This window comes from Dromaius novaehollandiae, chromosome 10 (genome assembly GCF_036370855.1).
Source record: "Dromaius novaehollandiae isolate bDroNov1 chromosome 10, bDroNov1.hap1, whole genome shotgun sequence".
Lineage (NCBI taxonomy): Eukaryota > Metazoa > Chordata > Aves > Casuariiformes > Dromaiidae > Dromaius > Dromaius novaehollandiae.
Window position 1 is genome coordinate 13,877,118 of NC_088107.1, and position 238,792 is coordinate 14,115,909.

Genomic DNA, 238,792 nt, shown 5'->3' on the forward strand with positions numbered 1-238,792 from the left:
CTGTTTGTGGTTGTAGGAATATCAAGGAGATGTTTTTTATATGCATTCATCTTTATTACAATCTCAGAGTTGTCTGCCAGATTGGAACAAACAGTTCATACCCCAGAATAATCCTAGAGATTTTCTCAATGTTATAACACAAGGATGCAAGCAAGTTTCACTTTAATGCATATTGCAGCATTCTTCAGATCAGCCTGAAGAATATATAGTAACATCCATACATTTCTTATCAATATGCTGACTTGAGAATCATCAATCCTCAACACTCTGCACTGAGAATCTCCAGTTGGAAATCTGTGCAGACCTCTCACATTCTCTGGAGAGAAGGTACAAAGAACTGAGCTGCTCTACATATAATCTTCTGGGAAATATATTTAGTTTATTATAAACAATAACTTGCTTATTACATGAGTAATATAAATCCCTCAATAAGTCAGTCACCAGTTTAAAACTATGAAGTTTTAAACTTCATAGTTTAAGGTCACAGACCACAGGCAGCATCCTTGAGCTTACCTCTGAGAAACCTCATGTGAGGCATGATTTATTTTAGCAAGTGAATACCTGGATAGCACTTTGCTCTTGAAATATACTCCTTAGATGCCACTTCTAGAGTGTAATTCACAAGTAAATGGTGCATGTACTTTAAACATTAAAGCTCTCCTCTATATATTACTGCAAAAAACGTGAAAGGCTCTTCTGTTGACTCAAAGTATGAGCAGGTGTTAAACCAAGCAGCCTCTGCTGAAGTTCACTGAACTCCACTGCAGTTACAGCTCACTAATTCCCCAAACGATACACACAAAGATGCACCTCTACCAACCTGAGGAGGAAGTTCAGATGGCAACAGCTCTAGATAAAATATACTATGATTAACTGGGCTCAAGGACAAAGTGTATGCAGAGGTCTCAGCTGCAGGGTTATTTGGCACTTTGTGTCTTGATTTATATAATTCCTGTGATTTGGGTTTTCTAACTTCAACTACAAGCTCCACAGGACATACATTAGAGATCTGAGGCATTCACTGTAATAAAGGAGCAAAGAAAGGTACAGCCCCAGCTTATTTTGAGCAAGTCTGAATGCTCTTTAAGTAAACTGGCCACTTGCAACTTAAGGCACTGTCACTTATACAGAAGTATCACCTAGAACACCCAGTCATCCGAAGTCAGTGTCAAACATCAAGCATGTACATAACAGTCCCTTCCCTAGTAAGTCAATTAGCAACTGATACAGAACACACACGACTCCGTGCCTCAAAATGGTTTCTGGTATCTTTAAAATCAGTACAGAAAATGATTAACAATTCTTTCATCGAGAAAACCCAGTAACTAAAACCTAGCTCATTAAAAATAGTTTGTTGGCCTCACTGCTGCTTGCCAAGTCCATTTTATACGGGATAAAAAAGTCCAGCTGAATAATATACAGTGGTGCATCTACATATACTATTCCACTGAATTCAGTTTTGAACTATAGGGGCATAGCAGTTCTTTGCTCCTTAGGGCTGCAGAGCAGCCAGGTCAGAGGTATTTGACAAATGAGTTCAGTAAGGAGAATTTAACTTCCCATTTCATGGCAGATTTTGCATTTCCAAGAGTTTATTCTCATTGATATGGCAGGGAAGGAGAATGCCAGATTCCCATAAAGCCCCAGCTATCACTAAATGTGTGCTCAGTTCTATAGTCCCCAGCTTATTAAAAGTCATTAGACAAGAGAACATCTGTCATGTTTTAAAAATAAATTCATTCCATCACTAGAATCGGTGAAAGATGCTTCAGACTCACATTAGTAAGAAAGAATACTGCTAACTGCTTTACTCCATTTCAAATGTTTCATGTGTGTCCTGACAGGCTCACTGGAAATGCACAGAGTGAGTTAAAAACTTGTGGTCCTACAACTACTGACAATGAATGTTTTTGCGCTGCTTAAGCCACACCCTGTGTCAGCACATCAGCTTGTTTTCAACACAGGACAATGCCACTGGGTTAATTAGCAATGGTTGAGCTGGAGTGTCAACAAGGTCAGGAAGTTTACGCTACTGACATGAATACTGAAGAGTTAATGATTAGATACTCCAGAGAATTACGAAACTGAATAAAACCTTCAACTCAGCAGCTGGCATACAGTACATCAATTACACTGTACAGTGACATGTTATACATAGGGGGCAACTTCATAGTCCAGTTTTACATACCTCATTTTATACTGTATTCCCTGCAGAGTCAAGAAAGAGGCAAGTTCTTCCAGAGGGCAGTTTGAAAAAACTGTACTTACTCTGCATGAGCTCTGTTACTCACACATGCTTTTTACATGCTCACCAGAGCATATAAAGAACAAAAGTTACATGATGTGAATACTGTTTCCACTCCTCTTCCTAACTGAATTCAAAAACACCTTTATATTGAAAGATACTGGTTACTGTTTTCTTTAATATTGCAAACAGAGGGGAAAAAAGTTCATAGTGATTTAACAGCTAAATCCATATGCCATTTCATACTTTATTTGCACCTGCAGTTCAAAGGAGAGAGAAGTGACAGCCATAGTGTTAAGTGCTTGATTCTTTTTACTTACAATTTAAAAAGCAATCTTTGGAAGCATAGCTAATATAACAAAAGGCTCAGTGTAGCTGAAGTTTTATCAAACCAGTAAGTCTGAAGAATCTGCTGATTCAGGATACATTAAGGTACTTTTAGAAAATAAGTTAGACAGAATGACAAAGCAAGGAAAACGTAGATGTATATAGTGCTTTAAAAAGTCTGCATAAGTGCCAGTAAAATTCAAGAATGGTACTGAGTTGAAAGCAAAAAGGAAATAAAACAAAGTGATTCCCTTACAGATTCTTCTTCTGGGGTAGGAAGTGCAATTAAAGAATAGTTATCTCATTCAGTTAGGATGCATTAGCAGCAAGACAACTTTGAAGGTGAAGAAATAAAAAGAAGAAAAACCACACAAGAATTACTGAGAAAGAACAAATCTAAAATTACTTTTCCGCTGAGGACAAGTTTTCCAAATGTCTGCCCAAAGTGTTTTGGCATAAGTTCCCCAGAAGAGCTTTTATTTCAAGTCTTCCTCAGCCTTGTTGAGTTCTTCCTGTGGTTCTTATAAAACTGGTGGTGCTGAAGACCCCATCTGCACCCAAAAACACTGTCATCAGAAGTTTGTAACAGGGGGCTTCTTCTGGTCTTCTCCAGGTCCTGAGTATGAGGCCTTTTACTGTAAATAACCCCATGCAACAGTTTTCATTACATCCTTAAGGACAGGAATGCCCACCTTTGACAGATGCAGAATTTAAATTCTTGGAGCAGCATGATGCAACTCAGTTTCATTTCACCCTTAAAATATTTCAGGATTTAAGCATTTATGGTGGGAGTTTTTTTGTTTTGGTTTTAATTAAAGAGATGGGAAAATCCTGACATCTTTCACATATACCTAGTGCCTTCAGAACACTGTCGGATAAAGAATGCTTCTTCATTTGTCAGGAAAATCATTTGTATGAGACTGGCAATACAAACATTTGTCATTCTACTGAATCATCATTTAGAGCAGAAGTTAAAGAACATGTACTTAGAATCTCTCCAGTGAATTCAAAAATGACCATGTGCATTTATTTCTATTTTCCAGATGCCTGACAGATGCATTGAAAGCCAAGACCCACAGAAGAACAGAACTTGCACAGATACAGAGTATTATTCCTCCTTCCAAACAAAGGAAAATATTCCCATTAAAACAATACTTCTTCCTACTGCATATTAAGGTCTAGATTCTCAGAAAGTGATTCCATCAAATACACTGTTGAAGTGTCATTAGATTTCTATATAACATAAGCACTCAGAGAGCACACAGCTGAAATTCAGGCCACAGGACTAGTTAATATTTAATCCTATGCCATTGAAGTCCAGTGTCTTATCACATACCACTACTAGCAGTGATTTAGGTTTGCTTCACCTCCGCTTGCTTAGCATCCCAAGTATTTATAACTGAACAAACACCAAACACCACAATAATTTCTTGGAAAAAATCCCATCTCACCCCCCCAAAAAAACCTCTACCAGTCTGGAGCTGGCACCACAATTAGATTCCTTGTAGGAAAGACACTGGCAAGAAAACAAACGCTTAGAGGCTCCTGAAGAGAATGAGGAGGCAGCACTCCTACATGCAGCCTTCCTTAGCCATAGGAAGAGGCAGCCAAGTCAAGCAAGTGCCTCAGCTCCTCTTTGCCATTTTAATTTTATGTCCTTTTTACTACCACACCACTCAATTGGATTAGACTGTTTAATCATTAGTTCTTTCCTTCATAAGTACCTGATTGTGCTTTAAGAAAAATTTCTTGAAAAGCTGCATTTTAGTTGCAACTTTTAATGCTATCAGTTGTGTTCCCCCTCCACCCCCCAAAATCTCCCTCAGCTCTACTCTTCAAAATTAAAGTCTGGGCAATTATTCTACAGGAGAGTAATGGTCCAGATTGGGGAAGATTGATAGATACCTATCTGCTACTGGAAGTCTTCAGCATTTAGGTACTCTTGAGGAAGTGCAACTCTCAGTTTCCATAAACACGATCTTCTAAAAATATCTAAGCAAAAATTGTGCTGTAACAAGGTCTTTTCAGGAGTATAGAAGAAGTAACCATCCTTCATAGGTTAATGGATATTGCTATAGAAGACCTTAAAGACAATGAACAGTTTAAGAAGGAAGATGGATATGGGGGCAATCTTGTTCTGAATCTATATGGTAATAATGCTATAACAAGAGAAACACATTCTAGTTTAGAAGTTAACAGCAGAGAAGAGGTGCACACCTCAGATTGAAGCACATGGCTTTCTCCAAGTAACAGCTGAATTTGAGTTCACAAAAACAAGAGGCAACTAGCTTTCCTTCAGGGAAAGAGGCAGACAATTTTTTGAAGAACATGGTGAAGATTTGAGACAATCATCATGAATCATGGAGAAAACATTCACAGAATCGCATAAGCATCGTGCTCAAAAGTTCTCCATCTCTTCGGGGCAGAAGCCTTTAGCAGCAGAGAAAACTGACAGGAGTGATCCTAAGAGGGGATGTTCTCACACTGCAAGATACCAAGGCTGGAATGCAGCATTTTGTTTTTGAAATAAAATGCAATCCAGCATAGGTATTTATCTTGCATGATGTCTCTTTGGAGACTTGCTCCCAAGGCTGTGTGCAGCACATTTCTTTTGTATGTGCTTTAGAATTTCTTCCCTTTGCAAATACAATATTATATTCTTTTTAACCATTTACTAATTCCCATAAACCACCCTGCCTTTTGCAGAAAGGAAGATTTTTTTTCCCTTCTCTATATATACTAGAGAAACCCAGAAGAAGTCATTATAGATTTTATAATCATGGTTTCTGCATCAAAGCATATTTCCTTCTGCTTTTTATATCATACCATCTTCTTTTGCCAAGTGAAAATACTTCTTCCTACAGCAAACAGAACCAAGTTACTTCTCCATAGTGTCAGTGGGGCTCAGTGGATGATTTCTTTCTTTTGCCTCCCTCTTTTTAGAAGCAGTGGGAAGGACATCTCAACTTCTAAATATCTATAGTGGTGGGGGGTTTTTTGGGGTGTAGTTTGGAGAAGACAAATCAGTAGTCATCTTTATATATGATCCACACAAGGTCTCAAGAGGTCATCTAATCTATCTCACTAGACCAAGCATTCCTAACACATACTTAAGCCTAAGGTGCTGCTCAAAAAGCAGCTTATCATAAATTAAATAGAACTTTTGGTTCCAGCAATCACTGTCTTGCAGTAACAGAACTTCCCCTCCCACAACTCCAACTAATTTCAAGCCAGAGCAGGGAATTCCTGTGCAAACAGCTTCCAGCAGAGGTACTATACTTTCCTTTCTTTGTACTCCTAAGAAAAAGAGTAATTGAACAAAGCAACCAGCTAATCAGGAGCAAAAAGAAAAGTTAAGAGAATGAAAGCTCCCAAATTTTGGTGGGTTTTTTTTTTTTTTTTTGATAAAGAAACATTGTTTTCTGCTCTTGGGCATAAAAAAAAAAAAGAGATCACTGTTATGTATTAAAAAAATTATAATGTGAGATATTTAAATCACTAGTAAGAAAGAATCAGTTAAGGTAAACACAACTGGATCTGCAAGCAAAATTCAGGTGAAACTACTTGCCTCCAGGAAGAATGTGAAGGCCATATCTGCAGATACTTGCCAAACAATCGTTGCTCAAAGCTCTGTGCCCACAGGTGATCATGTCTACAGGTTTCTACAGCCAGAAATAGAGTATTTTACTATTAAACCCACAATTCAGCATTATTTTCACTTTAAAAAGGAATCTTTCTTACTTCAGAGTAACATGCATTCTCTGTCCCACAGTAAAGTCTCAATATAATTATAACACCTTGCAGAAGTCAAACACTGAAAAAGTTTCTCACCAACCCAAACAAGAAGATGGAAGTTTTCTCACAGCTGGTACATGCCCAAGAGTTACTGGCAGCCTTACTCTCATTAGGTAATAGAAGACTGGGCTCAAAACCAAAATTCTCACTAATCATATTGGCCACCCAGGAAGACTGAAGTAATCCTGCAGGTACTCTGCTTAAACTTAAGCCTTCTTGCTGTCAAAACCAGATAGCTCTACCACATCAAGCAGGTGATAACACTTTGCTCTAGGTCATACTGTTCTCATGTGATCCTACTTAATATTACAACTGCCTGTGCTAATTATCCATCCAAAGGCCAGCTGTCTTTTCAAGCATTATGTGGACTTCACTCCATTGATTTTCAAAAACACTGTTTATGCCTCCAAATCATACTGTATTTGAAAAAAATCTCACCTAAAATAAAAATCAGTTCCAAGTTAGCAAACATTTTGCACAGAAGAGCATTGAATCAAAGTTTATGGAATAGTAAGCATCAGTAGAAATATATGAAAGTTATAAATTAGTTTATGTAGCCAGTCCAACAGAAGATTAAAATGGTTTTTCTCCCATCCCACCCCAGCTAGAGGTGCTGCTCCCTTTAAACAAAGATTTCTATTGGCTTGCACAGCAGTAGATTCAAATATTATGATGACTGTGTTTTTCCATTCAAAAATAACTGATACATCTTCATTTACCTCTACATTCTGATTAAGCTCACTTGTTCGTACAACACATGCTTTCAAGAAGCAATAAAATGCAAAGTGAATCCTGCAGTCCTCGGTCAGGCAAAGCTCTCAGACTCATTCTTACCAATAGCACAACTGCAAGAGCACCATATTCACCTAGTACAAAAAAAGATGGAGAGTTTTCCTTATACCAGGACACACTGCATACAAAGTATTTTTTCCCCTTCAGAGTTTACCATTCCTCCCAACAAGTTTCCAGGACCCAGCCTCCTTCACACTTCCAAGACTGAGAAGGACAGGCATATTTAAAGGTTTTTGGTCTCAAAACTAAGTTCTGGGCAGTTATTACAAATAATTGATAAAAACCTCATCATGTTTTCCTGTGAGGCTACATAAGGTGCAAAAAACAGAACCAAACATGTTTATCAAACAAGGTGCACCCCACCCCTTCTTACTGTTCTTTTGTGGGCATTAGTGGTAGTTTTCTCACGATAGCGCCTGTAAATGGAGACTTCATACAGCCCAGAAACGTTTCTCCCCATCCCCACTAGCACACAAGCGATTCTCTCTGCTCGTGTCGCTGGCCCCGCTCCTCGAGGGCGCAGGGCGCGGGCCGGCCGCGCTGCCGCTACCTGCCCGGGCGCTGCCGCCCCACGCGCTCCGCTCGGGCCTGACCGGCGCCGGGAGGGGCGAGGCCGCCAGGCGCCAACAGCCTCCTCAGTGCTTCGGGGCGTCACCACACGCGAGGGCGCGCGAAGCGGCGGCGACCCCTCCCAGGCACCGCACTCGCTCTCCCTCCCGCGGCGCCAGGCGGGGCGGCTGCCACACGCCGCTCACGCCTTTTCCTCGCCGGGAGGAGACTCCGCTCCGCGGCGCGGCGCTGCCCACCCCAGCCGGGCGGGGACCCGCCGCCGGCCCGCCTCACGCCCCGCAGGCGTGGAGCACCCCCCGCCCCGTGAGGCGCCCTGCCGCTGTCTCACCTCGAGGCGCGAGCCTGGCGCGCCGCATCCCGCGGTTTCTAGCCGTCCCTCCCTTCTCTTTTAAACCCGGCGCTCTGCTCCTGCCCCGCTACACCGCCCGCCTGGGGCCGCCCCGCGCGCGCAGCCGCCCGCCTCACTCCCCTCACGGCGGGCCTCCCCCCCGCCCCGCGCCCAACGGCCTCGCGGGCGCGCGCGCGCAACGGCTCCCCCAACTGCCGCCGCGGCGCGGGCGGGGCGGTGCCTGCGCGCGCCTCACCTGACTCGGGCGCCGCCCGGCGCGTGCGCCGCCCCCTCTCCTCCCCTCCCCCCGCCCCACCCCGCCCGCGCGGTGCGGCGCGCGGCCGCAGGCTGCAGCGCGCGCGCTCGCGGCGGCGCCGCGGAGGGCCGTGGCCCCGCGAGGCGAGCGGGAGCGCGGAGCCATCCGGGTCTCGCTCGGTGCCGGCGGAGGCGAGGGCAGCGGCGCGGCGGGCGCCGGGAGGGCGCGGGGCCGCGATGCATCTCCACCAGGTGCTCACCGGCGCCGTCAACCCCGGCGACAACTGCTACTCGGTGGGCAGCGTTGAGGACGTCCCCTTCACGGTAACGGCGGCGGCGGCGGGGGGATTAGCCGGGGCGGGGGCGGGCGGCGCCACGGCAGCGCCGTGAGGGGAGCGGGGCCCAGGGGGCCGGCGGGGGGAGCGGCCTGGCGCTGCGGCGCCGCAGCGCGGGGCGGGCGGGCGGGAGGGAGCGACCCGGCGGGGCGTCGCGGCCCCGCGCCGGCTGCGGGAGGGCGGCGGGTGCGGCCGGCCCTGCTGCGGGCCCGGAGCGGGGCGGCGAGCGGGGACAGCCCGGAACGGCACGTCCGCAGGTCTCCGGCTGGATCCTTTATTTATTTATTTATTTAATGACGGGCGCCGTGGCCCTCTTGCGAAGAGGAGCGATTCTGTTGCACCCGGCTTCGTAAAGATCCTACGGACCCGCTACGGACGAGCGTGGGGCCTCCGTGGCAGTGGTTGACAGAACACAAACGTCTGTGTCAAAAGCTCCTCTTAAATTAGAGGAGAAAATAGACAAAAAGAGAAATATTCAGCAGATTTCAAGAGTCCAGTAACGTATTATCTAAATTTATCATCCCCTGATTATTTCTCCTTTTGCTGTTAGTGGCGACTGTTTTAGCTTATCATGTGCTTGCATGGTTTTAATGAGTGATCAGCTTCTGCAGTGTTTAGCACAGTGTAATCTAATCAGTATTTTATTATTTGGGAATAAATTGTCTCATTACATTTAGTGTTAACAGTTACAAGATTCGCACTAACCAATTCCAAACTGAATGACACAGAGCATCATTCTTAGTCTAGTATGATGCTCAGGGGACTAGTCGAACATTTAAAGCTTACTTTGGATTATCACAGGTGTGTAATTTGAGTAATGAATGCTCAAAAGTCATCAGAAATAAAAAGATGCCAGCTCTTTCTGTATTTTCCCTGTTCTGCTGCTGCGCAGCTATACTGATGTTAAAGGAACCTCTGTTACTTTTGATACTCATATATGAATATTCATATACTATTTTGTTTCTTTTTATTGTGATAACTTGGAAATGCCAACCAATTGGTATTATAAAATACAACTTTATGTTAAACCTCACTGCAGTTGTGACAACATCAAAAATGAATATGATATATTATAGTTCACACGAGAGTTTTCCAAGAATAAAAGTTACATTTTAAAAAAATGCACAACCATTTGGTAGTACGCTTTAACTGTGGAATTTGCATGTAGTAATGCACCTCATTCTCTTCTCTGGCTGCTGCATCCAGTTTTATTATAGCACCTTAAAGAACTAAAAGATGAGTGTGCTTTAAGAAATATATTTCACAGCTGTAACTTTCATCTTCTTATTTCCTCCTCTTTCTATGTATTTGTGGTATTATTTCCTACTGTTCCAGACCTTGATCCTGCAATAAGCTATGCAGTAAGATCATCTGCTAGCACAGAGTTCAGGCCCCTGTATCCAGATGCACAGGAAATTGGTCACCTGCGTGACTCTCCGTGGCACCATCATCTACCCATTCACTGCAGATGACACTTTCATTGGTGCCTAACCTTAAATACTGTTGGTCAACATTGATAAAACTGTACTGACCTTGCTCCATACTCCCAAACCATTGAGCCGTTTGGAGCCATAGCTTTAAATTAGATCCTGGAGGAGGAGTCGCAGTTTAGGGAAGGGAGCATCTGTATTTGTGATAGGGCCTGACTCTACAGACATATGCTAAAGACGTAACATCTGTCAACTGAACACAGCTAGAAGCAGACCAGTAAAAGGCAGGTGGTTAAGGGGGACCTACATGGTATATGCTGTACTATATGAAGTTAGATTGAGGCAGAGAAACCACTGTCTAAATGTGCTTGCTCATGTTTTTGCTGATGTTAGGGCATTCATTTAAAACGTGTGAGAACTAGTTCAAAATTGCTACAACCAATTCATCATGTGGACTTGCAAATATCATAGTTGTCTTTGTGCAAAGAAAACGCTCTAATCACAAGGATATTGTGATAGTGTCTCAATCACTCATGTTAAAGTTATTCCACTTAGAAGCAGAATAGTGACTTGAATATGTGTATTCACTGGCTAATAGTTTTAGCGATATTTCCTATTTTCTTGAGGAAAAATGTCTTCTTAAGATGAACCTGCTTAGATGCCTAACTCCAGTGATCTTAGGATTCTGAGAGAAGGGATGCATTTTTTTCTGACCTGCTCAGGGACATTGCAGTCCTCTCGTTCTTCTTTATCGTTTCCTTTCCTCGGTGGCATGCTCTTGGCTAGTTTAAATGTCTCCTTGCTGGGGATACAGCTAGGCTAAATTCTAAGTTAATGTAGTCAGAGCTAAGATATGTTCAGTGCAGCTGGACTTTTTTCAAGCTTTGAAAGTCATTTAGGTGTTCTGAGAATGAGAAAGGGAAAAGAAATAATTTTTCCAGTAATATTTTTACTTTCTAAAAATAAGTATTAGGGCCTTTATAAAATGAATAAATAGAGCTAGTTGTCTTTCTCTGTTGTTTTTAAAACTCTGGCCAGATTCGGATAAATTCGTGCACAAACGGCAAGTATGCTTGCTAGAGTTTATGAAGGCTGGTTACAAAGGTTTTGCGTGTCTCTGTCTGAAATGCACACAGTGTTCTTTCCTCCCTGTGCTCCCACATCTGCCCACAACAATCTTGACATACATCTTGTATTTCCCACATGAGAAATGAAATGCAAGAGGTGTTTGGTTAACGAACTGGCTCGTGGATATTGTAGCAGTGTTGTACCCAGTCTAGCAGAGTGGGTAATAAACAGAAAAAATTGTTTGAAGGGTGATTAGAAGCAAAATAGCTTGATAATGCTTCACGAAGCAGTCTCGTCAGCCTCCCTCAGTTCGAGCTTCAGACAGGACACAGCAGAAGCAAAGGGTTTAAGTACTAAATGATGAAGGTTATAGTTTCGTCATTTCTGGTAATAATTCTGTGCACTATTCAAGTTGCTTTTAAGCAGGGCTTCGTGTCTCATTTCAGCAAATACTGTTCACCATGTTTTACAGAGGAATTTACAGAAGTTATAAAGTGGTCAGAGTTGAGCTTTTTTAAAAACAAAAAGCCTTACGAAGCACACACTCCGCTTAGACAGAAAAGGGGTAACTCCTGGTACGTCATTTGAACATTGGAGTCTAACTCACAGCTCATACATTTTTAAAGATAGTAAACTATCTGTATTTTTCAAGCCATGGTTGATTTGAATTAGCTTTTATTATTAAGCAGCCTTTTTAAATGGAGCCAGTTTCAGTCACTGACCCTAACTCCGGGTGTGCTGTGTGGTACCAGTCTAACATTCCAGGATGTCGAACAAGGTGGTTCCATGGAAAGAAGCCAGGCTGCTCAGATTGTGTTTACGTGACTTTTGTCCTTTGTCCAAAATCAAGGTGTTTTTTTTTTCTCTGAAACTCTGAACAGAATGTAGCTGTTTTTAAGGTCAGTCTAGGTTTGAAAAAAAAAAATTGAAACCAATTCATTTGTACTGACCGCAAGTGAGGAGTTAAACTCACTAGGTCAGTTACTTACAGGTTGGATTCTGTATGGATAAACATTCCAACAACTGCTTCCTGTCCAACAAATAGAAGATAATGGAAGATTTACTTCATGTAAAGAGTGTCATTAAATGCACAAAATATGAAAATTGAAACATTGTTATTAGTGGAAAAACAGGAATATCAAATTTTATCTGTATCAGTACATAAGAACTTTCCTGACGGAAGTGAAATATTTTAAATATATGATTGATCATTTTTGAAGAAAAGAGACAAACTTCTTTGCATCTTCCATGCCAGTGCTAACACTTGGCCTGGAACTATGTAATGAATTTTAGACACTGTTGTGGAGGAGGTTACACGCTCACACTTTCACTTTTTTTTCTTAGTGAAAAAAAGCAAAATCTTCACCCAAAGCTTTGTCAACAAGATACAGCAATTCAGAACAGGTTTCCTTCTCTGCTATAGGGAGTTCCCCACTTCCCTACTTCATCCTTCTTGAAAATTGCTTCTTACACCCCTTATTTGCAAATCCCTGTCAGTTTTTCTTTTCACATATGGATACCTTCCCAATGTGTTGTGTTTATGTGAACTGGATTACAGACTCTTAATATCTGAGTCCTTACTACTTATGCTCTGCTGCTCTGCATGTGAACATATTGTAAAGTGTTCAACTGCAAATTTGTCTCAAATGTCCATTTAGAAAAACCTGTTCTAAAGGTACGTGCTAGAAGTGGGCTTTTTTGCAGTTATTTTGGTAGGTTGTATTGAACATATGTAAATTACTGGGACCTGGGGGGGGGGGGGGGAGTGAAAATGTTGTGTCTGTTGATGCAAGTTTGGAAGTATTTCAGAATGCAGGTGTCTTCGTTGTTTGTTGGGAGGCACAGAAATTTCTGTTTACTATCCATAGCTTATTGAAGCCAGAAATTTAGAAATAAGTGTTGCTATATAGGAGGAGTGCTAGAAGTTTTAGATGATCTCAGAAGGCCAACACAAGCTTTAATTGAGGCTTTAATATAGGTTTTAATTTATCTGTTTAAGTTTGGAGGTTTATGAACTTTTTTTTAATACCATTGTTGGCAGAATCTCTTTCTTCCTCATTTACCATCTTGAAGTGCCTCTGTACCCCTAATAGTACATACACAGTGGAGCTTGAGAACTTCTAATCTATTTTACTCATGTTAAGTTTGCAAGATTTGCAGAGGTATTACAAAAAAGTTATAGAAAGAGGAGCAGCATTTTATATAGAGAGGAAAATATTTTTATAATAAAAAAGATGAGACTGTGTGAAGGAATAACTGTTTTTGTGACTGACAGTTCAAGCTTTCAACATTAAAATTAGAGAACCAAACAAGAAAACATGGGAGGCTGAAAAAGTGATATACACATGTTGCTTTCGTATTATCTAAGAAATGAGAATATAGCATAAACTAACTGATACAGTGTGGGTCACAATGTCCTGCTTCTTCACAGACAAAGCTCTTGCATTCAGTTAGAGCTTTGTCACTGTTCATTTCAGTGGTCCCGTATCTTGACAGTCAGAGCAGCCATTGGCAAGCTGCAGCTTATTAGTTGCTTATGGATCTTGCAAGTCATCCTTGCTTTCTGGCAATCTTGCAACTCTATTTAATTTTCTCTTTGAAGTTATCAGTAACAGTAGAAATAGAGGTTGGCAGATACTCCATGTGGGTGGTGCTTACTCTGCTTACTTCATACAGTGACAACTTATAATTCTGTTTATCTAAGACTTCTGCACTGTTCTCACCCATTACAGTATTTCAACATCTTATTTTCCATCTTTCCTTTTTGCACGGTTTACAGATTCTTCCATTCCTCTTAACAGGTTATGCAGATTGTTAGTCTGTTGCCACAAGTATTGTGGCCGCTATTCTTTTAGCAAAAGAGAGCTGTGGTGATGTAAATGATTTCACAGGTGTTGTCAGTTGAATTCTTAAGAGGAACTACCATTGTTAAATATTATGATGCTTCTTTATTATTTGTCAATGTAGGATGCATCTACTGCATTACCACTAAAGGAATGAAAGAATAAAATAAAAAGAGGATTTGATAGAAATGTTTATGTTTTGTTCAAATATAAACATGTTAATATATGGAGTTATTAGAAAAGCCTCATAACAGTAATCAAGTGGGAAACTTGTATTTAGACATGTAATGTGAGTATCAATGCAGAAAAGAGTCGACCTTTTCAGTTTTGAAAATTTTGGAGACTCTGGAAGTGAAAAAGTGGACATGTATTTTAGAGAAGGACAGGTTTTCTTAATGGTGAGATTATAATAAATGTACTCCTGAAAGTAATTTAAGTTTTAAAGTTATATACTTTAGATAAAGTTACATACTTTTAATGTATTTTTAAGAACTAAGAAACACACTCAGAATAAACATCCACACTAAGAAAATGACCCAAGAATGAAGAGACAGCACTTACTCAAAGAATCTAGAGCTGAAGGTCATTATCGGACTAAATCCTCTGTTGGCATAAGGCACTTAGGTGTGCCGAGTCAGTTGCTGGTGCAGTGCCAAACAGGCAAGAACAGGAGTGACAGCAAGAAGATTTCACAGTTTAGGGAAGAGATCTCTACATCTTCATGATTCTTTAAGAAAAGTATACATTTTCTACTGTAATCCCCCTTTTTACTTCTTTAAAAAATAGGCTAAATAGTACAATGAGTCAGAAAAATACTCTGTTGCTGTAAGTGGGGATAGGGGGAAGGAGAGGAAGGAAACAAAATTTAAAAACCAAGATACTAAATTCTCTTGCTTCAGAAAGTCAACAAACATATAATATAGAAGGTATAAAATCTGTTCTGGTTCATGCATAGTCAACTATATATATATATTTATATATGTACACAAGTTTAAAACCAGTAAGCATAATTAAATTACCATGGAGAAGCCCTTCCCTTTCCCTGTATTATTTCTGAGTCACATGTTCATATCCCTTCCTAACAGGATTGCAGCTAATGATGAATCTTGATTAATTAAATTTTAAATTTGTATGTGAAGTTAGAAATGCTAACAATCAATAAATAGGGTATCTGAAAGTTTAAAGGCCTGGTTTAGAGTAGATCAGTGCCTTTTTCTTTTACTGTATCAAACAACAATTTAAATTGCCTCTTAATAGGTTCCTCTTAGTAGTTATGAGGCAGACTGCCTGCTGAAATGAAACTGACGGTAAACGAGTCTTTCAGTTCTTTGCTGTATTAATTGCTCACCCTTTGCATTAAGTACTAGGAAGGTAATTGCTTGTGAACGTTAGAATTCTGGATGAATTATCGGAACAGAAGGACCTTCTTTTATTCTCCTGCCTACCTGTGGGCATTCATATCCTGGTCTCCATCTCCTTCCTACTTGTGAACATCTGCTGGCCTGGCTGGAATTCCACACCTTTGATAGCATTTCTTCTGCAAAAAAAATTCAATATAAAAAGTAGAACAAAAGCAGCTTTTCTGTTCACTGTCAAAACTTATTTCAGAATCTCAACTCTCTCCCCCACTTTCTGGAAAAATTCCCATTCCAGTTTAATAATAATTTATTCCCTTCCAAATAGGGATAGCCTAGTCATTAAGTAGTTAGGATATTCTGTTACATAGATAATCTCCCTGTAACCAGCTTTTGGTGGTTAGGTGTTAGTGGTAGGGTTTTTTCTTTCCTGTTTGCATTGTGAATAACTCCAGTATCAGTTCCTCATAGCTTCCTAGAACAACAGTCATGGGCTTGAAGTCTCAGAAAGACAAGACTGTATCCTTTTTTTTTTTTTTCTTTTTGTTAAGGTGGCTGTGGAAATCTTGTAGACAGTCTACATTTTGTACAGAGCTTTTATTTCTCTGTGTGCAACTGTATGGCTACTTTGCGTATTTGAATACTGCAGCTACATGTAAAACCAGCCTTTGTGTGTTCAGATGAGCATTTAGCTATATGTGGGACCACACCAATCCATGTGCATGTAAAGCTGTGATAATAATATTCACAAAAATAGAATATGATTGGATGCAAAATGTGCATAGGTACTGACCCTAAATGTCTTTGGATTGTGAAATCCATAAGCACATGAGGCTATATTCCTGGTTAATGATTGTGCTAGTGGACATCTAGTGATGCAACAAAATTTAAATGCCTAACAAAGACAAAAGAAGAACTGGAGTAATTATTTTTCTTATAAGTTTCTTTACAAGAACAGAGATTAATTATTTTGCTAGCAGTAAGGCCATTTATGCAAACACAGTGAATATTCGGCTTCATAAGAGCTAATTGTAAAACTCTTCATCATGGTTTTACTTTCTGAGGTCTCACTGTTTTTTAGTATTTTTTTTTCAGTTCTTGAGTTGGGAGACTTACTGTTCTCAGCTGAAATCTCACAATTCTTTGCTTTAAAAACAAAGATCCTGCATTACAGCAGTCTACACAGTCTATGATTCTTTAGCAGGCCCAACTGTTTGACATCTGTATAAGATTTATATTCAGAGCTGTGATTCTGAACAAATTATTAAAGCAAAAGTTGCTATTTATCCCAAGCAACATAATGTTTTAGGAAATGTTAGAATGAGAAAAGGCCTTCAGGCATAACTGTTATGAAATTTAGTGATCTACCTGAGGTGCGAAGTATCTGCTTTGCTGCTGCTGTTACTGTTACGTTTTGGGGTTTTTTTTTTTTTTTTTTTTTTTTTTTTAGCAGTGACTGTACTTTCACTAAATTAAGCCTTTTTCTTCACTTTTCCTCTTTTGTTGCTCCTTCCCAGAAGAATCAGATGTAGACATAAAAGGTCACGGCACCTCAGTTGTCCAGCCTAGTACCAGTGGTTATCTCACACCATTGTTTTAGGGGACTGGGTGACCATCAGGAGATGTCAATCCTATAAACCTAGAAAGCAGAAACCATATGGCATAGTACTGAGATAAACAGAAGTGCACACAACTTCTTGCACACTTCTTATAAAAATAATGCAGATAGCTTTTTTAATATGATGGACTTCTAAGAAGAGGGCCAGGACTCAGTAATATGGAAATTATTTTGAAAGAAGCAGGGAACAAGCTAACCTGAGAAAGCAATTTTATACCATCTGAAAGTAACTGTTGAGAGCTGGCACATTCCTTACTTATTTCAACTGTTGCAAAGATTTCTGTCTACTGTATTGGACTCAGCGGAAAGCTTACCTTAAGGAAAGAGACTCCTAGCTATAATTATGTTTACTTTGTAACATTTCAGTAGTAGATTGATGCAAAGATGGGATTTCCAAACTCAAATGTGGGAGTTCAGCGGAATAGATCATCTGGAGTGATTAAGGTTTTTAGAATATTCTGGCACACTGGGACAGGTGAAAAATTGGCAGACGTGCATATGTATCTTGCCAAGGAGAAGCATTGCAAGTTACAATTGTTCTGTAACATATTCATAAGCAAATTATTTAAACTGTAGTTTTTATTGTGCAAGATAAAATATATCCAAGATAAATCTTTCTTTGTTGTTTCACAGTCTTATAATAAAGTGCACTTTATAAAACCAACAAAAACCCCAGAAGCTGGATTCTTGAGGAAAGTAAGCACATACTGTTAGGGGAGGGGGGGCAAAATTAAGAATTTATATGCAAATTCAATAATAAGTCCACCTGACTAGTAAAGCATTGGTTGACTTGCTCCAAGAAGCAACATTAATTGTTAAAAAAAAAAAACTAAAAAAACTAAAAAAGCAATCAAACAAAAAAGTTAAGGCATATATAGAGCTTAAGTTCTAGAGTAAGTATTTTTAATTGTTTTTATTTGCCACAATTTAAACCGTGGAAGACTTAACATTTCCTTTGCTACTGTTTTCTGAAATGGGCTCTGTGCCCATTCCTGCCCCTGTAACTCTATAACAAAAAAGAATGGACTACAATTGTTCCTGTATTAAATGTATTTTCTCTGATATGCAGGAGCAGCAGCATTATATACCACACCTGTCTTTAGGCTCCACTTTCATTTTTAAGAATTCTGGGAAGTCTAATATGGGTGTCTAAATTAGCAATGTGTTCATTGCAGACAGCCAGAATTTTCCTTCGTTTTCTATCATTTTGGGGGGAAAATACTAAAAAAATTTTAAAAAATTGGCTTCTAACTATGCATAAGATTATTTTTTCTTGAAAGTAGAATAAACATTTTTAATATAATACCATCAACAACTGACAGTAGACATTGCTTGTCAATGGGTATTGCACTCCACTGTCTGATAAATGCAAAAGCATATAATTCCAAGACAAGAAGAGAGTATTCATTGTTTTATTGTGCATTCTGTTGGTTCATAAACATATCAAACCTTCAAGAGTTCCTGTCTGTTCTTGAGACAGATTATGCCATGAGTTGTGAGTTGTTAAGGTATAAGCATCATCTGGTTGAATTCCTTTATCCTTCTCTGCTCCCTGTACTGGGCTGAAGGAAATTGTAGAATAACTCATAAGAGTTGCTTTTTACTTGTTGCTTCTTCCACTGCTTCAGCCAAATTGGTGAGAAATAAACCCTCTGTATAATAACATAAAATTCATTACTTGTTTAAATGGAGATGGAGACGTCAATGCTTTCATAGATTTTGGAAAAAATAATTCTAATAAGAGTTTAGTTCAACTTGTTTCATACATTTTTAATTTTTTTTTTAATTATTTCAGGCTTACGGTTCTGGTTGCGATATTGTTATTCTGGCAAATGACTTTGAATGTGTGCAAATTATTCCTGGTGCTAAGCATGGAAACATCCAAGTCAGTTGTGTGGCATGCTCCCAACGACAAGGCAGGGTAAGGAATTTAGTAAATATGTATAAACTTTAAAACAATGAAATGCATCTAAATGAAATAACTAAACACTGACTTAATACATTAATGCTATTACTGAGTTAGTTTCATGACAAAGATCATTTTTTACTGACCTATCTGTAACTTTTTGAGTAACACTTCTTCAGAGAACTGTTTTAGTTTAATAGTAATTTATTTTTTAAAGTTTTAATTTTGGTTAGGAAAGGGAGGGAACACTTCCTGCAACAAGAGGTCTCATAAAATGGGGAAATATGTATTAGTCAGAACTTAGTATCAGAACTGGAATTGTTACTATCAAATGTCTCTATTATTGTATACTTACATCTAGCTAAAGAAGACAAGGAGAAATTAGATCATTCGTGCATACATACGTGCATGTGTATGTGTGTCTGTCCTGCAAAGTAATGAATTACAAATTCTTTATTTTTAAGAAAAGCTTAGACATGTCTGATATGTTTAGAAGTGCTACAGTAATGAGTCCTCATAACTGTGCAGCCACGTGACTAGCTATGTGGCTTTGTTGTTGATCAAAAAAAAAATGCTTAACGGCCAGTCTAGATTGCTGAGAAAAAGGAAACAACTTTCTGTGAGTTGTAGCAGAGCACCGACCAAACAAATTTTGTTCATCAGTAGTCTGCTAGCCAGTTACAAATTGGTTGTAGTAGTGAGAAGGCCCGAGTTAGAATTCAGGCGGCTTTAGCTGGCAGGGCCTTAGCTTGGCCACTCCAGTGGAGTCCCAGCACTACTGGAAGAGAGACACCAGAGATGCAGAGGTGGCCGCTGCAAGACCACGACACAACCCCTGGAAGGTCCTGCACTCAGGACTGTGAACTCATGGTCTGTTCTTCTGGGTGTGTTGTTGCAACTGTGAATTCTTTTCCCTTATGAAGAGGAAATAACATTTCATAAGAAATGTGGTGCAACTTTCAAATTATTTCTGTACTGAGGAGACCCGATCCTGAATGGGAAGAACTTAAGCAGTTTTTCTTTTAAAATCTTTTAAGGAAGAAGAGAGAATTTAAAAGACAGTCAGAAGTACTTATAAGCATATGAGCATTGGGAACATGAGCAGATAAATTCCTAATAAAGACCTTTTTGTACATGGAGCTTTGTGTAAAATAACTGGGTGAAAGAAATTGAGGGGTCCAGTTATATAAGTACTTCCAGTTTTTCCATTTACCATTTGTCTCCCCTCAAAATGTATTTAACGATTCAAAATAGAATCACATTTGCTCCTGTTTTCCAGTAATTATTATTCAGTGGTAGGAAATGTAATCTGGGATCACACTGAGACCCAGACACTAATAATTAATTTATTAGTTAACTGTGAAGTAAGCAGGACAAGAGCAGAAGTAGTGAAGGCATCAGCTTTCCCTTATGCATTAACAGTAGTTACCTTAGAAACATACATTAGAACTGATTGGCAGTGCATATCCCACTGAACAAGATGCCTTCCCTACTTAGAGTTAAAATCTTAAAGGGGGGCTTGTTAAGAAGCATATGTTTCTCAACTTCCTTTAGAAAGTATACATATAGTGCAATGAATGACTTCGATATTAATTTTACTTTTCTTGATTAATTGCACATAGAAATGGTACTGGAAATTCTGTAGGTATTTTGCAATACTAAGGAGCAGTTATACTTATCTCCTAACCTTACATTTTGATTCTTCAATTTTTTTCCAGATTGCAGCATCATATGGAAATGCTGTTTGCATTTTTGAACCGCTCGGCATAAATTCTCATAAAAGGAATTGTGTAAGTATCTATTTCACAGTTGTAGTTCAGTTTAGGCTCTCAGAAGAGGAAAAAGTATTTCTGCCACTTTTGTTGCCACATTATATTAGCACACAAAAGACTAATGGAGAAATATTTTCCACCATCCATAATAAAATCGGGTGGGTGAGATCTTCCATTGTATGAACCAAACTGAGGATTGCAGTCCTCCCTAGTTCACAACAATATTTTATTCTTGAATCACATGCTAGAATGACATGGTGACAAGTTGGTGTTTCTTAACTTGAGGTGTGTCAGATCAGTAGTGCAGAGATGTGACTTACTCTTGTGTATGTGTACCCAGGCTAGTTTTAACAGCACAGCCATGGCCAGGTGCTCCAGTGTTAACAATGATCTCAAGCAGGTTTTGCAATATCTATAGCATCTACGCTGCCATCCCTTATGTTGTTATAAATGTGTGACCTAACTAGTTTAAAATAAGCTAGAGAGATATTTGTATGTGTGACAGATCCAGCTCTGGTTCTCAGGACCCTCTGTGATGCATTTTATAAAATATTTTATAAAACAATTGAAGCAATTATTAAAACTAGATTCAGCAGTCTGCTACTGGGTCCTGAACTTGTTTGCAACAGGATTAATAGCAATAGAGAAAGAGAGAAATACTGATACTTTTGGATTCTGCTGTCGATGTGAGAATTAATCCTTTACTGTTTTTAAACTACAGCAACTAAAGTGTCAGTGGCTTAAAACGGGGCAATTTTTCCTCAGTTCTATGACTTACAACCTAGCATGGGATCCTCAAGGTAATGTGAAACTTACATGAAGTATTTGTTCAACATTTGTAGTTATAGAACTTGAACACAATCTTTTTTAAATTGAAATAAAGTGGGAGCATGAATATGGAAATTTTAAATTAACCATTCTCAAGCAGTGTTGCATAAAATGTGAGGCATGCAAGTGGCTGAAGGTAGCATTTGTGAGGATGCTATGCCAAATGTTTGAGTGTTTTATGCAAGATACTAGTTTGGGAGTAACAGTGTAAAATTGCTAACTGACTTGAAATTGCCACTAATAATCAGATGAATACAATTTTATCATAATTAAAGTCAAAGATGTACTAAGAAAAAGATGTTTCTAAGATGTCTAACAATGAGTAGTACTTGAGATGTGAGTGGCTATTTAGTTAATCTGTAATTTTCATTAAGTATGTTTTATCATTTGAAGTCACCTTAAAAGAAAAACACCAAAAACCCCTCTCCTTAAAAGGCATTGTAAATGCAAAACATTTTAATAAAAAGAACTCTCTGATACGATTGAATACCCTATCATAATTAAAGTAGACTTTATAAAGTCAAGTTTATAACTTGTTTTTAATAATTCTCAACAAAGTATGAAAACAAGCCTAATCTTTCAATATGCATGCATTTTCTTGGATTCACAGCTTTGATATTACTCATTTTCAGATAATAGGCTGCTGACAGCAACTGACTATTTGCAACTGTGGGCCCCACCATCTAGTGACATTCTAGAAGAAGATGAAGAAGACGATCCTGAAAATCAGATCAAAGATGATAAAGTTCTCCCAGTTCTGAATGACTGGAAATGTGTCTGGCAGTGCAAGTGAGATAATTTTCATTTTAAGACAGATTGCACTACCATGTCATATATCAACTGTATCTCCTCCCAGGAAAATACATTTTAAAATGTGCTTTTAAAACACCTAAATACTCGACAATTATATATAATATCCTTCAAACAATGTAAGTTATTTCAAATAAAAATCTCTTATTTTTCAAGTGACCTGCTATCACCAAATACCTTAGTCAGAGGCTTACCCAAACTGTAGCACTGGCAATGCATCCAACCTGTCCCTGTCTTCTCACCTTTGAAAGCAGTGCTGAGGTACTGGATGAGAGACTGAACAGAAGAGCACTAGCAAGGCGAACATGCTACTTTGGTAAAGAAGAGGACAGTTTCTTGAATCTCAGAAAGAGAGTCCTGAAACTCTCTGCCTCCCCTGTTCCAGTTGAGATCCATGTTAAAGAAGTGTTTCATGATCAGCCATATGTATAGATAAAAAGACTTGGGAAGCAGCAGCTTCCCTATGAACCTAAGTTCTGCTTCACTCTTTCGAAACCATGTTAGATTTTGTGCTCACAAAGCCCTGCATGGACTGCACTCTTCTTTCAGACAGTTGACCCATAAACTTTAGTCACAGACAGACAGTATCACAAATAATCTAAAAGAACTTCATTTCTTCCTATCACTTCTTTTGGCTTTACCGACAGTAGGGGAGCAGGTGGAAAAAACTTCACTTTTGTGATCTCACCAAATTTAGCCTAGGCTTGCAATGCTTAGAACAATTTATTTTATGATCTGTTTTTCTGTGAGGAATACGGTGTGAAAATACTGAATATTTTGTTTTGTTGTAGCAAATAGTTTTTATGCTTATGCTATTTCTAAAGTATGCTTAAAATAACAACTATAAAATACCAATATATTTCATTTAAATAGCACACACTAATACTGAATCAACTGCATGGGAAAATACTATGCAATAAATAACACGTTACTCACAATTTAAAACTGTCGCGTTCTTTAGGACTGCAGTATCAGTACACTTGATGGCATGGTCGCCTGATGGTGAATACTTTGCAACAGCTGGAAAGGTAAGAACAAAAAAGAATAACTAAATAAGTGTTTGAGATGTGTGCGTGCGTTTGACAAAAGTAAATAAATGCTGTAGAATAGTCCTGGGCCATATACTCTATTGTAGTCTGAGCTAAGTTAAATTATCATCTCTTGGTGTATAATGCTGTATTCTCATGTAATTCATGTAATTTCAGCAACGAGAAATTGGATTTAACTGTATACTCTTACTGAGTACTGCAGAATCAAAACAGAAATACACTATCCGTGATAGTCTTTGATATATTTTAGACAAAATATGCTTAGATGAGCTTTCAGATATACATAAATAAATTTTTCCATGTCTGCTTGAAATAATGAAGATAAATACTAGATCATCATGACAGAAAACAAATACACATTTAAATTGGTATAATGAACACATCTCAATAGATAAATTAGAACAAATTTTCAATTTACAATGAAGTCTGGGTTCAATTATCAGTTCTTAACTTCCATTTCAATTTGTCTTTTTTTTTCAAATTGCTATTCAAATTAAGTTTTCAATTAATTATTCTCTTTAATGTCACCCTCTCATTTGAGTGATGTTCTTTAATGTTAATGTTGGCCAGACAATGAGATGATTTTTAGTAACCTCTGTTTTACTTACACTTGCTAAAGTGGACAGCTGAATCATGAGCTTCATTGTTATGACTATGAACCTGCTCTCAACATCACCATAATAAATATTGCATTTTGAATCACTGTGGTTAGAAAGTTATCAAAAGTTGTGCTTTACTCTGTATTTCTATTCTCATGAATTTACTTTTATATAGCTAAAAATCAGACTAAATACATGAGATAGTTGCAGAGGTCATTTTCTGTCTTTAGGACAGCTCCATCTTAGTCGTTTCGTGAGATTTACAGCTTTGGTCATAATTCTTAACAGGGCTGCCCGACAGATTTTCCTCCTGCAGAGTTTGTGGTTAGATGCTGTATTTTTTTGATCCTTGTTAGGAAGTATTTCCTTTTATTTGCACTCCTAGAGGTTTGTATTTCTTCATTTACGTATTTTATATCACATCACCACCCTAAAAGCCAGCCCTTAACCCAGGGTTTCCAGGTGTGTACAATATACTGTGTTTATACTAGTAATATTGCCCTTAGCTCTCATCAGTATGGTGACACTCCAGTCTCACCTGGTGAAAATCTGGTGATGATAACTTGGACAGATAAAGGAAAATATTAGCTGATTTATGCTTCAGGTTGTAAAATCAAAGTCAGAACACTGTGGGGAAATAAGAAAGAACAATTTCTAAGAAAACTTAAAGAGGATTTGGAGATTTTAAAAAAATGCATGAAGAACAAACGTTGTTCATTCTATTCAAAATTCCAAAAATGATATTGTTAAAATGATTTTTTCTTTTTATTTGTCTATTTTTATACTTTTTTAACCATTTTCTTTATCCCTTAAATTTATCCAATATCCTCATTTCCAAGATACCATGCAGTATCCCAGGTTCATCCTAGCTTGCATTAAAACTTTTTTCCCCTTGCTTTCTAAATGTTACTTTCTTCCCAAATACCTCTTTACTGTTCCTCCTGTTTTTCTCATTATTAGGTTCACATATCTATTCATGCTCTGTCTGCATTTAGGATATTTTCTTTCGTGATCCAATATTTGCCTTTATTCCACTCCAAATCTCTATGAAAAGATAGTGTCTTCCGGAAATTCTTGCTGCTTTATTCTCTTGAGTGAAACACATCTTTCTTTTCAGTTGAAAACAGCTAATATTTTTAACTAGGAAAGAGCCCTATGCTCTTACGGATTGTGTGAATCCAGTTCCAGAATTAATTCACACTGGATGCCTTTTTTCCTGCTACATGGTTTTTCTGGATATATTCAAATGGCTGGTCACAATTAAAACATTGGTGGGGAGGAGGGAGGGGGAAACAACGGGGGCTATTTTTTTAACTTACTATTTGCTGCTTTATTGGCAGCTTTATTTTTATCTGGTCAATTATTGTCTAAAATTTGGTCATTTTAAACATCAGCTTAAGTGACCTATTGTAAATAATTTAATTCTACAGACACCTTAAAAATACATATCTTAGTGAAATGTTTATCAGAATTTATAGTATGGCTACACCAGCATTTCAGTTTTGTTTCAATTAACTACATCAGTGGCGCCCAGCCATTCAAACCAGAAAGGTAGCAGAGGTTATGCTAGTGGAGGAGAAGGTTGTATTGTGCAGCTGCTCCTCTATCATGTGCATATGCTCAGCAGGTACAGTGCTTCCCAGACAAGTCAGGCTTTCTGCACATGGGAACCAAGAGGCATTTATGGCACACATTGTCCCAAAGGAGAAACTGACTGGGCAAGGAGCTTAAAATTGCCCTGTGACTGCAAGCCTGTTTCTAGCTTCCATCTTTACAGGGAAGCAGACATGGGATTTAAGCATGCATTTGTGGTATGCAGAAAACGCATAGACAACCCAACCAGAAAGTAGTGGTCCAAATGGCCTGCAGGGAATATTACTTTCTGGGAGTGGAGTGTTGCCAGCAGAAAATTTCTTGAATGTCCATCAGTGAGATAAGTGGTCTCAGATGTGGGTTGTCTGGGAAACTACAAATAGTTCTGGGCTACAGACTGTGTGTCCATGGAAGACACCAAAACAGCAGTTTCCTTATTATTTGGGATTTTCTTTTGTCACATTTTTAGTTATGGTCAGCTAATCCCATGGTTTTTTTGCTGCTTTACCTAGAATGACTGCCTCTTAAAGGTTTGGTATCCTATGACTGGTTGGAAGTCATCTCTTCTGCCCCAAGAGAGTGAAGAAAAGAAAAAATGCTCAGGAGCTGTCCACTTCTCATTTGTCTATTTGGCACATCCTCGAGCCGTGACAGGATTTTCATGGCGTAACATTAGCAAATACATGCCCAGGTTTGAAAGTGTTTTTTTTTTTTTTTTTTAAACCCAAACCTTTGATTGAAGTATTTTTAGCATATCGCTTAAAGTTTGACCATTAAGAACATGATTAGATTGCTTTATTTATACTTTCAAGGAGTAAGACATATGACCATCTACCCATATGCTTCTGGATCACCCAGTACAATAGTCATGCTAACAGTTGTGACTTTTAAAATCTGATCTAAACTTCAGTGCCTTCTCAAGTTATGCCAGGAAGCATGAATATAAAGCTTTGTCTTCATCAAATGTTATTGGAGAATAACATATGTTGCATTGGAAAAAAAAATATGTGTTTAAATGGTTAGCAATTAATGAGCTATTTTCTGAGTCTCATTGTATATACTGGCTTGTAAATTAATTTTTCAGTTTCACTTTTCAGGATTTAGTAACATTTATGTATTTATTCTCCACATAATCCAGCAAATCAAATAATTTTGGCAGTTTCATAACTACAGTTTTGTAATAATGTTTCATTTATCAAATAATAGCCATTCCATGTTCACATGCACTTTTGCCAATAATCTGAGTTAATATATTAGCATGCCAAAAAGTCTTTATTGAAATAAAACCCCTTAGTTAGGGGAGAGGCAGAAATTTGTATGAAGCAATTATAACTGCTAAATATTTGTATATTCTCCTAATTCTGGCTGTGTACCTGTACCTGATTTAATTAAATCAGGTAACCTTGCTATGTCTATCTTCAGGGGTTTAGTCTGTAATGTGTTACTTACATCATGTCATGATGGCATCTGTCGGCTGTGGGCCGAGACGGTGTTACCAGAGGATACTCTTCTGGGTGAGCAGATCTGTGAAACTAGCACTTCCAGCATTAGCAGCAGCACCTCTCAATCTGGAAAGCAAAAAGACAAAATACAGCATGCACTAGAGGTACAAGTAAATACTGATTTTTGTTAATTTTTTATTTCAGGATTCTAAACTTAGGTAAATATTTAAAGGATGTACAACCCTGAAATTGTGCATTATTTAGTTCTTATAAGCATAGTAGAATGATCTGAATTATTTCATACTAGTTTTTAAAGTTTATTGCTAATAACTGAAGAAGTCAGATATTTTCAAATTTCGCAACAAGCTCTACATCCTTAAAATTCAGAAGAAACCTACTTTTCCTAGAGCCAACTAATAGTGTTGGGAAAAGATGTTTAATATGGAATAGTATGTGATGGTTTCATTCTGATAGGGACTGAGGGTTTGTAGTTATAAAAACAATGGAATCGGTAAATAAACTGTTTTCCTTGAATCCTTTAGTTATCTGATTTGATAATTGCATTTCCAAAAGGTGGCATTACAGGGCTGTATTTGAGTTTGTCATGTTCATATCAAGTCTATTAAGTTCACAGGGGAAAAAAAGAGACTGCTAATACTAAAAAAAGAAAAACTTTCATCATAAGCTATGACATTCAGACCGAACTTTTACTACTTATATATCGTGACTGTCAACAAATACATAGGGAGAGTGGGAAAAATTATATTTGGGGCTATAGAATCAGTTGGGCTCTCCATATGCTCTCAGCAACTACTCTGAAAGCCAAAGACATTTATAAGTTAATTTAAAAAAAAAAATGTTATGTTACACAAAAAATACATATTGTTAAATTATGTTGCAAAGTATACTACTTTTAGATTATAATCTCTGTTATTAAGGCTATACAAAACAGTTTGGATTTTTTTTCTTGGAGCAGATATTAGAAAGATCTTTCAAGAGCCTATTAGAAGGCACTATTAGAAGAACTTTGCCTTTGGTCAGAACTGAAGTGCATAAGTGTTAATAATCTCTTTTGAAGTCTTTTTGAAATAATCTTTTTGAAATTAGTCTTCACTTCTTAGGCAGAAGGAAATTACAAAGCTTTAGGCTTCACATAAATGTGCATTTTTATCTTACAATTTTTTTGTTTTAAATATTTTAATATTTAATATACTTAAAAATAAGTTTTTTTTCTTTTCTCTAACTATACCAGACAATTCACCATTTGAAAAATATGAGAAAAGGACAAAGGAGATCTTCAGTTCTCGTTACCCACACAGATGTATTGCCTGATCAACAGGGTACTCATGAAGTTCAGCGTCACATTTCACATCATGCAAATGCACTTGGGCACTTTCATATAGCAGCAAGCATTAACCCTAATACAGGTGAAGTATAACCATGTATTAAACTTAACACTATAATTGCACAACATGGGAAAAATAAGGGAAGGGAACTTTGACATGCATGTTCTTTGCTTTGCCTAAATAAATACTGGTGATTGGTAAAAAGAATGCTATTTCACAAGCCTGTATTTGGCATAGAGTTTTGTAAGACAGATAAGGCTGAATTTATTCCTAAGAATTTCAGCATTTTTTAAAGCCCAGTTAAATTCATCTTTGTGCATCAGAAAGCAAAAGAAACCTCACAACCTAAATTTCAAGGCTGCCTAGTGCTTGACTGCAAGGTTTTGGGAGGCACTTGTATAATCTGACAACAGTATATGATGAATAGAGTATTTGCATCCTACAGAATATACAGCGAATGAAAATTCTGTACCAGATTTTTAAGCAGGAAAACACTTGTTCTTTATTGAATAAGTCAGACCATTTTAAATGGAAAAAAAAAATTAAAAGCAACCCCATGCCTACCTAGAATTTGTAGATGAAGTAACAATGCTAGTTCAATAGCATTTAGCTGTTGAATATTATTCACCGTTCACTTAACATAAGAACCTATTTTCAGGTGAAGATAATTTTAATATTACAAAAACAATTAACCATGATCAAAGATACATTATGTTTTTAGACAAAGCAGAATAGGCTCTTTTTCTTAAGTAGCATTTCATATTTTCTATTAAAGGATCAAGTTGAGTCTTAATTTAAAATTAATATATAGGCATCATGTCACATCAGTAAATAAAGGTACATGTTTTTTACTCAAATTGCATGTAGAGACTTAATCAGAATCTTACCTCTTTCTAAACTTACAGGCACAGATTATGTTCTACCTAAAAAATGTTTTAATTAAGGAATCTGTATATATGTATTAGAAAGATGGTTTAATATATAGCTTTTTTATTTGTTTAAAATTATCCACAGATATTCCATCAGTCTTGTCTGGAACAGCTTTTAATATAGATGAAGGAAATGGAGGCTTTGTTGTTCATTGGCTGAATAATAAAGAATTTAATTTTACATCCTCTATTGAAGTATTTATGCAACATCTCAGAAAACTTTCTGAACAACAACTGGAACAAGATTTTGATGATGCCGAGGTAGAAGAAGAAGAAGAAATGGAAGAAAAAGAAAGAGGTTTACATATGAAACTAGATCATGGTTAGTAATTTTGAGATATTTAGCACAAGATTTATTCTGCCAACCATATATCACTTATCTTGCAATTTATAGTTGCAATTTTGTCTGCTATAATCATTTGTAGACATGAAAAACCCTGTGGTATACTCTCTGTTGGAAGGCAATGGTGATATATACAGTAAAAAAGAACAGTAGCTTTTGTCTTTCATTTCCATTTTGGAAATATGCCATAGAGCTATGAAGTTATGACTAAGCCACACTCTTGATTTACCTTACCACCTGACTATCAGTAGTGAAGCCAGAATTTATGTCAGGCTTTGGAAGGGTTGGACATAGCTCCATTTTAATGCAGCTGCACTGTTTCCAGTAGAGAGAAGATTTACATCTTAACACCTTAAAGAGCACCTCACAATCTCATCTGTAGCTATTTATAGAAGAACATAAGACATATTTTGAAATTAATGATGGGAAATTTATCCTCCAGAAACATTTTACCTTGCTGCAGGAGTGTCACTTGTCGAATAATACATATTCCTTCAATTTTATTAAGGGGGGCAAATCCTATTCATTTAAAATTTCAGAAATTTCTGTATTCCCTTGTCTCCTCAAAGTTAAGAATGAGGAATCATTTAATTACATGTAATTGTTCTACAGAAACCAGTAACACTGATTAGTGATAGTAAACTGATGATGCATTGTGTCATTTATAATGCCAGAGTTCTTAACATCTAGGTTACCTAGGTCATCTAAGTTATTCAATAGTTAAGTGTGTTGTAATTCTTACTGTACACACAAACATGCTTTTTTATCAACCATCATGTACTGCATATTTCATTACTACCTTCTAAATAAATTAAAAAAGAAAAAACATGACTCAACCAGCATTCAGATAAAATACATGTTTTTTATATACTTGACCAAAATAATCTTGGATATGTTATTACTTTTAAGCATCTGGATTTTTTAGTTTATATTTATTATTACTTGCATTGCATAGGGAGGAGCACTAGTCAAAGACCAGAACCTCTTATTGCTGTATGGATAGACAAGAAAAAGACATTTGTACTCTCAGTTTGCAATGAATGTTCTAATCAGGTAGCATGATAAGCAGATTAAAAAGCATTGTATTGTTTTGAATAGAAACTATCATAAGGAAATCTTTGTGATGGATAACACTTTTTTTTTCTTCCTGTTGCAGAGTTGTCTATAGACAGAGAATCTGAGACAGGGACCGGTACAGGCTCCTCAGAACATGAAGAAGGAGAAAAAGAAGGAAGCCCAAAAACATCTCTACCAGCAGGCCCACGCATGCCTCTTCCAACAGTTTTGTTAGATCGGAAAATTGAGTTGCTTCTAACTGAATGGAATAGAAATCCAGACATGCTTTTTACTATCCATCCTATTGATGGTACCTTTTTGGTGTGGCATGTGAAATACTTAGATGAATACACTCCAGGCATCTTTCGACAAGTTCAGGTGCTGTATATTGAAAATTATGTTATTGTTTATGATGTTAATGAACAGACATTGTATCCTTTCTGTTTAAATCTGAGCATCAGTATGAATTTGAGTACTTCCTGTAAAACAGCTAGCATTTATTCAGATACTTACACTGGGTTGTAATATTTTAACATTTTCATTATTTTACTCTTTTTTAGGTTTCGTTTTCTTCTAGGATTCCTGTTGCATTTCCATCAGGAGATGCTAGTTCCCTTAGCAAAAACATCATGATGTATGCTTGCCCTGCCTCTGCAAAAGACATCAGTAATGCTGTACATCAGAAGACAATGGACTTTCCAGATAAGACACTAGTAAATAATGGACCAAGCTTTGCCCAGGATAGTGCAAATGTGAATATAATTTCTCCCATGGTAATGATGATTTCCAAACATATAGATGGATCTCTAAACCAGTGGGCAGTTACTTTTGCTGATAAATCAGCTTTCACCACTGTGCTAACGGTATCACATAAATTTAGGTACTGCGGTCACCGTTTTCATCTTAATGATCTAGCTTGCCATTCTGTTTTACCACTGCTGTTAACATCTTCTCATCATAATGCTCTGTTAACTCCTGAATCAGACAGTTCTTGGGACTCTGACAGAATAAACAGAATAATGGATCCTATTAAACATGTGAAAGGTTCTTCTAGGCAGCAGCTTAGAAATGCAGCAACCCGTACATTCCATGATCCAAATGCAATCTATAGTGAGCTGATTCTGTGGCGTGTAGACCCTATAGGACCTTTGTCATACACTGGAGGAGTATCTGAATTGGCTCGAATTAACTCTCTTCACACCTCTGCTTTCTCTAATGTAGCCTGGCTTCCAACACTTATTCCCAGCTATTGTCTTGGTGAGTATTTTAGCCTATTTCCATATAGAGTTGATACTAGGAGTCAAGGAATTAATCTGTTAAAATAAATTACTAAAGTATTTGTAGTGTATTTATATTAACTTTCCAGTAATTTCCTTGTATTATGTAAATTAAGCTTTCTTATTTCATTTGAGGCTAAGCTACTTTAAATTAGCATATTTGCTGTGGGCAAAGAGTGTATTTGTAGTTACCATGGATCAGCTGATATTCAGCAACTTGCCTGTGTGGGTTAGCAGTTGCACTCCAGTTTTTCTCAGTCATCACTCTCACAAAAAACAGAACAAGATGGTCCCATCTTCCAGTGCTTTAGGCCAGATGCTCGCTTCATGGCAGCTCTGCGGAGAACTTTCTGCACTGACGTGCTGGTAACAATGTGGGTGTGATGGTGTGGCATAGGCATCTGGGTTGTTGGCCATATACAGTTGCAGTGGAGGCAGTGGGTTGAACAGGATTGTTATATGGACCACTTGAACCTCTGACTTACTGGGAATGATTTTAAGCGAAGGTTTACAGTACTGAACTCTCATATACAGGTTAAGAACTCTACTTTGCAGATCCTGAAATGGTACTGAAATCCTTCTGGCTGTTAGCAATTTACAAAAGCCCAGCTGAACACCAAATATTTTTAAAGAAATAGACTACATTAATTTTACAGGACTACAAGCAAGATTTTTTAGAGGTCAGGCAGTACAACATCTAATACAATGCCCTAGGACAATACTTCAGTTTTTGTACTTACTTTTAGTGCTTTCTATTATAGTTAAGAAAATTGTCTCTACAAATGTTAATCTATTCAGCCACTCAGATATTTATTTTTGAATTATCATAAAGATGCTCTTGCCATCATCATCTTTGTGTACAGTACTAAAAATGTCATTTGCATAGTGAATGTAGCATTATTAAATTTTATACTAATAATACCAGGGTTTTTATTATGCTAAGGTCAGTCTGACCTTTGCAGTGATTCAATGGGTGTCAGAGATTTTGTGCAACCTAAAAAATATGTAGGTATGCTTAATAGTTTGACTAAAAAAGAATTCCCTTTTCTCTGATCCCATAGTAATATTCTATGCTGTCACAATTCCACAAAGTTTTCCAGTCACTACTAAGTAGCAGCTTGCCTCTTCTAATATAAGAGGAAAACGCACATTAAAATAGCAACTGTTGCATCAAGCTTGTCTGTACACTGTAGAGAAACAAAGAGGACACTCATTTCTTGTATTTTTTCAGATCACACTATTCACTAGTACAGGTAAATTTCTCCCCCCAGTTTGATATCTGCACTTCTAACTGGAGATTTTTCATCCAGGTTAATTTTATCCCAGGAGTCTAGGCTCTAGAGAAAGTAAACAAGTAAAGAGAGCTATTCTGAAGAGCTTATGTTAGATTCCTATTCTAAATTGCCTGTTAGAACATAGGAGAATTGGAGTCCTGAAGCTAGTATTAGCCATTCTGAATATCTCCTCGGAGATTACAGTGATGAGAACGTAACCATTGTAAGGAATGGCAGCATTCCATTATATGTAATACCTACTGGTTTCTATATGTGTGAGCAATGAATGTTTGTAAACACAGGAATTCTGCTTAGATTATTAACTTTTACGAGGAGCTTTAGCTAAGTAAATGTGCAGAAAGAAGTTACTTCAATTTCTAAATAATGGTGTTTTGATTCCCATATTTTCTTAGTCACTTTGCTTCAGTATTTTATGAAAATTATTCTGTTAGAAATACATTCTCGTGCCATTTGAACCAGTGACTTATGGAGGAAGTACTGCTAATTTTTGTTTTAATTCTACAGTTTGTATTTATTTTGTGTTTTCTGATAGGTACATACTGTAATTCTGCTAGTGCTTGCTTTGTTGCATCTGATGGCAAAAACCTGAGACTCTATCAAGCTGTTGTAGATGCACGAAAACTTCTAGATGAACTATCTGACCCTGAATCCTCTGTAAGTTTTATGTAGCAATTGCTTGTGAGTTTTAAAATAAGAATATTTAAGGCAGTCTTTTTTCCCAGTGGTTTCTCTTCCGTTAGCTCTGTATTTTCAGTTTTGTGACATTCCTGTGTAGGATTTTATGCATAATAGCTTGCATAACTACATATGTTTTGCAGGTATCTTGTAAACATTAGCTGACAAAGTGGATGGACTGAAACAAAATTTCCCTGACAAGTTTCCCAACCCATAACAAGTGAGGGAAGAAAAAACAGGATTTCTTTCCTTGTATTTTTAAAAGAGGAGACTTAGATATATCCACTTAGTTACACCTGTATATGAGGAAGGGCAGAGACACTGGATAGGAGGGAAATCAAGACAGGTTATTGTTAAGGGTAATATTAGCTCTTGTTTTTTTCTGTTACAACCTATTTTTCCTTCCCCTGTATCTTTCAATTTTGTGATTCTAAGAAAAGAAAAACCTGGCCTTGCAACTATATTGTATAAGCAAACACACTTTTCCTTTCCGTTCTTCTGTGATTTTTATAAGCTATAGATAGTCTGGCAGCATTCAGATCAGTGTGAGCAATCTGTTACGGGAACAACGATTGTAAATGTTCCAGCAAAAATCAATAGAGCATTCAGTTTATATATAAGCTGTACAGATTTTTTTTTTCCTATGTTGTGACAAAACCTGAAGCTTTAAACAAAAGTGCTTTAAATAAGCAACATCTAGTTTCCATAAAAATTAGTGTGCTATCCCCATGAGTAGCTGCAGACTTAAAACAGTGCAAACGTCGTGATGAATGCTGCATTATTCATAAATGCCAAAATGAGAACAGGAAGAAAACTATTACTAATTATGCCAACAGGAAAATGAAAGCATCAGTTTATTGTACATGCAATTTCCTTCTGTCTGATAGAAAAATGTACTAATTCTTAACTCATTTTGCTCTATTTCAGAAGCTTATTGGGGAAGTGTTTAACATTGTGAGCCAACAATCTACTGCTCGACCAGGATGCATTATTGAACTTGATGCAATAACTAACAAAGTAAGTAAATGGTTGACTATTTGAGGGTATCCCATAAAGGTGTTTAATGGCTTTGTCTACTAGTTAACTTCATCTGTTGAAAAGAAATACTCAGTAAGAGATAAAAAAAGAGGACATTTCTCTACAGTGATAATGAGTGCCTTTAAGACTAATTTCCTGCATCATGAAATTATCTCCATGGAATTTCCTCCCTTTTAACATGTTAACATGAATATACAATGTAAACAGGGAAAGTTAAAGGTATTTTTTTTTCCATGAATTGTTGTCTTAAATAGTCACAGCTACTCTAAGGCACCTTTCCTCTAAAATAAGACTAAGATATCAGCCTACCTTTAGAATTTTCCATTCTTTTAGTGATACCTGAACGCTTGTAATATATCTTCCTTCTGTAATTGTTTTTAGAATCGTTTAGAGTTATACTTAATGAACAAGAGCATGTCAAGCCCTCATGTGCTATACAGCCAATCCATAAGAAAATTCTTTCTTCAGTCTTTTCTTGGATAATGCTTTGCTTTTCCTGACCCCAAAAAACCTTTAATAATGACATTTGCAGTTTTTTATTTTTTAGTTAAGCTGTCACATACTTGAAACCATTTTGAGGGGTTAATACATTTAATTGTTTTTTTTTTATCCTCCATTAATGAAATTTTGTGAATGTCGAGATACCTTTAACCTTTTAGTTACACAACTTTCTTCTACCTGCTGGGAGTTCAAAGACCATTGTTATACAGTGACAATATTTTCTAAGCCTAAATCTTAGCTAAAATAAAATTTAATTGAAAACTGGTTTACAAACTGTCATAATTACAGAAGAAAATAAAAAAAAATCAAAGCGATGAACACACTAAAACCCCCAAGAATTCAACCTAAAAAATAAATCTAGCTATTCCAAAATGTAGGAATCATAGCCATGTATGACTTTAATTGTTTTGCATTATTTTAGAAGAAAAATTTTTTACATGTTCAGTAATCTGGCTATACATTTATACAGGAGATAATATTGCCATGCCTTGTTCTTATTCATACTTACTTTGATTATACCAGTTCCTATGCTGTTTCCTCTGAGGAAGCAGCCTGTGAAAACAGTTTGTTTTACCATTTCTTAGTTAGACATATAGACATGCATGTATAAAGAAGTACTTCTCGATTCTTCAGTAAGTTTCCATGTCTTGTAATCACACAGGACCTTCAATATTAAGTTAAAGTTTACAAAATATCTTTATAGAAATTTTATAGATTATTTTATGAGTTTGTATGAGGAGTACAGGGAATATCTGTAAATTATCAGTAGGATATAAGAAACAGAGCCTTCCACAAAGGACCAGTATTGTGGGAGAGGTAAGAAACCAAGACATGCTGCGTGGTTTAGAGGCTTTTCCGTTTTCCATGGCTCATAAGCCATACTTTTTAGCTTCTAGTCTCCTTTTTGACATGACTGGTATAAAGCTTAATTAGTAATCATGGGCCTTAACCAATGTCTACAGAAATGGTAAATAGGTTAGTCATGTTATTATTTTCAGCATTCAAATTTCTTTAACGAATATAGAAGTCAATATATCCACCCAGGAGAAATGTGAGGCACGGAGCACGAAGAGATTTTGGTATGAAAAAGCAGACTGTAGATATTCAAAAGAGCTGTAAGCTCTGGAGACAGGAAGAAACCCTCTCTCTTCTGCAAGGAAACACTGAATCCAGTTTCCTAATACTGGGTCCTGATCATGACAGTGACTGTAGACTTTCCCTTAATATAAATGCCAGTCCTACAGGAACGAAGCAAACCAAAACAAATCCTCTCAAAACCTCCTTTGTCCCCAAGCATTTTTTTAATAGCACTTGTTGAAGTTGCAAAAGAAATGCTTTTTATTCTGTTTTGAGTCACTTAGTTTTTGCTGATTTCATCCTTACAAGATTTTTAAAATATCTGTATGGAGGAGGATGCCACTCCATGTTTTCCTGGAAAAAGGGGGTGTTTGGGAACATGATGACTTTGCCATCGCTGTCTTTGGGGGACGTATTGTCCTTGCCTGCGGGAAAGGATTTCACTGCCAGCTCCTCCTTCATAGAAGGGTGGAGGTGCTGCAAGGAAATCTGTTGCTGCCAGCAAGGACAGCTGTTGAGATAACTGAAGGAAACTGATTTCTTCCCTTTTTTAGCAGGTTTCCCAAACAATTCATTGCAGACATGTCTTCCCACTGAAGAGGGATAAAAGTCTAAAAGTTTATGCCGCTGCTGGCTATTCAATATCTAAAGAAATTAAAATCCATCAAATACTAATTCATCTCTTAATAACTGCAGCAAAAGTTATTTATTACAGAATTGATATAGCATGGTAGATGTTAGTGAAATTTGAATATGTAAACAGTAGGATCTACAACATGATGTTCTTAACATAAGAGATGAAAGTGTTCAGTTTTACAGATGTGTTAAAATAACTTTGAGCATTATAAAAGAAGGTCAGTAGCTAGATTTTACGAAAGAAATATTTATATTAGTATGGAATACTGCTGTACTGTTTGAGAGGTATAACTGCTGTTTAATACTGGTTTCAGTGTGGCTCAAATACACAATTGCTTCATGTCTTTCAAGAAGACTTTATTTTGGGATACAAACCACATAAGGAAGATGTGGAAGGGAAGGAAACTGAGATATTTTTCCAGCCATCACAAGGTACAGCATAAAAATAACTAATATTAACGTAGGTACTAAAAATTTTCTTAAAGAATACTGAAATCTAGCAGGCAGAATAATGAAATCTTTCCTATTTAAGGAGAATTTGTAGAGTTCAATAAAATTCATGTGTTTCAGATTGAAATATATGAATTGTTGTTTACCTGGTAACAATATTAAATAAAAGTATTCTATTTTGCTCAGAGTGAAACATTTTGACCTGTATTAAAAGGTCCATTTTTCCAAATGCTGTATGTTGTATAAAAGAACTTGTACAAAATAGAACAGAGGTATATTTTTTTGAATCAATATGTAGTTCCAGGCACTAAATCCGACTTCACAGTTAATCCCATATAAAGTAACTAGGGAATGTGGTAATAGACTTATAAGTTTTGAAGAAAAAGAGGGAAGTGGAAAAGAGTCTTTACAATCTACTAGAGTAGTTCAAAGTAAGCCTGGGAAGGCAAATACACCTAATAATTAAATTTGCCACTAATATTCAGGCTGTCTCTAAGCCTGTCTATCTTAGTAAAAAAAAAAAAAAAATCTTCTATAGCTGAGATAAATAAAACATTGAGAAAAAATGTTATTAATGGTATTATTGTTTGAATATTTCATTTTAAAATCAAGCAATTTCTTTCAAAGAGGAAAAAAGATTAATAATTTTTAAAAAGTCATCTGTTACTGAAAATTATATATGTTGAACATAAACTTCATAATAGTGGTGGTGTTGTATTGAAATTACAGGGTATCGTCCACCTCCTTTCTCAGAAAAGTTCTACCTAGTAGTAATTGAAAAAGACAGTAATGGCTGCTCTGTTCTTCAGATGTGGCATCTTCATCTCAAATCCATGCAAGCCTGTTTAGGTGAGTAACTATTTTCTTAGAGGCGAACATTTATTTTAGATAACATGGAAGAAAATTTAAAGCCTTGCAATTTATTTTAAAACAAATTGTCACCCTTGTCAAGAAGAACACGCAAAATCAGAAAAAAAGATGCTAGTTTAGTTATGCAAAACCTTATAGATTTCCGTTTGGGGGATGTGTAAGTAGTTTTAGTGGAATTCATTCCGTGAGTGTTTGTAACATGTTAACTTCATGGGGTTTTAAATAATTTTTATTAGTAAAACGTTAAAGACCATAACTAGAGACACAAAATGAGGCAGAACTATAATGTTCAAATGGCTGGATTCTAATTTTAAAAAAGTAGAAGAATTTTTGGAATAATTTATCAATGCAATAGAAGCAGTAGGATTTCATATAAACACTGGTTACGTTCTATACCAATCACAATATAAAACACTTCTTGAAAGGGTTTGCAATGCCTTTTTTTTTTCTTTTTCAATAGCAAAACCAACTGAAGCCACTTCATCAGAAAATAAGCTGAGTGTACCTGAGCAAAAGACTGTGGATTCTTCTCCAGATACATCACCTGGCATAAGTCCCATTCCACGATCTTCATCAATTGCTAATCTTCAGACTGCTAGTAGACTCATTCTGAGCTCTAGACTTGTGTATAGCCAACCACTGGATCTTCCTGTTGGTGTAGAAGTAATTAGAGCAACTCCTTCAGCAGGTAAGTTTAACATTTTTCTGTCTTATTGGTCCAGTAGATTACTAGTCTATAGGATAGTATATCCTGAGTCAGTATAAATGGACACTTTATACTCACTCGTTCATCTGCCAGCATTAATCTGTTGGATATATAGTGCTTTTTTTTAACCTGGTGTGCTTACCCCATCTCTATTCTCTCTCCCACTATCAATTTTTTTCCACAGTATGCTGAAGTACTGTCATGCCCCTCTTAGGTTTCATTTTGGTAGACTACACGAGCCTAATCTTAGATAAACTTACCTAATCTCATCGCATTAAACAGGCTTTGTATTCCTCTCATTATTCTAACAGCCCTTTTCTGAATTTGTTCAGTTCCATTTTATGTTTCTTGGATTGTGACCAAAACTGTACACAAGTATTCCAAGCGAGATGTTACTAGGATGTTGTTCAGTGTACTAATACTTCCCTTCTTCTATTGGCACTACCTTTTCTGAAGCATTCCTAGATTACCTTTGTATTCTGTCAGTTTCTGCAGTGCTTCAGTTTTGAGAACGTCAAGCTAGCCTTCAGGTTAAACTTCAGTGTAGGTGTCATAAGCCAGGTATACATTAAAAACTACAAAGTTGTTTTAAAATATACCATGGAAGTTTGGGTCATCACTTAACTGATGATGGTTTGAAATGCTGTCTGAAAAGAAATCAGTTTAACTAACAGATATTTTTTGCTGTTTTATGTGATTAACCTTTCCTTCTTCAAAACTGCCTGTGTTCCTAAAGACTTTCAGAAAAATGAGAATGGTAATTCCAACATTCATATGTGGAGTGACAGAAAAGGTTAACAGCAATGCCCAAGCCCTAAGGCTGTTATCAGTCTAAATACATTTGCCCCATACCCAGCTCCAAATTCTAAAATTAATACAAAATTGAAATGTTGTCTATTAGTAGATAGACAGTGTTGTCTGTTGTATTAGTACAGGCATTCTATTTTATATTACTAATACTAAATACATTTGTTCTAACTTCAGGTCACCTGAGTTCTTCATCAATATATCCAGTCTGCCTTGCACCTTACTTGATAGTAACATCATGCTCGGACAACAGAGTGCGGTTCTGGAGATGTACTGTAGAGACAGAGCTAAACAGCAAAAATGAAGAAAGGGAAACATATCACTGGAGAAGATGGCCTTTAATGAATGATGAAGGAGAGGACAACAGCAGTACAGTGTGCATAGTCGGAAGGCCAGTTGCTGTTAGCTGTTCTTACACAGGACGTCTTGCAGTAGCATACAAACAACCTATACAGCATAATGGTTTTGTTTCCAAAGAATTTTCCATGCATGTTTGTATACTTGAATGCGAGTCTACAGGAGGATCAGAATGGGTTTTAGAACAGACAATTCATCTGGATGATTTAGTTAAGGTTGGAAATGTACTTGATTCAAGAGTCAGTGTAGACAGTAATTTATTTGTTTACAGTAAATCAGATGCTTTCTTGAATAAAGACAAATATCTGGTGCCCAATATCAAGCATTTGGTGCATTTGGATTGGGTATCAAAGGAAGATGGTTCACATATATTGACCGTTGGAGTTGGTGCTAACATCTTCATGTACGGAAGACTTTCAGGAATTGTAACAGATCAAACAAGCAGCAAAGAGGGAGTAGCTGTTATTACTTTACCACTAGGTGGTAGCATAAAACAAGGTATAAAGTCGAAGTGGGTGTTGCTTAGATCAATCGACTTGGTATCATCTGTAGATGGCACTCCTTCACTGCCTGTTTCTCTCTCTTGGGTCAGGGATGGTATACTTGTAGTGGGAATGGACTGTGAAATGCATGTTTATGCACAGTGGAAACATGCTGTCAAGTTTGGTGATGGGGAAAGTGATGTTTTTACTACTGAAGATTCAACAACTCAAGATTCACTCAAAACAAGTTTGATAGCGAAGAAGACCAGCGTAATCGATGGGGCAGGTATTGTGGATGATGTTTTTGGCACTCCGACTGTAATCCAGGATGGTGGCCTTTTTGAAGCTGCTCATGTTCTTTCACCTACTCTCCCCCAGTATCATCCAACCCAGCTATTAGAACTCATGGACTTGGGTAAAGTTCGCCGAGCCAAAGCCATTCTATCACATTTAGTTAAATGTATTGCAGGAGAAGTTGCAATAGTTAAAGATGCAGAAGCTGGAGAAGGAACTGGTCCTAAACGCCATCTTTCTCGTACCATTAGCGTCAGTGGTAGTACTGCCAAGGATACCATCACAGCTGGAAAAGAGGGTACTCGAGACTACACAGAGATAGACTCAATTCCCCCACTGCCACTGTATGCACTGCTTGCTGCAGATCAAGATGCCACTTACATTTCTGAAGAAACTTCTAAACTACCTCAAGGCTCTGAAGATCACGCTAAAAGAAAAACAGAGGATCAGTACTCTGATCTGTTCCAAATTCAGCCTGTTACAACTGATGACTTCATGGATTTTGAGCCTGAAAAGAGGGAGAGTAAATCCAAAGTTATTAATCTCTCACAGTATGGTCCGACTTACTTTGGCCGAGAACATGCTAGTGTCCTTTCAAGCCACCTGATGCACTCAAGTCTGCCAGGCCTCACTCGACTAGAGCAGATGTTCCTTGTAGCTTTGGCAGATACTGTGGCAACAACAAGCACTGAACTGGATGAAAACAGAGATAAGAATTACTCAGGTTAGTAACTGTCATAATATTTACGTTCTTGTTCTTCCCAGCTAACACAAACTTACTCCTTGAAGAGTATTTGGGGATAACAAAGCTGAAAGCTAGCATCAGCTATTCAGATCAGATACAGTAGAGAGAAAAACACCTAATAATAAACATCTGCTTATATTTCATACGCAATAACCTGTAGTTCAGCATCCTAAACAGCAAATTTAGGGGTATACTTTCCTTACAAGCTGTGCATGATAAGTCATATACATGCCCCTTGTGGTTACCTGCATGTTCAAATGTCAATATTTCATGTATTTCACAGGGAGAGATACCTTAGATGAATGTGGCTTACGATACTTGTTGGCTATGCGCTTGCACACCTGCCTTCTGACATCACTCCCACCTCTGTATCGAGTTCAGCTGCTTCATCAAGGTAATTCTTGGAATGTAGCATTACTTTCATTTGATTCAACTGAGCTGACTGTGTTTTGGCATTTGTTGAGGATCTGATTATGTCTGATTTATAGTATTTTGATATCTTTATTATCACCATATTCATTTTAGATTATATCTATTCCATTAAGGCCCTGATCTTTCAAAGGCTTAGCATATGTTTCCTGCAGACAATGTGAACAGAGGGAAGGTATAGCTACAGAAAAGATTTGAAAGACTCTGCATTATCAGTCTGAGACATGAATAATTTCCCCAACCAGATAACATGCAAATTGTACACATGTATTTATAGTCTTTGCTGGAGGAATAAAAGTATTGCTTTAGATAAGCATGTCTTTCCTTAAAGATTTTTTTATTATTTTCATCATAGCAGTTTACTTCTTGCTCAAAGGCAGATCTGAGTAAATGCTGTGAAACACAGCAGAATGGAAAGCAGTTAGCACCTAAACAGCAGAGAGAAAGCTTTCTGGCCTGGAATGGGTCTGTGTCTGAGATAACAGGATGTTTTTTCCTTCTGTCTTTCATGCAACTTTAGTACATATATGAATGGGGTACTGGAAAAGAACGGCAGAAGCACTGAGGAGAGAACAGATCCTATGGAGCAAAAAGATATTTTGACTGTGCCTGTAACAGCTCTCCTTCCTGTTGAGAAGAACAGTCCCTCTCAGATTTACCTATGCTCTTGTGTTGCACTCGCTTTGCATCTCTGACATATTTCATTTGCTTATTAACAAGTCTTAATCTTCTGAAATTGATTATCATATGTTATTATTTAGGCCTATCTACTTGCCATTTTGCATGGGCTTTTCATTCCGAGGCTGAGGAGGAGCTGATCAATATGATTCCTGCTATCCAGAAGGGAGACCCACAGTGGTCTGAATTAAGAGCTATGGGTATAGGTTGGTGGGTCAGGAATATCAACACACTGCGAAGGTGCATTGAGAAGGTACTATTTATTGCTTACAAATTAAAGTTGTATCCTGTTAGGTATGCCTTAAGAAATATGTGCAGTGATTTGTATATAGCAAATTCCTGGGCACTCCATGACAGTCAGGAGACAGTGTAACTAGTTGTTTCTATAGACAGAGCCAAAACAGCTCATTTGTATGCAGAGTTGTCATATGAGAGCTCTAATAATGGATAAATTACAATATATTTTTGAAATACTATTTAAACTGTTTCCTATATGTATTAGTGAGATTTACATTCTTACTTTCATAAAAATTTTGGCTTTCTTGTAACTTGAAGTTTAATAGATTTATTTATTATTAGCTTTTCCTCTGAATTACAATGCACTCTTTGAGACGCATTTGTTGAACAGGAATACTTACTCGTTTACTGAATTCCCAAGTCATCTGCTATAAAAATAAAATTTAAAACATCACGGGATACTCAATGAATTCAATAACAAAACTTAATTATTCAGGTCCTCTAAACCCATGCAATTATATCTTTTGAGACAGCAAAAAGAAAACAATAGTCACTAAAAAACACTTTTATTAGCTTAAATATGTGTAAATAAAGGATTGAAAGATGAATTTCACCTAATAGTGTGACTGACTTGATCAGTCACACTGATTGAGGAACAAATTTTTATTTGCACATTTGTAACGTCCTGCTTTGGGTGGGGAGGGGCTAATATCTGCAGTAGTATTGGTTTTCCATATCTTAAGAGCATTAACAATATGATGAGCTGTCACATAACAACAATTAGTTTCTGCAAAATATTCTGAAAGAAATGACTGTTGCTTTGTAGAAATAAGATGGTCACCTAGACCAGCTGCCTAATATAAAATGTCCTTTTTAGCTGAAGGCAGCCCTTATATTTTCAGTAATAATAATAGGTTTTGCTTACTACAGGTTGCAAAAGCTTCATTCCAGAGGAACAATGATGCCTTAGATGCTGCTCTTTTTTACCTTGCTATGAAGAAAAAGGCAGTGGTGTGGGGTCTGTTTAGGTGAGTTCTGCTAACTGTAAGTTTGATTAAACCTTAATTGAACCAGGAATGCAAAGCAGAACTCATTCAAGATTAGAGTTTAACTTAAAGTGATGTTGTTCAAGCGATTGTATCTTAAGGTTATGTAATAGTAGTTACGTACATTGCATTTCTTTATGCAGGTCCCAACATGATGAAAAGATGACTGCCTTTTTCAGCCACAACTTCAGCGAAGATAGATGGCGCAAAGCTGCTTTAAAAAATGCTTTTGCTTTGTTGGGAAAACAACGCTTTGAACAATCAGCTGCATTTTTCTTACTAGCAGGCTCATTGAAAGATGCAATAGAGGTACTAGCTTGTAAGAAATTAAGTTTTAGTTTCTAATTTGAACTACATAGTGGCATCCTTACAAGCTGTTCTGCTGATCTTTTCACAAACTGTGGCAACAGAAAGGATATGTCTACACAGAACCACCTTGTGCCACATAGACATACCAGTTACCTCTACACTACTGTGTAATGCAGCCTGGCAGCTGTTCTAAAGGCCAGAGTAAGTGCTCGTATACATCAGTCCTCAGGAGAAACACTCTTGAGACTAGCAGTCATGACCCTGCTCCCGAAACTTTCCATTTGGTCAGCACAGCTAAGTTGTAGCACTTTGTTCAGCCTCCAGCTATTCTGTATGCCATTATGTTACAACATCAAGCAAAAAAAGAAGTCAGAGTCCTCCTCTGAAGCAGCCCTAGGATCCCTTAAGTGGAGCTGTGATGTTGCAGGCCACCAGAGAGGTGAGAGTTGCAGACAGGATCATAATATAGGCAGTACATCTCAGGAGAGAACTGGAATTCAGAGAGCCTTTACTTATCCTGCCTATTGTATCCAGTATGTTAGTCTTTACCTGAGAATATACTTTTTTCTTTGACATGTAGCTCTGCACCTAAGTCAGCATGAAGAAAATCTTATCAGTGATAATGTTAAAGTTGGAAGCATATGTTTATTCCATTAGGTAAACATATTTATTGCTGGCACATTAATTGTTGTCATGCTGTTGTACTGCTGTGGTCACCATAATTCCTGAAATAGAAGGTAGTACACCTCTTTCCAAACACAAAGGAGAAATACAAATCCATAGATCTGAAAGAAAATTAGATCCATATTTGTGACCCAAAGATCAATATATATTTTAAGGATCAGAGATGAAAAAAATTATCTGTACTATAAAGATGTATTGTTATTCACTTCATTCTTTTAGTAGTTTTAAAGAACTACCTTACCTGAATTAAGGAACCTTTTCCCCACTTATTATCCTAGGTATGCCTTGAGAAAATGGAAGACATCCAGTTGGCTATGGTTATTGCTCGTTTATATGAATCGGAGTTTGAAACCTCGGTCACATACACCTCCATTCTTTATGAAAAGATTTTAGGTTGCCATAAGGATGGAACTGGCTTCAGCTGTACTAAATTGCATTCTGATCCTTTTCTGAGAAGCATTGCATATTGGATAATGAAAGATTACACTAGAGCTCTCGACACTTTATTGGAACAAACCCCTAAAGATGATGATGAAAACCCAGGTAAGGAGAATACTGGTCTGATGGAACAAACTCATTAAAACAAAGTAGAGAAGGGGAAATAGTTTCTGCACCCGCATGCAGTCCCTTCCCTTGAGATGCCATTTGGTTGAAATCATTAATTGGCTTAGGTACTGGCCCACTCAATGTCTTCTTCCAAAAAGAATTTTTCCACCTTTTTTCCATGGGTTTTCCCCTCACCACCTGCACCCCCCACCCTGTAAGTACTGAACTTAGTCCTGCTGTCAAATCACCTTTGGATGGCCTTTCTTACTTGTTACTTCCCCATGATACCTCTCCACTACTGATGCTGGTTAGTCTTTATTCCAGTGGACTCCACTGTGCAATAAGCCCATGGAGTCTGCTCCCGGGACTGGCAGTGTTCCAGCAAGGCTCCAGCCTTTCGGGATAAGTGTTAAGTGACAGAGAGGTGGCTACGTAGATTGCTGTAGCAGTTACCCTCTACTGGGGAAATCCCCACCTGCTGAATGCCTCAGCTTGTTTCTAGACTTAGCCGAGTAGAATATCACAGTGAGGCAAATGCGAGAATTTCATATCTTTCTACTCATCCAGCTTATATCTTTAGTCTTTTTTTGTGGGGAATGAATGATTCTTTTGTTTGGGCAACTAGATCCAAAACTCTCTTTTTTGTGTGTGTGTTTTGACAAATTTTTGTAATGCAGAAAATACTGCAAAACAAAATAATGGCCATTTTAGAGACATTTCAATAGATGTCATATCTGTTTAATTCCTTAGTTATTGTCAAGTCATGCAATCCTGTGGTATTCAGTTTCTACAATTATCTTCGGACCCACCCTTTGCTCATCCGAAGATACTTCAGCTCACCAGAAGCGACTTTAGCCACCTTAGGTCTAAAAACTGAGAAAAGCTTTGTGGATAAAATTAATCTTATAGAAAGAAAATTATTCTTCACTACTGCAAATGCTCATTTTAAAGTGGGCTGTCCTGTCTTAGCTCTTGAAGTTCTTTCCAAAATTCCAAAAGTAAGGAAAAAGTCTACTGTAGCTACAGAGAAAGAGCCATCTAGTCCTCCAACACAGGCTGGCGTTTTGGATTCCAAAGCCCTAAGGGATGGTGCCAGAAGTGGTGATATAGACTGGTCAAAGCCAATTTCAACTTCCTTTGCTTCGGAGAATACTATCGAATCTTCAGCACAATTTGACTGGAGTCAACCTGCAGTAAAGTTTGATGATGAACCTCTCACTCTCGACTGGGGTGAAGACAAAAATGGGTCAGAGGAAGAGGATGTTGGTATAATGATGAAAAAATCAAAATCTGATTCTGAGAATGGAGAACAAGATGGAAAAAAAAGCTCAGACACTGACGTCCCACAGGCACCACAGGAGGAGATTTCTGATGCAGGAGATACGGAAGTTGATGTTATTGCTGAACAACTGAAGTTCAGAGCCTGTTTGAAGATCCTGATGACTGAGCTGAGAACTTTGGCTACAGGTTATGAAGTAGATGGAGGAAAACTCAGATTTCAGCTGTACAACTGGCTTGAAAAAGAGATTGCTGCTATGCATGAAATATGCAACCATGAAGCTGGTGGCAAAGACTATTGTCAAACATATACCAAAGTAAATGGGGATCTACTTGATCATGAAGATATTGTGGATAAGCCAGACATTGGTTCATACGAACGGCACCAGATAGAAAGACGTAGGTTACAAGCAAAGCGAGAACATGCTGAAAGGCGAAAGTGGTGGCTGCAGAAGAATCAAGCTCTTCTAAGAGTTTTTCTAAGTTATTGTAGTCTTCATGGGGCACAAGGTGGTGGTTTAGCATCTGTAAGAATGGAGCTGAAATTTTTGCTGCAAGAGTCACAGCAGGTAATACAACTTCAAATAATTTCCCTTCAGTTGAATCTGAAAGTTCTGGGCTGTGGATTTTGTCAAATGCTTGAGTTTGGGCCTAGATAGATGCCTATTACATTCTGCAAGCCTAACTGTCAAGATTATTTTAACATTCTTGAAACAACAGCTTACTTTTTGATTGGGCTGCTTTTCCAGATCCTGACCATTTGGTTTTTAAGAATTCATTGTACCACGTTCAGGATTAGGCTACCTAATCCTGAATGCCATGTATAGCCTAATAGGCTGTGGAATAGAAATATTGTTGTTTATATACTAGTTGCAGCACTATTTACATGTGTTAAATGAAATTATAGTTTTGAAAAAAATCTACTATTTAGCATCTAATCCATAGTGTGGCCAAATCTCATTCTCTACACCTCAGCAAATCATGCAAGGGAGCTACAAGGAATGGCACCTCAGTTATAAGGTTCAACAAATAATACCAAGTCAGACAGTGTAGTGCTCTTTGTTACTGTATTATGACATTTTCTATTTTTATTTCATACCGAAGGAGATACTTTTCAGCAAATCTTAGGGACTGTTATCTGAGCTAAAGCAGATATTGTTTGATATTGTGCAAGTCATTCAGCTTGCTCTAGTTTCAGGGTTTTTGCATTCAAAACAGGAGCAGTATTGACTATTTTTATTGTGTTAGGCTTAGCCCATTACTTTAAGAGGGGAAAAGTTGCTGTTCTTCTCCAGTTGAGAAACTCGGATTACTGCAGATGTGACTGTTGTTATTAAACTCAGACCAGTGAGCATTATGTCAAAAAATAGTGTACTTTCAGATACTGCTTCTTAATAGCCAATCCCAACACTTACTAATGAAATGCATAAAAATACTTTTCCTGCACTAAACCAAAAGTATTCCAGAAGACTTTGCTATCAGGTCTGATCTATGTCATTACAGTAAATAAGAACTTACTTTTGACATCAGTCACTGTAGTGTACTGAGTAGATAGCAATGAAAGAAGATAAACCTGGAAAATAAATAATATGTAAAATGAGCATTTTTATTCTTTTTTTTCCTCTCAAACCAATCATCTTAAATACAGTCTCTTTTTTTAAACAGGAAACTACTGTAAAACAGCTTCAGTCTCCACTTCCATTGCCCACAACACTACCGTTGCTTTCTGCGAGCATAGCGTCAACAAAAACTGTGATAGCTAATCCTGTGCTGTATTTAAACAACCACATCCATGATATTCTTTACACTATTGTGCAGATGAAATCACCACCACATCCTAATATTGAAGATGTAAAGGTAATGAAAACAGTTCTCAGGAAATACTAAATGATTATTTATAAAATGGAGAGAGAGCGTGCAAAAATGTGGTGCTTGGTTAAGTTTTTGACATTCATTCTTTCACAACACTCTTTCTCCTTAAAGTCTGGAGAAATTAAAATGCTGATTCCAGTTTCCTTTCTAACCTCTGTTGGAATCTGGTTGGTTCCATTTCATCCAAACTCTGGTCAGTCATTCTCAGGAAACTATTCCAAATTTGGATGTGTACTAAAACACTGAATTCTTGCTCTTGAAACAACAAGATCATATAACTAATTATCAACATTCTGGCCAAGTCCTGTAGGGATATTAATGAAAGAAACTAGAGGTGGGAAGCTGTAAGGTGAGTTACAGCCTTCTGTTAATATAGATGCTATAAACCTTACCTCAGCTTCTCTGCTGGTGCAAATTTCTTCAAGTCTCTTGATTTTCATGGAGTTGTGGTGAATTGCTTTGTCTGGCTCCATACCTTGAGGTGAATAAATTCTGGTCAGATTCAGCAAATAGAGGTGAGGGGAAAGCGAAAGAGCCTGAGACCATGCCACAGTTAATTAGTAAGAAGCCAAATCATTATCTTGTAGATTTTAGATCAGTATTCTTATTCATTAGGTTAATATGATTTTTTATTGACTAAATCAAACTAGGAAAAAATAGGAAACTAAATGGGTTGTCATATTGCAAGGCAGTTATAAAAATAATTTCTAAAACTGTAGTCCAAGTTCATTTACTTCTCATTTTATCTCTTGCATCAATTGACTTCTTTTTCATCCTGCATTATGCTACAGAAAGAACTCATGCTACTCTAAGAATTCATCCTGCACATGTATTTTCTTTTAAAAATGAATTGAGAAAGAAGACCTGACACTTTCCTAATCACAAATGAACTATTTAGATAATTCACTTCTTTAATATGAGATCTAGCATCCTACCGATTAAGTGGAAGGATGGTAGGGAAAGATGAAAATGAACAAAGGGTAGGTTAAAAATATCTAAATTTTTAACAGTTTTGCAGTACCATTTTCTTCCATTGGAATCCAATAAATCCCTGCATTTCTTCTGCTGTGTAGGAGTTGGAGTATTTCTGTTTCATTGCAAGGCCACTAGAGGCTAATGTATTATTCTTGTTGCTGGCAGACTCCTGGATAATTACGAGCATATAACTGAAGTGAAAAAGAGATTATAGATACTACAATCATATAATGGTTGTGCAAACTTTTGTATTTTATGTAGACTGAGCAACTACTACTACACTGAGCTACTATGTCATATAATATAGCTTCGGAGAACTGTTCTGACTGTGGAAATCATCTTCATACCAGAAAATATTTAATCACTTCTTCAGTGATACATTGTGACAGTTCTGTATTAGAATAAATGTAATTATCATGACATAATATTAGAATATGTATGTTTAGATAGAAGGTTCCGATTGCAATCTGAAATAATCTACGTCAAGCGGCTGTGATTTCAAAATGTTGTATTGTAACCACTAAATTAACTTTCAGTTATCATTTCCTGGACTTGGTTTAAAACCACCTAGTAGGACATTCTTGCATGATTGATTTCCAATGCTGTTTAGAGAAAATCATGATTTACACACCTTTTATGTAAAACTTAATATTGGCTGTTTTTACTTTAGGTGTACACACTTCATTCTTTAGCAGCTTCACTTTCTGCATCCATTTATCAAGCTCTGTGTGACAGCCACAGTTACAGGTAAAAATGAAAGTTTTCTTACAGTTCTACATTTGTAGTATACTTTGTTTCCAAAATGGAAACTTCATGTCTGTGTCTAAAAAAGGGATTAAATCTCTGTATATGGGTATAGATACCTATACAGTTTACACATTGCTAGCTTTGATATGCTAAATCAATTTTACACAGATAAAATAACACCAACTTATTCAGATTCTTTCAATAAATAAATAGGAAAATCTGTTGTCACTCTTAAGATGCTTCTGAAAGAACATCTGAAAGCTGTTTCCCACAACACAGCCATTGCTGTATAGGGATGCAAGGGAAACATTTGTGCCTAACTCAACTCAGGTTTCAGAGAGTTTATATTCCAAACTGTAACTGGAAGGGAATGCTGTGAAACAGAAAAATATTCTGAAGAATAAGTTATTTTATTAAAATTTTTGAAAAAGATTTTTGTATATCTAGAGATATGCACCTAACATACTATGACTGTTAATGTTGCGTGGAGACACTTCAAGTTTTAACTAAAAATTTGGGAGGCTTATATTGTAAAGTTACCATACACTTAATCTTCTAAAACCTTACTACATGCTTTATAGAAAGAATTTTAAATGTTGGAGATTTTCTGATCAAAATGGAAAGAATTTATTAAATATATACTTTACAAGAATATTCTAAAATCCTTTCTCATCAGAAAAAAAATGATTTGTATTTAGCAGTCAAACAGAAGCAAATCAGTTCACTGGAATGGTTTATCAGGGACTGCTTTTGAGTGATCGACGCAGACTAAGGACAGAAAGTATTGAAGAGCATGCAACTCCAAACTCATCTCCTGCTCAGTGGCCTGGTGAGACAAAAATAAAGGTTATTTTTAACACCACTGGTCAAGCCCGACATTTCAAAGTTATCTCACTATTCTGTAATATGATTAATAACTTACAGTACAATATGCTGTTAGTCGTTCATCCAAAGATAGATGAAATGATGAATGATCAATGATGGAGGAGTGTTTTGGGTTTATTTCCCAAATGAGTAACAGCCTTTAATGTCTTTGCATAGCAAAAAAATAAACTTAGTATATGACAAACATCTTATTTGCTGAAGAGGTCAGGATTTTCAATATCAACTCTACAGGCTGATTATTTCTCATCCTAAAATAACCTTTTCCTCCAGTCACCCTCACCCCCTAGCAAAGTTATTCCTGTCAGCTGTTCTTACAGTGCTGTCTTATGTATATGTTCTACTATGCATAGCCATTAAAAGGATTATGCTTGATGTTCTAGCATAAATTTAGTATTTTGAGGACAACTCTGGAGACAGTACAGAAGTTTCATAGGCAAACTGAACTGCCAACAGTGTTTGTGGCACTGCCAGACTGAAGAAGGCATTTTTCTTAATTCTTAAAAAAAAAAAAAAAAAAAAAAAAAAATGGTTTGAATAAAAGTATCAAGTGGCTATTAGTATATGTTTAACCTAAAATGTACAGATAAAACATTGCCTTTTCTTCTCCTTTAGTATACATACTCATTTAACCTATGGTTTTTCCTAACCTTGCAGGTGTGAGTTCACTTATAAATCTCTTAAGTTCAGCTCAAGATGAAGATCAACCGAAGTTAAACATCCTACTTTGTGAAGCTGTTGTAGCTGTCTACCTGAGTCTCCTTATACATGCGCTTGCGACCAATTCATGTAATGAACTGTTTCGACTAGCAGCCCATCCTTTGAACAGTCGAATGTGGGCTGCTGTTTTTGGGGGAGGAGTGAAACTTGTTGTAAAACCTCGAAGGCAATCAGAAAATATTCCAGGTACTTAGTTCTCTAAAGGTCGTACTAATAATTTGCATTTTATATCTTTTTGCATCATAGGAGGAAAGATTTCCCTCCCTTTAAAGGCAAAGACTAAATAAGTAGAATTTAAATATCTACTGGCAAGAAAACTAATGCTATATATATTAGAAACTAGAAAAAAAGTTTGTTCTTGTAGTTGTCTTCTTAAGTGGCACCCAGCACATTTTGCATTTGCCATACAAACAGTACAGACATTGACTCAGAAGAGTGCCTTACAATTTGACATTATAATTTAACTATGTCTTTTTACAGCTCCGTTTTTTTTATTCTCCTAATATTTGTTTCAGCACCTCAAGACTGGTGTCTGAGTAACTGTTAGGTTAAAAAACAATATCCAGACTTCATCTTCTCTATGACGGACTGTTCTTATAAAAACCAAGGAATGTTGATGGGGTAGAAAGCTTTTTAAATTGTTTAGATCTCCACTTGGATTGGAGATAGAATTTCATTGGACATCTGCATTTGATTGTTTTCACTCACAACATAGATTACTGGGGGTTCAGGTGTGCATATCATCCCAGATACATGCATTTTTCCTTCCTTTTTTTAAAACAACAGTGAATAATCTCTCAATCTAAGGCAAAACAAAGTGCTCAAACAGCAATATAAAAAACAAAACAGTGGTTAAAAATCAGTCAGTCATCACACCAAGCAGCTGTCAAGTAGCAATGAAATTGCTGCTGACTGTGACACAGGAAATGATGTGGATTGTCAGGTGTACTTCCCAGTATAAATATTTCAGGGTTACTCGTATACACTGTTACTTTCCTTAATATAAGAACTGATTTTACTTTAACTGGTGTTACCTCTTGTAACTCAACTCTGCATTTGACATTAAACCACTGGAGAATTAGATCATTAACGAGTAATTTAAATTCAGATGTTCTGAGTCAAACAAGTATTCTAAGCATCAGTATTTCCTCATTTAACTACTATGGGATGCTTGTTTATAAAGCTTTTCAAGGCTTTCAGTCACTATTTTTAGTGAAAAATAGATAGTATAAATAACAATAAGTTATTCCCTGTATTTTTTCTGTATATGAGATGTGTTATTCTACAACTACTGTAATAACTTAAAGACAATATTTTGTCTTTAGATAAGATTTCACCTGCCACAAGACAGTATAAAATAACTATCTTCTGTCAGCCAAAGCTGGTATTTATGCATTTCTAAGCTCCAACTCAAAACAGCAATTTTCAAAGAAAAATAAGCATGACTTAATATACCGCATGACAAAATGCAGAAGTGGAGATTGAATCCAGGCTCTGGAGACAAAGGAAAGCACAAGCATTTCTCATATGCTTTTTGGAAAACAGAGTAACTAAACTCTTGAATATATCTCTATGGTTTTTGAAATGCATAGTTAGCAAACAGTAGTTCCTGTTGAGGAAGGGGCTGATCCTCAGAATAAGGTGGGGTACAAAGTAATTGGGGAGCTCCTGTTTACTGGTTTTGTAGAAGAGTTACTGCTGCTTTCATCCTTCTCATGCTTCTGATTTTCTTATTAGCAAAATTTTTTTTTCTTTAGAATGGGATTTGCCAGGGATCTTTTCAGGATTGAGTCAAAAGTCAGAGGCTTATAGGCTGATGCCTTTATATAAGGCTCTTAAGTTACAGATATCATTGTTACTCACAATGGACAGACCAAGGGCCCCAGTAATGAGAGGATCGCTTTGTGCCAGGCATTATGCAACAACTATACTGAAAGAGATTCGGGGTCCTCTTCATGTGGCAGCCATACTGAAAATCCTGTCACACAGGCTTTCTAAACAACTATATGCTTGAAACCTTTTATACAAAAATGTCATGCTTCATGTCTAACATATAAAACAAAACAGTAATAAGGCATTATAATGTAAATACTGTTTCTAATCATACTGATTGCTGTCACTGCTGACACTATGACACTATTAACACTGCTCAGTTAACATTCTGAAGTGCACCATTATAAGTCTGTGTAACAGGTATTTGTCATTCGTGGAATATCTTGAAAACTCATTTCAGAATAATCATTTTAGGAATGATTCTGAGTATTATTTTGACAAGGTTAATATGAGTAACTTAGATAAACAGTCATGTCTTCATTTGAGATGTATTCTGTTTTTCTTTAACCTGCAAGCTGCTACAGCTTCTGATGTTTCAGAGGATGGTAATGAAGGTTTGTAAAAATTTGCAGTGTAGATGAATGTTAGTGCCTTTTTTTTTTAATGTTTTAAAATATTTAGCTCCTTTGTAATAAAGTAAGTGTAATCTTCAATGTTGTCTGCCCAGGACAACTTTGAAAACCAAAGTCCATGTTCATATTTTGATAAATATTAAGACATTTCAAATCATAACAGTTTACAATAGACTAAAGTTGGTGTTAAAAAGCCATATCTCTTTATTCAAATTTTCTTCACTATCTTAAGAGTTCCTTAGCTTATACTTTGAGTAAATATTATTACTTGTGCAGTTCACAGTTTAGTGAAATCATATATATTGCTCTTAACTTCTCAACAGAATTTCAGGCCTATGTTGAGAAATTTTTCAGCTAAAAACTTTTTATTTAAAAGCTACATCTCCTGAGAACTTAATCATCTAGATAATAAAATGCATTTCTTGTGATATATCCAACATATACATGCCCAGTTATTAGATTTATCATCTTTAGACTTTTGGTATGATTACACGTACTTCATTTAGACTGGCTTTGGTTTTTTGAGTCAGTAGAAATTAGCAACAATATTAATGATGTTTTTAATTATTTGTATTATAAAACACAGCCATTTGTTTATATCAGCTTTTTAAATGATTTCAATTTAGCACCACCTCTTCCTTCAGAAGAAATGGATAAACATCGTCGTCGGTTTAATATGAGAATGCTAGTGCCAGGAAGACCAGTAAAAGATAGCACTGTACCACCACCTGTGCCTGCAGAAAGACCCTCTTACAAAGAAAAATTTATTCCTCCAGAACTCAGCATGTGGGACTATTTTATGGCAAAGGTATTTAAAATGGAAAATGCAAGTTACTATACATAAAAGCATATTTCTTTTATGTTCAGTTTTAAAGAACAGAAATAACGTCAGAATTTTAAATGTTCTTCATAGTAAGCTGTGGAATATTAGCCTCTTAATAAAAGATTAAAGGCCTACCGGTCCATTATTTAACTTTCAAAATATGTCTCTAGCAAATAATATACACTTTTCCCCCTGCTTTTTGCGTGTTTTAGGGAAACTTGTTTATACGTTATCACTGTCACATATTTTAAATGACAACTAAGGTAAAAGAGTTGAATATTTAAGAGCTCTGAAAACTACTTTTATAGCAAACTTCTATTTTGTATTGCAGCCCTTTCTTCCTTTATCAGACAGTGGTGTTATATATGATTCTGACGAAAGCATTCATAGTGATGAGGAAGAGGATGATGCTTTCCTCTCTGATACACAGATCCAGGAACATAAGGATGCCAATTCTTACAGGTTAGCAGAAAATGCCATTGTTTTAGACTAATCATGTCACATGTTTGCCTTTTCTTCCAAATTAAAGAAAACATGGGGCCTCTGCACTCTCCACAGTTTAAAACAAGTATTTTCAGCACTGTAGATAAATCTATCTATGGCAATAGGATTACGGGGGTGACAAATTCTGATCTCAGTAACAGTTCTCCCATTTACTCATCTGAAAGAATGGGATTAGCAGATGGTCTGGTTTTTTAGGTTTTTTTTTCTTTGCTTGGTTGGTTGGTTTTCTTTTTGTGAGAGAGATGGAGGTTGTTTTGTTAAAAAAATCATCATTAAGACACACAGAACATGAGGTTCCACAATGCCATCTCTAAATTAATGTTCCAGAAGATTCAAGTATGATCTTTACTTTTTGAATGAGATACAGATTAAATAGAACATATGGACAGAAAATGTTGCAAGGTAGAATGAAGTGGATGACCTTAGCATTATAAAAATGGAGAAAGAAAACAGTTTTTATGTGTATTTCATTTCAGATCTCTCTTTAGTCATTACAGCTATATTGTCCTGGATTTGTATTTTTAATATATGTGACACTTTCAGTGGGAAAGCTTCCTGCATGAATGCCAGAGTAGTGGCTTGTCTGTCTTCATTGTGATTTTGTGGAGACTTTCAGCAAGGTTATCAGGTGGCTTCTGCTTAATTCCCAGTTTTGCACAGGCTGCCTTCTCTGTCTGACACATACCCATACCCCCCTACCTGACACACTCTCTTGGGGGATGAGTACGCTTGTATCTGATATGTGCTTTTAGGAGGAAGAGTAGAGTAATCTGGGATTTATAAAAGAGAAAAAGGGATACTATCTGTTCCAGTGAGGAGCCTCAGAGGTGAACTTTCATTTCATAGTTGATATATAAGTATCTTTTGCTACAGCTCTTTTAAACTTAAAAATTGTGAACCATCCATGCGGTTTACCTCATCCGTGTATTTGGTGGGAGTAGAAAAAAAACTGACCTGCAGGTAACTGCAATAATGTTGTGTTAATACAACTAAAACTCTTTTTTATACAGCTGGGCTCTTCTGCATTTGACAATGGTAAAATTAGTTCTGCACAACATTAAGAACTTCTTTCCCATTGCTGGTCTGGAATTCACTGGTAAGTTAAATTCTGCTTTACATTTTAGTTTTCTTTAAAGTAGCTTTCTGACAGATTTTACTTTTAACTTCCATAATTTTGTCTCTGTGCTATACTATATTAATGTTTCTGTTCAGATCTGCCTGTAACATCGCCTTTGGGCATTGCTGTAATAAAAAATTTGGAAAATTGGGAACATATCCTTCAAGAGAGGATGGACCAGTTTGAAGGCCCACCACCAAACTACATCAATACCTATCCCAGTGACCTTGGAGTAGGTGCAGGACCAGCCATTATCCGCAATAAAGCAATGATTGAACCTGAAAATACACCATTCAAGTAAGTACTTTCTCCTAGGAAAAAAAAAATTCCTTGATCATAGGAATACTAATGTGAAACGATACCTAAAGTTAAACAGCTCCATGAAGATTGGCTATATCTTAGTTCTAGCCATTTTCCCACATCTCTCTGTTTCTTCTTATGCAGCTGTCTCCTGTAGCAGCCTTTAGTCATTCTGCTGCACCTTTCAAACTGCAGCAAGAAAGGAAAATAAGAGGGAAAGAGCAAAGCTTGGAGGACTACAACTCAAGGGCAACAGCTGCTGCTGTGGAGATCCTTTTCAGCTGCTTTCTTTTCCTCCAGTAGCAGCTATCTCCCATCTTCTCTTAACCCTATCTCAGCACCAAAAAAGAGGGCTATAATGCACACAGACTTTTGGAACTGGGGGAGGGGGAGAGAAAAGGACTGTAGTCCTTATATAGCCAATCCTCCTCTTTTCCAGTGTGAACAGTCCTTCTGTGTTTTGACCTATGTCATGCTTAAAGGCATCTTTCAATACAGACCTTGAATGATGTTTTCAAACTCAAAAATTATTTGCTTTTCTCCATATACTAAAACAGAATTTTAGTTTTGCTTGCTACATATGACTTACAATTTGCATGGTTAATACTCTGTACGATTTTATTCATATATTCTCACAAATATACATTGCTTCTTTAGAAACATTTGTTTTCAAATTCAAGGCAATGGATTTTATTTGGTTCATGTATGAGGTAACTACATTTTTGAGAAATCCTTTGAATACTGAAAGAAATATGTAAAGAAATTCTTTGGGGCACCACAGATCCAACATAAAAGCAGCTTTAGCAGAGTAAAAATACAGATATAAATGCAAGTCAGTCAGCTGAGTTGTGGTTGATAGTTTTTGGAATTTTGTAACTTTAACATGGACTTAAAAATGCAAGATAAATGTATCCCATGATAGTTGTCTTGAACAGATTAAAACTGAAAATTTGGGGGGAGGGGGTGGAATTTCAACTAAAGTCATTTAGATTCTCTCTCCAGATTTTTTTTGTCCACCTTTAACTGCATTGAAGCCATTTTCTTTTTCTTCCTTCTATTTCATCCAGATCAAAGGATTATTCAGCTCTTCCAGCAAAAAGGCTATGGCATTTTCTTGTGAAGCAAGAACTTTTGCAGGAGACTTTCATAAGATACATATTCACAAAGAAAAGAAAGCAGAGTGAGGTAAACAAAGGAAATAACTACTTTTTATAGAAAACTCAATTATAACTGTTCTTCAGTCTCATCAGTATCTCTCTCTGTTTTTCTTTCCCTTTTTCGTTGGCATTTCACTTTCTTTTCTTTCATTTAACAGTTTTTAAAATCCACATGAATATCTTGTTGTTCACTGAAATATCAGATAAATACTTTTTAGACATCACATATCTTGCCTTACTTTTATGTATTTGAATACTGTCTTAATAAAGAAACTGAATATTTGGGATAATGGTCATAAGTAAGTACTTTTGAGTATTCATAGGTCTTTTTTGGTGTCATATTGACAAAGAAGTTTAAATGAGCTATTACTCTGTGTGTATATGTATATATGCATGAGTAATATATACATATACAAGTAATATTATATAGTAATATATAATATGGGACTTTATAAGTAGTACCAGAGTTACAACTGTAAGGAGTTGTAATTGAAAATTAAAACCAACGCATAAGTACAATGGAAAATAAATATACTATTTAGTATTGTTAAGATTTCCTGTAAGTATGGAGTTTGTGTGTGTATTACTCCTCCATTTATTTACTATTCATACATTTTGTGTTCATCTAGGAAGCATTACATTTTAAGTGAGTTTGTTTAGATTCCTGTCTTAGTTTCCGTGCCTTTTATAAAAGGTTAAAAATACATTTGTCATCATTTACTGACAGAGTGGCCTTTAAAATCTAGTTTGGAATGTTTCATTCTTTTTTTATATTTGTTTGTGCATGTGTTTTGTGTTTGTGACTGTGTGATGTTATGTAGTCTGTAGAAGATCGTGTGGAGCAGGTCAAACAAAACTGCGTAGCAGAAGATCACAAAAACAAGGTAGTATCCCTTCTCCCAAACCTCTAGCACACTCTTAAAAGTTCTGTGGAACTGGCTTTTTCTCTCTCTAACATGACTAACAGAAGCTATATGTTCTGTGTAGTCTGTGTGTGGCAGGCTTTTAATCAGTGAATTAACTTCGGTTGTCCTATAACTGGGATGAATGAACACCTTGTAAATAGTGTTGCACACACAACTTTGTGTTTCTTATGCTCAAACATAACTTTTGGCTTCTAGAACACCAAAGAGTATGAGAAGTCTAAAGTTTAGCTTCCTAAACAATGCTAAGGCCACTGAACTTTTCTTGCATGAATTTTTTATAGATTTTGCAGTCTGTATGTACCACTACAAAAAGCACTTTCATGGTAATTAAAATTTACTGCTAAATGTTTTGTAGGTTGAAGCGGATCTTGGCTACCCAGGAGGAAAAGCAAAAATCATTCACAAAGAGTCAGATATGATCATGGCGTTTGCAGTTAATAAAGTAAGTCACAGCATTATTAGTAAGTATAATAACAAGTGCACTAAGATCTTAATTAAAGTTAGTATAAATTGCCTATTTGTGCTGCATAGGCAAACAACAATGAAATTGTTTTGGCATCTACACATGATGTTCAAGAACTTGATATTTCAGCTCTACTGGCTGCTCAGTCATTTGTATGGATTGGGGAAGAATATGACAGAGAGTCTAAAAGGTAAGTTTGTTTCTTTGTGATTATATTAAGAGTATTGCTTTACCTTGAAGTTGCATATATAACACCTGTAGTGCAAGTGGATCATATATTAAAAAAAGCAATGTTAATTACATACTCTTCTTCAGTAGGTTTCAGATCACTTCACAAAGTAGTGGTGGTGAGGGAATGTAGAGGAGGAACTATCTTTGTATTTCAAATGGAAAACATAGGCTTTGAGAGGTTTGAGTAACTTGGGCATGTCTGTGCTGCACAGTGAAGTACAATCCCATGGTGCCTCAGCTAATAAAGCAAATGACACCTGCATCACTGCACATCGTGGCAGCAGATGTGAACTGAACAGCGCAACGGCCTGAATTATCGTCATCTACATTATTGTGCTAAGAACTGTGAAAGTAGCAGCTCCAGCAAGTGCTCATCTGGGCATCACTGTAACACGCTCTGTTGCGCAGAACAGACACATATAAACACACAGATCAGGAATGCTGGATGCTGTATTGTTTCTCTCCCCATATTTTCAACAACAGGATTCTTCTCAAAAGAGCTCATGTTCTCAACATCTGCCAAGATTAGCATCATCTTTTGAGGTTAAATACTGATAACTTGGAGGATATGGAAACTTTTTGTACAACCTAAGTGCAGGAATTATCCATTATAGTCCTATTATAACCACTTACTCTACCCACTCTCAATAGACTGTTGACAAAAATGAGATAAGCAAACTGTAGTGGTAGCAAAGAAACATTTGTTTAAAGCAGAACACTGCTGTTCTTTTACAGTTCTGATGATATTGACTTTCGTGGTTCTACCACAACACTAACTCAGTCAACTGCACCATCTTTTGGAGTGAATCAGATACAACCATCTTCATCTATGCCATGGTTAGGTAGTGGTCAAACTAGTACTGGAGCTGGTGTGGTAAGTGTTTTATTATGTGCAACTCTGGAGACCGTTACCTTTTTTTGTGCATTTTTTAGCAGAGAGACCTAAAGGGCATGAATTTTCATACTTTTAATTCAGTGTTGACATAAAAGGCCTACAACGACAAAGACGTGACCAAAAATGAGGCCAAAATAAATACTTTCTTGTATCTTAATTATTGTGACATAGAAAATAATGAGACAATGAGCGTTTTTTTCTTTCTTTTGGGAACTTTGAGATAGGACCTGTAGTTTCTTTAAAAAATTAATTCTTTAAATTCTTGCATTGAGATTAAAATCAAAAGCATACATCAGCATGTGCTTAAGTCCTTTTCATTATAATAGAAGATAATATTAGTACTATTGTACTGTAGTATATTACTATAGTACTTTCATATCTAGAAAAGCTGTCCTAAACTGAGGCTTTAATTAGTACACTGCAACTAAAAGTAATTAGATATAAATAATGATATCTTAACAGGCTACTTAACTATGGGGAATACTTGGCAGAGAGCAGCATAAACAAAATTGGGAGTATGTTTGTGTCTTTTTTTTCAAAATTTTATTAATTTTTGTTGTATTTCTTCTATATGAAGCTTATTAAAAGAAATCTGAATAATGTCAAGAGAATGGCTTCACATCCAGTCCATCAGTACTGTAAGTGAATCATGCTTACCAGTGTGGACTCCCTGTTTTTCTCTAAAATTCTACAGTGTTAATTAACATCTCTCTTTTCATCGCAGATCTTACAGGAGCACAAGATGGTAGTGTTCGAATGTTTGAGTGGACAAGGCCACAGCAACTAGTATGCTTCCGGCAGGCTGGGAATGCAAGGGTTACAAGAATGTATTTCAATTCACAAGGCAATAAGGTAAGTGCAATATTAAGGATTTTTCCTTTTGTGTTTTTAAGGAAACATCTGGCTGTGTTTTGACCTCTAAACCAGTTTTAACGAGTGATGCAGAAAACTGTTAAGATGTCCTAGAATAATGGTATAACCAGTATCATAGCATTCATTTTGGCTGTGTATGGAAGCTTTGGCTGTGTATGGAAGAGGTAAGATACTGACCCTTCTCCCTTCCATTCATGCATGTCAGCTTCATGACACTGGTATCTGCAGGATTAATTGATATAAAGCAACGTTATCAGTATTCTGCACTGACTTTACATGTCAATAGAAAGATCTTTTGCATAAAGGATACATTGACTGATCATCATGACTGTCTTTTCTTACCAGTCCATTCTTACTGGAATTATTTATTCCATTCTTAGTCTAAACAATCTCAAAACAACTTATTTTTAAACCAACAGACATATACATTTAACCCCTCTAAAATTTAACTGATCTTGTGTACAGCATAGGAGTATCTAAAGCCTCTTCCTATGAGCATAATAAGGGAAGTCAGTGTGACTAACTCAAAAAACTCATGCCCCCAGGTCATCAGTCTACCAGCCTTTATCACTAAAAAATAAATTTTGAGCATCCCTCAGTATTTATTCCTGTGTCCCATTTGCCCTATTGTCAGACTTCTCAGCATCTCCCCATTCTGAAATCTACGTGTTCCTGGGTGGTAGGCTTTTTAAATCAAAGGTTAAAAGCATTATTGAACTTACCTGTTTTACAGAGGCAGACTTTTTTTCAAGCTCAAGATGTACTTCATACTTTGCTTTCTGGCTACTATAAAGTTTTGGCAGAACACATTACCTAGAAAACATGTTAACAGACCATTAGCTGCAGAGAGCAAATCTACTCCAGTACAGTGCAGAGCAGAAAGAAAGTACAAAAGAGCAATACACTTTGGCCAGAAATGAGTCTATGAGGTAGATGAGCTACAGAGAACAGAGTAGACAAAGGGAAGGAAATTCACCTCCTTGGTTCCCCATGTTGCACATTCTGATTTCAGCAGGTCTTGTCCTTTCATTTTACTGACAAACTACTTATGTCCCTTAATTGTAACGGAGTTAAAAAGGGAATTCAAAGAGTTTTGGCATGACTGTATGATAGCTATAATACAGCAAAAGCTGAACATTTATAAATAGCTGGAAATACAGAATATCTCCGAGTATACCTCTTTTCAGGTATTTTCATTTAACCATCTCTGAAATCAGTGCTTTGATTATGCAGTCTTGCATCACATGGAGATATATTTTAAGTAAGAAACAAAGAGGTACTATTTGTCCCAACTGTTTCGTGTGGAGATCACACAGGCAGGAGTCATGAAACCTGACTACATGGAGAAAATATAAAAAATAATTATAAATATTTCTAAAAACATTTTTAAAACATTTCTAAGTATCTTGACTGTATTGAATATACAGTATCATTGTTATTAATTTAACTAATATTACTTAGTCTTTTGTAATGATACAATGCAGTTTTTCCGTAATTTTTCATATCATGCTTTTTTGACATAATGGCATTCTTATTTTACTAAATATTTTCAAGTACAGTCATGGAATATTGACCCCTCTGTAAACTAGCATTTAAAAATGGGATTTGAAAGATGAGCTTCCATATTTGCATATTTTTTAAAGCCTCCACTTCCAGAAGAGAGTTGCACCTGTAGCAAAGCATCAGTCTTCAAATAATCATTAAATAATCAGCGCTGAAATCACTTTGACTCCTAAATAACTTTGTTGTGTCTGAAAACCATTGTTGATATTTAATGTGCTGTCAAAGTTTTTTTTCTGGATTCAGATGTTTACTATCACAAAGCAAGCATCCAGTAACCGGTATGTTATGTTAATAAATGCAATTCATTCCTTGCAGTGTGGTGTTGCTGATGGTGAAGGATTTCTAAGTATTTGGCAAGTAAACCAAACCACCTCAAATCCTAAACCCTACCTGGTATGTAAATAATTTTTTTCATTCTTTTTTATAAAGGAAACCTAAATTTTCAAGATTTCAGACAGACCAAGGGCTTAAGAGTTTCACTGAGGGGTTTTGATTTTACTGCTCTTTACAACTTCGGAGAACTATTTGTAGAGTAACCATAAGCTGCAATGTAATTGCAAATACTACTGCAGCCTTGCCCTTCATTAAATTAAAAAAAAAAAAAAATCACAGCTGACAGTAATGACTTTATAACCCTAAGAGTCAGTAAAAAATACACTCTTCAGTTCTTTTTACTACTAATTAACAGTACAACAAAGACCATGCTTAATCTGAAATTCAGGTTGATGCGACTTACTATATTGTGGATTTGTCTAGTTCCATTATTTTAGTATCTTTTCATTTTATACTGAAATTTTTTATATAAATTTGGTATTTTTTTCATTCTCTGAGCTTTCAAATTGCATTGCATGTCAGTTTTTAGCAACAGCTTTGTTTGAAAGACTTGCAGTATGCTATTAATGACATTAGATTGCTAATAACTTTTGATGGCAGAGTGCAACTGATGAGATTACATCTGGTTTTTGTTTTGTTTTTAATAGAGTTGGCAGTGCCAGAGTAAAACCACAAGTGACTTCGCATTTATAACCTCTTCGAGTCTAGTTGCTACATCAGGACAATCCAATGATAATAGGTGTGTTTAAAAAGAACGGTGAGGAATTTCACCAAAGCTACCTGTTCATTTCTGTTAAACCGCTCCATCTCGTGCAGTAGGGTATGGCTGACATTTTAAAGCTGAGCATTATACACTTTGTTACAGCTTTTTTCAGAAGTAATCAGCCAGATTACTTCTTCAAGCATCATTCCTTCAGTCACTTTCTTCCCAACTCCTATCTTTTGTGAGGGATGGGCAACAGTCAACCACTATTTTCAAGAGGTATCACAAATGCAACCAAATTCTGACGTGCTGTTGTTGCTATGGGGAGAAATATGTTCAGCAAAGGCAAGATAATTCTTGTTCTCTGAGAAGATCAACTTGTATATTTAATCCATCTTTCTTGGTACGCCCTAAGACTAGTACACATCTTAAAGGCAGAAAGGAAAGCCCTGGAAAGCACAAGAGAGCTTAGGAAGAGTTAAGTTCCTAACTCCTTGCATCTCCTCCCCAATGACTGTAGAGAGTCAAGGGCTTCTTGTTCAGTTCTACCTTCTAGGCTTTGACATAAAACTTAAGGAGCTTCTGAGTCATGTCACCCTATGAATCACTTAGCAACAGGCTACAATGACAGACTTTGTTTTTTCCTCAGAAATGTGTGCCTCTGGGACACTCTGGTTTCATCTGGCAACAGTCTTATACATGGTAAGTCCTGCAGTGAAAATAAAACCTCTACTTACTGACTAATGAAACATAGGATACATATGCGTTTGGGGCAAGGGGAGAAGTTTGTGCTGGGGAATCGGTCTAAACATTCATGTTGCAAGCTAGGACATGCACCAGGACTGGTATGGTCTGCCGCCTGATGATAATCTGCTCCATATAAAAAAGTATAAAGAAAGGAGGTCATACACAAAGCTGTTTTTGTGACACTTTTTGATAAAGTCTTAAATATTTGAAAATGGTCTTGAAAAAAAATGGCTGACTAATTAAGGCTGCATTATTAAAGTCTCTATGCACGTATGCTTTCACTTAAGCTGGCACTTAGTTAATACATCCAGTACTCTGTTGAAGCAGAGGGGAAAGGACAACTGCAGGTCATAGTAGAAGCAACTAAGAAAATACTGTCATTGTCTTTCAGCACTTTGACCAGATTCCCAAACAATATTTGTATCTATTTGACCAAGTTCAATAATTTCATCTTTATGTAAAAAAATAAAGCAAAATTTTATCATTTTGCCCTATGAAACAAAAATAAGTAAAAATAAAAAAATACTGTCCTAGCTTTTTAGAACAAATTCAACCATCATATACAGCTGCAAATAATTGCAGTACTTGAATAAACACAGCAATTACCTGTGTAAAGAGTAGGTGCATTCTTGGATTCACATTTTGAAACTAGTTACCAGACCGTGCAGAAGTTCAGCCTCACTTTAAAGAAATTGAGTCAGGGCTCCTATGAAAAAGAGATTAGGAAATTAGAATATAGTAACGCAGATCCATAAGGTAATTAATGTTTACCTTAATGTTCGACTTCAGCTATAGTATTTCTTGAACTAAGGAATTAAATGTAACTTAATATACATGGTGAATTTTATATTTTCTCAGTTTTTAAAGTTAATTCATGTTTGTGCTCATATTTTAAATTAAAATGAAATTAGACTGCGTATCATGCTTTCTTGTGCTTATTAGATCTATATAGCTCTTATGAGAGCAAAGAACTGTCAGCTGATATGACATTACCCACATACAAGGAGCATATCTGTGAAGTCGGGAAACATTCAAATAACAATTTATAACAGAAATGCATTTTAAGATCGAAAGCTACTTACCAGTTGCAAATCTGTTAAATTCTGACATACTACTTCTCCTTCAGCCTTCACTTGTCACGATCACGGTGCCACAGTACTTCAGTATGCACCTAAACATCAACTGCTGATTTCTGGAGGTAGGAAGGGGTACATCTGCATCTTTGACATCAGACAGAGACAAATCCTCCATACCTTCCAAGCACATGAATCGGCTGTAAAGGCCCTTGCACTGGACCCTTCTGAGGATTATTTTGTTACAGGCTCAGCAGAAGGTAACATGAAGGTAAGGTATCAGAGTAGCTGAGTCGTAATAGGAGAGTATTTAGCTGAAGCAGTGATATTTTGATCAGCATGCCGTAAAGAGCTAAATAAATCCAGTAACGAAACAGATAGATAACCTACATTTAATATTCAGGATACTTGCCACAAATAAATTTATGATGTAAAACTTAAACATGCTAATAGCCTTTCTACGCAAGTAGCTTTTGTTCTCAGTTACAGGAAATTAAAATATCTTTGAACTTTTTCAATGTGTGACTGAATTTTAAATGGATAAAGCACAGTGCAGAATTCTTTTAGCTGTTATTTTCCCCTCTTAAAAATGTTCTGTTTTTGCATTTGGATATTTCTCTCTGTAATACAGGGGGTGCTCAGTAATATTAATATTGTGGTAAGTTTGTGTAACAACAAATTCTGTTTTTTCTAGATGCTGTTGTAGCCCCAGATACTGAGATGTCATAATAGTAGGACACTAAAAACAGTAAAATAAAAATAATAGAAATACAGTCCCTGTCTTAAAGAGCTTATTTGCAGAAAACTAACAGAAGGAAACATAAAGACATAGTAAGGAGAGGGAGAGAACATGGTTTCTCTGCTTTTAGGGGGACTGTGCACTGCTGATAGGTGCCTTCTGTGCTTCCACACACTTCGTGGCCTGGTCTTGATGAGGGCTCCTGCAAGTTCGGACGTAGCAGCCAACTCAGACAGCCGGGCTGCCTGCTCTGCATGCTTGTTATTTACACAGCAGACTCTGCAGCACTCATTAGCAGAGAAGTATTTCCATCTGCTGTGAAGCTGACGTGGCCATCTTAGATAAAACAGATCCCCTCCACTTCTGCACCTTTCATGAGGAGGAAGCTGGGGGGTGCTGCTGACAGGACAACAGAGGGCAGCTTTGCCCTACATAGTAACCACTGTCCTCCATTAAAGTAGCCCTATGATGTTCTTCCTTATGCTTCAGTGACGGCCTCTCAAGACTCTTGAACCTGTTTAATTAGTGCTGACAACAAAAGCTATCCTTTGTGTTTGCTAAATGGAGCAGGAAGCTTAGAGGAGGAAGGAAGCTGAAGCATTAGGGAAAAAATACAAGTCCTAATTTTCATCTCCTTTTGTCTAATTTGCTGTTCTTTTGATACAGGTGTGGAGACTGACAGGCTATAGTTTAATTCATTCATTCAAAAATGAACATGCTAAGCAGTCCATTTTCAGAAATATTGGTGCTGGTGTCACCCAGATTGAAACTGTGCAAGGCAATCGTATCTTCTCCTGTGGAGCAGATGGCACGCTGAAAATGAGAGTTCTTCCCAATGCTTTCAACATTCCTTCAGGCATTTTTGACATTCTTTAAGATTTATGTGAGCTAATCTTGTTTTTATATAATGTCCATTTAAGTAGCTAAAAATGCAGCGATATGCACTGTGGAAAGGACCTATTCTGTTTGCTTTGAAAGCAATTAAATCAGCATTAAATATTTTGGGAAACACAGGAAAAAAAAAGAAAAGACTTAAAACAGGTAATTTTGAGTATGCCTGTAAGAATCTGTGGGGTTGAAATGCATGTACTGTATTGTAAAAGCAAAGAACAAAACCCAGTGCAGTCAGTCATGGGTGGGGTTATCGCTCAGTAACCCACAAGCCCTGTTTAGTAAAGATTTTGACAACTGTCAGTAATTAACAAGCACTGTGGCTCTACAACACAGTAAGCATTTTTGATGCAATGAGATTATTTTTTTTCCAGTTTTTCCCACTAACTGAAGCATGTCTACAACTTCACATTGTAAAATAGTTTAGTTTTAATTAAGGGTACTCAGTGTATATGATTTTTTGCAAGAAAGTGTAATGGATGCAAATGCCGTGGAACAATGTGCAATCAAGAACGTACTGTGAGATGTGTATCATTTTATGCTGAGACTTTTTCCCAGTTAGTATTAATATACAGTTGATACTGTAACTTGCACATGAACACATTTTAAATGCAATGTTTTTTTTAATTTGCACACTATTTTCCTTTCTTTCTGACAGCTATGTTTTATATCGGAGACCTGCCTTTACTTTAGGAATGTACTGTGAGCATTAAATGTTTGTAGTGAAAACTTCCATGTTTCTAAATCAGCTTTTAGTTTTGAAATTCATTTGTCCAGATTACTTCATTAAATGAAGCTATTAAGAGAATACCAATAGAACGTACAATGCCACATTTCAGATGAATGTCAGGCTTTATGTGGCCAGCTAGTATAGTTAATAAAACTGGTAATCTAACTTATTACCACAGCATATTGTATAAACTATGCAGAGTTCAATATTGTTTGCTTGTAATATACTAGCTACTGTTGTCAGATGTATTTTTCTCTGTTGTATACAAAAACCACATTCTTAAGGCACTGGAACAGATGTCTGCATATTTAAATGTTAACAAATTGTCTTTCTTCAATGAAAATTTTGATGTCTGTGTTGTATTGTAAAATATAATAGGATAAAAAAGCACCCTTCTCCAAAGGCAACGTTAATTGCAGGCTATGAAGTATGAAAAAGCAAATGTCATTGGTTAATTTTACCTTTGTAAGTTAAATAAATTACTTTTATTTCATGGACCAATCCATTCCAGAACTGTTTCTCTTGCGTTTAAATAAACTAATTGAACCTCCAGTAGATTGACTGGATACTGCCTGATCTAGCTTTCACTTGACTGCAGACTGCGCTGAGAGAAAAAGGATTAGCTTTTTGCTTTTTTACTTTCAGCCATCCTAGAAAAGTATAAGGTTAACAAAATGAAGTTCATTATCTCCAACACAGTCAGCTGCAGGAAACACTTGTCTTGCTCACAAACCTGTCCCCTATGTTTATGTCACTGAGAGAAGAGTCAGAATTTGCTTGCCCTGATTCTCCAGTAGGTTGGTCTGAGAGTTGGACACTGTTGACCCATTCACAAATTTAATGTGGATTTGGCTTTGTTATTTGCATGTTAAATAGAAAATGTCACATCTGGCTAGAACTGTACTTGCCCAATTATTTGTCCAAAAGCCTACTTTATTAGTACTGCAATACATTTTAAAAAGTAACACACCCCCTTAGCTCTGGACTTTGAAGTCTTGCATTCTCTTCTTTATAGGTATAGATATTTAGAATTCTTGGTATACGATTTTTGACATATATAATAGTTGATTTTTGACATATATATTAGTTCAAAGTATTAATTGTGCTTTTTGTATCTCCTTCTGCATCTATTTCCTTAGCATGCAGGGCCTGAATCCTGGCCCTAGTCAGACCAGCAAGCATGCAGGGAAGGGAGGGTGCAGCCCAAGCCCAACCATCACTGGCATGCACTAAAGCTTAGCTGCAGTAGAGGTATTTTTCCAGCACATTTGCTAGAGAAGGTTCTGCAAGTATGATGTTCCCAAGTTCACTAATCCTTTTCATGGTATGTAGATGTCAAATAGGTATTAAACAGCTCAGTGCAGTCAAGGCTTAAGTGATACCTTATGGTTAACAGTATTTGGATGAACTCCATGCACTCTACCAATAGCCAGAGGAAGCTTAGAAATCTAGGTAGTTTTCTGAGGGTGTAATTTTGAATTCAGACAGACAAGTACCAATGTTAAATTTAGAAACCTGAAATACTGAAACAAAATTTAAAATCGAAAAGTTCCTGTTGTTTTTTACCTATAGCTCCTATAGTTGATGAATGTGGGGAAGATTTATTAGAAATATAACTGCACAAACAAGTTAGTTATACTTCCATGAAATGGTATAGTTTACATACCAGTGAGGAGGAAGGAGGAGTCTGCAGCAACACAAGCAACTCAAACACTGTTAAAAATGGAGTTTTAATCTTATATTTTTACATCTTCCATCAATTTAAATCCAATTACTTTCCTTCCCCCTTCACTCAACACAATTTCACATACTTCAATGATACTTAATAATGCTGTCATTCCCATTTTCCTTGTACTTGGGCTGGATTTTGCTTTTGATCATGTAATTGGCCAGACTTACCAATTCCAAGTTTCTGCTTTTTTTTCCTATTTAAACAACTGTTTCCATCCCCATTATTTTTAACAGCTGTATACCATTGTCAAAAAATGTTCACAGAGAGTCAGTGGAAAGTATTAAGTGAAAATGACAGAGAAATGTATTTGTACACAAGAATTCATTATTTAGACATTTATACTAAACCATAATTACTGACTAGAAAATGATTGCAGATAAGGTAATTGCAACTGCGAGTTAAAAATAGTCACAGCTGAACACATGACTGTGGAATAATCAGTGTACATTAAATGTAATTATAGGCTGAATAACAGAGGAAAAACAAAAGCAAGACTGTGCTGGGTGCCAGCTGCAATACTGGACAGCTCTTCTTCTAAAAAGCCAAGAATGGCCTATATAATTTTAAGTGTATTTATACAAAGGGGTCTGATCTCCCTTTTATGCATGCATACAAACCACCATCAGCCAACAGAAGATGTATACTGAGAAGTGAAGAGACCCACCTGCTGTGTATATGATATAGCTTTAAATAATCTATTTAGCCAAACAGGGCTCCCATGACACACCATTTTATAATATATTCATCTGCCAAAACGTACAGGGTATACCATTAAACTCCCATTCTCCCATGTATACAAGTTCTTGTCTCTTAAACTGTATGAAAGCATAGCAAGAACAGACTGTGAAGAGCGTAACTCAAAGCTTGCATCAATCTGCTTCTCTTTCAATAAATCAAAAGCGAAAGTTACTGTCATATCCTTAGTATCAGTAACATACATAACTCCACATGCTATGAATGCGTTACCAGCCTTGGACTTAGGATATGTAGTGTTGATATGCCGAACGACTGAAAATGTTTCTTCATCAACATGTGCTACTATTATATTTTCATCAGTACTTGAGGCATATATAATCCAAAGACCCTTTTCATCCACTGCTACATTGAAATATGTCTTCGAGTTAGAAAAGAGGTAGTTACGACCGTGATATAAGGCATTTTCAATTATCAGTGTGCCCGATGATGCTCTATCAAGCCCAAGTCTGAAATGAAATAAAATAAGTATTCAGTATATTGTGTTAAAGAATTGTTTTTATACACACTGGTTGGCTGAATTGATTCTGACTACATTATTATTGATAATATTTAAGCTCAAGGACCATTCTGATGTCTTTTAAGATGAAGTACCTCACTCACAGAGCACCTTCCAAAACACTAGGAAAAAAGCTATATGCAGAAATGCCAAAGTAATAGCTAATCTAACAGGTGCACAATAGCATGATCTCGCTTCGGTAGGTCTCACTTTATTTAGTCTATGAACATTTTTGTTATCATCAAGATGAAAGAAGCCAACTAAAAGAAGGAATGGGTGTGAAAATGAGTTAGATAGATAGTAAGTTAAGCACTACACTTGGTAAAGGAAGTCTGTACAAAAAAATGTTGCTTTGCTTTCTACTAAGTGGGAACTAGAGGGAAAAAATGTGATGGACAAAGCAGCATGAATTCTGGGCAGGTTCACCTAGTCTTAGAGTTCCTCTTTCAAAAACAGTTCAGATAATACAGTGATTTGCTCAAAGAAACATCAAAGGAATAGAAGTTCTGCTTTTGCAGAGCCAACATTCTGACCTCCTACTGGCCTCCATCAGGAGGGACTGAATGTCTTACCTCTGATGTATCAAAACTGTTTATATTCCTTGAAATTCCTTAATAGGATGGTAATCTGAAAACGGCAGCCCTTAGCTGTTTAAATTGAGTTCTCCTACTAGTTCAATAGGGTAATCAGCTACTATCAGGACACTATTGCATTTAGCATTTAATTACTAAATAACACAACACTTAAGCAAAGGCAGACAGAGTAGGCTTTATCCTTTTAAGAAATGCATTCTGTAATGAAGCACATTTAATAGTCTGACTTTAGCTATATAGCTCAGTTTCTCAAATACAGAAAAAAAACAATACTACTCAGTACAGGAATCTGCTACAGTTCCAAAAGTTCTCTGAGAAGACAGACTCAATGACAGGGACATCTCAGATCCAGGGACTTGCAATAGAAGGACAAAATACTGGAAGGATCATTTCTCTGTGGAAGAGATGTTGATAGCATGTACTAGAAAATCATGCTAAGAAAATTCAAGCATTCAAGCAGCTAGATGTTTCCCTCAGCTTTTGTAAAACTAATGTCTGCAGCAATTCCATATCCCAGCATCATGAGTATATCACAAAAAATGCCTCATGGCTGGAGAAATTTCTGAGACATGTGCGCCACACAGTTATTCTTGTTACTCACTTCATACTTGTAAATAATCTCATGCATGGGAAAGGTCTGGAAAGACAAGCACCCTTAGCAAGAGTAGTCCCACAGAAATGCAGCTCTTCAGGAGTTTTTCTAGACAGAGCTGACAAGATTTATTACAGATTTGTAAGATCCGCAATACAAAGGATAACATCCTCTTTTCCCATTCCCCTTTTATGTGAAAATTCTGAAGGCAGCAGAGAAGGCAAGTTTCATCCTTGAGGTTCTTCCCCCTCCCATCAAGGACAGTCTAGCCTAGCACTCCAAATGGGTCAAAAATTCGTTAACTGGCTGCCAGCTTGGAGTAAATGACAAAATGTTGTGCAACATTTCATCAACCACAGCAAAGCTCAAGCTACAAACATGTTTCTGATCACTATGATGAATGAAGTCAACAAAAAAGAACAGATGTGGGAAAGCACCTTATGAAACAAAGGAAGGGATGAAGCATTCATAACATAAGGGATCTGACCATTGAGAGAAAACCTGCCAGAGGAGATCAGACAAACCTATTTTTTGACAGCTTTTAAATAAGACATGGAATTTTCCTTTTACATATTTTTCAACATTCGCAATATCAGCCAGCCAAGTCCTTACCTGTCCTTTACATTAAATACAAAAAAATCCCTGAAGCATATCTTTTTCCAGCCCAAAATCAAAGACTTCACTATCACAGAGTTCATAGTGCCTACTCCCATCTGTGCTGGAGGTAAATGATCTTAGAGATGATAACTGAACAGAAACTGAACATCTCTCAACAACTTCTCAGACAGGTTCTCAAACTTTTACAGATAACCTGTGTTGATCTCTACATGAAGGCAGTCCCCAATTAGTGATACTCCAGCAAGGGTAAGGAACCTCTGTCCTATCACACTATTGCTTAGACAGAGTTGCTCATTTAAAAAACAAAAACCCCTGACTATTTAAAGGAGGCTGCCAAAAGGTGGGCACGTCTCTGGCAGAATAAATATTATACAATCCCAAGCAGCTTGTTCACATTCCTTGGCTTCCAAGTGATAATAGGAAGAAGACGCTCACACCTGCTTGGGAAGAGACATCAAAGTATAGTAATGTTCTTGGCTCAAACATCAGAGTCATGTAAGGGAACTTGAAAGCAGATGCAATCTTTTACTTGCCCTTGGACTGTCTGTATTTGGCTCTTCCCACAAGATGGCATTTTGTTTTTGATTTCTACTATCTGTCTCTGTCCTCAATAGAAAGTGAAGAAATATAGATGTAATTCCCAGTTCAAATTCAGGGAGACATTTTGGGACAGTTGTAGAAATTTCTGATTATGAGAAATCAACCAGTGGAGCCACTCCTCAGCAATGGAATGTGCAGTTCACTGGGTCACCATGTCCTCGGCTGATGCCTTAGCGCATTCCCCCACGCTAGCCAACAACTCAACTTCTACTGGCTAAGAATGGTGCTATCTGAGCACAACGCATTTATGTCACCCCAGCAGGAAGCTCCGGAAAGCCAAGATGCTCCACAAGTGGGTTTCCACCATATAACTCCTCATTCTTGTCCCCTAAACTGGGACTGAACCAATTCCCACCCTGATGCAGGTACAAACACGGCTTGCTTTCTTTAATCAAATTCTTTTTTCCTGAGCCCCAAATTCCTTAGTCAGTTCCCATTTCTTTCAGGCAGTTATGAATACAGCCAAGAAGTGCAAGGACACTCAAAGCAATATAATGTATAATACAAGCCTGCTGGACCCCAAGACACGCAACAGAAAAGTCAGCTGTCATCTCTGCACATGACATCTTGTTAATCTTGAGGTCCAGTTGCCCCACATGTATCATGTAGCAACTGCAAAAGTTAACAGCTTGGACGTGGCTCTAACAATGTCTAAAGAACTGGCAGAGCAGAGAAATGGACCTGGACTACCCTCCCAGTTCCCTTTCCTCCCTCAGCATCTGAACACACAGACTGTATGGAAGGTCGGTAGCCCACATTCCAGTGACAGATGGGAAAGAATTAGTCATTAAGTTGGTGATCATTCCCTCCATTCTTCCTATTCTAGACAGGCCCCAAAAGAAACAAAATGGTACAGAAAAGTCTTCTGCTTTTCCAGCTGAGGTTCCTCTCCATCACTCTGAGCAATTGCTCCTCCTTCCAAAACATGATTTGCCTTAAGCCAACTGTTTGACTTACTTCAGAATGACATTGGTTCCTCCCTTTTGGTAGTACAGATGATTGTTTTGTACTGCATGACCACATCCATAAAAGAACCCTGTGATGTTAATGATCCTGTAGCTGTCATTCAGCAATGCATTGGAATTCTCATATTCTTTTATAGAGTTTCCTAAACGGAGGGAATAACATGAGAATACTGTCATCTGGTTTATCTAATTGCTGAAATGTCTACCCTAAATTTCAATCTCTACTAAAATTCAACAAGAATAAAGTTTCTGACAGACAAGCGTATTTGTGTTTTCAGCACTGATTCAACAACCCTGGAACACAATAAAATAATCAAATGCTAAAAATCTATACAGCTATTCAAGTGCCTGCATCCCACTGACCTGACAGGCTCAAATTCTAAAAACAGTTGGCAAATACACATATAGTATTTCCTTTTTCCACTTAGGTCCTGGAAATTGTCCTGCACTACGTGTACCTCGTGCAGAATCTGATTCATTTTCATGGCTTACCAAGCAGAAAAGGCAAAATGCTTACATACAATTTAGGGAAGTAAAACCATAGGAAACTGTTAAAAGCAAAGAATACAAAGGCATGAACAACATGCATTTAAAACTGGGATTGGTTAAAAAAAATCCTAAAACTATTTTCAGAGTCAACACTGGATTCTGAAAATGTCTGAAAATAATACAAATGTATGAAAATCATAAGAAAAAAAGTCTGTAATCATGTATATAATCACATATCACACAGGTAATACAGAAAATTTTCTGAAGATAGATGTGGGTAAAATTTATCATCAGACTTAACTAGAAATATTAGTTTAGGTTGAATGAATTCCATAAGAAAACATTTTTTAAGTTTTGAACACTGGAACAGGTTGCCCAGAGAGGTTGTGGAGTCTCCATTCTTGGGGATATTCAAAAGCCAACTGGACACAGTCCTGGGCAACCTGCTCTAGTTGACCCTGCTTGAGCAGGGTGTTTGGACCAGATGATCTCCAGAGATCCCTTCCAACTTCAACTATTCCGTGATTCTGTGAATTAAGAAAGCAATATTAATATACCACTAGACTTCTGATCAGGAACAATTTCTAGTGTACCTGAAAAATGCATGGTAAGCCAAATCCTTTCATCACTTATATTTGCAGGTTCCCGCATCCAAGTTCCAAATGTTTGCTGTACACTGACAAGGTGAACAGGACTTCCTACAGATGTTATGACACATTCTAGCAGAGAAAAAGCACATGTCCATTATCTCTGACTTTAAAGCAGTCAGCAGCAGTTAGTCTTACTTTCTGTAGTAGATTACCAGCTTTTTTTGAATGATCACTGGTTCTGTCTTCAGCTTTTCCAGCCAAAGTGTCATCATTTGGTACAGCACATGTCTCACCTAGAATTGAGAGAGAGGGGTAAAAAAAAATTAGCATTTTTCTATATTTGGCATTAACAGATAGGTATTTAGTGACTCTACTAAATTTCTTACTTTTCAAAAAGTGTCTTTTTTGTATTTGAAATGATCTATTAATATAATCACTCAATTTAATATCTTCATTCAATACTAGTGGATATGGGTATGCCCTTATTTAAATCTAAAATTCTGCATATTTGGCACTTCATGAAGTTGATAATGAAAAGAACTTCAAGAGCAAAACACCAACTCTGGACTCACTCAAATTTATCATCTTATAAAATACAAAATATTGTTTTCTTTCCATTAAAATGAAGGTTAGCTAGATGGAAAGACGTAACTTTTCTCCAATATATGTTCACAATTAAAAATATAGTACAGTATATCATTAAAAATACACAAGGTTCCTAAAGACACAAAAGGACTAAAGAGGGGCAAGGTTTTCCTTGCCATGTTTCATTATGAAAAGCAATCCTGTTGCAGCTTTTGACTTGCTCTCATCTAGTATCACTCTGCTTTTGGCAGCAAAACTATCACCATAGTATTTTTCCTCTAGAATTCTTGTATCTGAGCAAGCATCTTGTACATCCAGGTTTTACCTTTTGCAGACAGCAACATTCTTCTCCACAAGGGGACTAACATTTCCCAAACCAGTCAATGGCACTTACATCATGTCAACGCTAAACAACATGATCGAATGGGCTGAGCTTAAAAGTGAAGCCAAAGGTTCACAAGTTCTAATTTTGTCTCTGTCTTGGTTTACAGAATTGCCAAGACCAAATCAATTAGTTTCTCTCCCAAGTCTCCACATTATTAATACATCATTAACAAAAGTAATCTCCAGGTAGATATGGTTTTGAGCCAGGAGTTAAAAAGTATAGTCCCTTTGAGACAGAGGGTGTTTACAACTGGGAAAACCTTAGGTTCGTCTGGCCAAAAAAAAAATCAAATGAAAACGAGAGACCTTCTCTCCCTTCTCCGAAGGAAATTAAGTGTTTGGGCTGCTTTGTTTCTTAAAATCGTCCAGCTTACAGTCAACTTTGAGGAGTAAGTAATTTTGCTCAACAGATTTAATTCCCTAGCTGTGAATTTCTAAGTAGCTGCTCAGAAAAACAGTTTTGCACCTTTCCTCAAATAATGTTAGATGACTGAGATAATTGGCAGCTGGCTGATTTGTCAATAATACCAAAAATGTTTCTTTGGGAATTAGTTATGGCTAAACTCAAAGCTTCATGTCCAGACCTACCTACGCCAGCAGAGGGGGTGGGCTCTGCAGGCAACCGTGGAAGTTGCACTCCGGCCATTAATGCCCCAAACAGTAGTAATATACTAACACATACACTGAAAACCTAGTCATAAGAATGCAGGTCAGTCATCAATGCCATTTTTAATTTATAACAGTAAAGAAACAATGTGAAAGACTGAATAAAATTATACACCATATCCCTTCCACACATAGAAATGGTTTACAAAAAAAAAGGGGGGAGGGGGGCTAGCGTTAGGTATTCAAAAGGTAGCTGGTTGGGTTTTTCCTTAGTATTCATTGCTAAAACAATGCCTGAATGAAATTACTTATGCTCTTTTTTTCTATAAACTGAGAAACCTCTTTTGCCTTTAAAACAATGCAAGACATTTTATTTTGCTTCAAATGGAGAAAGAAGAGTTCTCAGCTCTGTGCCGAAGATAACTTCATTTCACTGCAGCCTTGTTCGTGAGGAGATGGGATGTAAGAATGGGATTAGCAGAGTTCACCCTGCCTGACAGGTAGGCTGCAAACTCTTTGGGCCATGCATTTTCATTGCTGCTTTTCAATAGATCTCTGGGCTATACACGATTATGATGAAGTTTAAATGGGCAGCACAGTGGTAAGAAAATGATATAATGATAAAGTAATGCTGAAAGGGTAGTGTGACATTCGGGGGAAAAAAAAGGACAGATTACATTGCACTGTTGTTTTCTCCTGTAGGTTATATCCTCTCTTTGTTCATACAGAAAGAAACTATTTCAAAACAGAGCAAGAACAAAACATACTTCTTCCATCCACTTATCAAGGATATTTGGTGATACGACCTTGAAAGTTTGTAAGTGATCACAACGTATTTCCAAAAAAAAAGGCACAACCAGACAATCCAGCCACAAGGAGATGAGTGCCTATAGCCAGAATCTAGCAGTCTCTCTGGATCCCTTTTGGGCTCCTGATCTCAAAACATTCTCAAAATATCTCAGAAAAAGGAACTTGATCAGCAAAAATTAAGAAATTACAATGCATAAGCTTATTTTTTTGGGCTAATTCTAATTTACACAGTTAGCTGTATGAGCAATTCCCCTAGACGACAGCTTATCTGAGAGTCTGAAATAGTCAAGGACCAGGTCAGTGTTTCTGGTGAAGCCAAGTGCACTATTTGGATTTGCAAACATTTGCAATATTCTCTGAGAACTTTCAGCTGCATGAAACAGAGCATCAACAACTAAAAAAGAGTTTGCAGTCAGAGACTGCTATGTGAAACTTTCACTGCTTTCTTTCCATCAAAAAAGATAAATATCCTACTGATTCTGAGCATAAAGTATTCTGGCTGAAAGTAAATAGTTTACAAGACAATAAAACTATTGATTTGTACTATCTGTGAAAGTGGGGGAGAGAAAAAGGGAAGGAGAGAAGGAGGGAGAGAAGGAAAGAGCAAGGGAGAGAGGAGCAGGAATGTTTTGTTTCTTTTAGAATTAGCTAACAGTACCATTGAGAGAAAATACACCTGAGCTTCCAAACTCATTGCTCTCTTCTGCTAAGGAAATAGATTTATCATTTCAAAATTTTATCTGAAGAAAACATTCTTATATTCTTATGTAAGAAGTTAGTTACAGTTGTAAAGCAGCATGTGTGTTCTCTTTTTATTAAAAGGGTATAAATATTTAATTTCCAGATTATAAAAGCTGTTTTATTCTTTGCATTTTGATAATGAGATCTCAGCCTACTGCTCATAAAAAGTAAAGGCTAGTTGAGGAAAATCTCTTCTGTGCAGAGTTATTTGAGCATAACTCTCCTTAGCACCACAGGGTTTCAAATCCTTTAAAAATCCACCAAATAGCTTATCTTCCAAAGCACCTCAGTCCACACTTTATAACAAGCTACCTGTGTAAATGGTCCTATTAGATCTTTCACAGCAGTCCTGCATATCTGTATCTCAATTAGGATCCGATTTCTGCTCAACTATCTACTTTGCATTGTAAGGAGCCTTTTCGGGCTCCTTTCTAACACTTCAATGCCCAGCACCTCCTGACTGAGCTTTTTACATGCTACTACAATTACATGCTATATTGAAAAAACAAGAGGGGGAAATAATTGATATATGTTCCATTCAGTATTAAACATTCAGTGTAACTGTTTAATAGCAGCTATAACAAAAAAGATTTTCATCTTAGCAAACTGTGCAGAACGATGGTCAGAGGGGGAAAAAATGTTAATGCACGTACTAAGCCTGGCTCACTCAAAACTACAAGCTAAAACAGACATTGCTAATGACTAATCACCAGTTATCTCCTTGCAGCAGACAATTTAGGTGCTAGAAAGCCTTAATACTGTGTACTTTGCCTACAAGGTAAAGGGCTAGTGATGTCGAACTGGCAGAAGAAAAAAATGGGAGAAGAATGTTTCAAATCCACTACCACCAAAAGCTTTTCTCTTAACACTGGAGAAGAACTCTGCTCCCCTCCCCACATCTTTATCACTGGAGCATAAAATCACATCACCCTATTAATGGTAAGACACACTGATCAGACTGCATATTTCAGACTTAACTGCATGAAGTTTTTATGTTATTCGCCTTTGGTATGCCTCTCAAGAAACTACATTCTCAATTACAAAAGAAAACCCACTTAACCAAACACTTTCAGAGATGACTCCTTTCTCTTCTAGAAATGTGAAAGAAGGAAGATTAGTAATCAAGACATTCTTTGCTATTCTTTTATTGGATCACTCTGACCTCACCAAAAACAAAACTTCTCATCTAGGAGGAAAATTTGTCCCTGAACTTTAGCAATACCAAGAGTAACTGCAAGCAGCAATCATCTTTGGTACCAAAAGCACTGTTGTCCAGTGTTTAAGGACAAGGACAGCAGAGGCCATATCCACCAATACCTTCTTCTCTAAAGCGCTTAGCTAATATTAATATATTTAAATCCATACAAACTTCAGGCATAGAAAAATATGCTCAGTACACTATATCTGTCAACATGTTTACAAAGTAACATGTAGACAGCAAGCTGCTTCCAACCAGTCACCTGCTAGTGGAGGAGATCTATTCCAATTAACCTTTCTCCATATATGCTTCACACCACAGAGGAAGTACTTCACTGATTAAAAACAAACATGCAAATGCACACACACACACACACACACACACACTTCATCTGAGGCATAATTTTAATCTATATGACAAAAAGAGCCACTAAAACATTGACAGAAGTTGTGACATGAAACACTGACTTGATCTTTTTAACACCCACAATACGAAATTCAATTCTTGGGCGTTTACTGGTGTCTAGCATATCTGAAAATCATACCAAAGATATTTCACAGCAGACTGTTAGTATGTCAGCATACAAATCAGTGACTAAAAAAACAAAAACAAAAATTCCCCAAAAGAACAAGACAGCTTTAGCAACTTGCCAATGCAGCAGCTATAATTCAGCTTATGGTCTATGAATCGGCAGTCTGGAAACTCAGATGTTGGTTCTGACATTATTTGCAGTACAATTCACAGCCAATCACTGCAGCAGTTTGAAGTTTAATTTCTCCTTTCTGAATATTAGAATTAGCTGTAGTTCATAAGCACAGCTAGAGTAGAGCAAATAAAGGAGTTGTGATCTACCTGTCACTTGGGATGGCAAAACATCTGCAATAATGATAAATAGCAAAAATAGAAAAGAACTAGAAATCTCCTTATTCCGAAACTTCTGTATTCTTTTGGACACAAAGTCCCAAAAAAGCCTTTTACCTTCCTGCAGCTTTTAAAAGTCTTGGCCAGCTCAGCTTACCTCAGTTCTGCCAGTGACCAGGCATTTCATTACATAAAATTAATTTCATTATGCAGCCTAGTTAACAGGTGGTATATTTACATATAATTTAAAAATTCAGCATTTAAAAGCTAAAAATTTCAACAGCATTTCTCTTACTTTCCAAACCTACCCCACCTAGCAGAAAACCCCACATGTAGATACTTTGCCTGAGGATTAAGAATAGAAGTAAAAGAGAGAGATTATACCAGAGGCAGCTTGCTGCTTCGTCTAGACTACATTTCAGCAAAACATTTAAGTATACGATCAGCTTTAAGTTTGTGCAGTTTTATTACAGACAACAAAATTAAAATATGCTTACTGCTTTGTGAGACTCAGAACAATGAGTATAATCTTGAACCTATCAATAACACTAGAGAGAACAAAGGAAAGAACTAACCTGTGCATTTGCTGCTGTATATGTTCTCCGGAAGGTGTGCTTTACCTTTACGTTTTCCTGGGGGCCCTGGGGGCCCAGGTGGTCCAGGGGGCCCTGGCGGTCCTGGCTCACCCTTTGCGCCTATGCACAAAACAGAGTATGATGTTGCAGGCCCTGTAGGCAAACAGGCAACCTGCAGAGAACTGCATGTGTCCACTGATATGATAGATTTGGAGAGATCTCTAAAGCAGCCTTACTTTTCTTAAGAGGTTGCTGTGTACAGGAATATAGCTCAATAAACTCACTGGATGCTGTTTGGTAGACGATGAACCATCTAGAATTTCAGAAGTTCTAACCCAATTCATCTGTCTGGATTACAGGCATCTACAGTGCTATAATTTTAGGCAGCTTCTATTTGTGACTGCCATGATGCTTCACTCATGCATTCCTGAATAGAAATCTGCCCCTTACTTTCTAATAGGAAAAAAAAATGCACTGTAAGAAAGAGTAGGAGGAAATGAACTGTCTAAAAGCATACTGGAAAGGATGGAATTCATACAACCTCCAGCCAAAACCTGAGTAGAAAAGCTTTTGTGTAACTGCATTATAAAGGGAACACAATCCCCTGGGCAGTTCTATTAACTTTCTGGAGCTACATACACCCTTGAGACAATTACTAAGGGATTCTAATATCTGAACAGTAGCAATACCCAAAAGGTCCACTGTGCATAATGTGGTTATATTTGTTGGTCCTACTCTTGTAGACCACACTCATGCTGCAAAAGCAGAGTATATCTTTTCTTTTTTCCTGTATGCTGTTCCAAGACAGCTCCTAAGAGCACTTCTTCCTACCTTCTAATATCACATTGTTGTTTGCATCCCCTTTTTCACCCTTTGCTCCTCTTGCACCTTTTCCTCCTGGCATACCATCCTTGCCAGGTAAACCCATTTCTCCGGGTTCTCCTTTTGCTCCTTGATCACCTTTTGGTCCTGGGACACCTACAAATAAAAAGCATTGCATTACTAACAAGGCACTGTTCCACTAATAAGCATGTTTCCTAAAGTAAATATACATATTTTTTTATACAAAATGTATTCACCTTATTAGGGTTTTTTTCCCCCTAAATTTAACTATGTAGGTATAACTTGTTTCGCTTTTTAACTGGATATTCTAGGGAAACAACAGCATACAATCCATTAGGTGCAAATACTGCATTCTTTACCGAGTGTTCTCCAAGTTTTGAATGTGAGATAGAGAGACCTGGCCCTTGCTAACAGTGGCTGGAGCACTCTTGCATAAGTAGGAATACTAAGGAAAAGTATGAAGTAATATATTTAGATGTCAGTAAAATATTGGTAACAGCTGTGATTTGTAAGGCATTAAAGAAGGGCATTTTCATGGCTCCTCTAGACTTTTTCTTGAAGTATTTACACACTAACATTTCAACATCTCTTTTGTCAAGACTAAAAAGAACCCCTTCATTTCCTCAAGAAGTACTTTCTTGCACTTTCAACATTTTCCACTGTCCCAACAGACCATAGATTTAGTTACGTAGTAACATCTTCACATGGCTACTATACCCTGCCTCTACACTTGTCATCAGAATGAACGATCAGTCCACATACTTTATGCACTTGATCATTTGGAGCAAAACATATTGAAAAAAGATGTTCAACAGTTTGTCCTGTATGATCTCAGTTGGAACCTTTTGCAGTAAGGAAAACAATGTTGTGCTGGTACAATTGACATAACATTCTGCACACACTGCTTCTATGGCAGCTAATATTTTCACACTTCAGAAGAGAGAAGTGCAACAATTGTACTACTAGAAGTGCGAGTGTTCTTGCAGGCATAGGTTAGCAATAAATCAAGTTTGTCAGAAGAAAACGCTTGTTCTTCTACTTATGATTCAATTATTTAAATTGATTTTGTGAAACCAGAAACAGAATGTCAGTTTGGGGGTGAAATCTGAAATGTGTCTTTGGCACGATTGCCACTAGATTCTCTGAAGACAGGTTCTCACTTCCATTTTCCAATTTTAAAATTTGTTGAGAAATACTAAAGTCCTAGGAACACATACTGTCTCAAACCACAGTAGAAAATCATCCCACTTGTACCTGCCAGGAAGCCCACATGGCAAGGTGCAAAGTCAGAATAACAGATGCGCTGCTATAAACATCTACCTGCTAACACCGGCCTGTCCACTCATCAGCATGCCCTTCGTCTTCTCCACTCCCCACACAACACTGCCATTCTGATGCCCTTTTGTCTCCTCACTCTCCCAGCATGCATAACGCACTTCTTCACACTCTGCCTTGAAGACACTGATTTTCAGTACTTACCTGCAAGTAGCTGTTGTGCATCAGATAAATCAGTAGATAAATCAAAGACTGCTTTGCAGTTTACAGCTGCTGAGCACAGTAACTACCTACCTACCATTTCAACTATTGCACAGTGATTTGATGGATCTAACATGCTAGGTCTACTACCCTTCTCAGTATTCAGCCCTTGCTCTGTCCAATTTCCTCACATGCTGATGAGCTGGACAGCTAACAGACAACAGCACTTCTGCTGCTGGTCCTCTCCGTTCTTCATAGAAACATGTCACAGTGAATACAGTAAGGTAGGCCAAACAGTTGACCAGCACATAAAATTGCTTGTGGACTGCACACAGCCTATGGACTATTGAGCAGACCTGATAAATCTGTTGGAGTCAATTACATTACAATAGTACCTGGAGACTCTGCAGGATTTAGACACTCCTGCATTAAGAAATGTAGCTGAGACTAACAAAAGCTACTCCAAGAATTTAAAGCCTAAATGGACAATATAGAAAAGAAGAAAAATATGGAAATATACTACTCCTTTCTCCAACCATAATTATTATGTATCTGGAACCCAAAGCATCTCCAGCCATAATTCTTACGTATATGGGACCCAAAGCATAGGGTTACCATAAAATTATGGTAACATATAACAATGCCCACCCCAAATTCTTTCTTTCTTTTTTTTTTTTTTTTTTAAGTCATCTGAAGCCCAAGTACCCTAATGTCAACAGGTTAAGGGAATAGAAATATTCTTACAATGACGGTATTTACCAGCAACTTCATAATACTGAGATTCAATTAATTTCATTTAATAGCTTTAATTCTTAATATTCTATAGTATATTTATACCTAACCTTCCTCTCTGTGAAATAAGCCAGAAGTAACCTACAAAAAGTCACCATAAGACAACAGATGTTATTTCTTTCAGCAAAGGCAGAATTCTGTACTATGTAAATTCTCCCTATACACTGAAACCCTGTAAAAAGGTCTAAAAGTAACTGCATTTGAACAGGAAGAAAGGATTTTTAACAAAGAAAATCAAAAACTAAAAATACCTATTTTTCCTCTTCTTCCATTTAAACCTGGTTCACCCTTTTGTCCTGGTATACCTGGAACTCCATCTGATCCATTGTAGCCAGGCAATCCATCCAGTCCAGGAGGCCCTTGACAGAACAAACAGCATAGCTGAATTTTCACTGTTAAACACAATTAATCCTTAAAACCACTGTATTTATTAAACACTATTAGACAATTGTCCATTATATTTGCTGTGGCAATACAGTATCATCCTTTTTTTTGTTTTATAGAAAAGAAAAATCGCTAACCAAAATTTTTAAAGAGATGTTTTTTAATGTTTAATTAAAATACCAGTTTATTCTTTCTTATCTACTCGTCTCTTCAGCTAAGTGCAGCTTACTGTCGATTCCATCTGATTTTAATCAAGTATGTTTTAGCAAATGTGAAACTATTCCACTCCCTCCAGCAGAGGGAGTGAACCTATAATACCTAAAGCACCCCCCTTCTCCGAAGGGGCACAAGTTGACCTAAGGACAGAAATTAAAAAAGCGGTCATTCAATCCTCCCTCATTCTAATTAGCAAAGGAAGATTATTCTCTAAGAGTTACTTTTCTACATTTCAGCATTTTATACCAGCAACTGTTTCAACTGTCCAAAAATGTTACTGCAATTATGAAAGTATCTTACCTGGGGGACCTGGGGGACCTCCATCAAGAACAAGCAAAAGAACACAAGAAAGAGAAGAAATTGTGAGATTAACCTAGCAAGAAAACAGAAACCAATTCCAAATTGAACTGATTAGCATTAGATCAGAAGAGTAAAAGGAAGAAAAAGCCCTTTAAATTTCAAAATGCATATCTATGGATTTAGCTGTTTTGTATTAAAATTAATAAAGAGGCATTAGCACAAACTCAGCTAGACTTACTGAAAGATTATCCTTATAAGCAGTTATATATACAAACCTTCTGCAAATTTCAAATGATAAAGCTTTAACAAGCAACCTCTAAAGCACAATCTCATTACTAGGGGTTTATGTGCCTTTCCAACACCACGAACCTAAGTCATCCAGCAATCATCATGTTTCCAATGTAAAAGGGTCTCTAAAATCATTTTATAGTAGTAGAATAGCTTTACAGTACTGGTGAATGCCATGATTAAAAATCCCGTAGAAAATACACTTTAAAAACACATACTTCCCTGTGTTTTTCAGTATTTCATCACAGTTCAGGATTCAGACTATTTATATAAGGAAAAAAAACAAAAAATTTGCCATTCCTATCAACTACATCTAAATCACAGTTGAGCTTTTTACATTTGATTGTTCTCTAGACTGGACCAGGTTGCCCACAGAAATGTACTGTATTTTAGAAACTGGACTTGCCTTAGTTATTCAGAAACATGTAACACACTAAAATTCATCTTGTTCTCTCTGACTTAGTTCCAGAACAGGGTCTTAATGAGAAGGAAGCATAGCAGGCAAGAGTAAGGTATTAACCAAAAATGTTTCTGTAACAAGATTTTTCTTATGTGATCTCCAATATACATTTGTTAAAAAACAGGGAAAGTTAGGAGGATACAAAGAAAGGTGCTTGCTGCAATTAAAGAATGAAATTAATTCTGCAAACATTTCTATCCAGCTGACAAAGTACTGTCTTGTTTCAAGAAAAACTCTAAAAAATAGAAAACTGTAGAAATTACAAGATCTCCCCTGAAGATGACAAATTTCAGCATTAATTAGAAAGCATTATGAGTAAAGTGAAAAGCATTTTATAATACCATTACAGGGATGATTGCTTTTAATCAGTACAGACAGTAACATCAGTTAATAACTGTCTGCCAATTCTCCACTAAATGACCATATTTTCCATGCTATGCATGTAATGTCCATTAGTACCCTCAATTACTTTGTCATCTAAAATTCTGAGGATCCTGATTATCCTTGTATCAGCATAAGATAAATAAGAAACGTGCTTGAGAAGTAGTAAATGTCATAGACGGTTATACTAGAGAAAGCTGTATTAAAGAGAGATACAACGTAACTGTGTGGAGAGGCACAATTTAGTTGCGCCAAGAGAGCAAAGAGGTGCCAAAGGCACCAAACAGCATGAATTCAGAATTCTGGAGCCCAAAGAAACACACAGTTAGGCTGTCTGTGGCTCACCCTCTGCTGCAAGCAGAATTGACCTGCAGTTTCAGAAGCAGTGTTTAACACCTGTCTATACTATGGTAATTCTCACTTGTGTTGAAATCAGTAGAGTCAAATGGCCCTTATAGCCAATTGAAAAGATAAACCAGACACCAAGTGAAGTATTTTCCTTAAACTCATACACAGTGGCTTATTTCCCGTCTTCTCATTTTCAAAGAGAATACACGGCTCAGTCCGTTATCATCTTCAAAGCCCATGAATTGGCTACTACTTGACATATTCTTCATCCAATCACATAGAAACTTCTCGCAGCTTCTGGTGCCCAAGCCATCACCTATTCCAACTCCCCACTGATATGTGAAACCAGATAACCTGTTATCACACTCCTAAAGCTGAGAAGGTAAAGACATTGCTTATCTAAGACCCACCACTCCACAGCAACTACTCAATGGAAGTAAGTTTCCATAACTTACATGTTCGTCCCATGCTATGCCTTTAATTGTGGGGACACATACAAAAATACCAAGACTAAATGTCAAGCAGTATTTTAAACGCTCAACTCTAATAAGCTTTGTTTATGAAAATTACATGGGAAAGAAATAGATACAGGTAACATAAGCTGAATTCCTTAAATTCCAGCATTTATAATAAGCAAGTATAACTAAGTAGTAAACTTTAAGTAAGTAGTTATCTTTTTAAAATAAATTTATCTTTTTTAAATAAATAATCAAATCAATGTGTAGATTCTGATAGAGTAAATAGCATATTTCTTTGACATTCTAAACTCTATCTCAAGTTCTCTGTAAACATTGTATTTTTATATTCCTGAAGGGAAAATAAGTGTAATGCTTATGGCCGTAGACATACCTGTTAAGCATATCCCTTTTGTGCTGTTACATAAATCCACCATCACTCGGACCTAATATTGCAAAGAAAATAAAGTTCAAAACAACGCATGCCATAACAATTCAAAGAAAATAATCCAGTTTACCTTGGCTACAAAAATCATACAGAAAACAAAGATGTAATTGTCTACCCCTTGCTTACAAGAACAAAATATTTAGGACTCTATTTTAACATTGTGACACTGTCTCTCTCTTTAAGCAGTGATTCTCTTGTAAGCATTTGATCAACATACCTCATTTTAAACCTTAATGAAGATGGTAAGAAAATACTGGGCAGACAACTCCATGTATTAGGCATTAAGATTTACACCTGACTGCAATTAAAATGCATGTTTTTGCTCATGCATGGTTCTATCAATGGAAGGCACTGAAAGCTGGAATCAGCCAGTAAGTGTTAAGTCCAAATATATTTTATATTTATACCAAATGATGGATACTTTTCCAACAAAGCACATCCAATATCAAAGATGAGCTATGTTCGAAGTAAGCCATTTGTTACCTTAGAATAACCCAGATTTGTGAAGCTGGAATGGACCTTCATCCATTCAAAATATTAAAATCCAGCAATGACAGACTTTATAAAACCAAGCTAGAGGAGGTGAATTCATACAGATGCTTTATATCTAGAGTGGACCAAAATTTATCAACTAAAGGGTCATCTTTACAAATACATTAAGTTTTTGGTATTTGCTTCTACCTTTCTTCCCAATTTATATTTTTAAACAGACATGCAAGTTCTTAATACAACACTTAGTCCTGCAGAGTAATGAACTCTCTGACTTCCTACAGACTTTAATGATAGCTGATGATATTCACCATCTTACAAGATCAAAGAGTTGCTATGCAAATGCTTAGGCTATGATTCCACAGATGCACTTCTTGACCATCATAGAGTAGTTCTTTTCCTTTCTATCATAAGCAAGCTTTTATCTTTATTTTTTATCTTCACGTTAATGTTTCATGCATTTTGTCCACCGAGCAGCCTGATCTTACATTGAAGTCAGCCCTGTTTCAAGCGCGGAGCTGGACCAGATGATTTCCTGAAGATCCCTCCAGCTTAAATTATGCTATGATTGTATATTCTTACACTGCCAATATAAACTTATCAGTTCCTCAGAGTTGTGTTTGCTTGATCCACACATACATCACCAAAGTTAAGATACCATTCAGTTTAGCACAATAGAGCAAATTGGAACTCAACAGGCAAAAGGAGTGAGTTAACCTCATACACCCAATAACACAGCACGCGGGGAGGTTTACACTATTCTCTGTATTTGTACGTAGGTTGCTGACACAGCTTTACAGCTATACCTATCTATAACAGCAAATATTTGCAACAAAGCCGTATCAGTCAAATTGCTAGTCTGCTGGCATAGCTGTATTTTCACTGGATGTGCTTCACTGTTATGGCACATTGTCTTTCCAGCCTAAAAGACACTCTGGGATAGATAAGGCCTAGAAAAATGCTCCTGAAGACTCTGTGAATGCTTGTATGGGCATCTGATGTACTAAGATCTCATCACATTTGCAGAAGGCTGAAATAAAAACCCAGAAGTGAACTGTTCATTGTTGTATGTCCTGCATGCTGAGAAACAACACTACAAAATGTTTTGCAACTCATCATCAAAACACCCAACACAAATAAGAAGAACATTACAAAAATGAGCACTAGAACTGTCTCAACTCTCTATAGGAAAGTCTAACTTTTATAGTCAAAGAGGAAAGATACTATTTCAGGTCTTTGCAATATATGGTAATTTATGAACATTTTTACATACAGAGTTGCACTTTTATTCAGCTTCATACAATTGCTTTATTTATAAATAAGGGAATACACTAGTCTCAAAACACAGAACAAGTGCAAGTTACTACGAAGGGCAAAGAATAACGTTTAATCCTAGCATCTAAGGTTATTTGCCACTGTCAATCTTTATTTTTATAGTTCATGCATCATTAGCTTCAAATGACTAATGTAACAGATTCAAATGAATGAAAATTATTTTGATGGCATGTCTTCTTTTGCTGCAAAAATCAAACTATATTTGATTACAGATTTCAATTCTGTCAGATACACTGGATTCCAGACTGTACTGAAACAGCTTTTATATTTAGAAGTTTTAGACTCAGTTTTTAACTTAGCAGAGAAGGGCTAACTGGTTTTGCATATCAGACTTTGTTTGTTCTCTTCCCTCTCACCCTTCGGAAGAACTTGGCTTCTACACTATAATTTATACAATACGTGTTGTCCAAGTTTTTTTTTTTTTTTTTAATTCAAGCTGCATTTTAATCTAAATGTTTTTGTTGAGATGGCTGAAGTGATTACAGCCAACTTTGGAGCCTTCCAATTATCTCAACAGCATTATTCTTGCCAATTGGTGCAATCTAGGTGACGTAAACAACATGGCACTGAAGAACTGAATGTGCTGTAACAAAGAGCCTACATCAGAATCTGCAGCTTAACTAGGAAAAGGTTATTACATCAGCCTTCCTATCAACCCGCATCGCATTCGCCAAGAAAGGTACAGATGTGATTATGTTGTTTAAATGCTATAAGCTTAGTTCTTTTTCCTGAAGACAGACAGAAAAAATGACAAATACCCTAAACTATGAAGCAATTATTCAGATAATTAAAGAGATACCCACAGGCCACCACCACCTCTTCCAATATTTTAAATCCCACTTTAAAAGTCACTGCTTATCAGTCACCCCCTCCCATCAGTCCTCCTGCAACAGCAGATTTGCCAATTTCCTATTTTTATTCTTTTAAAAATAAATACCATTATCAAAAAGCACACAACCAAAACCATATCCATGCTCTCGAAGCTGAAATATGATTTTTGATGCCTAATGTTATTTCAAAGATTCTTGAATGCTATCCACAAAACAGATTTCCCCCAACCAGCTGTTGTATACAGCTGTAAGATACTGACACCTGTTTAATATCAGGAGGTGCAGAAATCACCTCTACTAGAAGAGAGTCTGCTCAAGCAAAACCTCCATTTCAGGCCACATTCAGCAGAGCCCCGGAACATCACTCTAACGGCCACTGACACAATAGGAATCACCCCACCGCCCGCAAAGACCTTTAGCTCACGCCATAGAGTCCTCAGGTCTCCACATTGGAGCAAATAGAAAAATGGAGAAGGGGGTTGTCGGAGAATTCTTCTACGGATTTTTTCGCTTGAGCAAGTGAGACTGCACACAGTTAGGCACTTTTCTGAGAAGCAGCCAGAATAAAAAGTATTTAACGGAAATTCTGTAAGAACAAAAAGCCACAGAAAAACCCAAGCAACTCCCTGCAGGGTACATACATTTAAATGAAGCATGTCTTACACACAGTATCAGTCACATGTTGATTTACATGGAGAAGTTGCACAAGTGAATAATCATGTCACATGCTGTTAAAACATGCATCATGTCACTCAGTGCTACTTGGGGAGGGCAATAAAATTCATTTAAGCCATATCTGCTACTTAATGACGGACTAGCACGCTTAACTGCCAGTGCCAGAACTACCTAGGCATCTCATTAACGATCCTGGCCTGAGCACCTAACAGCACACAGACCCAACAGCGCTCCAGCCCTGCCAGGATCTGAATCTCTCCTGTGATAATTTTGTTTGTGGATCCTTTGGATTCAAAGCAGCAGTTCATATCAGATGGGACAAACTGAGCTGTAACTGCCAAACACAAAGAGGATTTGTTAAGAGAAACAGGAAGAAGTTTTGGCCAAATGTTTTGGTGAAGAATTCAGATACAGCACACAAAAACATTTGACAGATGTAGCATAATTTTGTAACATTATCTGATCCAAAAAAACCTAAGGAAAACATTCTATTTTTTCAGAGTTTTTTTCTACATGTTTCTAGCAAGTCATCTGAGTTTTCTAATTTGAAATAACTGCCCAGTAACAGAAACATGAAAACATATGGTTCACCAAAAAAACATTTATATTCCACTTTGACCCAAAATAACGTTTTACATTTTTTCTGAATTACCAAAGAAATTAGAGGTAAGTTATTCACATTATTTTAAGTATCTTTTGAGTTCAAAGCCATGTGATTTTAAGACTCCAAGAAATAAAATGCTCTACTGAGACACATACAGTCCAATGAAAAAGTCAGCTACGTCAGCAAGTCAAATCAGAAACTAGAACAGAATATCCGATACCTTTCAATGTGCCGTACTACCAGAAAACAAAAAACACATTCTTCTAATTGCAGAGGTCTCGTACTGCAAACTCTAAATTCAAAGCACAAGATAAAAATGGCCACTGGAAAAACAAACAAACAAACAAAAAACCCTACATCCTAAAAGCCCAAACGATTGCATTATCAAACTTTCATGCTATAAACACTTATGCCCCACAATCTTAATAACTACCAATTTCATACAGGTGTTACCACTGTAAAATTGTCCCTACAACAGCTTACTGACAATAATCTCAGTGGAACGTTACTGAAACATCACCTCCAGTTAGTAATTTTTAAAATTTGCAGAACAAACATGGGGGATTCCACCAGTGATGCAGAGATGTAAAAATCTGAAACCTCAGACACTTGAAGACTGACTTTTATCTAAATTATTACTAAATTTCTGTAGAAGTTTCATTAAATCCATGTTACTAGCGAACGATTTTGCTACATTTATCGACCTGACAATCATTTAGAAAGTTTAATCGTAACCTGTAAAATACAGGATCCGCCAACTACATGTGGCCTCAGCATTCACGAGCGACACTGAGCAGCGACTGTTCCCCAGACACTGGACTGCACGAAGAAGCGTCACGAAACGCGTATTCTCGCGCGCCCTCGAGCCTACAGCAGCAGAAGCGGACCAGACCTGGCGACGCGAGCGCCTTTGGGGGCCCGCTCAGGACCGAGCGGCCCAAACCGTCCCTGGAGCATCCCCAGGGGCCGGAGCCGGCGCCGGCGCCGGCACCAAGCGGGCCCCGCCGCTCGCCCCGCCGCTGCCCCCGGCCCCAGCCCTACCGGCACCATGGAGTAGGTCAGCAGCATGAGCATCTCGTCGTTCTCGGCGCGCACGTGGCCGCGGGCGCCCTCGCCGCGGCGGCTGCGCTTGCTGCGGGCGGCCGCGGGGGGCGCTGCCGCGGGGCCGCCGCCCGGAGGGGCCCTCAGGGAGCCGCCGGCCGCGGGGGGCCGCGCCGCCTCCAGCTCGCGCAGCGCCGCGCCCAGCTCCCGCCACTGCGCCAGGAGGAAGAGCGTCCCGGCGGCGCTGAGCGCCGAGAGCAGCCCCAGGGCGGCCAGCAGGCACCGCAGCGCCCGGCCGCCCGCCGCCTCCATCGCCGCGGCGTGGCTGCGCACCGGCGAGCCGCTGCCCGCGGGGAGGGATTTATGCCCCCCGGCGCCGTGGGCCGCAGCCCGGGCGGAGGGAGTGGCGCCGGGAGCCGCCGGGCCGCAGGGGCAGGGGACGGGGGAGAGACAGGCCGGGGGGCTCGGGGCAGGGGCGAGGAGAGCGGGCAAGGGCCGCGGCGGCGAGCAGGGGACCCCGGAGGCCTGGGCCCGGGTCCGCCCCCTGCCCCTGCCGCCCGTGGGGGGACACGGTGCCCCCTGCCAGGAAAGCTGGGCTGCACTGGAAGCGGCAGCACAGCCACTTCCGGGGGAAACAGCATGTACTGCCTATTCCCATAGTCACGGCATGCTTCTAAATGATTCAAATTATACACGACTTTTTCCATTAAGATCCTCCTCAACTGCCTCCCCCAAAGCTACAGTGCGGGCAGTAAGCGATACTGCATCGTAAAAATCACTTCTTTATACGTATACGATCCTTCTGCAGTTCATACCATCACTCTGCTATTATAGCAATATCATGTGCAATTTGCTAAAAACAATTTACGTACTGTCGTAGATGTACAAGTTCAGACTTTTTCCAAATTATTCTTGCAACACCTTCTGTGATATGTAATTAACAAATTTTGCTCCCATTTACTTCATAGTAAATGTATGAAAATGAGTTGTCCAGAATTTCACCATAAACCAGCGCAAAATTTGACCAACTATGAAGACTGCATAAAAAACAAAGTCTCTAAACTGAAAAGAACATTTTTAGAAAAGTTAAGTTTTAAGCTGAAGGCCAAAGCAGTGCTTTCTGTCACTGCTCCTATCTCAAATCGATCTCAAGAAATCTACACCCTCGGAGTGCCAGGTTTCTTACAACAGGGGGGTTCCTTGTACTCGATCTTAACCTTGTCAGAATGATGGTTCTCCAGAGATTGCTGTGACTGATCAGGCACAACATTTTCCCTTTATCCTAACTATGCTTTTGACTTGCTCACAGTGCACTGAAGGGTATTAGGTCAAATGCAGGTGTTTAAACCTAATATAGGCAGTTCTGCTCCCATCAGTTAAAGAAGGCAGAGAAGCCAGAACAAGAAAACAACTCTATCACATTAAAGCTCTCATCTCTCCAGGAAAAAAAAGAAAAAAAGAAAAAAAGAAAGCCACAAAAAGCATTGGTGTTCTGAGGTATCACACTGCAGACAGAGCTAGTTTCCACTTTCTTTATGAAACTATCAGGATGGGTTTAGGCAGAGTGGGATAAAAGTAAAGGGGCAAAATCACCATTCCATCTCGTCCTGTAATGACAGTTAAGACAGAATAATATCATCATATATCCACAGGAGTAAGGCTCACCAGCATGCTAATCTCTTTCATAAGCAAACTCTGAGGACAGGCATCCTATGCAATCATTGCACAAACTTGAAAGTCTGCTTTTGCATTTGCTGTAATACAGGAAGGATCATGGGGATTTCTTTCATAGTTCATACACATTGCAAAAACACATAAAATGATGATTTAAGACTATTGCAAGCAGATTTGGAAAAAATACATTTCAATGTATTGGGCAAATATGTCCTACCTTATGTCTTAGGAACCATTTCACACTATCTCAGATCTGTTGTGCTCAACTTCTGTCAGAGAGATCACAGTAAGTTTTTCAGCTTTCACCATGCAAAACAAGACCAGGAATCCAATGCCTCAATCAGCTGGTATTTTTAGAAACCAATACATTATTTAAAACTTAATTCAGCTTTTAAAAAAAAAAATCATACTGAGGGAACTGCACTTCATTATACAATTCTCTTTACATTCCCACTATTAGCTTCCAGTGAAGCGTTAAACAAAAAAGAAACTTGCTGAAGTTTAAATTATTACTCAAGCTCTTACAGTATTGTTGCAGGAAATCCATTGCACATAAGCAGATTAACATCATACAGATAATGTATATATCTTTATGCAGGATGAATGGACTTACAATGTGTTTCACCAGTAAAATATAAAATAGTGACATTCTGAGGAATAACGACAAAAATAAACATGCAACCGTCCCTCAATACCACCTCTGTGAGGCCTTTGCCCTTGGCAAACTTTTCTAAAGATCACAGAATTGTACTTTACATGTGAATAGTTTCTTACATGGCAAAGAAGATTACAAGAATTATTGTTTGTTCTGCAATTGATAGCCTAGTCTATTATAAAAGCGCATATATGAGTTTTGCTTATACTATAAGCCTTATGAAGGACAAAAAAAAAAAAAAACACATCACATAGAAATTCCTAAAAGAGATTATATCTTAAACAAACTTAGTTTATAATTTCATAGATATAATAAAACCAGTAAGTATCTATCATAATAGCAAACTAAAGCTTCTTTCTTTCTGAGAACATAAATGGAATAGAACTGCACTCCAGAGACCATACAGCACAACAAGCAGTGATCCTTCACCTTTATTGTGCATTTCAGAGTATAATGGTTGAGTAAAAAGTGTATAATAATCATGAGCTACCATTTGGAGAATAACAGAGGCAATACAGCAGTCTGTCTCCCCATCTGTCTAATCTTGCGGAATTTTTTCTGTATTATGATCAAAAAGAAACAGAACACTTTATTAAAAAACTGAGCTGTCTGGATCACTATGAACATCCTATCCAGGGCTGCGGTCAAGGGGGCTGCTTAGCTGGCAGAGTTGCAGGATTCTTCCTCAGGTTGTTAATTGCTCCAAAGTGGCTATCTATACCTCAGACTACACAGCAATCTGTGCAGGTATTGTGCTTAAATCACTAGAACACAAGGAGTTTCAGCTCTGTTTGGAAATCTCCCTTTTTTTGGAAGTCAGGAATCATTACATAGAGCACAGTTTTGTGCAAAGGGGCTCCCAAGCTTAGACTGCTTGGAAAGTCCCATTATCTGCTCTAGCGGCAGAAGCAGCTGTCTTACTGGGCTGTGGACACACCTTTCTGGGCTCTCTGCTGCATATTTTCCCCATATCATATAACCAGCACTCCCGCTCTCTACTACTCCCACTTTAGGGCTTTAGTTCTATGTCCCCATCTACATCTCCTGTCCTTGTATCACACACTTCAAGTTTCTGTCCATCCATGCGACACCTCTCATCAACTGTATGCAGTCTATCTTATGCTCAGTGGTCCTGCTCCGACTCCAACATTAAAAATCAAAAGTCCCAGTAGTAGACTGGTGAGCAGCAAAGCAGAATGGAGGCTTGGGAATGCTGCTGCTAAGTTCTGGAAATGTTGCTCTAATTTCCTTATCAGAACAAAAGGAAAAGTATGCTTAGTAGCAATCCAAACCAATGTGAGAAAACTATTATCCTGTATACCCTTTACTCTTTTTCAGGTAGATCAGCAGAATGCCAATAAGCAGCACTTCATTAGCTTGGATGAGATTACTTTCTGTCATTTTAGGAGTTGTTCCTCTAAAGCATGTCCTAAAACAAATGCGCATATTAACTGATATGCAGGGAAGCACGGCATATAAAGAACATATAAATCTGATGTGTGTTCTGTGGGAACTAGAATGAAACTATTACATGCAAATGCAAATACATCACATTTATTCTTTTAACAATTCCAGCTTAGTCATATAGTTCAAATAAATGGTTAGGAGATAAAATACAGCGTTACCACAAGAGGTATTTTTGTATCCAAATTATATACTATGTATATAATGAACAATATCACTTGATCATTCTGAGGCAGAGAATGTATTCAGATGGCATCACACTTAACTAATTCTCCCACTTATATTTTACTTTGCAAAAATAGTTATTACTTATATCCCATCTATTTAAGTAACTTTCCTAGTGATAAAGCATACTGGAGATTGGCACATTTTTTCACTTGGATAACTGATGCTGAAAGATAGACCAAGTTGCTGAAGATGATGCATATGTAAGCTAAATAACCAAACTTCCTCTGATGATGCCATTAAAAGGAAATACGCGAAAGCAGATTATAATCCTTATGAGCATTACTAGAAAGAAGAGGGTAATCTCTTTCTCTGAACTAGTTAAAGAGAAAAAGTTCTTATAAAGCTTTCCTAACCTCCCATGTTAACTGACAGAATAGTTATACAGAATCTCCCTTCTTCTCAAGAAATATGATGCAAGTTAAATATATTTGTTTTAGGGTTCCAAATCTGTGTAAGTAGAAGGGGAAGATCATCATTTGGACTCTTGAATTGATTAATAGTTACGCTTTTCAGTAAATTTCTTGTGCTTTGAGACATTTGATACTGATAACTGTTCCCACTAGTTGTTCAGCATGGATATACTCAGGAAAGCTAGGTACAGTATGAGCTATAAAAGCCCTTTCTCTTCCTCTCTGTTATCACTGCTTAAACCATGTGATACAGCAGCAGCCAAGCAGCTGCACAGTTCCTCCATCCAAATCATGGTTGTGATCCAATACTGGCACTGAATCCAACATTGTTTTACTATAGCAAGGCTTCAGCTCTAAAATGTTAAAAGGCTTAATTTTGAAATTCATATTAGGTCTTGTTCTATTCATGTCTGAAAAAAAATGGAGTATGTAGGCTGGAAATGTCTTTGCAATAACTGTAGGTCAGCTACAATAGCAGACTCTCAGTGATTCAGACTGCACTAAGCTACGTGATTAACCTCACCCCGCAGAGTTACCCCAGGCTTATATCAATGCAGCAGACACCAGAATGCAGCCCACTGCATTTCTGCAGATACATTCCATACACAATATAGCATATTGGATATACAGACCTGCTTTTCATGGAAAAAAAATGTATTTTTAAGAATTAGAAGAAAATAAAGTATGCAGGAAATAGGATAAACCTGATCGTATATCAGAAGAGGTCTTTTTTCTGTTGGAAGAAGCTTTGGATGTATATATAAAATACAGTAGAAGGGATAATGTGATTAGTTTTGCATACCAGCCTAGGGTGAAAGGTATTAATAGGAAAGAATGTATGTAGCATTTTTTTCATTGCTATACTTTTGTAGGAGGACTTAAGCATAAAATCAGTTCTAACAAATGGATGGGTCCTAAACAAACATATGTTATTATCAAAACAGCAGAAAATAAATAAATAAAAAAAGAATGTCACAGTACTGGAATAAGTGAAATTAACCATAGGAAGAACAAATAATATTAGATAGGGTAACATCCTTTCAAGCATTAATTTATATACAAATGAAACTTCTGGATGGAAAGGGTTGGAATTGCTAGATAATTTTTTAGTTAATGACTTACTAGCCTGAAAAACCTGAAGCTCTGCTCTTGGCCTCTAAGTTTCCATTGTGGATGTCAGTGGCGCAAGAAATTAAAACTCTTTAAAGCAACAGCAAGAGATATCTTAAGTAGTTCCCCTGGTTTTAGGCAATTACTGCTTAATATAGGTTTGAAAGAATTAATAAATTTATGCAGAGTAAATGATATACCAGCTGTTATTTTCAAATATTTAATGATAAAACTTAAATTAAGAACCAACAAAAAGCCATTTCTAACTAAGCAAGCCAAACTTGTTAAAACCCAAAGTAAAATTCAAATATTTCAAGTTGTACAGCACAAAGAATATGATGTAAGGGTATTAACAGAATATTTCATTGCCTTTAGGTGACCATTCAGTAATCCTGGAGGAAGATGCCTTAGAGATGCATCATTAGAGCACTGGCAGCTAAAGGAAACTTTCCCAGAAAAGTATTCAGAATTCCTCCAACACACATACACGTTAGAAAAATCAAAGCTGAATCAGAGATGACTTAGAGAGTAAACTCAAAAAGAACAACTCAAGCACCATGACTACAACTGCCTATTCATAATTTAAACTATGGGAATAAAAGCAACTGAACAAAGCACATGACAAATGGCTCGACAGATCTATCACATCTTTGTAACACCACTGGAATCTGGAAACAGTGACTAGAACTGGAGAAATCCACTAGATGTGAATCCTTGAAAAAATGGTCCTTGCTTTTTGCAAAAGATTGTGTAGATCAGAAAGGCATCACAGGAATACAAGGACACTCCCCACCCTCCACAACCCTCCCAGGAATTAAATATCGTTTGTTATGGAACCTAAATTGTCCTCTATGTTGAGAGTAGCACACAAAACATCACCAAAGAACATTTTTTGGTAATGGTATTCCAATAATGCAGGAAAAATTCTGAGTTATATACTATCGGAACTCTCTTACATAATCCACTTTTTCGGGGATCTGTGGATGTCTCTGTGGCCCAAAGATGCCAGACTGGAAGAAGGAAAATAGACAGCTGGATATAAAGTAGAGCAGCCATGAGGTTTCCTCTCTACTTCAGAGATGTCTCCTCCTCTCCCAATTACAGTGGGTGTAGGTTGCATCTGTCCCTCTTAAAGACAGTATTGCAAGTAGTATAACCTAACAAAGATTATAACTATCTCTATATTTTGGTAATTTTCAATTAGAAAGTAATGAATATGAACACTGTTCTAGCTTGTTTTCTCTGAACATTTCTCTGTCATTCATTTTATTCACTACTGTAATTTACAGAAAATTAAAACTAGTTTTGCCTATTGAAACACTTTAAATAATTTGATATATCATTATACACTTCACAAATATACATAAGACTATTTTTAAAGCCAAGAAATAGAAATGACACAATATAATTTATGCTTAACAAATCGCACAGAAGAAATTTCAAATACTGTATTTATTACAGGTATCTATTACTTTCAGAAAAGCGAATGCAATAATAGACAAAAACAGCTGCTAAAGCAATGCACCAACTGTGCTGGGATAATTCATAAATGAAGATGGCAATGTGATCTTAGAACATTCACAGGAAGAAAAAAATTGCTAGGTCTATTAGGTAGATCACTATATGCACTATATACTAGCTCAAGTCCAAACTACAGCACATTTCCTTTGAGGTTCACACCATAGTATGAAAGATACAAAGGGATAACTAAAAGGTAACTCAGAGACTATGATGGCTATATAAAGGTAACTGAGACAATATATTAAACATAGCAGTAAAAATTATACATTATAAAGACATCAAAAATGACTAACTTAAAGCAATTTTTAAATTCATTTACCCTGTTTTCATCTTCAAAGTTGACTGATAATACTCTAGAATTGGATCTTCTTCAGTCAGAAGAGTCAGCGTTTCCATTAATAATCAAATAATTACCAACTAGCTGTTTATCAGGATAAAATCATGTCCACTGGATTAATTAAACAGGAACCTTGAATAACTTATCCATAGCACCCCTCTGCCTGTTAGACAGGCATGGAAATTAAGTGACCACACAGTTAGACCTCTACCTGAGAACAAGATGAATCGCATCCTATAAATGCCTGTTTTTCCTCTACTGCTAATAAAGCAAGTCCAGAAGATGGGTTCAGACATACATGTCTAAAATTAAGGGAGATGAATCCTACTCATAGAAACATTACCACTCAGGGTGGGTGGGATATTAAGATAGATCTTATTTCAGACACATTTCATAAAAGATGGTCTCTACTTCAAAGATTTTATAATCTCAGCTGAAGTCAGCATACAACAGGAGCAGGAAGCAAGGAAAGCAACAAGTGATGGAGTGCTTATTTATTAGATTTTTATTATTAGATTTGTTTATTAGGCTATTCAAGTAGTTATTTATCCAGATGTACAAGTTTCAGGAATATCTGCTTTTATGACTCAGTTGTACACTCAGAATGTACACTTCTAAAACTATATTTTCAAAATTTTGCCTTATTTAGGGAGAAAGTGTTGAAAACAGTCAGGTTTTGCCAGACGGGAGGGAGTGGACACACACACACACACACAAATCCAAACTTGTTTCAGAGCTGCATATCTCTTAATTTTCAGAGCATAAAATGTGCAAGTCCGTGCAGATCTCAAAATGGCACATGGCTATGACACAACATTCAAATTGTTCTGGGAATACAGGATGGAGGGGGCACTCTGGCAGAATACTTGGTTCCTTTACAGGCATTGTAGATACAGCCCACGTCAACAGCAAACAATTTGGCACATTGCAAGTCTGGGAAGAATCCTCTCAAAGTGCACTGTCTGAATTTATGTCCCTTGCTGCCACAGGAAAAGATCTGAAGGCACCACAAAAGGATAAGATATGCCACGAATCATGACAAGTTGTGCTTTTCCAAACAAGCAGATCAAGTCAGAAAGACTTAAGAAAAGGGTCATTTTATTAAACACCGGAAAAAGTCCACAAGAAAATGCGCATGACAGACTGGATGCTACAGGACTGCAGTTTCAATAGTGCTGAGCACCTACACTTTCTGAAGTGCCTGGGTCCTCTTAAAAGTAAGAGGCTGAAAGCAATGGTCAGGTCTAACAATATTCTTGAGAGCAGTAAGAGGCTGTATTGGCACGTACATTCTATATTACAGACAACAATACCAGAATATCTGGGCAGCTGAGCTGAAACTCTTCTGCTATGCAGCCTTTTCTGCTGTACGACCTTTTAGCCTTAGGCTAGTATCTTTTGCTATGTAACCTATGCTATGCAAAGCTAGTTTCTATAAAACAGAAACTGCAGTGCTAAGTGTAGTTGCCAGTCTTAGTTCAGTGTCCCAAAAGCCAACGTGTAAAATGGATGCATTTATTAACAAAAAATTACAGACTAATGATTTCATCACAGGATAAATACAGGATAAATAGACAGCAACACAATTTATTTTTCTTCTTCTTTTCTACTATATTTTTTACCACAGCTATAATATTTTCTAGCGTAACAGCCAATTAGTAAGATATTCAGGGAATACTTCAGTGGAGATCACTGCAAAATATTTTTATGATCCTTATGATCCTCAGGAACATATAAGTAACCTGCCTTTTCATTTTAGACAGTTTCTATCACTGTGGTATAAAATTGCATACTCTTTCCAATGTTGTTCTTATTTCTAATCAAGATTTGGACCTTTGTGTCGATAATGACAGATAAACCTAAAGAGAAATTATTCTTCTCTCAGAAACATATTTCATAATTTCCCAAGCTCATATTTATTGCTTATCTTTTATTGAGGCTTTTTCTTGAATTCTTAAATAAAAGAAGGTGCATAAAAACAAGCTGCAACATAAACAAGTGCCCAGGGCATCCATTGCTTCTATTTGTTTTCTCTGTTCCCACAGTTTAATTACCAGATGGTCATTTTTACATCGTCACTTTACAAATTTTGCATTGTTCCTCCATAATCTAGATTACTCATGTATTTTGATAAAATCTTATTTAGTATGATCATGCTCTTCCCGCCCTTTTTTTAAACACAGCATCTCTACAGGATGTGATACTGAGTTTTTGGCAAATCCAAGCAGCACTACCAAGAACACAGAAACAACAGTACTGACACCAGGGCCTTGTATTTTGTATCCAGACAGTTCTAGAATGATTCAGCTCATTAGGCTACTCTCAGCAGAGATCAGATGCAGCCTGGGCTTGCACTGGTCCTAGGATATATTTCTTTTTATTCTTTTATTGATACAATTTGGAGGCTGATGAGTATTTTTGAATAGCTAACTGACTATGAAGAGCTGCCTAGTTTGCCTAGGCAAATTAGTTATTAATATTAATTTTAAAATGAATGTTCATGCATGGGTGATTTTGTCTTTTATGTCTTAAAGAATTAGATCACTATCTATTACAGGTATGCGGGGAGGCTGCGGCAAGTAGAGATGAGGATTATTGAGCATACCAGTTTTATATGAAGCAGAGCTACAATGACTGGTTTGCTTGTTCATTAAAAAAAAAAAGAACATTCATAACACAAAACACTCATAACTTGATTCTCCTGGTTATCACTTAAATCTTTATTCAATTATTTACTTATTTTTTATAGAAGATCTACTGGACCTAGCATCCCAGGAGCCTAAAAATATAATTTAAATCATCAGGAAAAATATGTACCAGGAGATTTCCTCTTGATTACATATGCCAGTCTTTCATCTTTACTGAACCCCTGGCAGTAAAGCCAGGGATTTCAGTCATACAACCATACATCTCATACACAGCACAGAAACTTCCACCTGTTTGGAACCCACCAAACACAGATTCTGCAGAGAGGATTTTGCACAGAGAAAGTGTTTCCATTATCCTGCTTTCCTGGATGTAGTTTTCAGCAAATGTGTCTCTGCACAGAAATAAATTTCAGTAGGGCCTCCCTAATTTGGGCTAGCTTGTTGTAATTACTTTCTAAAAAAAAATGTGTTTTACGTGTGTACTCACACCAGCAAATGTGAACAACTGTGTAACAGACAAGCTAACATTTTATCTTAGCGCCAGCTGATAAACATAACAACCAATGACTCAAATGTCTGACCTGTGCAGGCTGTGGTAAATTCTGCTTGTTTGGACTTCATGGCTTATCAGAAAGGACCCAGACTGGGCATACTTACTTCATATGACCTTAGAATCAAAAGTAACTTTTACTGATCACAACATCTGGAATATATCTTGGGTCATACTCTGGATTCCCTCAGAGCTCCTGAATTCCTAGCTCACAACCAAAGGGCAATTTTGGTTGTTTTGGTCCATGATCACACTTAACTATTTTGCTTTTGCGAGCAGCTTCTTCTGCAGACAATTACAATTATTGCACTGTGTTGCACAGCATAAGGTAGTAACATTCCATCAAACACATACACGAGAGAGCATCTGTACAGCATCTGTGTTTCTACAGAACTGGCTTTAAGCCTTTACAGGCTGGAGCTAATACAGGAGTTTAAAACAATATAATTCAGCACAGAGGCGATTATTTTGGAGCAGCATCTTCAACCTGAAACTCTACACAGTTTTAATTTGGCTTCATTAAGGTTTATGGTATTACTTCTCTATAAAGCACGTCAAAAAAAAAATTGCTTCTTATATTTGCTGAAACAATGCAAACAGGAAAAAAACAAGTTGTTTCCTTTTAAGGGAAATTGATCAGTAGCAAAATGCTCTGTAACTTGGATAGATGTACAGACAAATTGTATAACAGTAAAAATACACTTTTTGAAAAAGCCTTTTGCTAGCAGGCAATCCTACGTGCAGAAAATGCCTTTGTAGACCTGCTGTACCTTCAGGCAGTATAATGGTTAGAAAGCAAGCGCAGAGAGGGTTCTCTGAACCCTGTCCACTTCAGAGCTTATGCAGCCAAGGCTACTGTCTTGACAGATAAATCAGTACCATTAGCAAAATAACCAGAAGGACTTGAAAAAGCAGTTTAGAGGATTCAGAACCACTAGAAGTGGTTAGTAGCATTTTCATTTGATTATTGTGTACCTTCTTTCCAAGCTATACTTGAGTCTTGTGTGTTTTATTTCTACTGAGGAAATGCCTGCAGTACCCCCAGCGCTGAAAATGTTCTCTTCTTTAAGCACTCTCAAAATGGCTGCTTTCACTGTTGGGATCGCAGGCACTAGACTTTTGGCTATACTCTTCTTTCAGCATAAGTTAAACCTTTGAACTTTTGGGGTAAAGCATCCATATTTGTTAAAATATGTTTAAACTTCCTACTACTTATCCGAGTGATGACTAGCAAGATACTACATGACACAAGCAGAAAAAATACAGTGGAATCTTCTTTCCACAATAATGACCAAATAAAATAACTTTGATGAGGACAACTAAGTGGATACTGGAGCACTTTTCTGAAAAGTGGCTCCAATACAGAGCACGTATATTTGAGCTGCTGGAGTCAGCCCCACAAAGAGAACACGGAGGTCCACAGTGGCCTTAATGGGCCATCATCTCCTGCCATACCTGGGACGATCCTGAGGACCGAGAGAGTACTGCCAGCACCTGGCCAGGACACAGTGATTATCTGGGCAAACAGCAAAACATTGCGTATAACGAACCCTGTAAGACTGCAGTTCTATCTTTTCCCTTTAATAGGCCAAGTAACTAGAGTTATGGCACAAAAGAAAGCTCAGACAGGCAGATAGTCCTGACCTTCCCTAGTTGTTCTTTGCTAACAGAGAAAGCACTCTTATTTCAAGTAATTCATTATTAGCCCCAGCAACACCCTCAGCTAAGATATGGGATCAGACTGCAATGCAAGGAAAACACTGCAGAGAGGAAGAAAGGTGGCAGGAGAGTACTGAAGAGAGGCCTCTTGCAAGGGCTTTCTTCCTATTTATGAGAGCACAGAGAAGGAAGAGCTGACTATTCAGTTGACTGCTCCTCATTTTGTGAGGTTAGCCCAAATATTTTAGACCATTGTTCTATTACTGTTTTTATGAAGCTGAGAGTATAGTTATTGGGGGTAAGGGGAAGCAGGAGTCATGATTACTTTGTGGGGTAGGGGGAGATAAAATTGATAGTTCAGGAAGGGAGGAGGTTTGTTCACAAGTCCATCAAGTAGGAAAAATTAGAGTAACAACACCAGCACTTAGCAATTTAAACTTTCAGAACGGCTAGCAGCAGCAGACAAGCTCCAGAAGTAAGGAAAATCTTTTCAGTTGAAAAAAAAAAAAAAAGGCCTGGCCTCACTGTTCATTATCTCTTTGGAATCTTCCCCTCAAAGGAAGACGGAAGAATCTGAATCTTATAAATGAGTTGAGAAGAGTATACTCAAGTTACATATTACAGGAAAGAAGGCTGCAGCCATTGCAATGGGCCCACATACACTTACTTAGTTACATTAATGTAACACAGCTGAACTTTGAATCATAAAAAATATATATACTCACATACACACATACCATACCATGAAAAAGCTGACTGCAAGAAATGAAAGTTCTCCAAGATTTTCCATTCATAGAGTTTCAAACACTCTGATAAGGAATTATTTTAAACCTCATGTTATACAAAAGATTAAATGAATTTCCTGGCACGAACTGCTCAGGCATTCAGTAGTTCCAATGAAAAGTAGAAAATATTAACATTGAATCACTGTGGTAAAATACTGAGTAAATCAGCTTCTTATAAACAATAATATGAAATACTTGGGGAGCGTGCATATTAATTCAAGGAAATCAAAATGAGGAAAAATGGTTTAAGTTCAAGAGAATGCACTCTGCCTCCGTGAGTGTATTTTCAAGTTTAAGTTCTCTATCATTTTTATTGCAGTCACCACATAAGAGAATGTAGTGTAAGAGTGATGTTCCACAGATCAGAGCAAAAGGTCTTACATAGTTATAATCATGTCTGAGACCATGTATTTAGTAATTAAAGAAGTCTGTTGAAATCTGGAGGCTCATCCTAACCTACTCTGAACAGCCTGCACATTTTTCAGTTACAAGGGAAAAGACGCTCTGTCAAGGCACCTTCCCCTCTCTCTCTCCCTCTCCCTTTCCCCAAGGGCTGCTCTCAAATTGCAGTTCCAGCCTATGGCTTTACATCTGTGGGCAAAGAGAAAAAAATGAGATAGTCTTCCCTAGTTCCTGTCCATCCAGAAAGGAAAAAGAAGTCTTCTCAGATCTCTCCCTTTTTCTCATCTGCTGCAATATCAATGCAGGAGAAGAAAACAATGTAAACAAGTTGAGCAGTAACAAGCTAAAGAAACTGCAGATGCTCAGATACTTAATACAGAGCTTGTTTTGGATGGCACATCCATGACCTGTCCCTACAACGCTTCCTTACAGATGATTCTGCCTGTGATAAGAACACTCTGTCCCCATCTTCAAAATAAGTAGCGCTTCCTGAATTAACAAGTGTACTGTAGTCTGAAGATTTGAAAAAAAAATCCATATTGCTAACTCTCTCCATTTTGACTTTCATTTGTTGTTTTTTAAAGCCATTTTATCAATCTGATGTGCTCAGAAGGAGAGGAGTGATTTTTTGTGGAGCCACCGAGAAAATACAGCTTAATTTTATTAAAAGGTTTAATTCCTCTTTGCAGGCAAGAACAGTGCTTAGTAACAGCTATCTAATGCCTATTTCAAAAGGCAACAGCAACAAAACCCTGCAATACAAGGATCTGAAAGCCCAGTAGATTCATTAAGCCTTGGGACACAGTTGATCATCCAAAAAATAAGGAGAAAATCAAAGAACATGGCAGACACGTGAAATCACTTTCCAGGTAACCTTGAATTAGTGGCAAGGGTTAGTTATTAATATACACAACTCTCATATTCTTGTTCCTTGTGAGAAGATTTGGGGGTAAAGGTAGGCAGAAACAAGTCGATCCTTAACAATCTGACTTTGAAATCCATTTCCTGGAACCTTACCTTATGATCTTTCTATCTACTTTAATGGAAACCTATCCTATTCCTACCCAAGTTAGGACAAAAGTCCCATCATTTTGAGTGGAACATCTATTGAGCTTTACTGGCTTTTCACTGCTTCTCTGAATGTATAGATAGTCTTTCATAATCAGTATGGGGAAACCTATAAACACAGACTCAACAGCATCTTACCCAGGATTAACTGCATAACATACATATTCCTAGTGGTAGGCTTAGCACAGAGATTTGTTACTGCATCCTTCAGTCATATCTGTTTTGCATGACTGCTGCAGCAAAATGCTGGTAGATGGGCACCAGAGTAAGTATAACTACATATAAATACATAACTTTTCTATTTTCTGTCCTTCCCCTCCTTCCTGCCATACCATTTCTCCTCAAAGGCATTCCATAAATTTTTGACCTTTTCTAAATTATAACACATGTTTACTCTTAATAATAAGATATTTCACCTCTAACTACCATAAGCATGAAGAATATAACAAAATTTGATTGAAAGAAAGTTAGTAATACAAGCCAAATGCTCAATAATTAGAAGAAATGTCAGAATTAACATTATTCATCAAACAAAGGACAACAGAATCCATCCATCTGATAATCAAACAGCATGCCAATATAACCTTCATAGTCCAGAATCTAGTATTTTCACGTGGACAAGCATCTTTCCCTTATCAAATACTGGGGAACCAACCCACCACCTCCTTACCATTAAACTGCAATTTCAGAAAGCTTTTATGTTTTTGGAAGCCTGAGGACAAGTTCATCATCCTGTCCCTGCAGACAGTTACTACCAGACAAAGAGACAGTTCTTATTTAAAAAGTACTTCTAAAAGATTCAGCAATGAATGCCTTCACTACTCCCTTCACAAAAGGGCTGATTGTTAGATACTTAAATATTTTTCAAAATCTAGTCAAAATATATCCAAAATAGTAATTAGTTCTTCCAGTAGTGGTCGAGGAAGATGATTCTCAAATAAGAGTTAGCACTTAGATATTAATACAATGCCACAGTGAATTACTTTTATACCAGTAACTAAAAGTGTCTTTTCAACAAAATCAGAATCTGAGGTGTGCATTTCCTTAGTGATATAGGTCTGCGGGGGGGAGAAGACCAGCAAAAGAATAGTTGAACTAGCCCACTGTCTCCTGGCAGCTATAATATGTATTCTTCAGGGAAGGAATGATTGTAATGAAGCACACATACACTAGAGACCTTTTGTAAAAAAACAAAAACAAAAACACATACACAAATGGTTCCTAAAGAAGCTGCATTCAGCCATTTCACTTACAAGTGAGTTTTTCTGCATCTGTTTCAGACAGATAAAAAAAATTACTGAAGAGATCTTTTGAGTGTTTGAGCCCACACAGAGCACTTTTCATCCAAAAAAATAAAAAAAGAGAGAGATTGTCACCTTTGAGGGCTGAAGAGTTGTACCTATTTCCAGGCAGTACAAGCAGAAATGATTTTGAGGCACTTTTTGACTGCCTTGTAACTGAAGAAATAATGAGCTTCTCCCAAAGTTTTCTTTCTTTTGGTACCATTTAAGCTTTTCTAAATAATTTTCAGTAAGCGGAAACTCTGGGGAAGTACCCTGTAAGCAAGCGGAAACTTGCAGAAGGCCTCTTCATGAACACTGCACATGGACTCACAGATGTTTGACCTTTGCATGTAATACATTAGCAGAGTAGCAGCCACTACATCCATTTAGTCTATGAGCAGGGCAGAGGCAATGCCAACTTGCTGGCAAGTTTAGGCAGAGATTAAGTCAGTTAAAGAGGCAGAAATAGGAAATCGCAGTCAAAACTCTTGACTAAGTAGAGTCCTGGATAATGGCTGAAAAAATAATGGGATCTTAAAATCTCCATTTCCAGGCCACTGGTATAGCACTGGGACAGGTTGGATTGGGACTAGAGAGCCATGTATGTTGCCAGAAAGATGACAGATTAATAGCATCATTGGAAAATTAAGGTTGAGAAGGACCTCAGGAGGTCATCTAGTGCAACCTCCTGCTCAAAACAGGTATTATCTGAAAAAAGCTGGTCACTCTAGGATGGTCATTCTCCACTACACAGAAAAAAGTTCACATCTCAGAGCCCACTGTTGTATATAGCAACTTCATCAGATCAGGGAGTGAAAAGGCACAGACTTCGGACTGCCTTCTCATCCCATATAGCGATCTTTCCACGGCACAGTGGATGCAGATCAGATGGCGGGCTGCAGAGAAAACTAGCAGCTAGTGTTTGATTCTGGAGCCTGAGAGTACCAAGGGTCCATGTCTACACACTCAGGTATGGCTGTTTCCAGGACAGAAAGCCTCTCCTAGCCTGCAGTACTCAACTTACTATGTCATCAGACTTTATTAGAGACAGCCAGGGATAGGGAGTGGCAGAAAGTACAATCAGCTGTAACTTGTCTCAACTTCGGTGTTACAGACACACACCTGGTAGCACCACTGTTTAGTCAGTTGTTGCCCTCTCCCACACTCTCTCACCTAATCACACATATCCCTCATGCCAACCTCCTCATAGTACCAGCACAAACTCTCAGGGTGAAAAAGATCAATGAACCAATCCAGTTGAAAATTAGCATGAAATATTTTTTTCTGGATGATTTTTCAAGGCCAGTCAGCTCCCAATCCAGTTTACAGTGCAGTTGCTCACACTTACAGTGGACCAAATAGGAAGCAGGACAGTGGCTATCTAAATGAGCAATGACACTGACAAATTGTTTGGCAAATGACTTCCTAAGGCCCCAGCCCAGAGGCCATGTGGAATGTAAATACATCCAAGGTGTATAATCAAACACTTCTATAGCCAAACTGGATATAAACCAACTTCTCCAATCATATTCTTTAAGCAGCTAACCAAATGACAAATCAAAGTTACCCAACTGTCTTTTCTTTCTTTCCTTTTTTTTTTTTTTTTTTTTTTTTTGGACTAATCTTCATAAAAGTTCACTTTTTGCATTCCTGCCATAAAGGTTATTTGCCCAGACAGCCAGATGGACTCACTTACAACTAATTTAGTAAGCCAGGCAGAGAAATTCCACCAAGAGTGTTTTCCATCAGAATTTCTCAGTGAGAATTAAACAATTCACTCAAATGGTTTGATTTTAATGATGTTTGATAGAAGCAGAGGAACTGTGCTGGTTTCCCAGCAGACCACCTGCTTTCCTTCTAAGGAACTGATGTTGTGGATTGAAGTGAAGCAAAATAATTTATTGATCTGTAGTAAACTACCACACAAACTGTCTTGAATCCAGAGATGCTAATTCTCCACAATAGAACCCCAGCCAGGGATGCCAGAGTTTATTGGAAAAGATGGAATCCCCTACACAACTATACTCTGCTTTAAAATATACATGTATTTTCTGTCATAATTACTCTGCTCATCCAGTACTAAAAAAAATAAAATATATTTTTTTCACTTCCTAGTATCCAACATCCAGTATCACAGCAAATGCACTTTACTGAATTACATCCACCTGTTGGAAAAATCAAGACAGGCAACTCCTAGCATGACACTCCAGAGCAAGTAGATGTTGAACATCCACATAGAATATCATCTCCAAGGCCAAAATACCTACTTCACTCACTCAAGTCCACAGAGTTACATCACAGCAAAATGGGGGACAGAAACAAAATTCAAAACCTCAGAGTTACTCTGTAAAGTTTGAGGGTTTTGGTAGGTATCTTAAAAAGTGAGCTGTGACGATCTGAGGAAACAGAATGGCCAGATCAACCTTGTCTTTGAACTGCAAGCAATATAGATCTTCTAAAAATAGGCATAAAAGGAAACCTGTGGGCAGCATGAATGCATTTAAGCCAATCCCATGGCATAATAGTTCTTAGGTGACCTTTGTAAAGTGGCATAAGCCAGAGAAGCCAAAATCTATTTTTTATCAAGAAAACTTTGTTCCTTGGGGAGCAAGGAGGAGACAAAATTGGGGATGCAACTGGGGAGGCAAAAAGCAGCTCATTTCTGCACTAGCTTGGTGCAGCCAAATAGCCCAGCTTCTTCCAAGACACTGCAAAGGAAAAATACATGTGCAAAACCTGAAATGATTTATTTCCAATATTGTCTGTCTGTACTAACTCACTCAAAGTACGTCTGAACATGTGCACACCATTCTTTGCAAGGGTGAATTTCTGCCACTGAATTGGTATGTTATTGTAAAAAGATAAAAGAGAACTCTCAGAAATATTGATGGAAAAGATGTAAACAGGTTTGGGAGTGCAACAGATGTTAAATGAAGGAACTCTTTAGAAGAAGCACTCATGCACCTGAAGTCCTACCAGGACAGTACTGCAAGTCTTGATTAGAAGTAGAAAGCAATGGCTAAAAGCAGATTGTCTGTCTGCAAATATTTTATTATACTTTGCACTTTATTAGTTCTTAGTACTTTACCACTGACATGAAAAATAATTAAAGTAAACAAACAAAAAATTCAAGCAGTTTATGCAGTACCATTTTAAGGAGGTTTTGAATTTTCAGATATGTAATATATGTGTTATTGAACAATTTTGTTCTCCAGAGAGAGAACTTGAAAGTTAAATATTGGCAATTCCCATGGCTGATACACACATTTAAATCATAAAGTAACAAAACAAGTATTAGAGAGCAGAGACTACTGCAAGTACCTGATCCCATTCTACTAATTTCACAGTAGTGATTCAATTATCAGTAAACTTCTTTCCCATTGATTTTATTGGAGTTATTTTTTTTCTATACAGTTGCCAGATCAGAATTAAGTCCTTGTTATTAAAAAAAAACCTCTCATCAATTTTATCATATGAGCCACAGGGTTCCTACAGGGATACGTACTCTCCTGCTCAACTATGAAGAGCATTTTGCATCCTCTTTTCACAAAACGCTATTGTAAAATATTTTTAAAAAGGCTTATTTTTAATGGTATAAAAAAGAACTTTGTTAATTCAGTGAATGCCTACTCAGACTCTGAAGAATTTGTAGTATTCAACTAGAGATCTTTGTAATGAACAACAAGTTCAATCATTCTGGTTCTATTATACAAAGTTCTAGGAATTCTTTGGCATGAAAGAACTTAAATAAATTTTCTCTGGCTTATAGAAACAATATTTGATTTAAAGATATATCCCACAGAAGTCAGTCTCAACAAAACCTAGCTTAACTATAAACAAGTATTTTCACATTATTTAACCCATTCTGTGCTTACTCTATGACCAGTTCAAATGCCTTCTTGCTCCTTTCTTATGGTTCACACATGAATTCTTTGTATCAGTAAGCAGATATGTTGTTGTAACAGAAAAAGCAGCCCCAACAAAAACATTACCAGATTGCCCATTTTTAGAAAGCAATCCTTTTGTTGAACAGTCATGTAATGAGTCCGAAGGTGCAAAGATGTTTGGGAAACTGGACAGATCACTCCTGGAATCCCCTAAACTTCAAGCAACATGTGGTAACAGAGAAAGAATTGGTACTAGTTTAGCATTCCTTAAATTCGCTTCTTTTACTAATCTCTTCATTCTGAAGCTGTTTAAAATTATATGAATGATTAAGTAGTTTATTATTAACATTTGCACATATAATAAAGGATATCTAAGGATATATGTGCTTCTAAATTAAGCTAATCTTCATTATCATTGTCATTTAGCAATAATGAAAAGTACCCAGAGCACATTTTCTAATAGTAATGTTACTCTCTAATGCTACAGCCTGACTTAACACTTACAAAACAATATGCCATCTCCAAAGTTAGTGACAGTTGCAACCTCACAAGGGTATGAGCTGTCATAACTTCCCTAACCTGCTCATAACTTCCCTTTATATCCGAAACAGAAAGCAAATCAATAGTACGTCTGCACTGGCAACAAATACTGAGTTAGACTTACACTAAGAGTATGTGGGGAACGCAGAGAAAAACACAGTATGAAAACTAGCAAGTGAAGTGAAACACAAGCTGTTCTTTTCGACTAGATAAACCAAAGCAACACTGAACACAGTAAACCAGTTTCAAATCATGGGAAAGAGCTGGAAACTTTCTATGGTAACTTATACTGCTACATAAGCTCTCAATTTGGTATCCACGGAATAAATAGCCATCCTCTTCAGAAGTGACCATTCGTATTAGTTTGTCCACATTAAGAATCTGTAGGAAATGCACCACGAAAAGAATTAAAACCAGCCTCAAAATCTAACTCTTCCAGAGTGTAAATATCCCTAGTTTACAAGTAGTAAAAACATGCAGTCAGCTTGTTAAAACAAATATTAATACACAACTTTCCCAATCATATTTTAGTAAGTTTAAAAATTAAAAAGAGCCATCCTCTCTTTTTCAAACAGAACAAAATAATTGTAACACTTTCATAACATAAGATGATATGTAACAGGCTTTAACCATTACTGTAGCCAGCACTGAATATGGGACTCAATAGAATTGTTCATTAGAGATCAGCCCATTTCTGCTTGTACTTTTGATTCCGGGAAAATTAGACAGTGAAATGATCCTGTAAACAAGTCTCTGCATAACAAATAGAGATGGAAGGGCGTGTGCACATGGGAGAAAGAACAAGTGTTCAATTCTCAGTTTGTCAATTATGTTGGATCCTGGTTGTGTAAGCTGTGTATCTTCAATGAGGTCACAGTCATGCCGGAAGAGTTTCCCTGTGAATTCAGTCCTTATTCTCCCCAGACTGTCTGCTTTTTTTTTTTTCCCCCCACATTCAGTAAAATTCTAGGCCCTTTCCAGCCCTCCCCCGAGTTAAAAATATTCTATCACTAGAACTATTGTATGTAAGTCTTAAATACCTTTGTGCCAAATGAGATCATAGTCCTTTATTTATAAGACCCTTTCACCCATTAGATGGGTTTTCTTATCAAAAGTGCTCCAATTTTTATTTTACTTATTCCTTTGAAATGCTAATACTAAGGCCTTGAGTGAGTTCAGAAGAAGAATGAAAATACTTTATGAGAAGCTTTTACATTTGTGGCCTGACAGTGAAAGACAAGGATGCAGGGGCTTACTGCCAGGGGACATAACATGGCCTTGCTGAGAACAGATTTGAGGGACTGGATTTTCTAATACTGAGAACACTGACAAAAATTATTTTTTTGACATATTTCACAAAACAGACAGTCTATTGGGAATCACTGGGGTAAATTTATAGAAGAGGTTGCTGAGTCAGTTAAGGATTTTCCATAGCAGAAATTAAGACAATTTGGATTTCTGTTGGTGTTTCAAAACAGTAAGTAACAGGCACAAGTACCTTATTCACACTTTTGTGTTAGTCTCATCCTCCAATAACCAGCTTTTTCTATAGAACTTTAGTCATTCTTTCTATGTGTTTCTTGTAATTGCTTAATGCAGTTCTTAAAAACATTTGTATTTTCATAAGTTAAGTTTGTCCAAGTTGCCCAAGGCTACAGAAATAAATAGAACCATCACAAAGCAGGGAAACCAGCCTTCAGTATGTACAGTAATTCTGAAGAGTCACTAGGCAAACTGGGAATATAATGGAAAACAGAATACACACCCAAACATGTAGGATAGTCATTAAGATCTTTCCATTGTCAGCGCAGGACTGTATATTACAAAACATTATCTAGAAATTTGCCCATCTTAATTTTAAAATAAAACTCTTAGACTTTTCTTCCTTCTTGTTGGAAATTAATAATACATTCAGATGTGCTAAGTAAAGGATTTATGTCATTTTTGTCAGTTGTGCCCCCATTTAAATGACAAATCCCTCTTTCCTGGATATTTAGAGCCTTCAAGCATAATTATAAACTTTGTTTACTTTTGTGATTTGCTCTCCACTTACAATTCTAATCAATATTAGGTATGTGCATCTCTATCACTGGTTATTTTTCAGCAGGTACATTGAGCTCTAGAGGTAAAATTACAAAATTCTCTTTTCAATTGCAATGGCCCCTGATCTATTACAAAAAACAAACTTCCATCTCTAAGCAACTGTTCTCTTAGCAACAAGAAGCACCTGCATAAAAGATGCCACACACAGTGATCACCAGAAAACCTATTCAGATCTTTAAAAGGAGCACATCAGTAACAAAGCTAGCACTCTTCACGGGTAAAATCAAGAAGTAACAAGAGGACACAGGTAATTTGTTGATTCATATTCTAGCATTTTTCTTCAAACAGTGGGACTAGGACGTTACAGAAATGTTTTTACTTTTGTTTTTGAGAGGGAAGGATGCTTTCTGGAGATGCTTAGATCTGAGTTATTGTAATTAACTTCATGTAAATGATACGTTGTCACTATCAAAATAGAGATTTTTAAGTAGAAAATCTGCAGGTCTTTAATCAACTTCTTGGCATTAAAATAGCAAAAAAGGGTTATATATTTTGTCAGTATTATAAGAAGTTTCTTTTTTAAAAAATGGCACAACGCTATGGTACAATGCTCTTGCAGAATAGTCACCACTGCAAAGTGTTCACTTCATTCAACTTTTCAAACTGTTTAGATTATTTCAATAAAGATTAAAACTTTTCAGGCTTTTTAGAGGCAAGCTCCACTAATTAAAAAGAACTGTCCAGTATTTCTATGCTCTCCAATTTCATTCTATCTGCTCTAAAGTAGATTTTATTTCTTACAAAGATGTATGTCACAATAAAATTAGGAATCATTACACAGGATGGAATGGACATTGCTATACCTTGCTACCTGCTGGCAATGCAGAATTAGTCAGAAAGTGAAGTGAACTTGGACAGACCAACATTTCTAAACATCACTGTCACAGCAGGGAGAAATTGGATTATGTGCAAGGTTAAAAAAAGGTCGTCAAGTAGAATAAGTCTGGAACTGACCCAGAGAATTGGTTGATTGTATCATGGCTTGATCTCTCTCAGTTGGTGTTTGCTGTGGAAAACTGCTCTCTTTCTTTAAAATAGTGTATCTTAGTTCTTAGTTATATCTGATGAAGTCATTTGAATGGGAAATAGCTTAAGAATATTCACATACTCTTCTTTAGTCTTGGTTCTCACTTTCAAAAACCCAGGTAAATTTTCTTCTTCAGGGTTAGTTCACATACTTTGATAAATACTTGGTATTTATAGATGGAAAAAAAAGTCAAAAAATGACAAGTCACCTTTTCTTACCCTTCTGCAACAACTAGCTATTTATGTTAGTCAAAGTATTTGCTAGCAATAAAATTACCATGGCAGAGATGTAATTATGGCAAAGAGAGCTGCCTTCTACCTGCCTAAATACAAACAAAATCACACACTCAGTAGTGATAGCCAACTGACATTAGTTACACATAACACACAGAACTCCTCATCTAGGTCTGCTTTCCAATAGTGTTAACAAGGAAAATCTAATTAAAAAAAATGTGTAACTGTGTGTGTGTGTGTGTGTGTGTGTGTGTGTGTGTGTGTGTGTGTGTGTGTGTGTGTGTGTGTGTGTGAGTGAGAGAGAGTGAGAGAGAGAGAGAGAAATTTCAGCTATCCACAACTCTGATTAGTTTTGAGTATAGTTGGAGTTTATGCTGTTCTAAAGAAACTTTTAGGCAGAAAGGCAGTAAAATATATCCTTATCAATACTGCAGAAGTTTGTATATCGCCATAGCTCTTTCTGATAGTTTGTATGCATTGATATACTCATTCTGCCTCCGGAGATGTGTGTTTCAGATGAAACCCATTTTATTGTCTACTGTGGATAGTACTTTTCTTGAACATTACACTGGTTCCTAAGCAACAATGAGACCTTTTGTGAAAGGTAATAAAACTGGCAAGTTATTTTTCCAAATCATACATCAGAGTGCAATTGAAACCTCAGAAGAGGACGGGGTCCAAATTCTAATTTCAGATTATTCTTCTGAGAAAAAAATCACAGTTCAAGTAATTACAGATTGTTCAAAAAGCAGAAACCCTTACTGTGCAGTCACTTGGGCAAAACATAGCGTACCTTGCCTCACACATCCATGTTGCATAAACTGTCACAAGCAAATAGTATGGACACTGGCCAGAAAGAAGGAGAGATGACTCTTGAGTTTTTAATTACACAGGGCAGGTTACCACTCCAAATCTTGCTCACCATAGGTAATCACGGTTTTTAGAACTGGCTAGTTATTTTGGACACTTAACACACTAATGGGAAGGGATTCTTCAAGTTGTAAGCATTCCTCCCTCCGAAGATCAGCCATCCAAAGTCACTACCAGTTTCTAGGATACATTTGGACCAAGACTTTCAGAATGTCAGGACTTGGACTGGCTAGCCCCGAAGGCAACATCCAAACAAATTTGACAGTATGTTATAAAGGCCTTATTTTGAAAGCTCACTAAGCCCCAAGTTCATTTAGCATTTTCAGCAATAATTTATCATCTCGGTCAGTACTTGGTCATATGTCAGCAAAACCAGATCTTTAGCAGCTTTGTGCTTTTAGAGTGGTTGAGAATCCTATGCTAATTGAGTGGTTGAGCCATCTTTTATGACATTACAAATATTCTTAAAACTCCTTCTTAGCCTCCTAAATTTTACACTCAACTTACAAGATGTGATTATTTCTTCTTCTTATTAGGTAGTCTGGGTTGTCTAGGCAAATTAACATTCAAAAGACTTAAGCCTGAAGCTTATCAGCTGCTCACTAAATATCCTTTTGAAAAGGATTGCCATTTCCCATGCTATTAGATCAGAGTTATATTTAGAGGTCTGTGAAAAAGAACTTCTTGGAGTCTGAGGCTTAATATGATGAAATGCAGTTATCTTCTATCCTTCTTATTTATGTTAGTCTCATATTGTTCCAAATCCGTAAGAAATAACATATTTAAGTCTACGCAAATTTAAAACGGGGTGGACCAAGAACTAGCCTGAGTTAAAAATAGGTCTTGAGGGACAAACTCAAGTGTCGACTGCATGGGAAAAGACTTCACTAAAAGAATCCATTAACTTATTTGGAAGGCCTTACCGCTCCTGTGGCCCAGAAAAATCACTTGGGTAAATTACAAGGAGAAGAGCAGCCAGGGGGGATACCCATTTGACTATCATCTTGCAGAAATTACAGCTCAAAGCTCACTACACTGATTTCAAATTGGCTCCTCCATGAAATCTGAATGTGGATGTAAGTGACTCCCTGTTTAACATGTGACAGCTTCTGATTTAACCCAAAACATATCCCAGTAACTGACATGGTATGAGAGACACAAAAATGGTAAGTTCAACCCAATGAAGGTCACAATCATCATGTGAAGGCACAGAAAGGAGGCACAGTCTTTACTGTAGTTATCCAAACACACAGAAATATTCATGAAACAAATAAAACTCCTACATTCACAGAAGATATTTTTAACATACTTGTTTCCTCATTGATAGGATCAATCTGCATTAACCAGTTAAGTCCTAGCCACACTCTACCATTAGCCCCCAACGCTCAGAAAATTAATTGATCAAACAGACTCCAAATAATAGGAATTACAAATAACAGGAACGCAATTGTGTTGCAGTTGAAACCATCTCTGCACCTTGCAAACTTATGCTACTTTGAGTAGGTGGGGTGATAAGAAAGACAGTTGTGTGGCTACTGGGGAAGATAAGAAAAGTCAAGTATTGTTTACAGTTGTGTATGAGCAATTGGTAGCCACCACTAACACATAACCAACCATGTAGAAGCATTTTAGAAGTTACACTGAAGGCAGCTGACAGAACTAAAAATGTTCAGACAAATATGCTCTAGCAATACTATTCAGCTGAGAAACAAGACAAGACCGCCATAAGAAAGCTCGTGAAGATTAAGAAAACCACAACTCCAAAAAACAGCAGAGACATCAAATGTTATGATCTTTCTTATCTCACAGTAAAGGCATCTTCTTTCAATACCACAGTAGCTGATGTGTTCTGCATTTCTGCCTCAGTCACCCTCAGACACAGCAATATGCCAGGCTCCTACCTCTTCCCTTACTTGTCAAGGGCCCCTTCAGATTGTCAGGATGATCGTTACTAAATTCCTGCTTCCAAGCTTCTGCTAAAAGCTGTTGTCTCTTCCTTCCCTCTTCCTCTAACCTAAACAAAAGATGTATTCAAGAGTGCCATTTAGATTAATCTTGTAGTAAAGCAATTGCTACAGAATTATGCTACAGCACTATAATAATCATTCAACCTCATACAATTGCTAGAATAAATTTCCATAGTCATTAGATGTGATAGACCTCTATGACCGCACAAATTTTAGCCTGCTGACTGGAACTTTAGGGATCATTGAAAAAGGTCACTATAAGCAGCGTATTCATTCCCTAATCTGCACATTCCCTATTCTGCAGATTTTACCATAACTAACTTTCTTTTGTGGTGCAGAAGGACTGAATGAGAAGTAGGATTCAGACCTAAGAAAGTGCTCTCAAAAGCACAGTAATATAAACAACTAACATTCAAAGGCTGCATTGCACATTCTAACCAGAAGCGAAACACTCAGGTAATAAGACAGATGACATCTGGAGTACCTCTTAAACAAAGGATCACTGAAGCACAGATTCAAAGTGAGTGAAAAATGAATAAGGTAGTGTTACTGATGACAAAAATATCAGAACAGTAACACAGTATCAGATGGCCAATAAATTGTGACGGAAATCTGTCAGTTACACCCCAATTGCATCTAGAGAAAATTACAGTGTTAGAAGAGACCACAGAAAATCACAGAACAATTTTCAGGGCGGCACTAAATAAACACATACAATCAGATAGTTAGAGAAAAATTCTATAGCTCAGTTTACAAGGAATGGTAAGCACTCAAAAAAACCTAATCTAATGTATTCTCAACTTTGAATCCCATTGACTTTCAAGGGAACAAGACAATACCTGTATCAAGGCTTATTTATGTGATACATGCTGTACACCTAGTGATAATTGTCCAGTGCAGGTTAATTAATTCTTCAAACGGAATGGAACCATGTAACAAAAACGTGCATTCTTCTAATGGCTCTAGCAATAGGTTCCATGCAACTGCACCTAATTTTACAGTGGTTCCAGATATGACTTCTTATTCAACAGCTAGGATAAGGATTGCTTATTTTGCAACAAAACGCACAATTGGAAGGCAAAATTAGAACAGTCATATAGAACTTCAGCATGAGCTCTCTTAAAGAGATCTGACATGCAGTTACAATCAGATATAGTTCTCATCCTATGGTAAGTGCTATAATACCAACACAGCAAAAGAGTTGCATGCTTAAAACTAATGAATCCAAGTATTTTATTTATCGAAAGGTACTGTCTGTGTTCCTCTTAGGCTATACCAGTGCTGGCAAGCACTATGATCCAACAAGAATACAATGGGAATGATCTGGAGATTTCCTTCCAAAACACACTCCTGATGTAAACCGAAATAGCAGGGCAGACATACCCTGAGCCGCTGTCTTCCTGACTAGTTCACATTCAGGCAGCATCCACAGAACAAACATAACAAAACCACTCCTTACCTAGTCATTAGCGTTCTAATTGTGAAATGCACAACAAAAGTGATGCACATACTCATCTGTGGAAGGCTGAGCCTCTGCAGTCTACATGACGACTTCAATCTTCACTAAGTGGAAAGAGGCAATATCTATTCCAACTTCTGGAAAAGGAGAGGAAGGGCTACCATATTTTAGCTAAAAAAATAAAAACTTACTGAAATTTTATAAGCCAATAGAGTTATATTTGTGTGAAAGGAGTCTATTAAAAACACTGATGTTATTCTCCCAAACCGTTTAGCTAAGCCTAAGTCATCTGCTTCAGATGCTAATAATACACAGGTTTATGTGTAACTAAGATTCAGCTTCAGATGCTACTAGTGGAGGGCACTAACATTTTAGGGATTTATAATGAGAAACAGATTTTTTTCCCTCATGTCCCTGCTGAGAGGTGAAACAAGTGAGGAAAGAATTCCAACAGTCAGGAATGGTTCTTCAACAGTTTTCATGCAGTCTTATGACCTCCTTCTAAAAATGATCAGAAATTTTCAGCTATGATACACTCTCTTGCTATTTTATTAACACAAACATTAGATACAAAGCTACAGGTGAAAGGACAGGGATTAACACAGTTGTCAACTAGACATATGGAAAATTCTTTGTTTACTGTGGACGTTGTCATTATTCACCATAACACCTCCTTTTGCAAGAAAGTATTTAAGACAGAATTTTATCACAGTACCTTACATTCAAATCTTAATGTGCAACAGCCCGCAGTGCCCTCTGCTGGAAGATGTTTTCCCAGCTGCTGAGAGCTACCGCTATCCATGGCCAGGACTGCACATATCCATCTACTTTATGTCACAAAAGCACTTCCTTGGAATAGGTCTCTTTCCTTCCACTATTTGCTTTGAAAAGTTTTTCTCCCCCCACCCACCATACAAGTAAGTAAGTGTTGATCAGAATCAACAAATCTCTCTGATTAGACACATGCCTCAAGCTGCTGCAAGGAAAGGAAAATTACCTGTACAATATTTTAAGACAAAATGAGCAGGAAGAGTTGAAGCTTATTCCTTCCTAAATTGACACTCTGGCTTTGTTTCATTTCTAAACATCTTCAATCTATTCAGAGACTAGTCACTATCAAAACTTATTTGGATGAGTTTCTATCAAGAGCAATTTACCTCAAGGAAAATTCCTACAATAATACAATGAAGACAAGCAATTATACAGGAAGAGTAGTTCAGCTGAAATATTTTAAGGTGAATTTTTCCTGGCCCAGCTGGCTTTTCCAATAAACAAATATCAGAAATGCAAAACCTGGAAGTCTGCTTGCACCATAGTCATTGAAACAGGACAAAGAACTTCTCAACATAAGAAATGACAGTTATCTGTTTTTAAGAGTTTGAGGGACCACTTTTACTAAAAATAAGACAGCTGCAGATCAGTTCAAGGGTATAAAAGGGATCCAAATTTAAGTCAGTGCCTTTAAAAGCTTTCATCCACGTGACAGTCAAATCCAGGATATAAAAACTACATACTGATGTAACCGACTGGACACCATATGATAGTTTAAAAAAAAAAAATCAGATTTTATTCTCTTACTAATATATTAAGTTAGGGGTAATCTAGAACCCCAAACCCAATCCACTGCAATCTGTATATTCTGAAAAGAAAAATCTGCTTCCATTTCTCTGTCAAATCATATAGTTGGCCCGCCTTTCCACACAAAGGTAAGCTTTAAGCTGTGAATAACTAAGAACAGAGCAAGATCAAACCTCAGTGCCTATTTTTGGAAAATAAAAGAGGAAGACTCATGTTTGCAGAGTGACCTGTGCAAGCAAATCAGCACCTTGAAACCTCACAGGGCTTAACCTACAAATATAATATTCATAGATATACATTTGTATGTATAGACCTGTTTATTTTATACCACCCAGAGGCACAAACACCTATATGGAAACTGCAGGTTCTGTAAGACTGAAACACCTGAATCTCTTGAAGAGGAGGAAAGAAAAAAACCAAAACCCAACTAACAGAGTGCCTAAGTGTGGCAAAGGTGGCAAGATTAAGTTTATCCAGAGCCAGAGAGAAAGAGGAGTTATTTCCTTATATAATACCATAAATTCAAAGTGATAGAAAGGGACTGAAACTGAGGAAACTATTTATACATACAGGCAGGCACACTTTCGTTGTGGTAGTGGAGAGTACTCAGGGTAATTTAAAGCTAGCATTTTTACTTGAAGTATTATCATTAGTGTGCAGCACTGCATTAGTAAGTATCACTAAAAAACACATTCCATGTTCAAAATTGCTTCAGACAGCTAAACTGTCCTTCCGAACATGCAAGACAGTACAACAGCTGAACATGTACAAGATATGAGATTATACAAGCATGTAACACAAGATGTCTGCTACTAGCTATTCGAATACCATGTATATTTCTAAAAAGTCATCTGGCATATTGTGCCATGGCCATTTTGAATCACAAAAATATCAGAAGCATTTCATAGTAATAATCCAAAATACTGGAGCAATACTTGTACCTGAAAGGTTTCACTGCTTGCTCTCTTTCCCAGCTTTTGTCTTTACTCTTTACATTTTCTACTTAGATTGTAAACACCAATCTTCTTAGCATGTGGAAAGCATATATCTTATTCTTGGCATTGTTTAATATAATACTATTATTAACAGTTACTACGAAGTAGGATGTAGACTCTTCTGCAATGTGAGACCAAAGCACAAAATAAATGAGAAAGCACTTGGGGAGAGTAGGCTGCAAGGAAAAGCTTCATACTGAGTAAACTACATCCTTCAACTTTGAGATATTACCACTGAAAAGAACAGAGCAAATCTATTCCTAATTATTGTCAGATGCGAATTAAGAAGGTGTGCATTTATTAAGAAGGTTCATTTATTAAGAATGATTACTGTGCAGCTACAAGCAACTAGTCACATTTTCTCATTCACATAACATTTTCCTTCTCAGGTACAATCACTTCTCATATTTTAGGACTTAAATTCATAAACATGCAAAACAACTTTGAAGGAATCCTTCTACTCCCCTATACATGACAGACCTGTCCATTTGTTTGGATTTCCTTTCCTTCGTCAAGTACTGGTTGCTGCCTGAAGGAAAACATGGCACCAGGCAATCCATGATCTCATTTATTAAAATAAACACTGTATCTTTCCAAATATTTAGCAGAAGAACCATAAAGAAATGCAATGCACTACACTACATTCAAAAGCTGATTATTAATAAATAAATAAACACCTAATATGCTGCTTCAGCCAACAGCCTGACATACAGTGCGTGTTTGCTGAAAAACACAATGTAGTTATTTTGGAAATCCAAAGACTTTAACAAACACTACAGGCATATAGGAAGGAAAAAGGGTAAGTAACAGAGATGAAAGCTTGTAATTGAATTCATTCAATGCTTCCACATGTGCTGAAAGTTTAATTTCTTGTGTTTTAGTTAGAAATTTGCAAGGAGTAAACCTCAGTATTGGCCAGCCAAGACAACATCAGAGATAAAAGGTCTATCAGCCAAAGTATCCAAAACTAAGCTTCAATACCAAGGTCAGGAAAGCTTTGTGATTTCCAAGCAAAAAGAGTGTCTGCTGCATGTCTGTTTTGACTTGTGATGCAGCTTGTCCTGGCAAACAGTCTCATTATAAAATGAAGCTACAAGAGCTAATTTGCTCATTTACAGGACCTACAAAGGGATTGTGAGGTACCCACTAAAGTTGAATGTATCTTTGAGTTTGGAAAATTCAGCCTCTTTCCACCTTTTTCGCTATAAAGGAAAGCAGAATCTCTTGGAAAAGATGGTACTGGAAACTCTGAATCCAATGCACTACATCACCAGCCTGGTACCAGATGTGATGCCAGTGGCCACAGTGCCCATACTCCTCCTCATATGCTTTCTATTTCTAATATGGAATCAAGAAGAAACATCATCAATACCAGGTAAACTAACTTTAGCTATGTATCCCCCAAAAGCTGTCAAAGCATTTCTCTTGTTTCTCAAACTTAAGTGAGAAGGGAATGCTGTGTAATAATTGCACGTCAAGGAAATTTAGTAAGTCAGTTTAAACAATACAGCTTTTTAAAACATAACTGGTAAAAGAAAATCTAACAGGCTCTATTTGAACTCAGACCTTCCATAATAAAGTTAGCTTAGCTCTATAAAAATATGACATTTACTTTTTGCTTTATTGTGTATATGCTAGAAAAATATGATACCATTTCAACCAAGTCTAGATGTTCATATTTTCATATGCATTTTGTACTTTTGCTTTTCACTTGTGGTAAGTTTAATCTTTTCCAAATTGTCTTTACTGGCAACAAACAATATTATCTGGGAAATTATTTGGATTTTATTAGGTTATCAATTTTTCTCCCTGTGTTTGGTACTGAAGATGCTCCATAACAGGAAAACATCAAATGGTTTCCCATTCAGAGGGCCCTTGCTGTAATGTTTTTTTTTTTTTTGGGGGGGGGGGGGGGGCCTTATGGTAAGCATCACTGATTCAGCCTATTCTCCAACAGATACAATGTAATGATCCACTGCATAAATTAAAACAGTGCACACATCTTGTGATGGTGTAAATCAGGGATAATTCTAGTCAGTAATCTTAACCCAATGTAGTGGCACCTAAATAAAAGTAATGTGAGAGGAGATCATTTCCAAGTATCCTTCAATTTCCTATAATCCTTGTGAAGTTAGAGAAGAAGAAAAAGCATTCACAGAAGGTTGTACATTCTGTCTGAATGCTTGATGGGCTCAATAAGAGAGAATTAAATTAATTTGCCTTAAACCTACAGGTATTGAAACAAGCATAGGTTCTTCTGATTCTTATTAGTAAAGGCTGGAGTCTTAAGCAGCTTGCAAGTCTTTTAAACAATATAAAATACAGAAGTTTTATAGGCACTTAATTTGTTTTATGGAGTTAGACGTATACTTTACAGACGTTATAAGGGGCAAACTGAGCTTTCAGTGCAGGAGGAAAGACTCCCTCTAAAAAGAATTCTGTGACTATGCAAATTATTTGCTGCCCTATCCACTTTCACTTTTCCGCTGTAAGAAGGAAATTTGATGCTCGGACATAGCAGGAATTGAGAACTTTGTTGACTAAATACATTTTACTCCATTCTTAGCTCCTACATGCTGTAGCATGCTGTTTTCATAAGTTACAGGACTAAAATGCATTTTCCTTTACATAACTATTTTCTCACTGCCATTAATTAAAAGAAATATAATTAATTTACTTACAGCAAAAGGATGTTGACTTTTGTAGATGTTAGTATGACACTTTAGCACAAATTCATCCAAGATCGCTCAAAGGATTTGTTAAAGTCACAAATGAATAAACTATATGCATTTTTTCTAGATCATTTCTTCTTTCTGATATCCAGCCATTATCCCTTCAAAAGCAAGCAATCTGAAAGCAGTAGTTTGAGTTTGCACAAAGAAACATTGAGCGTAATGTGTGGCATGCACATTGCATAGACTGTAGGCTTCCATGGATATTAAATGAGGTTTTAACAGTGCAGATACAAATTCTTCCAGGACAGAACTTCAGAAGGCAATTTTATGTAAAGTGTCCAATGCAGACTTTGACTGTAAGGTAAAATGGTCCTTTGAAAAGGGTGGTGCGCAGAGACATATTCTTGTCACTGAATATTGCTAAGATCATACTTTTCTTATCCCATTTCTTAGGGCCTGGATACTGTATGGGAATTGGTCCACTCCTTTCACATGGCAGATTTCTCTGGATGGGAGTAGGTAATGCCTGCAACTACTACAATAAGACATACGGAGAATTTGTAAGAGTTTGGATCAGCGGTGAAGAAACATTTATAATTAGCAAGTAAATATTTCTCTCTTTAATAATATGATAATATTATTATCATTATTATTAATAATAATATTTTCTAAAGTAGAATTATTTTCAAAAATCATCTTAACATAAATCTTTTACTTTCTGCCATTCACAGATCTTTTTCTAACCTTTCATTTTTTTAAAAAAATTACTTTTGAAGTCCACATGGATTCTCTCATTTTGTTAGTGGAATGGAAGATCAAGCATTATAGCCCTAAACCTAGAAAAAATGCTTAATATCTCTTTCACTATTCCACGTAATACTAAGATTACACGCTATAGAGGAACCTAGACTGATTGACTGCAACGCAGAATTAAGCCAAATTTAGTTTCCTTTGTTCTTATTTAGGCTCTCTTTAAAATAAGAGTAATGCCTGAAGATTATGGCTGCGGTTCAACAAGGTAATTAAGCAAATGCAGTATTATAGGATTGTAATTCCACTGCAAATAATGGGGCTAATCACAGATTTCGATTACGAACAGCTTTAAACACAATGCTAAACCGCCATCTATCACTTTATTACCTCCAGTGGATGTTTGCTTTCCTTCTGCATTGGATCATCTGGATGCTCATGAATTATGCCATGAACAAAAAAAGTAACAAAATGTTTTCCATGCATAATGGATAAGAATCAAAATCTTTTTATTAGCATATCAATCCATATTCAGCTCTCTCATTATGTAAAAGCTTATAGAAGACAACATAGTATGGAAGTCCCTATCACAGGATTTGCCATGTGGATTTGGGCAAGTCAGCTTCATCTCTGTTTTTACCTCTGTAAAAGGAGGCAATCATGATGGGAAAACTATTTATTCTCCTACCATACATAGGTTTTATAAAGATTAATTACTTAATGTCTGTACAATGTTTTGATCATATAAATGCTATAATAATATAATGTAATATAACGTATAACGTTTTGATCATATAAACTGTTATTACTCTCTTACATTTCCTGTGTTACCTGATTAGCAACTCATCAGAAATGCTGGTAAAAAATAATGCCATAGATGCATCAGACTTTATGGTCAATACATCACTTTTCTTCAAACATTTCTGCTTAAAAGCATTAACAGCACATGGAGAACTAGTATTTAACATTTTTAACATTTAACATTTTCAACTATATCATAGAATCAAGTTTTCAGAGTGGTCCATAAATTCAATGTAAAACTAAACACAGCCTGATTTCAGTAAAGACATACTGTTTCTACTGATGTCACCTGATTTTTTAGCATCAGTTGTAATCACATTGGGATGTAATGCATACAGAGAAAGATTTGCAGTTTGTCACACACACTGTCTTTTGGAGGACTTCACAGAACAGTTTTATAAGGAACACATGCTTATACAAGGTCATATCTTGAAATCATTCCTTAATACTCTATTATATGTCTCCTCTGTAGATATGTGGAATGGAAGGAAGCAGAGCGAGCCTTTCCATTCTTGGGACAGCTATCATAATTCAAGGCCCTGTTTTCATGATCATGAAATGTTTAATGAGATTATGTTCTTTAATGTCCAAAAGCCTTTAAGAAAAGTAGAAAAGAAAGCAGATGTGGGGAAGTATACTAAAAAGAGAATATGCTCCGCTCCTTGGTTGGAAGGTTGGAGCTGCAGACACAGTCCTCTCTGTTTCTACTCTAATCCTTACTCTCTGTTAGTTCATTTGTATCATGCAGTACATCGGTATTAATCGATCTCTGCTCATGCAAAACTAAAGTGAAAAACCTGGTACTGCTAAAGTCAATAGCAAAATTCCCACTTACTTTGCCTAGCTAAAGAATAAATTAACCCAGAATAAGAAATCTGGGATTTGGTCCACAGAGTATGCAACATGGTATAGAAAGTAGCTTACTGTACAACTTTCATCTATGCTCATCTGATTTTATTTCTTTTTGTTAGCTTTGATTTGATCATGTTGTCATCAGGTCAGCATTTCTAAGATGCTAGCTCCCTCTAAAGGAAATTATATTTTAAAGCAATAATGCTGGTCACAACCTGTAATGTTTAAATAAATTTTGTAAAGAAGTACATATCCTGAATTTTCCTACATTTCTATTTTAGGAATATTTATGCCACATGTTTGGTATTACAAAGTTTCTTTTTCAATTTAATACTTTTATGTGTGAATAATTCTATCTGTTAATATTATGATGCTGTATAATAAATTATACATGCATATTTGTGCTTTCTATACGCATCTGGAAGTTAACAAATAGTTTTAAAAAGTATAGCTAACATTAATACACATGATAGAGTCTGTTATCAACTGTCTGATTATTTTGAATCAAAGAGCAACTCTTAAGTTTTGTGTAACACAAATACTGAGCACATCAAGATGAGCAGAATTTGTCCATGCTCCTTTAACATACTTGAGTGAAAGTTAGGAATCATGTTCCCGAAAGCCTGCCCAGTTACTGCCTACAAGCAAGACAAATATTTTTTTCTTGTCTAAGGAATTAACAGATGACATATTTTTGGACAAGTTATTTGCAGCAAATTTCTATGTATGGATATGTATATGTATTAATACGTACAAATAATTTTCTCCCAAAATATTTGCCAAGGACAAGGGAAATTGGTAGTACACAACGTTTAACACTTCTAGAAATGCATGAAGTCAGTTGGGAAATCAACTGCAATGTTAGCATAAAAGGATTAGAAACCTATATAAATGTTAAACACATCACCTTCAGTTACACTGCCTTATCCTTTACATGATACACATATCAGGCCTTGTGTTTTAGTTCATAATACAATCTATAATGTTCTATGGCAGTGTTTCTCAACCTGTGTTCTGAGCACCTGAGGAGTACTTCTCTAGTGTTTTTAAAAAGCACACCAACCATCAGTAGATTTGAATTCCATATGTCTGCCAGAAATTTTTAAGGATCCGTAAATCAGATCTCAACCCCCCCCCCCAACAACTAACACTTCCATTGTACAGTAATATATATAAATATCATTAAAATATTTTACCTCATCTTCTGAAACATGACATTAGCCATTACCTTGCAGTATATCTCATGTTTCTATGACTGTATATGTATATACAGTGTTGAGATTAAAATCTTACAGTAGCCATTTACATTTTCATTAAAAAAAATAGATTCAAGCCTTTATGGAATACATTATTGCTCTAATACACATTCTGAAGTCATTTTATTGACAAGTTTTTTTAACCATGTAAAAGGAACAACACTGAATGTCAAATATTGTACTTCCTGCTAAACTGAGACTGTTGTCTCAAAAGAGCAGGTCAGCACTTCAGAGCAAGTACAGCATATCAGAATAAATGTTCCATATATATTAATGAAACATTTTGTTTGCCTTTTTTTTCCCCCCCTTCCTTTTCTTTTCCAGATCCTCAAGTGTGTTCCATGTAATGAAACATTGGCACTATGTTTCTCGATTTGGAAGCAAGCTTGGATTACAATGCATTGGCATGTATGAAAATGGGATAATATTTAATAACAACCCAGCACACTGGAAAGAAATTCGACCCTTTTTCACCAAAGGTAAATCAGTGTGATTATACTGCATCACTTTAGCATACAGTCTATTTTTTAGGAAATGCTGTTTCTTCCTTTCATAATTAAATCATAGAAAGCAGTTCTCCCTTTAAACATCCCACAGAAATATTTTATTGCATGTATTCTTTCACACCCACCCTGCTTGGTATGTTATTTGAAATGGTCTTGAAATAGTTGTGCAGATTTTTAATCCCTTCTGATTACAACAAAATTAAATTATGCCCTCAGTTTCAAGTGTTTCTACATTTAAAGTCTAGCATTCAGATTAGCTCAACTGACACTTACATAAATGTCTGTGATGCTTCCTGTTCCAGCTTCAAATTAACTCAAAGAATTTTCTCTCTTGCTCTATTTGAAAAAACATGCCTACAGTTTCAAAATGAATTTAGATATTCACAGCAGTACTATTTATTAATCCATTTAATACACTAAGAATCAATGTAGCAACAAGCCTAAATAAGAAATAGAAAGATTTATCTAATTAATATAACTAGTTTGAACTCATATAGGAAACTATATAACAATCCTAAAACATGCAGTGTTACTATTTAAATCTGTAATTTCTGGACTCACCTTGTTTCCACAAACTGGAAACTTTCACAGTGTTTGTAGATCTTTAGAATTAGCTATTCCAACGATCTAACATTTTTCCTAAAAAACTGCCACACTTCATTGTTTTGTTGTTCCGCAACAAACAGTTCAGAAAAGATTCTCATCAGCTGAGACTGAAGTAGTTTATGATGGCAATTCTGGAACCTGAATAAGGAAAGTAAAATGGCATAAAATCTTAAAGAAATTAATAATCTGTTAAGTTTTCTATATTATTTTGTTGGTGTCTGGGCTTCTGCCTGACACTTGGGCCTTTCCTGCTTCATTTTGCTTTTGAAAAATATCAGAAATTTTGTGCTGGTTGAAGACAGCAGGAAAAAAAATACATTCTTCTACTCATTCCTAGAATGACCAGTTTTCTCGTGTTTATAACATCGATCACCTCAGTTACACACACACAATACTTCTCTCCATATATTTACTAAAATAATATCCATGAGGCAACTACAGCAATTCTTATATGGAAAAGTAATTTAAATGGAGTATTTTGGGCAAGATCACTCAAAAACTCCAAATCACTCAAAAAACATCTAAACCTGTGTCAGCTGGAGTCTATCATAACATCCCACTGAATTAAACAGCAACAGAACTAACCACTGGTTTTGGTTGTTTTTAAATTCTTAAAATGTAATAAAACCATCATGACACTATCTCTGTTGTCCATAGGTGGTCACAGTTGGCCAAAGCACTGCATACTGCCAGACCAGGCTTCATTATGTCCACTGTCACTTGAGGTTCTGAATAGCTTACTGCAAAGCTGCCATGCTGTTTAAGGACACCTGAAAGTTATACTCTCTGAAACTCCAGTGGTCCTCCCAGCAAATCCCCAACCTAACTTTCCTGCTCAGTGTCACTGCACACAAATGAGACAGGATGTCCACAGTGCCTGTACTGCAGACAGGGGTACGCTGGCCTCCCTTAGGGAGCACAAACGCCAAATAACTTTTTCTAACACAGTGTGAACCTTGCAAAAAACATGCATCTGAGATACAAACTGGCTGGACACAAACAAAATTTTGACTTTGAGTTCCTTGCCATTTTAACTCAAAACGTTTACATTTTTCTTCCAAATGATGTTAAATCAGTAAGTTTCAAAACTGTGATATTCCAGACAGATTATAATGCTTTACATTTTACTGGCAACTTTATTGTCAGTAGGTAAGTTATTAAAAAGGTATGAAAATTCATCAGCCTTTTGATCATTTTGCATATGTATTTCAGCTCTATCTGGTCCTGGTCTTGTGCGTATGATAGCGATTTGTGTTGAATCAACAACTGATCACCTGGACAAGCTGGAGGAGGTGACCACTGAAATGGGAAACATCAACGTGTTGAATCTTATGAGACGGATCATGCTTGACACATCTAACAAGCTCTTTCTAGGGATCCCTTTGGATGGTACTGGCAGCTTTATTCATATACCTTGTCATGGTATATGAACACACATAAAGTGCATATCCAAGAAAAACTTCTCATTGACATCATTCAAAAATTTTGTTTCAGAAAACAGAGCATGAGCAGGCTCTTGGATTATCAAATCATTAACTGAAATTGATTTAATGATAGATGATTCCAGTTACAAAAGAGAATTTTATGCGATCAAAAATATGTATTCAGCTTGTCACACTCATCTTAAGTAAACAGTAGCAACTACAGAGATTTTTATGCACTGAGCTGGTACAATCCCAGCATTATATGCGGGTAAGAATCAGAAATCTTTCCACCTAGCTAAATGGCTGCCTTGAAAAGTTCACCTTACAATTTCTCAGTCTTCTATTCTTTCTTCACTCCCAAAAACATTTGAGAGAATTAATCTTATCATAATGTGTAGAATACCCCAGGCTGCAATAGAGTTCTACTTCTGCACTCCTGTGGGAGAGGATTTGGCTCTGGTTGTCACACCACTGTCTCCTTTTAGCTGCCTAACATGGGTTTTTACAAAGAACTGTACCTTTTCTACAGTGCGCAACAAATGTTTCCTAACGTTATCTACCACATATTAAAACAAAATGTTTATCAAATTCTCATGAACTTAGTGGAAGTAGGAGCAGGGACTCATTATTCATTTTTCTGAAGCATGTGTGTGTTATTTGGCTATTAAAGTTTACATTTTGTACTGCTGTTTGTTAACTTCTATTTTCAGAAAGTGCCTTCGTGCTTAAGATTCAGAACTACTTTGATGCTTGGCAAGCACTTTTATTAAAGCCTGATATCTTTTTTAAGATTTCTTGGCTGTGCAAGAAATACGAAGAGGCAGTGTAAGTATCAGCAGTTTTACAGATCATTTGAGCAAGATTCATCCCTTCTAGCAAAATCTTCCTTAATTTTTTGCTCTTCTTCTTTAGAAAATAAATAAATAGTGAAACTTGCAAGAGTGACTGGCTAAAATCCACTTTATCTGCAGAACCAAGACAGCAACAGAACAAGATTTGCTGCTGCAAGTGGTTGATCTGAGGGGACCATTAAAAGCCTTTGCCTAATTTACCCACCAAAATATTAGTTAATGCCACTTCAAATATGAAATCAAATTGAAACAACTGGTTCAATTGAAACAGGCAAGGAAAAGTGATCCTATGGGGTTAAATTACATTTGCTACCTAGTCAAGGAGAGTCAAATGTAGACTACAGATTGTCAGTTCCTGAAAACAAGAAATCACGTCTAAATTCATGACATTGTTTTTCATATACAAGAAACAAATACTTTTTGTCATCTTCCTGTTTGTGAAAACACAAAACACGTCTTCTATTCCAATGATCTCATTTACTTTCTTCTGCTGAAAGAGAACTGGCTATAAAAAGACATGGCAATCACTTCATTCATTTGGATTCAAAGTCCATCTAGTTTGAGAAAATACTTGTTACAAAGCATGTGTAATAAATTGTTTGGACACAGCTATATAAGAAGAGGGATTTAAGAGAAAGAAGTTCATTGAAAGTAAATGATAATTCCCTTATAAACAGGATTTACTTTCTCCCTCTAACATTTCCTAGACAGTTATATTATGGAAATTATCACTGCTTTATCCTGTGCTTCTAATATTAGCTAACTGTAATTGTAATTATAACTAGAAAGTCCATATGAGCAAATACTCATGTTTCAAAAACAATCACGTTAAAATGGACATATTAATAAATTCCTACTGCAAAAATGATAAAGATTGATGGACTTTAAAGTGAAGGAAAATCACAACATACCATGACTTCTGATATTTTGCTGATGAAGTTGGGAAGAAGGACCATTCTCTATTTCCAGTAGATAAGAAATGTGTTATTTCAAATGAGAACCTTATCAGGTCTGAAGTTTTAAATGCATTTACTCTCATAAAGCCAATCAAATATTCCAACACAGCAACAAAAAGCACAAAAAATGGAAAACCTGAGGACTTCATCTACGAATTTTTATGTGGTTTTTCAAAATACTTTTTTAAAAAAATTACATTCAAATCTATAGCTAATTGAAAATCCAGAATAAAAAAGTAAAAATTGTTACTTTGTTATTTTTCTACTACTGAAATACAAACTGTTGATGAAGTATTGCTGACTACATAAATATGAAAAAATAGATCAACTCTATCATCAATATAGTATCATTTTCTCTGCATTTTTCTAACAATTATCCTTCACATTCTCTAGGTTCATTTTATTCACTAGGTAATAATAAAATACAGTATAGAATAAAAGGAAATAAACAAGAACTTTGGAACTATTAGTAACTTTTTTAAAAAAACTCCATTCATTAATAGGATGTGCAGACCTTTTTCATCCCTTTCGATCTACCCCATATAAAAAAAGAATAAGATTTCAGTCAAAATTAACAAACAATTAATTTGTAACAAATAAGGGAAGATATGGCTTCTCTCAATATTAAGTCAGTTCGTGAAATTCCTTGTGAAACATTTTTTTCAAAGCTAACATAGGTCTTAGTTTTTTATTGCTAGGGTATCTGTAATGTTCTACTTATTCTTTGCTGGAGTATCTGCAATTATATGACCTGCAATTATGTAATTTTTTTGTAGTACAGCAATTCAATGCTCTTATGACCTCACTACAAGAGCAGCAATCAGTTTTCTGAATGCCAGAGGCAATCTGCCCTGTTTTACTGCCATTCTTAGAATACCGTTTCTTCCATTCCTAGACGTTTTATTGGTATAACCTCCAAGTTTCTGATCATATCCTAGCATATACTAAAAGTCTGCAGATATTTACCAATACAGATTTTATCTATTTTCAGCAAGGATTTGAAAGGAGCAATGGAAATCTTAATAGAACAGAAACGACAAAAGCTCTCCACTGTTGAAAAGTTAGACGATCACATGGACTTTGCATCCCAGCTGATTTTTGCACAGGTAATGGCAATGTACTCAAAACACTGACAACTTTGAATATTCTAACATTCACCTGTCAATAACAATATGCTAAGTTTAAGTTGCAAATCCTGTATCTTTCTGAAAGTCATGTCATCTTAAAGAGATACGAATTCATTAGTCCTGGGGATACCCTAAGAGTGATTCAAACATTGAATAGTTGCATCTTCAGAAAGAAATTTTTCTTTTTTTTTAATGGCTTAAACAGTATTTAGAGAGTCTGTCAGTAAACATCTTCCAGTCTCTCCCTAACCTCTGTATTTCATCTTGGTACATCACCTTTTGTCCACAAAAGCACTAAATTATATGTAAACCCTAACTCTGCATAATCCCTGACAGCTCAAAAACTTTGTGAGGAAAGGTAACAAATCAATAAGGATCTGAGCTAAGAACAAACCCTTGCTTTTCTGTAAGACCATATGCACTCATCAAAACATAAGTTTTCAGTTTTTTCTCTGAAAGACAAGAAAGAAATGTTATTTAGCATATGAGACTGAAGGGCAGGATTTCAACTTTTGTTTCAAGCATGTATTCTAGATCCTTCCCTTCCTACTGCTATCAGATCTTCTGTTGGCATCAGAGGTCAGCAATCAACATTCTTCCCTTTTGATTTTTCAGAACCGAGGAGATCTGACTGCCGAGAATGTGAACCAGTGTGTACTGGAGATGATGATTGCTGCTCCTGACACTCTGTCCGTGACGCTCTTCTTTATGCTAATACTAATTGCAGAGCACCCTGCAGTGGAAGACGAGATGATAAGAGAAATTGAAACTGTTATGGGTAAGCAGAAGCTGCAAAGTCTGTGATGCTGGAATACAATTTTGCTTCAGTAGTGATCTGATTTCCATTATCCAAGGCTGAAAATTCTAGGATTTTCTTCTAACGTGACCATTTGCTGCAAAGTATACAAATTATTGTTATATGTAAAAGGCATTTTATTCAAGAACAAATGAAAGAAGATGAACTATTTTTAGGATAGTTTCAAATAGGAATCATCAGATTTGACAATCTGTTAGAAAGAATGTGTTAAATTCACACCTCAGGAACAGCAGTGCAAATCAGCAGTCACCTCATAAATTCCAGTGAAATTATTCTCAATTTACCTTGCAGCAGCAAAATGAGAAACTCATTTCAGATGCTTCTAATCACCAGTATTTCCCTATGAATATACAGAACACGTTCAACTAAGTTTCGCTCTGACTGCAGAATGGCAAGATTAAGCAAAATTAAAATTGTCATATCATATTCTGCTCTCATCCCATTTTAATCTCAGACTGGTCTCCTCTTTAAGTACTAATGACTAACCTTTCAAAACACAGTCAAAATATTCCAAATTTCTCTTCTTCCCTTTCTCTAGCCTTCAGTCAAAGCCTGAACATCCTACTGAACTACACAGATAAATAATTTCAGTCATCCTTATTCAGCATTTACTTGTGGTCAGTTGGACACTGAAATAACAAATCATTAGCTCTTTTACTGAGGTACTTTTAAATTAAATTTTAAATACATTCTGCATTCATTTTGAAAAAATGCTGCATTCATTTTGAAAATATTTTCAATGCTATCTTAAAACCTTAGTACATTATTTTGTCATCATTCTCCCTCCTGATGTAGGAAACAGCATTTCTTGTCTTGCATATGGCCATTTTTCTCACTGGCCTGAAACCTTGTCACCTACCATCCAGCAAACTGTGAAGTTTGGTATCAGCTTGCTTACTTTAGCAAAAACGTTGAATCCTGTAAGCCATAAGAGCAGCAAGAAGTTACACTAATATATAGCTGAAATGGTTCCTTTCACAACTATACTTGACTTCATAGCAGCGCTCAGATGCGACGACACCAAAAATCAGATGCAGACCCATCACTATAAAATGCCTCAGTGAAATCCATCTGTGCCAGAGTATTTCAAAGTTTGCTAAAATAAACTGCCTCTTACAATTTCTTACACATCAGTGTTTTCTTCAGGAAGTACTGTGTAGCTTGAAGAGATAGCACTAATTTAATAACTTATAAGTCTTTGACATAGTTAACTTCCTAGCGTAACATCTCACCTTTGCTGCATTGTTGCTTTGATGCAACAAGGTCTCTGATTTTATAAACATTCTTGTTTGAGAGAGCATACAATAGACTCCAGATGATATTAAGTCTTTTTTTTTTTTAACCAAGAAATACTTCTGAGTAACTGACCAAAAAGCAAGAATTACAATTATTTTTTCTAAAGTTCAGATTTCAAATCATTCCCGAAACTGCCAAGACATCAATACATTCTACCATTTCTTTACATTTCAAAAGTATTACTTTACATTTCAGTGAAAAGGTAACAAAGCAATGGAAAAAGTACTAAGATGTCAGTAATTCAACAGCTGGCTAAAATGTAATAAAATAGCAGAGATTTGCAGTTTCCTGAACTTAAAGGAGTAGAAGTTGGTAGAGCTTTAAAGAACCCTCTAGAGATCTGAAAATTTTCAATTTGGAAATCAGAAACTCTAGAAATGTAATGTAGTACCTCTAGAAATGCAGAGCTGGACAAGAAAGGCATCCAGGAATTTTCTGAAGAAACTCAGCTGGCAGGCAGGTTCTTTGGCTGACTTTTTTGCAGGCATCAGTAGAAAAGAGTCTACAGGTTTCTGGAAGGACTACAGATATCACAGGGAGACAAGCTATATGGAAGTAAAACAGATCAATGATATGCACTAAGAGTAGGTTTGATTTTATTTGATCTAAAGAGTGGAGGAATGTTGTTTCCATTTCCACTAAGATCAATAAATAACATTTTATTGTTATGGGAGTTGACTACTTTCTTATTCACCTTCTCTACTTCTTCCTGGTAGCCTTGAAAGGAGAAGGCAGTAGAACATTGTTGTCTTTCCTTCAGCAAATGACCAACTGGGGTAACAAGGGTATCTTTTTATCTCAGAAACCTACAACTGCAGTGATCAGCCTGTCTCTCTTGAGCTGCACGTATCTTGTAACTAGTCAAGATGACGCTCCCACACTGGTAGTATGTCACATTGCTGGTAGGCTGCACTGGCACTGCTGCTGAAGGAAGCACACCAGGAGAAACTTACTCAGGCTAACTGAAATTGCCAGATCACACTAGGACCTAGCAGTACATCCAGCAAAGCCCAATCACACAGTGAAAATGTAAGGTCCCTACAAAATCATCTTCTCCCACTTGTAGACTATTCCCAGATTCTATCTGCTGTCAGTTCTCAGAAGATTTTTTCGGTTGTGTTTTGTTGCTCTCGGTCATATGAAGGAATTAGTATGCAGCGCTCAGAGCCAGGGAAGGGCTTTTGGAGTTTTGTTATTGACAAGAAATCAAGATAGAGACTCATAATGTACAAAAAGGAAGAGCTCTGGAGCAGATCATAGGTTATCAAGTTAGGGCTTGTGTGGATAAACAATAGAGCAGGTTTCCCTGGTATGTGAGCCCATACCAAGCTACTCGGAAGCCATTAGATCTTACCTACCATGCAAAGAACTGAGAATCTTCCACAAATGTTTTGGTATTTGCATGATGAAGCTGTGAAATTCATAAACAACTTCTTCGTTATCTGTTTTATTCCTCAAGGTGACAGAGACATACAGAGTGATGACATGCCAAACTTAAAAATTGTGGAGAATTTTATTTATGAGAGCATGAGATACCAGCCAGTTGTGGACTTGATCATGCGAAAAGCTTTACAAGACGATGTAATTGATGGTTATCCTGTGAAAAAGGGAACAAACATTATTCTCAATATTGGACGTATGCATAAGCTTGAATTCTTCCCAAAGCCAAATGAGTTTTCTCTTGAAAATTTTGAGAAGAACGTAAGTTTTGTGTCTTTTTTCTTATAGGAAATGGGGTACTACTTCTTCTGAAAAATGTATCCTCCTCTTATTTTGATCAAAAGTCTGTTTTCCCTTTGTCTAAGTGTCTAGCTAGCTATACATCCTGCTCTCTTATTATTAGAGCTGGCAGGAAATTTTCCTACCAAGGTGTCTTTTAATTGGAAAAAAAAGATGTTACTGAAAACTAAGAGTTTCCCAGACACCTTGATTTTTATTACAAATTTCTGTGAAATGTGTCCAAAACACACACAGTTTCCATTATATTCCCTCATATTAGAAAATATGAAGAGGCTTTAGGGAGCTAAAGCCATGCAAGCAGTACACAGAGCTGAGTCTGCAGGAGGAATCTCTGGGGAGGTGAAGTGGTATAGTAACTCCTGAGAGATGGAAAATCTAGCTGGCCCATTCTATTCAAATAAAAATTTCTTTACTTTTCCTAAATGGAAATAAACATCCTTCATGGACTGAAATGGAAGTCCTGAGTTCTAATCAGCTCAGTACTGGAAATGTTGAGTAATTCAGTCCCAGTTCAGCAAAACATTTTAATACAAGTTTTATTCTAGGTCCCAACAGCACTAGAACTTTCCTTAGCCTACAGTACTGAGTCCTGTATCAATAGCACTTTTATTTTTTTCTAATCCCTATTACCGTAACTCATCCTTCAGATTATTTTCTTTCATTCAGAATTTTGCTGCTATGTTTATTGATTAACAATTGTTTTCCAAAAATGTACTGTTCAGTAATAACCATCTGGAGTGATTAAAAATGTATTGAAAGACTGTAAACCGACTGCACTCCAAGTTTCATTTCTCATTTTTGACTAAGTTAGCCAGTGCAAATGGAAACGGAAGGTACTGCAATTCAAGTGACAGAGAGTACAAATTAGGAAATATTAAGGTTTGGTTAGTACTCCTCCGAGGCAATTAGCAAGATCTTAAGACCAGGAGCCATGCAAGAGTGGAAGCAGTAGTCAGTTTAGCCCTATGAAGGGAATCTCAACTGCAGAAGGTTAGCCTCACTATCCTAGATCCACAGATTTTCCTGATATGCAAGATTAATCTTGTATTTTCTAATGACCTGTCAAAACTAAGGTCAAATGGGGTTGAAGGTAAAGCGTTAATGCTTCCCACCGCTTTCACAGTTCTCATTTTGTCTAACCAAAACAATTTGGAAATCATTTTGTTACCTGGCAACGCTTTTTTTTTTAAAAAAAAGATGTTAGAAGCTGCACACATAGGTGTCCACGAATACTGATTTGTTTTAAAGAAATAAAAAGATGACCCACTTTGTTGCACCAAAAATGGGCTTACTGAAGAAATACTTAAGAGAATAAGGAAACAAAAGATGTGAATGTTCAAGCCAGAAACATGCCTCTAAGTTTTACAATTTTCCTTCCAAAAAAGCATAGGTACTATGTATGCCACACACACAGTCAGAACTAAAAAAAGTTAACATTTCTAAACTGCTAGTTGATTACCCACAACAAATTGCACAGAGTACTAAGAACAACAAATCAGAAAAAAAGACATTGTATAAAATTCAAGAGAATAAGTGATTAAGTTTATTAAACTAACTATTCACTGTGAATAATTTCCTCAGTTTTGCCCATTATTTTCATTCTAGCTATTTTTATCAAAATGGATTTCTTGCTTATTTTATGAGCACACTTTGCTGCTAAAAATATTTCCCCTTGACCAAATATTTAACCACGCATTTTCTATCTGACTTGATGCATTCTATTTGCCACATAATTATTCTAGCAGGCACAAATTCCACTCAGTTCTCTAAGCGAATAGCAATCCACACCATCATTTATGATAAGATTCCATTGTTAGAATCTAAACATTTTTCCATTTTCCCAGGCTGTGCCTTTGCCATTGTGCTGTACTGCCAGCTGCTATCCTGCTCTGTATGATGAACATTTGTATTTACCTATCATTCATCAAAAAGCACATCTCACTTCATTATTTGAAGTAATCTAAACAGAAGACATTTTTCTCAGACTGCAAAGGAGAAAAAAAGAAAAGAATAACTCTCCTAAATAATTCAATGCAAAGCAACTTCTTCTACTAAGTTCTTGGGTTAAATAGAAAAGCAGAAAAACACAGATAATAAAAAAAACCCCAAAAGTAATTTAAGTACACAAATGAAGAAAAATAATTTAGTTATAGCAAGACTTACTTTTACTTATTCATAACAGGCAGTTTTCCTTTAAGCAGTCCTATTTGCATTGTTGGGAATGCTTTGGAAAATTGATCTATTCAACATCAATAAAGGCAGCAGAAGCTGGCTGTGCATTCTTCAGTAGTTTTGAGAATCCTGCATCTGACGTTTTAATTGATAGGTCAGAAATTATAAACATTATCTCTGTATTAGATGCTAATTAAAATTTTTTTCATTATATGTTATGACAAATTAATTCACAGGCACACTAGCTTTTTAGTGACAATTATAGTATGTATATAACCTTATAATTATCATTAGACAAGGTAGCAGCCTTTGTCTCAGATATTTATGGACTTTGTAATGAACTTTTTATGAACTACTTACATTTTTAATGAACTTTGATGTATGTTAAAGCTTCTCTCCATTTCACAGCTTATGGTAAAATCCCTTGTAGTTCACTAGATGAACAAACTGCAACACACACGCAGAATTCAGCTGCTTAACTTTATGTTTTCTGCTATCTTAGCATTTAAAATGGCACATCTCCAACAGGTATTTCTGTATTTTGGCCTGACTTGATTGAGAGGTGTTCAGCATAAAGACTAAGAAAAAACAAAGCAACAGTATGTGTGGTCAACAAATAACTCAGGAATAAGGAACAAAGTAATTGCTCCAAAGAGGTTCTTCCCACAAGTTTTCTCAGAAAATATTTACTACAGATTTCCATCATAACTTTGCCTATTTTCTGAAGAAAAATTTGTCTTACAATTTTGTTCCTCATGTTATTCTATGCAGGTTCCTTCACGCTATTTCCAACCTTTTGGATTTGGCCCTCGGGGCTGTGTAGGAAAGTTTATTGCCATGGTAATGATGAAAGCGATTCTGGTAACTCTTCTGAGACGGTGCAGAGTACAGACAATGAAAGGAAGAGGCCTTAAGAACATCCAGAAAAACAATGACTTATCCATGCACCCAAAAGAAAGACAGCCTTTGCTGGAAATGGTTTTCACACCAAGAAGAAGCACAAACAAGAATCAGGATGTCTAAAATAGATCATCAGCAGGGTGAAAGCTACAGGGCTTTCTCAGCCACCGCCAGATTAAGAAATGCTCATCTTTCCTAGGTAAACATAAGGAGTAAAACATTTTGTTCACCCGAAATCACTACTGCTCTAGGTGACCACCTGTTCCACCTGCACAGCAGAACCATGTTCTGGCCACAGCTTGAATACAGTAAAGTATAACCAGATTCACAAAATAGCCCTGTTGTCTGGCAATGTCACATGGTATGCAGAACCCATGATTACTTTTTAAAAGAATCAAGCTCAGGCCAAGTTTTGCCTTGCTTTTCAAACAGCACAAGGCCACAGGTTTAGGGGTTATGGAAGCCACACACATGTATTTAATTCCAGGACTGTATTTTTTTCCCTTCCAAAGTTGGACCTAGCAGTAGTTGATTACTGTAAAAGCTCTAATTATCCATTTTCCAAGACATTTGAATGACCCTCACTAAAGTTGTCTTTAGGTCTATGAAACAATTTAAAATGCATAAAGCTATCACACTAAAACACTAGTATTAACATACCTACAATAATTACTTATTTCTTCTAAAATATTTACAATATATTCAAGGTATAAAAAAGTCTGTGCAAAAAGTCATTCAAAACATTTTTCTCTACCATATTTTGCTGCCACATTAAACAGACATCCAAGACTTACTGTGTTAGATATGCTTTAGCACTGATAGTAATTTTAAGAATACCAAGGAATATAAAGGTTGAAATAACTGTTCCATGTTTCTAAAAACTCTGATTCCAGAGTCCTGCACAGAGGTTCTGTAAGCATCTTCACCCTGCACTGGTGATAACCAGCTGAGAATCAGGTAATAGATACGAAGTATTACTGCTAGTATTACACAGGAGGCAAGTGCCCACAGCTCTACATCGTCTGGTTAACTGCAGAATTTTCCTGTCTCACCTTGGTTTGGGGAAAGAAGTTCAAGTCCTCCCTAAGTTGCCTAAGTATCACATTCTGTTTCCAACTTTCCAACTGGTTTGAATTGCTCAATTCTACTTCAGAGTGTGATATTTGGAGTTACTGCCTCCGCCCCCACAACCCCCTCCCTGCGCCACAGCAGGAGGGAAAGTCCCTCCCTAATTATGCACATATTGCTTCTCCTGAAAAGCACTGAGCTGCATCCCACTCTCAAGCATCATGCTCCATACCTACTGACTCAAATAGAGCCAGCAGTATTAAAAAACAAACAAACAAAAAACCCACACCACTGTCTTATGAGGTAAACTTAGCCATTTTTAAAAGGTCAAATGGGCTTCACTCAACTAGTCAAGCTAAGATGCAAGTCTCCAGGGGTAACTGCTCAGTTATGTAGTGGCAAAGGAGAAGAGTTCTAAAGTAATAAGGAGATTTTTAGAAAACATTTTTAAAAGGATGTGGCATACACAGGTTTTTCAATTATTATTATTAGGCGTAGTATTAGACTTGTTCCTTAACAGATCACCTACATAGCAACTCACATTTCTTGCAAACAGACCTATCCTGAAATCTGTAGCATAGCCCCTGAGATTCATTGGTATCCCTACCAGCCTAATGATTAGTTAGCTGGGTCAAGAACAAAGATCTTCTTGCTTTAATGACAACATGGCTTGACAGAGACTTCCATTTTCAGTAAGCTTCAGTTTTTATGCTGTGTAACACAAAGAACAGAGTTTTCAGGATAAAATGCCTTGACAAAGCCAAACGACCAATGAACATTAAGCTTTTTATTCAGCCTTTCCTCCCAAGTCATCTAAACTATAAGCAAACAGAAAAAAAGAAAAATTGTCTAAATCCTCACTTAGAAAAGCTAATTAAAGGAGGTAAAAAAGATGTAAAAAGGACTAATGTTGCATAGGTCCCCTTGTGCCCCTTAGACCACTGTTCTCAGGTACAAGTCTGGCAAAAGTAGATCTATCCATCGCATCTAAAAACTGCATACAATCAACAAATAAATGTGTATTCCAGCCAAAGGTAAAGAAGTGGAATTAGTGATCAAGAAGAGGAGCTGCACATTTGACTCATATCTGAGCCATTTTTTGAGAGCGGAATGATTTATAGGTAACTAAGTTACTTTGAAAGCTTTCTCCATAGCCATTGGCACAGTACACAAAAAATTGCACAATAGTGCACTCCCATGCCATTCAGACAAAATTGGGCATTTGAAGATGCATAGAAACAGGATTTCTATTTTTTAAGTCACAAAATGACTTAGTGGCATGAATCTTCGCAATGTCTGATGGAACCTCTATGTCTATATTCGTCGTGGCTTTTAAACTATGAAATTGTTAGAGCTGTTTGGAAAAAGGAAGATGAGGGGTAATGTCCTGATTAAATCCCTTTCCTCGTCATTCTGTATCATAAAACACTAAAAAGGGTACTTCAGTGTCCGTGTATTTCTCATTTGTATGAGAACTTTAAAAAGAAATTCACTGAATCTTTTTTATCCTTGGGAATAAACTACCATTTCATACACATTATGCATCTTTTTCTGCTTATTTCACACAGACAAAACATTTTTATATTGATAATTTACTCTCTGATTTTCCATCTCATAATTATAGGTCTCCATGAGTCAAATTTTTCTCAAGGAATTAAACTACTGTTTGTCAGTGAAATTTTAAAATAATTATACAAAATCATGTAGATAGCTGGAAAATGCATGCTGCTCTGATCTCTTTAATATCATATATTGTAGAATTTATAGGTTGGAATTTCAGAAACATGATTACTGTAATTATTCTATGGAAGAAACAAAGCTGTTTCATTTTTTATTTCTTGTAAGTAAGCCTGCAGAATTATTTTCCATCATATTTTAAGTATATTCTTTCCAATACGCTTTGCAAATAGTGAACCTAGTCCTCCAATTCTGTTAATCTGAGCTGTTAGTTAATCTAAGGCCAGTTCTCAATATCTATTATGTCTGTTACGCAGTGGGTCTATCTGAATGAATATGTGCATGATAAGGCCCATTTCCCCTCCCCATGTTTGAAAACTACAAGTGGTGAAGCAGTGTTTCAGCTCTTGCCATATTGTACATAACAGAGCTCTGATTTTAAGTAGTGCTTTATTATCAGACACTGTAAAAAGTTAAGTGAGTTTTAGAACAACATCAAGCCTACTATAATTCAGTGACTATTTCTATTCATACAGATCAAACTCGGTACTGTTCTACATATCACTGTGATTACAGACGAGCAGCCCATAAATGTGGACATGTTGGAAAATAAAATAATCATCAAATAAAAGCTGTATGCACAAAAACAAGTCTAAAATTATCTGTTTTATCATGTTTTCCCAATGCAAAAATTAAAAGAGGTATTTAAATGTATGAGTGTGTATGTATGCATAAACTGATGCTCAAAATATTAGATACAATGGATGAAATCCTGGACCTTCTAAACTCTCAGACAAATTTCCCATTAAGTTCAGTAGATCTTGAATTGCACAGATATTTTTATTAGTAGTAAGAATACAGAAATTGATTAACTAGTTTAAGGTCATACAAGACTGCTTGTCCAAGAATGCACTGTGGAATGACCTCAAAGCTTTAGAATAAGGGAGAAGAGGTCATTCTATTGACTCTGAAGACAATAGGGATTTGTAGATAGCTTAATAGTACAAATAGAGAAGACTTGGCTACCTAGAGAAAAAAAAAAACTAAACTAATAAAAAAATTATCTCTTTTTCTACTCATATCATGATGGCATATTGCAATTTTGACTAATTTAATCATTCAACATGATTCTTCTGCCCTTATTGCATTTATTCTCTATACATGTATCCTCTCTTGCAGACATTTCCTGATAAAAGTTTCTCAGTACGATGAACTCTACTATTCTAAAGTACAAAAAGTATTAAAAAAACTTATGCTTTTGTAGTACATTAGGTCACTGTACAGCCTGCAGTCAATGTGGAAACATTTCACGAGAAATCACAAGATAGGTCTATTTAAAGCTTTCTGAATTAACAAAGTAAATCTGCTATTCCAATGAGATCTTATAAAGATGACAGATTTATGCACAAAAGATTTTTATAAATTTCACAAAGTGTTACACAAAATGGTGAATCTGGCCATTTCCCAATAAAATATGCATGCAGTTTTAACAGCTTCTTTGTTCAGCTATCAATTTTTATTAGCTGACAAAAGGTGGCTTTCCCACTGAGTGTTAGCATGGATTACACTCACTGGGATAAGCTATCCAGAAAATATTATAATAGTAATTTATTTGTGTCTGTATAATACTTATTGCCTTCAAATGAAAGCTTTAAGAGTGATGATTAATAGTATCTGGCTGAGTGACAGAAAACTCAAGGCAGTAAATGTACTCTGAAAATAAAGGATTCTTTAACATAGCTGCAAATGACTAGATATTTCAAACAGTAATCCAGTCATGACAAACTCTTATTGCAAATATTTATCCTTCATTTTACAAGTTCTATTGGTAAACTATTAATAAAGCACCTGTCCTTTTGTTAGATCATCCACATTTCAGCATTCAGTGTTATAACTGACGTGATAACTCATTGGATTCAATTCTTAAATTTAAAATAAAATCCCAGGTGAAACTTTGCAGCAGAAAGGAATTTTTTACTGTTGGATACAGAAAATGAATATGTTGGGCCAAATCTGCTCTGATCTATGGTGGTAATAAATCCTTGTCCAATTTAAGAGAAGAATTTGGTGCTGACATACTCGTTTTAAATTAGCAGTTACCCAGGACTTGAGAGGTTAAGGTTAGGGCCAAGAACTAAGTTATCTAAGTGCTATTTTTGTAAGCCTTAAACTTTATGACAGAATTTTGGAACCGGCAGTGTGGGTTTTCCATACTGTTTTAAACCCCATGTTTTAGAACACAGACTTTTGATTTTATGATGTATGCATTCAGTTCAACAGCTCTATGCTACTGTAAAAATACCATTTAAAGGCATCAATGCATTAAAAAATCATGCAGCATTTACTTTTTTAGCAGTACATACAATGTACTACAGTCACTCTTAAGTAAAAGTACTGCTTTCATAAAGTGAGATAATGTTATGCTCTTCATATTTTTGTCTTATCACTTTAGTTGCAGATAATTTTATTTAGGTACAAAAATAATTGAAAAGATTTATGAGTAAATACTGCACTCTGAACAAAGTCCAGCAGATGGCATACACAGAAAATTTATTCATGCAACAAGAACAACTTCTCTATTAATAAAAGCTCTGCTGATATACAAAAGCTAAAAGCCAGAGTCCTATCATTTTACTTAGTTATTAAAAACTGCTTTAGGAGAGGTTACCAAAGTCCCTGGATATGTAGATGTCAGGAGAAAACTAACCACCAACAATATGAACAGAGTGTACTAGCATTATTCTGGTTAGTTTTAGCATTTGATTTAGCATTTTTCTCAAACATCAGCTTTTACCGGAGCATTCTTCCAGTCTGCTTGACTGGTACCTAGATATATCAGTCAGCATCAAGACTGATAGCACCCTGCCTGATAATTTTCAAAGTGCTTTCTGAGAAATTGCAAGGATCCTTTCCATTTTTAAATATAATTTAGCCTAACTTAATTAACATGATGGGTTTATATTAACCCATTTTCTCTTAATTTGATGTGCATATGATATTTTATCCTGTTGCTTAGTTAATTTAGCTTAGTGGCTCTATAGCTCTCTTCCCTAGTCCATAGTATAACAAGAATCTGTAATGAAACATTAGAATCTTTGAAGGAAAGTTGACTTTTGTGTTCTGACTGATCCTTCAATGAGTAATGCAGTACTTGAAATGGCCTCACTACCCTGCTACAGTGGTTATGAGCTCATCAGTCCAACAATTGACCAGATCTTCATAATTAATTTTTATTCTTTAAATAATTGCTGGGCCAAATCGAGACCAGTCAACTCAGCTGCAAAAAGGATACATTTGGCACAACATGCAGAACTCCATTAACAAACTGCCTGATTAGCGCTGAAAATATCTCCCTTAGGATTTCAATCATTTTATTCCCCTCTAGTTTTAAAGAGCTGATTAGCATCTCCCTCAATGCTTTACAAACTTATTCTTACCTTGCAATGATACGTACATGCAGTTCAAATTCATTCTCCATTTATCAGCCATTGAAAGGCTCTTGGCAAGCAGTTACAGATCAAAACATCTATATTCAGAAACTGCACCATCTAACACCTGTAGTTATATTTGTATTTATATTCGCCCTTGCTCATTCCAGCAAACATTAGTAGGATTTTTTTGAGCATTAAACAATAGTTTGAGAGACATGAGAAGAGTGTAAATCAGTGTTATTATAATAGTAAGTATGGTGCTAACTGCATTAAGAAAATTGGCACTTAGTTCCATTTCAGAAAGCACACAATTAAATTTTGCAAAAGGGTTAGATCCAGCTACTGAATGAATATTAAAGCAGCTGCAAATGGATCTTTTTGTTTGATGTGAAATGAAATGTTTTCAAATGAATTTTCACGGGCTCAGATGTATAAGTAAAAATGAAACTATATCAACTGATTTTCTGTCTTCTTTCTTAAAAGGAGAATAATGCAAAGAAGACGAACTTACACTAAAGAAATGTTATCATTCCATTATATTACCTCACCTAAGGATCTCAAAGAATGTTATGAGAATTAAGTCTTCAAGACAGACCTTTATTTGCCACAGAAAGATAAGTTATGGTAAAAACAATTTACTCTTTAGCCCTAAAATTAGTTGGCTGAGGGCCCCTTTACTCAATTGAAAAACCTTGGTCAAAACCCTAGAACACTAGGACCTTTACCCAACTAATATGCCTTTGCTTAGACTCCAGAATGCATGGCCTGAGTTTGTATCTATGTGGTGGTATGCACACTCTGAGTAAATATTAAGTGTATACTAAAAATCCATCTAACACTTCTTGTAAATTGTATGACCTAACACTTTAACAAAACATTAGTAGAACACGAAATGTACAATAAATGGCAATACTTTGGTTAGACCATACAGTAAAACTCAGGGATAGCAGAAAATTGCAGATTAATGAAGAAGGAGAAGGTAAACTGACTTACTGCAATTGTACAAGCATGGTTGCAGAGAACCTAAAGATGAGGAAGCAGACAACTCCACAACGATCAACACCTCCTGGGGAGAACTCAGGCAACTAATGTCTTCCTGCGATACTCTACCTAAGGAAGAATGGCCTCAACCCTGGGACTCTGCACATGATCAAGATATGAGAACACTGCAAAAGGGATATATATACAGCTTACTTGAAGTACTAGCTGCAGCAGTAAAAGCTGATTTATTACTGTTTGCATATTATTAGCTGGGTTATCAATAAATTATTGAATCTGTCCAGTGAGTTTTCTTCTGTTGCTGGCAAGTATCCTGCTTAAAATGTAACTTGAGGTTGTTGCACTAGTTATATTCTGTTTTTACAGCTACTTAAGGTGGTATCAAGGAACGTCAACTCTCCATTCTCCATTTCAGCTACCCACCAGAACTCATTGCCATAACAGGAAGAATGTCATCTAGAAAATACAAAAGCCTGTTGAAATTTTCTTAAATTTGAGTCATTTATCATCAATCATTTCTGAAAAGCACTGTAGGAACTGTGTCACAACCCAACAAAGCATATATTGTTTTGTAGAACTACATCTTAGAGGCTTAAGAACACGTTTTCATAGAGTGTGTTAGTGAAAAAGCTTGGCAGAAGGTAAGTGAGGCTTCTGGTTCATAGGACAGGGAAGTTTTTGGAAACTACACAAAGAAGATATAGAAGATATATTCCCTAGTGAGTACTTCCTCCTGGGCTATCTCTATGTGCTTTGGAAACGGTGCTCAACTCAAACCCCCCGTGGAAGAGCTAGAGTTTAAGGCGGCTGAGGCTCTGCAATGCAGCTGCTACCACTAGTAACAGTACCTGAGTTCAGGCAGTCGTTGAAACAGACAAAACACGTTCTGGGGAACAGAGGGCAATGATGCTGTACTGATATGCAGGAATAGTCTCCAAATATTACAACCTACTGAAAGCCCATGTCTGCAATGTTCTCTAAAGTTGTCAAGCTAAAGGCTATCAGTTTGCCAGCAGCTTAAAGCATAATACTGGAACTGTTTGAATAAAGACGTTTCTTGAATTTTCTGTTTGAAGTCTGCTAAGATAGTGAATCGATTTCCACGTTTTGAGGAATTAACAGATACGAAAACTTCCCAATTCTTCTGAGTGCAGTTCTCCATAGAACAGATAGAACAAAGTTAAGGATAGAGTGTAAATAGAGCAATAAAAGATAAACTGACCACGAAATGCCACTTCTAAAGAGGCTGATTAAGCATGGTGTTTTTGTGAGAGCATCATTTTTCATACAACATACCGCAGACTGGACTTGGAGTAAAAACCCATAATGAATATTGCTGCAGTAGAGCCCTTGCAAGTCCAGTGACTATTTATATATTAGTTTGTAATGGAAAGTGAAAATATAACTGGCAGTGGGATATTTATTCACAAACCCCTTTTAGAATTTACAACGTGTTTTACAGTGGCTCATTTCAATATTCTGAACAAGTCTAATGAGTCATCATGTAAAGCCAGTGGGATTTAGAAGCGTTACGATTCTTTCCAAGAGGTGAAAAAAATTCTAAACATATTTTTAAATTAAGACATCCTGTTCTTCAAATTGATTAGCAACAAACAGCAGTACCTATGTGCAACATAAATCCTTGAGCTACGCAGCCTTCTTCCAGCCTGTTAGGTGAGATATTTTAGGCTTTTTCTCATCTGCAAAACATCTCATTATTATTTTTCATAGTATTTTAGATCTGATATAGTTAGACTGTACACTTTGTGCCACCGAATATATTTTTGTGCACCAAATCCAAACATTTTCTAATTTTTGCAGTAATCATCCTATTGCAATCTGTATTTTACTATTTTATAACAACTTACTATTTTCACTGCATTATTTCATTAAGCTAATCAACTCTTTTTCTCTAGGTTTCTGAAACTTTCATTTACTCATCCACCCATTTTGTAGTAACATGACAAGAGAATACAGTTACAACAGTTTAACTGATTTATCAAGGCAGAAGCTCTCCAGAGCAGAGTCTTAGGCCACATGCCCATTATATGGCGTTTAGTCCTTGGTCTCTTCTAAGCACCACGTAGGGTCCTTGTAACATAACTATCACATTTCATGTGTGGTTTTTTGCTTACGAGCATCTGAAAATGCAAGGGCTCCACTGCAGCCCTCTAGAGTGATGTATTTTGTAACATAAAATTACATGAAACTAAAGGTTTTGATGTATGCTTTGAAATAAATATGAGGTCATGGGAGAGATGCTAAGCCTTTTGGCATACTGTTAGAAGTCTGTGCAAAAATACGAAAGCAATACTCGGAATAGTCTTGACCACACCATCTAATGGAAGGGATTATGGAGGAGAATTGTCTTATCACACTACTCCTCCAGTTTTCTCCTGGAGAGAGCTATTTGGAGCTCTCCAAAACAGTGCCAAGGGACAGACCAATATGCCAGTGTGAGCAAACAAGAGGTCTAGTGCTCAAGTTCACTTCTTAGCCCTCTCTTATTTAGCAGTAGACATATCTTAAGACATTCCTGAACTGGGAGTTACTGATGTACAGGTAAACAGCTCTAAATATTCAAAGTCATTATAATGCACTGTGAGTGGAAGAAACCATATCAGGAAGACTGTGTGGTCATATGATATCAATACATATTTTGAAGATTATAACAGGCATTTTATTGCCGTTAGGAATGAAATCAATTTCCAGTGGAATACAGAATAGTTTTCCAAGTCTTTTTTCCTCTACTGAATTATATTTAAATGGCTGAAAGAAAAAATAAAACCCAATAACTGCAAAATGTTTCTATTTTGTCTAAAACTAAAGAAAATAAATTAGACTTCAAGTAAAAAGTAGATTTAAGACTAGCATGTAAAATGGGTTCAAATTCTGCACTTCCTTAGAGAAACAGGTAATCATATCCAATATTGTCTTCAAATCCATTTCTAGTGGAAAAAAGGCGGGGAGGAACCACCTACATATTTTCAGCTCTCAAAGATCTAGCTTCAGGGTGAAGTTCAGTGACACTCTTGTACAGGCTCCTGTAGTAGCCACACATCTATGGTCATCTCTGTTCAGAGTTTAAAACATTTACAACAAAACCCAGAAAAAATAAGAATTAATCTCTCAACAGTCATTTCTGAAATCACCATATGACCGCAGATATATTCCACTCCTTTGGCATAATTTTTAGCTATGATGTTACAGAAAATGCAGAAATGGATATGCATTAGCTATGCAAGACAATGAAACAACATACAGCTTCCTGATTACTTTAAAATAAAGCACTGCCAAGTGTAATAAGTAGAAATAATTGGCATCCCCTTATTAGTGATGATTGCATTATGTTATTAAAAGAACTTTGGTGCACCACATCTTTTGTATGTAATCTAGCAGGACAGTGAAATGAAGGAACATGGAATATTTTACCTACAATATGCAAAAACAAGTGCAGAAAGCATTAAAAAAAAGACACACACTGTTACTCCCATTTGTCCTGGAAGTAAGGATTATGCAGTCCTACATTCTTTCTATTTGTGTGCTCTCTTGCCAACCACTTTTGCACTTACCTAGTTTCAAATGAAGTGGGAAGGGGAATGATACAGAAGAAAAAATCCTATAAGTTTCATGAAACAGGCAGCAGGGTGGAAGAGAGAAATGTTATTCCTGAAAAACAAAGTTGAACTCATAATTTATTAGACATTGGAAAAACGTGGGAAGGAGCCTTCTTAGAGAGGCCCAACTTGGGTACTCACAGTTCACTAAAGAAAAGAAATCTCAAGAAATAAACAAACAATTTCGTAGTATTGGTTCTACAGAACTATCTTTTCTATCCATTTGGTTGCTCTAAACAGAGCCTCTGAGTCCTTTTTTCAGTGGTGAGGAGGAGTCACTTCCCAGGGAGGGAAACTGGCTTTGTAAACCCGAACAGCAGCAGACACTGAGACAGGATAGCTAGATCTAAAACATGAGGCTCCTTCAGCAAAAGGGAGCCTCTGTTGGCATCACACTGGGTGCACACTCAAACCCACCTGCTGTCCACTAGAAGACACGGATTAAATATAGCCATCAAGAGTGATACTTAGGCAATACACTTCTCAAAAAATCTTCTGTATACTACTCCCACAATAGTAAAAACATTAGATAATAAATCTAGACCATAAAGGAGGGCCAATTACACATCCGAAGTTAACTGTACAAAAAAAGCTACAGACTATACTCACACCTCAGCAATATGACAGATGAAGGTTTGACTCTACGTAAGCTATATTTCTCTAAAATCCTGAAATACCGACATGCTAAAATATGTAACATTTACAATATTTTTAAGAAAAAGAGAGAATGTGATTAAGACATTTAAAAGAATTAGGGAACCTGTTCTGTCAGATCTATTTTAAATCCCCCGTCCTCAAAAGCTCTTTAGAATGTAACATTTTTTCCAAGTCAAACAACAAAAACAAAGCAGTCATTGCAAACTGCCTTCAGTTAATTTTCAGAGCAGGTTTCATATATCGAAAGCTGTATTTTTTGTCAAGAGGGTGTAATTTTTGTGCCTAGAAAAATGACTCACAAAAATAATTATTTCTGTGTAGACTAATGCCTGTGCACAAGATATACAGCTGATAAAAACTGCCAGTTGTCCATGGCAACTATACTGCTGGTTATTATCAAAGGATGTCATAGGACTGATTATAATGGATTGGTGGTAATATTAAATGTTTATATACATATATAAAAGACTGCAATTTTATTTACCCATTGCAGTCAATGGCACAATCTTGGCAGAGTTCAGTGGATGTTTGGTAAGGACACTTGTTATGAAAATGTAAGTGAGCAAGTAAAATGTGATAGCATCTCTAAAACACTGAACCAGTTAACACTAAGTAAAAAGACAAATGTTATAGGAATATGTGCTATGAAATATAGATGGGTCTATGTCAGCTGCATATCCTTGTGTATCCAAGAAGAATCTGTTCAATATATTTATTGCATATCAACAGAGTATAGAGAATGAAAACCCATACATATGGTATGTATATTATGGAAGTTATACAGCCTGGTTCAAGGTTAGTATTAATTACCAAGTATTTTCTAAGGTTAAAAGATATTAACAAATTAAAATAGATAATTCCTTTGTCTCAAAACTTTCTTTGGAGCAAGTTGTTGATAATAAGCAGCTTCAGTTTTATCAGAGGGTCGGGGGGGGGGGGAGGGAGAGAATCTATCTCCCAATTCACAAACACCCACTCCAATAAATTAAGTTAGAAATTGTTGTTCCAAGGTACCAATGACAAAAATATTCTCCTGTGCTGAGGCAGTTTTCTTTTATTTAAAAAAAAATTTGTCTGCTTATTATAAGTAAATATACATAAGGCCAAACATTGTGTCACCTAAAGTTATCTAAAACACTGCCATTAAATGTGTGAAAGCATGACTCTCTTCTGGGCTGCCATTACAGGCTCTGGGCAAAGAACTTAATATAAAAACATACGATTTTAATCAAAATCTACATACAAACAGCTCATCCATAAACTCACTCTTCTCAATTTTACAGAGAAATGTTTTTCTTGAGTATCAGACAGCTTCCCCAGAACCTAGTAAAAAGATGGACCTTATAACATGTCTTGTAAGATTAACAGTTCTGAGCTTTCATAATTTAAAGGAAAAGGGCATATTAGTATGACAGGACCACAAGGAAAATACCTTGCTAAGTAGTTTGCCTTGAAACACACACTGCTGAAGGAGAGGGCTCCAGATAAAGCACCTCTTCCAAAGGACCCTAAAGCAGTCTGAGGTGATTTTAACAGAATATAAAAAGGACTTGATGAGAATGAAGTACTGAATACTTGCTCGGAACAAATATAGAGTGATAAATGACAAATTTGTCCGACTTTAAGCACCTGTTTTCCTCACGTTATACCTGTGAATAATCCAGTAACAAACCTCATTGGCACAGCTGCCTTTTACTCAGGATGTTTAGTTGCTCTCCACAACAATAGCGATCAACAATTCGGTTTGTCTAAAAGTGGAGAAATAGTATTGGGCCAGTACCATTCCACAAGTAGTAGTGAATCTATACAAGGACAACACTACTATTGCATGTACAATCTACCTAATGACAAAATAACAAGTAACTGATATTCAGTTCAAGACCACTCAGGAAGGAATTATCCTGGAGACTGAATCTTTTCTAACAGATATTAGAAAGAGGAATTTGAATGTATTGTAATTTTTAACATTGACCCTATTCTAACACTTATGGTGTATTTAAGTATGGTAAGTGATTCTTTAGGAATGTCCAATATTGGTGAAATCTCTCCCCACACCTGAACTGCTTCTGTAGACAGTCACAAATGTAATTGCACAGTAACAAAATGTAATCAGCTATGCAGTCTGAATAGTTTTTGAAAAAACAAATGCATATTTACTTCAGCCCATTTTGCAGGAGAGGATAGGAGTTAAAAAAAGGAGAAAGTAATTAGTTTTGTCTGAGCAGGAATAATGACAAAAGTGAGTAATAATTTTCCAATGAAGAAATATTATTGACTTTTTTTAAAAAAAACATGACATACATATGGATTATACAAAAGCAGAAACTTCTGATAAAACACTCATCACAAAATGACCATTATGGTTTCATCCGGCAGGTCATTCAGTTCACTATGAGTCCTTAATATTTCTAAATCATACCAACTCTGCCATGTGCCAGGGAGCACAACAAACCATTTTCTGGCCATTCAGGTTGAGGTTGGTCCATTTTATACCCTGGCATAAAGCTCTACCCAGAAGGTAGACAGGTAGTAAACGACAGAAAGTCTGATCTCTCACATTTAGACTATAATTTCTAATCTAAAAATGCAGCATATTTTAAATCAGTGCAGTAGCACTCAGTAATTATTGTCTTTGTTGCACTTTGAATATATAAAGGGTCACATAAGTGCCCATCATTATAAATTAGAACAGGATAATATTTTAAGTAACATTTTAAATCATTTTCAAGCAAGCTGGAAAGCTTGTTGATTCACTTGAATATCAGGAAAAGAATGGATAATTCGCAGGCATAACCTGAGGAAAACAATTAAACAGGGAGTTGCTTAAAATAATCACATTTGGCTATCTAAAGTAAGTTCATTGGTACACTGAATAATACAGTCTTTCTCAAAAGGTTCTGACCTAAGTGACTAGCTCTGATCTCAGCTAGCTAAGCTGTTCAGAGAAGTCTAGTTGTAACAGTTAACCAGTTCTTTCTTGAATTACTCCATCTTGCTCAGTAGATATTTTACTCATGCTTGATATGTGACTGATTAGTGCTTTGAAACCTAGTTGTCTTGTTCTGACGTGCTCCCTCATCTTTTAATTTAACAGTTCATATTTGGATGTAGCAAGTCCTTGATACGTATTTCATTTTCATCAAGTCCTTTTTATCTTCTATTAAAAATCACCATCTCCTTTTTTGGCCCCCGTTCCTGTCTCAACTCACACAATTGCTTCATGCATCATGTTTTTCTCCTCTACTGTTTATTTTCTTTCACTTCCAAAGTCTTCCTTCACCCACAACATTCCATCTTTGCTCTTCTCTACATCCCCTTTCACGAACATAGGTACACACAAGCACCCCACCTACTCGTGCAATGTAACCGCCCTTGCCAGTAGCCTCCTTCTGTAAGGTTCCAGTGTGAGAGCTGGATTCACACCATCCCTTCCTGTTTGTTCAGGGTTTGGCTAAATGCAATAGAAATATCCTGCTCAGGGTTTGCAGTAAAGGGATATAGGCAATAAGAATTAAGTACCTGCATAGAGAGGTGAGGAGTGCTAAGAGGATGCTGTGTTCCTGCCCCCCAGGGACAGGTTTTGCCTTGTTCCCCAGACCAGGCATTTGCCTCTAATGAACAACAGGCACAAAGTGCGTGTGTGTGCTGCAGGGGTGCGGGGGGAGATAATCTGGACAGACTGAAAGAATATTATGTCTTGCATGTAATAAGCAGAAGGACTGACTCAGCAAAATAAAGTATTTTTGGCTTTTGCACTGTGGATTATGCTGAAATAAGCCTTACATTTCCACCTCACCTACCCTCAAGCTTAATCTCAGAATCATGTTAGATAGGGTTTCTCTTGAGGATCCACCTCATGGAGCTGCTTTTGCTGAAGGAAACAAGGGAAAGGACCGCACAGCAGCATTAAGAATACTCAGCAAATCAGAGTCATTAGAAAGGAGGGACTGGGTGTGAACACCCTTATCTTGAGCAAGGCATTGCTGTAGGAAATCTGAAACAAGCCCCCTCAGACACAAAAAAGCTTAAACCAGGGATACCTGCACAACAAGCAAGTGATCCTGGATGTCGTGTTAAAGAGCGGGGCATCATCTGATGCTCCAACTATATTTTACGCACTACCCAATATATCCCCAAATCTGAAAGCATTTAGTTCCTAGATTAAAGCACTACTCTTAAGACACTGACAGGACAGGGCAAACTCTTTGCAGTATTACTGTTTTGTTACTTCTGTAACGATATTGCTTGCATGCAAACTACACTAGAAACTACTTGACAAATATTCTTAATTGAAAATGTTTGCTAAACTAAACAAACCAAACTATGCATGTTCTCCAGCTCTTCATTCACCATCTCATTAACCACCAGCATGACTGGAATTAATTTAACATCTAAAATGTGTTTCCTTGGAGTCTTTTCTTCTAGAGGGTGGTGCGTGGGGGAGAAAGGAGCAGGACATAGATTTCTTCTACTAAATCTATCAGCCCAATTAAGCCAAATTAATTAGAGAGAATTATCAGTGCTCAAAATTATACTGCATTGTACAATGTTGCTGTTTTTCTTTAAAAAACATCAGTCCCCGTCTCAAGCACCATGGAACTTTATGATAACCTCAGCCTCCATTTTAGAATACAAAACTTCCCAATTCAATTTTGCACAAACACACTGAAAAACATGCACAAAGGTCTGAAAAAACAAAAAGCTTTTAAAACATGCCACCTGTATTATTTAAAATGTCATTATTTGAGGAATTTGCCCATAGATTTTTGCCTCACAGGTGGTCAAACCAGATTGTTTAAATTATAAAAGGAAATAAAAATCAATACAAAAGTCTAACCAGATTTTATCACGTTCCTGTTTTAACCAAAAGAGGTTCTGTCAGCACCTTTATGAAAAATATGTTCACTCGTTTGCAACAAGATGGTCTTATCTTCTCATTAGACTCAGCAGCAATATTTTCTCAGAATAGCCACTGTATTAGGGAAGCACATCTTCCTATAGCCCTCTCCTTCACACTACTGAAATGCCTATTTAATATTTTCATAGCTAGATCTGAAGTTGAATGCAACTTTCCACTTCATCTGGTCCCATCCTCCATTTTTTAACCTTTGGCAGAAGCCTATGGGATAAACTATAATTGCATCTGAACTGATGGAGGCCTTATTTACTCATGCAAAAAAACAAACCTATTCTTATTTCAAATATTCAACCAGAATTGATAATGCCTTTTATTTATCATCAGCTTATTGATCTTTGGAATTTTCACTTGAGATCTAGAACTGTGTAAATAAAAAAGATTCCTAGCAGCGTTTGAAAAACAAAAAGAAAACCCCCAAGTTTCCACTCTTCCTTGAAAATGTAATTTAAGTACAATCCAGATGGATGTAGAGTATTCAAAGTAAGTCATATTGTTTCATGTGAAGTTTTAAGTGTTGTGATGGCTAATATTTAGGGAAGGGAAGAGAGAAAAAGAGAGAACAAGACTGATTTTGGACTGCTTATGTTTACTAACATCGCATGCTGTGCCTCATTCGGTTCCAGTTGCTGCTATCACAGAGGAAATCAAATCTCCAGTTTTTCAACTGGGTAAAGAGAATAACAGCAAGAATTTAAGAACTGTTCTCTTTTCTAAAACTGTGCAGTACAAGTACAACTGGTCTAGAGAGAAGACAAGGTTCATTCTTGCAAAAGCAGTTATGCAAACTCAGATTCAGAACAGACTTTAAATTCAGTGTTTAGACGGGGGTTATTTAAAAAAAAAAAAAACACTTGCTTTACTAGGAGAGATCCTTTTGTGTGCCATCATATGTTTGAATACATGTAGTAAACCGAACTGCTTATTTGCAGCCATCTCCTTCTGCTCACACACCAGGATTGTATCTCTCAGTATTAACTATTTTACCGGAAAGATATCTTGCTGTTCCTCATGTCTTTTCTGCTAGATTAATCTCATCTTCACCTTTGTAACTGTTATTAACTGAGAATAAACAGGGAGCTAATTTTACACAAGACATTTAGTTCCAAGGAAAGTCTAAACCATCTGGAATGGATGTAAGAGGATTCTTGACACTCAGTTTTATTAGACTCCCATATGGTCCCGAATTCTTCTTTTTTTGCAAAATACAGAAGTGACAATATACCATGACAAGATTTTCTGCATAAATTTTACCCAAACTCTCACTTTAGCCAGCATAGAGTGCTGTGCCATAAGGTACGTGACCTAGTTTGTTGATTTCACTTTATCTGGTCATCCTGGTAATGCCACTGCAGAATAAAAACAGGCTACTGTTAAAACAATAATTTACATATCTTCACATGCAAGTTAAAAATAAAACACTCCCAGTCTCCATCTTCCTCAAGAAATAAAGGTATTTAAACACAGGTCATGTGAATAGCCATCACAGCAAACTACTACTATTACTATCAAATTACTAAGTCTGACCTGTTATTTCTTTTTAAACACCTGAATAACTAGGTGGTAGAAGCAACATTTCTTTGATATTTATCTAATTGCTTTGCTAATTTTCTGAATCACATATTTAAATTAGTCTCAGCCTTTCTGCATCCTGATTTCAGGCTGGTCAGTAGTACCAGATGTTTTGAACTACCTTTAGAAAAAGTTACCCTTATTCCCATCTTTATAGAGCCCAAGCTCATATAGCTAGGTCTAGTCCTATTTATGGTCTAAAATAAAGTGTTTCAGATAAATATCCATTACAAGTCTAACCTTCAATCCACAGGAGATTCTAAAACCATTAAAGTTTCTCAAAAACTTTCCAAGCTAGAGATCAGCTAGAGTAACATCAACAGATAGCATTGTTTTCTTGTCCTTCACTGTTAAGATGCGCAGAACACACCAAGCATGACGATGGGAAGCCATTCAGTAGTACAGCACACTGCTCATGTCACGTGCATGGTTTCCAAAACGTCTGCAACCAAGAAAAAAAAATCCTCTCACATTTTACAAAAACAAAATGAAAAATATTTTAACAGAAGAAGTGACCATTTCATACAGTTCTTATGCCAATTAATGTTTCATCTGCATGCCTACTTGAGCACGTGTTCTCAGGAATAAGACAGGAGCATCAGTTATCCTCTGTAACTGAAAACAAAAGTATTATCTAAAACACATGCCCCAGTAAAAGCAAAAGTTTACTAGAAAACATCTTTACTATATAAGAGACAGAGATCAAATTTTACTTCTAATGATCTTTGATCTTAATAATCAAATAATTTTGACTACAGGAGCTGCATGAAGCCCACTGAAGGCATAGAAAACTTTTCATTCAGTTTAGCGCACTTTAGCTCAAGCTCTGCATGCTTTATTCAAATAAAAAGGCTGATGAATGACAAGCTGAAGGAACAGTGATAAAAACATCGTATCACATTGCAGAAATGTAGAAATTTGAATCTTTCCTGTGCTGCCAAATGCTGTTTAAAGCCACCATCACCAGGTGGTGGTGATAGAAGGTTCCACCACCACCACCATGCTTGCAGGAAAAGGCCTCATAGTGTAATTTATTCTGGGAATAGGTAGCTGTTCTGTTGCTCAGCTGTCAGTTTGGACAACCAGAGGTCTAATTTTCCATGTCTCTAGTTACAGATTTGTCTGACGAAGGTAGTCCTAGTAAGAGTTTTAACACCTTCAGGCTCTCTGGTCATTAGAACATACAAGTCTTCATTACAAGCCACCCCAATGCAAGATTAATATCGGTTTGATTATATACTTTGGAAATAGCATGGTTTTAGTCTAATTTTTTTTTGGAATAGCTTTACTGTTTTCATCAATGGCAAAACCAGACAGAATAGAAATACCATCTTAACCATGTCAGATTGGTCCCATTGTAATGGCCAGCTGAAGAATCACTAGAAACTTACATTTTCTACTGCCCAAGTCCTGTAATGATGTTCTTTGCAAGTCTGTAAGGCTGTGCTTACAAGCACATGCCTCTCTCATCCCTACTTACATTCTCAGAAATCAGGATCTTTTCCTACTTAATTCATACAGTTGATACTTAGAAACTTGAGGGTCTATAGCTGGGACAAAATGTGTTATTTTGCTTTGTTCAAGTCAGCTAGCAGCCTGGAGACAATGGCCAGCATTTAACAGCACTAGAAAAATCCTGTAGTGTCTCCTCTTTCCCTTCTGATCAAGATTCTCCTTTTCACCACTTAAAAATTTCAGACACTGTAGCTCTTAAAACTGATATATAGAACACATTGTACAGATCTCAAAGTCAGTCAGATGGTACTCAGCTATTTTATCACCACAGCAAGTTGTGAAAGGTTCCTGTATCAAAATTATTAAAGACCTCTTTTATGAGTCCTATTATTGGAACAATATCACTGAACACTTAAAAACTAAGGAAACCACCCTTCTCTCCTGACTGGCTGGTTCTATTCCATCTCTTCATGAGTTTTGGAAGGTTTTACAGATTATACTGCTTTTTCTTGATTTTTATGTAACCTGCTGTATGACTCTGTTCAAATCCTCAGACACTTATCACTGGCTGCTGTGATGGGAAAAGTTATTATATTTCACATAATTCTCAACTGTGGTTTACTCAAACCAGATGTAAAATTCTGTTATGATCCAGTAGATAAGGCTAGTAAAATACATAAAACTGGTTGATTAGACTATGGAAAAATCTTGTTGAAATGATTTATGGCTGTTGAAACTTTCTACCTGCCATCTGTGTCAATTCTATTTCTGTCATAATATAGAAGTATTATGCACTGAAGTCCAAGGGAGCTTCCATCGTGGGGAATATAAACCGTCTCCTATTAACTATTTTTTATTTTCCCAAAAGTCTTAGACACTCTGTACTGCATTTTCTTCATAAGTGTCAAACACGAACATACTTTACTGAAGTCATCAAGTTCTGCTGAGCATGAAGATTCAGACCCTAAGTCCCATGCAGTTCCACTGAAATCAAAGGTATGGCTAATTCATCTGGTACTAAATTTTAGTAGGACCTTGATGCATAGTATTTTTCGTGTTTCTTTCAAAAACCCCATACAAGAACTACCAAATCATAGAAAGGATTTTTAATTTACGTTTTAAGCAAGTTCTAGTTGTTCTAGCAGAGTAAGACTGTAAGCACCCAAGACTTACAGCTGTGAAGGCCTACAAGCTACTTCTCCTTTCTAGTTATAGCTCTCTTCCTGTACATTTTAGATTGTAACAGAACAAAATTAATTGTACATAATACCACCGTTTAAAGGTTGCACTAGCTACATATCTTTTCTTCTCAGTACTCCATAATGTTGTAAATTTATGCTTCAGCATTTTTCTTTCAGCAGAACAAGCTGAAACAATTGTATTATGCTTTAAACCATTTTATGCTTAAATTAAGGTTGTCTCTAATGGTTAGATAGTGGATCAATACATACGTAGTTGTATGCTGTATTTCCAGTGCTCCCTAAGTGAAGTTTGGACAAAATAAACCGAACAGGCTAATTTTCCTTCTAGGAATAAAAAGGAATGGATTTACCTTGTCAAGGTTTTAAGTAATGCACATCCACATTCAAATAATCTTTTTATAAATTAAATCTATAAAATTAGCACAGAATAACAATGAGTATGACATGAATCATTAGCACAGACTGTATAGTAGTGGGTTCTAGACTTGATTCCTCTGAGCATCTCCTCAAGATCATAGCTGGCAACAGACAGAACAAGTGTGCTGACATAGATTAGACTAAAGTTCAAAAAGGAGGGAGATGAACCAGACTACTGTAAGCTCCTGGTCAAGGCCTCCCTATCAGGAACCAATATCTACTATACATAGTAATATCCTTTACTACCAGGAATATGCTGTTCCAATGTGGAAGTAAAAGACAGATTTAACAAAATTTTGGCCCCTACTACCTCAATACAGCATACCGTGAACCAGGTGCTGTGCAGCAATGGATGAGCAAACTTAACACTTTTTTAAAAGGATTAAGACTAAGTCTGTTGTTTAGCCATCACATGGTATTGATCAGATAATTAAGATTTATTACTGGTCATTTTCCAAAATTTTTGTGGTGTTCCTCTTTCCCACCAGTAAAGTTTTCCTTGGTCAAAGCACTTAGGCCCATTTCTTATAGAGGGCACACAAGATCTAGAAAAATCCTAGATAAGTCAACCTCACCTTTCTTTTGCTTACCAACAAAAGTGGCTAGGATAATTATTTCAGCTGTGCTTACTAACAAAATCAATGCCAATTAATTTAAACATTCCAGCTTCTTTGATATGTTCTGCATACCTAACTACAAGTCAACTTTTAGCCAAGTTTAAGGAAACTATGCCTACACAAGCATGCAGTCAGTCTATCCATCCACATTAGTAACTTTTGAATTCATTATCCAATTGCAAGTGGTTCAGTGGGAGTTCAACAGTTGTCAGTTAACCTGCCAGCCAGCCGATCAGCACACACATACCGGCCAACCAATGTACTCATATTACTCCACACTAGCCACTGCAGGTGATGTTTCTGTAAACACTGAGAAACTCAGCTATAGGAGAGACAAGTGATCAACTTGATTTTAAGAGACAGAACTATTATTTCTCATAGTTCACCATTCCCTCCAACTACGGACTTTCACCTTGTGTTGCAAAATGTCATGTAAGAAAACTATTCTCAGAATCATGTAAAATGTGTTTGTGCTCTTGCATCTAGTTAAAAGAGAGCTGAAGCCCAGAGAGCAAACATCAGTCCTAGTTTTGAGACAGGGCAGGTGAACAACTGGACAAAATGAGAAAGTAACTTCTTGGGAGAGTATCATAAAAAGATTACTGTACTCTCAGTATCTAAACATCAATGATAGAAGTACACAATTTAGAAATCAAAAGAGTTTTGCTTTTCTGCTATCATACAATTTTGTTTTATTAGTTATATGGGAAGATTTTATCTATCATGGAAATATAATGGATTATGAAGAATGATGGTTTAAAAAAAAAAAAAAAAAAACACAGTACCACTTTCCTTTTGAAAAAGTCCTACTGGCCACAATAAAAAATTGCTCAGAAAATTAGAATTCAAGCCCAAATTTCCACCCATTTAAGGATGTGAATTTAAGCCCCTAGCAGGGCTCAGGATTCATGCACAAAAAAATTAACACTGTCTGCTTTTGCACTGTTAAAGTCAGTGAGATGATAACAGGATGTCTCATAAAAATATACTTTTCTAGGATCTTCTATTTCTTCCTTGAATGGTTGGGAAACTGTACTCCAGTCCTGAAAGTTTTATTCCTTTATTCACTATCATCTTCCCATTTGATATTCTGTCCCCATTTGCACTGGTGCTAGTCAAGCTAGTGGAGCACTACAAGTATAAATAAAAGCAGATTATTTTTTTCTGCTATACTAGTTCACAAAAAGGTATTTCTTAAAGCCCATACTTTGCAGGAAGTTTCACAGCTTTTGTATTGACTTCTTCCTCATTCAATTTTGTGTATTACCCTGGTAACAAAATTTTATTTTACAAAAACCAAATCAATGCCTACGTTAACCTGACAAGCATGTAGAAACGTACATATTCAGAAACATACCTCGATTTTGAGAAACCATAATATTTTCTCAAGCAGAGAATTGTTTAATTATTTCAATAACCAACTCCCTTAAATCTCTTTGCTAAACTACTGAATGAAAAAGTGAGCCTTTACACTTAATTGCCTATTCTTTACATTCATATCTACAAAGTATTTTGAAGGCAGATGTGAGCATCCTTTGTCTGTGCCCTAAGCCTAGAGGGAAATGTGAATTCACTAGCTCCACATTGAACTTGTGTCCCAGCAGGATTCAACAGTTCAAGCATGGCATTACAATAAATGCAATTAGGTTCTTGTAGTCATCCCAGAGCCAAAAAAAAAAAAAAAAAAAAAAAAGTATTTTGGACATATGCTACAAGATACTGAAAACAGTGATATCACTGTTCATGTATCAGATATTACATCCTGATAGCAAAAAGTGCCATTCTATACTAAAGACTCAAGGGGTAAATTACACAGGGATGGATAAATATAGGGGTCAGTGCTGCAATACCTACCTTTTAGGTAGCCTGAGTCTGCTTTCCCAAACCCCACACAGTAATGCTTCCCCTAAGACTCAGACCTAATTAGAGGAGGGATTTGACTCTATTTCTTACAACCAGACACAAATTTTCAGATAGTTTTTGGACAAATGAAGACCAGACAATTCAAAAACTCAATACTTCAGACTTCCTGAGAATTCTGTTTTTAGGCAAGCACTCGAAAGTGGTCAAACGGTATGATTTGAAATTTATTGGTAACAAGTTACAATATACACAAATATTCTAATGTAGCTCCACAATCCATCCTTTAATATAATGGAAACACTAAAGTGCTCAAAATGGTTGTATCTAAGAGAAAGTCTAATTAATTCAACTGCTTTAAAATAAGTATCACATCCTTAGGTAATCAAATTTTATCAGAGGAGGAGTAGAGGCATAGGATTAAACTGATGAGCAGCTCTTCCCCTTCTCCTTTTCTGGATGACAAAGATCAATAATTAGTGTGTGGCACTCACAAAAAGAATCATAGTTTTTGAAAGACGGAAAAGTAAAGTTCTGATAAACTTCATTAAAAGAACGAAATCTTTTTATGATTAATAATAAGAAAAATCCTTCAACTTCACTCCTGAAAAATCTACTTAAAAGAATTTCTTTGCTGGTCATTATTGGTAACACACTTGTCACAGCATTTTGCTACCTACAGAATATAGTAGAAATGCCAACTTCTCTTCTTAGACTACCATGTAGTTAAACAATCCATAAAGCACGGATCAAACAGAAAAATTCTTATTTCCTGGACTGTTATTGGTAAATAAGAGCTTATTGTGATTAGCATAAATCAAGCGCCTTTCTGAAAAAGGTCTGATTTTCAAAAGCCAAAAATAGTAATTCAATTGTCAGTCCTTGCTGGGCAGCAAAATAAGTGGTCAGTTCGGAGAGATATAACGGCTCAGGGAAAGATCAAAGTAACAGTGTTCTAGAACTGGCACCAGGATTATGTTGCATGCCTTTATATATTGTATTTATGCAATTAACAACAGTGCTTCATAAATTAAAGGTGAGCTCAACTCATTGGCAATTATGCAAAGAACATGGATCAGAAAATGAAACTCTATTCCAGAATAAAAATGAACACATCAATTGAGCTTTCTTATCAGTTTCTATTTTTATTGTGTTCTTCTTCCTCTTTGTTTAATAATGAAAGGGAGGGGAGGTAGGCATCCAAGCTTGAGCCCCCATATGTAGGACAGAGTTTCCATTGCTGTGCATTAGAAAACTGGTAAGTGTTAATTTCTTCCAATTTTTGTTTAAATTTTGCCATGAGACATCTGTTCTCATGTTACATTGTTAACACTTTTTGCATACTCTTACAGGAACATGGACAATCATCTTGAAAGAATGTTCCTGTTTTAACTAAAATATTCTAGAAATGTGCTGTTAAAAAATTAAAATGCCAGCACAGCCCTCTCCTTTCATTATGTTAACAGCTGAATTTCTATTTCTAAATTGAGTATGTAAGAAGAAACCAGATGTAGTACAATATGCACTGTAGTGATGAACTTAGGTACTAAATGGTCTGTATTATGTGGAACAAACTGCAGATACTTGCTCCTTGCTCAGTCCTTGGAGTTTGTGAAGGATAAATGGGATCTCATTCAAAATCGTTCCAGATTCCTCATTAAGAGCCAAAATCCAACCGCAAAACACTTTCCTACAGCAAAATCGGCCCTAGTTGTTCTCCATTTTTTGTGAAAGGCAGATTGGCCAAAGATGGAATCGATCATCCAGAGTCCTTTTCTTTTCAAATTTCGATTGGTTTATACCAATTGAATATACATTTGCAGCTTTGGTTTGAAACTGCAAAATTAACACTGCAAAGACAACCTTATGGTTTTATCCATCGTAAGCATTAAGTCAATGTAAACTTACATTTGTAAAGCTAGTTGTGAACTTCTAACAAAATATCTTTTAATCTGAAAACATCATTTGCTGAAAGTGAACATTCTCCCAGAAGCTATTTTCTTCTAAGAAAGCATCCTCAAGCCAATAACATTATTTGAAGGGAGACAGTAATCCCAAAAGTTAAATTGGCTTATTTAAAGCTTTCCTCTTAGATGGCAGAAACTTAGGTTGAAGTCTCTATCCTAATGAGCATTCCTATTCTGTTTTATCTCATGGCTTTTTAAAAAAAAGTGACAGTGTAAGAAGGTTTTTGGACTAACACAGATTGTACTAAAATTTAAGTCATGGAAAATAATGAAGAACAGCTTGACTAGATTCCAAACTGCTGTTACAAGATTGAAAATATAATTCACTGATGAGATCTAAAAGAATTGCATTAGTAGCTGAAACCCCAGACTGTGTGCCAAATTAAACAGGTACAGGCTTTATTACTGATATATCACCAAAGCCATCAGGTCAATGCACCATGATGCAAAAGAGAATGAAGGCCCTAGCTTCCAAGGCATTTTTGTTTGGGTGCCTCAGATGCTTGTCTTCTGTGTCAAGCTGTTCATGCAATGTAGGAAAGAACATACATGCAAAAATATGCAGGAGCCTGAATCCTCTATGTTATGGAAATCAGGCTCTGAATTACTGTATTGGCCTAGGAATACGAATGTGACCCTGTGTTTTAGAACAGAAATAAACCAACAAACTTCATATTAAAAACACAAAAGCTGCCATGCCATGCCACGCCATGAAGAACCTATTCTCCAGTCTGCTTTCCTGAGCCCCATTCCAATCCCAAACACCACCTCCTTCTCCCCACTACAACACTGTGTGCATTCCTGCAATTATCTTTCACATCTCCTTCACAGTACATTACTCACTCCCCACATTTCTTGTGGGGAATTAGGGGAGGGAGTAGAGGACAGGAAGTAGGGAATGCTTAACAAGCATTTCTCACAGAACCGCTGGGGCTGCAAGGGACCCCTGGAGATCATCTAGTCCAACCCCCCTCCTCAAGCAGGGACAGCTAGAGCAGGATGCCCAGGACTATGCCAGTCAGGTTTTAAACATCTCCAAGAACAGAGACTCCACAACTTCTCTGGGCAACCTGTTTCAGTGTTCAGCCACTCTTACACTGAAGAAGTGTCTTATTACATTCAGATGGAATGTGTTTCCATTTGTGTCTATCTGCCTCTCATCCTGTCACTAAACACCACCAAGAAGAGTCTGGCTACATCTTCTTTACACCCCCCTCCATCAGACATCTATAAATATGCATAGGATCCCCCTTGAGCCTTTTCTCCTCCAGGCTAAAGAGTCCCAGCTCTCTCAGCCTCTCCTCCTATGAGAGATACCCCAGTCCCTTAATCATCTTTGTAGCCTTTTGCTGGACTCATTCCAGCAGGTCCACATCTTTCTTGTATTGGGGAGCCAGAAACCGGACACAGTACTCATTGCAATATTTACATTACAGCCTATTCTAACTGATTTTAATTCAATAATGCAACTGAATTTACTTTATCAGGGAGCACTCTTTTTGTATTGCTTCTTATTGAAGGAGTTTTATTTTAGCTAAGGGCAGGTTTCTTCCTGGATTTGGATTGTATTATTGGCAGATCCACAACATGAACCCTAAGGACTCCAGAGATTTAAAAGAATCCACGAGACTGAAGATCTCACTGCCACACTAATTAGAAAGTTTTGGAAGAATTCTCCTATTAAAAAAAAAAAAAGAAAAAAAAAGAAAAAAAAGAAAAAAAAGAAAAAAAAAAGAAAAAAAAAAAGAACATGCTGTCAAATCTTACTGGACCATGCTTACCTCTGCTACAAGATAAAGGCACAGTGCAGAGTTAACATTTCCGCTGAGAGCCCCTCATCTGGACAAGAGATAAACTAATCAGCTATGCTTTTAAACTTGCCAGCCAGTAATCCAGCTGTGTTACTGTGGCAGACACAATGGAATGGGAGTGACAGCTCCATCACAATAAACAGCTAAAATAGAGACAATTTCATTACACACCAAAATGAACATTTTGTCAGCTGTTACTATAATACACAACTGCTGAAAATAGGGTCTCACAAATAATGATAAATATTCATTAGGACATCATCATAAGGCTATGAAAAACATGGCTCAAATTGAGCTAGCATTGCTGGCATGGCCTTATTACAAGTCATGATAGCTTCTCTCTGGACACTAACTCTTAACTGATTCTGAGCAATCACTTGTCCTAAGCATCAGTAAGCAATGTGGACGTTCAGCACTTCACTGGAGATTCTTACTGCCTCACAGGATTGAGCTTTTTAAGAGCAACAAAAGAAAAGAGTCTAAAGGCTCTTGGATGGTAGGCAGCCAGGGAAAAAGTCATGCTGGGCTGGCTGACCAGCCGAAAAGAGACTGTGGGAGATGGTCCAGCACACCCATCCAGAAAACTCAGGAGGTATCACACACAGCTTGTTTCTGTTGCTGCTGCCCCTGTACCCTGAAGTGCACAAGGTCAGAACAAAGTGGAACTGGCAACCCTGGTCGACTGACATGCCAATGACATTTGGCACAACTACTTCTTTCTCTTCTGCTGTGGTTGCTGCTTAGGCTGTCACTTTTCAAACTTTCTGTACGGAAGTTGCTTTAGCCTCTCAAGGAGTGAGCAGGTAACAGAATAAAGAGATAATATGAGAAAGTCTCAGACTCAGCATTGCTTAAAAGGAGGGACACCATATCAACAAGTATTGTGCCCATTTGACCAAGTGCAAAAATGGTCTTGAGAAGTTCCAGAACAATGTCTACAGTCGACAGTTACCCTTCATCACGAAAGAACTGCAGCTCTTCACGGGTACGTTGTTGGCATACATTTATATAGTTGTATTGCTCCTGCAACCTCATGAACTACTGCTAATCGTAAGCTATACTGATGGAACCTTTTAGGCATGTAAAAGTCTAAAAGAGGAGATCCTGCTTTCCTATTCCCCAGCCTGACCACAAATGCCAGCCCCTTTTTCACTGGCACTAACACTTGTCTGAACTAAATCAATAGAGATATATTCACTTTCTTTTTGGCCAGTCTGTTTTCTGCCAGTTTAACTCTCTTAACTGGCTCTCAGGGAGAGGGATGGGTCAGACTCAAGAGCATTGTGCTGATACTGGCAAAAACAAAGCAGCAGCAGCATTAGAGAGACATAGCGGAGAAAAGAGTAGGCCTACCCTTCCCAGTGACATTAGGTCAGCCTAGTGCTGTTACCAAGCTATATCCTCATACACTATGCAAGGAAACCTCATTTAGTGTGGTAAATTATACTGGCCAATAATTGCCAAATAAGAAAACAGGAAAGTCCACATACCATTGCACAGTATCAGGACTGGCAGATACATGTGTATTGTGGACTTTTGAGTTTTCACAATGCTAAAAAGAAATACAGTATCTCATAAACATATATATTCATGCTACGTTTTAGCTAGGATGTTCTGGCTTTGCAACGATCACTTGGTTTCTAAGTGCCATCACCATCCACAGAGCTTCCAGTCATAGAGCTGTACATGATTGTGAAGAAAACAGTTCAAATACTGCTGTTGCTCTTTTAAAGTATAGGTGTTTACTTCATATAAAATATGATGCAACAGAACTATGAAAGCTTTCAGCCAGTTTGTACCATGTCTGCAGTGGATAGTCAGACAAGTACAATTCTGGGCAATTAGTACAGTCCTCCATCTGCTGGCTACACTTGGTGTATGTGGCTTGCATGTTACTAATACAAAATTTAAGTGGGAACTCTTGCAATCTAAGCTCAGTTCCATCACAAGAACACTCTTTTCCTACCTGATTCAAGGAAATATTACCAGCTGACAGATAATACAAATTACATTATCTAGATGATGCAATGATACAGCTGCCAGTAAGAAAACAAATAGATGGAAAAGCAGATGGACAATCTTACCAATTTAGAAATCAAGACCTAATACAATGTCAAAAGGATTTGCTCTTTTTTGCATAATATTTTACTGAACACTTTGCATTTTTTCTTCTTTGGTCAGTGGTTTATTAAGTAGGCTGGTGAGACAACAAAATACTATGTATTAGATTCATAAAATGCATTTCTTAATAAGCTTTCTCTACAAAAGCATTTTAATCACAACAGATAAAATCTGATAGAGGGGAGGATAGCTAGAATTACCCCGTTCACTTGAGAGGATTGCCAACCAAGGGAGTGAAAAAATGAAAGACACACAAAAACAGATCACCATCCATGACAGGAAGTTGAATTTCTAACAGTCAAATATCTGAGCCATAAAATCTCAGGACTATTGCAGGAAATAAACATATTACATTCCTCACTCAGCCCTGGAACTTCACCCATCCCAGTGCACAGGAAAGGAGATAATTTCTCCATAAATCAGAAATAAGAGAACCAGTGAATAAAGGCTGATTCACTGCAACTAAAAACTTCAGCTTCCACCTACACCTCTTACACATGCACATACAAGATGAACAGCATTGTTTATGAACACTGACACATCTTAATATCAGATGAGTCATTACACAAGGTATTTCAAGATTCATTTTATCATAGCCTGAGAGGGATGTAGCAAATGGACTGCTTAGATCTATTACACATAGTGAACCAACCCACATAGGCTTTGTCCAATGCTTTGCAAGGTTGCCTTTTCACATAATGAGTAATTTTCAGTATCAAGAGGATCTCACTTTAAACAGAAGTCCACTTCCAAAACTGAAACTATTATCCAAAAGTATGGCTAGTGTTCAGTACGATACTGTATGCTCTACAGTGAGAACTGTAGATATGCTTGTATTTCTTATATTTATTCTCATTTCTACAACTTAACTTATAAATTCTTTAAGAATGTGATCAGTTAACTAAGGATCACCTCTCCTAACCATTCCAGGAGTTCACATCAAAATTTCTTTGCAGTGGTGCCTCAATTGTGAATACATGAATCAGTTCTCATTCCTACCACAGGATGCTGTGGGGAGGTGATAGCAACACCAAAGGCTACATGGTTCCTTTACAGCATTAAAGGCTGCTCATGTGGAATTCTTAAAATCCCAGTATGTAAGCAAAATTCAGTCCAGGGAAATGTGCTGAGAAACATTCTTAAATGCTCCATTTGGGATATCACGAGCAAAATCCTAACACTATTATAAAATGAAAACCAAACACAGCTTGTTTTGTGACTCTGATTTTTTTTCTCTCTACTGTTTCATGTTTATCTTACAAAGCTGATACATGAAGGCATCACGGCCTCCTACAGAATACTCAGGATATCCTGTCAGAGGACACTCAGTCCTTCAGTAAAAATGAGAGTCAGGCCCAGTTTCGCCCCAGATAAGATTGTATCTCCAAGATGGAATCATCTAACTACTTGAGACCCTTCTCTTGAAATTCATAGTATGCTCTTTGTTGAACTGTGTGGTGTCTCACTGACTTTAACAAGGCTCTGAACAGGCTATTCAGGAGCACGTGGTCTCATTTATAGGAGTAGGGTCTGTTATGCATCATTTCTTGTTAAATATGGGGTAGAGTCACAGTTCATTGTCCTTTAACATGGTGGGAACGTTACCTCATTTCTTTATTTAATCAACTAAAATGCTTGCTTTGGATCCCAGATGTTCTTCTGCAGCATCCCAGTTTGTAGACTTTGTGATGTCTTTCCATCACCTTTCATATTCTCTCATTATAAAGCCTACTGCAACTGTTGATCTGCCCTTGGGCTTGTGACATCCGCAGTGAATCTCTGTAGTGACTCAGACACTCACTGCAACTGTTGATATAAAGCTCAATGTGTTATATAAGCAGCCCATGGATACTATCTGAAATCTATTGTTTTACTTCTGTTCTCAGTAATGAACTGTGCTTCTTAGTCTCACACGGAAAACGAGGGTTTGGATTCTCACCTTTTGAAACACAATGCTGTCTGCTCTTGTGGAGTTTTGCTCCACGTGCTGCCTATGAAATCATCCCACACCAGTATCCTTCACATCAGCACTCTCTTCCCCACTCCAATCCCTCAGTGGTGCCCAGTGCTTCCTGTGAGAAGCTGAGCCTCCTGCATGCCTGAAAGCGGGAAGTGCTTGATACATCCTGTGACTGGATATTTACTTGGGATTCATTTCAGATCCACCAAACACTGTAATTTTAATCTGACAAGATGCTTGGTAGAAACAGTTGTTATAGCTATGGCTGGGTTGTCATCTTTGACTCAAACTGCCTTGCAGACTACCTATCTGATTCTCCCCTGCCTACAGCTCCTGGTTTATACTCCTTTTTGATAGGTGCATAACACAGAAATCAAGAGAGAACCCACCCCACTGACAAGAAAAAACATTATATCATCTGTCTTTAACAAATGCAGAGCTTTGGCAGAGCTCTGCTTTGAGAAGGAGGTTGGACTGGATGACCTCCTGAAATGCCTTCCGATCTGAATTAGCCTATGATCCCAAGTACTTTCCATGTTACAGCCTGATTGGATTGATCAGCAGCCATAAACATTACGCAAGCTAAATGCAGCACCACTGTATTATACATTTTATGACCTTCTTTTTTCCAGGTCCTTTTTTTTTAACATATATTTTTCACAAATTAAGCAGTGAAGAAACAAAGGGAGTTCATCATGGAATGAAAGAAATTTGAGGCATCAAGCAGATCACAGTGTTAAGTTTCCCTGCTGAAGCTCTACACCCTGAAGCCCCACTCCCTATTCTAGTCTGTGGCATGGAGTAGTGATGAAAGACAGTAATTCAGGGAATTCTCCTTCCCTTCAGGAGGCACATTAGGATTTCCTTTCTCCAAAACAGCAGAAATTGTAGTCATGATCTCTTCTCTTCCTTCATACAAAGAACACTGGGAGCAGAAGAGAAACATTTCCTTTTTCCCATCCCCTACAGACATCAGTAGCAGAAGACAGCTTCCCAAGCACGATTCAGCAGTCAAGGTTTCTCTGCCCAGATAGGTGGACAAGACAGCTGGAGCTTCTCTTTTACTGTCACATCCAAATACTAGTGTCAATGCTTGTCTTAGTCCACTACCTGTCCTCCAAGAGCTGTTCCACCTACTGAAGTTGAGGGAATTCATGAAGTTTTAACCAAATACCATTCCGTAGGATGTGCTCTTCTATGGACCTCCAAGGATGAGCTGAGATTTACTCAATGCCCTGCACTCCCTTCCTCACAGTTGTGCAAAATGCATTGGGAGGGTAGTGCAGTGAATTCCATACACAGACAGTGTAATCTGCCTGCTCCTCCAGTATTCCTGATGCGAGATGCAGCTGATAACTGCACAGAAGGGGCCAAAGCAAGGGAGAGCAGTGTTTCTCCCAAACTGAAAGCTTTCCAATAAAGTTCTGTACTTGAAGGAGCCCTGATGTAGGGCAAATTCCCAGCAAGTCTTGTTTCAAAACGTTCCCTGTCACTTTACCACCACCGACATAGGAAGTCACATGATGATGTGACCTAGCAGTCTGTTCCCTATCTCAGCCGATCAGATTCACGGAAACTAAGCGACCATGTCCTCCAGAGCTCCCACAGAATAATGCATAACGTGTGAGGGAAAGAGGACTTCAATTGTCCTAGACAACTTGAAGTCATATTTGTGCATCTTTTACACCTCTGGAATGAAACGGAGGCCTTGCTGAACTCCCAAAATTTCCATGGAATTTGGATACCAGGATTTCACCCTTAGAATGATGCACTGTACAGTGAAGGGATCCAAAGATTTGCTCTACAATTGAAGATAAAAATGTTTTTCTTATTCAGTCCACATAACATTTAAAGGCATATAAAGCCTGCTGTAATTTCTATGCTTTCCAAAATCATTTTTAAGAACCAGCCCTACCATGATTTTTCACTACAGTTTAATGAACACTATTTTATAAGATGTCCAAAAAAGTCCTCGATTAAAAAAAAAAAAAAAAAAAAAAAAAAAAAAAAAAAAAAGCCACACACACACACCATGTAGTTTCTGCTTTGCCTTTAAAAATCTTACACAGCCTGTCTTGAAAGCATACTATCAGTTACAAATGGTAAACAGGTAGACATGCCACAGAATATGCCTATTCATGTAATGGCTTTCATTTTCTATATTTGCAATAATTTGAGCTTCAGCTGAATTAATACTACATTGCCTTGAAAACTGTGACTACCATCCTTCCTAATCACCTATCCTCATATCATGAATTTAATATACCAGCTGATAACAGGTCCTTCTGCAGAACTGAGGAGACCCAGATGTCTTGTGCCAATGTTTCCCTTCACAACTTGTCTTTCTACCATGAACAAATCACTAAGCTCAAAATCCAGACTTTTTACTTCCTCACACTTGCCATTATATTTAGATTGTCTACATTTTGCATCTTTTTGGCCTGTCTGCCAGCCCTTTCAATTTAATGATTGAAGCATATTACGATTTTATCTCATTACAATTCTCATCATTACAGATTTCTTCTCATATATATTTTTCACTCAACTACCTCCTCGTCAGAATAAAAATGTTATGGATTACAGTGAGTCACAACAGTAATTTCTGGCACTAGTAGAGTTGTAATTCCACTTTCAAATGCATTGTTCTACAAGTCTCAAAATTAACATGCTCTCTTTCCTACAGATTTGGATCCTTTGGCAACTAACTCACTCTGTCTGCTTTCCCACACCCTGGTAAGTACAACTTCCCTTCCGAAACCCCTACCAACAAAGTAACAGTATGTGATTCACTAGCTAAATCTGAGTGCGCTGACTGGCCAGCTAATGTGTGCCAACAGTCCAGCCAATTGCTGCCAAACGAATAACAGCCAAGTTTTCCCTGCTCTTCCTTTAGCAGAGACGCTAATTTGGTTGCTGAGTGGAAGAGGGAGACACATTTCGTAGAAACTGAATTATTTTTGAGATACACTTTCCTCTCTGACTTGTTAAAATTGGCCAACAGGATAAAAAGTTATTCAGGCAAGGACAGAAACACAGTACTGCGCCTGTTTTCTTAGGAACCAGGCTAAAAATGAACACACACAAATTAAATATGCTTGTTGTTACCTTCCCATAATTTTGCTGATAATTCTGAAATCAATATTTTCAAGGACAGAAGCTCACAGAAAACTGCTGACTTGCCAGTCACTGATAATTCTGTATCAAAGTACCAGAAGTAAAGCATTATGCACATTTTACTAAAAGCATTGCATCTCTTTATTCCAATTCACGCAATATGAGCTGCACTAACAACGGTTTTTCCTTTTTAGCTCTTTGATACCTTCTACTTGCTGCATTTTTCTATCTTCTAAACATTAATCTTCCATTGTATGCTAGAAATAGGTAGGATCTACATAAAATAATCAGCCAGACACAGACACAGCCAGAGCGTCCCACGGTGATGACTGCTGAAGTCTTAAAGGAAGGTAGACTCAGTACTGTTTATCAAGAGAACAACTGACTTACACCCAAGGCCCAGCTTGAACCACTCTCATTAGAGCTGTTCGACTCTGATTAACTACATATATGTGCAATTAAGCAGAATAACTTACAGGCATTTCATAGGATGTGAGATACATGGATAGGTTCAAGTCTTTATTTTGAATCACACTAATGGTGACTGTGAACCCATTTCTCTACTTTTTAGTGCTTTCCCATTGGATGTATGTAATGACTGCAGTCTGCTTGCATTTATTTTCCCAGTCCTGAACCTGAAAAACCTTCTCAGCCAGACAGTATCTCCCCCTGCTGACAGAAAAAACGACGAGAATGACTGCATCAATTCTAATGCTCCATGCAATCGTTGCTTATCTATAGCAGGTCTCCTTGACAGAAGGATTGGGGTGGGGGGGAGGGAGAGAGCAGTAAGTCTTTAAGATTCTTATCCAAGTTTTTCCACAAATTCCTCAACTAAGGAGAAACAAAAGTTGCCAGTTGAATAAGGGATTCTGCCTAAAACACACAGCCATCAAAATTGCAGAAAGGGCTCTAACTCAAAAAAGTTCTAGCTTGAAGTCCATATCTTGTACCGGGATATGTTTCCCTCAGTGGTTGCTGATGGCAAACAGTTTGTAGAGTTCATTGGGAGACTATGGAAAATGATCAGAGTCCTCCACTTTTTGCATTTTCCTTTACGTTTACAGCAGTATTGACAGGGGCCTTTTTACATATATATTTCTCCCTTCCAGTGCAGCTACCTTGGCTGCAAAGCTTGCAGAGGACCTAAGATCTATGATCTGAAAGGTTACCCATACAAAAGTCAAAGATCCAGATCTATCTATGCACAGACACATAGGTACTCTCCTAGCTGAATTCAAGGCATTGATATATTGAATTTAAGTCCCTCAATGTGTGTGCAAGAGAAATAATTCACCTGAAAGTGGTCCGGACAGCAAGTTTCTACGTAATTTCATTCTCTTTACTGAGAAGGTTGTAGGACTACATGTAATCTAATTGTCTATGTTGCATATTCCTAAGACTACATATAAAATGCAATTTTATGTCTGGGTTGATGATTTGGTTATTTATAGATGGGCAGCTAGCAGAATGCTTTTTGCCATGCTCCTAAGAATGGTCATGGAGAAACTCCCACACGCTGTCAGATGAAGATGATGTTTCCATACAGTTCTAAAAATTACAACAAGCTCTATAGAAACCACAAACAAGCCTATTAACATTCTGCCATTTGCAGTAAAGTCTGTGGATGTTAACAAATTGCTCCACAAAAGTTTGCTTTCTTTATGGTTGCTTCTTACAGATTACAGTTCCCGTTAGTCCAGATGGCGCTACAGAGTTTAACAGAAGCTCTGTACTAAGACTGATCTTGTCCTTACGAAAGACATTAATAATTCCCACAAAACCTCTAAGAGATATCTAAATTCCCTCTCCATTTCCTTTTTCACAAAATCCCATTTCATAATTTGTCACATCATTTTTAGTAATATTTTGGTTGTTCCAACTTACTGAGGAAAAAGTTATTTTAAGACTTTGAGAAGGGTTAATGGAACGAACACACCCTTTAAAAGACTCAGCTCTATTGGTTTGATCAGTTCCCACTTCATACAAGATGTGAAGTAGCAGGGCCAAAGGTACCAGCTCAGAACTTTGATACAAGTTTTTTTTTTGTTTTTTTTTGTTTTTTTTTTGGGGGGGGGGGTGTTGGGTTTTTTTTAAAGCCTGATTTTTTTCTCTAATTTATCCACAACCCTTGTGGGCTGTACCAGCAACTAGATGGAGACAAAATAACAGGGTCTTTCAGCAACTTCTGGGCTCCAAGGAATAGTTTCCAGCATGAAAAGAACACTCAAGATATCAAATGCACCTGCAAGAATCTGTTGCAACACACACTGAATATTGTAGCTGAAACAGAACCAACGATCTAGCCCAAAAGATCAGTTTAAAGTACACTGAAACAGGAATAACTACATTAGCGATCACATTTGTTTTCATATTCAATTTCTCTCTTCCTTTGACTTTTTTTGTGACCATAAGCAAACAAGTTAACCTTTGTCCCTCAGTTCCACATTCATAAAAATACTTTCCTTTTCTTAGGCTCTACAAAGACACAGCTGTTGCATCACTGTATTTGGTCACCATTGATCGAACTGTGGATTGAAATCCACACCACTGATTCAGTTACCTTTCCAACGTACAGATAGATTGTATGTCTCTTAAATGGGATTCACAGCATACAGCGTAAGGAGCAACCAGACCTTGTCAGCTGCAAAATACTGTTATGCTTTAAGACTCTTCCTGATAAAAGCATTCCTCAAATTATATAATAAATTTCCACATAAGATGTGTAACTCTTTATGGATCTCAGCATTTGCTTTTTGAGGGAAAGCATAGTTTACCAGATCCCAATAATTCTGGATGTCTACACAACACTGTAACGTGAATAAATACTAGCCTCAAAACACAATATGATCTAAAGTACTGATGGTAATTTTTTGTGGTGTAGAAAAAAAAGTAATACAGAAATAACTATAGAAAAAATATTTTCTAGTATACATAAATGTGTTACAGAAAGACATGTGGATGTTTGCATAAAGAATAAGATTACAAAAGTTAGTGAAATAACTGATGGCAACTATAAAACCATTCTGTCTCAAAAAAGACAGTAAAGTGTAGGACTTCCATAGTTTCCTAGCAACAAAATTCTCTCTGCTTTCTCAGAGTATCATGAAGTTGTGGAATCCTCCTCCTACACATAATTTGAAATCAGGGATGAAAACAAGGATGACCCATTATCCAGACTGCAAGCAGAAAACCGTTTCAAAGCTTGCTGAAAAACAGCTCAGGAACAAGCAGCATCTGTTGTTGGTTTAACTGTATTTTACTTGCATCTTAGCCACGGTCAAATGCTTCAGTGTAGCCATGAGATAATCAACTCTGATAATGAATAAGAAAACCCAGAAAAACATGGAATGAAAAGGAATGCAACATTTCAAAGCAACTTAAATGACCACCATGAATATTAAACCATTCTCCTCTCTACCACTGTTTTTGGAAATTATTTTTTAACTGGTAGCTGTCCACTAGCTTTCTCTAGTCAGCATCGGAATGGGGACAAAACAAAGACTGTTGTTGCCTGTATTTTACAGTGATTCCCTCACAGAAAAATGTCATTAAAGTTTATTTTACTGACTCCAGAACAGAGAAAGTGGAAAGAAAAATTAGTTTTTGGCTAATCAGTCTCATCCTTTAGTCTTATGAGTATTCCACCTGTAATGAAATTAAAAATTGCAGGTGAAATAAATATCTAACTTATTAGGGTTTTAAAATAATAATACCTAACTCCCTGCTCATTAAGACAAGAGGGGATCATGACCTAACCAATAAAATTTCCAAATAGAATTTCCTAATGAAAAGAGTTTTCTCACCAACAGAATTAACATGCACACTTTCAATCTGGGAAGGTATTCCTGCATCAACTTCCTGTTGGCTTTTCACAACCCAAATGAACCGAGAAATAAGAAAGGGATGCTACGGGGTGTATTTTGAAGGTACAAAGAAATAAGTAGTTATTAAAAATGTAACTACTTCTCCAGCATCTAGAAGTAAAATTTCCAGGTTAAAAAAATTACATGCAAAAATCTTACATCTTAGCATTGTGAGTGAGAAAAGTAATACTCAGGAAAGGATTTTAATCATGCAAGTGAATAAAATTATACATGGAGATAGCCTGTGCTCTAAGTGCAAAAGCTGCTCAGTGTGGACACAAGACACAGCACCTTCATGGAACAAGATGAAGGCCAGACTTGGTAGTATTGTCCAGTACTGCTTTCATCTCATGAAAGAAACAAAAGCATTTCTAAAAAGACACTTTGATCCACTTACCATTTTGTTATATTGGCACTAGAATAACACACAGAACAGGGTATACCCCCACTGAATTTGATCAATAAAATTTAATTATTTTGAGCATGGCCTCTTCTCCAGCAAGCTGATGGACATGCTTAACATCCACAGTTTTTCAATGCTTTCAGAATTAGATTCCAGTGCTTAAACTACTTCTACACTTGCCCTATTGTGTAAGCAACCAGATTGTATTCCAGCATCTCCAGATACAAATTCTTTAATGGCTATAAGTAAACATTTGGAAGCTATACTTCCATACTTCCATGTATTTAGGCTGTATAGTTTATGTTTCTCATTCTCAGCCTTTATTGTACAAGTCCCCTAAGTATCTAGTGACTGACAGATTTTGTCATATTTCAAGATTTTTAACAGTATACATCTCTTCTTTGGTCTTTCCTAAAAGTTTTTTTTTTCCATTTAGGGATATTTGGGGGGGTTTTAGAGAGTGGATCTTTTATTTTGAATCAATACCTTTTTTCTTTTTAAAAAATAGATTGCATTTCTACTGTTGCTTAGAATGCAAGCTTACGAATGCAAGACTTGGCCAATCTACAGCAAATTGCATATACAATTTGTAAGACAGGCATCCTTCTAAGCACACATCCTGCAAAAGAAAGGTAAAGTATCTTTAAAAAAAACAAAAACATCAAACATCAATAAAGTGGAACAAAACTACGAAATGCCCAGGCAATTCATATTACAGTTGAATATAGAAAACATTATCCTACGAGCAAAATCCTACTCCACAGGTGAACAGGAAAGCAACAAGGAAGAGACAGAAAAAGAATGGAAGTAGCAAACATCCAAGCCACTCTGTTCTCATTGTATTATTTATCTTAGGTAAGAGGAAACAGGATAACTTAATGCTTTAAAATAAACAAACACACACAGGAGAAAAATGGGCACTACTCTGGCTTTGCCATTCTTCTCCCTCTCTAAGCATAGAGGCTGGCAAACTCGGCTCCCTGTCTAACCACATCTGCTTTGAAAGCTGCCTTTTTTCCTCAATGTTGCACCAGCTCAGGGTGGGGAGGAGGGGATATTTATTGCTTCTTCCATCCTTAATAAAAGTAGTCAGAATTTGGTTCAGATCAACTACTTAATGTTATTTTTTCCTATACGAGTCAACCTCACTGTCCCAGCCTGTTTTTAAGCAAGTGAAAATACCAACATCTGACAAAATTATCCTTTCTGATAACATACCAAGAGTAACGCAATTCAAATGATGAAGGTTTTACCAGACTGAGAGCTATCTTTCTGATATCTATTCTATTTCTTTTGAGAGTAAAATCTTGTAAGAGCACCTTATAAGGCATGGAGGTGATCAAAGCTGAATTGCAATCCTAGTCTTAAATTCGGTATACCAAAACCTCCCACCATATTTTATCACCAGTACAGGCTCCAGTCTCAGTCTATGACTGCTTCCTCAGCCCTCTAAGTGAAGTCAACAACACAGACAATAAAGGCCAAAACACAATTCAGCAAAGCCGATGGTTAAAAACAGGTCCATATGGCAGCAGGTATTCTAAACTGATGTCCAGCATACCTTATAGCAACGAAAAAATATATAAGCAGAAAAGACTGCACTCTTCCATATTCATCCATACAACCCAGGATGTACACTCTGCCTAAATTAGAAGATACAAAAATCTAGATCTTTAAGTATCTACTGACACATGATTAAAGTAATGCAGCTGTCTTGTTCAGATAATTCTAATTCAAATATGAAGACTGTTTTTTACAGACCACCATCAGATGCAGAATTGCAGCTAAAATCTATTAAAAATGCATGCAAATGCATATATGTGTATGCATGCTGACTAGCTTCCAGACATCAGTAAGGAACCGATAGCTCATCAGATGACAAAGCTGTTGACAGAATAACCACTGATCCTTGATGCCGGCTATTCACACTTTGCCACTAATAGTGCAAATAGTTGTCTTCCTGAAATACATGCACATACACTGAAATTACATAGAAACTGTAAAAAAAAAAAAAATCTAAAATCAGTTACAGTACATTTCATGAGTATATGTGATAGATGTTTCTCTGTTTAGTACACTAAGTAGGAACAGCACTTGGATAAGAAAGATATAATTTCATAAATGATGAAGAAAAATATTAGAAAATACCAGAAACAATACATCCTAGAGTAGACCATGCTTCATACTATAAAAATTATTTGTGAGAAAAAAATATATATATATTTTTACATTTAGAACTGAGAAGATGATGCAATCCTACCCCAGTGTCTTTATAGTCTAAAACAGGCAAGTCAAACACAAAGAAGGTGTTGCAGAGAAGAAGGGTCATTTAGATTTAATAATTAAAAAGAGATCGCTTTACAGGGATAGATTTTAAGGCTCAATCTCCAGGAGAAAAGTTTGAGTAGCAGAGCACACATGCAGCCTGGCACTCTTTTACTTAGCAGAAAAGAATAACTTAGCAGTTCAGGTAGGACTCAAAAATACAGGTGAAAAGCTGTGCTTCCTGTTTGACTTGCAGGAAATCACAGCGTCTCTGTACCTCATTTTCCTCTCTCTGAAAGACAGAAATACTATTATCCTTGTTTCACAGTAGTTCTGCAATGATACATATATTAGATACATCAAGTCACTCAGACACTACAATAGTTGGGCTACATCAGTATTTAGAATAGGATAAAACTGTATGTGTGTGAACATGCAAATGTGACCTGCAGAAAGAACCGTAAGAAAGTCTGAAACCTAAAAGCTCTCAGAGGCAGATCTCCAGCACTCACATACAATGAGTAGGCAGGGGAGGATTTCAAGTAAGTTCCATGTGGAATGAAGATCGAGACCAGACAGAGTTAAAATGTGAATGGAGCGGCCATACAGCAACGCAGCCACTACAGACAGCATCATGTAACTGGGAATACACGCAATACATGGGGCAGTTCCAATAGGCTGTGTACCAGCTTCCCTGGTAAGGCATATTTTGTAGAGATTTGCAGGAAGATGCATTAACTGAGCCTTGAGAAACAATGTACCAGCACCTAAATTTTCCAGCAATCTTTATGCCTATCCTAAAACCTGCCATAAGTCTCATTACCTCTGGTAAAAAAGAAAACATGAGCTACAGCTCTGTGAATAAAACATTGAATACGCAATTGCACAATACTAATTGCAAAAAAAAAAGTCTACTTTTCCATATGGAGTTTTATTTAATGTGTATCCAGCTAGTACATATACTGCTGTTAATAAAGCTTTTGTATTTTCCTCTGTACCAGTATTGTAATAGATGGAAACTATGAAGTTCAGAGCTCTAAGCATATGGAATTTTCCAGGTCACATGCTAAGCCAAGTGCTGGACTCTGCTGGGCAGAAAACATTAAGAAGAAAAAAACTGAATTCTAACCATATGTTTTGAAATGAAACAATGTGCTCATTCTGTCTCAGCTGAAAACTTTAATAACTGCTTTACAGTTAAGCAGCAATAAAGAGGGAAAGAGATCTTGAAATAGCATTTACTGTGGAATAGAAAGTAATTACAGCACAGTAATGAGAATGCCCCATGTATATATCACAAGTCTGACGCAACACAATATTGATTAAGTTATTCCATTTCCATCATATTATTTGTGTGGTTGCACAAGGACAGAAAAAATGACTTGAATTAAAATAAGTGGGATTCAGTTTTCAAGTTAACTATTCCAGGTCAAGACTTCATTTTTCACAATCCTCTGAAAGACAAATCCGTCCTATTACTGACTGAACTATGATCATTTAGCAGCAGAGATGCTTGAATTTTTAGGGTTTAATATTTCATTGCAATTATAGCACAGGTTATGCCCTCAGAAAAAGTTTATAAAGTTAGTAGATAATTTCTCCTATTATGGCCAGTTTTTCTGGAGAGGCCAGTGCCTAGAACACCTTGGAAGCACAGATATAGCTGCACTGTACCAAGCACATTACATCACCCAGAATGCACACCCTACCTAGCAGTCCCCTTTCCTGCTGGGGAAGCAACAAGGGTTACAGCCATAAGTATGCCTCTACGACGATCATTCTACTTATTGCTAACTAATTACAGCGATTGTCATTAGAAAGTCAGAATTTGTCCAGTTGAGAAATTACCATCAGAACTTCATACAGTTAAAGACAGTTCCTAAAATAAATTACACTCCAGTACAAACTTACTCTTCCCACTAGATTTAAACTGCTATACCCCTTTACGGATGAGTTTCTTTTATATTTTGCATTTGTGGTGGTAAAAAGCAAAGAAACAAAAGAGAGATTGAAGTCTTCCCTGCTCTCAGATTCTGTTCTCGGTGTGGTATCTGGAACTTTCTTTCCTGACTGTTGACCCTATGTTTTTTCTGCAGCTGTATCATTTATCATGACTGTAGATTACCCCCATGCCTTCTGTTAATTTGTGCAATGCATGTATGTGCATTCATATTTTGCATTGCCTCTTAGCAATAGACTTACATTTAGAGGTTCTTCCTTATACATTATTAAATTGTTGGGCTATCATCAGCAGTATTTGGAATGCTATTAAAAATTCAGTGAAAGAAATTACAAACCAAAGTCAGAATTTGTTTTCTCAGAACTAAAAACAAAAGCACTATCTTAACATAACCCTATAGGCCCAGGATATGATAGCAACTTGCCAAATTATTTTACACCTACCTTTCACCATAGAGTTTGAAGATTTTTGCAAAATAAAAGACAAACCAATGGAAATTGAGCCTTTGATACAGAGTTGAATCCTGCAAAATATCTTAACTCAAGGTACCAACCCGCTATACTCCAGGGCCAGAAAGCCTGCAGTCTTGCTATCTCTTCAGACTCAACATGATTTGACTGCAGGGGGAGCAAGCAAGAATTCACGTTAGACTACAAGGCAAATTCTGGCTTCATTTTTAGTGTTGTAGTTCTTACACTCAGCATTGCAGAGGATAAGCCATCACTGAGAAGATTTAGCTGGACCCCTTTAAGTTTGGAAAAAATCCTTCCTTTTTATATTACAGTACATGCTAATTTAGAGAAAGTCTTCACATTTGTCATGAGTATTCAGTATAGTCTGATGGCAACAGATAACTTCATATACAGCTTCGAAGCGGCGTCCTGATATTGCTTTCTTTAGCAACATGAGGATCTGTATAGCTTGGGGCGGGGGGAGGAAGAAGAGAGAAAAATCTTTGGTCTGCAAGTACAGGAGCAAGCCTCTGGCAGGAGACTGCAGTAATCTACAGGAAACTGTTCAAGGCACTGTCTGGCTCTCAGGACATGACATAATCTGTGGCTTTTAACTGAGGTTTGTTGTAAGATTGATTTTGAGTTAGAAAAGTAGTCCTACTATTTTCCTTGGATTTTTGTACTAGAATAAAAGTGATCCCTGGCCAATAACAGCATGTAAATGTAGAAAAGAGTAAGAACCACCAGAGAAAGAAAGGCCTACGTAATCTAAGCAGAGTTGAACAAGTGACCTCAGTCATCCGAATTAAGGGGTGGCTCAGGAAAGCAGTAGCTCACAGGACATACATAAAGCCTGTAAAATCAAAACTACAAAGTTTTCAGACTCAGAGTTAAAACACAATCTTCCAACACTGCCTTTATTTACCAAATGTTGCACCGTCTTCCTGAACCTGCAGACAACCTGCAACCTAACAGCAAAATTCACTCCTCCCATACTCTTATGGGCACCAATATCCAGGAAAGCCTGGCACTTCCACAGTAGCCTCTACTATTTCAGGGATTAATTTTTGAGAAGATAAAACAGAGAGAGACGATCTGGGGGAGGGAACTGCTGAAAAGAGACAAAACGATGACTGAAGGTCAGGGGAGAGACCTCCATGAAAAAGGAGAAGGTGGAGAAGAAATAGGGAAGAAGGAAGACATAAGGGCAGCCTCAAGCCCCAGGACCTGCGCGGGGCCAGGAGAGAAGGAAACAGCAAAGAAGGTCCATTTCCGAGCGGGAAGGACTGTCGTTTCGGTCCTTTCTGCGCCCTGAAGTCCACTTCCAGGAGCCAGCCTCGAGCTGCCCGGAGCGGGGAGGCCGCGCAGGCCCGGCCGGCGGCCCCGGACCCATTTCCCGAGGCGGCAGCCAGCCGGAGGGCGCGGCCGAGCCGGGCCGGCTGCGGAGACACAGCCGGTTACGGGCTGAACTTGTGTAACGAGCTCGGGAGAGAAACCGTTCCCCCGCCGCGCCCCCGCTCCCTCCGCCCCCGGCGGAGCCCGCCCGTCTCCGCTCCTCCTTTGCAGCCAATGGCACTAAGCGAGGTGGCTGCATGTGGTGGCACGGACCCAGCGCCCAGGCTGGGAGGAGAGGAGAGGAGGAGGCGGCAGGCTCCGCTCGTCGCTCGCTCCCTTCTCCCGCTCCGGGCACCCCTCCCGCTAGCGGCGGCCAGCTGCACGCCGCCCTCTCCGAGCTCCCGCCCGGACCCTCCGCCCGCCGGTACCTGCAGCATGGACTCGGACTCCGGGGAGCTCAGTGAAGGCGAGCTGCTCTCACCTGCAGGTAAGGGCGGGGGGGGAACGACACGCTGCCGCCTTCGGAACCGGCTCCGCAGGCAGTGGGGCTGGAGGGTGAACGAAAGAGGGAAGGGGTTTCTTTTCGCCCTCTTCGCGCTTTTCGTATGGCAGCTCCAAGGGAGAGCGCCGAGGCTCGGCGCTGAGGAGGGACCGCCACCGTCCCGCGTGCGGCCGCCTCGCCTCACGCGCGCGGGTCGCTGCCGCCTCACGCGCGCCCGGCCAACGGCCCGGCGCGAGCCCCGCCAACGGCCCCGCCGCAGAGGCGCTCCTGAAGCGGGGCTCGGACTCGCCCTGCGGCAACGTGGGCTCGCAGGAGGGGAGGAACTGGCCAAGGCGAGCAGCTTCCCCTTCCCTGCCCGCACGGGAGGCGGTGCAAGCGGTGACCGGCTCCTCCGGCGGCTGCTTGGGCAGGGGCTCGGCGGGCGCCCGGCCCCGGGCTCCGCTGTTCCCCGGCCGGCCGCTTGTTCAGGGTAGTGCAGAGATCTGTCCTGAAGTGCTAAAGCCAAGCATGACATGACAGAAGGTTAAATTTGCAGTACTGGCATGAGTCTGATCCATTGTGCTTTATATCCAGAGGCTGCAAAGCTTTTGGGGGTTGGCTGGTTCCTTCTGCTCTCCCTCCAGGACTGCAGCAGTTAGCCCGTGTGTGGAAGGGGAGAGACTCCCCCACAGACCGGGCATGCAAGGCACTCAGGCCACTAGGATTTTGGTTTTGGAAGAGTCCTAACTTGTCACCAAAAACATAAAACTGCTGCTGCCTGTTTGCTGCAGCCTGCCTAGTTTTTAGATGAGACGTAAGAAAAACCTGAGAGAGAAAAAAACATATCTTTTACCATTCCCAAATCTCTGCATTCCTGTGTCCTACGCAAAACAACCATTGCTGACATGTTCTGTAATCAAAGGGTGCCCTGCACAAGCAGTGCCCACGGACAATAAACTTGTATAAAATCCAGCATACACAGAAGTAGATTTGCTCTACCAGTACCATACTGTCAGTCCATAGAGATCAGCTGTCAACTCAAAGCCATCCTGCTTCCCCGTGCACCAGGTTTCTAACTCTTCTTCAATCTGTAGTGATGTTACCTTGCCATCAGGAAAGCTGACTCCAGGAGCGTCTACACAGAAAACTGGCATGTGACAGAAGCTAGGTGATTACTGAAGCTAGGTGTGGAAGAAAAGACGCAGGCCCATTTGACCTCCAGCTTCCCGTGGCAGAAGTCATAGGTATCTTCTCCGAAGCCATTTAACCAGCATGAGACAAGCAAGCACAGTTGAAATAATGTCTAAAATTGCCTCACAATAAACCCAGACAGAAGTGGTACATTACAGAGATGATCTTTGAGAAAAATCTTTTTACTGTGACCTGCCCAGTTTAGACATATCTTTTATCCCAGCTAGTACCCACTCCCCTCCAAGAGGAGTCTACACCAAGCAGCAAGCATTTTAACTACTACAGAAGATGCCAGATATTCTGTGAAAACTTCTAGGGCTTGTGTTGTTAATACTTCAGTGATGAGCAACAGTAGGAAGTCATAAGATAAATAGGTGTCATCTGGTCTAGTCTCCCAGCATAACAGGATTTTATAGCATAGAGAATTTTTCTTTTTTAAAAAAACAGGATTTTATAGCATCTTAAATCCCATTCACTTTTAAATATTAGGGGAATTTACTCCTGATATCCTGTTCCGTATTTTCTTACTCAAGATCTAGACATGAAATAAGACTAGCAACAGGCTTATATTCATAAAGCACTGCTAGGTTGAACTTACTAACAAACCCACCAACTGCTATACTTTTTCATATAAATATTCAAAGCAGTGCATGAAGCATGAGTTACAAACAACATTAGGTTTATAGAGAAATTGATGTAATATAGCGCTTGCCAACAACTTACTCTTGTTGTGAATAGGATTTTCTTTTAAATAAATTAAAAGAATAACTCTACTTAGAGATTGCCATAAGTGCTTTTTATGTCATCACTTCCTAGCTGCCAACAGTTGACGCTCATTATTCTCTTCTACACTTTTTTCTCTTACTTCTTTTTACTATCTAAGAGAAGAAAAATCTGGTATTTTGACCATACATGGCAGATGCCTATGCAATGGAATAAAATTGGAATAGAATGAAAACTTAGTGTTTTTCTCTTAGCCAGTTGCATTTCCTCTGCACTAAAGAATTACTTGCTGTTGGTATCCACCATCCTCTTCTGAAAAATACATTTTTGCTAGATTTCATTTGGCCTTTTTTCCATACTCTGCCATATGTACAGTGCAGTATATCTCTTTATGTGGGTGTTTGGTTGTCATGCTGTCAGTCACTATTGCAGGCACAGCATTTGAGTGTGAGCATCAGTCACCACCTTGTTGAGGGAGGAATGCTGAGGTACCGCACACCACAGACCCCAGTGGTCAGGGGCTTTCTGCCTCTCTTTCGGAGGGCAAGCACAGTGTCTCCCGGATGACTGGGGGAAATATTTGGGGGTAAAGTCCTAGTAGTGCTCCGATTTTAGCTATTGCCTTTACAATAGCTAGAATTTCACAGTGAAAATGACACATTAACCTGAATGCTCAACTTAGTCTCATCATTACCAGTCTTAGCAGCTCCTAGCATGCAGAGCAATGACTTCAGCTTACCTGAATCAAGATTTCTGGTGGTCACTGCCCATTTTTCACTTCTCCTATTGTTCAAAACCAGCATAATACAGTTTACTTTATCACTAGGGCTTCATAGTGCTAATGTAATACAGCCACAATACAGCATATTTCATTTAAGGATTTATATTCCTCCTGCAATACTGATTTAGCCTTCTGCTCTCTCCTGGAGGAACACCAGCCCTGCCATTCCTGAGACTCTCCAAATGGGTGTGGACAGGACAGGAGGCTTCCTTGTGTCCCCCCACCATCTGCCATGCACACTTGGCTTCCAAGAGCCAGCTTGGCTCTCTTACTCCTAGATCCCAGCAGCCTCATTTCCTTTAATAGCCCACTTAAAGCTGAGTCTCAAAGGGAGCAGAAGTACTTTTTTCTGTTTATTATGAATGTGTTGTCATGATAGCAGCTTCATATTTCTTTGGTGCAAGCAAAAAGCTCCTTGCATGTAAGAGTAGTATAAGATGATAGCTGTACAAAACAAAAACAAACACAGTCAACCACCACCAACCATAACCAGCTCCACAGCCTTGGCTTCCACCAGTCTCCTCCCCCATCCATCAGACAGCTCAGGTGCAAAGCAGTGAACAGTCAAAAGAAAGAAAAAAAAAAGACACAAACCCCTATTAAGAATATTAGGCAGGTCTTCATTATTTTGAAAATGTGTATTTTGTAATGCAAAAGAGGGGAAAATGTGTATGCTTACTACCCCTACTTTCAGTGAAGTTTCTTGAATTTTACTGTACACACTGCTGATCACATTTCTTTGTGAAGTGCGATCTTCCTGTGGATAAGCTTGTGGAAACTGAACAAGTAATCCTTAAAATAGAACATTGTTCTCATTATTTAATGTCCACCTATTGAGAAACTTAAAAAAAAATTCTTCAAAAGAACAATGAATTTTTTTCAGTTCTTCCACGTAATGTGATCCTCTGCCACCTTTCTGCCTAATACATCATAAAAATCCAGGTCATCTCCAACACAGGTGATTTAGCAGTGGGTTTGGGGATTCTACACGAGAAAAAGGCAGACCTTCCTTTGGTGCAGATTGCTCTAGGTTCACGAGAACAGGTAGAAATCTGGCCAAATAGCTTTTATATGCAATATCGGTGTAAGCCTTTCTACAAGCTGCTAAATCTAAACATAGATTGACATTTATTTTAATAGAACTATATAACGCTATTAGCATATGAAAACTAGAGGCTAATTGGCTGTATTGTCTTTGAAACAATACAGATTGTTTTGATTCAAGTTTAACATATCCTGTAAAGTAAATTGTTGCTGGTCCCCTCTCTGACTTTCTTCCTACTGAAGTCAAAAGAAATCTGTCCTAAGAGAACAGCTTGACCTCCAAGTAGAATTCTCGACTGGTGATAGAATTTTATTGACACATCAACACCATGGCATCTACAATTTTATAAGATACCAGAGAAAACAAAATTAATATACTCTTATCACCAGATTTGCATCCATAAAGTCAGTGGGAGTCTCGCTATTGCCTTCAATTGGGCCAAGATTTTGGCCTGTGATTTCTAGCACAGAAAGATTAATGCATATTAAATTTGATAAGTTATCTAAACTCTACCATGGGGAATAAATATGTAGTAAAAACTATAGCAGATTTAAGCTTTATTTACCGCTGCAAGACAGCCCATACAGACATAAATAAGTTTTCTAGAGCTGTCCAGTAATATTATTTGATTTGCAATGCTTAGCAAATATTTTTCTGCAAATTATTTATCATGCTCTACAATCTGCCTGCACAAGGGATATTAGTCTTTTGAGCCTTTACATATTTTATTATAGTTTAACAGAGTTAAATGCTATTCCAGAGCTAATATATTCTTGTGGACGTAAGATTAATTAGGAAAAGTATATTATAAAGTATTTAATACTGTACAAAATTGAGGCATGAGAGATGTGCTTATGTGGCATAAAGCGCAAGTAGGCATTTTATAATTCTTTTTGCAGTATCATACTGGTCATTTAAACAAATTTGTTTCATAACAAGAAGTATACTTTGCCCCAGGGAATACTTGCGTGTTTGACAGGGTAGGGTTTTGATTTAACAAAGCCTTGTTTTGCTTTTATATAAGAAGTTTCGAGTCAGAAATGCAATAATGGGACTTAGAGAAGCAGGCAGAAGAGGCAGACAACAGCATGTTAGAAGTATGGAAACTGGGGGGGGAAAGCCCACTATTTTGAGTGGAGTGTGCAGGCTGTACCGGATGCTTCTGTAATGAAGTGCTTTCAAGCACCTGTATGATAAAGGGCACTCTCTTCCCTTCTGCTGGAAAACAAAGGAAAAGCAAAACTAGTTGAAAAGAGTTAGACTCTCTTACAGGGCTTTTTGGCTCAAACTGCATGCTGAGGCAGGCACGTGTCTGAATTTCTCTACCAAGACAGAGCAGGCAAGAGACCCCTCTTGATAAGATAAGAAGGCAGTAACTGCCTGTAAGGGCAGCAGCCAGGGCAGGCAAGACTGGTTGACTGAATTTTCTCAGATCTCCTGACTGCTTCCTCCAGAAAACACCTGGGTTGCTGATTTACATACAGGTGACTCTAGCACAGGGGCTGTCAGATTGGAGCCTTGTTTGGGGGGAGGGGGGAAGCCTTTTATGGGCAAAAAGCCAGTCATGCTGTGATGGTGGTGACAGAAGTGAGATTATTTATAGCAAGGTGAATAGATAGTTTAATTCAATATGTGAACCTATGCACAGTTCTCTGTTTTAAAATTGAGTGGAAATAAGAACTTCATGAAGTAGTGGACTAAGACCCAAGCTCACCTGCTTGTGCAATAGCAACATCTGTGAACCAGTCTGTTAAGCAGCAACACCAGACAGTATGAGATAACACCCTTTTCAATAGCTTTAGTGTGCTTCAGTAGGTGACATGATGCTCTTGCATGTGCCAAGATAAAAACAGACAAAGATCCTGAAAAGCTTCTTCCTACTTTTGAGAGGGTGGCATATGAAGAGGTGGCCTCAAGAAGGCTGGTCATCATGGGTGAAGCAAACTCTGACTCATTTAGGGACAGCAGACTTTGATCACGTGAAGAAGTTGTGTTATCTTAGTGCATAAATGCTTCCGAGATGCTTAATCAGAACTGCTCTGTTTCAGGACAGAGCGTGCTAATGCCAGCCTGACGCACAGTTAACAGACAGAAAGCAGCCACAACTTTCCCAGGTCGGAGACATCCTGTTGCTCAGGCAGTGAGATCTTGAGTTTACACTTTTTTGAATGGTAGTTATGAGGAGCTCTGCATTAGCCCTAATTTGAGCTTTACTCAGTGGTGCTAGTGGTATGTGAGCAGAAAGCAAGCATGTGCATGGTGTGAGGTTTTTGGATTTTGTTTGTCTTTTAAACTATGAATAGGGTCAAACCTTGGTGAAGGAGTTTCTTATGCCAGATGAAGTTCATAGACAAGACTGTGAAGCCATACCCTGTTGCACAGCAATCAGTGACTATTCCTATCTGCCTTGCCAAAGGACTGTTTTGGGATGAGAGCATTTGATGTGCTATTTTGGCAACAGTGCACGACCTGTACAGGGCAGCCTGCCTGTCACCTCAAAACCTCACGCTTCCTGTTTGAAGAGATACAGCTTATCTTTAGTCTAGATGCAGTGAAAGGATAAGAAGTCATGGCAGGAAAAGTAGGTCACCCATTTTGTTGGTAGAACAAAGATGGAAGAACAAAGTTATAAGCCCCACTCCCAGGGATGGCTCTCCCTGCCGTCCCCCCGTCTGTTAGCTTTAGATTAGTTTCCTCAGTCTGGTTCACCATGCAACCACATGAGGGTTTGTACCAGAACAAGGGAGAGGATAGCATAGGATGGGAACGAGGGGCCCAGGCAACAGAAGAATGGGAATACTGCTTTCTATGCCAATACCCATTAAGAGTGACTGTGAGAAGACCTTTGAATCTGTGGCCAGTCTTGCTGCTGTTACAATGAGAATCAGAACTCTTGCTCTGCTGAAAAGGACTTTGTGAGGTAAGGAAAACAGCTGGCTAGATATATTCCCGGATATGTCAGTGAGATGAGAAAGAGTTCCTGAAAAACCTGGCCTGCCTGAGAAGCCTTTTTATTTGCCTTTTACCCACAGCATCAGCCAGGGCAGAGGAAGGGTGACAGGCACTCCCAAATCCCAGGAAAGAAGAAGTACGTTCTAACTTTCTAAGAGCTCTCACTAACTACATCTTTTCTAATAAGCTAAGCCGGGCCTGGCTGCGAGCCCGAGCAGTGGCACACAATCCTCTGAACTGTTTATCTGTTAATACACTTCCTGGCACTGTTTCAGCCCATGCCAGATAACCTCCCACAAAATGTCCTGGCACAGGACAGAGGATAAGTGGCCAGTATGAATTAAACAACATTTGGAGTGTGGGAAAGAACTCAGCTTGCATCCAGATGGCTGTACTGTGCATGTACAACAGGATCGGTCCCAGTTTATTTACAGACATAGACCTTGTGGTCAGAGCAGGCTGCAGAGAGAGTCTTCGCTCCCAGTGACTTTTGTTGCACTGCTCAGAGCTCTCCAGGTTGTTGGCTTGCTTGTGGACCTCTTTCAGAGCAGCTGTGTTGGGCCAAGGCCCCAGTTTGGAGCCTTGCCCAATTAAAAAAAAGTGTTATTTGCTGTTTTCCTACAGAAGTATCTTTGCCAGCTAGATTATGGGAGAGCATCAGATAGGTTGAAAAGAGTCTAGTCCAAGGAGACGCATAGGAAGCTGGGACAAAACTGAAGTAATTGTTACTTTATACCCAAGTCTTAGACTTCTCCTTAGGAGCCAAGTTGAGCTGAAGCACTGACTGGTAGACAGTGACCTTCTGCTCTTTAAAGCAGCCATCTTTGAGGAAAAAGGGTAGAAGAAAAGAGCAAAAGTAACTTCTGTCCTTGCCAAACGATCACTAATCCCTCCTTGGTGGAGGTTCTGTTCTAAGTCATAGTTTATCTGTTAGTTTTGGCTGGCCTTCCTACAGACAGCTGGTCTCTCAGTACAGATAATAGGTTTTGGCTAACATCTGTCGATGTAGCAACAAAAAAAGAGACAGAACAGGATGATTATTTCTAGCTAGGATATGAAATAAACAGTTCATGGTGAAGAAAGACATTCCCTTTGGTCTCTGTACTGGTTCTAGTTTAATATAAGAGGTAATCATCTTAAAAACAAACTGTGCTCTAGCAGAATGCCTCCCTACCATCAAATACACTTCATTTCTGGCATTAATTGTTTATCCAAATAACTCATGCTACAGGAAAAACTAAATTTTTTGCTTAAAAAAAAAAAAAAAAAAAAAAAGGAATACTATTATTGTGTTGCTCTTTCCTTTCCAAATGGTTTTCCATTTACTCCTAGAGTGAACAGTTTATATGGCCCCATCACTGGCAGATGCATATTAAACAAATATAAGGTCACATCATTCTACTCCCCCCTCCTTTTTTTCTTGAAAGGGATAGTCATCTTTCCTTCGGTGTGATTTTGCCAGCAAACATTTTGTATTCTACAGTAACGTGCCACAAAAATGTCAAAGTGCTTTTTGTTTGCTTGCATTTAACTTTGTGTATGTGTGTGTCCGGTTTCCCCATCACTCCCAGAAGTTAGAGAGAAGTAGAAGGTTAAAGGTATCAAGAGCGATCTTTATCTTCACTTCAAAGCAGATTATATTTGGTGTCCCGCTATTCTGATACGCAACACTATTTTGATACATCGTTATTTCATTAGTGACCTCCACTGTTATGAGAAGTGTTTAATAGTAGATGCAAAAATAATCAATACAGTTATAATGCACAGCTGCTGGATTTATTTTAAAGTGATAATGAATCAGTGATGGAATATGTTGACTTGAACTATAGATTTAGGAGAGGGATAAAATTCACAAGCCTAAGTATTTAAGAGCAGTTCTATGGATTTTGCAAAGTGCCAATATGCCACATTCTTGCCAACTTGGACTAGTTGGTCCCCTTTAAATGTACCAGGCTCTATATAGAGATTTTTTTTTTCCTTCAGTGAAGAGACATGTCAGTCAGAAACCAGCTTCTACTGTGCAAATCTAACTCAAGTTTAGCTAGAAGTTGTCTCACTTTTCTTTTATCTGTATTTGTTTTTCAGAGTATTTCCAGATCAGTTCTTACAGCTTGGTATCAGATACCATTCGACATAAGAAATGACATAGTACTTGGTATCCTCAGGGTAGATACAACTGAGATTTCACTCTCTGCCCCCCTAAAGGGAAACCAGTGCATTCATCCAAAACATGATCACAGCTGGCATTTCTCCACAAAGCACTTTCTGTACAGAAATCATACAGAATTGATGGAAAGCACAAATCATCTCTTTAAGGAGAAGTGAATACCAATGCTCACCATAATTCCATGATTCAAACATTGAAATTTGGATTAAATCAGATGCCTAAGGGCTGAGAACAGGCCCAGCACTTAGTTGTTAATCAGCTGATATCTGTTTATCCTCAAGACCAGAACACCTCCTGTGATTTAGAGAAAAATTTCTAAATTGTGAACCAGGTTTCTTTTTAACTAGCTGGTATTTTTTGCTTCAACAAGCTTAGCAAAATCAGTACAACTTTCTGTTCAGTGCTAGGTGTTTAAGAGTTCAGCTATGAAAAGCCAGAAAATAGCCATGTTCAATGTTATGTTGCTATCTGCAACAGCCTATACCAGTAAAAAGGGATATTTTGACTGCAGATAAGAGGAGTGAGGGGGAACCACTGCACCCTGGGAATACATGCAGATGTGCCTCGCTCTTTAAAAAAAAGGCCCAGCACATCCTGCTTGCTGTGGCATGCAGAAGGGAGGGAGGGCTTGAAACCCCCACCCCGAATGCCATGCACTGTCAGAGAGGTTTAGTCCATCAGAGGAATGGAGCCACCAAAATTTTGTTTATACCTTCCAACATCCAACTTCTAGAACCTTTTTCCCTTTGCCCTCTTTCGTATGTCCAAAGCCCTTTGTCCCAGTTGATAAAGTCAGGAATATTCTTCTTTTCATTAATTTTTTTTTCCTTCCTGCTTCTCAGACTTGTTTAATATGTTACTGTAAAGCCCATCCTCTCCTTTTGCTCTAATAACATTGCTGTGTTTCCTTTCCAAATACCCACATCTTTTTAGCATAAAACCAAGCTTTTCATTTCCCCTGTGCCTTGGCCAGGGTAATACGTTATTCTTTTGCAACATTTTCCAGTCTTGATCCAATTCCTCTTTCTTAACTTGTTTCTTTTCAAGTATTCTTGTTTTTATGATTTCTGCCACTATGACAGGGAAAAGCATTGTCAAGTTGTATTTCACAAAAAGGGAAAACTGATGGGAGTAAAGCACTGTATTGTCTTTGTCATTAGAAGCATTAGAAAGGGATTTGCCTTGCCAGAGGAACTCACCTACCTCCTCTAGCCAACAAGCAGTACAAACAGTGGGCTTGCAAGTGAGGTGGTTGTCATCCTGATTAGTAAGGCATGTCTAGGAAAGGGAAATTAATTTGTTTTGGAAATACCAAAATTAGAGACAGGTAGATGCAGTATTTGCCAGAAAATGAGAAAACACTCGTGTTTCTACAGATGATCATTTTTCTGTTAATTCCAAAGTGCATTCCTGAGCAAACACCTATTTGGAGAAACAGTATAACCTCATCCCCATAAGATGAGGGACGATCTTGAGTAGCAGGTCAAGGGGGGCGACTTGCATTTCAATCCAAACACAGCAGCCTGTAGATGTCACTGGCCAAATGAGGTCAGAGGAGGACATTGCTTTCCAGTGGCATAGCTTAATTACAAGGAATAGAGGAAAACAAGGGGTTGCCTGTCCCTTTGGCAGAGTACTCTGATGAACCATGGTATGAAGATTATTTTTCCCCTTTTAAGTTTACTAGTGTTTATTCTTCAAAGTTCTAATAAGTATTTTCACTGAAGAGATATTTTAAGAGGATTCACACAGTTTGCCTCTAGAAAGCAAGCAGAAGCCTGTGCTGTGTCATTGCCACAGCTGTGACAAGGCAGCAAGAGATGTTTCTAGAAATTAAACTCTTCTTCACTTAGGAGAAAAATGCCTCTTTCAATATTCTTCTCCCAGAGAGACATTAAGAGGACTAGAGCGCACACATACACCAAGGGAGGCGTTAGGGAGAGGAACCAGTAGAGTTGACAGTCAGGTGCAGGCTCGCCAGGACCATCCAACAGGGCTTCCACATGCCCTTCTCCGTTTCTCAGTCAACCTGGCCAAGCTGCATCAGATTCAATCAGAGCCAAATCCACCCCTTGCAGGGCCAGCGGCCACACTCATGTCTTGTTTCCATTAAAGAGGAACCACTTGCTTTGCTTTAGAAGACTTTTCTTTATGGTTTCATCTTGCCTGATTAAGATTGCAAATCTGGATGCAAGCTTGCAAGTCTCCCATGCCAGACCCACCTTGTTTGTCCAGTCAGCAACATCTGGTACACAGCCTGCCAGTGTAGGAGAGGAAACACAGTCCTGCACAGCAGCAAGGGAGAGCGTGGCTGTTCCCCAGCGCAGCCACGCAGCAGCCCTTGCCCGCTCGCACGACCCAGCCCAGCGGAAGGGGCACGCTCACATTACGTCACCAGTTCACAGCCGAGATGTCTGCACAGCTTCTGAATTCCCACAAGAGCTATGTCTGCTCTTGCCCATATACAGTAGATGGATAACAGTTGTTCTTATGTTGTCGAGAGCTCTGGGTATTTACCTTTTAGAACTTCACTAGGAAAATACTGCCTTAGCAACAGCCACGCAGCATCAAGACTGAGACAAGTGATGTGCAGGAAGAGAATTTAGGGGGATCACTATTCAGTGTTTTTCCATATTTTCAAAGAGTTTAATTTCCTTGAAGTTACTGCAGTCAGTGACAAGGAGGTAGAGAGGTACATGCAAAATACCTCTGGCTGTGCACTAAAATAAAGTATGATTAGACATACCAAATAACCAGTGGCAGTAACCACAACTGCATGAGTTTTTTGTGATTATATACTCATCACTGAAAGAGCTTCTCTGTGAAATACAGAGCTCCTTTTTCCTATAGCCACATCTTTGAAGGCAATTCATATAGCACATATGCCATTATAATAAGCTACTAATTCTGGAATACTTTATTTCTTCCCTCACTTTTACAGAGGTTCAAGAAGTAGTTATGCTTCTTAATAGGGATGATAACTTAGGGACATCTTATGCCAACTTCACCAACTCACTTTAGTCACTTCACTGGTGACTAAAATACAAATTCTGTCTGCTCTACAGACCATATGGTTATTAAAGAGATTAAGAACAAAATTCTTAAATACTTGCTTTTAAAGCAATATGTTTTCTTTATCAAGGTCTGATAAAAATAGAGATGACATAAAATTGTTTTATTATTGAAGGTTTTACAGCTATCTACGTGAATTCACTGAGTTAGAAACTTGCCTTAGTCTAAAATTTTTTAAAGCTGAAAACATTTTTATACAAACAGCATGTGATTGAATATAGCTCAGCTATTTTTAAGTAGACAAAAGTGATCTTCCTCAGCTAGGGAAGTGCTATATATATAGAAAAATAATACTTCCAAGTTACAACAGGCTTCAGTAGTTTTTTGGCATTAAAATCTACAGCAAGTATAGTTAAAAATACAGCAAATATTAAAAAAAAATATATATATATATAACAACATGAGCAGCTCACTTAGCAAAGAGACCAGTGTTCCACAGAAGGGGAATCAATGTGTTGGTTCAGTAATGATCACTCTGTGTTACCGTGAATGGAACACGCACACCTATCAGAAGACTGGACATTTAAAAGAAATTTTAGGTATTTTTAACAAATCTGAAAGTCTGAATAAGTCATAGCAGGGACAGACTGTCCTGCATCCCTTGAGAGGTACAGGATAGAACAGCAGCTCTGGAGAAGGAAAAAAACATAGGCCACTTCTGTGCCGTCAAAACCGCAGACTGCTGTGAGGATAGATGAAGTCTCTGCTTTCACATAGTTGCCCCTGGGAAGCTGCCTCCTTTGAGACAACCAAGGCCTGCAGACAGTGCTGCCACAGTGCTGCCGAAGTTCTGCACCGTGACCCTTCACAACTCCCTTCTAAAGCCCTGAAGGCAGCACACCTGGATTATGTCAGGAGTTGGAGTAGGTTTTATTAGATTTTTAGCAGATCCATAAAAATAAAAAATGTTATGTAAAGTTACTTGCACTTTGATTCATAAATGCACACATTTCATGATGGGGAGGGGAAAAACAGGCCAGCTTGCTTAAAAACAAACACAATTTACAGTGAAAAAGCAAATAAATGAAAGTTAATCTCAGGACAGCACTACTTGGGTGACTGATTCTGCAACATCGTAATTAACCACATACAGCAGACGACTGCAGAGGAAGTGTTAGATGGCTAGAGTTAAAAGATGGGATACTCCTAGGATATGTCCAAGTGGGCAATTCAGAGCTCTCCTAACAGAGCATGCAGAGATACACATGCGCAGAGCAACAAAACAGGACAGTATTAAAGAAATTCCATGGTATTTCCACATTCTCATTTGGAAAAAATAGAAAGAAAATATCTAAAGTACATCGAATTCTTAAGATTTTCCAAGTTTTTCTTCTCTATCTAGTTTTGCATTATTAAAACTGAGGCAGGTTTCCTTTCCTCATTCAGCATCCCAGTAGATGTGTGTACTAATGATTCTGTATCCATATTAGGCCTGGACTTTAAGAAAATTTTAACTGCTAACCCACCACTTCAAAGCATTGTGGGAGGTAATTGTTTTCAAAAGATAAACAAATGACAAACTTTGCCACTTTAGTTTTCTGTTAAGTGGCACCTTCCTGAATTTCAAGGTCAACAGGATTTTAAATTTAAGGACAGACCTATAGTAGGCATATTATAAAGACACCCATCTAATTTCTCTTTGAAAGGATATCGCAGGGGAGGTTGCACAATCTGATGGCTAAAGTACTGGACTGACAGCAGGGTCTTAATCACAGCCTTAAGCAAGTATTTCACAGTTGTGTCTATTTCTCCTCCCATCTCTGGTCTGTCTCTCTACCTTTGCTATTTTTAGGCCAGGAACATCTTTCATGATGCAATTATGCAGTAAGGGCTCCAAAATATTTTACTGAAAGCTAATAAATATAGTATCAATACAGTGCATGGTCACTACGGATAGTTTCATAGGTATATCCTGAAAGCACTTCAGTCTCTGAGAAAGAAGCTACATCTCTGCAGCTGACACGTGATTTTAGATATGAATGATACATATGGTTCAACACTGCATTAGAAGTCTTTCAGAGCAGGCTGCAGTTTGAGACCTATTTTATCTTAACCACATGGCCTCTCATATTAAAACAAGCAGCTAAGGTGTTTGTTTTAAATAAGCAGTGCTACTACATGTCATGATACAATAAAGGAACATTACAATTAGAAGTAAAAAAATAAAAAGAATGTAGTAGGGATTTTCAAGAATTCAGTTAAAGAGAACAGTAATGTTTTTCCTGTCTTTCCATTTGCTTCCGATTTAGATTGTCTAGCTCTTTGCCATGTAAAAGCACATTTGAAATAAAACTAGAACCCACAGTTTGAAACCACTGGATGTAGGGGTTTTTTTTTCTTTCTTTCTTTTTTGCTTTTTAATACATGGGGACTCTTACCAAAATAAAGGAAGCCTTTCACCCAAAGAGAATTCACCAGAACAAAAAAAGTCTGCCAAAATTAGTGTCCTCATGACTGCTGGCATATTTTCTAACATAACTCTTAAAGTAGGTGGTGGGATCAAACACTGAAGAAGAGATCGTGATCAGCAGTGATGGGATGCAGGGTTTCTTCCATGACTGTGATGCATGTACCATGGTCTAGGACTATAGCATCCCTAAGAACCCAATCATAAGTCAGGGTGAAAGATATTTCCCATAACACCCAAGTTCTGTCTGTTTTCTTTGGAACCCAAGTTTTAATTCTCCCACAAAGATCAGTGTAGACTTCACATGCATAACCCAAACCTACCTACACCATCACCTTCAGGGCAGGGTGGAAGGTGCTGTTTACTGCCAAGCCCACTCAAGTGCAAGCCAGAAAACAGATTTGTGATCATGTCTCAGAATTTTGTGCAAGAAGCTGGATTTCTGGGCTGAAAAATCTGTGCTCCCAAGCCATCTGCCCTCTCTTACTATATCTTAGGCAACTCTTTAGCAGAAGGAATAATAAATCCTGCTCTAAGGCAACTAGATCTGTAACCTGGAGTTAGACCTCTAGTTCTAGAAAGCTAGATGAAACCTGGCATGAGATGCAACAAACTCCAACCTTGGTCCCTCTGTGATGTAGCCTTTCATTAACAGAGCTGTAACAGTAACCTTACCTGCAGAAACACAGGTTGAAAACTTGTTAATGAACAGCTGCTGTGGATTACATTATCTTCCTTCTCTCACTTGTGAAGATCAGTTTATTTAATCTAGAAATGAGATGACTACAGGACATTTTTCCCCATGTATATACTGGGAGTTTGTTGAAGTTATTTATGGAAAATAGGGATCAGTTGGAGACAGCTGGAGACAGAACAAGAAACAATCAGCGTATTTGCAGCCAGGGAGATTCCAGTATGATGTTAGGAAAAATCTTTCTAACTATAAAAGATGTAAGGACTGCCTTAAGCTAAGTGGGGATGTTGCGATTTCTCTCTCACTAGAAAGTTTTTAAGAATAGGTTAGACAAATATCTTTTAGCCTGCTGATCTTATCTCAGAGCAAAGAATGGGTTAGACGATCGATTAAAAGTTCTCTTTCAGCATCACACTTCTGTGATACTGAATACACAGCATTTTGAAGCCAAGTTCAGTGGCGTAAACAATCATTTTCTACACCAAACCGTTATCCTGACTTGGCCCTCCTTGCCAGCAGATAGAACTGCCTTCACAAAGACCTGTCCTTAACTGTCAGTTTTGAAGGTGAGACGAGGTCTATTAGATAGAAGCCCCAAACTCTCAGAAGACTATCATTACTTTAGTTCATATCCATGTAGATAATCCACCAGTCCTAACCCAACCTAAGCAACCCGTGTTGTCCCTAACTTTGGGGCTTCTGAGCCTTGCTCATTGGTCAGTTACCCTAAAGTCACCTGCAGCTCAGCAATTAATACAGCTATTTCCAAAATGTAAATACACAGCTCAGTTACTGAGGCCTGTAAAGACACAGGTGAGAAAAATATCAAAGAAAACCACTTGATTATTCTCATCCCCAAATCAGATCCAGAGGCTTCTCTTCCCTTCTCTGTAACTAACTGAGAAATTATAGATTTTTTGGCTAAACCATGGGGTCAGGAATGCATCACTTGTGCATATCCTATGCTATCAGATCATGTTCACTTGAGAGAATGTGTATCCACTTGGCCTTTATACATAATCCCCGCTAATCTCCCTAGATTCAATTCAGATTAGTCTCCCCCTCGCCCCAGCACCACCTCAGGTATTACTGCTCCTTAGTCGATACAGAAGGCAGGGCTCTGCAGCCTGTTGACTGCTCTCACCTCTCCAGAAGGTAATGTTCCTGCAGAAAGCCAGGTGCAGCCACCTTCTGTGCCAGCTGGCTTTGAGAGAGAAAAAGCCAGCCTTATAGTCATCAACAGACTACACCTGGAGGTCTGTCAAAAACATCTTGTATTTGCATATCATGTAGCCCCTAGCATAAGAGGTATGATTGACACCTGAAGGCACTTTTTTCCTTACACAGAGGAAGCCTATATTCTGTAGGTAGCTTTAACTTGTCTTATGCCCATTAGACAGACTTTCTGGGTGTAAATTACACCTGCAAAAGAAGGAAGGCAAATTCCTGCTCTATTAAAAATACACCACCTACTTTAAGCCTAGAGATCTATTTGATGTCGTCTTACAGCTTAATAGTTCAGTGAGACCAAGACGCAAATTAATAGCAACTGGAGTTACTGAGGAGCAGATACACTTTCTGGCAAGCCTGACAACTTCATTTTATACATTTAACATCAGTTTTGCTGATTTTTATCTTGCCCTAACAAAGCCATGTGTGGCAGGAAAAATCTCTTATAAAAATAAAACTGTTCCTAAGTGACCCAAGATAAACTAAACATCTATCTTCGGAATTCAATTTTTAACATGGAAAGAAGTGTTAAAACTTGTGAGTTACGAGTAGCTTTATTCTTTGTTTATAGTGCTTTAACTTTACTCTGGGGAAAAGTAAGCAGACTGAAGGAGGTAAAAATGAAGACCCTTTTGCTCACAGGAACTGGTGAAAGAAACCATTTTTGGTGGGCTTTAGGCTATATCTTAATAGATGGAGCACTCCAGAATCCTAGTGAGCATCCCAACTGCCTTCCAACCCATAAAGGAAAGGCTTAGGACACTTTAGTTTCCCTCCTGTAGGCTTGGGTTTCCACAAAAAGTAAGGGAGGCAAGATGCGTTCCAGCCAGGTCACTCAAACACTCAGGGGACCAAGGTCTCCAGTTGTTCTGCTGAGTCTGTAGCCAGGGACACTAAGCCTTTGATCCAGCTTTTAGAAATTCAAAACATGGCAAGGCTAAGAGAACAGCTTCTCTTCAGCTCCACACTTCAGAAGGAAGAAGTGATGAAGTGATACAGGCTCCAAACCAAGTGCAGTTTTGCCTTACATTTACCTGCAACGCCTGCAGCAGGAGGAGGAGGAGGAGGTTTGGAATTTCTGAACACAAGGGGAAGGGGGCAGCAGGGCAAAGGGGGGGACATTCAGCCTCTCAAAAGCAGTGGGCTGCAGAGTCAGTCTGGGCTATGCAAGGAAAGCACATCAGAGCAAAACTACCAAAATAAAATGCATGGACAAGAACCACTACAGAAAGCCATTGGCATGATAGTTCAGCTATTCTACCACCAGAATAAGCTAATCAAGCCTTGATAATGTTCATTTGAATACTAAAGAGGTTAAACATTCATAAACCTCTTAGATCAAAATAAAATTAAATATCTCAGCAGAAAACAATTGAAATATAACAGTGGACTTCTAGGGAGCATTTGAGCTTACACCACAAGAGAACACTTTTTTCAGTGAGCACCACTTGAGCCTGGAGCATGTGCTCATTTATACTGGTTAGTCCAATAGTTTCCTCCATTTCTCTCAGACTATGAAATAGTGCCTTTGCTTGAAAAAACACAAACAAGCAAAAAAAAAAAAGTCAAAGAACTGCCAAATTAACTTTAACATTGAAGTCACAGAGTAAAGAGCAGTCTTAAATACATAAACAGACACAAAGACTTGGTAGACCTATTACTAAACTTAGTGCCTGCAGAGGTGACTCCTTGGTTCATGCAGGACTTGCAAAACATATTGCCAGAGAACACTGTTTATAACTGAAAAATTATGATGTTAGAGTTTTACATCTTTAGGTTTGCTTCTCTAAGCAAAATCAACAACTTACATAATCAGCTGAATCCATTCTCAGTTCTATGAAATAAGGAAATAAAACTATAGCAACCATGCAGAAAAACCTTAGTTCTATGTGTACCTTCTAGTTTTTCCTTCTGTGAGCCAGAACAATACAGAAGGACTGCAGAAACCCTGTATGCACTTAGCTGGAATACTCTTTCCTGTAGCACTATGAAAAAGTCAGTGTTTCTTGCAGAAGTTTTCCTTACCTGCCCCAATACGGTATTTTGTACTACACAGAGCAGGCATTAAGTCAAACCAAGCATCCTCCTAGCCCAGTATGCAGTCTCTAACAGAGGCCAACAAACAGAGGCCAACAGCAAATACTTAAACAAGTGCAGGAACAGGGCAAAACACACTGTGATACCTGCACAAAATATTCTCCCAGTCTCCAACAAGTAACAGCCCCAAGACCTCCCAGGCTGGAAGACATGCCAGTAACAATAAGGAGCCGCACACCTACCTTTGAAGTTGTGCACGCTGACCACAAGCCATCCATGACTACCTTCTCCTGCGAATTCCCCTACAGCAAGCAACCCACCTGCCTGCCTGCACCAGCCAGCACCAGGGCCTCTCTTGCATTTCAAGCACCAGGTGCAGCTAGTCAGGGAAGCTGCTGATGTGCTGACAAGGAGCACCTGGTGCTGTGGGTCACGGAGCAGAGACACAGCAGCAGTGCACTGTGGCTCAAACTCTCTCCTAGAAAGGAAGCCAAATAGCTGATGTGTTACCCTGTTGCATCCTGGCACTACACCTCTCCCCTCCTTCCATGTGAGATGTATTTCCTGTGACATGCTGCAGCATTATTTTACATGCCGGAGGTGAAGAAATGAGGGTTTTGCATCCTGGTAGGGGTTGAAATGCACAGGTTAGCCGTGAGAGACTATCACGGCTTATGCAGACCTTCATTGCTTCCTGCTGGGGCTTTCCCAGCGCCTGTGAGAATAAGCAGTGTTACCATGCATATCTCCCATGACTGCATATTCTGCGTCTCATATACACAGTCTAAAACCCAACTACAGGCTTCATGTGATTTTGAACTGTTATTCCATTTTTATCTTCACTTTTGTACTTTGCAGTCTGCTCTATGGTTTTCGGGTTCAGAAGTTTCCATGATCAAAAACCAAAATATAAATCAGGTAGCAGAGACCAATCTTTCATTCCTTCCAGACTAAAAAATAAATCCAGAGTATTAGCAATGTCATATGCAAGTGGCAATTGCACAGAATTGGACTACATAGCATAGCACAGAGAGATTCAGCACATTTTAAAGGAATGGTTTTTTTACTGGCATTTCAGCTGACAGACTTTTAAAAATTCTATTAATATTTTTGAAAATCAGTGACAACATTGTTTTGCAATTTAAAACTTTAATATATGACAGGGTACAGTATATAATATACTGTACAGTAAACAGTACAGTACTGTACTGTTTAATATATCTTCAGGGTACAGTAAAGCAATTTAAGTACTCAATATATACTTACTTATCTTCAGGGTACAGTAAAGCAATTTAAGTACTCAATATATACTTACTTAGCCTTATGGAGAAAAACATGATTACCAAGTTACATATGAGGTTTTTTTAAATGTATACAAAGGTAAAAAATCTGCTATTGATAAAATAATTTTTGTTTATTGTGTAAAACTGAAACAAGGCCTAATCTTGCAGTCTTACTCTGGTAAGACTCCCATCAAGTGAGGAGTTAGTGCTAGACATAAGTCATTATTTGGGAAGGAAGCAGGAAAATATTTTTCTAACTAAATTTTACAAGTTTTTCAGAGTCACAAGTAGAAAGCAGATATTATCAGCTCTGTGGAAATTAAATGCTTAAGTGCTTTCTTGGACTGTGAAAATCATGCTGTTAGAGCCTGTAAGAGATGTAGCACTGAGGTAGGCAAATAGAAATTGGAAATAAAATGGCTATCCCACTAGCACGTGAGTCTGGGTGGAAATTCTCAGTCTGAAAGTGATGTTATTTGGGTCTCTCTTTCACATCCTCCAGCACATCCTTCATGGTTGCTAAGAAACAGCAGTATTACTGTACAGTAATCATTCCTACTCCATTCTGAATTGTAATTAATTAGCGTATGTGTGAAGCTGGATTCCTATCACGAGAAGAAATAGAGAAAGTTTATGTCTAAATGCAGAAAACAGTCTGACTGAAGAGCTTAGGGTTCATGCTAAGTCAAAATGTTCAAAGAGCAAAGAGCTTTTGAAAGTTGAGTTTTCCCTGCATATTTTATAATACTTGGGTGGAATAAAGGAATCATGATTAGCTGTGTCCCAGAATCTGTCTTTTTGCAATCATTAATGAAAACCCCCAGCTTAAGTGTGAAATCTGAGGGGTGCAAAGACCAAAATGATGTGACTAGATAAACTAAAAAAATACTGGGGTGTGTTCTCTGAAATGGATAACAGAGCAGGAGGAGGTTTACAGCTTAGAACAGAGTAAAGAGAATGTGGGAAGTAAAAGGTGCTGCTGGGGTTTTTTAGAAAAATTGAAGGTGTACTTTTGTATGGAGATAAGAAAAAAAAGAGAACTTGGTACAAATTATTTGGGAATAAAAATGTTTAGGTTACGTATATATACCAGATTATTCTTCTCTTCTGCATTTCTTATTTACGTGAATGAATTTAAACATTGTGGCCTCAAAGAGAAAAAAAATCTGGGCTTTGTCATTTGCTAGGGAGTTTTCTAATTAGTGCCTTTGTTGTACACAGTTGTACACACGAGTGAAAATTCGATATCTCATTATGAAGGAACAATGAACAAGCTCCCAGTGTAAGTGCCTGCTATTTGAAGCTCCAAACAGATCTGTCATTATCTTTCTAACGAATCTGTGGTAGCAGTAATACTACTTTTTAGCTAAGTCAAGTAAGGGAATTTTAGACAGCTCAGAAACTGGTTGCTGTGAAAGCCTTTAAAGATAAAAATTAAGAAGACATTTTCAATGAATCGGACATTAAGGTCTATCATTGTAATACTCCGAAAAGTATTGAAACCACCTGCATAATGAGAATGGGATCCTGTGAAGCGAATAGCTGCTTGTGGGCTGCAGACAGACAGATTACCTGCTACAGCACCCATGATGGCCTTTTTAGGTGCCTCTAATGGCATCTAAAAAAAGGAGTGGTAAAGAGTGTCAGACTGCTACTTTCCAGGGAAATTATCAAATGAGGAAAGTTAGGTGCTGTGCAGGAATGCTTGCAAAAGATAGGTTTCTTACTTTCCAAAGTGACTGTGGAGTAAGCTCAAGGTATAGGTCTGAATCTCTTCAAACTGGATGTTATGTTGGGGGTTGAGAAGCCGAACAACACTCCTATTGGAAATATTTTAATTAGGGCATCACCTTTCCAATGCTTAAAGAATTGTGAATAGGGAAGAGAGAGATAGTTCTTATTCCAGCTATGACATCAACTATGAAATCCTGCTCTGTGCAATTTGACATGACGAAGGGGATTTTCCTAACTTCTGCTTTGAGGGACAAAGAAAAAACGAACTTGCTTCAATTTCTTTTCATTTTTCTTTTCCAAATAAGGATGTTGCAGGAAGACCTTTCTAACTCAAATCCAATGGATTTCTAAGTTCTCACCGCGCAGAGGCTCTCTTAGACTATCTCGATGCTAAGTATTAACACTGATAACTGGCTAGATCTACACTCAGTTTGACAGCATTCATTCTCTGGTTATTTATTAGTACCAATATGCTATATAGTATTGGTTTATTAACCAAGATATACTCTGCAACCAAAATGGAAAGATATTTGTTTTCAGTATGCTTTGAGAGCTTTCAAATTATAAAAATGTAGAAAATATTTTTAAAATTCATGTTTAATACATGTGGATATTTGTGTGTGTATTGCTATTTGCAGACGGATTCAAAAGTTATTACTCTAATTAGCTCTCAGGCCTCTATTTTCCTTCCTCTCCATAATGGTATAAAGATTGATACATCTGGTAAGAAATCAATGATTATTTCATTTTACTACTGATTGGGATGTCAAAGGGCTTTTAGATGTGTAGTAAATAAACATTTGAAGGGGTCCACATTGGATGTGACCTGAAAGAGAACCTGTGATAATTTTTGGAGCATCTAAGTGCTATTTTGGAAGAGAGCTGAACAACTAGCTGTTGTCAAAGGGGCAGAAGAAGGTTAAATTGCAAGATCGAGAAGAATGGATGCAGCCCTGATCTAAAAGGGGAAGGCCCATTGCACAGCACAAGCACATAATGCAATGAAGGACTTAGCAGAACTGGGGGTAAGAGGGGGATAAGACTTTCTTTCCCACTCCTTCCTGTACCCTGTCCCAAAACTGACTCTGAAATTCATATGGGTACAAAAGATCTCTGCAAAACACTCTTCAGGAAGGACCTAAGATTCATATTGACCTTAAACAATTTGAAGAGTTTTGCAGGGATTCTCTGTATGTTCCATTACTGCAGAGTATATATAGTTTTAAGAAAAATCTTCAGTTCTAGCCATAAATGACTAATCATAGTTGCTCTTTGTTGGTAAGAGTTTTACAGAAGCTTCCTGACTTGTCAGAGTGCAGTTTTAAAAAGCATGGTGGATGTTCCACAAAAGTCTGCTTGAGGATATATGCTTAAAGAACAAAGATGTATTTTAATATGCCACTGCCCTTTGATTATCATTGTCAAAATGTAGTGAGGTGTTCTGTAATTCAATGAGGCTAGTGACTTTTGTTGCTAACCCCCAAATCTGATACATCATTTGATTGTGAGGAAAGATATCTGAGGGATTGACAGCCCGACCCAAGCCAAACAATGGCTCTAAAATATCTTTTATGAGATTAATCTGTAAACAAAATTAACCATGAGTTAGAGGAGTTCAGCTGTAGTAGTCACAGAATGACCCACTGTCTTGTTAGGGCTAATTGGATAAAACCTCATAGACCACCTCTCTTCTGGCTTGCTCCTAAGAACGTGTGGAGTAACTACCTCCATTGGGAGTAACCAAAGTTCCTGCTGTCTATATACAATGTTAAGGAAAAGCAGATGTATTCTGAACACTGTCAGAAACCATCCTCCACATACCGATTTTTTCTCTACTTTAATTTCATCAGGCACTTCAAGGCCTACCAATGTATTATCTCCCACACAGAGATAGATAAAATCTTCTAAAAGCAGCAATTTAGATGGTAGGTCTATGTCCAGAAAACTTGTAGTCCTGAAACCAACTTACAGAAGCCGTTATTAAAAACAGTAGATTGTTCTGCCAACCCCTTAACGTATTGTCACAGGGAGCAGTTTGACAGGGTAATTCCACTCAGTAGGGCTGTAGGAAGGAAAGCAGTTTGTGTCAAGCTGTGCTCTGCCTGCAAGTCAGAGTGTGAAGAACGTTGTTTCAGGGAAGTGCTCATAAAGGCTGGTGGAGACATGGATGTGTGACAAATGGGTTTGGCTTCATGAATCCACTGGCTAAAATCCCTACCTATGGTATGAACAGTGATAGCCACTATTGGAGCATGTGAATTGTCATAGCAGAAAGGGAGGAGCTAGGCAGGACCTGCAGACAGTAGGCAAGGACTGCATTCCTGCATTCCCGGTCAAGTTTTCTGGCAGATCTCTGTGCTACAGTATTTTAGCTTCCAAAAGGAGCTTTTGGAAAAAGGCACTGGAGTATCCACTTGACAGAAAACAGCAGTTCAAACCCACCAACTGTAGATTGTTTTTTCATATACAAAGAACACCCTAGAAAGGAATCAGTGAAATGCGCAGCACAAAATAGGCTGCTGTTTCAACTGGCAACTGTGGAATAAGCTTGTGTTGCACTATTTACGTACAAGAATTATTTCCATCCTTTTAAATCATTCTTCCAAGTAACACAATCTGGTTTCATTTTCCTGCACTAATGGAGGAGAACCCTTTATTTAAATCTTGTAAACAAGCCTCAGTAACTAGATGAACGAGTCATGGAGCTGGTAAATATGCCAGATACCCAAATAAGTTTGTTATCTATTCTGAAGTGATGGGAAACAGAAATAATTCCAGTTAGTTCTTTGAGTGGCAAACTTAAAATAGCCAATCCCAGCAAGAAAGACAGGCCCTGTATACTCTGGAGGAGATGTACTCCTTTAGCACAGGGCACTGGAAACCCTGCAGCAACAATGACTGGTGTCCCACAGGTGTGGGAAGACTCTTCCACGAAAGAATACACACCCCCATTCCAATGGTCTACTTCAGTGATTTTCAAGGTTTTGATTTTTTTGCAGGTTAATTAACCTTCTTCAGTTGAGAGCTCTTATATAGTAAATTAAGCCTATAGATAATAGACTAGGTTTTCTTAGTTATCATCTTCCTTGACACCTTGGAAAAGGTTCATGGCCTACTCTAGTCTGGACATGTCTAGAACTAAGTCTAGATAAGTAACTTTCTATAATATTCTCTACCTAAATATAAAAAATACCCCAAATCTCTGTGGATAGGTGTGACATTTTTTACTATCTAAAGAGCTGGTTCAAGTGCTATATAGCACACCAGCTGTACTGCATAGCTGGTGCATAACCTCTCTGTAAACATCCGAATTTAATCCAGTCCAAGTGGGAAAGGGAGTGCTTATGGTTTAGTGGATTTTTTGTTATGTTTGGCATTTTTGTTTCTAATTATCTGTCTTCATTCCTCTGCTAATAATATAGGTCATAGAGTTATATTTGTCTCTTTGCATAACTTGAACAGTGTAGGCGTTACCATGGAGGTCAGTCTTTTCTGCATAAAAGTAAGTTTTTTTGAACACGGTCATTATCAAAGAATGAACAATGCAAACACAAATGAGCTCTCAGAAGCTACAAGCTTTGAAGCTCTGTACATCAACTGGTCCTAACTAAACACAAGAACTTAAGCATCACCAGCAGCAGTTATATGGACAAGAAAGAAAGCTTTCATGTCGTGAGTACCTACAGAGAGACTCCTATTGATCATCACTACATGAAACGATACCAAAGAGGAGACGTGTGAGGCTTCAGTTGTAAAAGGTTAATACATTATCCACTTGAATCATGAAAAACAGCAGAAAACGCGGGACACAGAGAAGTTAACGAAAATGTCAGTCTGATTTAATTGCAAAGCATCACTTGGCTGGCTTTAGTAATTGTTGGAAGCCATCCCAAATCTTTATATATTTAGAAGTGATATAATTCAACTCATAAATACTTTCTTAATAAGCAGCAGTTCCTCCAAAGTATGTAGTTTAATCCTGCTGAGTTTGTGAGAAATAAGGCTGTTCTCTTAGCACTTCATACTTTTAGAACATTTTATGACAACAATAATTCATCCATTGTATATTTTAGAAATAGGATATCCCAATAAATGCATTTGGTATCCTATAAAATGACAAAGATTTTGGACAGTGGGTAGTAACAGTTGCTGAAGCAGTTATTACTGTCAGTCCTATGGTGTCACAGGGCTGAAATTACAGTACTGTTAGGGAAATGTACATAAATGTTTGCGAGATTAGACCTGGTTAAAAGGCAAAGACTTTACAATGATGAAAGACTAACAAAATCTAATGATGCTGCATTCTGCTTAAGAATCCCAAATTTCCCAGGAAAATGTTTAAATATATACGTAGCTTTGTTTGTTTGTTTTTTCCCAAAAGCACACTGAGGCTACCAGACAAGCTCAAAGGTTGAAGCTCAATATCAGCTCTAGTAGTCTGAAGAGAAGCAGAGACCTGGATTCCCTATTGCACAACAGGAACATTTCACTTTCTCTGCCAAAATCTATGCTGCAAAGTTATTGCAAACCACAGACATAGGTAGAAAGGGCTGTCCAACAACCTGTGAGACTGACAAAAAATCCTATGGAATTTTATCAAAAATACATACATTTCCAGCATTATATCAATCAGTCAACATTCTCCATGAAAATCAGTTTAATAAGAATGTTTCCAGCTTATATTAAAGCTAGGGATGGCCATAATTCATGAATTTGCCTCTCCTCAGTCGAAGTAGATACAGCCATAACATATGTCCAGTTTTAAGTCTCTTTAGGCCCAGAGTAATTATTGTTCTTCAGTCAATCTATTTTAAAAAATTCTGGTGAGGGGAGTATTCCCTCCCTTGATACAGAACTGCATTGCTTTGTCAGTGTAGATGAAACGATGCCAGTTTACATGAGAGGATTTGTCCTCACATCTTAAGAGGAACAAACGCTGGTTGCAGAGCTGGGTCCGTGCCTTGAGACGGGAGAGACAGAAAAGACCAGAAATTCTTTGTGATTTAGGGGTTATGTTTTCCTGTGGTTGCTCAATGCAAACAGCAGCAGTGCTCTGACTCATCTTTGGGATACTATTCAATATGACTATTAAACTTTAGACTGCATGGACAGGATTACCTTAGTGCAGGCAAAAACTTAGAACATGTTTGGAAAGATATAAGGGGGGAGGGAAATCAAGATTTTTTTGTTTAGTTTCACACTAAAATCTGCTCATTTTACTCAAAAACTATCTTATAAAATGACAGAACTATTTACATGAATATGTTTAAGCAGGGCTTAGCTGTGAAATCCATAGCTATTAGAGAAGCTTGTTTTGATTACTTTCAACTTGCTTTCAGTTAAAAAAAGAAAAAATTACTGCTGAAAATCAGCAAGGTGCCAAAACTGGCAACTGAGAGCCTCCTGAGCCACCAGCCATTCTAATCCGGGTACTACTGAAAAGGGTGTTTTGAGCTGTTCTCTGGCCATGGAAAAAGAAACGGCTGTTTATTCATTTTCTTCCCACTTCAGTGGGTTTAGTCAGGAATAACAGAGCAGAATAGGTTCATTATTGTACCTGTTTGAAGGATAAAGATTTTATATTTTTGCATGAAGGTGGCTTTGCTGGTGTTACTGAACTCTTGCGATCAGTTAGGACTTCCTCAGCAAATCACTCCGTGATTTGCTCTGCTGATCGCTTAGATCATTCAGTTCATTTCTGTACAGCTCAGTTAGACAGAGAAAGGAAAACAAAACCGTTTTACTCTGTGGAACTCATTCATTAACACTGCCACAATGTAATGTTGCAAATTCTTCAAGAATCGAAGGAAACTTTTCCCACTGAATGTTTTAAAGGTTCCATGCAAACATGTCTGTTACCATAGAATTTTGCTAAGTATTTTCCCCTCCCCAAGTAAACATTTAGTCTGAAACATTAAGCTGACGGTGGCCATCTTAAGCTGTAACTCCAAAAATACAGAAAAAGGCAGCAATTAGTGATTATTAATAGACACTTTGGGAATTGCTATAATTAAAAAACAGTTTTGTTGGAAATTACTATACTGTCTATAGTACAAGAAAGAAAAATGTAGTTGTGAAAGGGGAGTGAATACCATTTTGAATCAGTACTTTACTTCCTTGTTATCCCAAGGGTGAATGTTGCATCTGTAAATCTGCTGTTTCCCATGCTAGCATTTCTGTACAGATTACTTATCAGTACAGCAAATGGCTTCTTTTCTGTGTTAATGCTCTAGAGGTACAAAAATGCACAGAATGCCACATTTGTTAGATTTGGTGCAGTTGCTGTGTCTTACCTGAGGAAGCCAGGAAAGTAGTATTTAAAGACTTTAGTCCTTATGAAAGATACCTTATTGACAAACCTGGCACTGCCCTCTATTTATCTGCTAAACAAATATTACCTGAAGCAATCCCAGGCCACATTAATTTTCCTTGACCTCGAGAGTGAAAGCACAACTCATCCCTGTGCCAAGAAGTTCCAGCTGGAGTGTCATAACTTTACTAGCAAGTCTGATGTACAGTTTCCACCTCTGCATCATTGCTGCCATGTGCTCACTGAGTAGCACATGGATAAACTGCTGAAGCATGGAGGAGAGCAGGGGAGCATACATGTGTCTGTTGAATAATTACTGTTAAACAAGAGATCAGAAAGAACATTATTTTTCAGAAAACTTGGGAGAGGGAGGAAAAGTCCATTTAGTTTGCATCTTTGTAGCTAAAGGAAATAAAACAAATATTTTTCAGAAAGGATATGAATAAAACAGGAGATGCCTCTATTAATGCAATACCAAATGTCTATTAAACATCAAAGAGAGAGCAAGCTAGTGTGCTGCATGTTACTTAACACTCCCTCTAATCTATTCTCACTGAAGCAGGGTTGTGTTGTAGGTTTTCTAGGTCAAATGAGTAGTATCTATATGGTCCTACAACCAAGCAGGAAAATAAATAAAATCAAATTTCATTACCAGCAAAATACTGAGTTTCATAGTGTATACCCTTATCATTTGGACTACGCAAGATGTAGTCAGAGGTCTAAAACCATCTCTGGCAAAGGAAAGTCTGTTTTTCTTGTATAGCAAAGAAAGAGGAAAAAAGATTACACAACTAGGACTAGAAGAACAGAATGTGATTACAGTTGCCCATATTTAACCAAAACACATTAACTAGCATATGTGCTAAGAATGACAGCCAAGAAATAACATAGAACTAAGAGTTCTAGAAATCTTACAAATCAGGAGAGCTTGGTAGAATTACACTGCACACACTTCTCCATTCCTATCTCTGAGGCTGTTTTTCATCTGCTGCTATGGTGAACTGTATCTTTTGTCCCTTTACTTTTAAACCTGAAGCAAGGATAATGCCATTATAAGTCATTCCTAATCTGACCATTGACATAAGTAATTTATACTCTTGTATTCCAGACAAATTATATTATTATTGTATGAACACAAGAAGGAGGAAGGAGGCAAGAACAGAGACAGTAGGATTTCAGCTCAGTCTCTGTTAGAGAAGTTGTCATAGTGAAAAGTAAGCACAATAAAAAGAGAAGTCAGAAAATAGTCCTCTGCATTTGCTGATCCTGTCCCCAGCTTGGAGGCCCAGAGCCTGAATAAGACAAAGACACATATTTTGAATTCAGGATGTTAATTCAGGCAGTAGCCCCTGTGCAGTGTATGTTTATCCTCTGGTAGCTGTGGGAAATTAGAACGATAACACCAAACAGCCTGTACAGAGACAAGATAGTCCAAGAAAGATGACACACTGTGAAACTCAAAAAATATCATTGATTGAAACACCTCCCCTTTAAATAGCAAGTTCCCTCTAAATAAATTAGGGAAGAGCATCTGCCGGATATTAGATCAGTCTTTGTTGAGAAACTCTTGGGGTCAAACCTGAGCACGCCGTGGAAAGTAGGGGGCTGTCTTTGGAAAAGTAATCTCCTTGTTATCATATATAACGTCTTAATTTTATGTGACCAGTTTATGCCATTATTGTTGAAACCAGTAAACACTTTCTTTCATGAAACACTGAATATAGCAAAAGACATTCTGATCTATCCAAAAGAAGGTAGGATCATGTCCTAAATCTCTTTGATCGTACGTAACTTTAGGATCTACAAGTACTTGTCAGAGGCTATTCCACAAGGTGCAAAGGATCTTTGTAAAGAAAATAAGAGCAGACATTTCGTTTAAACATTTAATTCTCTGTAGTTTATCTGGGCAAATATCCAGATGACTTTTTCTTACATCATCTTGGCCATTTATTTTAGTTTTTTTAAAGTTATCTTTAGAAACATAGAGAACAAAGGAGAAAACCACCTCTGAATGCATATAGTTTCATTGATTCTTCTATCAATATGTAGATATTAGATAGTGCTTGCTTTTTTAAAAAAGATTCTGTATAGGTAAACATAAAATAAGACAGCAAATAAATAATGCTAAAAGAAATCATTATCTGAGCCAAACTCAGGTTTGGCAATGCCTGTACATTCAGATGCATGTATTTTTTCATGTTTAAACGTACCATATTGTTTTTATGGTTGTGTTCTGTTGTTTATTCTGGAATAAAGCAGAAATCTAGAATTTTCAATGAGCTCTAGAATTTTTCTGGACCCCTTGCAATCTTAATGAGATTATCAGCTTCCATTTGACCAGTACATAAAACAGTACAATTATTACAACTGTCTAGATTAAGAAATTCAGTGTTCCCTGAATAACTTCTCGTGGAGTATCACATTTACATATTTGCGTTCCTAGTGTTAATATTCTCAGTTAACTGGACGCATCCAAAGACTGTGACTAAAGAGTGATTTGTGTCGCATGTGTGAGTTCCAGGAAGCATGAATGAGAAGGATATGAATGAGCCTACTCCGTGCATAAACATAGGACCAAAATTTAGGCAACGACAGCTGACATTATCTTTTTACTCACTGTCTCCATTTGTCAAAATCTCACAAGCTCTGAAGTGCTACTCTGATTTCTAGGCATTTGCTCACTATGCAAGAAAGAGGTTTCTAGCATTCTTGAATATTATTTCTTTGATAAAGTCTTTTCACAGGTGATTTCTATGTATATTAAAGTCAATAAGAGTTTACTGATGTAACTAAGCTAGCACCGCTGGGCTGCACTTAATGAGAGTTCACATAGTGGGAAGCTAGTCGGAGAGGCTCACTGGGGTGTCCATTTGCTGTAAGAAAATGTGTTTTTATCACGAGCATATTTCACATAGGAGGGATGGCTGTTAGGCGTGCTGGAAGGGTAGAAGCTTTTTACATGGGTATTGTGTAAGCACAACAGGATCTAATATTTGGGGAAAGGACACTCAAAAGCAGTTAATGGTAGATTGTCTTCAGACTTTGGTCTTGAAAAAAGGATAGAAAGGCAGCTGGCTGATGGGAAGATGCTGGCAGCATCACTCCTACAACAAACCTTGAGAGACCTGTGACCAGGGAGGGCCCCACGCTGCCAGAAGCTAAAGAAATGCAGGTGAGTGAGTTCACTCCAGCAGCAAAGGCAGGCCTGAGTAGCTAGCACCTCCGCGGGTCCTCAGCAACACGGCCGGGCTCAGAGGAAGAGAAACAGATTACTGCAAAAGAAACTATTTGAGTAGACTTGCCAGAAGAAAAAAAAAAGGCGCATGCCAGCCCTTGAGCTTGGCGACACCAGTAAGTCCCCTGAGGTTAGGTCAGCTGAATTAAAGTTCTGCTAAATGCTTTGCCAAGGGAAGCCTCAAATACAATGTAGTGTATGGCTCAATGGCATAAAATTAGCAGCTCAAATTAACAATAATTAAAATGAGACATAAAGAATAAGCAAAGACCTGTTCCAGACCTCAATACGGAGACTGACATCTCATGTTAAATATATTAGGTTGTGCTACATCCCTGTGGGCACGGCTGTAGACTTTCTCACTTCTTGTCTAAATCATCTTAGGAAGTTTCATTAAATGAAGGATGATTGTTAGTAAAAGTTACATGCTTTAGTTCTATTTTAGACTATCACTCAACTGGATTACTTTCTTACAGAGTTTGTTTAAATGTTACTCTTAACAGTTTATTCCTTATATAAATATCAGATCATGTATTGCTATATCCGGAGCATAAAAACTGGGTTATCATTCTGCAGATTTTGTGCAAACTCATAGGAAACTCTTGAGATTATTTTGGTGTATGAATTAACAGTAATGAACGACAGGTGTATGTTCGTTCCTTTTTAAGGCTCCAGTCACCATTTAAAAGAATACAAATACATCATTTGATTGAAGGCTCTTTGTGGCAGCGATCACTTTCTGCTCACTGTTTATATAAAGTTTGAAAGTCCCTGGGTTATGCTATGGTAACTGCAGGAATACAGAAGAGAAACTACAAGTAGATGTTGTTTCAGGAAAAGCTGAAACCTACAAAATGCCTGAGCAGAGTCGTCTCATGTGGCTAGACAAGCGCATCGTACACAGTGCTAGAGCCTCCTGATAAAGAGAGTCAGATCTATCTTCAGGATTGGGATCCAAGCAGTCTGGCCCTTCCTTACTCGACAGAAAGTCATCTCTGGTGGACTGCCTGCACATAGCAGTACACGACAAAAAGTGAAAACTCCTCCTTCGAGAAAGGAATTAGCATTTTTCCTCAGCATAGAAAAAGTTGTTCGGGAAACATAAGATTGTGCAGAATTAATGCACTTTTATTCCTTCTGGATTAGTGAGAGCTGAATAAGAAGTAGGTTTAGTCACACTTCTTCAGGCAGAAAGAGCACTGAATTCAGTAGAGTCTTAGTGGGACTAAGAAATGCAAAATTAGACATCTAGGAAAGAAGGACTTGCCAAGTCCTAAGATGCAATAACAGGAAACTAAGCAGTATTTCCCTCAGGTGGCTGCTACTATAGCTGAGGAAGCTACACTGGGAGTTCACTCTTTGAATACCATATAAATCCAGGAGAGATTAGATGGGCCTAACTCGCCTTTGGAAACTTTTTTCATCAGTCCTGAGAAGCTACCTATGCTTGGAATTGCGCTGGAAGGAAAGGTGGCGTGCCATCTGCTCTTGGGCATGTACCAGAGACTCTGAACATCCATGCCTGAGGTTACAAACAGCAAAATAGAGCAAGAGATACTGATAAATTACTTTCAGAGGTAGCAGTTATTTTGGCAGAGTAAATTATTTTAGTAAGTACGATTTCCCTGTTATTCTATTGCCATTGTTTAACCAGATATGAAGATAGTAGTTTGCTGGTGTTTGAAGCAGTGAATTGACGGCAGCTTGTGGGCTGTCCTCAATGAAGCTCGGCCCAATTCGGCTTACATGGAGTTTCTCTCTAGAGGCCGTTGTGACTGCTATATTCAGAGGTAACATTTCTGCATCATATTGGATATTCAACTGGCACCACACGTGGAGGTATCAGCACCAATAAACTCAGTCCATGTGTACTCAGAGATCTAAATCTGATGAGAGAAGAGTTGGCTTCTCTGTATTTTTTAGGTTCTGCTTAACTATTTCTCACTGAGGCTTGTCCCTAAAGGATATCCCTTAGGTAACATACAGTCATTCCCTCTGTAAGAAAGGACCTCAATCCTGACTCATTATAGCTGCATACACATACAGAAACCGTCGCTATTCCTCTCATGCCTCACACAGTAACGAAACAGACCTCTTAAGAGTTGCCTTGACCATTTCGGTACTTTTCCAGCATCTTTTCTATTTTGGCTTTCCTGAAATTAAGGGTTGCACTTAGAGCAAGTTTCTACACCATGGGTGGTTATAGCTACTGCTGTTAAACTGCTATTAGGGACTCCGTGATGACAGAGAAAATGTCCCTGTTATCAGGATGTTCCTCCTGGCATGATACGTTTTGCAATATGTATACAATGAACAAGATAAAAAGTATGAAACCAGATTATCTTCATTTGCATTTATCCTCTAAAGAAGCTTTGACTTTAAGTTATTATTTTTGCTCTCTGGGTCAGATACCTCACTGTGAAAGTACTGATGCCACGCATATTGCTTTAGTTTAACCCCATAACAAGGAAGCCATCATCTGTAGTCTAGTTTCTCCTCCCTTTCTTCCAGTACAGTCTCAGGATTTTTCTTTCATTAGCATAAGATAGCAAGACACTTAACTTTTTGGCAGATACTATTCATGCAGGCCTTGAAACTGAGGAGGAACAGAGTCGCCATGTATATCCTCCTTACGGAGTTTTGTATTCTCCCTGAAAAAATAATCTTCTTTGGCTCTTTTATTGTAGGATTCAGCTTATATTTTCATTAGGGTATACTAAGCTTTTCGTAGTTTAACAATTCTTCCTTTTTATTAAAGAAAATGCTATATAAACAGTGGTCGTTCTTTATGACAGGATTTCAGAGAACAATTCTGGAGAATATAGCAGGTGGTCTAATTCATGTGGGACAGATACATACTAGCATGCATGCTTTTTCACAGGGATGGAAGCCATCACATATTCCCTTCTTAGTGTTTTGTGCATCCTGATAGGATGCTTGATCTAAAGCTGCAGGTGAGCAGTGCAGAGGAGAACACCCACAGGAAATATTAAAGTCCTAATCAGGCTTCATCTTAAAGGAAATCAGGGTTATAGATCACGTCTGAGGCATGAGGCAACATGTGCTGCCTTCCTACCAATGAATCCCCAATTAGATGCACAAAGAGTTGTAAGAGATAAAGAGTATGATGAATCCCAGCTGCATTGACTGTAATTTTTCCTTTGGTCAGAGTTTTCCATTTTGAATCTGCGTTGGCCATCTCCCCAGCAGATGATCCTTCTCTAGAGGCAATAAAAACCAAACATGCAAAGGATTCTGCGCAGCCAAACATTTGGTAACCGTAGAAATACAACACTGTAATAACCAGGCAAACAGTAGAGCATTGTTTTAAACAATAAGTAAATGAAGAATCTTCTAGTTTTGTTGTCCTCCTTTGGGAGCAACAGTAAGCAGGCCTAAGAAGCTTCTCTTTTTCTTTTTAAATATTCCTGTCTTTTGCCTTTTCAGTTTCAGCTTTACTATCATTAAGAAATACTTTTCTAGCCCTTTCAGTCTGAAAACCAGGCATCAGTTAACCCCAAATTGACAATATTGACAAGTTCAGTTTAGATTTTTTACTTATAAAGGTATGCAAAGTACAAGCATTTGCTCATGGGTAGCTATTTCAGTATAATTTGTACTTGTCTGTTCTCTGTTGAAGAAGAAAAAAACCCCCTGCACTACTCTTAGTATCATGCCCTTTTCTCCAGTATCTCCAAGTAAATGGAATTTACTCATACGCTTCTCAGCTAGACTAATCAGATGTTTTGGTTTTTTTTTAATTGTGACACCACCGGTCCATTTGTAGCTCTAGCACTGAACTAACTCACTATGGATGGGCTGTGTCACATCAACTCTGTTGTTATAATTAAATAGCAAAAGAGTTTTGTTTCAGCAAGGCCATGATAGGATTGTCCGTAAGAAGTCTCTAAAGGAATCTTTAAACTTCATGTGGGGAAGAGAAAAAGCATTTAAAATGAGTTAAAAGAAACCAGACCTGGCACCATTCAGACACTGATACTATCAGTAGTCCTTACTCAAAAAGGGAGGACGCTCTCAGGTCTTTTATGGACTTACCCAAGCAACATTCTGCTCTGATGTAGCGCCTTTGCTATAAAGCTACAGCAAAAAATATCAGCTAATCAGAGCTGAGCAAAATAAAACTTTCTGCTTCAAATGGCAAAGAAATTCTCACTACCATGTTTGTGAGGCCAGAGCATGGGCTGATATCCTGTAACCTATTATGGTAAATGAAGCATAACAGTTTGTTTAAAATGTAGGTTAGAAAAGCTGATATTCTCCCTGTTCTGCAGTCGGGCACAGATCAGAAGTCAGTGGGTGACTAAGCGCGAAGGCATTGGTCTCTGAGACAGAAGGAAGTCAGGCAAAGAGAGAGCAAGGGATCTTCCACAGCCAGGAGGCAGAAGGAGGGTCACTGGTATGTGAATGGTGAATTATTTGGAAGGTTTACCCCAAAAGACCACACTGGTTGCAGTAACTTCTCCAGATTTTTTTATGTCTCTTTTTTCTTCCTGAATATCCCCAGAGTAGGAATTAAAATTTTGGAATGCACTTAGTGACATCTTAGGTTCCTTTACAAATCTAGGCCATTCCGCTCATGTTGGAAGTGAAATCTGTTATAAATACACAGACATAGGTAATATCCACCCACCTGGGAGGCAGCGACATACAGCACATCATCACTAGGCATGGCTTGAAGGTTCGGCTTAGGGGAATATTTCTTTAGTAATTGACTTAGATACTTGCAGAATCTTTTCTATCAAAAGCACTTGTTTTTACGTTATTAGACACAGGATACACTGCACTTTAAACTCCCTTGTTCCGTTATCAAAACTTCATACTTGCAGCAGGTTTTGCACTCTTTGCTTTCTCTTTAAAGAGAAAGTCACAGCATGGTCCTACTGTTGCACCTGTATCGGTGGCTATAGCTGTGCCGGTTGACTGCTTAACAACAAGTCCCAATGTATTATAACTTAAAAACCCCAGTCTTCTACAGTCCTAGTGGCTGATCTGTACACACTTACCAGCATCTCCAAAACACAGTTTATACTTATGAAGTCACTCTCCCAAAGCACATAACAAGCAAAGAATAAAAAATAAACAATAAATAGCCTATGCATATGGTTTTAATTAAACATTCTTAATAGTTTTAAATACATTTTGATCAGTCTAGATTGTCTGCTCCTGGCTTGCAGAAGTTAACTCCTATGAGACACTTACTTCTTGCCACCATTTTCCTCTTCATCTTCACCTCAATTTAACTCTTTTCCCTATGATAAACAGAGTTTGGAAACATGGCTGGAGTTAAACAAGAGACCATTTCCCAATTAGCAGTTCCTCTGGTGTTTTACTAAGGACACACTCCCCCCCACACACCCCGATGTGCCTTATCTTTGCCATTATTTTATTTCCCACTTATCCATCACCTTCTTACCTCGTGGTCAAGAAAGCAAATACCAAGGAAGTAAAATGATTGCACATAATGTTATAAAAATATCTCCCTCATTCTCCAGATATGTGGATGCCATAAATTTAAATTAATCCCAGACTGAAGCAGCCTTTCTCACTCCTTCCCTCTGCCTCTTCTAGTTTATGTCAGCGTTCAGGGTTACCCCTTCCCATCTGGCACCTGCACTATGTCAGTGTCCTCAAAGCATTTCAAGCAAACAAGGCTGAGCAGTATTAAAAAAAAAACAGAACAAAAATAACAATAGTTTTAAGAGTGATTGGCAGAGTTTTGCTTCCCTGTCACTATATGGGACAAGGTAGGCTATTCTGGGTGTATCTGAGCAAGGTGATAGAGGATGGTGAAGAGAACGGTGTGCTCTGCAGAGGTACTAGCTTAGCTCTGGAAGGATGCAGTGCCTGGGCTGATAAACCCTTTTTCTCTCCATCTAGTGCAGCTGGGGAGCCAGCTTGTTCAGCAGCAGCTTGACACCTTCTGCAGTTACAGCCTATTGTCTTCTGAAAGTTTAATCACCTTGACCTTGTTTAGGAGAAATACTTTTTCTGTTTTACTTTTAGCCTCATATTAAGCAACAGAGCAATGCCAGCTCCCAGTTTCACAGCCTCTTCAGACAAGCCATCCTTGGGTTCGTGATTGCTTGCTTTCTCAGGGAATTTTGTACATCCGTAGAGTGTAGAAGTGGCTATTTTTCATGCCATTCTTAATATAGCAGAGTCAAAAATAGAATTGCTCTGTGTAAAAGGCAAGGAAGTATCTCTCTAGAGAAAGAGCAGTGTACTGCAACAAGAAACAACTTGAAGACACAAAAATAAACCCTCAGAATTTTCTTCATGAGGGGATGAGAAATGGGAAAGGAAAGAAATCAGTGACCCAACACTCAATAGCCTGTTTCTTGGCTGTACTTAATCTGTTTAAAGCAAACATACTGTGCAGAGGCCTTGTTTAATAATTAGAGCTGATATTGGCAGGCCTTGCTTTTCCAAAGGTGTATTAATAAGTTTCTGCTGGGAACCATTGGCTCCTGCATGCTAAAGAGACTCCTGTGGAAGAAAGAAAAAGCATTTAAGCTACAGATGCATGGGAAAATCTCCACCTCCTGTTAACTAGGAGTTAGCACAAGCACAAAGCCCACAAAAGCACAAATCCCTCCATAGCCCTTGTCTTTCCCTCGCACTACCAGAAGGATATGAATGAAGAGACTTTATGCATCCTGATCAAGAATCTGTCTAAATCATTCATGAAATTAGGAGATAATTCCCTCAAGATTCGTTATGAGTGCTCTGGTTCTCAAACGTTGAGATGTCAGAAAGAAGGCATAGCTGCTCGCTGGGGTCAAATCCCTTGTCTACATCAGGAAGACGAAGAGCCTGAACCAGGAGATCCAAACCTCAGTCTTTGATATTGCAAGTGAATGCTCAGAGCACAGATTTAATGGGTGTAAAGCACCTGCCTTATAAGTAAATACTAGCACACTAGCTGTTCTGACTGTTTTCTGGTATTGTTTTTTTTGTTTTATTTTGTTTTTTTTAATTAAAGAGGAGAGGAAAAAGTCTGAGTTCTTACTACATTCCTTGAAGTCACACTACACATCGAAAACAAGTTAAGATTTTTAAATTTACTATAGTACCAAAAATCCTAGCAGCTTTAAGTGAAATCACTACAGCAGATGGGTTCCCGGATGCATAGCTATATCCCAGGTGCTTAGATAATACAGGCCATACATTCTGTTTTGCAATGCTTGCAATTTTGTTCAAATTTTTTTCTCAAAACTGAATCTACCAGTTTGGAAACTCATGATAAGTAGCTCCAAAAGCAAATTCTGCAAATTCTTATCTAGAAAGAGAAGTTGCTACAATAATTGTGGCTGGATAAAAACAAGATAGCTACAAGATCTTGAAAGGTTTATCATGGCAAATAATACTTTGGCAAGAAAATCCTTTCTTTTCTAGATAATTGCTACATTTGTGTGGAGGAATATAATGGTTGCATCCTTTTAAAGGAATCCATGAGATTTTTTTTCCTTCACAAGATAATGCATTTACCGTTCGTCATGTGCCTGATGTTCCTGCAGGGACCATGTCCTCTCTAAGCAATAAATATTTGCTTTGCATATATAAAAACTTATTACCATCCTGTGAAAGTTACATGGCCAGATATTATAACAAGCAAGTTTTCCTGTAGAGATAATAATTCTTACAGTTAAACACTTTTGTTACATAATCACCGTAATACCTTTTTTTTAAAGTGCCAAGTGTCTTTATTAGGAAACAGGTGTAAGAAATCTCATAATTGTGGGGAAGGCAAAGGAGATTAAACACAAACTCTTTCAAAGATTGAAATTAAACTCTTCATTAATTAATACTTAGAATTTACTATATAGCATATATTGAAAAATCACTGACATTTTGAAGGCCAAAAAAATCCTACCCAATTCAAGCAGGAGCTCAGCCAGCCCCTTTCTTGGCAACTCCGGCAGACCTCATGGAGCAGCAACCGAACTCCTGCCCCCCTGGAGTCGCTCCCGTCTCCGGAGGCAGTCCTGAGGCAAGGACAGCAGTTGAACTGGCCGTTCTGCGTTGCTCCTGTTCTGTTTACAGGAAGGGCTCCTCAGCCTACCACCATCTCTGCCAGGTACTAGTACATCGGGGCAATGTGTTATTAATAAAATAAGTTCAAAATACAATCCAGCTGCTGAAATAGAATTACTGTTAGTAATCTCCAGTCACTAGATGCCAGAAAGTGCTTTTTTGCAAAGTAATTGCTGCTTGTAGAAAGTTTTGCAAGGAAAAATAATCTTTTTTTTTTTTTCCATTCAGTCATGTTTCCTCTTTACAGTGCTGTTGCTGCCGTTTTCAGCATATCCAAATTTTGATTTCAGAGTTCAGTTACCAGTATGTTCTCCTAGGATCATATAATTATCAGTCTGTATCTCCCCTTCCATTATGAAAATGAGCAACTCTTGTGTTCACAGTAACAATTTAGAAGTGTTAGAAGTTTGAGCGCTGGGCCCTGGGTGCTTACGCGTTTAAATTGGCCCTCCTTGAAAACTGATATATTCCATCTGTTTTATTGGATTTCTTGGCTTAAAGTTACTGGAAATACTGAATGTTTCCTCTGCAATGATCCTGTAGCTGTCCAAGAGTAATACGCACATTTACAGCTAGCTCTCTGGCTGCACAGTACTGAAACATAACGGTAGAAGTGCTTTTAGTGCACTTTTTTTCCTATATATTTTTAGAGCTATTTTGAAATCCCAAGTTCTGCCATTCACTTTTCTAATCATTTTTATAGCATATAAATGATGCATGAAGGATAAATGAAACAAATTAGTTTGCAGCTCAGTACCTCTTAACATTTTGTCTCTGAGTGGTGCAAATTAAGCAAAAACAATTTTGTGTTGTTTGTGTTTTTACACAAGTTCTCCTTTCTGAAGTTGTGCTACCTTTTCGTTGTCCCTATACATCTTTACTTACCTTAGTTTCACCTAACAGCCTAATGAAACTTCCTGCTCTTGTTTTCCTGTAAGGTTATTTATGCTTATAAACTAGAAGTGAAGGAAAAGAGATGTTCCAGGTAACTATAGAGCCCAGTAGAGTATCAACAACAGCAGTAACTTTTGATTGACCATTTAGATATCCACTGCTCATTTAATTCTCTGTAAAAGCCTTATAAGATGAGACGGTTGCTTCACACGTTCTCATGTACGCTCCAAAACTCTCGAGCTTGTCGGTTCGAGTTACAGTCGTTTGAACAAGTAGCACACTCTTTTTCTGCTCAGTTGGGCAAGTTTCCTACAAAGATTTTCACAACACAACTACTCCCGGCCACAGCAGACCTGCTGAGCCTGTCTGTCCCACAGCTTAGTCCCTCTCTAACAGGCCTGGGCAACTGCTGGCGATCGGGTGGCCACCCACGTTTCCAGCAGCTTTGCTGACTGCTTAAAGCCTGTCTCTTGCTGCAGAGGCTGCATCATTTTGAAAATTGAAGATTCAGGAGTATTAAAAATAATTCAGCTTCTTGATCATTATCTTTACTTTCCTGCATACCTTCCTTTCCTTCAGCTTGAGATTCAGCCCTTTGCCTATTTATAGCACAGCTGGAGCACAGAGCAGGGCCCGTTCCAGTTCCCGTCACCTCCTATTCCTGCCAGGCTGCGGGAGCCAGCTGCAGTCCTGCAGCACCCTAATGCTGTTGGCTCAGTCCTTAGATTTATGATAGTCGACTTACCTCTTCAGTATGTTACCTCTTGATCTAACTCTGTGCCCCCAGATGTGTTGAAAGTGCAACACATCACCAACTGCTGAGAGTTAGCCTGTAACAGGCGCTCTCAGTGCAGTAGACACTCGCAGTATAAATGGGAGATGAGACACAGCTGCAAGTGTGATCAGCCTTAGAGCAGGTGAAGTCAATGGTTAAGGTAGTTCATTAATTAGTACAGAGTGCAGCAGGCACTATAGTAACAATTGCCAGTGTCAGATATGTAAAATTAACTGTACAAGCCAAAACCAAATAAATTGTTTTCTATCCCTCCTCTCCAAGCAAGCCTGCTAATACAATAAAAAATGTACATGGCCAGCTCCACAGAAACTCTACATATTAACTCCTACTCCTTAAATTTTGACCTCAGAATTCACTTCAACATGTCTTCCAGCCATTTACCAAGGCAGAAAATATCCTTGGCTGCAAAACTTTATTAAGGCTAATTGCAAGTGAAATGGACTCTATGCTCAGGGTGGTTTTTTCCATGCCCAGGTAATTGTTTACAGTAATAGTCAACCATGCTCTCTCCTGTGCATACTAGTGGGAGCGTACACTGTTTCTGCTGGGTGTGTTGTATATATAATGGGTGAATGGATATTTACATGAAAGTAGTAGTGCTGAGCAATTAGTTGTAACCATTTCATATGCTGTACAGCCATCTGGAATCAAAATACTGAGAATATTAAAGATGCTCTTGCATTATAGTCTGAAAAACTCTTAAAAGTTATAAAACTCCTATATCCACTTTCTGGAGTTGCAAAACCTTTTCCACACTTCTATTATTAAGCATCTCTATTGTTTGGAAGTGAGACATCTGTGCCATTTTTAGCACCACGTACCAAAAGCTGGGCTTCCACTCAGGGAGGGGCGGTGCAGCATCCTGCCTGTGGTACCCCCAGCTTCCTATTTTGCCCAGGTGCAGGGGGCCTCCCCAGGTCACCTCACCTGCACCTGGCCAGGCTCCATTCAGTTTTCAGATGTGGCAACTGCAGAAATATAGGCCTGAAGAATTACACTTTTGAAGGATGGAAGATCATGGGGCTTTTTGAACAGCTTTTATGATATACAGGTCACTAGATGATTTAGAGAGTAAGGTAGAGCAAGTGAGCAAATATGAAGACAGAACCAGTCCCTACTTTAGTAAAAACTAAGATGCCTAAGATTTCCTAATGGAAGCTAATCATTACCTAGCAAAGCAGTATGCTCAGGGCTTTTTTTTTCCCTTGGGGCGGGGGGCAATGTTCCTCAAAGCTAATAGCATCTATAATGTTGTTCCTAATGTGTTATGTGAAAGAAAGCAGAAAATAGATTTACCATATGTAGGAGGCAAAGAAGTTATATTTTGTGTAAGAGCATTATACTGCAGCAAGAAAAAGCTTCTAAAGTAAACCTGCAGTCCTCATGAAAGCCTGAATTTAATCATATGGCTACTTGCAATCTTTGAAAAGCAAGGCATCACCTTGGTTTCTAAGCACCATGTGATTTTGGAGGCAGGAATCCAAACAATCCAGTCTCTCCCTTCTTCCAGGTTACACTGCTCTAAAACTGTACGTGCCCAGAATTTAAGGAAAGTCGAGCATGGCCTGTTGCAGACAGCCCCCACCCCACTGTCTAGGCCATGCTAGGACTGATGCCCGTTACCTACCTTCTCGATACACGCATGTTGTCTGACAGCCCAAACGGGCACTGGGGCAGGTAGAGGTCGCAGGCTCGGCCTCTACAGAGCACCAGTCTTGATGGCTGGGTGGCCTCTTGCTAGTTCAGATGTGATGCACCAGTTGTCATCCTTCCTGATCATCTCAGCTTTTTCCTAATGTGGTAGAGAGACTGGAAGCAGACCGCAGCATCTGTTTTTAATATAGAGCACCATGGTATGCTACAGGTGCACAAACTTGCCCTGTGTCACCGTAAAGCATAGCCCTTTCCTGCTGGGACTTTGTCTGGTGCAGTCGATCGGGAAAGAGATAGGGGTGACCAGCTGGCATTTGGTGCTTGGCAGTCACAGTGATGGAACTACTTACCGACTATCATGGATGTTACAATTCACAAGGCTGCACAAATGGGGGAAGGAGATGGGAAAAAGGAGTATGCACAAGTCTTTGGGTCTGCCTGGTTTCTGAGGGCTCTGAACATAAGCGGTAGGTACAGCTTAGATGCTAGAGATCTGGCAGTGAGACACGATTTAGAGACAAAGTGGAGGAGGGGGCCATGGCAGGGATACAAGGCATGAAACTGGTTCTTGGTTTGAACAGAAGAGAGCAAGAGATAGAGAGCAGGAGGATACACTACCGCTTCTAGAGACAATTTTAGCATCTTCAATATATCAGCTTTCTTAATTTTTTAGAACAGTGAGTAGAAGCTCAGTCTGATGCCATTGGATGGCAGATCCCAGAGTTTGGATTTGCCATGGAAAATGCTCCATCTTTAACATCAGTTAAACTAAACCTGATTCTCTGTGGCTGCACTGTCCATTTTATACCTTGGGCCTTTCATAGAAAGCTATGTTGTCATGGGATCAAGGTACCAAACCTGGAAGTGTCACTGGGGACAAAAGCCATCTTTGAAGATCACACTCTGTTCAGTTTTGTAGATTAGAACTGGGACTTTGTTTAGAGACAGAAACATAACCCTGGTACCAGTGTTCACATCAGACATAACCCTTCCCTCTGATAAGTGCATTAGAAGTTTTACATGTTCACTTTGCACCAAATCTTGTCTTTCAGAAATCATATGTAGGGGAAGGCAATCACACGTGTGTGTTTGAGAATCCGCTGGTGGTTGTGCTACTGGCTCTTCCACGGGTGCCCTGGTCTAACGGCCTCCACAGACTCGCTGTGTGCAGTGTGGGATGTGGAACTTCACCTGCAACCCATTTCTGTACTTCAGCCTTTGCTTCAAGCCGCAGACCCACAGTGGTTCTGACAAAGCACCCTCTGTCCTGGAGGGAGCCATTTGGACTGTCACCTACTGAAGATGGAGACTAAATTATCATGGGTATTAGTAAAACTAATGTTCTAAAAATCTACTGCAGTTACTTTCAGTTTTTGCTCAGAACAGATACCAAACAACTGCATCCACTTGACTGGTAGCAAGTACTACAGAAACAGACACTAATATGAATCTTCCATTTTACTGTGTCAATAAACATCATTATTCATCATGGATACTATTTATATACCCACGTACTGCAAAGTGAAATAATGCTTTCATCCTGGTTTTATCATTTCTAGATTAAATCATAGTTTTTCTATTTCCTTCAGTCAGCAGATCAGGCCCACAATTTTCCCTTCAAACGACAGGCAATTCTTTTAAACACATTGAATTATTTTTTCCAGGTGGTGGTTCAGCTAAAATTAAATGTTACCCTTTCATTTTGCTCAGTAGTACAGCTGTAGCACACATGGAAAGGTGACAACTTTAATGTGATATTTTCGCTAACTTGAAAAATCTCATTTAAACAGAAGACTTAATTCACATTGAGCACTGGCAAAAGTGAACATCGCTTTTGCCTCATGAGACGATGTAAGGGACCACTGAGAGGAGAGTCTGTGGTTAAGCCATTGCAGTGGGAGTGAGGCCACAGACTGGTCTCTAGGCTCTACCACAAACACTCACAAATCACAGCTACACAACAGAATTACAGCATGATTATCTCGGATAAGCATTCATGTGCTAAAGGCTGGAAAGGGCCTCATGAGCTCACTCAACCAACCTAAATCCTACCCATGCTCCAAAATCAAATCAGCACTGGAAAGTTTGGGGTTTTAATCTAATTTTTTTAATCTGTGTCTTGATTCCCCCGCAGCTGATGAAGCGGCTGAAGCAGTACTGCCTCCATTCCCCACTCGCGTCAGCAGACTCTGGTCTCCCGCAACACAGACTGGGGTTTCTTGACTGGCACAGAAAGACTCCCAATCTCCGTTGCTGCACTTAAGCAGCCCTGCAGCACGAGCAAGTAACTAGACAAAATGTGAGGGGAACGTGAGGAAGGAGTCTCATACTAAGACAATGCTCATCACTGTTTTGCTACAACGATAAAATGCCCCTGGAGGCAACAGACACTTTGTTATTGTAGTATTAAACTGGATGATCATTTCATATGAAATCTTTCTGTTTCCTTTAGTTTGTCCACATAGGGTCAGATAAAAAACAGTGTTAATGTGAAGAACAGAGGAAGGTAGCTCGGGTTATTTCTTTTGGCAGGAATCACATACACTAAAGCACCAATGTTCCACAAAAATCAGACTCTAGAAATTTTACAAATTGGTAAAAAACACCCTCAAAATATAGGTTTAGTTATTAGAGATTGCAGCAAAATAAAACCACATTTATGGATTTGCTCTGTCAGCCTTTACATGATGCTGCCTGCTCTAACTGTGGAACAACAGTGACTCCCAATGTCCAGAAGTGTGAATCTTTCAGTTCTTGCATTTTTTTGTCAGTATTTCATCTTGCTCATCTGACAACTTACTACCTTTTTGAGCATATCTCAGATCTCTCTGCCAAGAAAGCTTTGATTTTAAACGTCAAAATTAAGAGGCTAGCAAAGAACTGGCATTGATTTTTCCCCTCAGAACATTCTGCTCTTAATTCGTAAATAAAAAAAAAAACTCACTGACAAGAAAAAAACCCGAAATGCTGATGATGCTGAGGACACCTGGAAATAGTGTTGGAAATATTCCCGTTATTGCTATAGTGACTATATGTATTGATCCTAGGCCCCAGTGAGGCACATAACTAACTAGCCTGTACTACTTTTCGTAACTGATTGTGAAAATTACAAAGTAAAATTAACATTTTCCCTCTTTTCTGCTATCCTGAAACAGGTCCTGATTGTTTCAGTTCCAAGAATCTTGCACTGCAAGCCCAGAAAAAGATCCTGAGTAAAATGGCAACCAAAACCATGGCTAACATGCTAATTGATGACACAAGCAGTGAAATCTTTGATGAGCTATACAAAGTAACAAAGGAACACACAAGAAACAAAAAAGAAGCTCATAAAATTATGAAGGACCTGATTAAAGTGGCAATAAAAATTGGGATCCTCTATCGAAATAATCAGTTCAACCAAGAAGAGTTGGAAATTGTAGACAAGTTCAGGAAGAAGCTGAACCAAACTGCCATGACAATTGTCAGTTTCTATGAGGTAGAATACACTTTTGACAGAAATGTTCTTGCAGAACTTCTGAATGAATGCAAAGACCTTGTGCATGAACTAGTAGATCGGCACCTGACACCAAGATCCCATGGGCGTATCAACCATGTCTTCAATCATTTTGCAGATGTGGAATTTCTAACTGCCCTGTACAGCCTTGATGGGGATTGTCGGCCATACCTCAAAAAGATTTGTGATGGTATCAACAAACTACTTGATGAGAAAGTCCTTTGAAACTTCACTTGTAAAGAAGCCAACCAAAAACTTCTATCTAGAACTGGCCACCCTTCATGAGCTATGGTGAGCATAGCAGCATCCTTCTTATCATTCTCTTACTACAGTCTCCAGCAGGAGCCAGAACGTGCTCACTTGGCTCATGATGAGGTGGAAAACGTAAATCAGAAAGCTATCAGTTTTAATGTTTTGTTCACAGACAATTCAGTTTTTGCAAGGAGTGGAGTGAACAAGGTTGCTGGTATACGTTTTTCAGAAACAGATTGCTACTCAATCTTACTAGCTTTGCGTTGGTTTAGTATGTGAAAAGAAACTAAACTCAAACGCATGGCTGTGTGAAAATAGATGGGAAGAGGCAAGAAAGCAATGCATAGAATTTACCCTACGCTGCCCTGTGTGTGTGTGTGTGTTTTTATTATTTCCATAATAACGGAAAAGGCTGAAGACAAAGTAGAGCTATAATGGATTAAGCTCACTCTTTTCCGAAATCAACACAAGAATGCACCTCTGATTTCATATGTGATTTTACATATGATTTAAGTCTAATAGGAGATAACAAATAATACAAATTGAGTAGAAGAATGAGAAAGTTTAAAAAGCTGCTCTAAGAAGCAATATTCCTATCTGAGATTTTTGTTTTATTCCTTCTAGTAAGAGAGAGAAGCTTCCATTTTAATTTTGAAAAGCAGCTCAGTGGTTCAAGCTCAAAGGTAACCAAGAAACTAGATAAGGTAGCACAACGTTGGTTCCCCCACTCTCAGGTTTTGTGTATTTGGTAATTTCAAATGAGTTTAGGCTGAAGGTTATGGTGTTCTTTATGCTTTTACTGTTTTGCCTGCCAGACCAAAATATCCTTGGTGAAGATTCTGAAATTGCACGTATGAAGAGGAGTGCTACCAAGAAACCAGTGGATCTATAAAAGAAACATTTACATCTCATGTCCACAAAAGATAATGTTCAGCCTAGGAAAAATTCTTGGTGTAATGTGTCTATTATAATTAATTTCTACTTACAGTAAAACACAAGAGTTGTGACAAATAAGGAGCTCAGTCTGCTGGTCTTGCAGTGCCATCTAAATGTAGTCTATCTACAGCCTTCCTAAGAGAACGCTACTGAGCTTCATAAAGAACCTATACATTCTCATACACACTTTAAAATAATGATGAATGCAAACAAACAGAAATAAGGTGAAAAAAGATACTGCCTAAAATACCATAGGGGTTTCTATAGTATAACACCTGAGGGAAGATTCCCATTAAATAATCTGCACTTGCAGAACACAAGAGAAGACCCTATGATCTAGTATTTAACAACAGCTAATTCCAGCTGTTACTAACCCTACATAGTCTCTGGCAAATCATAACTTTCCTGTGGCTCAGTGTCACAGTCCAAGTCCTCCACTTTGCAAAGTACTCTGAAATTATGAGAACACATCAAGTAAGAGCACAGCTCCTTGATAACAAACCGAAAACTGAGGATATGCCAGTACTAAGGCAATACTTAGAGAGGTCTGAACTGAACTTTGGGATGCTTTTTGTGCTTGGGGAGAAGGGTGAATATGCTGGTGAGTCATCTGAAGGCCAGCTTTATTGTGGTAAGATTTTTTGGAGTCATTTTGCAAATTAAACTCATGTTGTACACATTAATCTGTGCTTAAAAGTACTAGAGAAAATGCTTTATAGCATCACCTCTGGGATGCAAAATTTCCACTGAAGTATGGCAATAAGTATCTGTTTAAGAGAACTCCCCTAAGATATCGAAGTTAGAGACAGAGCTAGAATTGCCCTGAGCTAGAGGTGGTTGAAATGTTTTCAGTGACTTTTTTTTAAATAAAATATACTGGTGTGTTGAAATTGAAAACATTTTATAAAGAAATACTAGTTTCTGTAAAGTTTTGCTAGAATTAAGGGAGACAAATGGAGAAGCAGAGCAGAGCAGAGATTACAGCTTGCGGCTTTCAAAATCTTGCAGCTAGATCAAACATGCTGGCTGAGCCAAAGTAAAGAAAGCACATTCAGAAATCCCTCCTTTCCTTGCCCTCTAGGTCTTACCCTCCAGGCTTACCTCAATCTACTGACACTTCAGTGTCATGTAGCGTCTCCTTTTAGGTGACACAAAGGTAACAGAAAATCTTGAAGGCAGGAGGTAACACTTGCTGTATCGCATACATTATAGGGACACACATACTTTAAAATTGCCAAAGAAAAGAAAATGTATTTGAAAGCTGTTTCTGTCTAAGAAAAACTTCCAGAGTTGATCACCCATTACCTCAGGATAACAGAAAGCTGTATTTTCCCATTTAAACTCTGTTGAATACTATGATAGTAGAGAAACTTTTCAAAACTGTAATCTTATTCATCTTCGGAATAACTATGGTGCATCTCTTGCAAGGACAATCCAAATTTTAACTATTGCACTTGCCTTTATATAGTAGGGAATACACATATCCGGATCACATATTCACTGGGGTTGAGCTAGAAGCATCTTTATCTGTTCCAGGAGAACAGATTTTGCAGCGTAGGAGACAGCAAAAATGGCAGCACCAGGCATTACCAGAGCAGTTTGCAATTTTCCCATCTATTTCCCATAAAATTGCAAAACATACATTTAGTAGCAATGAATGTGGACTATCCCCTTGCAGCACAGCACAGTGAGGATATACATACATTTGGGGTTAGAAGTCTGTTAAGATTTGCCTTGCAAGGTTGCAAGTCTAGACATTTGCCAGAGCCATACTTACACGCACCATTAGCTGCATTCTTCCCCAGAGCATGTACTTGTCAATTGATGCTTTTGAACAGTATTTATTGTATCCAACACACCTGTCACAGTGCATACGTGTCAGATTTTGGGTGTTTGTTTCACTTGTGGCAAACAAATATGTAAGTGTTTTTTTTCTGATTTTAAAAAAAGAAGACATGAATCAACATTCAAGATATCCAAAAGGAAAGGGATATCCGGTGTATGTGATTTTCTTTTTGTGTGTTGCAACTATCAATATTCAGATTCTGATATTTTAGACCAACAGCCAAACATCTGTCATTTTATTTATAAATCTGAGTAGCCTTAAGGAAGGAAAATGTTTTGAAGTATTTCTCATATTTGCATATCCTGTATAATCATTGTTTACTTTGGTACTTGTGGCTTGGTATGTAATAACATTGCTAAAATATTGGCAGTGTTCAGGTCACTCCAAGTATATGATGCATTATCATATTTGTGGATTAAAAAAAAAATGTGTGATTAGTGCCCCTTCTGTTTCCTTTTGATTTATTTATTCTACCTTCCAATGTAAAAGAGCAGTATTTGCTTAATCCACAGTATTCAGTATGCAGCTTTCTCTTTGTTTCAGTGTATAGCCCAAACTTTTTTTTTATTGAATACAATTCAATAAACCCTACTCCAAAGACGACTCTATTAATTTCCTCAAGATGTTTTTACAGCACTCATTGCTACAAGTCTGAGAGCCTCACAAATTCACGAGTTGATTTTCACAGTCACCTAATGGAGAACGCTGTCACAAATAGAGAACTGAGAACAGAAAGAACCTGATTTTTCAGATTATTTGCTACTCTAAATGTCCAACCCACAGGTCTTTCAGAAAAAAAAAAAAATCAAACAAACAAAAACCTCACATAGACAATTCAGGCACCCCAAAGGTGGGGAAATGTTCAGTTATTGACTGCATATAAAGCAGAAGCAAGTGCAATCCTTGTCTCTTCTATGCCACCTGCAAATGACTCACTCATGAGTCCCCTTCTTACAATCTCTGCTTTGTCTACTTAAGATCTCACCACATCTATAGCAAATGAAGCAGGAGCTTGATAGATACTCTTCCAGCACACCCCCTACAGCTCTGGCCATCTTGGGCACTACTTGTGGGAGTTCTGTGGGGATAAAAAAAAGATAGTATGCAATCATGTTAATAAAGACTACAGTAATGCACTTTTATAGCAGTAAGAGGACGGTGTTTGTATAGCCTAAGTTCTGACATCTCCAACTTCTGCAACCATAAGGCTTTTTGAACACAAGATTTTGTGAAAGTAGGAGGGTAGATAAATAGATGGACAGAAATTCAGACAGCTTAACAGTTTAAAAGAAAACTGGAAAATCCACATTTCTGTTATATCACACACCAAAACATGTCTTAGCAGCAAAAAAGAACTTTTCCACAAAGTCCTTGAGCACTTGAGCTAACAAATTATGCTCAACATTTTTAGTGGTATGGTTCAGTTACCAACTTCAGAAACTCTCTCACACGCTGTGTGGAGGAAACGGCAAGAGCTTCTGCCTTCAAGGACCAGGCTCTACAGGGGCACTCAGAGAGGTGCCTAGAAGGTATGCAGGCAGTCTACGTCAGGGCCAGAGCAGAAGTAACATGCCAAGGTATAGCTCTCTAACAAGCATTTTCTTGCAAGTTTTCAGTAATGTATTTAGTTCAGTTTAGCTAAATGTAACTACAGTTGGAAAAAAGGCACATGCCTGACAAATTTCAGGTCCCTGACCTAAACATGGAAATGCTAGAACTTACCAGAATGCTTTAGTAGCAGCAAGCATAAGTTTTCCTACTCTTATTCCCAGAAAAGACAAACTACTTTGGCTTACAGATTTCAAGATTTGCAAACAACTCGCGTGGCAATTATACTGGATGCAATTAAAGATTGGCACAAAGACAGAAAGCTGAAAACTATCTTAAAATAAAAGTTTAAGGCAATCTTAGTAAGTGGTGCTTTGAGCCATGCTGCTGGTAAAACACTGCTCTCAGATGAATTTTATGCATATCATGGCAGGATACAATATTTTTTGCTTCATCACTGCCAACTTTATTGCATAAACAGAAAAATGTTAAAGTTCAAGAAACTCTCAAGGGAGTGACCACTTTTAGCTTCCTAATGAATCCGTATGTGAACCACAGACCAGTACATAGCGCTGAACTGTAATCTTACTTATCTTAGAGAAACATTTTTACAGAAAGGCATATAAATGACCGACCCCCGAAAGAACCAAAAGGTAAAACATAATTACCTCTTACCACAGGAACAGAAATGCGAAAGCAAGTCTTAACTGGATGGCTGCTTCCATTTTTACATGCAATGCTGGGTACCTCAAAGCCAGAAAAACACAATGCACATTCA

The 238,792-nt window shown here is 37.7% G+C and overlaps 4 protein-coding genes and 1 long non-coding RNA gene across 11 annotated transcripts; 3 read left to right on the forward strand and 2 right to left on the reverse strand.

Annotated features, from left to right (window-relative positions):
• Positions 1-2,472: 2,472 nt before the first annotated feature.
• On the reverse strand, positions 2,473-8,265 carry LOC135329349 (uncharacterized). The gene is made up of 2 exons (XR_010390761.1): positions 7,087-8,265; positions 2,473-6,234 (listed from the first exon to the last, which is right to left on the reverse strand). It is a non-coding gene; the product is annotated as an uncharacterized LOC135329349 (long non-coding RNA).
• A 100-nt stretch (positions 8,266-8,365) lies between these two features.
• DMXL2 (Dmx like 2) lies at positions 8,366-69,217 on the forward strand. Of its 3 annotated transcripts, XM_064517352.1 has the most exons (44): positions 8,366-8,636; positions 18,757-18,882; positions 20,586-20,657; positions 21,361-21,439; positions 22,100-22,256; positions 23,239-23,305; positions 26,031-26,209; positions 26,941-27,124; positions 28,213-28,387; positions 29,321-29,557; positions 30,735-31,012; positions 31,195-31,891; positions 33,739-33,860; positions 34,809-34,898; positions 37,448-37,565; positions 38,313-38,432; positions 38,914-39,141; positions 40,144-41,823; positions 42,128-42,238; positions 43,035-43,204; positions 44,119-44,216; positions 44,378-44,543; positions 45,506-45,770; positions 46,524-47,620; positions 48,717-48,908; positions 50,569-50,645; positions 51,344-51,474; positions 52,185-52,433; positions 55,279-55,460; positions 55,807-55,937; positions 56,990-57,075; positions 57,192-57,393; positions 58,464-58,581; positions 59,375-59,437; positions 59,835-59,921; positions 60,011-60,132; positions 60,909-61,047; positions 61,646-61,706; positions 61,793-61,920; positions 63,820-63,897; positions 64,485-64,576; positions 65,190-65,242; positions 66,414-66,631; positions 67,766-69,217. In XM_064517352.1, exons 1-44 carry the CDS (start codon positions 8,550-8,552, stop codon positions 67,973-67,975), a joined length of 9,222 nt encoding a protein of 3,073 aa, XP_064373422.1. In that variant the 5' UTR covers positions 8,366-8,549; the 3' UTR covers positions 67,976-69,217. The 3 variants fall into 3 exon arrangements, with proteins under 3 accessions (XP_064373422.1, XP_064373423.1, XP_025952822.2); XM_064517353.1 differs by lacking the exon at positions 59,375-59,437; XM_026097037.2 differs by lacking the exons at positions 8,366-8,636; positions 18,757-18,882; positions 20,586-20,657; ... (2 more) ...; positions 23,239-23,305; positions 26,941-27,124 and having other exon boundaries at positions 26,102-26,209.
• Positions 69,218-70,431: 1,214 nt separating this feature from the next.
• On the reverse strand, positions 70,432-187,728 carry GLDN (gliomedin). 5 transcript variants are annotated; one of them, XM_064517363.1, is made up of 13 exons: positions 139,005-139,172; positions 138,038-138,167; positions 131,131-131,313; positions 126,411-126,939; positions 88,249-88,300; positions 85,923-85,940; positions 85,274-85,381; positions 82,743-82,889; positions 81,912-82,031; positions 76,364-76,444; positions 76,155-76,280; positions 75,065-75,215; positions 70,432-71,654 (listed from the first exon to the last, which is right to left on the reverse strand). In XM_064517363.1, the coding sequence occupies exons 5-13, from the start codon at positions 88,289-88,291 to the stop codon at positions 71,195-71,197; spliced, it is 1,254 nt and encodes a 417-aa protein (XP_064373433.1). In that variant the 5' UTR covers positions 88,292-88,300; positions 126,411-126,939; positions 131,131-131,313; positions 138,038-138,167; positions 139,005-139,172; the 3' UTR covers positions 70,432-71,194. The 5 variants fall into 5 exon arrangements, with proteins under 5 accessions (XP_064373433.1, XP_064373432.1, XP_064373431.1 ...); XM_064517362.1 differs by having other exon boundaries at positions 138,038-138,191; XM_064517361.1 differs by lacking the exons at positions 126,411-126,939; positions 131,131-131,313; positions 138,038-138,167; positions 139,005-139,172 and adding an exon at positions 187,628-187,728.
• LOC112981439 (aromatase) lies at positions 124,947-142,657 on the forward strand. The gene is given in 10 exon segments (XM_026097083.2): positions 124,947-125,104; positions 126,858-127,008; positions 130,388-130,542; positions 132,388-132,564; positions 133,310-133,424; positions 135,398-135,512; positions 136,149-136,311; positions 139,106-139,347; positions 142,330-142,545; positions 142,547-142,657. Coding segments are annotated over 10 exon segments (1,587 nt in total). The 5' UTR covers positions 124,947-124,962.
• On the forward strand, positions 187,314-237,074 carry TNFAIP8L3 (TNF alpha induced protein 8 like 3). The gene is made up of 2 exons (XM_026097084.2): positions 187,314-187,686; positions 233,095-237,074. The coding sequence occupies exons 1-2, from the start codon at positions 187,434-187,436 to the stop codon at positions 233,655-233,657; spliced, it is 816 nt and encodes a 271-aa protein (XP_025952869.2). The 5' UTR covers positions 187,314-187,433; the 3' UTR covers positions 233,658-237,074.
• Positions 237,075-238,792: the final 1,718 nt, after the last annotated feature.

Bases quoted from the DNA above. Each gene is read 5' to 3' on its own strand.
- TNFAIP8L3 (XM_026097084.2), top strand. From the start codon at position 187,434: ATGGCACTAAGCGAGGTGGCTGCATGTGGTGGCACGGACCCAGCGCCC. The intron at 187,687-233,094 runs GTAAGGGCGGGG...ATCCTGAAACAG, and splicing joins CGAGCTGCTCTCACCTGCAG to GTCCTGATTGTTTCAGTTCC.
- GLDN (XM_026097082.2), bottom strand. From the start codon at position 93,588: ATGGAGGCGGCGGGCGGCCGGGCGCTGCGGTGCCTGCTGGCCGCCCTG. The intron at 82,890-85,273 runs GTATTTTTAGTT...TTTTATTTGTAG, and splicing joins TGGAAGAAGAGGAAAAATAG to GTGTCCCAGGACCAAAAGGT. The intron at 76,445-81,911 runs GTTAGTTCTTTC...TCTCAATTCTAG, and splicing joins ATACAGCAGCAAATGCACAG to GTGAGACATGTGCTGTACCA.
- DMXL2 (XM_064517352.1), top strand. From the start codon at position 8,550: ATGCATCTCCACCAGGTGCTCACCGGCGCCGTCAACCCCGGCGACAAC. The intron at 38,433-38,913 runs GTGAGTAACTAT...CTTTTTCAATAG, and splicing joins ATCCATGCAAGCCTGTTTAG to CAAAACCAACTGAAGCCACT. The intron at 39,142-40,143 runs GTAAGTTTAACA...TTCTAACTTCAG, and splicing joins TAGAGCAACTCCTTCAGCAG to GTCACCTGAGTTCTTCATCA.